General features: G+C 42.2%; 4 protein-coding genes across 38 annotated transcripts; 3 read left to right on the top strand and 1 right to left on the bottom strand.

Moving 5' to 3' along the window:
- Positions 1-4,349: 4,349 nt before the first annotated feature.
- Positions 4,350-64,078, top strand: LCP1 (lymphocyte cytosolic protein 1). 7 transcript variants are annotated; one of them, XR_014819469.1, is made up of 16 exons: positions 4,350-4,405; positions 26,191-26,278; positions 26,919-27,082; positions 27,515-27,644; positions 30,704-30,836; positions 32,932-33,013; positions 35,070-35,235; positions 37,653-37,795; positions 40,470-40,565; positions 43,140-43,335; positions 46,102-46,180; positions 46,743-46,857; positions 47,768-48,960; positions 53,449-54,207; positions 57,999-58,123; positions 62,181-62,526. XR_014819469.1 is itself a non-coding variant. In XM_001929138.6 (16 exons), exons 2-16 carry the CDS (start codon positions 26,215-26,217, stop codon positions 62,311-62,313), a joined length of 1,884 nt encoding a protein of 627 aa, XP_001929173.1. In that variant the 5' UTR covers positions 4,350-4,405; positions 26,191-26,214; the 3' UTR covers positions 62,314-64,078. The 7 variants fall into 7 exon arrangements, 1 of the variants encoding a protein (XP_001929173.1); XR_014819465.1 differs by having other exon boundaries at positions 47,768-47,901; positions 54,084-55,864; positions 57,183-58,123; XR_014819466.1 differs by having other exon boundaries at positions 47,768-47,901; positions 54,084-55,772; positions 57,183-58,123.
- Positions 54,573-75,417, bottom strand: LOC146398583 (uncharacterized). 6 transcript variants are annotated; one of them, XR_014819481.1, is made up of 5 exons: positions 75,220-75,376; positions 59,829-62,048; positions 56,652-56,739; positions 55,999-56,040; positions 54,573-55,468 (listed from the first exon to the last, which is right to left on the bottom strand). XR_014819481.1 is itself a non-coding variant. In XM_084981798.1 (5 exons), the coding sequence occupies exons 2-5, from the start codon at positions 59,870-59,872 to the stop codon at positions 55,362-55,364; spliced, it is 360 nt and encodes a 119-aa protein (XP_084837924.1). In that variant the 5' UTR covers positions 59,873-62,048; positions 75,220-75,417; the 3' UTR covers positions 54,573-55,361. The 6 variants fall into 6 exon arrangements, 1 of the variants encoding a protein (XP_084837924.1); XM_084981798.1 differs by having other exon boundaries at positions 56,573-56,739; positions 75,220-75,417; XR_014819482.1 differs by lacking the exon at positions 59,829-62,048 and having other exon boundaries at positions 56,573-56,739; positions 75,220-75,382.
- Positions 75,418-75,466: 49 nt separating this feature from the next.
- Positions 75,467-134,621, top strand: CPB2 (carboxypeptidase B2). 2 transcript variants are annotated; one of them, XM_001929146.5, is made up of 11 exons: positions 75,467-75,699; positions 94,710-94,785; positions 97,294-97,418; positions 99,451-99,559; positions 102,460-102,561; positions 105,079-105,183; positions 111,981-112,091; positions 117,550-117,643; positions 125,686-125,888; positions 129,982-130,069; positions 134,275-134,621. In XM_001929146.5, the coding sequence occupies exons 1-11, from the start codon at positions 75,626-75,628 to the stop codon at positions 134,457-134,459; spliced, it is 1,272 nt and encodes a 423-aa protein (XP_001929181.1). In that variant the 5' UTR covers positions 75,467-75,625; the 3' UTR covers positions 134,460-134,621. The 2 variants fall into 2 exon arrangements, with proteins under 2 accessions (XP_001929181.1, XP_084837923.1); XM_084981797.1 differs by lacking the exon at positions 94,710-94,785.
- A 630-nt stretch (positions 134,622-135,251) lies between these two features.
- ZC3H13 (zinc finger CCCH-type containing 13) lies at positions 135,252-224,027 on the top strand. Of its 23 annotated transcripts, none has more exons than XM_084981769.1 (20): positions 135,252-135,572; positions 141,262-141,387; positions 141,678-141,837; positions 144,351-144,462; positions 164,331-164,439; positions 172,671-172,810; positions 173,415-173,584; positions 178,918-179,115; positions 188,010-188,320; positions 190,731-191,195; positions 196,597-196,788; positions 201,415-201,498; positions 201,843-202,380; positions 206,901-207,004; positions 207,637-208,806; positions 209,443-209,955; positions 212,393-212,545; positions 216,724-216,924; positions 220,648-220,811; positions 222,475-224,027. In XM_084981769.1, exons 4-20 carry the CDS (start codon positions 144,388-144,390, stop codon positions 222,643-222,645), a joined length of 4,758 nt encoding a protein of 1,585 aa, XP_084837895.1. In that variant the 5' UTR covers positions 135,252-135,572; positions 141,262-141,387; positions 141,678-141,837; positions 144,351-144,387; the 3' UTR covers positions 222,646-224,027. The 23 variants fall into 23 exon arrangements, with proteins under 23 accessions (XP_084837895.1, XP_084837896.1, XP_020921252.2 ...); XM_084981770.1 differs by having other exon boundaries at positions 173,415-173,575; XM_021065593.2 differs by having other exon boundaries at positions 141,728-141,837.
- The last annotated feature ends 64,331 nt before the right edge of the window (positions 224,028-288,358 follow it).

Below are 288,358 nucleotides of genomic sequence, written 5' to 3' on the forward strand. Positions count from 1 at the left end.
CTCCCTTTTTTGGTTGTTGTCTTTTTAGGGCTGCACCTGCAGCATATAGAGATTCCCAGGCCAGGGGTTGAATTGGAGCAGCAGCTGCTAGCCTGCACGACAGCCACAGCAACGCTAGATCCAAGCCTCGTCTGTGACCTACATCATAGCTCACGGCGACACTGGATCCTTAACCTACTGGGTGAGGCCAGGGATCGAACCTGTGTCCTCACGGATCCTGGTTAGATTCATTTCCACTGAGCCACGAAGGGAACTCCCAGCATCTTTACTCTTAATCACTCTGCTCTGATCCCTCTGCCTGCCTCGCAGACCCCATGTCTGGGTTAGTGCTGTGTGGTCTCAGGGGCACCCAGCTTTTCTCCTGTCATGGTTCCAAGTACCACTGGCTGGTCACTCATCTGCGTCCTTGGCCACAGTGGACATTCTAATGAAGGCGGAGTTTGTAATCATCTGAGTTCCTCTCCTCCCTCGTCCATCATATATCGGGGGAGGCAGAGCTGTTTTTTCCCTCTAAATGATTCCTAGTGTGCCTGAAGGGGAAGTGGAGAAGGTGAGATAATTGACAGAGCAATGTATCCAAGTAAGTAGAATATATAAGATTAGGATTAAAATGAGGAACCATTGGCTTTAAGAAGACAGAAGAACACCTGCTCCTTTAAGAATGAAAGAGAAGAGCCCTTGTCCGAGTCAAGGAGGCAGAGAAGGAAGCTCATGCCACGTGACTCAGTAAGCCAGGGGCAGGAATCTCAGGCCAGGAAAGGATGCAGGAGGGCTGAATAGGAAAGTGAGGCAAGAGGAGAAAGTTTGGAATACATGTCTAACTTTTGGGCTCTGTGATCTCTTTAATACCATGATGAATACTTAGGATGGACCCAGAAAGGAAGTCTATATACACAAAATTAGGCATCGGATTTTAGGGGTTGAGAATACTTGCTCTCAGGAATTAATGAGATGGAACAAGAAGGCAAGCATCTTGGGAGTTCCTGTCGTGGCTCAGTGGTAACAAACCCGACTAGGATCTGCGAAGATGGTGGTTCGATCCCTGGCCTGGATCAGTGGGTTAAGGATCTGGAATTGCCATGAGCTGTGGTGTAAGTTGCAGACATGGCTTGGATCTGGCATTGCTGTGGCCGTGATGTAGGCTGGCAGCTGCAGCTCTGATCTGACCCCTAGCCTGGGAACCTCTATGTGCCTCAGGCGCGGCCCTAAAAGACCAAAAAAACAAAACAAAACAAAACAAAAACGGCAAGCAGCTTGAGCTGCTTGAATCTGTAGCATTTCAGGTCTATGTTTTGGGGGCTTGTGCAGCAGCCTTCAGTGGCCAGAGAGTAGCAGCCGGTGTGGTTTTAGGGACTGAGGCTGTGGGCTCCAGAGCAGCCGGGTGGGGTATAACAGGGCAGTGGAGGTAGAGCGAAGGCAAAGCAGAGGCCGGTGAAGTGGCAGAGGTGGCAGTAGAGGCGTGTGGATGGCAGGGTGGGAGGTGGGAGAGGTCCTCTCTGCGTGCGGGCTCTCGGGGGGCCGCGCTCAGTAAAGAGCATCCAAATAACCAAACTCCAATCAGTCTGCAAGTTCTGAACACGGACAGTGATAAAACACTCCTCGCTGACAAAGCCTTGGTCTATGACTTCAACAGCTGCCTGCCGCTGGGTGGCCGGGTGGCAGGGCGAGGCAGATAGAGAGATTGCGATTGAGGGCGTGGTCCCGGATGTGGGTGAGGTGGTTGGTGGGTGGCTGAGCTGATGCGCGAGTAGAGGGTTCCTTCAGGTGGGTGGTTGCAAGCAGCACGGTTCAAAGGCTTTATCTCCTAGACTCTCGATGTCTCCTGGAGTCTGCTGTCCTTTGTTTGACGTGCACCAGCTGCTAGACATAATCACCCATTTCACCCTCTTGAAATGTCAGCTCTGCTCACATCTGCCTCCAGCTCAACGAGCCACTGCCTCTTTCACTCCTTTTAAAGTAGACGGCATTTATTTACTTGCATGTTTTTCTCCTCAGCAGACTCTGTGCTCCTTGAGAGCATCGATCATGTCTTATTCATTTCTGAATCACCACAGCCTCCAGATAGGTGCTCAGACACCTGCTGAGCCCACGCACAAGTGTATCTTGCTCTTCTTTTAGATTCCTCAGATCACCGATGAGCCGGCACCAGTAGGCACAGGATGCTGCTGCTCTCCTCCTCCCAGGTAACGAAATGAGTCTCTGTTCTTCTTTAGGAAGTGTTGCCGCTGCACTTCCCTTCCACCCTGGAACTGCAGGGAAGCAGATTAGGGAGAACCACAGTCATCTCACATTTTTTTCATCCTGAAAACCATCAAGAGGAGTCCCCGCTGTGGCACAGGGGGGTTAAGAATCGGACTACAGCAGTTCCCGTTGTGGCACAAGGGAAACAAAGCTGACTAGTAACAGTGAGGTGGCAGGTTTGATCCCAGGTCTCACTTAGTGGGTTAAGGATCTGGCGTTGCCGTGAACTGTGGTGTAGGTCCCAGATGCTGCTTGGATCCTGCGTTGCTGTGACTGTGGTGTAGGCTGGCAGCTGTAGCTCTGCTTTGACCCCTAGCCTGGGAACCTCCATATGCTGCAGGTGCAGCCCTACAAAGCCTAAAAAAACAAAAAACAAACAAACAAACAAAAAACACTCCAAAAAAAAGAATCTGACTACAGCAGCTCAGGTCACTGTGGAGGCTCAGGTTCAATCCCTGGCCCGGGAACTTTCATATGCAGCAGGTGCGGTCATTGAACAAAAAAGACAAAGGCGTTATCAAGACATTATCTGTGCTGCTGGAGGGTCCTGATGACTTTTCACACCAGAGTGAAAACCACCAGCATCTGGCTGCTTCGTGGTGTGATCAGTCCTGCCACGGTGCGGCCTGGCTGTGTCTCCGGTGTCCTGAAAGAATTTCCTGCCTCTTGACCACCCCGCCCCCATCCCTGGCGTTGTATTACTTGGGAGTAATGAGGCAGAGGAGAGAGCAGGGTCAGCGTCACCCCTAGTTTTCCCTGGGGAGTCCCGGGAGGGCAGACATTTCCCTGTGACAGGAGCCACATCTAGAGTGGACCGAAACGCCACCGTCTCTTCCTGCTCTTTTGCTCACCCCTCCCCCAGGAGGGCCCCCTAGGGTTCTCACCTGGACGTTGTTGGTACACCGCTGGCTAATGAAGTAGAAAAACCAGAATGGCTTGGTTGGAGGCAGGCGCCTTCTCGAGGAGAAATCAAAGAAGCAGAAGAAGTAGAAGGGCAGCCCCCACCCCCCGCGTCCCCAACCAGAGTACCCGCTGAGGGGGTCCCAGGCCCCTCAAAAATACAGGACGTTCAGAGCATCTTCAGCTCACCATCCAACCCGGAGCACAGCCCCAGATTCGCATCGCTTAGTAGCAGGCTGGCTGGAGCACAGGCTCCGGGTAAGGTGGAGACAGACAGAAGGTTTGGTCAGCTTACTCGGGATGCTGCACAGCTTTGCAACCTGTTCGGCTCGAGCACTTTCATTTGAAGATGAGAATGAGCCCTCAGGATAAGCATTCCTTCAGGGTTTGGGCCTAGAGTCAAGCTGTTTTAATTCTCTTGCAAATGTTATGAAATATGCATTAAAAAAAATACACCTGGTCTGTAAGAAGGAATCGAGCTGCCCTTGAGGTCGAGCAGCTGCCCTCGTGCTCCCCTGGTGCGCTTTATAGGAAACGCCTAAATAATTGAAATCTTGAATTGGGTTAAGGAGTTCCCTAGGACAGAGGTGTTCTATAAATAAAAGAATGAGTAAATAATATGGGGACCTTCCTTTTTGGGCCCTTCCTCTTAAAGAGATCGGTTTGTTTTGTTTGCACCAATAAGATCATTGTTCGGGGACTCTGAAGGGGGGGGTTTGGTTTCGAGGGGGCGGGGCTTCCCAAGGAGATGGCGTTTAGCTTGTTGCAGGGGTGCACCCCCTCTCTCCTAGGCTCTTTCCTTAAAAGTGAATCATTTGTTCGTCCTCGCTGTCAGTAGCTAGGCACCGGGACATTGCATGGGCAACTAGGGGCAGAGCTAGAAGGGCAGGTAGCAAGGCTGACCTTGGCCTTGTTATCTGAAATCAGACAGGTTTCAGTAGCCCAGCGCCTGCCTGCGAGACAGCTAGAGGAGCAAGAAAGAGAAGGAGAGAGAGAAATGCTTATAAAGAGGAAGTGGGAAGAGGCTTCTGAATTTCAGTGTGACCTGTCAGGTGATTTTTGTGGGGGAGGGGACATAAAAAAAAAAGTTAACTAAAATGTCCTTATAAAGACAAAATCTATTTCTTTCCTGGCTGATGATTTGTCATTCTAGTCACTTCCTGCCTTGTGACCACACACCCGGGGTTGACAGAGTTGTTCTGCAGATCAGAAAGAAGGGGTTCTGGGCACACGCCAGTACCGCTGAGGACAGTTTGGCTACCAGGTAAAGTTTCTTTATGTCTTTTTGTCATGTCTAAGTGCTTATGGTGTTTTTGCTAGTTGGGCGGTGCTGGCTCTGAGGATCGTGGATCTTGCCTCCAGGGGACTGGAGATCTGAGCACCTGTCCCCTGGCCCTGCCACCACTGAATTACCCAGCAAAGCTGCAGCCACCTCGTGCGCCGGTCCAGAGCGGGACCTCTCCCTTTTGCCTTCTGGGGTGGTTGCTCCAATTCCCCGCAGTTATCACCCCTCCAAAAACAATGATTTTTTTTTTTTTTCCCTTTTTAAACCAAGTCTTGTTCTGATTTATTTCTATGGCTTTATTTCAGGGAGGCTATTTACTGTGATTTTTATCTACTTTCAAATGTTCTCAGGAAAGTGGATATCGATCATTTAGATAGTGCTGCTCCTTGGCCTAATGGGGATAGTTTAATTTTAGCTCCTGTGGCTCCGGTGTTCTTAAAAAAACGCCTTTACTGTACGTTAGTGGATACAGTAACATCTTGAGTCTTGCGTTACTGAGGGCGATACTGGTTTTTGGCGCCAACGGTTTTTAATGGGTGCGCTTAATAACCACATGGAATCAGAGGCTGCCTCTTTCCCATTTGTTCTCTCAAAATAAAAGCCACTTGGGCTACTTAATTGTACTGTTTTGTAGAATTGTCTGAACTCTCTGTTAACCTTATGAGCCGCCCAATGACCGTTCAGTTATGGAAGAAAGGCTTCTGTCTGCAAGAGAAAGTCTCAGAAAGCTGACATGGGAGGACATGTAGTTCAGAAACTTTGTTGAAATACAGACTTTGCATCTTGTAACGTCAGCGTTGTCATCCTTCAGCCATTGTTAAGGACCCTGGCAGGTGAGAAACACTGGAAAAGGCTTCCTTTGTCAGCAAACACATCCCAACCCGGGTTTTCTTCATCAAGTAGAGCAACGGGTTTTCTGAAATTACTTCCTCAGGACACCTTAAAAAAATGATCATTACATACATAAAGGTGGTTTATCCACACCCTCCTCCATTTTGAATCTCCATAAACGTGTCCTGATTGGTTTCTATTAAATAAAATAGTGTAGAGAGCATCGGCATAGGCAAATGGGAATGGGCTTCACTGCTTACCTCTAAATGTGAATTCCTGAAGTTGAAAATGTGGTCATGGATCTTGCGGCGTCTCACCTGAATAGTTGTAAACGAGCAAAAATGTGGAATGGGGGAGGAGGACTTGACCCCCCCAAAGAGAACAAGATTAAAAATAGGCCGTGTCTTATTTTAAGTAAAGCTATGAATGAGAATGAAATGAATTAGGATGCAAAGATCTGTCTGTATTTTCCTTACATTGGGAGGAAAGAGAAGGGAATGTGCCACAGTTAATTCAAAATAGAAAAAAGTCTCTTCATTCAAATCAAGTTGAGATCGTTAAAGCTGATATGTTAAAAATTATCCATTCCTCTTCATTCTCGTTCACTCCCAGAAACACCAGGGAGGAATCTTCTTCTGGGTCTTTGTGCCCTTTGAACAAACACTGCTGAGGTGGGGCATTTCTTCAGCCATCCCAGGGCTGCTCTCTTTTGTCACAGTTTACATTGTGTCTCCTTCATAAACTCTGCCTGGAAACAATCGGTAACAATTGGGAAACAATATCTGACTCCTAAGGCCATTTCTGAGTCGTTTGCTGAACGCTTTGGGGAGTGGGAGGCCAGCAAGCAACTTTCTCGTTCAGATGTATCTATTTAAATTAGGGAGGACAGAATAAGTAGTAATAACATCTGATATTTATAAGTACTTATGAATAAAGCCACTCGATGCAGATGTATCTATTTCAATCAGAGAGGATGTATCTATTTAAATCAGAGAGGGCAGAAGAAGTAGTAAAAACGCCTGATGTTTATAAGTACTTATGAATAAAGCACTCTTTATGCATGCGTTCATTGAATCCCCCGACTACCTTTAGAGATGAACAGTGGGATTAGACCCTGGGCAGAAGCGGCCCAAGGCCACTGGGCTGTTGGAGGGGGCGAGGGCAGGAGGGAGCCAGGCTTTCAGGCTCCATTCTGCCTCTCTTTCACGCTAGAATACTTTTCCTAGATATTGATAATTACAGGCTTTTCGTTCTGAAGCTGACTAAAGAGATTCATGATTAGGAGAGAGAGAGAGAAGAAAAAATTGCAGTAAAGTCCCCAAACTTTTTTTGTGTGTGTGTGTGTCTTTTTGGGGCCAAGCGCCCAGCATATGGAGGTTCCCAGGCCTAGGGGTCGAATCAGAGCCACAGCTCATGGCAACGCCGGATCTTTAACCCACTGAGCAAGGCCAGGGATCGAACCTGTGTCCTCATGGATAATAGTCAGATTCATTAACCGCTGAGCCATGAAGGGAACTCCAGAAACATTTTAATTTTCTTCAACAAGAGCTATCATTGTAGGTTTCTTAGAATAACAAATGAAGTCGTTTCTTTTAACTAATGCGTAATTTTACTCAAGAGCTGTGTGCCTTCTCAAACTTGCCTCAACCACTTCCCCAGCCTTATTTCTTGTCACTTCCTTCTTCTCTGGCCGACACCCCACCATCCTCTCACCCCCCCCCCCCCCCACATTCTGGGTGCACAAGACCACAAGCCACCAGAAAGTTCCACGTTCTTTCACTTCTCCGACGGTTTTTCCAAGAGCTTTCTTCTTTATTTGTAAACCATCTGGTCATTTTTTAAGGCTCACTGCAAGAAACGTGTCCTTTTGAGGGTTTTTCCTACTGGTCCCTGCCCCAACCGTCCTTGTTTCCACTGTTTCTTCTGTGTGTGTTTGCTTAATGCTTTGATTTTAGAGTAAGTAGAGCAGTCATTGTATTGTCTTCATTTCAAGTCCTTATTTGCTGGCAGCCTGAGCTCCTCTGTCTCTCCTGGTACCTAGTAGGTGCTTATAATATTTACTAATTTGTTTTTCTCAGCTCCTTGGATATGAATGGAACTCTTAAGCATTCCACTTGTTAATATTTACTGAGTTCCCCCAGTGATTGCTATGAAAGAAGATACAATAGTAATACAGTATTTTGTATTCTAACATGTTGCCTTTTTTTTGCCAAAGCACCTTTCTTCATTTTAGCCTCAAAGCACTAAATGGAGGGAGTTTCTGTCATGGCTCAGTGGTTAACGAATCCGACTAGGAGCCATGAGGACAAGGGTTCGATCCCTGGCCCCACTCAGTGGGTTAAGGATCCAGCACTGCCGTGAGCTGTGGTGTAGGTTGCAGACGCGGCTCGGATTCCACGTTGCTGTGGCTGTGGTGTAGGCTGGCGGCTACAGCTCTGATTCGACCCCTAGCCTGGGAACCTCCATATTCCGCAGGTGCGGCCCTAGAAAAGACAAAAAGACAAAAAAAAAAAAAAAAAAAAAAAGCACTATATAGAGATTGACTTTAAGAAATTTAAGAAATTGTCCAATGACCAGAGCCAACAGGCAAAATCCATCTCATTATTTTAGTCTACATCTTCCACTGAGCCCAGACTTAGCTACCCTGACCCAAACTGTGCACCTGATAATGGGCTTCTTTGATGACCAAGAGCACAGAAACCGTATCATTAACTTTTACTTATTCACTTTGCATTATTCCCAGAAAGTTTTCAATTCTTTTTCTTGCCTAAGGAGCAAAGGCCCCTCTCTGCACACACCAGAGAGGCAGCAAGTGAGTTTTTAAATCAGGTTAGGCAAAATGAAACTAAGAAATTTTCTTGTAAGATTGTGTTTATGAAGAGTTAAAAATTTATAAAGTCAGATGATAAAGGCGTTGGACTTTACGACTAGTAGCAGACTTTATAGCCAAGTGACACTCTTTTAGATTCATTTAACTGTCTTCTTGGGACTTTTTTGGGGTCTGCTGGTTTCCCAGCTTACAGATACCATCAAATGAAATGATGCTATTCCATCCGCATATTGAACCCTGCAGAGATAGAAATTAGAATCAGAGCCCACCAAAATATAAAAGGAATCAGGGCGAGGTGATTCCAAGACTTTCAAGTCTCCCTCTTTGCCAGATGGCAACGAAATTCTTCAATCAAAAGCAGTCCTGTTTCCCCTTGTTTTCATTTTGAGGTTCTCAGATGTTACCACCTGATCAGAAGCATCTCCCTGCAGGGGCTGTGGCCACTGGGCTCCCCAGATGGCATTTCCCCATTGCTTTCCCCAGTCCCTTCCTGACTCAACTTCCTTATGCTTGTTGACTGTTCCTGCTGTTTTGGTTTGTCAATTTTAGTCATTACATCAGTCTTCCCAGTAATTTCATAATTGCTCCCTCTTGTAAGCTACTGCAAGCAGCAGAGGGGGAACAAAGCATTTCAATTTATCACGCTGATAATAATAGCTAAGACTGTACTACTTTTTTTTTTTCTTTTTTCTTTTTTAGGGCTACACCTGCGGCATATGGAAGTTCCCAGGCTAGGGGTTGAATCAGAGCCGCAACTGCCGGTCTACACCACAGCCACAGCAATGCCAGATCCGAGCCCCTTCTGCAACCTACACCACAGCTCACAGCAACGCTGGATCCCTAAGCCACAGAGGGAGGCCAGGGATCAAACCCACATCCTCATGGATACTTGTTGGGCTTATTACTGCTGAGCCACAATGGGAACTTCCTGTACTATTCATTTTGAACTGTTTTTCTAAGTGTTTTGACCTATTAATGCATTTAGTCATCACAACAATTCTGTGAGGTAGCTTCTGGTGATATCTTCATATTTGAAGGCACGTTAACCCATTCAAATATTTTATTACTTTAATTTTCTTTTTTCTATGAAAATCCTTTTCTTTGTCTTTCTTTCTTGGGCCACACCTGTGCCGTATGGAAGTTCCCTGGCTAGGGATCGCATCTGAGCTGCAGCTGCAGCAATGCTGGATCTTTCACCCACTGTGCCACAGCCGGAACTCCTAATTTTCTGCAATGGACTCAATTTTGTATTAGCTGCCCAATCCCAGGAGAAAGCTCCTGGAATAAACAGATAGCAAACCACAGTGCTTCTTTGTACCTAAAACCTGGAGCAGAGCTCAAATAATCCCAATTTATCCCAGATAAATGCATCTGTACCCCAATAGCTTTTATTAAAGACTCTTCATCACCAGTCAGCCTCATCATCACCAGTTACTCACCCGGCCCTTCTTTGCACTTGACTCTTTGGGTTTCACCCCCTTTTAGGCCTGTGCTTGGGTCTCAAAACACAATCTCGATCCTCCAAAGCTTTGGAAAGTTCTCAGTCAGAGAAGGTCAGAACACTTTAGTCAGGGGGCATTCCCAGTTTCTGTCTGCTGTGATTGATACAAATACCTTTCACGGTTTCGTATTTATACCCTGGCACCCATATCTATAACTACATAGTAGTGGCCAAATAGAGGTGACCTAAAAACTGTGAAAGCAGGAAAAAGATTGTTTGAATTGTGAGTTACAGTAGAGGTAAAACGTGACCCACTTCACTGAGTTAAAATAACTTGTGCTCAACCTCAGAGCCACGCCTGCCTCAGCTCCGCTTTAAGTTCTAAGGAGGCTTGTTTCTCAAATATGGCCAGTTGTTTTTTCTGGCGGAAGGAAAAAGCTAGATGGTAAATTGAGGAACTTGCAAAGAAAGCCACAGTTTTGTGGTTGCAGCATTGATTCTTGTTTTAGTCCCGCGCCAGGTCCAGGGACAGATGGACACGCCCTGATGCTGTCTCTTTGTGTGTCTCCCTCTCCCTCCCGCCACCTCGTGCTCTCCTCCCCACCCTGCCAAGGGTGCATGTGCGCATGCGTGTGTACACACACACACACACACACACACACACACACACACACACATATCTCTTGATGCCTAAAATGGAAAAGAGACTCCGTTCTTCACAGGCAAAAAAAGCCAAGATGCCAGATTCAGAAGGCAAATTATTCCTGCATAGGAATTGCCATCTCCCAGATAATTTGTTTTCCTTTTTTCCTCTGGTTGCACTTTCAAGAGGGAAGTGAACGAATGATGGCATAGTTACTTCCTAATTAAATGATAGCCTGCATTTTGATCCCTCAGTCTCATAGTGGTCACCAATATTTATCCAAACGTATGAAGTAAAGAGGCGCACAGATGCACTTGTATAAAATTTGCATCCTCTTGCTTCCATCACCGTTCCGCAGGCCGAATTTGGAATTAGACTTGCATCTTCATTAGCTTCAGGTGTAGCATTTTAAAAACTGTAGATCCTTTGTACTTCCTTGCCATCATCATCAGCTCACAGCACCTTCACCAGGAGGGACGGATTAAGAAAGAAGAGTGGAATTTAGGTGTTCTGTTGTGGCTCAGCTCTAATGAACCTGACTGGGATCCATGAGGATGCAGTTTTGATCCCTGGTTGGATCAGTGGCTTAAGGATCTGGCGTTGCCATGAGCTGTGGTATAGTCACAGACGAGGCTCAGATCCCGCGTTGCTGTGGCTGTGTGTGGGCCGGTGGCTGCAGCTCCAGTTTGACCCCTAGCCTGAGAACCTCCATGGGCCGTGGGTGTGGCCCTGAAAAGACAAAAAAAAGGGTGGGATATCCAGTCCTTATGGAGAAAGCTACATAATAGATGCCAAGAGAAAGTAGGGAAAAAATGGGCAACATGTATGCAGTTTTGCATCATCAAGCCCCCTTTTCTGCGTCTCAAGGATGTGAACGAACCTTCCTTCCATTTCCAGTGCTTTATAACATTGAAAAAAAATTCCCTTTGGAAAGGTGCAATATCCTGGGCACCTTTAAGGACCTTTTTCAGATTTTTCCTTTCCCTCTTTTCCTTTTTTGTCTTTCAAGTTGAGATTTTTCCATCACAATATTCCCGATTCTCCGTTGCTTTCCTGTGACCACAAAGGAGGACAGTCGGGACCCTTTACCTGTCTGGGGATTGCATATAATGTGTTTAAGTAGAATGCAGTAAATAGCGCCTATAACATCAGCTTTTTAGAGCTGGCGAGTCTTGGTGGCTGCAGTTTCTGTGCATGAGATAAACACATGTGGTATAAAGACGGGAGAACAAATTGGGAGGCAAATTTGGTTCCTTCTCGAGCCTTTTGCTAAATGTGGAGCCTGCGCAAGTCTCTTAGGCCTCCTGAAGCTCAGTTTCCTCATCTACCAAGTAGGGGAAAGTGCTGTCTACTCCCTGGGGCTGCTCTTGGGTCCATTTCCCCTCCCGCTTCCCATTTATCCTCAGTCTGTGTGTGTCTTTCACTCGGCTCCACTCACCATCTCACCATCGCTGCTGACTTACTGAGCCCTCGCTCTTCGCTAAGCGTCGTGCTGACATATATTCGCTTTTATATTTCTGCACAAAAGCTGTGTGAGGTTGAGGTCATCACCTTCTTATAACAGATGACCAAACTGAGGTTCCGGGACACCAAGTCCAAGGTCACAGAGCCCATCAGAGCTGAGATTCACACTTTACTTCTTCTCCATTTTAGTCTCCACAGTTTCTTAAAGATGCAGACTGTGCCTGTTGAAATTGCATTGTATTTTTAACATGCTCCACTAGCTCCTTTCCAATAAGTCTAAATATGCCTTTCAGTGATTGGATATTGAGTGATTATCCATAATTTTCCAATAGGCAGAGATCCCACCTCTACTTTCGTTGGGTCTGCTGGTATACCAAACATATGTGAAAAACAAATACATGCTTGAGGATTTCATGATACAGAGTCCTTAAAATGAGATTTATGAAGGGATTAGGCTATTTCATTATTTAAAATTTTGCAAAAGAAAGGTTATAGCATATCCTGTTATTCAATTGGTGTTCATAAATATTTGTCCACCACACTGTGGCTGCCACCAAAATATAGTCCATCAAAGTGATACAAATTTCTGCCTCAATTTATCTGTAACTGTACATTTTGTTTTTTGTGAGCATTCGTGTCGTTAGAAATTCTGAAAGAACCACCCCAAGAACCCAGAGGAAATGAGGTCACATTATTGAGAATGAAAAGAAGTTTCTCTTGTCATTGCTAGTCTACAGATACCCTCTGTATGTTGCCTAAGTGTTTTTTCAGCTCAAGGTACCATAGAGAAAATGCCTGGAGAATTAGGGCATGGATGGCAGAGTAGAGAAGCCACTAACAGAATTGGTCCCCCAGCTCTGGCATGTGTGCCTCAGAGTGAGCAGATGTAGCCCAATGGTCTTTGTCAGAGGTCCCCCAAGATCTCTTCTCTTTTCATGACTCACAGTGGATGCGGTCAGGTTTTTTCTCAACATTGCTGTACATCTTCCCACTCTGGCCACACTTCCTCAACTGTTAGAAGGTACTTTCCACAATAAGTATTTCAGGCAAGGCTAAGCCCGGAGCCCCTTCACCGCCCAACATGAGACCAGCCAATACCAGTGCTGGTGGCTTCTGTAGTTGGTGTCATCTCCCAATTCCGCAGGACCTTTTGAAACTGACTTCAAAGACTCTGAGGAGAAAAGTGGTAGAGGAGCCAGAACAAGCCAAGCTAAGACCATCTGAAGATAAAGCAACGGTGTGAAAACTAGGCCTACACCCACCCACACATGTATCATGCATCTAATTAAGTGTGAATTTTAGGCGGTGACTCTATATTTCATACAATTTAGAGTGGAAATTGGGTTTGTTCCCCAAGGTAATTTTGTAAAAGTTCTCATTCTTTTTTATTTTCTTCTGTCTTCCTTCCCTCTCTCCCTCACCCCTTTCTTCCTTCCTTCCTTCCCTTCTTTCCTTCCTCCCTTCCTTCTCTCCCTCCTTCCTTCACCAAGCACTGCTGTATACAATTTAGACACTTTATCTAATTTCATTCTAACACAGTGCTATGGAGTGAGCCCTGTGTCTGCATCGATAATAATCCTGTTTTACATATGAAGAAACCAAGGCTCAGACACTTAAGTAACATGGACTCAAGCACACAGCAAGAAGCCATTGCATCAGAAAACCCAGCATCCTTCCACTGTCTCTTGTGGCTTCCCAGTTCATCCTTTTTTATGTATTTAGCGAGCTTAATTTCATAAGGGAAAAGCAGATCGTTAGCATTGCGATGCAGTCTGTGGACGCTGCAATGCCTTCACACCCACTTGGACCGGGAGAAAAGTGGGTCGTGTTCTGACACAGGTGAAGCTACAACCAAGCCCGTGCTGTTCCTGAAACACGAAGAAACGCCTCCCTTTAGTCTCCTCTCCAGCCACCTGTCAGAGACGGAAAGTACATTTCACGGACGGAGCATCTCCAGGGGTTTTGTGGGGTTTTTTAATCTTCAAAAAAGCCTTGACTGTGAATTGATTTGTGTGTTTCCCATACCTTGGTTAGACCAAACGAAGATTCCGGAGGCTGGACTTCTCTTTTCTGATGAGTCACTCTGAGACTCTGGGGAACAACCTCACTTTTCTGAGCCCCGTTTTCCCATTTTCGAACGTGTCCGGTCCCCTCCTCACGCAGCAGGGCCATTCTGTCGGACGGTGGCGTCCGGAGGAAGCTGGGTCCGTACAGAGCAACCCGGGCGGCTTCTTCGCAGAACCGTGTCGTTGTTCGCGAAGGCTGAGGGCAGTGAACGCCGTGAGCATCTCGGCTGAAGAAAGCGAGGGGCAAGGTCTGGAAGCAGGAGCTCGAGAGGAAAGGAACCACGTGACTCTCCCGGAGCTCCCCCCCCCGCCCCCCCCCCCCCCCCGGCCCGGCCAGTCCTGCCAAACCCCCAGCATCTTCTCGGTGGGCTTCTGCTCCCTTTGCAGGGTGCCCTTCATGTTGTCTCTTTGGCAAACTCCTCTTGGTTCTTTAAGATCTAACTCGGGGGTCAGTATTCCTTCTTGGGGGGAAGCTTTCCCCTCGCCCCTCAGGCAGAGTGAAGGAAGCGTCCGTGCTCCTGTGTGAATGAGGGAAAAGTCTGATCTTAAAGTCTCCTCCTCGTCTGTGGATGTCCAGGTCACATGTCCCTTCTTCCAGGATGCCACGCTCGGCTTCCCAGAGGAAAGCCATTTTCATGCTTCCCTTGGCTTTAAAAAGTCCCCCTGTATCACAGTGGCTGGTGTCTCGCTCCTTTGCTAAACAGGCCAGGCCCATATCTTACCTTTGCAGCACCAGCATCTAACCCACAACCTGGAATATAGTAGGGTACCCGGCAGGTGTTTATTGAAAGAAGAACTATACAGGAGTTTCCGTTGTGGGTCAGCAGTTAATGACTAGTATCCATGAGGACGTGGATTCGATCCCTGGCCTCACTCAATGGGTTGGGGATCTGGCATTACCGTGAGCTGTGGTGAAGGTCTCAGACGTGGCTCAGATCCTGAGTTGCAGTGGCTGTGGCACAGGCCGGCAGCTACAGCTCGGCTTCCACCTGTAGCCTGGGAACTTCCATATGTTGCAGGTGCAGCCCTAAAAAGACCAAAATAAATAATTAATTAAAAGAGAACTACACAAGTAAATATATGAATCCGCTTAGTGGCAGATACTTAGAATTGCCAGAGGATGAATGTGATGGGTGAATTACATTCAGGTGAACTCTTAACCAAACCCATTCCTGATTATTTCCTGTCTCTTCCTGGTACCTTGAGTTTGTGCATCTGGGCTGCTTCTACCCTCCTTTCCACCCCTCTCTGTCTTCACACCGCAGCAGGACTCAGCCCCCGGTCAGACACCGTGTACTTAGGCAGAGACCTGAGCGTGAGTGAGAGCTAGCAGGGTTTACAGAAACTGCTAGAAGCCCAGCCCAGGCCCGGCTACCTCACACAGAGCCCTCTGGTGGCTGGCAGGGCGGGTTCACAGACTGCCCAGGGACACTCGCCTCTCGTCATGAGACTCCTTCTCAACTCTTCAAAGTTGTTTTTCTCGCAAGGTGATTTCATATAAACTTGATGCATCCCCCTGCCTTGTTCTGATGTTTGTAACTTTCAGTGGGAGGGAGACGATAAGGATGTGCAAGAATACTATTGTCAAACAAGAATATTATTGTCCCTGGACCCCATCCCAATATAAATAACAAGGATATTATCGTTGGAGTTCCCATCATGGCGCAGTGGAAATGAATCCGACCAGGAACCATGAGGTTGTGGGTTCAATCCTTGGCCTCACTCAGTAGGTTAAGGATCCCGCATTGCCATGAGCTGTGGTCACAGATGAGGCTCGGCTCCTGCGTTGCTGTGGCTCTGGCTCGACCCCTAGCCTGGGAACCTCCATATGCCCCGGGTACGGCCCTAAAAGACAAAAAAAAAAAAAAAGATTATTTTTAAACTCCTCAAAGAAGGTGACGGTAGCCTTCTAAATCCCTGTATGCCATTCGTTTATGGCTTGGTTTGTTCGTGGCGGCACCTGTTCCCTGGGTACCTCCTGTGTGCCAGCCACGAGGCAGGGCTTGAGATGGCTTTTGGTTTGTGAGCTCATCATCTGTCAGAAGAAATGGTGGCAGACGCGGGGGCTGAGGTGCTGAGGTCTGAACCAGAGCCCAGAGGAGGAAGGACTCACGGAGCCCCACCCAACAGCCAGAACGGAGTGTCTGACGCCTTGCTGGTGTCAGCCATCCTGTTCATATTCATCTGTGACCTTGGCATTTTGTCTTTAGGGCATTGTGCCTCGGGGTGTGCTGTCTTCATGTGGTTCGCTTTGGGGCTGCCAAGGTCCTTCGTGCAAAGTCAGGAATGAATGTGCCCATGGACACACTGACCTTCACCCTGACTGGTCATCGGAACCCTGAAGGTGCCAGGAGGGTGCGTAGCTAGGATTTGGCACATGCTGTTTGTAGCCCAGATCAGGGTGCTGCCTTCTCAGTACTTGGATTAAGTTCTCCTTCACGTGCAGGAAACGTACATGAAATTATTTTGACAAGATACTTGAAATCATGGGGGAGTTATACTTTATTATGGGTTTGCAGGTCTAACTTAAAGAACAGCATTCTCTCCCAGGATTGAAAGCTTACTATAAAGCAAAGAGGAGAAACAAGGAAGCCTGGACCCCAGTCCCAATGAGCTCTGTGTGACACTGGGCACATCCTTTAGCTTGGGTGTCGTTTCACTCGTCTATGACAGGAGAGTGGCCAGATAGAAAATCTGGTTCCTTTACCTCTGCATTCTGTGACTCTGTGATTCTTATGTTAGGATTTAAGGAACTTGGCATGGACCCAGGTGATAGCAGAGAAAACTATTAAAGATTTGGAGGAAAACAAAGCCCCCCCCCCCCCGCCCCAGAACAGGTTAAAAGTGTTTTTATTTTATTTTATTTTATTTTATTTTATTTTATTTTATTTTATTTGCTTTTTAGGGCCACACCTGCTGCATATGGAAGTTCCCAGGCTAGGGGCTGAATTGGAGCTACAGCTGCCAGCCTGCACCACAGCCCCAGCAACACCAGATCCCCGACCCACTGAACAAGGCTAGGGATCAAACCCACATCCTCATGGATACTAGTCGGGTTAGTTACTGCTGTGCCACAACAGGAACTCCCTAAAGGATTTTTTTAAGGCCCCTTGGCAATCACCAAGGCATATGACAGAGTTTTTATGAACTGAGCAGCTTCTGAGAATAGCTTCTTCCCTCTGAGAATAACCCCAGAGAGGCAGCTTTAGTCGTATCAGAAAAGATTTAGGTTACAGGGTAGGGATAGGAGACACCAGAGAGGATGTCGAGTTTCCTTATTTGGATATTTTTGAGAAAATAGTAGGTGGCTCTCTTTCTGGGACAGTCTGTGAGCCGTCTTGCTTACAAACTAGGAGGGAACTGGATCACGGGGACTTGTACGCAGAGACGTCCCAGAAAGCAGATCCCAGGTGCCATTCTGGAAATTTGCATGCTCCGGGCTGAGCAGCTGGGCAGTGGGCATCTGCCTTGGTCAGTGAGCAGAATGCATGAGGACAGAGCTTTACCTGCTACTGAGGTAAGAGCAGGAGCCGCAGCCGGGGCTGGGCGATGCTGATCCACTTCAGAGAAGGTGCCTCCCTGGAAGACACCTCAGGGCCCGATGGTCTGGCCCCGGTTCTAGGCTCGCTTGCAGCCCACTGGTCCTGGTTCTAACTCGCGTGCACACACTCGGTCAGCTAGCGAACAGCCTCTTGGAACTCGTAACATGGAAGGGACTCTGTCTCTCAATTTACAGATGAGGAAACTGAGCCTCAGAGAGGCCAAACAGAGCCTGATGTTGCTCAGCAGGTACCAGCCTGGGGTTCCCAAGCTCCCTCTCCTGCTCCCCGCCAGGTATTTTGCTCTGGTTTCCTGGGAGACACCCACGTGTATCAAGGATCTGATTGCCTGTGTTGCAGGAGCTGGTTGCTATTTTTATTGTCGATAAGCTTCTGTGCTAATTTCTTACTCTTATCTTTCTCCCCCCACCCCAGCAGCCCTCTGTTTAGCCTTTTCACTTCTTCATTTTTGATCTTCAGAACTCTTTTCTCTGTCTTCACCATTTGGCAGTAAGTGAGCTGCCGTCTCTGTGTTGCGTTTGATACTGGACCTGTAACTGCAGCATCACGAAGCTCCAGTCCTTGTGGGTCTCGACCTTGTAGCCCAGCCACCAGGGCCGTGCTTTGCACGCACACTCCTAGGTGGAGAGAATGAGTGAATGAGTGAATAGCTGATGCTGAGGTAATGGTGTCATAGTGGATAATCAACCAGCCCATAACAGTAGTCGGTGTTTCGAAAAGATGTATTTGGGGTCCCCTGCGCTTTCCGTATGGGACAGACAGTTTGGATCTGAAGTCTTTGTGGTTGAATGTGCAGCGCAGGGTAGCCGTGGATTTTCTAGACGTGACGCCCAGAGTGTCGTGGTCTGCAGCCCAGGGAAGGAGAGAGAGGCCAAGGCTCCGAGGGCATCCCCAGACCTATCCTGGAGGGTCCCCTTTGCTTGCAAGATGTTTGCTCTGGGTCCCATCCTTCATGGAGTTGGGCCACTTGGTAGAAACCAGGCATCACGGATGTGCCAGGGGAGGAGGCGGGGAGCTGGGCTCTCCTTCTTTGGGGGACAGAGCTGGGCTCTGCATGCTGCGCTGTTACAGCTTCAGAAGCCCCTCTGACTGCGCGATCAACCTGCAGAGACCCCCAGAGCAATATCCGGTTCATCAGGTTCCGAGTGAGCAGAGTGGCTGGCTTCCGGGAGTGTTTACACCGCCCGGATGGGGAGGAAAGCCTCTGCATGCGGGGGAATAGCCTCCTCCTGCAGCTTCTGACACCCCCCCACCTCCCCCCCCCACTCCCCATCCACCCCTCCTCTACTCCCCGCCACCCCGCCACAGAGAGAATTCTGCCCCCTGCCCCAGCCTTGAGAAACTCAACGGATCTGCAGGGAGAAGAAAGACAATCTCAAAATCTCAGAGATTTTAATTGGGCAAAAGAAATTCGCAAGAGCCCCTGTAAGCAGCCATCTGTATTTGAGGCCATTTGTAATTATTTGCTTTCTTGAAAACAAAGCTATTTTTGAAGTACCTTCTGCGGTGCATCCCTTGTATGAAAGTTTGGAACATCTGTATCCACGGAGAAAGGGTGTCCCAAGCACGCAGAGTAAAGCACTCCTCACCAGCCCCGGTGCCGCATCCCCTTTGTAAACGGAAGGGGACCCGCTTAAGTGAGAGCAAACCTCCTTCCTTATCTGATATAACCTCAGCCTGATGGCTTTTTCAAACATTTAAGGGGATTTTATCTTTCCCTTCCTTCATCATCCGAGTCCAATGCTGAAGACTGCGGTGTCACTGCTGTTCTGAATGACGTGTCGTTTGGCGTGACTTGCCGCTCGGAGAGGTGTTGGCAGGTTGTACGGTTTTCCCCTGGATACCTACTGAACTTACTGAGGCCAAACTGGGAATTTGGGTCCTGAGTTTACCATTTTACTTTACCCACTGGGTCAAGTTGCAAGAAAAGTAGGGCACATTCAAAAGAGTCCCTTGGCAACGTGACGCGGGGTTACAGATACTGCTCTGTCTCTGGTAGTTACGTAACTGGGCATCAATCTATTGAAGCAAAATACCGACCAGCACAGTGTCACCTCTTTTCAGTTATGATTCCAGCCCATGAGCTGTCTCATTCTTCCAGGTCACCTTTTATCAACTTCCTGGCTTCTTTTTGTTACCAGTTATGAAACCCCTCAGAAGAAATTCAGCTTGCATTTTTCACACATGCTTTAGAGATGGCACTTCCTTCTGTAAATTTTGCACCACTGTGTTCGATAGTAAACTCCTGAGAATAGTTCCTGCATGCAGACTTCAGGGAACTTGAATCAGGTACTTTTATTATAAGAAGTCATTCTCAGAAATCCTCTTTCACTACCCATCTGGAAAATACCAGCCTCCTGGGAACAGAGACTCAAAACCCCCTGGCCTAAAGGAACGAACAGGTTTTGCGGCTTTTTGTAGTTTGGGGAGGGGGGGGAGGGATGGTTATTTAATTTTCTTGCAACTTTCAAAATCATCATCTCAAAATGAACAGCAGGTACTTTCTTTGGCCAAATGTCCTGGGATGCTGTAATTATTGATTTAATAAACCTAAGTGCTTAGGGAAGAAAAAGCAGCCAGACGTGACTTAGATACATGATTTGAGATTTGTCTTCTTAGATTCATGAGTTGGGCAGTGATTCAGAAAAGGGGTTTCAGAATTTGCCACTGATTTGCAAAAGACCTTAAGATGGTTCTTGGCAAGACATAGTTAGATGATGCAGACATTTAAAGGGGCCGCATTTACTGCAGGAACAGCAGAGCAAAGCCCGAGAAACTGCTCATTCAGGCCTTGCCAAAGGATGTGCCTTCCTCGGCCACTGCTTCTGTGCCCTCAGCCCACCCACCCCATCACTGCAGTGACCTCTCTAGAGTCAGCTGCCAATATGGTGCCAGTAATTTGCAAACAAACCCTTGTCAGTTACCCTTATGAATCTTGCTAATATTATAGCCTACACCATCAAATATGCATGAATTGATGTGGGTGTATTTTTTTTTCAGGCAAATGTATTAATAGACTATGTAAAGTACCTCATCTTTAATTCTAACCCCAGCAACATCCTTCTTAGAAATGGTCTGATCTGCACATTTTTCCATTAATTACCTCCTCCTCCTGCTTTGTGAAAATGCTGCCATTTGCACATTTGGTTTAATTAGTTCAGGGGTGTCCTCTCTGTTCTGGATCTTAAGGGGCCCTGTTAATGGTCACTCCTTTCCCTGCTCTGCCCTTTCAGCTCTGCATTTCCTAGCCGGGCATTGCTTTGAGAACTCCTCCAGAGACAAAGCTTCGCATCTCTTCGGCCCTTCAGGCTCCTCACTTATAAAACGAGGGAGCTGTGCTAAATTATTTCTTAGGTTCCTCTGTCTCTAAACACTGGGTCGTGTTTCCAGGACTTCCAGCTCCTTCTGCTGCTAAAAGAGATTCTTTTGAGATATCTGTTTCTGTTTGGGCCAACAAACAAATGGGTTCACAGTAATTTAGGCTGGTCACTGCCCCTCTCCTTCGCCTCCGAAACTTCAATTCTCTTTTCCTTCAGCTATTAAATCACCGTAGGGTTTTGGATTTTTTTTAATGTGAAGGCTCACTATTCGGCTTCTCGTGTTTATAGAAATCTCTTAGAAAAATGTGGTTTTCTAAATGTTCAAGGTTGCTTGTCTTGTCCTGCCTGCCATGGTTTAAAAATGGTTTAAAAGTCACATGGGTTTCAAATAACCCTGTTTTCGCTTCCTAGGTCTCTTATTTGAATGGGTCCTGCAGTTTTTATGCGAAAATATTTTCTCTGCTTTTCCACGGTACCATGAGCTCCAGACTTTCACTCTCACCCAACACGGTCATTCTGTCCTCTCGTCCTCAGCCCTGCCCTTGACCCTTCAACTGCCGTCTTATTTTATGCCTTTACGTGTGCTTCTCACCAGTGACTCAGTGCTCTGCCATCTAAAACTCTCACGTCAAAGGAGAGGCCAAGTTGAGATGCAGAGATGTCATTTGTTCGTTCTCTTGACCTTTGACACTGGGTCATGTTTTCAGGGTAACCAGGGGGAGGTAAGCACGCCCCACCCAAAGCAAAGATCCAAGCCGGGCTTGTAGTAGGAATTCATAAATATTTGTAAATGAATGAATGTATCTCATCATCGCATGACCATCCATGAACCAAGAAATCAGATACCTCAAAACAGGAAGGCCCAGGCTTCACCAAAGGCCTTGCTAAATAAAATGCAATGGGGGAGAGCCCTCTCTTGGTGCATCCGTGGACTGGTGGTGGGGGTCTAAGGAGAGCCAAGCCAGATTAGTCACAAGAATTCAGTAAAGGCTACAAGGTTATGTACAATTTCCTGCAACAGAAGATTCGATTTAAATGAAAGCAAAATTCCCTCCGCTAGAACACCTAGATAGGCTCTCCCTATTATAGTTTTTTTTTTTTTTTTTCCCATCTCCCATGGGCTGGACATATTATATCCTTAATGAATAATTGCTGGGTGAATGCATGGGTGGATGAAATGAGTGTCAAACAGAAACGCGAAGGCAACGTGAACAGACAGCAAGGAGAGGAGAAGAGACTTGAATCATAGCTGCCTCTCTACCCTGCTGTGTGATCTGAGAGAGGAAACTTAACTTCTCTGAGCTTCTGGTCCCTGCTCTATAAAGTGGGAACACACATACCTAAGCCATCAGCGTTCACTGAAGGACATTATAAGAAACTCAAAACTTGCGATTCCTGCAGCTCACGAGTGTCCTGGGAGAAGATACACCCTCAGGCCTCAGTTCTGCTGCCCTAAGAAAACCGGGTTGTCTCCTGTAGAGAGTGTGAATTACGTAATTGATGCTATTTCCTTTTTCGAGTTTGGCTTCTAGAGACCTCAGAGCTAGATTTTCAGCCTGCAGTCCCGACCCTCTGTTTGGAGTGTCAGAGCTTTTCCCTGACTTCATCTTATTTCCCCCCCGTTTATTACTCCTTCTCCCTGGTCGCATTATTATATTGGTTTAGTTCTTAGCTTTGGATATATCTTTGTAAGCAAGGTTTGGTTCAGAAAGACAGGAGCTCCTGCTGTGGCACAACGGGATCGGTGGCATCTTGGGAGCACTGGGACTCAGGTTTGATCCCTAGAGTGGTACAGTGGGTTAGGGAAGAGGCGTTGCAGAAGCTGTGGCTTAGGATGTGGCTGTGGCTCCAATTGGATCCCTGGCTCAGGAGCTCCATATGCCACAGGGCAGCCAAAAATGAAAAAAAAGAAAAAAGAGTTCCCATTGTGGAACAGCAGAAATGAATCCAACTAGCAACCATGAGATTTTGGCATCGATCAGTGGGTTAAGGATCCGGCGTTGCTGTGAGCTGTGGTGTAGGTTGCAGACAAGGCTCGGATCCCAAGTTACTGTGGTTCTGGTGTAGGCTGGTGGCTATAGCTCCGATTCGACCCCTAGCCTGGGAATCTCCATATGCCGTGGTGCAGCCCTAGAAAAGAAGACAAAAAAAAAAAGAAAGAAAGAAAGAAAAGAAAGAGAGAGAGAGAGGGAGAAAGGAAAGAAGAAAGAAGGAAGAGATAAGGAAGAAGGGAGAGAGAGACAGAGAGAGAACCAGACAAAAAAAAGAAGACAGGGAAGCGAAGGCAAGAAAGTCGGACAGTACCTGTCTGGGAGGGTTATTGGGATGTGATGAGACTACATTTCCTTACACAGTTAAGCCTCAGCAGTTTCTGTCTTCCATCAGAGAACCCAGTGGACCAGTTACCTTTTTAGATGCAAGGTAAAAATTATCATAAAATTTTATCGATAATAAATATATTTTAAAGGAATTAAAATAATAACAATACATACAATTCCACAGTCTTCCCCTTTGGCTGCATCCGCAGCCTGTGGATGTTCCCAGGCCAGGGATCAAATCTGAGCCACAGCTGCCACCCATGCCAGAGCTGCAGCAGTGCTGGGTCCTTAACTCACTGCACCACAGTGGGAACTCCTAATTCCAAAATTTTTTGTCTTTCTTTTTTTTTTCTTTTTTTTCTTTTTTTGGTAGCTCTGCAACATATGGAGTTCCTGGGCCAGGGATCAGATCCAAGCCCCAGTTGTGACCTACACTGCAGCTATGGCAGCACCGGATCCTTTAACCCACTGTGCTGGGCTGGGATTGGAACCTTCATCCTGGTGCTGCAGAGATGTGGTCAATCCTGTTGTGTCACAGCGGGAACTCCTAATTCCACAGTTTTAAAATCATGTTTCCTGGCGTTCCCACCAGGGTGTAAGGTGACAAGGAGGTGGGATAGTGGAGATGGGGGCGGTATTTGGGTTTTTTCCACCAAAGGCACTCAGAGTTGTTTTTGTTTTTGTTTTGATTGAAATATAGTTGATTTGTAATGTTAGCTTCAGGTGAACAGCAAAATGTTTCAGTTATACATATCCATTATTTTTAAGATTATTTTCCATCATTGATTATTACAAGATAATAAATATAGTTCCCTGGCTATGCAGTTGGTCCTTGTATTTATCTATTTTATGGGCAGTAGTATATATCCATTAATCTCCAATTCTTTTTTTTTTTTTTTTTTTTTTTTTTGGTCTTTTGTCTTTTTGTTGTTGTTGTTGTTGTTATTGTTGCTATTTCTTGGGCCGCTCCCGCGGCATATGGAGGTTCCCAGGCTAGGGGTTGAATCGGAGCTGTAGCCACCGGCCTACGTCAGAGCCACAGCAACGCGGGATCCGAGCCGCGTCTGCAACCTACACCACAGCTCACGGCAACGCCGGATCGTTAACCCACTGAGCAAGGGCAGGGACCGAACCCGCAACCTCATGGTTCCTAGTCGGATTCGTTAACCACTGCGCCACGACGAGAACTCCTAATCTCCAATTCTTAATTTATCCCTCCCTAGAATTGTTATTTTTATTGTTCACTGTAATTTACATGTCAGATTTTTATTCACAGAAGGTTGCTTGGGAAAACAAAAGTTTGAAACCATAGATATATGTATGTGTCAGGACAGTAAACTGGTGGATAATGGATGTGGATTTGCAAAATGGAGCATAATGCATTTTTGGCCTCCAGGTTTCAGTTTAAAATTGTTCCCTTTTTTTATGTGGTTGTTTTTTGTCACTGAGAACAAGTACAGCACTCTAAAATGATGTGAAAATATAGAAAAGGAAATACATTTAGGAGTTCCTGTCGTGGCTCAGCAATTAGTGAACCTGACTAGCATCCATGAGGACCTGGGCTTGATCCCTGGCCTCACTCAGTGGGTTAAGGATCTGGCGTTGCTGTGGCTGTGGTGTAGGATGGTGGCTGTAGCCCTGATTCAGCCCCTAGCCTGGGAACTTCCATATGCCACGGGTGCAGCCCTAAAAAGCAAAAAAAAAAAAAAAAAGAAATACATTTAAAACAACATCCTGTTGCAAATTTTAAATATTTAAAAAATTCAATAACTTCACTAAAATGCCCCAAATATAATTATACATATAAATTCCCTGTCTTCCGCACTCTCCCCACCAGGAAATTCCGGAAACTTTAATCTTTAATGGAATTTAGAGATAAGAATATAATCCATTTTCTGATGCATTCTCTTTCTCCCCACTAGAGGGCAGCAATAATGCACAGGGAAAGGAAAATCACTCCAGCACTAGCATCATTCCTTAATTGGCCAACACTTGCTTTCCTGAGAACATCTAAAAAGTCCCTCAAATTCCCACATATGAATTTTTAGAGTATCAGGTTCTCTTCCTCTTTTTGTAAATATTTAGAGAACTTTATAACTTCCTTTGAAGTTATAAAATTTATCCTTTGGCTTAGCCAAACAGACTCATTTAAAACATTAACATGAAAAAAAAAAAAAAAAAGGAGTTCCTTGGTGGCTCAGTGGGTTAAGGATCTGGTGTTGTCACTGCTGTGGCTCGGGTCACTGTGGCATGAGTTTGATCCCTGGCCCGGGACCTTCTACATGCCAGGGGTGCAGCTGAAATAAATACAATAAAATAGAATAAAGATATCTCAGAGTTCACATCATGGATCAGTAGTTAATGAACCCAACTAGTATCCATGAGGACACAGGTTCGAACCCTGACCTCGCTCAGTGGGTTAAGGATCCGGCGTTGCCCTGAGCTGTGGCGTAGGTCTCAGACAAAGCTTGGATCCTGCCTTGCGGTGGCTGTAGTGTAGGCTGGCAGCTGCAGCTCTGATTTGACCCCTAGCCTGGGACCCTCCATATGCTGCAGGTGCAGCCCTTAAAAAAAATCTCGAAAAAAGACATTTATGTGAAAGTTGTATTTTAATTGCATACTTCTATGCTCCAAACTCCCCTAGAACGTCATGATTTAAAACAACGCCCATTTAATCATCTCTCGATTCTGTCGCTTGCCTGGGCAGTTCTGCTTCCTGTGATGTGGGCTGGGACCCTGTTCATCTGGCAGCTCAAGCGGGCTGGGGTGTCCAGAATGGAGCATGCCGCTGGCAGGCAGCTGACGCTGGCTGTTGACTAGGAGCACAGCGGGGACTCTTAACCAGAGCATCCCCTTCTCATTCTTCACCCGGCGTCTTCATGAGGCTTCGACATCTCACAGCACGGCAGCCGGGTTTCAAGAGGGAACATCCCAAGATGAGCATTCCTCACGGAGGGAACGTTCCAAAAGGCAGTTTCCAGCCCCGGACAGGGCTTCTCCATCCTTCTACATGGGTAGTGAAGTCACAGCATCAGCCCAGACTCCAGGAGAGGGAAATAAGCTCCATCTCCTGTCTGGATCAGGGCGAGGAGAGAAACCTGGTGAAGCCATCTCCAGAGACACCCCGTGGAGGGTTAAGAAAAGGGCTCTTTCATTCATTGTGGAAAGGAAGTTACGCGTCATGAGGGATGGAAAGGAGTATTTCTCCACCTAGTCAGTGGGAAGTGCTTCTCAGTGTGGAATTTTGAGAAGATGCTTAAGTCACTCCTTATGTTGCCCCCTCCCCCGCAGATCTGTTGCCGAAAGCAATAAAAAATGGCCAGAGGATCCGTATCCGATGAAGAAATGATGGAGCTCAGAGAAGCTTTTGCCAAAGTTGGTGAGTAGCCCTGATAGCTCAAGCCACACAATTTTCTTCTTTTTTAGTAGCTTCAGGACAGATTCAGTGAAATGGTAAGCTGAGCAAAATGGGAAAGGGACGGGGAACCCTGTGTGATGTGGGTTAGAGGAGCTGGGGAAACATCTTTTTGAGAGCTGTGCTTCAAAATATTGTACTTTGCGTAGCTTTCAAAAGTAAGTCTCTTATTCGTATTTTTTCAAAATCGTTCTTTCTGCATCAAAACACGGAATATGAACCCTTGCTCACCTCCAGCTTTTCCTGGAAATGGCCTCTAAGTCTCATCTTTCGTAGCTTGTCTGCTTCCTTTGGTTTCCTTTGCTTACGCTCCTGTACTTTTTCGTACTCTCTGGCTTTAAGCCTGTGATTTATTTTCCCATCTGCTTCTAGAAGAGCCTCTTCAGATTCTGTTGTCAGAACCTCTGTTTTGAAATTAGGATGTTGGAAGTGATGCTAATGCCGTATCCAGTAGCAACGGGCCCCTTGGGAGATTCTGACTCTGCAAGGGGGTCGGGCCATGCCCCCTGCGCGGCCGCCTCCCCTGCCCCCCAGCCCTCTCCTCCCTCTCTCCCTGTTGTGACCCGAATTGCCCTGAACCTCCAACTCCTCATTTGCCTTGCAGACACCGATGGCAATGGATACATCAGCTGTAATGAGCTGAATGACTTGTTCAAGGCTGCCTGCTTGCCTCTGCCTGGGTACAGGGTGAGAGAAATCACAGAAAATCTGATGGCTACAGGTGACCTGGACCGGGATGGGAGGATCAGCTTTGACGAGTTTATCAAGGTGAGGACAACACAGAATCCGAGGAGATGTGTCTGAAATGTGGAAGTTCAGTTTCAAAAATGGCCACAAATATGGGAGTTCCCATCGTGGCTCAGTGGTTAACGGATCCAACTAGCATCCATGAGGACTCGGGTTTGATCCCTGGCCTTGCTCAGTGGGTTAAGGATCTGGCATTGCCGTGAGCTGTGGTGTAGGTCGCAGACGCAGCTCAGATCCCGAGTTGCTCTGGTTGTGGTGTAGGCTGGCGGCTGCAGCTCCGAATGGAGCCCTAGCCTGGGAAGCTCCATGTGCCACGGGTGTGGCCCTAAAAGACAAAAAAAAAAAAAAAAAAAAATCTACAAATACGTCTCATCCTCCTGGCTTCAACCTTACTTATTCTTTCCTTCTTTTTGATCACCTTCGGGTTTCTAAAGATCTATTTTGCTTTTGCAGGTTTTTCATGGCCTGAAAAGCACAGAAGTTGCCAAGACCTTTAGAAAAGCAATCAACAAGAAGGAAGGGATTTGTGCCATCGGGGGCACTTCAGAGCAGTCTAGTGTTGGCACCCAACACTCCTACTCAGGTAGGTGTACCCACCAGTGCGTGGAGGCGGAGGTGTGGGGGGACGTGGAGGTGGCGAGAGTGTTCGGAGGCGCTGAGGGGAGAGCACGGGTAATAATGCCACGGGATCCGTGTCTTCTGGAGTTACAGCTTCCAGACCCAGTATTCACGCCTAAGGGGGGCAAAGAAAGACACACGGTAACGTGAGTTTATTGACGATTGCCTGTTTTCTGATGCATAAGTTGGCCAGCAGTTCTGGCTCTGGGTAGAGGTCAATACCAAATAATCACATCAGCATTTAAAAAAAAAAAATCCATTAAAGGCTGCCGACGTGCCTTTGTAAATCTTCTGGACAAAATGAGCTATGCAGGCTCCTACCTCCAGGCTTCATGATTCTTCTCCACGCCTGCTGAGTGGTCCCAAACAATTGTGTTTTCATCGATTTAGAGGAACATTGTATGTTTATTCCGAAGGCTGCCATCCAACAGCCCTCATGGAATCTTCTAGTAGCCCAGACAGTACAGGAAGCCAGTAATCGCCAAACAGAGGTCTTCAGAACATTGGTTGATCTTTAAGCAGCTCATGGTTGAGTACCATCTATAATTGCAGAGACCCAGTTCAGCCTTTTCTTCATAAATACAGAAATTTTCACAGCCTTTTGCTGGGTGAATGTGCACCGGGAATCTTCAAAACAGTAAATGCTGTACAGTGTTTCCCAAACGTTTGTGACTCAGGATTCTTTTGAGAGAGAGACGCTTGTTGTCAGTAACACCCAATTTGGGAAACACAGTGCCGGGTTGTAAGGCAGGACTTGAAACTTTATTAAAATTTCTAGAATCAACTTCTGACAGCTTTACGGATAGGAAAGAAAAACCGCGTCATAATTGAGTTTATTTCATTGCCATTTCATTCTTTTTTTTTTTTTTTTTTTTTTTGTCTTTTTGCCATTTCTTGGGCCGCTTGCACGGCATATGGAGGTTCCCAGGCTAGGGGTCTAATCGGAGCTGTAGCTGCCGGCCTGCACCAGAGCCACAGCAACGCGGGATCCGAGCTGGGTCTGCAACCTACACCACAGCTCACGGCAACGCTGGATCATTAACCCCCTGAGCAAGGGGCAGGGATCGAACCCACAACCTCATGGTTCCTAGTCGGATTCGTTAACCACTGCGCCACGACGGGAACTCCTGCCATTTCATTCTATAGGGTCTCCCCCACTATTGACAAGTAGAGCCTTTCACACACTGAAATGGCATGAAGGGAAGAAGCCATTCCCTTAGGATACACAGAATAAATCGAGATAAAGCACAGATGCTCACAGACACAGGTCAAAACTATGGCAGCTGGACGCCGAGATGCTGAGTGAAGCATTGAGGCGCTCGTGCGGTGCCACTGTCACTGCTGGGGGTGCCTACTGCCTCTGTAAGGGCTCCCTGAAAAAGAAACACTGAGCGCTCTTCTTACTTTTAACCTTTTTTTTTTTCATAAAAGCAAAAATCCCCCTCGGGTTTCTTTTGGTGAGTGAAAACAAGCACTGATGTAGGACTTTTGTAAAAAGCAAAGTGACATAAAGAAAACTTTCAGGAGTTCCCAGAGTGTCTCAGTGGTAGTGAACCTGACTAGTGTCTGTGAGGACTCAGGTTCGATCCCTAGCCTCGCTCAGTGGGTTAAGGATCCAGGGTTGCTGTAAGCTCTAGTGTAGGTCAGTGAAGTGGCTCAGATCCTTTGTTGCTGTGGCTGTGGTGTTGGTCGGCAGCCACAGCTCTGATTCGACCCCTAGCCTGGGAACTTCCATATGCTGGGGGCATAGCGCTAAAAAGACAAAAAAAAAAGTTTGAAAAAGCAGGGGATATCTGTAATGGTAGGCAGAAGCTCAGAGATATTGCAAAAATTGACCGGGATCTTTCCACATTTAAATCAGCATGGCTAAAGATAGAACTCTGACTTTTATCCTCTAAGCATGAGACCCCATTCATATTTATATTGTATATAAATATAAATAAAAAAATTTTTTTTTGTCTTTTTGCCTTTTTCTAGGGCCGCTCCTGTGGCATATGGAGGTTCCCAGGCTAGGGGTCTAATCGGAGCTATAGCCACCGGCCTACACCACGGCAACGCAGGATCCAAGCCACGTCTGCAGCCTATACCACAGCTCATGGCAACATCGGAACCCACTGAGCAAGGCCAGGGATCGAACCCGCAACCTCATGGTTCCTAGTCAGATTCGTTAACCACTGAGCCACAACAGGAACACCTAAAAATTTTAAATATTTTTGTATGTTGTCGACTGAAAAAAAAAAATGCACAGCGTGAGAGCTGCAAGGGAAGTTTTATTTGGGGTAACATGAGAACTAGAGCCTGGGGGACAGCATTTTGGATAGCGCTGAGAAATCTCTCGCAGGAAGTGGGGGGAGGTCCGTGTACATGGGGTTTTGGTGAAGGGGGAGGTCCACGCAGTCAGGCGCACATTTTGCAGAAGGTGGCTGCTGGTCTCTTGAAGGTTGCTCTGGTCACGAGGAGCAGACATTGGTCACCACGAAGGGTTTTAGTGCTTTTCTAGATACAAGGAGATGCGAGAATTGGACTCATAAGATCTCTTCCTGAAAATATCTAATTATCTGAAGACCTGTTCTGCCAGTACTCCCAGAGCACAGAGTGCCTCGATTCTGATCTCCGTGCCTGGCGCTCCTTTCAGGGGCGTTGAGAGTCAGCAGGTGCAGTGGCTCCTGGTTTAATCCTGGTAGAAGCAGATGGCAGGTGCCAGCCTCTAGTTGGTGATATTTACATATGTAAAAGACAGCTATGTATCTATTTGCTTCAAAATATAACATGGTTGCATAATAGAGCCTCTAAATCTGCTTGCTGTCTATATGTTTTGTGACCTGAAGTGAACTGAGATTCTGTGCCTGTTTGCCAAAGCACTGGAGATGTTTGAATGTCAGTAAACATGAGATGCTAGGATAATGGACTGGATTAACCTCGCAGTATCTCACCTAGGCATGAGAATCTAAGATCCCCGTGTGTGATTTTCTTCACGTCGCATTTTCACTTTGCAAAGAAGTCATTCTAATCATTTACTTGCAGAGGAAGAGAAGTATGCCTTTGTCAACTGGATAAACAAAGCCCTGGAAAATGACCCCGACTGTCGGCACGTCATCCCCATGGATCCAAACACCAACGATCTCTTCAGTGCCGTTGGAGACGGCATCGTCCTTTGGTAAATAGCATCAGCTTCTCGGCTTCCAAAGATTTCCCTAGAATTGTCTGGAATGCCAACCCTTCACTGTGTTTATCTTTTGGCTCACTTCCTTCGGAGCTCAGCTGGATCTGAAATGCTTCTCTGGACTTTCACCTGGCAGGTTGAGGAGAGCAAGCTGGTTGCAGGAACAGCTTGTAATGAGAAATGAAAAACTGCTGTCGCTTGGGTGGAGGGGAGGGCTGCACGATCCAGAGACAAACATGAATGTAGCCATATAGTAACACAAGGGCAAAAGCGGTTATTTTTGGAATACATGCTTCATCTGAGCATAGCCCACCAAGAGAATACATGTTGGAGTTTTTTGGGGGTGGTTTTGTTTTTTGTTTTTTGTTTTGGTTTTGCTTTTTTTAGCGCCACACTCATGGCATAGGGAAGTTCCCAGGCTACGGGAAGAATCAGAGCCGCAGCTACCAGCTTACGCCACAGCCATGGCACCTGTGGGATCCAAGCTGCCTCTGTGACCCACACCACAGCTCACGGCAACGCCGGATCCTTAACCCACTGAGTGAGGCCAGGGATCGAACCTGCAACCTCATGGATACTAGTTGGATTCATTTCCGCTGCGCCACAGCGGGAACTACCAAGAGAATACACATCGTTGAATGGATAACAGTGGCATGCCAAGTGAAGCAACCCAATGCAGGTCCTTAAGCAAAGGGACTTTTGGGGGGTTGCTCAGATGCTGAGGGTGCCTGGAAAAGGAGGCAAGTATTCTCTCCACGGGAGGCCTCTCAACACAGTTGATCAGTAGGGGATGTTGTCTCGAAACGTGCTTCTGTGCCTCTTGCTTCAGCAACCACTCTCCTGTCACTGCAGGACACCCTGTGGGTGAGGAGGCTTGAAAAGCGCAATCTCAGGTGGCCTCAGGAGTTGAAGGATGAATGGATAGGACTTTGAGCCCTTGTTCTTCTGCTCTGACCAGAGCACTTCCACTTTTGTACTTTATTTAGTAGGGTTCACCATGAGATTTCTTTTTTTAAAAAGTTCAGTAGTGGAGTTCCCGTCATGGCGCAGCGGAAATGAATCTGACTAGGAACCATGAGGTTGCGGGTTCAATCCCTGTCCTTGATCGGTGGGTTAAGGATCCGGCGTTGCCATGAGCTGTGGGGTAGGTTGTAGACATGGCTCAGATCTGGCGTGGCTGTGGTGTAGGCTGGCAGCTGTAGCTCTGATTGGACCCCTAGTCTGGGAACCTCCATATGCTGCGGGTGCAGCCCTTAAAAGACACACACACACACAAATTTAACAGTTAGAAAAAGACATCAAAAACCTAGCTTACTGGACCAGGTTCTGACTCTCTAGGTTGGCACCCAGTGCACTCCCAGGGCTTCCCTCAGCCTCTTTCTAGTTTCACCTCCCCAGCCCCCTGCAATTCAGGCACAGAGCCCAGGGTACTGGTGGAGAGTCGTGTGGGTGACTGGGCCCATCAGCAGCCACACTCCCTCTTCCCCAGGCGTGCCCTGCTTACAGCTTGCAACTCTGGCTTTGCCTTTTATTGTCCTTTTTAAGAATGTCCTACCCCAGAGTTCCCACTGTGGCTCAGCCGGTTAAGGACCCCATGTTGTCTGTGTGAGGGTATGGGTTCGATCCCTGGCCTTGCTCAGTGGGCTAAGGATCTGGCGTTGCCACAAGCTGCAGCGTAGGTCGTAGAGTCGGCTCAGGTCCAGCATTGCCACAGCTGGGCGTAGGTCACAGCTGCAGCTCTGATTCAACCCCTGAGTGGAATATTCCATATGCTATGGGAGTGGCTGATAAAAAGGAAAAAAAAAAAGGAATACCCTTCCCCACCCCCTCCTCCTGCACAAATCCATTTGTGAGAGAATGAAGTCAGACCCTTATTCCCTGCCTCAGTGTATTCATGTCACCTCAAGGAACATGAACCTTTCCCGCGGAGAGTTTGAATCTCGCCAAAATCGCATAACTGACTTTATATCTGTACCCTGGGTAGCACGGATAACATTGCTGTCTTCTTGGCTTGTGGCATTGCTAGAATTTAAATTCAATTCACGAGGCTCTTTTAGTTGGAAACGTGCTTTCTTTGTGTCTCTTGCAGTAAAATGATCAACTTATCAGTGCCAGACACAATTGACGAAAGAACCATCAACAAGAAGAAACTCACCCCTTTCACCATCCAGGTAGGTCTCCCCTGTCTTCCCTCAGTATAGGATTGTGCTTAAAAGAAATGAGCCTCCTAACTGCTAAATTATTCCCCAAACCCAGGCTTTGGGCTGGTGATTTGTCATGACTTTATTTTTTAAAGAAATTTTTTGGTCTTTTTAGGGCCACACATTCGGCACATGGAAGCTCCTAGGCTAGGGGTGAAATCGGAGCTGCAGGTGCCAGCTCACACCACAGCCACAGCAATGCAGGATCTGAGCCATGTCTGCGACCTACACCACAGCTCACAGCAATGCCGGATCCTTAACCCACTGAGCGAGGCCAGGGATAGAACCTGCAACCTCATGGATACTTGTCGGATTTGTTTCCACTGCGCCACGACGGGAACTCCCTTGATTTTGCCTTTTATTAATACAGTGAGGGTGGAGGTGGGGCTGGGGAAGGTTAGTGAATATTAGTACTTGGGGTAATCTTTGCTTCTCTTTGTTTCAGCCAATTACGAGTAAAATCTACATTGGCTAAAGTTTTAACTCAGACCTTCCCTGGCCATTTATCTTTGAGCTGATGCCAAATACACAGCATTTTATCTGAAAAGATTAGCCTTTCTAAGAAGTGAGGGGGTGAAAAACGGGAAGTGCTCTGGCAGCCTTCGCTGTGGTCTTGGCTGCAGCCCCCAATGTGATAAATAGAACTTGCTTTTAGGCCTTCAATTTGTTGATTAACTGGAACCAGGACCAGTTGCATTTCTGTGTTGTGTCCCAGTGTTTTAACATTATTGCAATCTTCTTGCTCAAAAACCACGTCTCACTTCTTAAAATCATGAACAATATATTATGTCCTGTTTGGATTTAAGCATGCCTTTGTTCTTAAAAAATAGAAGCGGCGATCAAAGCAAGAACCATGATTAAATGTATAGGAAGGTACTTACTGTCATTCTTAATCTTGCTGTTAAATTTTAATCTTGGCCGTAAGTGGACACAGTATTTTTCACTTGTCATTTGAGCTCTATACTATGGCCAAAAGCCACTTCTCTTCTGGTAGCACTCTTCCGGACTCGCTGGTGGCCGGCGTTTTATTTTGTTTTTAATTTATCATAAAACAAGTTCTCTGTATCTTTACCTCTGGTGTCTCCTCCTTTGTGGACCCAGGAATAATAGCACTGTTGACGCTCGAGCACCTTGGTGTCGGGGTGTCAACCCTCTGTTCAGTTGGAAATCTGTATATAATTTCCAGTCCGCCTTTTCTAGATGTGGTCCCTCCATAATTACAGCGCTGAGCCCACAGAATCAGCCAACCATGGGTTATGTGGTATTGTAGTATTTACTCTTGAAAAAAAACCCAAACAAACCTACCTGTAAGTGGATCCGTGTTATTCAAGGGGCAACTGTATAAAGACCCTAGACTGGAAATTTCAGACCCCATTCCATCTGGGTATGCGTTACATACATTGTTACTAGCTATAAGAACATGCAGTTGGTAGTGTGTGCATAGGTGTGTGTGTGTGTGTGTGTGTATGTGTGTGTGTGTGTACTCAATGTCCCTAGATATTTTGAATACGCAATGAAGTATCCTAGGAAAAACCATTCCTTTTCTAGGAATTTTATTTGTATCTGTTTCATTCCTTCAGTATCCAATCTGAAAGTCAAAACACGATGTGTTACTCCTTTGTGACCCTGATTGACATCCAGCAGTTGTGTTATTGATGCTAGCCATAATAAGACAATGACTGCCTTCAAGGGTGTCCAAGGTCATTGCTGGCTGATGGAGATGCTGAGTGTGACGCCTCCATCACAGAGTGATGTGGAGAAGAAGACTCACTCGTTTCATCTTGACCAGGATGAACCTTCAGCTTGGGGTTCTGGCTTGACTTGACTAGACACTGCCTGAGCCCAGGATCTGGGTTACTGGATTTTTCTCTCTTTTCTTTTTTTCAGTGTTAAAATCTCATGAAGACAGTGCCTCTAGACCTAGGAACATTCCAGAAACAAAGCATTGTTGCTTACTGCCAATCCATGGTGATCATTTGGCATCTGCAAAGTCATGAACCCAACTTGCATGCTTTTTCTCCTGCAGGAGAATTTGAACTTGGCTCTGAACTCTGCTTCAGCCATTGGGTGCCACGTGGTTAATATCGGGGCTGAAGACCTAAAGGAAGGGAAGCCTTACCTGGTCCTGGGACTGTTGTGGCAGGTCATCAAGATTGGGTTGTTTGCCGACATTGAGCTCAGCAGAAATGAAGGTACGAGCAGAGCCTCAGACGTACGACTGGCGTGGTTTTTGTTAATGCGTGTGTTGAGGGCTGTAGGAAGAAGATGTCAGATGTTGTCAAGTTCAGAATCCTCAGTTTGTGAAAACTAGCATCGTATCCAATCCATTGTATTATGGGTTCTATCTACAGAGCCCAGACTTTTTTTTTTTTTTTTTTTTAATGACAGAGCAAAAGCTTTTTAAGACCACAGACTAATGATAATGGTTGTTTAGAACCTGTATCTCAGTCTAGCTGTCTGGGACTCCAACCTCAAGAGCTTTTCTGAGTTCACTTTGGCTTTAGACACTTTGTAACAAATTAGACCATTTTTAAACTTGTATTTTACCAAGCCACTCACCATTTTTAAACTTGTATTTTACCAAGCCACTCACTATCACTCTCTGATAGTATCAGAGAGGAGAAACTTGGTCTTTTTCTTACTAAGATTATAGGAAGTTACTTAACATTTCAGAGTTCTCAACTAAACATTGTAGTTGTCAATCTTATTCCTTATCTGCTGTCAGTAGCCTAAGCATTCAGGCTGTTCTTTTTTCTAAGCATTCAGCCTGTTCTTTTCTTTTTTAATCTTACTGGTAAGATTTTTCATTGTTCTCTTTTCTTTTTTGTTGAAGTATAGTGGACTTATAATCTTGTGTTAATTTGCTGTATAGCAAAGTGATTCAGTTACACCTGTATATATTCTTTTCGTATTCTTTTCCACTACGGTTTATCGTGGGATATTGAATACAGTTCCTTTTGCTATAGAGTATGACCTTGTTGTTTATTCATCCTATGTATGATAGTTTGTCTCTGCTAACCCCAGACTCCAAATCCTTCCCCCTCCCCCACATTGCCTCTGCCTTGGCACTACAAGTCTGCTCTCTATGTGAGTCTGTTTCTCTTTCATAGATAAGTTCATATGTGTCATATTTTAGATTCCACATATAAGTGATATCATATGTTATTTGTTTTTCTCTTTCTGACTTACTTCACTTAGTATGATATTCTCTAGTCACATCCATGTTTCTGCAAATGGCATTTTTTGTTCTTTTTATGGCTGAGTAGTATTCCATTGTACATATGTGTCTTCTTTATCCATTCCTCTGTTGATGGACATTTAGGTTGTTTCCCCATCTTAGCTATTGGGACTAGTGAAATTCAGCTTGTTCTTTAGACAGCAGTAGACACCTTGATAAACATCATACAAAACAAACTGTTACCTTTCATTTTTCCTGTGTAGGTCTTACTAATATAAAATCTATAGCCAAATTCTAACCTTTGTTTAAATATCCATTTTATTTATATGTCCAAGTCAAAACAATCAGTGAGGAATCCCGGGGTACCATTTTATTTATTTATTTGTCTTTTTTGGGGGGCCACACCTGCAGTATATGGAGGTTCTTAGGATAGGGGTTGAATTGGAGCTGTAGCTGTCAGCCTACACCACAGCTGCACGAGTGCAAGATCTGAGCCGCATCTTTGACCTACACCACAGCTCATGGCAACACGGGATCCCTGACCCACTGAACAAGGCCAGGGATTGAAACTGCGTCCTCATGAATACTAGTTAGATTTGCTTCCGCTGAGCCACGGTGGGAACTCCCTGGGGGTACCGTTTTAAAACCATGATATTAAACAGTACATAAAGAAGAAAAAAACAAATAGGGAGCTTAGAACCCACGAGAAAAAATATTGATTTGCAAATAATGATCTCAGCTAAATTTAAACCTTCTAGCTGAGCAAAAAATACTTCATTCCTCTTGGAAACATAGAGGAAAGAGGTGATTATACTTTTTGAGATGCTATAATTATGCAGGTAAGCATTTGAAATATAAAACATCTGTGGGAATAAACAAGAGGACACAGTCATTATTACAAAATTAATCTCTTAAAAGCAAAAATGTTGTCATATCTTGCCGTTAAAAAGAAACAATGTTTTTTCTCAGCATGCAGTGGCCTGATGTGGGATCTCAGTTCCCAGACCAGGGATTGAACCTGGGCTGCAGTGCTGAAGTGTCAAATCCCAAACACTAGACCACCAGGGAGCTCCCTTGTTGTCAAATCTTGACATGGGGTCTGATGGACCCCGCAGAGCGTCCTGAGTTGATAGTCGTGGTTATTTTGGTGGCTCTGCCCTATATTCTTAGGCATAGTTGTGACACTCATTGGTGCCTTGTCCTCACCACCTGAAAAATGGGGATGATAAGCTCGTAATATCTTACACTTCTTTTTAGGGAATAATAAAAAAGTGTTTATTCCACAGGAAAGGCCATAAGTCCCTTTAGCCCTGAGAGATATCCTTTCTATCTTTGACTTCTTAGCAGAACTCAATTTAGGTTATAACGAATCCCCCCCCCCCGCCCAAAAGCCCCTGTATTTATTTTTCTTTGAATTTGGTGCTTCTTCAGCTCTGGCTGCTCTTTTGAGAGAAGGGGAGAGCCTGGAGGATTTGATGAAACTCTCCCCCGAGGAGCTCCTGCTGAGATGGGCTAATTACCACCTGGAAAACGCAGGCTGCAACAAAATCAACAACTTCAGCAGCGACATCAAGGTAGGAGGAGTGTCGTTTGACTGGGGATAGGAGACCAAGATATGGGCCTCATCTCTTTGGAGGTTTGGGGGTTAGGTAGAGGGGCTGGTGCTGCACGGAGCCCTTGCTGTCCTCCAGTCCCTGTGCAGCTCCAGCACTGGGCCATGTGCGGCTCTGTCCAGGGTCCTAGCGACTGCACAGCATCCAAGGGAGATGGGTGTCCCTTGAAGTTTCAGCTTCAGGACATAGAGGGATGAGGGGAGATGGAAAAAGGGCAAGAGATAAGACAGATTTTCAGATAAAGAGGGTCTGTGTGTCTTTCCGATTTTATCAATGGGAGCAGCAGATGGGGAGTCCTTTAAAAGAATTAAACCAAGGTTACTCTTCTAATTGTACGGATCATCGCAAACAGAGTGAACTGCTTTCCACCTGTAGACACTCGTTTAATCCTCACAACAAAAGCTTCCAGATCAGGATTGTTATTTTCTCATTTTGCAGATAAGGAAACTGAGGTAAAGAGAAGGGAGAGAATTGAAGTAACGTGGTCAAGGTCACATAGCCGGGGAATGGGGTCAGGCCAGTTGACCTCGGGGCCTCACATACTCGACTACCATACACGCTGCTCCTCTAAAACAACTCGTGAATTTCTTGAAAGCTTTACCAGAATAATGTTTAAAAGAGAAGGATTCTGGAATCCTTACGCAATGAGAATTAACCCCAGAAAATGGAGAAGATACCATTAGCCCTACAGCAGCGATCCAAAGGGAGACAGGCTGAGAGAAGCAGGCACTGTGGTTTTCAAGTCTGTGACAGGTTCCATGTCAAGGTGAAGGGAACAGCTTGTGGCATTGGTGACTGATGGAATGAGATAGAAAGAGCTTAAGGAACAGGAAGGGCCGTCAGGCCCCAGTAGGAAAGGGTGGGAGCGGCTAGGATGCAACATGAGAAAAACATTCAGTCTCCACTTTCTCAAAGGTTAAGGACATTTTCTCCAAAGAGGAAGAATCAGGAAAGGTCACAGGACTCACCAAGCGGCAAGCCAGGCTTGTTACTCTTGGAGTGACAGCTGCCCCCACTTCTGTGGACTCAGTGGCTTTTAGCACTCAAGGTCTACTGGGCACAGTGCCCATTGGAGTGAAGCTCCTGGATGCAAAGTCCTCCACTCCTTCAGATGTATGCTAATAAGGCCAGGTACATTTTTTCTACCTACACAGCTCTCACTGGATATCAACCTTCTTCCAGCACCACCAGCCAAACTGGGAGTTAGTTACCAGGAGCTGGACAGCGTGATCTCCCTTTGTGCTCAACAGTTTAGCTCTGCAATTCCTTCAGCCAAAACTCTCCAACTTTGCAGACAAAATTAGGATGCTTGATCTGAGCCATAAACTTCCCTTGATTTCCTATCACGGAAAGGCTGTGTTCTTTAGAATAATAACCATCTTGGACTTAAGCGCTCAGACCTGGCAAGCTGAGCACTGATACAGTGGCTGTGCCTGTTCTCAGGGAAGAAGAGCTGCATCCCCACCAAGGTCAGGGCTGGGACGTGTAAGTCTGAGCACCTAGCACATAGAGAAATGCCCTTGAATCACACCAAGTCAGTGAAGGAGGGGAGAGCATCTGAAACTGAGTGAGAAAGGCTTCTCAGGGTCTGGTGAAATGAGATGACTCTTAGCAGAGCTGAGCAGATGGGACATGGGGTGGGCAGATTTTATTCCTGACAAACACCTGCATGGGACTTTCACTGACTTCAAAATAGCTATAGTGAAAAGGAAGAGAAGGGGGCGGTGGAGAGAAGAGGTGACAGCCGGTTTCCCGTATACCGCACCCATGGCGGGTGCCCTCTCTTCTCATCTTTCTGCTGTCACAAGGGTGAGCCAACCTCTGCTCTCGCTGACCTCTACCCAGTTTTAAAAGATAAACAGGGCAACAGCTGATTGTTCAGTCTTTAAGAGAAATTAAGGTATTTTTAAATGATTTAACTAAACTTCCTGAAAATCTGTATACTTTCATTGAAAGAAAATAAATTTATAAATTTAAGACTGTGACTCAGAGAATTTTTGGTCCATAAGCCTATTTCCAGAATCTAAGAAAACAGAATTCAGTGTCTGTATCCACTCTGCGATAACTAAATTTAAGCACTCTTTCTAGCTTCTTGATACACATTAAGTGCACTTATCTTAATGTTTCTCCCTTTATATAAAGACTGTGAATGCTTCAATTTTCTGTCTTTGAAATCCTTTTCTTTTGCTGATTGTCCATTTAAATGTATTTTTAAACTCTGCTTTAAACTTCTGCCTCCTTTTTCTGTCACTTTTTTTTTAAACTTTAGCTGACTGACTTCTACAGCAATATAAAGGTATATATATTTTCCTGTGTATATTTAATACATATATATACAAGTTATTTTTCTTTCTTAAGGACAACAGAATACTGTTTGCTTCTTTGGGTTGCCTTTTATGTATGTCCTGTATTTTTAACTATTATATTCCTTTTAAAAAGAAAGGCAGATATCATAGGTAGAGAGACAAAGAGAAAATTCAAACTGGTGCATGTTTCCAGCTTTGTTAATTAAGTTGCATCCTTGAATGGTAGTTGGATAAGAAATGAAATATGTTTGCTGGGGGGAAGTGATTGTCGTGCTAAGTATGTAATTAGCTGTGCCATTTTGAAAGTGTAATTTCCTCGTTTCTCACAGGACTCGAAAGCTTATTACCACCTGCTTGAGCAGGTGGCTCCCAAAGGCGACGAAGAAGGCATTCCTGCTGTTGTGATTGACATGTCAGGACTGAGGGTAAGGCCACGCCCCGGGTTTGTTTAGATGCCATATTTCCTCTGCATCAGCATCTCCATGGACCCACGTGTCCTGGCTCCAGAGCGCCTTGTGTGGACATATCTGCTTAGCGCCCTGTGCTGTTATTAAAGACTCTTAACAGTGGTGGGTAGTAAGTGTGGAAAATGGAATCTGGAAATCAACATTAAGAAAAGAAGGAAACTGACACTAATTAAATGCCATGCATCATCAGAGGCACAGCTGCCCATGTCCCATCAGAGGCTCTACAGCACCCAGAAGGATTATTTTTCCATTTTTAGGTGGCTGAATATTGTTTCTGGAAATAGATGGGATGTTTACACACAGAAATAAGTTTCCACTGTCTTGATGAAAAAGCTGAGACTCAGAGGGGTTTATGTCCAAGACTGTAGGACCGATGATCAGAAGTTATATGAGCCAAGCCTGAGGCTCTTTGCTCTGTTAATAATAAGAAAAGGAAACCCCACTTACTGATTCTCCGCATGTGCCAGGTACTGTGCTGGGCACGTGGCTTGTACTGACTGCCCTTAATCCTCGCAAATATCACTAAAGTGTTAGTAACTCTGTTCGTAGTTGAGAAGATTGAAGGTCAAAGACGTTCGTAATTAATCACCTCATGGCCACAGAGCCAGTGCGTGGCATAGTGAGGAAGTAGCCAAGGATGGCTCCAGACTCCATGCCCATGCGGCCCTGCCTCGCCTCACCACTGAGGCTGGTGTCTGGTGGGGAGACTCAAAAAAACAGTGGGCACAGCCTGGGTCTGGTTAAAACTGCAGTCTTGCCAACACTTTAATATCGATCTAGAGAAGTTGCCTTACACGTTCTGTGCCGCGTCTCACATCATTAGAGTTAAATCCAATGTGTTCATTTTAAAGTTAACTCATTTCTGAATGAGAAGAAAAGCTCACGAAATAGATAATGTATAAATGTATTCTCTAATACAGCATCATATTAAGAAATAATTCCAAGATGCATTAGGAGTTTGGAACTAACATTTACATGCTACAATATATATAAAATAGATAACCCACAAGGACCAACTGTATCGCACAGGGAACTACACTCAATATCTTGTAATAACTTGGAAGAGACTGTATCTCTGAATCACTTTGCTATATACCTGAAACTAATGTAACAGTATATATTTTATAAAAACTATGAAAAAGTAATTAAAACATGTTTTTGAAAAAGAATCTTAAAAAAGAAATAATTATAATTTTAATAAGGTCTATTGTCTAAATTGTGGGTTTCATAGACTTTTCAGAGCGTTAAAGAGCAGTCGACCATATTTCCACAAAACTTTAGTCTTCTAGGAGTAGCCCTTGTGGCTTAGCAGGTTATACACCTAGCTAGTATCCATGAGGATGCAGGTTTGATTTCTGGCCTGTATCAGTGGGTTAAGGATCTGGCATTGCTGTGAGCTGTGGTGTAGGTCACAGAGGCAGCTGGGATCTGGCGTGGCTGTGGCTGTGGTGTAGACCTGCAGCTGCAGCTCCGATTCCACCCCTAGCCTGGGAACCTGCGTATGTCTGCAGGTGTGACCCTGAAAATGAAAAAAGGAAAGCAAAACAAAACAAAACACCACCACCGCCAACAAGAAACTTTAGTCTTCTAATAAGAGTCTGCTTACAAATGGCTAGAAATTCTCTAGAACTGTTTGAATAGACTTCGAGTGTGTTACGTAAGTGATCCTCAATCTGACCACATCTCCAAAGGCCAGGTTGATATTATATATTTGCCAGTGACTCTATGTAGCTTAAATTTATTTGGTCTGCACTGTAAGTGCACCAGCTCAGTGTGGGAAAGGCAGCTAAAGTAATCAGTTCTTGTTGGCAGGTGTAAACGCCTTTGATGCACTGAAAACAGGAATATAATTGATTACCTAAATGAACATTGTTTGTGAAATCTCTGCAAGAAGATAACATTTAAAAAGGACACTAATGGTTGAAAATAATTAAGATGAACTTAAGTGATAAAACTGTAGAACCTCCTGAGTCTCTTTGAAAACAAGACAACCAGCCATTCATCGGCAATAGTTCTGTGCTGTGCAGAGATGGGCGCGGGGCTCAGTGACTTAACTTTGGAGATTCCTTTTACTTGGGACTTTCTGGTTTGGGTTCAGGCAAATACAAGTATAACTTGCTGTTATTATGCGTCTCTCCGAGGTTGAATTCGAACGGTTTCTGTAAGATGCCCGCTTCTTTTCTTTTTTCGTCTTTTTGCCTTTTCTTGGGCCGCTCCCGCGGCATGTGGAGGTTCCCAGGCTAGGGGTCGAATCAAAGCTGTAGTTACCAGCCTACACCACAGTCACAGCAACTCGGGATCCGAGCCGCATCTGCAGCCTACACCACAGCTCACGGCAACGCCGGATCCTTAACCCACTGAGCGAGGCCAGGGATCGAACCCGCAACCTCATGGTTCCTCGTCGGTTTCATTAACCACTGCGCCACGACGGGAACTCCGTGGATCCCCATTTCTTTTTCACGTTATTCCCGTCCACTTTGTGCTTGAGGAGCCACGGCCCAGCCTTGACATGTTGGTCCTTTTTCCTTGCAGGAGAAGGATGACATCCAGAGGGCAGAGTGCATGCTGCAGCAGGCAGAGAGGCTGGGTTGCCGGCAGTTTGTCACAGCCACCGATGTGGTCCGAGGGAACCCCAAGTTGAACTTGGCTTTTATTGCCAACCTCTTCAACAGATACCCCGCCCTGCACAAACCAGAGAACCAAGACATCGACTGGGGGGCTCTTGAAGGTAACTGGAAACTAGTTGCTTAAATGTTTGGAAAAGCGTGTGCAGGTCTTCGAAGTCACCTCCTAAGCAAATACAAGCCCCTCACATGGAAGATTTGCAAACAGGTCGTCAGTGTGCTGGAACATAATAAAGAGAATTAATAGATTAATCAAGTCAATTACAACCAAGCAGGAATAATCAAATACATTATATCACATCCATTATACATAGGCTTCATCCATTATTAGAATTAAATGTTTTAGGGAAGACAGTGCATTTAATTATCGGATGAAATAAATCCTGAGTTCCAAAAACCTAATTTATGTACTTAATGGACTGAGTGTTAATTCCCAGAGGCAAGAAATTGCAGCCACTCATCATCTAGAAATGATATTTAACTTATGATAAGAAGTGCTTACTGAGGTGTTTGTTTTGTTTCTTTGACTTGGCTAATGGGGGCCACAAAATACTATTTTGAAGCAGATTCCCTGGTAGTTTCATTTGGGGGCTTTATGCCCTAAGGCCAGACAAAAATCACACAGCTTTAGGTCAAATTCTAACAGTAATAGTGCCAGAGATATTCACTTTTCTTTCATCATAAATCAGTCCCAATACTGAGACAGAAAAATCAATACAAAGGTAATAATATATATCACCAATGAAAGGAAATCCACATTTAAAAAATTGGTTGATCTTTTTTTGCACTGCCTTATTCTAGCTGGAAACACAATCTGTGTTTCAGCACGGCTGCATTTGTATCATTTGAAAAATGGCCATCAGGAGTCTGTGCATTTTTTTTAAAATTTTTTTCTTGTCCTTTTTATTTTTTTAGTTTTTTTTAGGGTCACACTTGCAGCATGTGGAAGTTCCCAGGCTAGGGGTCGAATTGGATCTGCAGCTGCCAGCCTATACCACAGCCACAGCAACTTGAGATCCAAGCCATGTGTGCAACCTACACCACAGCTCATGGCAATGCTGGATCCCTAAGCCACTGAGTAGGGCTGGGGATCGAACCCGCTTCCTCATGGATTCTAGTCGGGTTTGTTACTGCTGAGACACACGGGAACTCTGAGTCTGTGTATTCTGGTAACTACTGAATACATGTATCAAGCCTCTAATCACCCCATTCCAGCTGCCTCTAGAATGTCCCCTTTTGGGTCCTTCCCTATCCCTTGAAATTCACTATGTAACAGAAGAGAATCGATCATTTTCCCCTCCGCCATCTCATCTACTCTCCTTTAGAAATTCTCCCTTTCCATTAATCATCCAACATTTTTTTTTCTTCCGTCACCCAAACCCTGGTTTCACTTTGACATCTTCCTCTCCATCACCCCTAAAGCTCTTGAATCAGCAAACACGGATAATTCTTCTTGCAGAATGACTTTTAGATTGTCCTTTTTCCTTGCTGCTCTTCCGGACCCTTATTAAAATATACACCAGCTATTTCCACAGGTATTGGGGACCTAGTCCTCCATCCATCAAGCCCTTGAATGTGCCCATGTGCCAGTGTCAAACACTGTCTCCTCCGCGTGTTTCATGTAAATGCATATTGGGAGTTCCCGTCGTGGCTCAGTGGTTAACGAATCCGACCAGGAACCATGAGGTTGTGGGTTCCATCCCTGGCCTTGCTCAGTGGGTTGGGGATCTGGTGTTGCCGTGAGCTGTGGTGTAGGTTGCAGACGCGGCTCAGATCCCGTGTTGCTGTGGCTGTGGTGTAGGCCGGTGGCTACAGCTCTGATTCGACCCCTAGCCTGGGAACCTCCATATGCCACAGGAGCGGCCCAAGAAATGGCAAAAAAAAAATGCATATTGCCTTTCAGTAATTCTGCACACTGCTGCCAGGCACATCACCGTACTGCTTCCATTATAGCCCTGCCTTGCTCAAGAATTTATTATGGTAATAAAAAAAGAACCCATGATGACTGTCATTGTACAATGTGTCAACTAAAATCTGCTCCCTGGCATCCAAAAATCCCTGACCCTGGTTCCAGCTATGGGACAGTCTTACCTCTCTGGACCATACAACACGGATCCCTAAAAATCAGTTCCTACTGGTTTTAATACAGACCCTGCCTCCTGCTCCTTTCGTGTTCATAGTCACACTCTACGTCCTACTCCCACTCCTTGTTTACACCCCCAAATCCTCTCCTCTTTCCTTTTTACTCCCCAGAGTTTACTAGCCCTAGACGGTAAAGCTCAAATTCCGCTCCCTCCAAATTGAGCCCATATAATTCTCTCTGTAAACTCAAATACAATTATAGGGAGTTCCCTGGTGGTCTAGTGGTTAGAACTAAGTGCTTTCACCGCCGTTGCCCGGGGTTCAATCCTGGTCTGAGAACTGAGATCCCACATCAAGCCTCTACACACACCATGGCCAAAAAAAATCCCGCAAAACAAAACAAAATCAAATACAAATCTATCTACGTCATATGTTATCCCTCCAGCCTCTGTGATCCCTCTTTGATGCCTAAAAGACTTGTTTTTCCAGAAAGAAGGTCAGCCTTTGAGGGCCAACTCTGAACAGGAACCCCCCCCCCCCCCCCCCCCGCCGCACGCCACAGAATCTTGCACACTGTTAATAGGTGCTATGGAAATACTTGTTGAATTGAAATGGGCAACAAAATTAACACAGAATAACAACTGCCATCCAAATCCCTTAGGGTTTATTGTTTTCATTCTACTTTTCAGTGTTTTTTTTTTTTTTAATACCTCTTTAGTGAAACTTTGATCATCAAAAAAGGTGTATTTTCTGGATGCCTGAAAGATAACTTGTCTTCATTCATTTAGGTGAGACGAGAGAGGAGCGGACGTTCAGAAACTGGATGAACTCCTTGGGTGTTAACCCTCGAGTCAATCACTTGTACAGGTGAGACTACGGGAGGGGCGGCTCATCCTTAATATGAGGTACCAAGACCTGGAAGGATCCCCAAGACTTCAGATACCACTCGGGTGGGCAGTTCCTTTCACAAAAGGCATCGACCTCTGTGCGCAGGGAAATGCCAATCTGAGCTGCAGATGGTGAGAAACTCAGCTGCCATAGGCACCACCCTTCCTGTGTGTCTAGTCCAAAATCATAACCCGGCCGCAAAAGGCCCTATGGACTCCACACTGTAAACCCAAGACCCGCTCACAAGGAGGCCAGACAGTCAATGTTGAGTCCATTTAAGCCATTCGTTAGAGCCATATTTCTTTTCCTGGAGACAGCATATGTCTGCTGGAAGGGCCTAGGTGGGGGAGACCTCCAGTAAGTTCCCTCCCTCTCCCTGAGTCGGAATTTCTTCACCTCTAAAGATGGAGTTACTGATACCAGTGTTGCCAGGTTGCTGGGAGTGTTGCTGGGGCTGCTACAGAGAGAAGTGCCGGGCCCACTGCAGGCCCTTCGTGAACGTTGGGTATCTGAGCCTCGTTTTGTGTGTGTGTTTGTGCAGTGACTTATCAGACGCCCTGGTCATCTTCCAGCTCTATGAAAAGATTAAAGTCCCTGTTGATTGGAACAGAGTAAACAAACCACCATACCCCAAACTGGGGGGCAACATGAAGAAGGTAAACAGTGGCTCCTCTGATGTTCTGGGCGGCGGCTGGATCATCAGCCTGCAAGAGCCCCGGGAATACTTTCTCAGGAGGCCAGACAGGGGGAAGAAATGTTTATTCAGGGATTAAATTATGGTGCAGCCCTCAGGAACCTGAAGGGGTTTATCAACGTGAGCTCGGTATCTCAGTTGATTACTTATTTATAGCTCCATGCTGGCTGTCTTTAAACATTCTGATGTAAAATCCTCGTTAAGATAATTAGAGCAAACAGAGCTGCGGGCTGCTTTTCTCCCAGCAAGATCCTCATTCTAATTTTCTAAAGAACTGAAGCCTTGTACCAACAGGTTGGCGTGTTTAAGTAGCTCGTCTCCCGACAAGGCGGTGGGGACACATTGTTTTGTCAACACAGCCGTGGGGTTGGCATGAACATTTCCCACCATGCCTTGTCTCTGTGACCCAGTGATCCGTGTGTCACAGCCTTGGGAACACCCGTTCCACATGTCAGCCCACTGTGTGCACACAGGATGGAGCATCCAGATTTTTCCATGTCCATCTCTCTGACTATTTGTCATAGTATGACCATCTCAACTATTTCAGGCTATTATAGACAGGTTCCTGAGTATAGCTCTCTAGTTACACAGTATGATGTAGCCGTGAAAGTGGTCATAATAATGCTACTTTGGTTTTGGCACCATGAATATTATTTTGGTGGGAGTGAGTGGTTCCATTTAAGAAAAGATGGAAAATTATCTGACTGATTTAGAATCCTAGAACTGCAGCATTCTAGGCAAGACTTGAGAGATCATTTGATCTGACCTCATTATTGCATTTGGTGTCTTTCTTTGTATTATCTTATTTTCTCTGGTGGTTATCACCATAGAGATGAGGACAGTAGATTGTTTTCCTCCCTGTTTACTAACAGCTTGAGAATTGTAACTACGCAGTGGAACTGGGGAAGAATCAGGCTAAGTTCTCCCTGGTTGGCATTGGTGGACAAGATCTCAACGAAGGAAACCGCACCTTAACACTGGCCTTGGTCTGGCAGCTGATGAGAAGGTAATGCAATGGCATTTTTTGGGGGAATGTACTATTTAATCTAGAAAAATATTGGCAAATTTCAGGAATGTGATTTAATCCCATAAAACTATATCTGAAGCTAAACTTAAAACCAAAGAAATGTTTGGGGGGGGTGTTTCCTATATGTGTGTCCCCCCCCCCCTTCAGTTCTATCAGTTTTGTTTCAGGCACCTGGCAACTCTGTTCATCAGTGTTTTCGATTGTTATGTCCTCTTAATGAATCACCCTTTCTTGTTATGCCTTATAATATTCTTTTCTCTGAAACCTATTTTTCCTGATGTTAATAAAGCCACTCCAGCTTATGGGTTAGGTTTAGCATGGCCCAACTTTTTTTCATCCTTTGACTTTTAGCTGGTTTGTGTAAATACAGTCACTTATCTTTTAAAGAGATTTTCAAAATAAGGAGGTAAATATGTTATATTTACCTACGTATTTATCATTTCAGGTGCTTGTTTCCCTGGTGTAGATCCAAATTTCCATCTTATGTCATTTACCGTCTACTTGATATATTTCTAGAAGTGCAGGTCATTGGCGAGGAACTATTGCAGCTTCTGTATGTCTGAGAAAGTATTTCATTTTCATTTTTGAAAGGTGTTGGATCTGAGTATAGAATTCTAGGTTGGTCGTTTTTCCTTTCAGTGTTCTGAAGATAGTGTTCACTGTCTTCCGGCTTGCATTGTTTCCAAGGATAAATCTGTTGTCATTCGTATATTTGTTCCTCTGTATTAATATGTCTTTGTCCCTCTGGCTTCTTTTAAGATTTTCTCATGATCATTCATTTTAAGTCATTTAATTACGATGTGCTTTGGTATTTCTTGTGCTTGAGGTTTGTCAAGCCTCTTGAATCTCTGGGTTTATGGTTTTCATCAAATTTGGAAAAAGTTGGGTCTTCATTTTCCCAACTGTGACTTCTGTACCCACCCATGCTAGTTTTAGGGGGACTCTGGGTACACGTATATTTGGTCATTTGAAGTTGTCCTAGAATTCACTGATGCTGTAATCATCCTTTTCCTTTATGTTACCTTTTTTCCTTTCTCTGTTTCGTTTGGGGTAATTTCTGTTGCCATGTCTTAAACTCACGACTCCCTTCTCCTGCAGTGTCTACCATTGATTCCATTTGGTGTGTGTGCATATATGTATATGTATGTGTGTATATACTTGTATATACACTATATATACACGTGTGTGTGTATGTATATATTTAATCTTAGGTGTTACAGTTTTCATGTACAGAAATTTGATTTGAATCTTTTTGTCATTTCCCATATCTCTTTCCTTATTAACCTTCTTGAACATATGGAATGTAATTATAATAACTGTTCATTCTGGGTCTGTTTGTATTAACTTATTTTTCTCCTCATTATGGGTCACATTTTCCTGCTTCTTTGCAGGCCTACTAATTTTTCATTGTATGTGAGGCATTGTTCTTTAATAGAGAGCTTTAAGTACCTTTTAGAGCCAAATATAAACTTGATTCATGTGAGAGCTGTGTGTCCATATTTTTAAGCAAAGGTAGAATATAAGATATACAAATAGAAAATAGGGAGTTTCCGTCATGGCGCAGTGGTTAACGAATCCGACTAGGAACCATGAGGTTGCGGGTTCGGTCCCTGCCCTTGCTCAGTGGGTTAACGATCCGGCGTTGCCGTGAGCTGTGGTGTAGGTCGCAGATGCGGCTCGGATCCCGAGTTGCTGTGGCTCTGGCGTAGGCCGGTGGCTACAGCTCCGATTCAACCCCTAGCCTGGGAACCTCCATATGCCGCGGGAGTGGCCCAAAGAAATAGCAAAAAGACAAAAAATAAATAAATAAATTAAATAAATTGTAAGAAAAAATAAACTTTTTTGGTGCAAAAGCATGAGGCTGGGAAGAATTTTAGATAGCCAATCTGTCAGCATAAAATAGCTTCCTTTTACATGCTCTGCCTTTCCCCCTATACTGATAGCTCTGACCAGGCAGAAGTCTTTCCCGTCCTTAATTAGAACCTATGTTAGGGGGACTTAATTCATTTCTCTACCTGGAAGGAAGCCCCAGACACCATATGTCACATTGCATTGTGTCCAACAAGGTAATGGCAGAGACAAGGTTTGTTGTGTCCCCAAGCACTTCAGCTTTATTCCCAGGCCACTGTCTGCAGCTCTTAATATTTATAATGGTCCTCAGAATCATTATATCATTAGTGTCTCCAGTTGATGGAGGATAATCAGAAGTGATCATATCGACTTGAATAACCGATTTACATTTGCTTTATCAACTGTGGTGCCCCACTGCCCCTCTCTAAAGTGGGATCTCTTTAATGATTGAAGTCAGATGTCATAAGGCTTCTCGGGCTCAGAAAATCCTGGAGCTAAAGAAACTTTAACCTGTTTTACTGCATGTATCTAGAACATCCCCAAAAGTCCCTAAGAGCCACCCTCACCAGTATATTTTCAGAAACAATTTCTGAACTACTTTCTATTTTCTTCCATATATGTGTTTAATTCTTAGCAGACTGGCTTTTGGTACTAATTGCTTTAAAAACCAAAGCAAAGGTCTTTCTGGTTGCAGCAGTTAAATTGACTCATGGGTTTAAAGAGGAGATAATCTTTGATAGTTTCTGTTTTAGTAATTAAAAAACGCAGGCCTTGGAGTTCCTGTCGTGGCACAGCAGAAACAAATCCAACTAGGAACCGTGAGGTTGCAGGTTCGATCCCTGGCCTTGCTCAGTGGGTTAAGGGTCTGGTGTTGCCGTGAGCTGTGGTCTAGGTCTCAGACGTGGCTTGGATCCAGCGTCACTGTGGCTGTGGTGTAGGCCGGCAGCTGTAGCTCCAATTCGATCCCTAGCCTGGGAACCTCCATATGCTGCCAGTGTGGCCCTAAAAAGACAAAACGAAAACAAAAACCCAAACCCAAAACAAAAAAACTCAGGCCTACTTTATTCTATTTTGAATTTTGTAATATCTGAAAGTCATCTCATAATATGATCTTCATTCTGAAAGTTTTATGAAAATATGACCCAACATCATAGTTTAAGACGTATATAATATAAGGTCTAGTATATTATACATAATGTATATATAATAAGGTCTAGTTTGCTGCTGTGTCTCCACTTGGCTAATAAGACTCATATTTTTCATTAGTCTTTACTATACAGGAATTGTGCCTATAAGAAAATGGACAGAAATACATCATTGTTGAAGGTGATGAAATGAGTGATAATTATGTAAATGCCATCAGGAGGGATTTTTTTTTTTCCCCCTCTGTGTGCCAGTTCTAGCTGGAATTTATTTCATTGGATTGCACAGATGTGCTAATTTGGTCATTTATCTGGACAATAAATGGCCTGTCATTTTTCCCCCTAAAAGCAAATGAAAGCTTAAACCTCCCTTTCCCCTTCAGTAGCCTGGAAGTTGTTCTCAGATTGGAAAGCTGGCAAATTGCATGTGTATAAATTTAGAGACAAAAGCCTGAGGCAGGTAGGCTGCCTGCCACGGACAGCAACAATAGTTAGACCCCTGAAAAGGAACCAAGGGTCTGAGGCAGGCAAAGGAGGGAATTCTCCTGAAATCAAACCTTGGAAGGTGAGCTGGGGAGAGGTCCTTGAAAAACAAAGCACTGAGGTTTGTCCCTCGGGGTCGCAAATAAATAAAACAGGTGTTCAATGGAAGGAAGGGAAGCATGCATTGTAATCACAGCCCCTCCAGCCCCACATCCATCAAGATCCTGTGCCGTCGGATGAGCACTGGCTGAAGCTGGGATTTGTGGGACCGTTGCATTTTGACAAAGGGCTTCTCAGCCCAGCGCAGTATATCAACATAAGGGATATTGGGATCTTGTCTGCAGGGTTTCATTTGACAGTAGCATAGTCCCCCCAAAATACGTTTTGATGATAGGGGGTGATTATCTCACAAGGAAAATCCTCGGAAGACACAAACCACACTGATTTTTCTTTTTAATTGTGAGTCTTCATTCGGTGCTTCGTGGACTCTCTGCCCTGAGTCTGCAACTTGATTCTAGCTTTTCTTCCCTTTGCTTTTTCCAATGCCACCCACTCCCGGCGCCGCCTGGGCTCCACTTCCAGTAACAGCCCCTGCGGAAGTGCCCAGGACCCTGCAGAAGCCGCCCCCACCACCCTGGTCTCCCCAGCGCCGACCCGGGACACTGGCGGGCTGGCTTCTTTTTTGGGGATGTCCACACTCTCATTCCTGGCCACCGTGCTGGAGTCCCCAAAGCACTGGGAATCTGCCGAGGCCTCCAGTGGCATGATCCCCTGTGACCTGGCTCCAGAAGCCAGGAAGCCGTGCGGAAGCAGCAGCCCGGTGGCCAGCCTGGCCCAACCAACTGCAGGCCACGTCCTGAGTGGCCACCAGCTGCCAGGCTTCCTTCCAAGGTGCTAGGCTTCCCTCTCTAGCTCCCCCACCCCCCAACAGGCTGCAGCAGGCGGAAGCAGTTGGGTTCTTTCATGTCAAAACAACACGCCACCAAAAAAAAGGAAGTTGAGAGAAACCTACTCTTTACCATTCAAGCCACGCGAGCGCCTTTCTTTTTTTTTTTTGTCTTTTCTGGGCCACACCTGCAGCATATGGAGGTTGTTCCCAGGCTAGGACTGGAATCGGATCTGTAGCCACCGGCCTACACCACAGCCACAGCAACACGGGATCCGAGCCACGTCTGCGCTCACTGAGGGACACCGGACCCTTAACCCACAGAGCCAGGCCAGGGCTGGAACTTGCTTCCTCATGGATGCTGCTCAGATTTCGTTTCCGCTGAGCCATGATGGGAACTCCACCAGCGCCTCTCTGACACCCTGTAACCCTGTGCCTTGCGCCGGGTGAAAAATAAACCCCGAAAAATAAACCCCGAGCAGCCGGCAAAGAGAAAAGAAAAGCAAAGTCTCAAGAGCCCTTTCCCCCCATCTCCAGCGACAGGGAAGTGCTTTCACCTGAAGGCTGCAGAAAGGACCCTTGAAAACCGTGGGGGAGGTCGTGGGAGAATTGTGTTTTCCACGCAAGCAGAAAGGTCCCTTGAAAACCGTGGGGGAGGTCGTGGGAGAATTGTGTTTTCCACGCAAGCAGTAACTGGAGGATGACACCCGACGGCTTAGGGAAGCGAAACCCCAGGCACCCGAGTGGAGGGTGACCTCGTTTCGGGAGGCCCTCCAGACACGACTCTAGGGCAGGGGACTTAAGTTTCAGTGTAGACAATGCACACGCTGCAACCTCGACGGCTGGTCTTTCACGGGGAGTTTGACCTCCTCTTAAAAGACGGAACCGCGGGGCCAGCACATCTGCCCCCTGCTGGGCTCTCGCCGCGGAGTCCTTTTTCTTTTTCTTTTTTGTCTTTTTGCTGTTTCTTGGGCCGCTCCCGCGGCATATGGAGATTCCCAGGCTAGTGGTTGAATCGGAGCCATAGCCACCGGCCTACGCCAGAGCCACAGCAACGCGGGATCCGAGCCACATCTGCAACCTATACCGCAGCTCAGGGCAACGCCAGATCCTTAACCCACTGAGCCAGGCCAGGGATCAAACCCGCAACCTCATGGTTCCTAGTCAGATTCGTTAACCACTGCACCACGACGGGAACTCCCGGAGTCCTTTTTCTGAGGGATTGGCCTGGGGAATGGCCAGTCCTCTCTGCTCCATGGAATTTTCAGAGCTGGAAGCATCTTAACGTTTCCCTCCGCAAAACCTCCTTCCCAGCCCAGGTATGTCTAAGGTAATCCTTACCCTCCAACAAGAGACTAACTAGAGATTAATGTGTATTCCCATTGTTTCCGCTTCTGTGATACCTGGAAGAAACTCTTTCAGTTGTTTTTCATGATGTTGGCTGCTCTGCCTCTTTGATCGTTGACGTGCTCTTGATTTCTGTGGTTCTTTTAAGAACCAGATCAGCGGTTCCAATCCTTTGCTTCCTTTTCGTGTCCCTGCTTCTCTTCTCTTCTGCTCTTCCTTCCTGCAACGGCCGTAGTATTTGCTCTGCGTCTTACGCTTCCCAGCAAGTTGCTTTTCGTTATTCTAAAAGGACCTGTGATTGTGACATCTTTTTTTTTTCTCCCTCACATGTCATGGTTTCAGGCCATCTTCTGCAACAGGAAAAAAAGAACTCTTCCACACCGGTGGCTCTCTGAGATGGTGAACGTTTTTGGCAACGTTTCTGCAGCAAATCATTCTTGATTTTTCTCCAGGTACACGCTGAATATCCTTGAAGAAATCGGAGGAGGGCAGAAGGTCAATGATGACATTATTGTCAACTGGGTGAACGAAACACTGAAGGAAGCGGGGAAAAGTACATCCATCTCCAGTTTCAAGGTGACGCGCGTGCGCTCCTGCCTTGTCTCCTGCGTGTGGCCACCTGGGCTTTACGGTCACCTTCACTGCTTTCACACCTTTTCACAAGTGACCTATGAGGCTCCCCCCTGTGATGTTACGTGAATGACCCACTGTCATTTTGACGGTCATAGGCCATTTCGTGGACCTATTCTTTGTCATTTCCCCCATAATAATTAATTTTTAAAACCCATTTTTTTTACACATGATTTTAGTAATAATGTAAAATCTAAGATTTTGAAAATGTGCACAACTCATGGTTTGGATTGTTAACATAATGAGGGTGAAGTGTAAAATGCCAGCAGATCTCCCAGGGGGTGTTTTTTTGAGAAGAAGCACTTGTGTACTTGTATCCAAATCCCATTTTTATTAATAACAGCACCGTAGTTTATTACATTTCTTAACTCATGTTTTATACATCTGCTGGATCCTTCCTCCAGGGCCCCGTGCTCTTCATATTATAATGTCTGCGTCACATCCTAACTGCATTTTTCTGGTTTAAAGGTCAAGATTGGGGAAAGGGACCCGTTTGGAATTATATTAACAAAAGTGGGTGAGGCAGGTCTTCAGGATAGCAAGCCCCTGCTTCAAAAGCAAGAAGAAAATGGAAATCTCTCCCCTCCCAGAAAAGGCAGCAGGTCTATCTCTGGGCTGGGCTGTACCAGGGGCGTCCAGTCCCCGTGAGCTTAGCACAGAGAAAGGCCAGCCCTGTCTTCCCTCTGCTTCCCATTCGTTCAGAGGGCTGAGCAGAGGTCGAAGCAGAAGCTGGTGATGGACGGACACACGCAAATTCTGCCAGAAGGAGCCTCAGAAAGTGATGGAGAAGGGCGCTCCCAAGAGGCATTGCGCCCTGAGGACCAGGGGCTCCTTTTTTGTGACGGGCTCCTCCCGTCATCTTCGTAGACATTGTGAAGACGGCTTTACCATTGTCCTGATTTTATGTAGTGAGGAAGCTGAAGCTCGTTTCACTCCCGAGGTTACCGCTGGCCAGCGCGGCGTGTGGTCCACGAGGGAGGGACAGCCGCTGTGCCTCTCATGGGTCCCTTGACGGTGGCTGTGAAGTGCCACGTTCCAGCGCCCCGGGCATGCGTCTCTGTGCAAAACTGCTGCTGCTTTACAGTATGCAGCGCATTTCGTTACGCAGCAGCTTCTGGGGTGTGCTCGTTGGGACTCACTCCGAGGGATGTTTGACCATTTTTTTGCTCCTTGTGTTGCTCCGGCCTAATTCTCTCCTGTCTTCTCGCTGAGTCGGTACAGAATCGAGTAGGTAGAAAAGGCCCATAAAAGGAAAATGGCAAATTAGCCCCACACTGCCCGTAAAATGAGTAAAACCCTTAAATAAAATAAAATAAGTAAATAAAATAAGTAAAACCCTTAAAAAATGAGCTTAGGGAGTTCCCATTGTGGTGCAGTGGAAACGAATCAGACCAGTATCCATGAGGATACAGGTTCGATCCCTGGCCTCGCTCAGTGGGTTCAGGGTCCGGTGTTGCTGTGAGCTGTGGTGTAGGTCGCAGACGTGGCTCGGATCCTGCAGCGCTGTGGCTGTGGTGTAGGCCAGCAGCTGTAGCTTCGATTCAACCCCTGGCCTGGGAACTCCCCTGTGCTGCGGGTTCGGCCCTAAAAAAAAATGATCTCAGCCCATTCTTGATTGACTGTTGCACAAACAGTCCTGGCCCCTCCTCGCCTGTGAATACTGCCAGCTGCTGGCGATTTCGCTGCCTGTGAGCCCCCAAGACAGTGGGAAGAAAGTAGGAAAGAAGGTGAACTCACATGTCTCCATCTGCTTCCCTTGTGCTTCTTTATTAGAAGATTCTGTGGAGACAGAAGCTCATGATGGAAATTAGACTACAAGTATATGTATTTTTTTTTTTTTTTGCTTTTTTTCTTTTTGTCTTTTTTGGGCTTCACCTGCAGCATATGGAAGTTCCCAGGCTAGGGGTCAAATTGGAGCTGCAGCTGCCGGCTTACACCACAGCCACAGCAACGCGAGATCTGTTGTAGCAACTCATCTGCTATGTACACTGCAGCTCACGGCAACACTGGATCCTTAACCCACTGAGTGGGGCCAGGGATCGAACCCACCTCCTCATGGATACTAGTCGGGTTCTTGACCTGCTGAGCCACAATGGGAACTCCCTTGCTTTTCTTTCTTTCTTTTTCGGCCCTGCTCAGAGCATGCAGAAGTTCCCAGGCCAGGGATCAAACCTGAGCCGCAGCAGTGACCACACCAGATACTTAACTGCTGGGTCACCAGGAACTCCTGATTTTAATTTTCTGGTGGTTCTCATATTACCCAGAAGTAAATAAAAATGGTCCCATCTTATCTTTTAAAATATTATGCTACCTCTACAGAGGGAGACTGCTGGAGGCCTAGCATCTTGCAGGGTCCTTTGTCTTGTTTCTTGGTTAGAATTGGTTCTGACCTGGACCCTCAAGGCCTGAGGTGTTTGGTTTTGACGCTGCTTGGACAGTGACACATAGTGGCTTCTCCGTGTCTGTACCCACAGGTCCCTGAAAGAGAACAGAGGGAGCAGTTTTGTGTGTTCACACCTTAAAAGCATTCACAGCTCTGGGATCTCTGAATCAAATTGTTTACAGATGCCAAAGAAAGAGCCCAGGATTTTAAGTCAGAATACCTGGGTTCCAAGCACAGCCCCCACACTTATCGGCAAGTCACCTTCAGAAACTCCCTTGGCTCGCTGTAAAATAAGATTAGATGCCTGCATCTGAGGCTGGTGGCGAACAGTGAGATAACCCACAAAAAGCACTGAGCAAGAGTTCCCATCATGGCGCAGCGGAAACGAGTCTGACTAGCATCCATGAGGACCCAGGTTCGATCCCTGGCCTCGCTCAGTGGGATAAGGATTTGGCGTTGCTGCGAGCTGTGGTGTAGGTCACAGACATGGCTCGGATCTGGCGTTGCTGTGGCTGTGGTTTAAGGCCAGCCGCTGCAGCTCCAATTTGATCCCTGGCCTGGGAACCTCCCTATGCCATGGGTGTGGCCCTAAAAAGACACACACACACACACACACACACACACACACACACACACACGTGCTGAGCAAACTGGGAGAGACCATGAGTATTAGTTACTGCCACTGCATTTGATTGCATAATTTTCAGCACTGTCTCCCTGCACCGACAGAGCTTCCCCCCACCCCTCAGGTCCCTAAGAAAGGAGCATTGACTGACTCCTCCTGTCCAACTGAGCCCTCATCACTGTCCCTGTCTGCCACCTTTGGGGTGTCCCCCCCAAGTGAAGCAGGGTTTCTTTTAATGTCTTCATTCTCTCCTTTCTGATGGTTTCGTGGTCAGCGCTTCCTTTCTCTACTGACAACCAGGACTTGAATGAAACATCCTGTATTTGAACCCTCTGCTTTTCTCTAGTTGCACTAACTCCCTTCCATTCACTGTTTGAGGATGACTCCCAGCCTCTTGGCAGACAAGAGGTCTTTCCGCTGCTTCCTGAGCCACCAGGAAGCTGCTGAAGCCCCAGGAGAAACCACAGTGGATTTGAAACAGCATGTACCACACTGTGGCATTTCCCAGACCAGGGTGTATATATTTCTTACTTATTTATTCAGCCGTGAGGTTCCCCGGCCAGGGATCAAACCCGCACCACAGCGGTGACAATGCCAGATCCTTAACCTGCTGCGTCACAAGGGGACTCCTGATTTCATATTTAAGAGGAAAGACCCACCCACATTCTTGAGCCAAACAGAGGTAACTCGGGGGCACATTGATCAAATGCACGCTTTCTCTGTGTGCAGGACCCAAAGATAAGCACGAGTCTGCCCGTTCTGGATCTCATCGATGCCATTCAGCCTGGTTCCATTAACTATGACCTTCTGAAGACAGAAAACCTGAATGATGAAGAGAAACTCAACAATGCAAAGTGCGTAAATAGACCTGAGGGCAGGGCGGGAGGTGGATGGTTGCGCCCCGGCTGGTGCCTGTGCACAGTTTTAGTTTCACTACTGATGCCTTTTCTTCTCATGATTTGCGTCCCATCACTGATACTTGATTTTATTTTTCTTTTTATGGCCACACCTGCGGCCTACGGAAGTTTCCAGGCTAGGGGTCGAATCGGAGCTGCAGTTGCCCGCCTATGCCACAGCCACAGTAACGCCAGATCTGAGCCATATCTATAACCTACACGGCAGCTTTGCGGCAACGCCGGATCCTTAACCCCCTGAGCAAGGCCAGGGATTGGATCGCATCCTCATGGATACTAGTCAGATTTGTTTCCACTGAGCCACGATGGCAACTCCTTATTTTAGATACTGTTACAGCCCTATTTAAGGCTCCAAATGTTAGCAGCAACAAGGCAAAGACACAATTGATAAAATTAAAACAATTGAAGTGGAAAACAGTTGACTTCCGATTGAGAAGCAAGCCTGTAATTCCTTAAAACCAATATCCTCATCATAGTCTAAGGGAGCTTCCTAAGTAGTCTATACACAGTGGGCACAAATATAAACACCCCATTTGTGAGTATCCCCGGATATGCATGGGCAGAGGTGGGGTTCAAGATCAGAGTCTTCACCAGCTTGAGAGCAGCTGTCATCGCTTTCTATGCAGAGGGAGGGTCAGCTGACCCCACGTTTGGCCTGTCATCTGCTTTTATTTTTATTTTGTCTTTTGTCCTTTTTTAGGGCCGCACCAGGGGCATATGGAGGCTCCCAGGCTAGGGGTCCAATGGGAGCTGTAGCCACTGGCCTCTGCCGCAGCCACAGCAACGCCAGATCCAAGCCGTGTCTGTGACCCACACCACAGCTCAAGGCAACGCCGGATCCTTAACCCACTGAGCGAGGCCAGGGTTTGAACCCGCCACCTCATGGTTCCTAGTTGGATTCCTTTATGCTGTGCCACGAGGGAACTCCTGTCACCTGCTTTTAGAGATAAGGTTTTGCTGGAGCACAGCCAGGCCCCTTCATTCCTACACTTTCTGTAGCTCGTTCCCTGATACAACAGCAGAGTTGAATGGTTGTGGCGAAGCCCACAAAGTCTGAAATATTTCCTAGCCAGCTGGTCTTTATGGAAAGCTTGCTGCCCTCCAGAGAGGTGACTTTCCCAGAGCAGCCTGTATGAGCGTCCTGGGGCTGTCATAACCAAACACCACCAACAGGAATGGCCTCTCTCACTCTTGTGGAGGCTCGACGTCCAAGTTCAAGGTGTTGGCGGGGTTGGCGCCCTCTGAGGGCGGGCTCTCTCGTGCCTTCCGGTGATGGCCTGTGGTCCTTGGCTGATGGAGGCGTCACTCTCTCTCCCTCCACCCCCTTCTTCACATGGCTTTCCCTGTGTTTCTGTGACCTCACAGGGCCGTCGTGCCCCCGCCCCTTTGTGTCTGTGTCTCTTCTCTTTTAAGGACATCGGTCGTACTGGATGCGGCTCCAGCCTGCCCCAGCATGCCCTCGTCTTAACTATTTGCATCTGGAATAACACTCTTTCCAAATAAGGTCCCCATCTGAGGGAGCAGAGATGAGGGCTTCCACATATGTTTTTGTTGGGGGGACACAGTTCAGCCTGTAACACAGGACCACAGCTAACAAGTGACAGTGCCCAGCGGCCCCCCCCCCCCCGTGTATATATAACCCCACCTGGAGCCTTCTGTCTGTTTCCAGTTTGGGAAAGAGGGGGACATGTGCTTCTGGTATGCAGGTGTTTATTTAGCTCAGTCTGATGGAGAGAAGATACATAGTTAAACAGCAATTGCAATAGAATATGATGGATGGTATAGAAGGAGGATTCCAGGGTGCTGCGGAGGGGACAGGAAGGAAACTGAAGCAATACCCCCTAAGCTGGGACAAATGCAAAGGGCAAGTAAGGAGCAGGACAGGCGAAGAAATAAGAGGAAGAATCTTCCAGCAGAGGGAATAACACAGATGAAAATCCAGAAATTAAAAAAAAAAAAAAAAAGAGTTCCTGTCGTGGCTCAGTGGTCACGAACCCCCGACCAGTATCCATGAGAATGTGGGTTCAGTCCCTGGCCTCTTCAGTGGGTTAAGGATCCAGCGTTGCTGTGAGCTGTGGTGTAGATCGAAGATGCGGCTCGGATCTGGCATTGCTGTGGCTGTGACACAGGCCGGTGGCTACAGCTCCAATTCGACCCCTAACCTGGGAACCTCCGTATGCAGTGGGTGTGGCCCTGAAAAGACAGAAAATTAAAAAATAAATGACCAAAGGCCTTGAGCCTGTAGATGCTCAAGAGAGATGTGATTAGGTTTAAGGAACTTGCCCAAGGCTTTACAATTATCAGGTGGTTCAGCTGAGATGCCAAGTCTGACTTCAGAGCCCAGGCTTCTAAGCACAGTGCCTGTAAGAGTAAGACACAAAGTGACTTAGAAAAATGGGTAAAAGGAATTATTATAAAATGTGAAAAATGAGGCATTCCTTTTATGGCTCAGCGGGTTAAGAATCTGACTAGTATCATGAGATTGTGGGTTCGATCCCTGGCCTCACTCAGTGGGTTAAGGATCCGGCGTTGCCATGAGCTGTGGTGTAGGTCACAGAGGCAGCTCAGGTCTGGTGTTGCTGTGGCTGCTGTGTAGGCTGGCAGCTGCAGCTCTGATTCGATGCCTAGCTTGGGAACCTCCATATGCCACGGGTACGGCCCTAAAACGAAAAAAAAAAAAAGGTTATGGTGGCCAAATTGTACATGTTTTTTGGAAACTCTGTTTCCTAATTTTAAAAGTTTTCCCTCTATTTTATAATGAAAAATAAATTTTATTTCATTGATGGTTAACATAAAGGAAGTAATCCAGAGATGGACAGGGAGAAAAAATGGGAACTACTCCTGTCTGATGCTCTTAGTTTAATTTGATCAATAAAGTAGGAGTAAAGTTATTTCAGGAGTAATGGGGCCTTGGGTGGCAGGAGACCGGAGCAGCCACGGGAAGAGGTTACAAGGTAATAAACGAGGAGCGTAAAGGAACTGCCAGGTGGTGGCAGGGGCTCATTTGAAAATAGGCTACAACTAATAAAAATTATCTTCTTATAACTCTAAACAGAGGCGACATGTTCTGATGCAGCAAGGATAATCTTAATGTGAAAAATGTGTAGCACAAACCTCTGGTTATTCTACCATTCTAGTAACGTAAATAAATAGCCATGTAGGCAAGGATTGGAACGGAACAAGGAATAAAAGAATTGATGTATAAGGTCGAGGCCCTTTTTTCTGCCTTGTAAAAATGTTTCTATAGTCGAGGAGTTCCTGTTGTGGTTCAAAGGGTTAAGAATCTGTTATAGGGTCCGTGAGGATGTGGCGTCCACCCCTGGCCTTGGGCCGTGTGTTAAGGACCCAGCGTTGCTGAAAGCTACAGCATGGGTCACAGATGTGGCTTGGATCCCGCGTTGCTGTGGCTGAGGTGTAGGCTGGCAACGGCAGCTCCAATTTGACCTCTAGCCTGGGAGCTTGCCGTATGCTGCAGAGGCGGCCATAAAAAGAGAAAAATAATGTTTCTATGGTTGAAATGTCATCCGCAGACTTTCCCTTGACCACACTCTTATTCGGTTCTGTGACCTTTTCTGCCACTGCACAGTCGGGGCAAATAAGCAGGGGTGTGTGTGTGTGTGTGTGTGTGTGTGTGTGTGTGTGTGTGTGTGTGTGTGTGTGTGTGGTGGGGGGTACTCCATCCAGAGAGGCAGCTGCCAGGATGCTCTCTAAGGATACATCATACATTCGGTCATGAGCAGGAGGCTAGGCAGCAAGTTTGATGGAGTCCGGGGTGTTGTCAAGCGGAGATTTGCCTGCACATCTCTGGAGGAAGCCAGTGATGGGCTCCAGCCATTCTAGGAGTGAACTCTGTATAGGAGATCGCCTGCAGTGTGGAATACAAGTGTAGGTTAGACAGTATACACTGCATAGAATGACCGTAGCTGTGATCCCGAGGGCGTCCCCTGCCTACTTGGTGGCTCAGGCTCCCCCTCATTTGCCCTCTTTTCTCATTTAGGTATGCCATCTCTATGGCCCGCAAAATTGGAGCAAGAGTGTATGCCCTCCCAGAAGACCTGGTGGAAGTGAACCCCAAGATGGTCATGACGGTGTTTGCCTGCCTCATGGGGAGAGGAATGAAGAGGGTGTGAGGCTCAGGGGGCGGGGCTGGAGGCGCATGCGCGTTTCTCGCAGCTCGGCACCCCGGCACCCGGCACCCGGTGCTCCCAGGAAACGCGGGGATGAGTTGAGCCCTTCCAAAGCTTTCAACTTGGTGACCTTGTACAAGGTTCCAAAAAGTGTGTTATGTGTTCAGCCAAGTAGCCTCCGTGTATTTAACAAAAAGTGCTCTATTCTTTGCAAAAGACCCAGTCTCTTACAAATATTTTTTTAAACCATGGAATCGATTGCTTCTTTGAAAATCTAGAGGAAAACAACTCATTTTCCAGGCGCCCTTCTTGCTTTTGCCGTTATAGTCAAGTAGAGAATCCACAGTGCTGTCCATTTTAACATCTTTCAAACCGGCTTCAGTTGGCCGCCTTCTTGTGTAGGGTGAGAACCAGGAGGGGAGAATCATCAAACCAGCCCTAAAACTGGCTTCTGGAGGCCACCATTTGACCTGTAACAAGCCTCCTTCGTGTCGCTCTTGTCCTACACTGCATCTCCCTGTGACTTTGCCCTCCACCCACTCAGATCCCTTCCCGATGGCCCGCTTCTGCTGACTCTCCTCCTCTCCCTGCCCTTTGGATCATCTGACAAATCAGTCAGGCTGGTGGGGTCCCCAGGAATCTCTGGTAACCCACAGAAGTAAGACTCATCATCAGAGCCTTTTCTCAGCACGAAGGTCCCCAATGCTCTCAGATTTTGCTTTTTCAGCCAATAGGAAGCCCTCAGTTTGTAACCCTCAGATTTGGGCTCTGACCAGATCTAACATCTTGAATACTGTGCCTTCAGATAGATTCTTTTTTTAAAAAAATTGTATTATAGTTGATTTACAATGTTCTGTCAATTTCTGCTGTACAGCAAAGTGACCTAGGTACACATGCATTCTTAACTCTGGGCGGAGGGTTAGGTCCAAGGAGGGTGTCATTGAGTAGCAAACCACGAGGGGGCAGTGTGGAGCCACAGCAAAGCAGCGGTACTTTGGTGCTGCCCTGCGTTAGAGCTGTTACTGTGCTATGGCCAAATATCTGATGACTGGGAACCATCCTGCTCCGATTTTATTTGCTCTTAGATCATGGTGCATCTGATTGCTGCCCGGCCAAAGTTTACTTTTGGGTAGCCCCCCGTCCCAAGCTCCCAGGGGGCGATATGTGCCAATGAACACATACACACACACACACACACACACACACACACACACACACACACACACACGTACCTAGCCAGGTGTCAGGCTGGGTAAGAACTGGCTGAATGGTTTTATAAAGAGCTAATTTACTGGATATTTAAAGAATCCCAAAGCAAAAGCAGAGGAACAGTGTGAATTTGAGCAGTTCTGATAGATTATACAATTTCCCTGAAAACCCACCAAAGACTAAATAGCAACAGAGCATGTGAACCAACACTAGACCCCCCCCCCCCCCCCCGCCCCGTCGTGGTGAAAGGTCTCAGGGGGGAGGTGTCCTCTTCCTTCCGGTCGTGTGTAATGGAACTTTGTCATTTTTCAAAGCGATTGAAATGCATGGCCCTGGAGCCCAGTTCCTTGGCCGTGGGCTCAGGAAGCTGATGTGTGGTTTCTCCCAGCCCATAACCTGCCTCTGAATGCACAGCGTCTGGCTCGGTCTTAATCTGCACTTAATGTAGCCCCTGAGATTCTCCCCCGTCTGCCCCCAGGAAGAGTGTTACTGCCTTAATGGAAAATGAAGAGAAAATAATGCTGGAGATGTCTCCAAATAAAACGTTCCCTATATTGGACATCTTCGGAAGGTGTCTTAAGAGTGTGCTCTCACTTACTCACTCAGCCCACAGGCCCCGAGGGGCCTAAACGTGCCAGGTCCCCTGCAGGGTATTTACGGGGAATGCCTGCGAATGAGGCGGGCATTGCTTTCAGCTGCTCAGGAAAGACGCTTTAACTCCAGGCGGAGTTGAGCGAGTTAACCAACAGGGTGCCAAGGGAGGCGTGAGGGCAGGGGGAGTCGTGCTTACAGCGGGGGGAGCCCTCTCAGGAGAAGAATGTCCGAGAAAACGGAATAAGTTGGGGCGAGTTAGACAAAGACGCGGCTGAAGCAAAAGGTAAGACACAGAGTCTCAGACACACATTGAAGCCGGTCATGAACAGACGCCAGACGTGGGGGTTGGTGTGAAACAGTCTCCAGAGTGATTCGAGAAGGAAGCGTTGGGGCCACCGGTGCCTGGCGTCTCCTCTTGAGCCCGGCCCGGCCGGCCTTTGGCTGGCGGGGTGGGAGGCCTGTGCTGAGGATGCATGTGGCAGCTGGTTTCTCAGGGTGGGCTGCTAGGACAGAAAGGCATCCAATTGGCCTGGTCAGTCCTGACCCACGGGAGGGTCACGCACCCACAGAGCTGCGAGGAAGCTGGGTCTTTTTTTTAAGGACCGCACCCGGGGCATATGGAGATTCCCAGGCTAGGGGTCCATTCGGAGCTGTAGCTGCCGGCCTACACCACAGCCACAGCAATGCAGGATCCAAGCCACGTCTGCAACCTACACCGAAGCCCACGGCAATGCCAGATCCTTAACCCACTGAGTGAGGCCAGGGATCGAACCTGTATCCTCATGGATACTAATTGAGTTCATTACCACTGAGCCACAGCAGGGCCTCCAGAAGCCGGGCTTTTGTGCTTAAGCTGTGCTTCCTGACTTCAGCAGCAGCAGCTTTTTGGAGATGGCTCTTTACTGGCTTAACATTCCTGCAGCTTTTACACTTAGGAGGTAGCAGCCTTCCCTATATATCATGCAGTTACCGGCGTTAAGTGTTGTGTGTGTGTGTGAGAGAGAGAGAGAGAGAGACTGTAGTGATAGGACCTGAGCAGGAAGACTGAACAGGTGCAGGAAAGCAGAGTATTATCAAGCGAAGAAAATGAAAACTCTTGGGGAAGAAAAGGCTAAAGGAATACAGCCATCTAAGCATGATAATTTTTCTAAAGTTAGAAGTGTTATTGTTACGTTTTAGTCCATGTGAATAATAGCATCCGAAAGTAAAATTGTGCAGAAAGGTTTGTGGTGGGAAGTAGGCCACCTTCCCATCACCTCGTGTCTAGAGAGATGTTTGAACATCAGCTCGTGTTGGCTCCAGCTGGCTCCGATGGTAAACCAGTGTTACCTTGAACTTGGCCGTGATGGGCGTATGTACACCACAGAATTAATCAAACTCTACAATAGGGCTTTTTGTCCCCAGAGAGAGGGCTTTTCAACCCACCACCACCTTCAGTTCTCCTCTTGGTCAGCAACCACTGTTAGCGATTTCTCCTGTATCCTTCTAGAAGTATTCAATGCACTTGTTACACACACACACCCCTTTTGATTGCAAATGTTAGGATGCCACACACATCACTCCGCATCTCATTTTCTTCACACCGTTTCTTGGAGAGGGTTCCATATTAACAAATATAGACCTGCCTCAATCTTTTCAGCAGGTGCATAGTATTCTGTTGTGTGGATGTGCCCACCTGTGTTTAACCAGTGGCCTCTACGCAGCTATTTAGATTGTTTCCATCCTTGGCTACAGCAAAGGAAGCCAACATGAATAATATCACCTCTGCTGCTTGTACACAGAATGTTCATTTTAATTCAGCAGGTGTTTAATCAGGTGTCTGCTCTGGCAAAGTTACCGAACATTGGGGAATAACACATAAATCCTTCCTCTGAAGTTTCCTTGAGGTCTTTGACAAAGAACCCTCAGCTGAGATGGACACTTGAGCCCATCCCAATGTCTCCATTTCAGGTCTAAAGAAGCATGTTAATCCAGCAAGGAGAGAACGTGCACATGCAAACTATAATCAAAAGCAGGGTATGATCAATGCTGTAACAAATTTGTCAATAAAATATGGGAGCTCGGGGGAAAATTAATTCTGAAGGAAGGATGAGCAAAATTCTGTGGAAAAGCCAAGCTCCAACTCATGGGAAGTGGGCAGGAGCCACGCCTTGCCATGTCAATGTCTCCTACAATGCCAGGTACTTGCCAGATTTTTATAAGAGCTGGGGAACTTTGAAGAATTATTAGACATCGGGAGTTCCCATTGCGGCTCAGTGGGTTATGAACCTGACTAGTATCCAAGAGGATGTGGGTTCGATACCTGGCTTCGCTCTGTGGGTTAAGGATCCGGTGTTGCCATGAGCTGTGGTGTAGGTCACAGATGCGCCTCCGATCCCGGGTTGTGGCTGTGGCTGTGGCCGGCAACTGTAACTCTGATTGGACCCTTAGCCTGGGAACCTCCATATGCCATGGGTGTGGCCCTAAGAAGACCAAAAAAAAAAATTATTAGATACAAACAAATGTTTTTCTGACTGTGGCAGATGCCAAGCCGAAGCCATTGTGAGAAATGAGAAATGGATTCACCTGCAGAGTGTTTAGACTGGAATGAATTCCTTTTTGGAAATGATGGCATTTGAGCCTGTCGACTAGATGGGCTTTTCAAGTCTCAGCCGACCTAGTGATTTTATCCACCTGAACACACACACACACACAATCTAGCCTTGGAGCACAATTGTAGTCCACTTTGTAAAAAGTTCCTCAACTCAGCCCACCTTATACCAGCTTGCCTCAGACTGATGCTGCATGTACGAGAGATATTTCTGTGCTCTCCAGGTCCCTGGTGGCTCCCAGGGCCACCGTCCTTGCAGTTACTGTACCTGTTGTCCGACAACAGATGCTGAGCCATCGACCTTTGTCCCCCGCCCCGTGTACCTGTGCTCAGATTAAATGCTGGCAGTGCCCTCTTAGTGAACTTGACATTGCACGCCTCGGCCAGCCTCGTGATCCCATAACCAGAGCTGATGCTCAGAACAAGTCAGCAGTGCTGATTGATCCTCTTGTGAAATCTAGTTTCTCTGATGGTTTCCTAACAAAATTCCAGTAAACTGTCAGCTGCCAAGCACTGCTCTTTTCTCAGTGTCCTGTCTCATTTTTTGGAAGGCAGAGTTTATCAATTGAGGCTGTGTGGGCATGACATAAAAAAAAAAAGAAAAAGAAAATTGGGTAAATATTTATCAAGTCTCAAGTCTATATATACTTAATAACCCACTTTCTGTTGGGCACAAAAACACAGATAAGCTAGTCAACATCCACCACCTCCCCTTCAACAGCTCAGGGGCAAGTTGGCAAAATGGTAGTGATTTTATTTTATCTGGAATGTCAAAATTGGGGAGTTCATTTAAATAAGAATTCTGGGAGCTCCCACTGTGGCAGAGTGGGATTGGCGGTATCTTGGGAGGGCTGCGACATGGGTTCCATCCCTGGCCGGTCATAGTGGATTAGGATCCGGCATTGCTGCAGCTTCAGCTTAGGTCAAGCCTGTGGCTCAAGGGAGTTCCCGTCGTGGCTCAGTGATTAACAAATCCGACTAGGAACCATGAGGTTGCGGGTTTGATCCCTGGCCTTGCTCAGTAGGTTAAGGATCCAGTATTGCCCTGAGCTGTGGTATAGATCGCAGATGCAGCTTGGATCGGGTGTTGCTGTGGCTGTGGCATAAGCTGGCCACAGCTCCAAATGGACCCCTAGCCTGGAAACCTCTATGTGCCGTGTGAGCGGCCCAAGAAATGGCAAAAAGCCAAAAAAAAAAAAAAAAAAAAAAAGACTAGGGCTCAAATATGATCCCTGGCCTGGGAGCTCCATATGCTTCAGGGTGGTCAAAAATGAAGATTAAAAAATAAAGAAGTCTGATTAATTACGTGCTACCATATATAGTTTTAGAATAGCAAGTTAGCAACTTTTAGAGGATTAGATTGCATGCAAATAATTGAATTCAAAAGCCCTGTGCAATCCAACATAAAAGTTAATGACTCAGCAGGCATTTTTAAATTGAGCTAAACCAAAGAGCTCATTGTTAAGACTTTGAATGTTCAGGAGTTCCCGTCGTGGCACAGTGGTTAATGGATCCGACTAGGAACCATGAGGTTGTGGGTTCAGTCCCTGCCCTTGCTCAGTGGGTTAACGATCCGGCGTTGCCGTGAGCTGTGGTTGCAGACGTGGCTCGGATCCTGCGTTGCTGTGACTCTGGCGTAGGCCGGGGGCTACAGCTCCAATTAGACCCCTAGCCTGGGAACCTCCATATGCCGAGGGAGCGGCCCAAAGAGATAGCAAAAAGAAAGAAAGAAAAAAAGACTTTGAATGTTCAAATGTCCTTGTTTTAAGTGTGGTGCTCGGCCTGGGCACCAATACCTTGGTTAGAATGCAGAATCCGGAGTTTCCATTGTGGCTCAGTGGTAACGAAGGTTCGATCCTTGGCCTCGACTAGTGGGGTTAAGGATCCGGCATTGCTGTGACCTGTGTTGTGGGTTGCAGACGCGGCTTGGATCCTGTGTTACTGTGACTGTGGTGTAGGCTGGCAGCTGCAGCTCCAATTGGACCCTTAGCCTGGGAACCTCTGTATGCCACATGTGCAGCTCTAAAAAAAAGCAAAAAGAAAGACAAGACAGAAATGCAGAATCTTAGCACCCCTGCCGACCTTTGAATCTGCATTTTAATAAGATCCCCAGTTAATTTGTGTGCGCAATTAAGTTTGAAAAACCTCTCCTTAAAGAAGCAAAGTCTTAAGAGAGCTACAATTGAGGCAGTTTCCTTTTAACCAACTTTCAATTAAATTACACATTCCTAATTACACTAGACCTGAGAGATTAAAAATAACCCTCTGCTAACTTTTTCCATCCTCTTTGTCCATTTGAAGTGGCCAGAGTGGCCCTGCCCTCCATCTGGGTATATCCCCCATCAGCCAGCCTTGCCCTTTAAAGGCTCCTTGGCCCCTCTCTTCCCCGTGGCCCCCCCTTTCAGGCACAGACCCCAAAACCTGCATCTTTCTGATTCCACTCATATACTTAAGGTGTCCCTTGGCCCAGGCTTCTCTTACCTGCTGCCCAGGGCTGCCCCTTGAATGCATCTGACCCAGGTGGTGTCACATCCCTTAAGGCTTTTCTCCTGTTCCTTCAGTACCTACTGGCTTGTTTCCTATTGTCCCTGGAGCAACTAAGCAGGTGACTTAGTAAACCAAACTGTCCTGGGGGAGGGGAGTGTGGCCTTTCATTTCCTACTCTTTTCTCCTCCAAAACATGCACTTTGCAATGACTTTCTGGGGCAATAGCTGTATCATTGTTATCTTTGTCAATTCCCTAATGGCAAAGAGAGAGCAAGTGCCTTCCAAACAAGCATCTATAACAGGCAAAGGTCTGGAGGATGGAAGAAGCTGGTTATCTTTGAGGAACGGCAAGACTAGGACGGCCGAAGGAAAGGGAGAACTGCCCTCTTGTGAGAAACGGGTTAGGGAAAAGTTTAAGGGTGATTCTCAGATGCCAAGTGGCTTGAGCATCCCCTGGGGAGCTTGTCAAAACACACGTTTTCCAGATCCCACCTTGGGATTCAGCACCTAGAGGACTTGGGGGGGAGGATGGTGGCCCAGGAAGCTGCATTTTCCTCAGATACCCTCAGAGACTCTGAAACTCACAGACCACCCCAGTGCAAGCCGGCTGTTCTCAGCCCTGGCTGCACAATGGCCTCATCTCTGGAGCTTTACAAGATGCTGGTATCTACACCCCGCCCTCTGTGGTTCTGATGTAATTGATCTGATGTACCGCCAGGGCAGCCAGATACGTAAAAGATGCCCAGACGACTCTAATTGGCGGTCAAGTTTGAGAACCCGTGGTCTACCCGCTTCAAAGGGTGGGCCAGGTGGAGCATTTCTTCCCCCCGTTTTTAAAAGTTTTCTGGAAGTATAGTTGATTTGCAAGGTTGTGATCATTCCGGCTGTGCAACAAAGTGATTCAGTTGTATCTGTACACACATCTATTCCCTTGCAGGTTCTTTTCCCACGTGGGTGATCACAGAATAGTGGGTAGACTTTCCTGTGCTAGACAGCAGGTGGAACACTGGGTCCACTTTAAAAAAAAAAATGCACAACCTGAAAGTTGGATGTTAAGTTTTTGGGGGTGCAGAATTAGGACTTCGGCCGAGCAGACAGCATCTCAGGTGGCCCTGAGAAGCTGCTCAGGGTGACAAGGGAGGCGCTAGGATATATAGGAGTTTTTGCAACACAGAGTAGGTAGCAGGAACAAAAGAGGCCTGGGCTCCCTGAAATCCTTCCTTGACATTCTTTGTTTATCCTTCTTGACAGCCCAGGGGGCAGTATATCAGATCAGATGGCTCTGAAATACTGCCCAAGGGAGAAAGGGGAGATGGATATCAGGATAAGATAAAGGTGAGCATAAGATAAAGGTGCGTGCAGCCACACACACATTTACAAATGGTTGTTGCTGGTCTCCCGAAGGTCACCACCAGTCACAAGGAGCAGACAGCACCATGCAGGAGTTTAGCATTTTTCTAGATGTGAGGAGACGCAAGAATTGGGCACATACAATCTTCTAAAAACATCTGTCTATCTGAAGATCCATTCTTCCAGCTTTCCCAGAGCACAGAGTGCTTCCTTCGTGACTTGCACCCAGAGCTCTGCTCAGGGGGTGCTGCGGGAGGGCAGCTGCAGTGGCTCATGATTTAATCTGCGTCGAGGCTGATGGCAAGAGCCAAACTTCAGTTCACCATCTTAAAAAGCAGAGACACCAATACAAGGAGTAAGGGTTTAGAAAGGGGGATGAAGGGATGAAGTGTTGCAAGAATAGACCTTGCTTGCTTCACGATTTAACCACCCAGCCAACAGGCATTTGCCTCTCCGGGTGCCCAGGAGCCCTGCTGGTGCCACATGTCTCAGGCTCAGTATTTCTAGCCCATGTGACGGCGTCAGAACCTGGGACAGAGTTCTCCGCCTTCCAGCCCCAAATCCCCCTCTTCAGTGGCCCCGAGACCACACCATCGTCCCTCCCTCTCAGAAATGCAAGGGGCCTGCCAACCCTTTGTGCAAACTCTAAAACGGCTTGGTGCTGCATGAATAAACATGAGTGTGTGAGTGTGTGTGTGTGTGTGTGAGAGAGAGAGAGAGGAAGAAACATTTATCAATTATGTGTCTCCCAAACCTCCCAAGATGGTGCTTTAATGGCTGAATGGTTTTGAAAGGAAAACTTGTAAATTGAGCTGCACCTGAACTCATAATAAAATGCCATGGAATGAATTGACTCTCTCAGGGCTTCCCTATCAGGAAGCCTGAGCTGCATAGCTGAGTCCAGGCCAGCCCGGATCACAGAGGCGTCGCCCTTATCCTCAGGCTGAGTGAGGGAGAGGAGGCGAAGCAGCCACTGCTCACTGGGGAGGTTATCTATCCTCTTAGACTCCAGCTTCATTAAGCCAGAGGCTCACGGCTCTTGAAGAAGCACTGGCCCTCTTTTATTTGCTGCCTAATATTCCAAATTGACTGGAGAGCAAACATGCGCATTCGCTGGGTCCCAGGGGGTGTGATTCAATGAGACGGATCCCCCCACCTCACTGCCTTCTGGGACAGTGACCATCACCTAACATTTTGGGAGGAACAGAAGGAGAGGACAGCCGTCCCCAAGGTCACTGTGACCTGCATAAGGTTCCGGGCGGAAAGCACATTGGCCCCATCTGCTTCCTTCCTGGTTTCTCTCTCTCTCTCTTTTTTTAAATAAGTGGGCCATACTGACCTCCTGTTTTCAGAGGTGATCCCGCTGAATTCCCACCACAGCCCCCAGGGGTAGGTTATCCTTAACCTCGTTTTTGCAAAGAGGAAACTGCACCTCCAAGAAGCCAAGAGATTTGCCTGTGATTTGAGGTATAGAGTCCATCTGATTAAATGGTTGTGTTCGTCTCTAGCACACACTCTCTCTCTCTCCCTTTTTCTTCATGCAATAAATTCAGCTTTTGTAGTTCCCATTGTGGATCAGCAGGTTAAGAACCCGACTAGTGTCCATGAGGTTGCCGGTTCAATTCCCGGCCTCGCTCAGTGGGTTAAGGATCTGGCATTGCCGTGAGCTGTGGTGTAGGTCACAGACTCATCTCGGATCCTGCGTGGCTGTGGCTGTGGTGTAGGCTGGCAGCTGTAGCTCCAATTTGACCCCTGGCCTGGGAACCTCCACATGCCATGTGTGCACCCTAAAAAGAGAAAAGAAAAAGAAAATAAACTCACATAAAATTGTATAAAAATAAAATAGAATTTGAGGAATTCGGGCTATACACAATTGTGCAACTGCCTCCACAGTCAAACTAGAGAATGTCTCCACCACTCCAAAAACATTCTCCTGTACCTCTTTGTAGGTTAATTCCTTCCTCCAAGCCCCTTGCAACAGCTAACCTCTTTTCTGTCTCTCTAGTTTTACCTTTTAGGGCATCATACAGATGATACAGATATTCATCCAGAGTATATGAATGCCTGCTACACAGCAGCAATAAGGCAAACCGTCAAAATCAGGCACACAATTTGAACACACACATACACACACACACACACACACACGTACATATATACACTTATAGACAATAAGCACAGAAAAGGCTGTCAACATTATTGGTCTTAGAAATTTAAATTAAAGCCAAAACTCGACACCCGGTCTATGATATTTTTGTTGTAGTGGCCCAAACTAATTAGGACAACATATGATTCTATGAAGTTCTAGAACAGGCAAATAAAAAACAAAATCAAGTCAGAACAGCTGTTTTTGGATTGGGGGATAATATGTGGAAATTTTCTGGAGTGACAAAAGTTTTCTGTACCTTGATAGAAGCATGGGTTACTCCAGGATACATATTTTTTGGGGAACTCATCTAGCTATATACTTAATATCTGTGCATTGCATGGCATGGACCTCAGTTTTAAAAAGACACTGCCCCACTGCTGCCTAGGCCTGGTTTATAACAGCAGCTGGTCTGTAAGAGACAAAGGAGTAACTAACTAAACCAGGAGGAACTCAACCAGTAACTAAGTCAAGTCACCTGACTGATGACTGGCTCCTTGAAGGCCACAGTGTGATCCTGGCATAGACGTGAAAAGCCAGTGTAAATGAGGTTCTGGATTAGAAGCCCGGGGCTTCTTGGAGGCGTGTGCAGAATGGAGAGAAGTGAGCAAAGAAAAGGACAACAAAAAGCTTCAAAATGAGCTTATAAACCCTTGCTCCCAGCCATGGAAGAAATCAAAAGTTAAGAAAGGCAGCCCATAAAAGCAATGCTCAGAGCATGAAATCACCCCAAACATAATGAAACTTCTAGAGCAGCCTGACACAGACTTTAAAATAAGCATTCTGGGGAGCTCCTGCCATGGCGCAATGGATTAAGAATCCTACTGCAGCAGCTTGGGTCGCTACAGAAGCATGGGTTCCAACTCCGGCCTGGTGCAGTGGGTTAAAGGATCCAGTGTTGCTACAACTGCAGTATAGGTTGCAGCTGCAGCTCAGATTCAGTCCCTGGCCCGGACACTTCCATATGCCATGGGTGTGGCCATAAAAAGAAAACACCTACAATGAGGTACCACCTCACACTTGTCAGAATAGCCATTATTATTTTTGTCTTTTTAGGGCCACTCCCGTGGCATATGGAGGTTCCCAGGCTAGGGGTCCAATCGGAGCTGTTGCTGCCGGCCTGCACCACCGCCACAGCAATGCCAGATCCTTAGCCCACTGAGTGAGGCCAGGGATCGAACCCGCAACCTCATGGTTCCTAGTCAGATTCCTTTCTGCTGCGCCACAATGGGAAGTCCAGAATGGCTGTTGTTAATAAGTCTACAAATAACAAGTGCTGGAGAGGATGTGGAGAAAAGGGAATGCTTCCACACTGTTGGTGGGAACATGTGTTGGTTCAACCACTGTGGGAAACGGTGTGGAGTTTCCTCAGAAAACTAAATATTGAACAAACCCCGTGATCCAGCAATCTCATTCCTGGGTATATATCCAGACAAAACTATAATTCAAAAAGATACATGGGCCCCTATGTTCATTGCAGCACTATTCACAATGGCCAAGACATGGAAGCAACCTAGATGTCCATCAAGAGATAAGTGGATTAGGAAGATGTGGTACATATACAATGGAATACGTCTCAGCCATAAAAAAGAACAAAACAAGGCCATTTGCAGCAACACGGATGCATCTAGAGATTTATCATACTAAGTGAAGTAAAGCAAAAAGACAAAGACCGTGTGATATCACTTAGATGTGGAATCTAAAATATGGCACAAATGAAACTATCTGCAAAAGAAAAACAGACTCACAGACCTAGAGAGCAGACTAGGGGTTGCCAAGGGGGAGGCGGAGGGGGAGTGGGATGGACAGGGAGTTGGGGGTTAGTAGATGCACTCTAGCGTGGATGGGCAACGGGGTCCTACTCCATAGCACGGGGAACTACATCCAGTCTCTCGGGATAGACCACGATGGGAAAGAATGTTAAAAAAGAATGTATATATAAGTATAACTGAGGTACTTTGCTGTCCAGCAGAAATTGGCACAACATTGTAAATGAACGGTATCTGAACTGCAAAGAAATGCACTTAGTGGAAATGTAGGGAGAGGACCTGGGCTCCCTTCACATACAGAGGTTGGATGAGGTCTCACACCAGAGCAAATGTTATTTGGTGCTAACTTCAGAATGGCACGAGGTGGGCTTTGATTTAAACAGGGGCTCTATGGTGGCCCTAAATAAACATGACTCGAATCGATCAGTTTTTTTTTTTTTTAGGTTGGGACCTGTGGCATGTGGACGTTTCCCTGCCACGGGTCAAATCGGAACTGCAGCTGCCAGTCCATGCCACAGCCACATGGCATGGCCAGGGATCGAACCTGAGTCCTCACGGATACGGGTCGGGGTCGTTCATGCCGAGCCATGATGGGAACTCCCCAGCCAGAATCTTTTACTTCTTCAAAGAGCTCCTGTTCTTTTATGGGTGGACCCCTCCTTCCACATGGACGAGGAAAGCTCTCTTTGCATGGAGATTCTATAATGGTCCAGACTAGCTCTCCTTCCCAGCCCTGTACCAGCAGTCAGTTTTGAAACACTCACCTTCTAGGTCTTCATCTAAGTTGAAAACGTTGAAAAAGACAAAGACCAGGGGAGACCTCAGCTGGACCCTACGGGAGACTCCGCTCTGCATGGGCTGGAATCTACTGATCAGCACTCTATGGCTCTGGTTCAGCAAAGCAGACAGGCTTGTGCTGTTTTACCAGTGTTTTCGTCTTGGCCTCATCTTCCCTGAGGAGTTAAATATTTTCTAGAGCGTCTAACCTGAGAACAGCTGTCACCCTGCTTTCTCTTTGGGGGTGGAAGTAGACGAGAAGTCGATGGATCACAGCAAGCAGAGGGAACACGCCATTACATTTTAACCAGTGTGTAAAGACGGCTCTTAGGTCATCGGCTCTCCGGACCCTTCTCTTCAGAGAATTGTGGTTTATAGCAAATCACTGCTGGGATGAAGCTTTATAGCTTTGCAGTCCTGGTAGCCGCCGTTCTCCTCTGTGAGCAGGATGTCTTCGCGTTTCAGAGGTAACCCTGTCGAACCCTAGATGAGCGGGGTCCTTCCTCCCCCTGCTCATTTGCCCCTCGTGAAACCCATTTTGTCCACTGGCCTGGGGGAGGTCAAGGTCAGGTCTTTCTGAAACATTCCATGTTGCCCTTCCAAATGGGAGATTCAGTGCAATAAGGATCTCACTTAAACCCAGGCTCTTTCTTTTCTTTTCTGGCTCTAGTTTTATTACTGAGAAAACTCTGGATGATATGTATATTCAGTGACTATGAAAATGAAAGAAATAGACTCAATTAAAAAAACTAATTATTTACATGTCAATACCACATGGTTTATATTTCTCCTGTCTTCATCTATGTGCTACATGGCTATGGATTATTTACTTTTCTCTTGTACATGCAACATGGGAGGGGGCAGCGGGCAAAGGTATAGATGGATTGGAAAGGAGGTTTGGGTTGTGTCTGGGTGTTCAGCGTGGAATATAAAGGAAGGATAGCTGTGTTTTAAAGAAGAAACACATGGAATTTCCCATTGTGGCTCAGTGGTTAATGAACCCGACTAGTATCCATGAGGTATCGGGTTCGATCCCTGGCCTCACTCAGTGGGTTAAAGATCCAGCGTTGCCATTGCCGTGAGCTGTGGTGTAGGTTGAAGATGCGAGGGCTTGGACCCCGAGTTGCTGTGGCAGCTCCGATTCAGCCCCTAGCCTGGGAACCTCCATCTGCTTCGGATGCAGCCCTAAAAAGACAAAAATTAAAAGTAAAGCGATAAAGAAGACACACATGAACATGTCTAATTCTTTTTTTTTTTTTTCTAATTCTCATTTGTCTCTGGAGAGTGGTTCCCTTAGGCTTTTCTACTATAAGCCCCTTGAAAGCACACAAAAGAACTCATGCTCTAGCATATACAAAACTTGATGTAAATAGTTCGTCTGTATTGTGTGACCGTAATTGATTAGCTCGTCAATTTGGGGGCTTTTCAAAATTGATACTGCTTCCTTTTGGAATGATCTTCTCCCTCCCACACACTTTGTTTTGCTTCTGTGATCTTTTTCTCCTCCAAGTATCTCTGAGACAGATTCCTTACCCTGTGTCAGGGGGAGGCTAAGAGGGAAAGGACGTATCAGGAGCAGGGAAAATTCCACCAAAGCAACTGAACTGAAAGAGCCGTAAGACAGCATTTAAGAAAATAGAGATTGACGTGTGAGCCGGAAGCTGTGTTTGCACATCATTACTAAGCTAATTATAGTCGGTTGATTCTTTGTTGTTCCAGATGGTCGTCAAGGGTCTAGCCACAAATTCCATCACCATGTGACTAGAATTGACATGGGAATCAAATTGCTAGGATAATTGGTGACTTATGTCTCTATGCATTATCCGTAAATCAGATGGCTATGATTTCTAAGGTTCTTGCGAGTTCTAATATCCTATTACTTGATGATTGGCTGTAATTAAGGGTAAAGGAGAGGGGAGGAGAACAACTGATTTCAATGTGTCTAACCTGGCTACTGTAGACAACGGCAGTGTCATTGCCAGAGAGCGAAGGAGGAGGAAGTGCATGATTATTCAGCAAGGGTGATGTCCCTGGCACTGGGCTAGGCACTTAGGAATGTTCCCCTGTTACATTCTCACAATCCTCTACTCCAGGGATCTTTCCCAACACTTTTCAGAGGAGAAAAATCAGCCTCAGGAAGAACAAATCAGTGGCCCCCAAATCAAAGAGTACGTGGAGAGTTTGGATTCAACTCCATTTTTGCCTCACTCCAGCCCTTTTCACAGCACAGCAGTGCCTCTAAAAATTACAGAAATTAGGAAGAGATCCAATTTGAAGGGCGGTCAGACTTCATCACAGGGAGTTGGCAGAGAAGGCAGCCAGGCTGGAAGGTAGCCTAGAAGAGAGGCCAGGGCTGGAGGGCCAGGTTCAAGGTCCTCCCCTGTGTATGGCAGGTTCAGAAGGTGGCCTCAGTGCCAGCCAGCCCAAGTATCATCACAGCTGGCTGTGTCCAAGCTTAGTGGGCTCCCCTACAAACCACCATCTGGATCATATAGTGAACCTTAAACTTGATGAGATAACCACTAGCAAGATATACAAAAGCTTGACCATGTGGCTGCAAAAATGAATAAGCTTACAAGAGTTCAGTAGGACTAAACGGTATGCAAATAAAGGAAATGCATGGAAAGAAAATAGTAAAGAAATGAATGAGGACAATTCCCTCATGCTTGACTCTTCTATTTTTGGCTTCAGCATGTACTTTGAAGTCTGTTTGATACCTATTCTTTTTTTTTTTTTTTTGTCTTTTGTCTTTTGTTGTTGTTGTTGTTGCTATTTCTTGGGCCACTCCCGCGGCATATGGAGGTTCCCAGGCTAAGGGTCGAATCGGAGCTGTAGCCACCGGCCTACGCCAGAGCCACAGCAACGCGGGATCCGAGCTGCATCTGCGACCTACAGCACAGCTCACGGCAATGCCGGATCGTTAACCCACTGAGCAAGGGCAGGGACCGAACCCGCAACCTCATGGTTCCTAGTCGGATTCGTTAACCACTGCGCCACGACGGAACTCCTGATACCTATTCTTGAAGAGAGGGATGCGACTGTCTATATTATAGTCAAATCATATCATATTGAAGATATTTCATACTTTGTGCATATCGTGATGATCCCCATGTATCAGGGAGGGGGTACCACAGCTTCGTGGGCAGAAGCAGATCTGATTCCTAGGTCCCATTCCTCCCCTAGAAATAAAATCACAAACTCTTCTTTCTGTGAGTAAAAATAATTTTTTTTTTCCACCAAATGTTTCTGAGCATTGCCTTTCCAGGAATTGCCTATTACTGAAGCTAAAAGAAAAAAATCTAATTTTATTCAGGGTGACAGACGTTGATGAATTATTTTCTGGGGGCAAAAAAGATGACGCCTCCTACAAAGAGCTGAGGGCCTGGCTTTTTCCTAAAGCTGTTCTGTTACTGTTTTCTGTCCTGATCATTTTCCTAATACCTCTTTGTGTTCAGGCACTCTCTTAGTGGCTGATTGATAGGTGCATTTTGATAGATCTCATCCGTAAAACACCCTGGAACAAGAACAAAACAAGTTTTAAAGGCATAAATACCATATGCCAAAGAGAAAGGCAACCAAAAAAAAAAAAAAAAAAAAAGTCTCTGTATTCACTTGCTTTTAAAGGCCAAATACCATAAAGGGTAAATGTAAAATACTAGCGAGAATCTTATAAACAGTCACCAATTGCATTGCTCTGATTACCGAAGCGCAGCCAGTCAGCGAGGCTGTTTATTTGGAAAGAGGACATGAGAAAAAGTAGGAAGGAGGAAAAGGAATCGGAGGATGGAGGAGGGTTGAGGATAGAGGGCTTTTGAATTAATAGACCAGGAAGTGTTCCTTCTGTTGACTTCATATACTATCAGCTACCTGGAGACAAGCGTATTGGCTTTCGCTTAGCTCCCACTGATTATGTATTATTTTCATCTTAGAGAACGGGGTACTAGTGCCTTTAAAATGCTGCAATGCATACAACAAAATGCAGCCTTGGGCTATGTTCCATTGTTCAGAGGCATCTCACCAGCTTTTTAAATTCAAAAATAGTCTTTCAGAGCAAGTGTGAACCGTCCACCAGAGCAGGGGACAGAGCTTGATGAGCATAATCATGTTCTTAGAGGGGAAGCAGCGGAGGAAATGCTGCCTGGGTATTAAAGGCTCAGGAGCCGGGGAGCTGAGGAGCAACCTCAGGTCTGCCATTTATCAGTCATGCGGTCCTAAGCAATCGGAGTCTCTTTGAGCCTCGGTTTCCTTTTTGTTTAAGGTGACTTGTTGTTTCACTGTGCTTGTGCTTTTCACTCTGTTTTTGATGCAGTCTCACCACCCCCATCCCCACCCCAAATAGTTATTGGGTAAATGCTGTAACTCTATCCCTTTAGAGATGTCATCAAAACTCGTCTTTATTTTTCATCTTCCATTACCCCAACATATTCTATGTGGCAAAGCAATCTTCCTCCGCTCTTGCATGGAAAGTTAGAGAATTCCGTGGCTTTCTCACCTGCTCTTAAGTAACTGGTAGTCCTTTGGGTCATGCTGAAAAGCAAACCTCAATTCAGAAGCTAGAATGTCAAGTCCAACCAAGACATTATTCAAAGATCTCAATCTTGGCAGGAAAGTGACTCCTTACACACACACCCACACACCCCCACACACCCCTGACTCCTTTTCCCGTTAGTCCTTTCCTTGGATTTTAACTTAGAGATTTCTAAGATTCCCTTGCTGGGCAATTCTCCAGACCAGGATAGAGGTGTCTCTTTCTAGGTGGTCACTTGGGGCTCCATCTTTCATTTTAAGAATCTTGCCTTCACCTGGGCTCTGGCTGTTGTGACACATATTGGATGGCATCTGAGCTCTAACTATACAACATGAAGGGGTTATCCTTTTGATTTTAATGACTAATCTAGTTAATTGCAGGCCAGCCCCAGGAGGTTTAATCAGGAACAAGTCAGGCACCTGTCCTTGTGTGGATAAAATTGAGGAAAAAGGCTTAGATTCACCCATTATCTTCCCTGCTAGGCTGACTTAAAGGATGTAACACCTGCGTGGGGACTTGGGAACACTTGCTGCAAAGAAACATCTTCAGGAATCCTTCCCCTCGCTCCCCTTAGATCCGGGGACCCCCCTCTTGCCTCCCACTCCCCAAACGATGTCCCCCTGCCTGGGTCAGGGGGCTCTTCCCAGCTCAGGTTCCTCCTTTCAACGATGGCACTGAATTTGGTGCAAGGAAGACAGGCTTTTATCAACGGGCAGAAAATGGGAACAGGGAGCTCATGCTCTGAGGGCAGCTCCTCCCCCGTCAAGGGAGGGAAGTCAGGGAATTTCAGGCTTAGGAGGCAGACAGGTCCCCAGCGAGGGAGGGGGCGGAGATTTCCAGGGGCAGCCAGGCATGCGCAGTCTTCCATGCTCCTTTGCACAGGGCACACGTTGTGCCAGCAGAGTACAAATTCCCAGCTCAAGGCAGAGATCTTAGCCAGCTGATGAAGCAAGGGTAACTCTAGACACCTCCAGGTTTCATCCAGCGTAGGCATGTTCCTGTGCTCCAGTCAGAGCCGGTCCGCGGAGGGTGACTGCTGTCTAGCTCTCCAAGCACAGCTGCAAAGCCTCTCTTGCCGACACCAGGTACTTTTGAAACAAACGCAAGGATAAATCGAGGCAAGGAAAGCCTCCTTTGCCCGAGATCTTGGATCTAGCTGGTTCAGTCTGGTTTTGTTGTGGGCCTCTGCGGCACCCTCTTGACAAAACACAACTAACCTGCATGGTTAAAACCAGTTTTTGTGCCTGGGGCCAGGACGGCATAATATCAGACTGACCCCGGGGCGCATTATTTGATTCTGTGGTGTTGGCACTTTAGTCAAACTTGAGAAAGGAAGAGTCCATCTCGCCACGATTTGAACTTGGACATATTATTGTATTTTATGGTAAATGTATATCCCCGTAATTTTATTACTCCACATTTCCTAACTCACTTTTTATATTTCTTTTTTTTTTTCTCCTTAAGAAAGATCTGTTTGGATCACACATTTTTTACCTTTACATTTTCTTTCTCCTTCTGTTGACTAACTTTGGTACTTGCTTGTCCTTTAACGCATGAGAAAAACACCCAAGCATCTCATCTTCTAGTCAACCCAGAACTTCCTTTATGTGGAATTGAATAATGCCTCTATTTGAATAATGAAGAACTTGTTGCTTTGTAAGGTATTATATTTCATTGTGAGCTTAACTTGCTAGGAAATTCATCCTAAAATTACATTGATAGAATTATACAAATACCCCTTCCTTTTTAAAAAAATCGAGTATAGTTGATTTACAAGATTGTGTTAGTTTTAGATGTATAGCAAAGTAATTCATTATACATATTTTTTCATATTGTTTTCCATTATAGGTTATTAAAGATATTGAATATAGTTTCCTGTGCTATATAGTAAATCTTTGTTGCTTATCTATTTTATATATAGTAGTGTGTATCTGTTAATCCCATCCTCATCATTTACCCCACATATCTCCCTCTTTCCCCTTTGGTAACCACAATTTTGCTATGTCTTCAAGTCTGCTTGTGTTTGGTAAATAAATTCATCAATATAATTTTTTAGATTCCACATATAAATGATTTTATATAATGTCTTTCTCTGACTTACTTCACTCAATATGATAATCTTTAGGTCCACCCATGTTGCTGCAAATGGCAATATTTCATTCTTTTTTTTGTCTTTTTGTCTTTTCCAGGGCTGCTCCCACGGCATATGGATGTTCCCAGGCTAGGGGTCCAGTTGGAGCTGTAGCTGCCAGTCTATGCCAGAGCCATAGCAACATGGGATCCAAGCCTCATCTGCGACCCACACCACAGCTCACAGCAGTGCTGAATCCTTAACCCACTGAGCAAGGCCAGGGATCGAACCCAAAACCTCATGGTTCCTAGTCAGATTCGTTAACCACTGAGCCACACTGGAACTCCCAATATTTCATTCTTTTTTAGGGCCGAGTAATATTCTATTTTATATATGTACCACATCTTCCTTATCCACTCCTCTGTTGATGGACATTTAGGTTGCTTCCATATCTTGGCTATTGTAAACAGCGCTGCTGTGAACATTGGGATGCATGTATCTTTTCGAATTAGAGTTTTCAACTTTTCCAGTTATATGCCCAGGAGTAGGATCATATGGTAACTCTATTTTTATTTTCTTAAAGGAAACTTCATACTCTTTTCTATAGTGATTGAACCAATTTATACTCCCACCAACAGTGTAGGAAGGTTCCCTTTTCTCCATACCCTTGCTAGCATTTATTATTTGTAGACTTTCATAAGAGCCATTCTGACTGGTGTGAGGTGATACCTTGTTGTAGTTTTGATTTGCGTTTCTCTAGTAATTAGCAATATTGAGTGTTGAAGAAAATTAATCAGTTGATCTAAGAAAGAAATGGAAAATTTTATTTGAGCCAAATTAAGGATTATTACCCCAGACAGCATCTCAAGAACTCCAAGAACTATTCCACCCATTCAAAATCAAGGCACAGTTAATATAAGCTTTTTGAGACAGAAGGCTATACATTAAATGACGTATTATTGACAGTTTACGCAATCTATATCTAAGTGTCATCGAGCTCCTTACAAAATCAAGAAGGAATCTTTTAAGTTATCCTCTTGTTGGTGCTAAGAGAACATTGCTCTTTATGGTTGAGCGGGTGTTTCTTCCAGTGAGGATAGTTTGGTTGATGCACAGTACAGATACACAATGCACAGTAGGGGGGAGAAGAGGCCAGAGGACAAAGAAAATCTTTTTTTTTTTTTTTTTTTGTCTTTTTTAGGGCCGCACCCATGGCATATGGAGGTTCCCTGGCTAGGGGTCTAATTGGAGCTGTAGCCACCAGCCTATACCACAGCCACAGCAATGCCAGATCCAAGCTGCATCTGCAACCTGCACCACAGCTCACGGCAATGCCGGATCCTTAACCCACTGAGTGAGGCCAGGGATCGAACCTGCATCCTCATGGATGCTAGTCAGATTCATTTCCACTGACCCACTAAGGGAACTCCCAAAGAAAATCTTTAATTTTTCTTGTCTTGCCATAAGATATGAGTTTTATTTCCTATGAACATCTTTTCATATGCTTGCTGGCCATCTGTACATCTTTGAAAAAATGTCTATTCAGGTTTTCTCCCCTTTCTTTGATTGGGTTGTTTATTTATTTATTTACTTATTTATTTGCTTTTGCTTTTTAGGGCCGCACCTGTGGCATATGGAGGTTCCCAGGCTAGGGATCAAATTGGAGCTTCAGCTGCCAGCCCATGCCACAGCCACAGCAATGTGGGGATCTGAGCCAACCAAGTCTGCGAACTACACCACAGCTCCCTGCAACACCAGATCCCTGACCCACTGAGGGTCAAACCCGCATCCTCATGGATAGGATTCACGTCTGCTGCGCCGCAACAGGAACTCTCTGGGCTGTTTTTTTTTTTTTTTTTTTTTTTTTTTTTGACATTGAGTTGTCAGGTGCCTGGTTTGCAAATATTTTCTCCCATTCCATTGGCTGTATTTTCATCTTGTTGATAGTTTTGTTTGCTGTGCAAAACCTGTTAAGTTTGATTAGGTCCCATTTTTTTTGTCTTTTCCTTTCTTTCTTTTGCCTTGAGACGGTGATCTAAGAAAATATTGCTGTCATTTATATCAGAGAGGGTTTTGCCTATGTTCTCTTCTTGGAGTTTTGTAGTGTCATGTCTTATATGTAAGCCTTTAAGCCATTTTCAGTTTGGTTTTATATATGGTGTGAGGGAGTGTTTTAACTTCATTGATTTACATGGGGCTGTCCAGCTTTCCCAGCACCACTTGCTGACTAGGCTGCCTTTTCTCCACTGTATATTTATGCCTCCTTTGTCAAAGATTAACTTATCATAGGTGTGTGGGTTTATTTCTGGGCCTTGTCTTCTATTCCATTGACCTGTATGGCTGTTTTTGTGACAGCACCAGGCTGTTTTGATTACTATAACTTTGTAGTATTGTCTGAAACCTGGAAGGATGATGCCTCCAGCTTTGTTCTTTTTCCTTAAGATAAATCCTCACTTTGCTTTGAAAGAACTCTTTGAGTTTGTCGCTCAAATTCCCAAAATGATACCCAGTTTTTAAGACCCTCAATGATCAGGTCCTAGGCTGCCCATTCATCCGGCTCCTATTTCCTGGTACATCCCAGCATGAGCCCTTATTCCTGCCCACCTGGGTCACGTGCCAGTCCTCGAACTCCGATTTTGTTTTTCCACTTATGCACCAGCGCTTATACTACTTCCTCTCTAATTCATTTATCAAAGTGTTACCTGTCTTATCTGGCCATCCACTTGCTATTCACCTGTCAAATCCTACCTATCTCAATAGCCCAGCTCAGAATGTCTCCATTCTAGGACAAAAGTCACTTCTGACTTTATATTCTTGTAGGAGAGTATTTTTACCGCTCATATGGTACTTGTCATGGTTTATGTCACATAAAGTAGGCATTTGTATCTGCTGTGGGTTAGTTTCCCCAGGAGGCAGATTCTAAGATAGAGATTTGCATGTAGGGAGTTTGATGGACAGATATCTCAGGATCAGCATCTGTGGAGAAATGAGCAGAGGAGGAACTGAACTGTGATGCAGTCACAACAAAGGCCTCAGCTATACCTACGGGGAGCCCTGAAAGCTGGGTTGTCCTTGAAGAGTTGTCCCAAGTTGGGGCAACAGAGTTGGCCTTTATGACCCCTGCTTATTAGTCATCGGGTGTGGAGTCACCCGGAAGAGGATGACGGCCCTCTGCAGTCAAGCGAAAGTCCTGGTAAAGGGCATGACTGAGAGCTGCCAGAGCTCACAGAAGCTGGGGAAATGAGTGTTCACTCCTGGATGAAGATCCAGGCTCAAAACATGGCATCTCCTGGAGACCAGCCCTTGTACCACTTTGGGGTTCACATTGGTCTCTTCGCCTGAAGGATTCATACAGAAGGAACTTTTGAGGGTTAACTCTAGCCCTCCACAGCTATGGCTGGTCTTGAGATGGTACCCAGTACTCAGCATCCCCCTTCTCTGTCATCTGTTCCGGTTTCCCCTCTCTAGCACCTGTCCTGGTCCAGGTGGCTTACTTGCTGAGATGACCCAGACCTTCAACCTCAAGGGTCCAAGCCCACAGTTACAGTGGCCTCTTGGGTCATGGCCACTACACTCATCTACACGCATCAGTGTTGGACAAGAGAGTCTCACAGAAAGCCTATCATCTGCATGTCAAATGCATTCTTCCCTGCACCTTGACAGTGTGAGATCAGCCCCCAGTGTCCTCTGATGACCGAGATCAACTGCTCTGTCCAGCATGATAATACCTCGCCTCCCACATGATCTGTTAGCACAAGGAAATGAAATTGACTGGGTAGCAGCAATGGCTTTCAGTTTAGTGGGACTCCTCCTATGTCTTGTGGAAGTTTTTCTCCTCTGGAAACCAGAACTTTTAAACTTACAGAGCCCATATTTGTAGACTAAAAGTACATACTCTCCAGGTGGAGCTCTTGGAATGGTGGTAAATGGAGCTGATGGCTCCAGCTTGTTTCCTGAAACCATGTCTTCTATCCAGTGAGGACGTAGCATCATAGAATGACTTTTGATTTAAAGTAAAAACAAACAGACAAACAAGAAACAGAGTTCCCATCGTGGCACAGTGGAAAGGAACCTGACTAGGAAGCATGAGGTTGCAGGTTCAATCCCTGGCCTCGCTCAGTGGGTTAAGGATCTGGCGTTGCCGTGAGCTGTGGTGTAGGTCGCAGACACAGCTTGGATCTGGCGTGGCTGTGGCTGTGACCAGCAGCTGTAGCTCTGATTCAATCCCTAATCTGCGAACCTCCATATGCCGTGGGTGTGGCCCTAAAAAGCAAAACAAAACAAACAAAAAGAAGTAGATACTGGAGGATGTTGCTCCTTTCCAAACCAGCGCCTCAGCTGATGCTTCAACAAGTCATACTAGTTACTGTTTTTTGAAAGGTGCATAATTCTCCACTGCAGGTGGTATGGCCCTGTTCTAGGTGTCTAAATTGTGATTATTTTGTTGAGACTTTTTTTTTTTTTGTCTTTTTACGGCCGCACACACTGCATATGGAGGTTCCCAGGCTATGTGTTAAATTGGAGCTGCAGCTGCCAGCCTACCCCACAGCCACAGCCATAACCACACCAGATCTAAGCCATGTCTGCAACCTACACCACAGCTCATGGCAATGACGGATACTTAACCCACTGAGTAGGCCAGGGATTGAACCTGCATCCTCATGGATACTAGTCGGGTTCGTTAACCACTGAGCCACAATGGGAGCTCCTGCAGTCAGCTTCTTAACCCACTGAGTGAGGCCAGGGATCAAACCTGGATCCTCATGGATACCAGTCAGATTTGTTTCCACTGAGCCATGACAGGAACTCCTGTGTTGAGACATTTTAAAGCCTCCAGAAAACATCTTTTCCCAGCACAAAATGCTCCCAAACCCATACAGTCCGCCAAGCCATGTGGTCCGAGTGGCAGGGCTTTTTGTACCACCAGCTGAACAGTTTCTGCTCTGGGCCTCTCGCAAGGATGGTATCTTTCAAGTCACCCACTATACTGGCTGAAGCATTATTTCCAAGTGAGGCATAGCCAGGACCCCCAGGACATAACAGGTATTGTGTTCCCTTTGTCACAGGAGGTAAAAGATGCAATTATTTATCTTTTTTTTTAAATTAATTGATGTACAATATTATTAGTTTAAGGTGGACAACACAGTTGTTCAGTTTTTTTTTTTTTTCTGTTTTTTAGGAGCATACCTGCAGCATGTGGAAGTTCCCAGGCTAGGGGTCCAATTGGAGCTGCAGCCACTGGCCTACACCAGAGCCATAGCAACACAGGAACCGAGCCGTGTCTGCAGCCTACACCACAGCTCACAGCAATGCCAGATCCTTAACCCACTTAGCGAGGCCAGGAAAAGAAGCTGGGTCCTCATGAATACTCGTCAGGTTTGTTGCCTCTGAGCCACGACGGGAACTCATGATTCAATGTAGTTATAGATTATACTCCACTTAAAGTTATTTAAAAATATTGACTACATTCCCTGGGCTGTACAATATATCTTTGAGCTTATTTATTTTATACATAGTAGTTTGTACCTCAGTCTTCTACCCGTATCTTGCCTCTGATTCCCTGATGGGAACCACTAGTTTGTTCTCTAAATTGAGCCTGTTTCTATTTTGTTATATTCATTTGTGGTTTTTGTTGTTGTTTGTTTTTTAGATTCCACATATAAGCAATAACTTACAGTATTTGTCTTTCCTGTCTGACTTGTTTCACTTAGCATAATACCCTCCAGGTCCATCCGTGGTGTTGCAGAGGGCAAAATTTCACTTTTTTTTATTTTCCCTTTTTGCCTTTTCTAGGTCCGCTCCCGCAGCATATGGAGGTTCCCAGGCTAGGGGTCAAATCGGAGCTGTAGCCACCAGCCTATGCCAGAGACACAGCAACATGGGATCCGAGCTGCGTCTGTGACCTACGGCACAGCTCACGGCAACGCCGGATCCTCAACCCACTGAGCCAGGCCAGGGATCGAACCCGCAATCTCATGGTTCCTAGTTGGATTTGCTAACCACTGCGCCACGACGGGAATTCCCATTCTTTTTTTTTTTTTTTTTTAATGGCTAAGTAATATTTTGCAGGGGATTTTCCAGCCCATCTCAGACTACTAGACACTTAACATTTTCTCAATGGGGCGGGTCCCTGGCTCTTTGTAGTATTTATTTCCTACTTTGGGAGCACGTGTGTCTTTTAAAACTTTTTTTTATTATAGTTGACTTATAATGTTCTATCAAAATTTCTGCTGTACAACAAAGTGACCCAACCATACATATATATGTGTGTGTGTGTGTGTGTGTGTGTACACATTCTTTTTCTCAGATTATCCTCCATCATATTCATGTGTCTTACCAAGACCTCCAGTGTTCTAGCCACTTCTTGCTCCTCTGATCCAAGAGTCAAGTGATGTCCTATGGTGACTGCAACAGCCAGACAGGCTAGTTCCCTTTGGACCATATTATGACAGACCGTGGGAAAGTTATTATTATTATTATTATTATTATTATTTTTTGTCTGTCCCACGGCATATGGAGATCCTGGGCCAGGGATCAGATCTGAGCTGCATCCATGAGCTAAGCTGGCTCCTTAACCAGCTGTGCTGGGCTGGGCATGGAAACCACGTCCCAGGGCTCCCAAGATGCTGCCCGTCCTGTTGTGCCACAGCGGGAGCTCCGGGAAAGTCAAGTTGAAGCAAGACTGTAAATATATTTAGTATCTGTCCTGAGGCAATGCAAACTGTTTCTGATACTTTTTTCTGATAGGGATGGCCAGTCCAACAGCTGAATCACACACACCGGAGGCTCTGCCCAGCCAATGCTACACTGAGCATAGCAGCTACAATGGGGACTCCTCCATGGTCAAGTTTGTCCACTGCCATCCAATAGGATCCATCTAGCTTTTGTGGGAGACAGACTTGTCAATTAAAGGTGAACTTGATAAGAGCCACCATTCCTGCATATTTAAGGATGATATCTTTATGAGTGGCCCTAAATCTGCCATTTCCCCCCAGAATGCATTTTTTTTTTGGTACATTTTTTAAATTGGCTGGGGGGTGGACAGTTTCACATTTCGTGTTTTTTTGCCAGATAGCTCTTACTTTACAGGCGAGGAACCATTGTGGGTGTTCTGCCAACGACTGAGTTGGTCCACTTCAGTTATACATTTGGGGAGTAGGAGAAAATCATGGGGAGACCCACGGGCCTGGGGCACCCAGTATGAGCTGAACTTAGACTAAGACTCTGGATCTTCCGGTTTCAGTGTCACCCTGCATCCCCCAGACCTCAGCCAGGCTGAGGGTTCATCTTTCCCCAGCGGGCAGAGTTACCTGAGCAAATGGTCAGAGGTTCCTTTGGCAAAGGACTGAGGGAGTTGTGATCATGTACCCCGTCTATACTCCTGCAGGGTCTTTCTTTGTGGGGACCTGACTCCTCCTTCAGGCAAAGGATTCTAGACCTAGAACTGCACAGGTCTGGGCCTGGGGCAGTGGTCGAGGGTTTTGCCTGGGGAGGCTGTACTCAGCCATTCTCATCTAGCCCGGACTTGTTTTGATTGTAAAGATTGAGCAATACCTTTATTGGCAGCTGACTCTCTTGCCCCTAAGAACTCGGTGTTCTCTTAACTCACTAGGGTTTTCCAAAGGCCATGTCCCTCTGGCTACCACTCTGACCTTGTGGCTCTTACGATCATTGTGTCCAGCCTGCTACTCCTGGTTAAGTACACCCACCTGGCTTTGGTTGCAAAGCTCTCCCATCACCCCCATTGCTGTTGGGAGCTCTGTTCTGTCATGTCATCTCCAACCATCAGCCCTCAGAATCGACTCCCACCTCCCCTCCTGGCCTCCAAAGCAGCATCTAGGGTTAAGTCATGATATGATCCAGCTGTGGAAGGGCTGAGTATGCTCACGAAGAAAAAGGACGTGGAGTTCCTTTGTGGCTCAGCGGGTTCAGGATCCAGTGTTGCCACTGTTGTGGCTCTGGTTGTGGCTGGGGTCAGTCCCTAACCTGGGAACTTCCACATGCTGTGGGCACAGCCAAAGAACCCCAAACAAACCAAAGAACACAAAAACAAACAAATAGGACTTTGTCCCTAAAGAAATACTCTTGCCTGTGATATAGGATTTGACCTTCTGGTTAGATCCTTGCAGGGTGGTGCTGACTGCTTCTAGGATGGTGCTTGGAAGCTTGGAGAAAATAATGGCCTGCATTAAATGAACTAGAAATGTCAAAATGACTGTGGCCGATGGTAAAAGGCGGTGGAGTGGGGATCAAAAAATTCCTAGGGCAAGGGGTTTTCTGTCTTGGCTCAGTGGTAATCAACCCGACTAGTAGCCAGGAGGATGTGGGTTCGATCCCTGGCCATGCTCAGTGGGTTAAGGATCTGGCATTGCGATGGCTGTGGCATAGGCCAGCAGCAACAGTTCCGATTCGACCCCTAGCCTGGGAACTTCCGTATGCTGTGGGTGTGGCCCTAAAAAGACTAAACTAACAGAAAATTCCTAGGGTGGAATGTGCTAGAATAAAAATACGACAAAGGGCTAGAAAACCCACCAGTAACTACGCCCCACTGATGGGCTCAGAGGACATTTGAAAACAATGAAAGGGTCACCAGTGTTGTGAAAAGATTGGTAGTTGCTTTTCACACAATAGCTTTCCAAAATAGTTTTTTTCCGATTAAATAAAATAGGTTCTTTTTGGTTATAAAAAGTAAATAATGTGGAACAGCACAAAATCAGGGAAACACTGAAATTTCATCATCCTGAGAAAATTTTATTAACATTTTGGTGATTATTCTTTTCATGCATTTCTCTATGGATTTATAAATATCTGGGTGTAATATCACATTAGCCGAATATCATATCTTGTAGCAGAGGCATAGAGATTTTCTTTTGAAAACAAACTTACTTGTTTCCTGCCCTCACCAACCCAGTCCTTCAATTGCCATTTATTCTCCACCATCCAAATCATTGTTAACAATGGGCTGTTTATTTATTCATATTTTTCTCTTGCTTTTAACACTTATAATTTTCCTTTATCTAACTTATTTTTCTACAAAAGTGGGATATTTCATAGATTTCTCCACTTGATTCTTTTCACTCGTAATGCATCATGTAAATCTCCCCCAAGTTAACTATTTTAAATATAACTCATTCTTTGTAATGGCTACAGAACATTCTAGAATGTGGAGACACCATTAACATTCAATTCTATATTGATAAGTATTCATATGGTTTCCAGTTATTGCTGCTATGAATAATCCTGTAATACTTATCCTTGAATATATATCCTTAAGCACTAGCTGAATAATTTATGCTTCAACTATACTAGGGAACTGACATAAAATTTCTAAATCTGTTGTTTCTGTGAATGCCTCTTTCTCTCTTTTGATAATCAAGTCTCCCCAGGTTTATTTCCAGAATGAAGAATCTTTTAATCGTACTTTCCAAAATAAACTATCCTCTACCCTGCTGTCAAAATCATTCTTAAAAATCACAAGTCAGGAGTGCCCATCGTGGCTAAGCAGAAACTAATCGGACTAATATCCATGAGGATGCAGGTTTGATCCCTGGCCTCGCTCAGTGGTTTAAGGATCCTGCATTGGTGTGAGCTGTGGTGTAGGTTGCAGACACAACTCTGATCTGGCATTGCTGTGGCTGTGGCATAGGCCTGCAGCTACAGCTCTGATTCGACCCCTAACCTTCAGCCCTAAAAAGACAAAAAAAAAAAAAAAAAAAAAAAAGTCACGAGTCAAATTATGTCACTTTCCTAGCAGTTCACTCCCTGCTATATAAAGACCAAATTTCCCAGCATGCATCAGAAAACTTCTCTCTGCAAGAACTTACACAAGGTTCAAGTTCATTTCTGTTTGGCTACCATTCTTTTCCTGCCCTGAACCATCTACATCCTACACTTGCCAAAAATAAACAACTTGCCATTTCCCCAACACTGCCTCTTTGTCTTCTGCTCTTCTGCCTACATGCTGCTTACCGACCCAGTTCTCGCTCCCATGGTGCTTTTGTTAATGATGACAGCAGAAGTTATTGTAACCTTTTGAGTTTCTAGAGCTCTTGGTACACGCCTTTATTTTTATTTTTATTTTATTTTTTTTGTCTTTTTGCTATTTCTTTGGGCTGCTTCCGCGGCATATGGAGGTTCCCAGGCTAGCGGTCGAATCGGAGCTGTAGTCACCGGCCTACGCCAGAGCCACAGCAACGCAGGATCCGAGCCGCGTCTGCAACCTACACCATAGCTCACGGCAACGCCGGATCGTTAACCCACGGAGCAATCTCAGGGACCGAACCGGCAACCTCATGGTTCCTAGTCGGATTCGTTAACCACTGCGCCACAACGGGAACTCCTGTATTTCTCTTCTTTTTAAAAAAATTTGTTAGAGTATCGTTGACTTAACAACGTTATGTTAGTTTCCTGTGTACAGCAAAGTGAATCGGTTCTATGTGTACACAATACTTTCTTTTTCAGCTTCTTTTCCTATAGTCCCTCACCCTGCTGCTTCTGTTCCACCTTTATCCAAATCTCTATCACTTGCAAAAATGGATGAAGAGCTGCAAGTATGAACATTTACTGTGAGATTCTTTCCTCTCTGATTAAGTGGTATGTGAAAATAAAGTAGGTCCATGTTGGTTCATATTAATCTATTACCTTGGGCTTTGCAAGAATCACTAAGCATTTTTCAACCTGGCAAGCTTTGCAAGGCAGAAAGAAATACAACAAAACAAAGGTGAGAAAACAAATTAAACCAAGTGTCAGCTAAAACAACAAAAAACCTCTATTAATGTAATTTTCCACATTAAGAGATTAAACCAGAAAAGCCTTAGGCTCATCTCCTAAAAACATATGAAAAAATCCACATCCATCTGTGATTAAAAATTCATATCAGTCAGTAGAAGGAAATTTCTTTAACCTGATAAAAGGCACCCACAAAACCCTACAAGCATTCTAAGTGAGATGTTAGAACGTTTTCCTTAAAAATTATGAATCATGTATTTTATTTCTTCTTTTATTCAATGCTGTACTGAAGGTCCTAACCAATACAATAAATGAAGAAAGAAAAAAGAAAAGGAAAGAAAAGAAAAAGAAAAAAAGAAGGAAGGAAAGAAAGAAAGGTGTTCTCGTTGTGGCACAGTGGTTAACGAATCCAGCTAGGAACCAGGAGGTTGTGGGTTCAATCACTGGCCTCACTCAGTGGGTTAAGGATCCGGAGTTGCTGTGAGCTGTGGTGTATGTAGGTCACAGATGTGGCTTGGATCTGGGGTTGCCGTGGCTCTGGTGTAGGCCAGAGGCTACAGCTCCATTAGACCCCTAGCCCGGGAGCCTCCACATGCCATGGGCGTGGCCCTAGAAAAGACCAAAAAAGAAAAAAAAATAAGTAAAAGAAAGAAAGCCTCTGTAATTATTTAAGTGAAAAAAATAAAACTTACTATGTGCAATTGTAATGATGGTTTACAAAAAAAAAAAAACAAAAAAAAACAAAGTATCTACATGAAAATGATCAAAATTGCCAAGGTATCTGGATGGAAAATAAATGCAAAAGCCCATTTTATTTCTATTAACTCAGCAATTAATAACTAAGAGATGAAATGTTAAAAAGTCACCATTTACAAAAGAAAAGCAAATTTGCTAGAATAAATATAATAAAAAGTAGGCAACACAAGTGTACCACAGAGAAGAAAATGCGAATGGCCAGTAACCAAATGGAAATAATTCTACTTCATTCATAAGCCTGAAAATTTAAATTAAAATCACAAGAATATTCCATTTTACAACCATTAGATTGAGAAAGTTAAAAAGGCAGCACTGGAATTCTCTTATGGCACAGTGAATTAAGGATTTGGCATTGTCACTACAGAAGCTTGGGTTGCTGCTGTGGCACGGGTTCAATCCTTGGCCTAGGACCTTCCATGTGCCTTAGGTGCAGCCAAAAAAAAAAAAAAAAAAATTCAGATAGCATCAAGTCTTGAGGAGTTATAGGAAAACTTTTCCACCACCGGTGAAAATATAAATTGATATAAAAAATTTGAGGAATAATTTGACACTGTCCTGTAAAATGAAAATTGCATGTACTGTGTGAAATAGCAGTTCTGCTTGTAGACAAATCCTTGCACATAGAAACTATGATTAGATACTTTAACACAGATGATAATTGTAAAAATACAACATTGACTGAAAAAACACTATACGTATGATATACCATTTTTATAACGTTGTCTAAATGTAATGATTAAGAACACACCCTTATGCATTAAATATTTAATTTTTAAAATTAAAACATATACACGTCGGAAAAGTAAGCATTCTGCAAACCACCTCCATTTAGGAGGGCTTTTGATTTTGTAATTGCTTAGGAGTGGAGAGAATGACAGAGTTACTCTCTTTTTCATTTTTTGAGGTTACATTGACAGATGACATGAAGTTTCATGGGTACAACAGTTTATTTCTACTTCTGTATAGACAATGTGCTCACCACCAAAAATTTATTTTCCATCTGTCACCATACAGTTGACCCCCTACCCACTTAGCCCCCCCCCCCGCCCCCCGTAACCACTACTCTGCTCCTTATACCTAGATTGTCTGGTTGTTTTGGTTTGGTTTGTCTCTTTTGTTTTATTTTATATTCCACATATGATATGAGTGAAACCCTGTGATATTTGTTTGTCTCCATCTGACTTATTTCACTTAGCATTATATCCTCAAAATCTACCCGTGTGTCAAAAATGGCAAGATTTTCTTTTTAACACTTTACTTCGTCTGTGATAAGACCCCTTTTTCTTTCAATGTTTTGCTGCCTTTCATAATTACCTAGAAGCGCTTCCCAGTATGATTTACCTTATTTTCACTTTTTACTTAACATCAAAATCCTGTTTTATTTTTTTCCCCAGTGGCCAGGTTTTATCTGCTCTTCCTAGAACCTCTAGGCAAGTTCAAATTCTGCAGAATCTTACTACAACGTATGAGGTAATTTCTCCCTCGTTTCTCTTCCTATTGGTTTTATTTTATACAAAGGTGGAGTGCCATGGTCTCTCCTTTGTGTTGTGTGACTTAAAAATGACTGGTACGAAACCCTCTTCTCGAAACCTTCTCCTTTCCATAATTTTATGGTTCCCCAAACCAAACTTCATTTGTGCTATTGGCTTTTCAGTCAGTTGTGTAATAGTACCTTGGGATTGAAAGTGTGAATTTACAAAGATGCTACAATAAAAGAAGTCCAGTAGGACTTTGCTTAAAAAGCAATATTTCTTGTGGGTTCCTGTCAGGGCTCAGCAGTAGGATCCATGAGGACACAGGTTTGATCCCTGGCCTTGCTCAGTGGGTTAAGGATCTGGCGTTACCATGAGCTTGGTTTAGGCTGCAGACGCGGCTTGGATCCTGCGTTGGTGTGGCTGTGGTGTAGGCTTGCTGCTACAGCTACAATTCGACCCCTAGCCTGGGAACTTCTGTATGCCACAGGCGCAGCTCAAAAACAAACAAACAAAAACATAATTCTTAACCAAGGAAGAAGCAGAAGAAACAAAAAAGAAAATGTATTAAAATGGCCATGCCTGAGACCCAATTCTCCAGAATGTAGAAAACTGATAAGAGTTATAAAATGTCATGATAAAAAATTCATGGCTCCCTGGTTGTTGATTGAGGGTTCTCTGAGAAGCAGACATCAAAACCAGATTAACGGAAGTTCCCTTGTAGCGCAGTGAGTTAAGAATCCAGCATTGCTGCCACTGTAGCCAGGTTTGATTCCTGGCCTGGGAACTTCCACATGCCATGGATGCAGCCTAAAAAAAAAGGAAAGGCAGATTAAAGGTGTGAGAGCCCTGCCAGGGGGTTGCACCATCAAGCCGCTCCAACGCCTGTGCAGAATGGAGGGTTGCGCCTGGACCACTCCAGACTGCAGGGCAGTTCGGAGGAAGCTTTGGCTGGACCCTGGCAAGTCCTTAAGCTGACATTCCCTATCAGTGGAAACCCTTATCTGGCAGGAAGGGGCCTGCAATCTTTTGCCTGCCATCGTTTGCCTGCAGTGCCCCATCACTGGCGCCAGGTGGAGCCGCACAGCCTCAGCCTCTGGTGAATCAAGAGGGGCAGCGGTGGGAAAGGTCGGTCAACACAGCCTCTCCCACAGAGAGCTGATGGATGCGTTTGCACAGCCACCAGGCTGCGGACAGAGGAAACTCTGCCAGAGGAAGCATCAGAGATCCAGAATTTAGGTTGTGTTCCGCCTCTTTTTTTTTTTTTTCCTGTTGTTATTTTCCCAATACAATTTTTTTTCCCCCACTGTACAGCATGATGACCCAGTTACACATTCATGTCTACATTCTATTTTCTCACATTATCATGCTCCATCGTTAAGTGACTAGACATAGTTCCCAGGGCTACACAGCAGGATCTCATTGCTAATCCACTCCAAAGGCAATAGTTTGCATCTATTCTTAATGTGAGATTTTAGACAACTGAGCTTGGAGCCCTAATTTCTTCATCTGAATAGTGAAAATAATAACCCCTGCCTCCTCTATGATGAAGTGTTGTGATAGTGATCCAAGGCCGTGAGCATGAAAGTGTTTTGGAAAAAATGTAGTCAAATAGAAAAAAAAAAAAGTTAAGTATTATGGGAAGGCATGACCCAAAGGCCATGATTAGGTTAAGGAAAAGGAACACCAACATGGTAATTATATCACGGGTATGAATTTTTTTTTTTTTTTTTTTGGTTTTTAGGGTCGGAACCTGCAGCATATGGAGGTTCCCAGGCTGGGGGTCGAACTGGAGCTACAGCGGCCAGGCTATGCCACAGCCACAGCAATGAGGGATCTGAGCTTCGTCTTTGACCTACACCACAGCTCATGGCAACGCCGGATCCTTAACCCACTGAGCGAGGCCAAGGATGGAACCCGCATCCTCATGGACACTAGTCAGATTCATTTCTGCTGAGCCACGATGGGAACTCCCAGGTATGGAATTTTTATTAAAGAAAAAAACATTTTTCTTTCTAGATACACTTGCATTTCTTTTTAAACATTTGACATACACATCCAGTTTTTGTGTTTGCTTTGCCACACCTGTAGCATGTGGAAGTTCTTGGGCCAAGGATTGAACCCGAGCCACAGCTCTAACCAGAGCCACAGCAGAGACAATGATGGATCCCTAACCCACTGAGCACCAGGGAACTCCCATCCACATTCAGTTTTACAGCGGGTCCATAAAAATATCCATTCATTCATTCATTCATTCATTCATTATCTCACCAAATATTTAGAGGACCTAGTATGTTCCAGGCCCTCTTTAGCAACAGAGGTTACAGAGAATAAAACAACCTCCCTGTAAAATAAATGCTTATACTTCCTCACGTGTAATGGGGACCAGTGGCCAGGAATTGTCTCCCCCTCGCCCTTACAGACATACTTTTATGGCTTTAGATATAGATGAGAATGATGTGAATAGTCATTTTTATTTTATCAATTTTTCCCCTTGAAACTGCAGATTGTGCTCTGGCAGCCAGTAACAGCTGATGTAATTGAGAAGAAAAAAGAAGTCCATTTTTTTGTGAATGCATCTGATGTAAGCGCTGTGAAAACTCATTTAAATGAGAGCGGAATTCCATCCAGGTAGGCATGATTCCTGAGTAGAAGCCATCAGAAGAAGCCCCTCTGATGCTTCTTAGAAAAATACATACACTAAACATGGCCATGTGGACGTCTCTGGAATGGACAGGTGATAAAGCCCAAGTGGCAGCTCTGTGAGCTTGGCCAAGTGGTTTCCTCTCCCGGCCTCAGTCCCTTCTCTGAAAAGCACTGTTAGACTCCGTCATCTGTGGACACGCTGTGGTTCCTCCCAATGCCTTCCTTCGTATGATTTCTCTGCTCTGTGCCAGGGCTCCGGGAGCAAACTGGTCTTTCACTTTAGCGGGCTTTGGGGGTCTCTCTTGAAAAAGCAGCTGCTGAAGGGGATTTTGTTCCTTCTTCCTTTTGGAATCTCTTGTCTGCATCTCCTTTCTGCATCCATTGCCCAAGTGCCAGGGTCCCACGTGCCCTTGTACTTCCGGAGGCCGTGCTCAATTCCGTGTATCAGTGGGCAGCCTTTGGATACCACACTATGATGATTATTTTTTTACTTTGTTGTTTGGGGGGGTTTGGTTTTTAATTAAAGTATAGTTGGTTTGCAATTTGTGCCAACTTCTGCTGTATAGCAGAGTGACTCTGTTATATATATATATTCTTTTTTTTTTTTTTTGGTCTTTTTAGGGCTGAACCCACAGCATATGGAAGTTCCCAGGTGAGAGTTAGAATCGGAGCTAGAGCTGCCACCCTACACCACAGCCACAGCAGCCAGATCCGAGCCACATCTGCTACCTATACCACAGCTCACGGCAACACTGAGTCCTTAACCCACTGAGCAAGGCCAGGGATTGAACCCGCATCCTCATGGATACTAGTCGGGTTCCTTCACCACCGAGCCACGATGGGAACTCTGATAGACATTCTTTTTTTATATTCTTCTTTATCATGCTAAATCCTGGGAGATTGGATATAGTTCCCTGTGCTATATATAGAGTAGGACCTTGTGTATCCATTCTAAATGTAATATGATCATCATTAAAAACATGTTACAGTTCCCTTCCAGGAACTGTGCTGAGCCTTTCTATACATTGTATCATTTAATCTTTATTTAACCTTGTGAGATACAATCCTCATTATGCCGATGAAAGAAATGTACAAATTTACAAAGGAATTTCGCAAGGTCAACAGACTAGAACATAGCAGAGCTAGGAGTCAAACTCAGACCTTTCTAATGTCAAGCCTTGGCTTTTACCCACAGGCCTAAATAAAAGAAACTTTCTTGGCCACACCTGTGGCATATGGAAGTTCCTGGGCTAGGGATCGAATCCAAGCTGCAGCTGCAACCTATGCCACAGCTGCGGCAACGCTGAACTCACTGTGCCAGGCCAGGGATCAAACCCTCGCTACCAGAGATGACACTGGATCCTTAACTCCAGTGTCCACAGCAGGTACCCCAAAAAGTTTTATTAAAATGACAGCTAACTTTCAAATTGTTCATAGAATGGCTTAACTCAGTTAAAATGTTTGTGCCTAGATAACTGTGTGACCCTTGGCAAAATAAATGAGATCACTTTCCCAAACCTTTCCTTCTCCTGTGCTCTTATTTCTCTAGAGATTTGGCCATCTTTGGGCTTATAGAACATCTGGTAGAGGTCTGTGGTTGTCACAAGGAAAAAAAAATAAAGTCTTTCTGCCTCTCCTTGGTCCTTAACTGAAAACAGAATAATGCCGTGTTCCTCTGGATTGAAGAAAGTTGTCTATTAACCTGTGTGTTTGTATAAAAGACACTAATGAGTCACAATCAAGAAATATGCTAACAGGGAGGACAGATCGAGAGGTTCAAGGCTTTGAACACCTACCACGCACAAGCCATGGTCTCTCTGCTTCCCCACCAAGGCTCTGCCCAGAGGGCTTGTGAATTTCAGCATCGCGTGCTGTTAGCCTGCTCGTATTTTCACCTCATACTTAGCATTTTTTAGTGATTTTTCCTTCCAAGCTCACCTGTTGTGCCTGCAGTGGGCTGTGCGGGAAAATCAGAGCCCGGCTTGGAAACCAGCTCACCCTGTGTTTCATCACCCAGTGTCTTGTTGGAAAATGTGGAAGACCTGATCCAGCAGCAGACTTCCAACGACACCGTCAGCCCCCGGGCCTCGTCCTCGTACTACGAACACTATCACTCACTAGATGAGGTAAGCTGTCACGTTGCGCTCCCACATCCGTCCTTTCAGGTAACGAGCGTTGCCGTTTCCATGGGAAATTGTTGAGGAATCATAATTGGTGGAAGACGGTGAAGAAAAGTCACACGTGGGTGGATTACGCGCAGGTAATGCATCCTTTTTGTAGATTTCGTGCCTGGGGAGATGGCGCTGATCTTGGACGTGGCCCCTGAGCAGGCTGTTGGTCCTGAGAGTGTCTCTGACTGTCAGGAGTAACACTGCAGTGAGAACGGGGAGAGCAGGAAATTAAAATGGGGCCTTTTTCCTGAAACTGCCATACACAGACACACACAGACACACACACACAGACACACACACACACACAGTCCAATTAATCATGCCCCCTTGAACCATTACCCTGAAAATACTCTTGCGGAATAATTGCCACATTATCTCACAGAATTGAAGGGATTTATTCACTTATTATAAAGTGTATAAGTGCATTTTATTTCCCTTAGAAGGAACCTATGTAAAATAATAATAATAATAATAATAATAATCCTTTGCTTTAATCTTTAAGAAACTGTTTTTTTCTTCTTTCTTTCTTTCTTTGGGCCACACCTGGGGCACATGGATGTTCCTGGGGTAGGAGTTGCATTGGAGCCGCAGCGGTCAACCTGTGCCACAGCCATGGCAATGCCAGATCCCAGCTACAGCTGTGACCTATGCTGCAGCTTTCAGCAACGCTGGACCCTTAACCTACTGAGCAAGGCCAGGGATCGAACCTGAATCCTCATGGATACCAATTAGGTTCTTAACCCACTGAAACACAATGGGAGCTCTGATTTTTTTTCTATTAGTATTTATAGGTTCCAGCTTTTCTAGAGGGAAATTAAGCAGCATATTGATCGGCTGTTGACCTCAGTAAGCTTTCACATTCTACTGTAAGAGCCATTTCCCATATTTGTTAGTTGAAAGGGTAAACCCCTCAAAGTACCTTCTTTCTTTCTTTTTTTGTCTTTTTAGGGCTGCCCCCCCGCCGCCCCCTAGCCCCTGCAACACATAGAGGTTCCCAGGCTAGGGGTCCAGTCAGAGCAACAGCTGCTGGCCTACACCACAGCCACAGCAAAGCCAGGTCCGAGCCGTGTCTGTGACCCACACCACTGCTCGCCGCAATGCCAAATCCTTGACCCACTGAGCAAGGCCAGGGATCGAACCAGCAACCTCGTGGTTCCTAGTCGGATTCACTTCCGCTGCAGAAACAAACTCCCCAGAGCACTTTCTTTTCAATGTAATACACTCCAAGTAATACAAATCCCTTGATACCTTTTATTCTTTCATAGGCATATGCTGCTGTATTCCTTCATATGAGTATTTTTATCCTGCTTGGCTAGGTGCCCAGAAACTGTTAAGGACCATATCCTTATTTTTAAGACATCTAAGACTTAAGCAATAAGAATCAATTTTTAAATTTAATCTCCAAAAGCATCTGTTCCTTTCCAGTTAGTTACACCAGAACTCCGTGCGCTTCTCCCCCTGATGTACCCGGCTGGTTGATGGGGATCTCAAATGGCAGCCCTGTCCTTTCTCTCTCCTACCTTCCCTCTGTCTCTTCCACCAAGATCCCCTCCCTCCAGCCTCCCCCATCCGTCCTGCGGCAGCAAACTTGAGGCCCAGAGTTGAGAGGCTGGGTAGGCACCCTTTGCAAAATGGAGAAGGAAACTCTGCCTTCCTACTACGTCCAGCTGCTGTGTTGGGTTTGGTAGGAAGAGGGGAATGCCAGAAGTATTTAAAAATATTTTTCTTGTATATTTAAAATATTTTGTTCGAAGAGAGATTTTTTTCTTACCCTATCCCCAGGAAAGAATTGGAAAGCCATGAGCGGAAAAAAGCATTAGAAATAAAGCCGAGCGTTGGCTGTGGCCCCTGTAGATGGTGTACGGGTGTGAAGATGGCTCCTGAGAATGTGGTCTGGGTTAAGACACGAGCAGGTCCATCATTCGGCCTGCTTTGAAGGGGACGCTAGCCTAAAGTCAGACCCAGCATCTTGCATTTGTTTTTCCTTCCACGGTACTCTTGACGGAATCAGAAAGCACTGGACTTCCACCCAGGAGAGAGGTCCGGAATCAGACGCTTCCCGGGGTGGAAGAGAATTGTCTCTTCTCCAGATCGTCCTCGCCTTTGCCTCATCCCTTCAGAGATCTTATCATGGGTGCCAGCTTCTCCGGTGGGAAATAGTGACACCTCCATTTAGCTGGTGCAAAGCCAGTGCCCAGTGCTTCTTTAGCTTCCTCTTGAGAAATGAATTAAAACATAATCCCATATAGGAGTTCCGATGGTGGCTCAGTGGTAGTGAACCTGACTCGGATCCCTGAGGACATGGGTTTGATCCCTGGCCTCGCTTAGTGGGTTAAGGATCCGGCATTGCCATGAGCTGTGGCGTAGGTTGAGGACGCAGCTTGGATCTGTGGCTGTGGTGTAGGCTGGCAGCTGCAGCTCTGATTCCACACCAGCCCAGAAACTTCCATATGCTGTGGGTGCAGCCCTCAAAAAAAAAAAAAAAAAAAAAAAAGAAAAAGAAAAAATCCCATATAAAAATAAGCTCTTGAATTTCATATGCAGAGCAGGACATCAACGTGAGGAGCCTTTAAAAAGAGCTTTCAGGAACCGTGGTTTAAAGATTAACGTTTCTTACCTTGTCCTAAGATTCTTAGAACGTTTTCACGCTTTCTCTAACCCTTGACATGTTTCAAAACTTTATTGATTTTCTCAACAGCAGCACCAGCACCCTGCCCCCAAGTGTTTCAGCTCCTCATTCTGTCCACGTACAAGTGTTTTAGAGGGATCGCCTTTCCCTGAAAAAGGCGCTTCTTTTGTCAGGGAAATGCTTTGAACTTGCTCTGTGACTGACCGCTGGTTTTCTGCTTGGATAGATCTATTCTTGGATAGAGGTTATAACTGAGCGGCATCCTGATATGATTGAAAAAATCCACATTGGATCCTCATATGAGAAGCGCCCACTTTATGTTTTAAAGGTATGTTGTGGGGAGAAGCATTGATCTTTCAACTTTGGGGAGGGGGGGTGTTCCTTCTCCAGCAAGGCTTATTATTACTTGGATTTTTTTTTTTTTTTTGAGTTCTGGGAATAAGTATATTACCAGTGTCCCTCAACTTTAATACCCGGCTATTTAGAGCTTGTTACTACCTTTAATTTTCCCCCCTTTACTAATGCCGTGTAGGTCTAAGCGTAGTAACCTCAGTTTTAGAATCAATTCTGTGTCTACTTATGTGTCAGTGAAGCCACTTAACCTTTCTGGGCTTCAGCGCCTACTTTCAGAAAATGAGAGATGTGGTCTAGATTATTTTTCAAACCCTTGTTTTATGTGCACCACCACCTCTAACTGACTTACTTGGAGAAAAAAAAAGGAGAGGAGTCTGTTATTGAACAAATATTGACATAGATCCAGTTTTTGGAACCAAAGAAAGAGCTGAACAATGAAACCCACGAAAGGATAGGAATCGGGGTGACACTGGGAATCCTTGGCAGAGATGCTGATATGATAGCTTCTGCTTCAGTCACCCTCTGTTTGGTTATTTATTTTCAGGTAAATAAATTAGCCTTAGTCTGGTTAGTGAATTTGGCCACAGGAAGAATACTGAAACCAAACTAAGTTCTGCCTGTCAATTGCTGATTCTGCACTTCTGTTTTTTGTTTTTTTTTTTTTTTAACCACTCTTTCCCTTAAAAAAAAATTAAATGTGAAATAAAATACATTTTAAAGATGCTCTGGAAAAATGTGACCATTGGAAAAATGCATTCGACATAGTAGCATTTACTTTATGCATACTTTCCCGATGTTGCCTAAATTGCTGATAGGTGAGCCTGTTCGATTATCCAAAGGTAAGATTTTGAGTCAGGACTTCTGGGTTTTAATCTGTTCTGACAAGAACCTGCAGTGCAAATTGAAGGCAGATGTAGGAAACATCGGAGCTTCCTGGCAGCTGAGTGGGCCATCCAGGCTGGCTTGGTGTAGTCACGGCATGCCTACGTATGACATTTACTTTCTTCGGAACTGGTGTGTCTGGAACCCAGATGTACCTGTTGGAAACCCCTGTTTCCTGCTTGCTTCACTCCCAATCTTACTTAATCTAGAATGTGGACATCATGTGAGGTGTCCACATGTCTTGGGGTGACCAAGACAGTTAGACAAAAGGTTGAGGAAGGCAACTAGTCCAGACAACTCAGGATTTTCTTTTAAATGGAATAGATTAAATCAGCTGGGTAATTCTCCTCTCTGTCCAGTTTGACCCCTTGAGGTCAACGTCATTTGATTTTCTCACATGTCTTCTTGTCGGGTATCGCTTAGCTCCAGGTTAGTGAAGAAAAAACTTCTGCGTGATGTCAGTGGCAACCTAAAAATCAAGCACTCTTTTGTTCTGGTTTTGGAATTCCAACCCCGTAAATCTGTTTGATTTTGCAACTCTCTTCTCCCTTCCCTCCAAATTCTAAAATTGTCGCTATTTTTTTTTTTTATTCCGCCCTCTCCCTCCACCCCCATGAGTAGTTTTTAAACACAAGTGAAACTAGGAGTTCCCATCGTGGCGCAGTGGTTGACGAATCCGACTAGGAACTATGAGGTTGCGGGTTCGATCCCTGGCCTTGCTCAGTGGGTTAAGGATCCGACGTTGCCGTGAGCTGTGGTGTAGGTTGCAGATCCGGCTCAGGTCCCATGTTTCTGTGGCTGCGGTGTAGGCCAGTGGCTACAGCTCCGATTGGACTGCTAGCCTGGAAACTTCCATATGCCGAGGGAAACGGCCCTAAAAGAAGACAAAAAAGAAAGCAAACAAACAAACAAACAAACGCAAGTGAAACTATGATTCATTTTGTTTGGAGGTGATTTTGAGAATTTGTCTAAAGATATCAAAGGCTGTCATTGGGGAAGGGTTGGGAGTTCTTACTCCAGAAAGTTGGCAGCTTACACTGTCCTCCATGCTGTAAATCAGAATAAGTCCTCTGTCCCCAGATTTGTTGGTCATAAATTTGTGTGATGCTAGAAGTGTGCTTTTTTGTGTGTGAAGTAAGGAAATAATCCACACATTAAAAGTGTAAACCCTGGGAAAATGGTGAGAGGGTCCAAATTTATATGGAGCACCGCTGGCTTCACCCTCCCAAGCCTTTGCTGTTCCAAACCTCCCTCAGGAAATTGCCCACCCAACACATAGTAGCCAATTAATTCTAACTAGAGTGTGAAGCTCTAGCTCCTGGGTCTCTACTTCTGTACTTTCTCACGCAGCTCTGGCATCACCAGGTAATTGTAGGGGAATAAAAAGAGCCTTAAATCAAGTCCTGGCTTCAGACCTCAGTCCCAACTCTGACCAGCTGTGTGACCTTAGCTAGTGATTTTTAATCACATCCTCTTTTAATTTCCCTGGAGAATTCGCAAAGGAATGCAGAGAAGGATGCATATTTCATAGACTGGCTAACAGGATTTTAAATAGAAGCACTATATACTTGGAAGTTATTATCCTTGCTTTTTGGGTTTCTCTGGGCAGGTTTCTACAAAAGAACAAAAGGCCAAAACTGCCGTCTGGATTGACTGTGGAATCCATGCCCGAGAATGGATCTCTCCTGCTTTCTGCCTGTGGTTCATAGGCCATGTGAGTATTCACATTTTCTTTTTTTGAAAGTTTTTTGGAAGTTTAGTTGATTTACAAGGCTGTGATCATTTCGGCTCTACTGTTACGGCCGTTGCCCAGCAACCCTGCGCCGCTGCATATCAGCTCTGTACCAGCTCCAGCAGCTCTGTGGCTGCAGTGGATCCGCTCTTTGCCCCAGTGAGAAACCAAGCGAGCACTCAGAGAGGTGGAGACCTCAGGTTTATCATGCCCGCGGGCTCAGAGGAGATGGCTCTCCGGAGTCTGAGCCCCGAAGAAGGGTTTCACGAGGCTTTTATGCGCTACCTCTTCCGTCCATGCTTGGCTGGTCGGACCTGGAGTGAGGTCAGGCAAGGTAGTAGAGGCGGAGACAAGTTTACAGAAGCAGGTGTGTGGGGAGGGTGGCTGGGGACAGTTGGCTGGACTTTGCTGAGTCATCATGGCCGGGGTCTCTCCTTTGTACCTTTTTCTGGGGATATTTTCTCCTACACGACAACAAAGTGACCCATTCACACATGTACCCACAGCCAGCCTCTTTCAGATGAGTTCTCTACAGCAGGTCCCCACTGGCCAGTCATTCCGTGTGCCTCAGGGTGCATTGCCAGTCCCAAACCCCCAGTCCGTCCCCACCACCACTGCCTGTCCCCTTTGGTAACCATAAGTTTGTGAGTCTGTGAGTCTGTTTTCAGTTCTGCAAATAAGTTCATTTGTATCCTTTTTTTAGACTCCATGTATAAGTGATATCATATGACAATTATATATATTTCATTGTCTGACTAACTTCACTTAGTATGATAATTTCTAGGTCCATCCATGTTCCTGAAATGGCATTAATTTATTCTTTTTATGGATGAGTAGTATTCAATTGTATATATGTACCACATCAATTTTTTTTTTTTTTCCTTTGGGGCTACACTCGTGGCATATGGAGGTTCCCAGGCTAGGAGTTGGATCCAAGAGGTAGCCGCTGGCCTATACCACAGCCACAGCAATGCTGGATCCAAGCCACATCTGTGACCTACACCACAGCTCATGGCAACACTGGATCCTTAACCCACTGAGCAAGGCCAGGGATCGAACCTGCGTCCTCCTGGATGCTAGTCGGGTTCGTTTCCGCTGAGCCATGATGGGAACTCCTATATGTACCACATCTTCTTTATCCATTCCTCTGTTGATGGACATATAGGTTGCTTCCATGTCTTGGCTTTTGTAAATAGTGCTTCAGTGAACACTGGGGTGCATGTATCTAGAAAAGATACATAGAAAATAGAAAATTAGATAAATAGAAAATAGAAAAATAGATAAATAGAAAATTTATGCCTTTGTCTGGAGAGATGACTAGGGATGGGATTGCTGGATCATATGGTAGTTCTATTTTTAGTTTTTTGAGGCACCTCCATACTGTTTTCCATAGTGGTTATACCAATTTACATTCCCACCAACAGTGTAAGAGGGTTCCCTTTTAGTGTTCACATTTTCTTAAGCCAGAGCTTCTCAATATGTGTTCTAGGACCACGTGCATCAGAATCAACTGGCCTGTTTATTAAATGCATTTTCCCAGGTCACAACCTAGAATTCTGGAGTTCAAATCTCTAGAGGTGAGGCTTGGGAATCTACAATTTTCACAAGCTTCCCAGGTGATTTTATGCATATTAAGTTTGAGAACCAAGATTTAAACATTTCAATTACCCTAAAGATTATCTGCCTTATCCTCTCTACATTGCTGGCTGAGGCTAAACACTGCAACATAATTAAGAAATCTGCAGTTGTAACATGCTTACTAAGTACAAGAAAGAACTGAAGCAATTATTTAAATTGAGTCCTGATTAATTTATTTCTCTTTTGATTTGAATTAGCTAGGTGATCTTTTGCCCTATTCCACCCTTGGAAACTGAACATAAAGTACAACATTATAGAGTGGATCATATTTTCCATATATCATAATAGGGGAAGTAAGGGATTTTGTCTCTGGAGAAGGACTTGGCATCAAAAAAATCCATGTGTAAGACAAAGAGGAGTTTCTGTTCTTTATGCCCTCTGACTCTTACCACTATTCTGAGTGAGTTCAAAGTCCCTATGTGAGACCCATCTAACAAATTATTTTCTCAGCTCCTTGAAATGGAATACACAGCTAAACCCAACCTCAATACTGTCTTAGTAAACTTCTCCCAAGGCCATCCTCTCAGAGAGAATTCTCTTCCTGATCCTCTGATACAGAATGTGACCCCTGACAGCAACAGAGAAGGCCAGGGGAGCCATTGAACACTCTGACTTCTCTCTTTTTGTCTTTTTAGGGCCGTTCCTGTGACATATGGAGGTTCCCCAGCTAGGTGTCGAATCAGAGCCACAGCTGCCAGCCTACACCACAGCCACAGCAACGTGGGATCTGAGCCACATCTGCGACCTACACGGCAATGCCCAGATCCTTAACCCACTGAACGAGGCCAGGGATCGAACCTGCATCCTCATGGATGCTAGTCAGATTCGCTTCCACTGAGCCACGATGGGAACTCCCACTCTGGCTTCTTAATTTCCTCTCCTTCCACTTCTCTCATTCCGTACACTTACTATGCCTGCTTTTAATTTTTTTCCTTTAGTAGATTTCCAGTCCTTGGATATGTCTGCTTTCTTCCAATCCATCTGCTCCTTTCCAGGAATCTCTTCCTTCACTAATGGGTCTGAATCCCATCACAAACGTTCCATTCACCTGTATCCTGAATTTCTTGCCGTCTTGATCTGCCCTTCAGGAGCCCCAACCCTAGACACCTCACAGAATTAACCATCCTTCTTCAAGCCACCCCCTATGGGGACAATGATGAAAATATTCTACAGTCAAATAGAGGTGATGGTTGCATAACTGTGAATATCATAAAGCCCACTGAATTATATATTTTAAAATGGTGAATTTTCTGGAACGTGAATTGTATCTCAAAGAAGCTGTTAAAAATAGTCACACCTTCCTCTAGGATTTCAGCTGCAGCTGCCCATGAGGGCAGGGCTTGGCATGCAGACGACAGGCTATATTTCACCCTTCACTCACCCCTTCTGTTTGGAGCCCTGTTAATCAGACAAGAAATTCTAGGGCTAATATTGAGCCCTCTCAGTGTCTAACTTTTTGCTGAAAGACTTCCTTCCAACTATTGCTAAGATAGGAAGGAAATAAAGAGGATGAGAAGGACCAGAGAGATTAACCACTGCATGCCTATTGAGAGTTCTGCAGTCATTGTAGAAATAAGAATAAGGTGCTTTCTTATTCTAAAGAAAATAAGCTCTCCTAATCTTTTTCCTCATAATGAAAGCTGCATTAGTACTGAAAAATTACTCCAATATAAAGTTACAAATTTGTAGCATAAAAATATATTTAACTGGCTGTTCAGCTATTTAAGAGATGGCGTTTCTCATTCTATAAAATCGCTTCCTTTTCATCAAGCTTTTTTTTTCTGACCTTTAGTAGATTAAGAAGTCACTTGTACTTTTGCTTTCCTTTCTGCCATATTTCATAACTGGTTACCCCTAGCAAAGGATCTTTTTTTCAATTTTTTAATTTCCTTTATTCAGGAGCATTTATTTATATGTGATATGTGCAATGGAATTTCGTTTTATTATTATTACTATTATTAAAGTATAGTTGATTTACAATGTTTCATCAAGTTCTGTTGTACAACAAAGTGACCCAATCACACACAGTTCCCTGTGCTGTGCAGTAGGGTCCCTTTGCCCATCCATTCCAAATGTAACAGTTTTCTTCCCAAAAACCCCCAAATTCCCATCCATCCCACTCCGTCCCCCTTTCCCGTTGGAAACCCCAAGTTTGCTCTTCTTGGCCATGATCTGTTTCTGCTTTTTGTTTGTTTGTTATTTTTAGATAGGATCATCTGTTCCATACTTTAGATTCCACACATAAGTGATCTTAATTTGACTATTGTGGTTGTTTTAGGGAAATATGGATATAATATTTTAAACATTGAAAGAAAAAGTGGGGGAGTTCCCGTCGTGGCGCAGTGGTTAACGAATCCGACTAGGAACCAAGAGGTTGCGGGTTCGATCCCTGTCCTTGCTCAGTGGGTTAACGATCTGGTGTTGCCGTGAGCTCTGGTGTAGGTTGCAGATGTGGCTCGGATCCTGCATTGCTGTGGCTCTGGTGTGGGCTGGTGGCTAAGGCTCCAATTGGACCCCTAGCCTGGAACCTCCATATGCTGCGGGAGTGGCCCAAGAAATAGCAAAAAGACAAAAAAAAAAAAAAAAAAGACAAAAAAAAAAAAAAAAAAAAGAAGAAAGAAAGAAAGAAAGAAAAAGTGGTAAAGTTTTAGCTATAGCAAAGGTAAGATTTAAAAGACATTTTCTGGGAGTTCTCTTGCGGCACAGTGAATTAAAGATCTGTAGCAGCTTGGGTCACTGCTGTGGCATGAGTTTGATCCCTGGCCTAGGAATTTACACATGGCAAGGGTGGGGCCAAAAAAAAAAAAAAAAAGGACATTTTGGGAGTCCCCTAGTGGCCTAGTGGGTTAAGTGGTTAAGTAGTGGGTTAAGGATCTGGTGTTATTATTTCTATGGCATCCTGGCCTGGGAACTTCTGCATGCCGTGGGTATGGCCAATATATAAATGAATAAATAAATAAATTTTAAAAGACATTTTTTTTTGGTCAATAATGAAAAAATAATTTTTTTCTTTCCTTTTTTTTTTTTGGCTGTGCCTGCAGCATGTGGAAATTCTAGAGATTGAACCCTCACAACAGGAGTGACCCTGACTGCTGCAGTGACAACACCAGATCCTTAACCCACTAGGCTACCAGGGAACTAAAAAAAAAAAAATTCTTAAAGTTTTTTGGGTAAAGTTTAAATCAAATAATTGAAAACTAATCCACAAAATAAAATGTAGCAATGTTGCCACAGTGAAGATCTTAAACCAAAGCTTAGTTCTAGATAAAATGATTTAACTGGATGAAATTCAGCTTTGTGGTTCTCCTGCACCTCTATTTGGACATTTGGGGGTGAACTGCTCAGTCATCAAAACATGGATGTCCTTGGATCATGTTGAAATATATGACACTAAGCTGGGCATGAGTCTAAAGCAGAGAGGAGCTGTCAGATGATGCGTGTTAGGAAACTCATAGCCAGTATCTAGGAAAACTGACCACTGACTTTAAAGCCAAATGACCTGATGCTTCAGAAACACACTCAATCCTAGCAAAAAAATTAGCTCACCAATTATAAGGACAATGGAGAAAGTATTATCTACTCATGTCTGGGAATAAGACAAGGTTAGTTTAAGCTCTGATTGACATAGATTATTGTAAAAAGAGTGAACCTAGGAGATCCCACTGTGGCTCAGAGGGCTAAGGACCTGACATTGTCTCTGTGAGAATGTAGGTTCAATCCCTGACCTCAATCATTGGGTTAAGGATCCGGTGTTGCCTCAAGCTGTGGTGTAAGTCGAAGATTTGGCTCAGATCCACAGGACCACGGCTGTGGTGTGCGCCTCAGCTGCAGCTCCGATTTGACCCCTGCCTGACCAGAGAGCTTCCAAATAACACAGGTGTGGCCACAAAAAACATGGAAGTGTGGAACTATATCCAGGGTTTTGTTTCCTTAAATCTTTGTAGTGGGCTTTATGCCTTAATAAAGAATTCTTCTTATTTCTTAAAGGAAATTGTAGAAAATGTATGGCTCTATTTTCTGCCTCCATTAAGTCGGTAGGTAGACCAGTTGTCCCATGTCCGGGACATTTACCACCACTTGGCAACACAGTACCTTAAGTTCAAACTTTTCAGGGAATTAATATGCTTCCTGAAAGTTGAATACTTTTTCAAAAATAAAAGGAATAGACTAGGTTTAGTGGCTGTTAACGAGATGGATGTTAACTAGACTTATCAAGGTGATCACAATATGTGCAGATGTCAAATCATGATGTGAAATCATGATGTGAAATACCTGCAACTAATACAGTTGACCCTTGAAGAACACAGGGCTTAGGGGCCCCCAGTCTCCATACACCCAAAAGTCCACACGTAACTACAGTCAGCCCTCCATATCCACAGTTCCTCATCCCTGGGCTCAGTGAACTGCAGGCTGTATGGTACTGTGCTATAGCACTTCCTGTTGAAAAGAATCGGCATGCACGTGGTCCCACGCCTTTCAAACCTGTGTTACTCAAGGGTCAACTATGCAATATTAGATGTCAATTATATCTCAAATTAAAAAAAGAAGCAAGCTAAGTTTAGAAGCACTTAAAAATGGAGTTCCTGTTGTGGCTCAGCCGGTTAAGAACCTGACTAGTATCCATGAGGAGGCAGTTTCAATCCCTGGCCTTGCTCAGTGGGTTAAGGATCTATCACTGCTGTGAGCTGTGGTTTAGGTTGCAGACGCAGCTCAGATCCCACATGGCTGTGGTGTAGGCTGACATCTACAGCTCCGATTTAACCCTTAGCTTGCCAACTTCCATATGCCATGGGTGTGGCCCTTAAAAAAAAAGAAAGAAAAAAAAGGAGTTCTCACCATGGCTCAGAGGTAATGAATCTGACAGGTGTCCATGAGGATGCGGATTCAGTCCCTGGCCTCACTCAGTGCATTGGAGATTTGGCATTGCCTTGAGCTACGGGGTGGGTTGCAGATACTGCTCGGATCTGGCATTGCAGTGGTTGTGGTGTAGGCTGGCACCTGCATCTCCGACTGGACCCCTCGCCTGGGAACTTCCGTATGCCACAGGTGCGGACCTGAAATTAAAAAAAAAAAAAAAAAGACCGGAAAAAAAAGAAGCATGTAAAAGGTCTGCTATTAAATATGTTTGATTTGATTTGCAGGCAACTCATTTCTATGGGGCAGAAAAACTTTACACCAGTCTTCTGAGGCACATGGACTTCTATGTTATGCCAGTGGTTAATGTGGATGGTTATGACTACACGTGGAAAAAGGTACGTGAAGGCAAAGAAAACAAAACACATGCCCTTTGGGGATACAGGCTACAGAGGCTGAAATATCTATGGAATCCTGGATCCTGACATAATGGTTTTATTATGAAAAAAATTTAATTCATTATGGAAAAATCTAAACATATATAAGAATGGGAATGGGAGTTCCCATCGTGGCACAGTGGTTAACGAATCCGACTAGGAACCATGAGGTTGCGGGTTCCATCCCTGCCCTTGCTCAGTGGGTTAAGGATCTGGCGTTGCCGTGAGCTGTGGTGTAGGTTGCAGACGCGGCTCGGATCCCGAGTTGCTGTGGCTCTGGTGTAGGCCGGTGGCCACAGCTCCGATTCAACCCCTAGCCTGGGAACCTCCATATGCCGCGGGAGCGGCCTAAGAAATAGCAAAAAAAAAAGACAAAAAAAAAAAAAAAAAAAAAAAAAAAAAAAGAATGGGAATGATTGTATAGTAAACTCCCATATGCCCATCGTGCAGCCTAACAACTCATGGCCAATCTTTTTTTATCTCTATCCCCTACCTACTTCTATCTTACCCATATTATTTTGAAGCAAATCTCAGATACTATATCATTTTGTCAATGAATATTTCAGGGTGCATCTCTAAATGAGGTCTAAAAATAACCACAATGCAATTAGACATACAAATGCATGATAATTACTTAATATCATAAAATTCCCAATCAGTATTTAAATTACCAATTGTATCACAACTTTTTTCTTTTGGTCTTTTTGTCTTTTTTAGGGCTGCACCCACGGCATGTGGAGGTTCCCAGGCTAGGGGTCGAATCGGAGCTACAGCTGCCGGCCTACACCACAGCCACAGCAATGCCAGATCCAAGCCACATCTGTGACCCACACCACAGCTCACGGCCATGCCAGATCCTTAACCCACTAAGGGAGGCCAGGGATTGAGCCCACAACCTCATGGTTCCTAGTCGGATTCATTTTCACTGCTCCATGATGGGAACTCCTGTATCACAACTTTTAAAAACATTTATTAAAAATAACCACCATACAATTATTCATAAAAATGCATAATTACTCATTATCATAAAATTCCCAATCAGTATTTAAATTACCAATTGTATCATAACTTTTTAAAAAATTTATTTCTTGGGTTCAGGGTCCATATCAGGCTAATATGTTGTGATTGGTTTATGGTTTTTATTTCTCTTTTAATCCATGGATTCACTCTCTTCTTCTCTATTTCCTTGTAATTTGTTTAATTGAAGAAAAGCATTTCCCGTTGTTTGGATTTGCTAATTGCATTGCCATCTTGCAAATAATATGTTCTTTTGTCCTTTATATTTTCTAAAACTTGATATTTGGTTCTTAAAATTGATTTTATTGAAGTATAGTTGACTTATAATGTGTTAATTTCTGCTGTACAGCAAAGCGATTCAGATATATATTCTTTCCCATTATGCTTTACTATAGGGTACTGGATATAGTTCCCCATGCTCTGCAGTAGGACCTTGTTGTTTATCCATTACCCAAATTTAATCCGCTGTTCCCAAACTCCCAATCCATACCCCTTCACCCTCCTTCTCCACTGACAACCACAAGGCTATTCTCTATGTCTATGAGTCTGTTTCTGTTTTGCAGACATAAAACTGGATATTTGGGTTCTAGAAGCTTACTCAGATTCAGGTTTAACTTTTTTGCAAGACTATTTCATTGTGATAGTGTGTTCTCCCAACAGAAGTTGATGCTGTGTGGTTGTATCTCTTTTTGTGATGTTAGCTACCACTGATGCACTGTACCTAGATCCTTTCTTTTTTTTTTTTTTTTTTTTTTTTTGTCTTTTTGCTATTTTTTGGGCCACTCTCACAGCATATGGAGGTTCCCAGACTAGGGGTCGAATCGGAGCTGCAGCCACCGGCCTATGCCAGAGCCACAGCAACGCAGGATCCAAGCCGCATCTGCAACCTACACCACAGCTCATGGCAACGCCGGATCGTTAACCCACTGAGCAAGGGCCGGGACCGAACCCTCAACCTCATGGTTCCTAGTCGGATTCATTACCCACTGCGCCACGACGGGAACTCCGATCCTTTCATTTTTAATGGGACTCATTTGAATAGCATTTTGATTTGTAAAATCACAAATGGCAAGAATTAGACCAGCATTCCAGCCGAACTGGAATTGTAACAGAATTGCATTCTAACCAATATGCAAATTTAAGCCACGGGACACTTGAACTCAGTTAGGAACATAAGTGTGAGTATCACGATCAGTCTCATCGCTGCTGGAAACCATTGCTATTTCGAATCCCATCGACATCATGATTCATGTAAAATTCCTCAGGCAATATGAAGTACAGTCCTTTCTAGTTTAATGAGGGGCACATAAAGCAGTTGAGCATGTAAAGTTCAGAAAAATCCACTTGAACAGCACATATAAACACTAAGGAGAATGAGAATAATTGCAGTGAGGAATTATCAGAAATTATTTTATGCGGGAGATCTGTTCGTGGCTCAGCGGTTAACGGACTTGATTAGGATCCATGAGGACATGGGTTCAATCCCTGGCTTTTCTCAGTGGGTTAAGGATCCAGCATTGCTGTGAGCCATGATGTAGGCTGCAGATGAGGCTCGGATCCCACATTGCTGTGGCTGTGGCATAGACCAGCAGCTGTAGCTCCGATTTGACCCCTAGCCTGGGAACTTCCATGTGCCATGGGCGTGGCCCTAAAAAAAGCAAAAAAAAAAATATTTTATGTAGATGGTAATTTAAGCTACAGAGGTGGGAATGGTGAAGGAAGTCAATGAAAAAGTGATCTCAGGGAAAAGGGATACTGTGAACAAAACTTTATGGGTAGGAGTGGGCAAACCCTGAACTAAGTAAATGAGGAATACCTAGAACAGTACCTAACACAGATTTGGTGTTCAAGAAGCTGTCACTGGAGTTCCCGTCGTGGCGCAGTGGTTAACGAATCCGACTAGGAAGCATGAGGTTGCAGGTTTGATCCCTGCCCTTGCTCAGTGGGTTAAGGATCCGGTGTTGCCGTGAGCTGTGGTGTAGGTCTCAGATTCGGCTCGGATCCTGAGTTGCTGTGGCTCTGGAGTAGGCTGGCAGCTACAGCTTCGATTCGACCCCTAGTCTGGGAACCTCCATATGCTGCAGGAGAGGCCCAAGAAATGACAATAAATAAATAAAGAAGAAGCTGTCACATTTATTGATTGCTATTACAAAAAAAATGTATGTCTTTGTCTGATGCATAATGGAATTCAGCCATCCCTTAGAGATTCTTTCCCCCAACTGTCCTTTGTATCTTAACTCTACCAGTTCATCCCTGCAGTTTCAAAACCTGATTTCCTCAACAACTGTTGCTAGCGAGTCATAGGCCTGGGGTCGGAAGCAGACTGGGAGGCTTGGCAAAAGGGTTGGTGGAGAAGGGGAAATTTGTGCCACATCATCCCAACCCAGAACTTAAAGGCTATGCAGCTGCTCACATGATCAAATTTCCCAAGAACCCAATGGGGTATCTGTTTTATGTTTAAAAACCCAAGTTGAATCAGTAAAATCAAAGGGGCCATCAGGTTAGAGGTGTTTTCACGACTCTATCCCTTACGGATTTTTTTTTTTTTTTTAAGGGCCATACCTGTGGCATATGGAAGTTCCCAGGCTAGGGGTTGAATCTTCGCTACAGCTGCCAGCCTACACCACAGCCACAGCAACTCTGGTTGCTTAACCCATTGAGTGAGGGCAGGGATTGAACCGGAATCTTTATGGATCCTAGTTGGGTTCGTTAACCACTGAGGCACGACGGGAACTCCCCCCCTATAGCTTTTAAATGAAAGTGTGGAGGGAGTTCCCATCGTGGCTCAGAGGTAATGAACATGACTAGTATCCATGAAGATGCGGGTTCCATCCCTGGCCTTGCTCAGTGGGTTAAGGATCCAGCGTTGCTGTGAGATACGGTGTAGGTCGTAGATACATCTTTGATTCATCCCCTAGCATGGGAACTTCCATATGCCATGCAGTCCTTAAAAAAAAAAAAAAAAAAAAGACAAAAAAATCAGAGTGTTGAATTCAATCTAAAGAAAGCATTGAAACTCATGATTCAACAATTTTGTATTATAATCATCACACTTGCTAAAAGACTTAAGATTATTAAGTATTAATAATTAAGATTACCACCACCAAAGAAAGGATAATTACATGACACGAGAGAGGTGCTAATGATCCCTACAAATGGCAATCATATTGCAATATATAAATGTATCAAATCAACATGTCTAATACCTTAAATTTACACAATGTTGTATGTCAAATACATTTTAATTTAAAAAATAACTCAGGAGTCCCTGTCGTGGCTCAGTGGTTGATGAATCCATCTAGGAACCAACCATGAGGTTGAAGGTTCGATCCCTAGCGTCGCTTAGTGGGTTAAGGATCCGGTGTTGCCGTGAGCTGTGGTGTAGGTGGCAGATGTGGCTTGGATCTGGCGTCGCTGTTTCTCTGGCATAGGCTGGCGTCTACAAGACCCTTAGCCTGAGAACCTCCATATGCCACGGGTGAAGCCCTAGAATAGACAAAAAAAAAAAAAAAAAAACCAACAAAAAAACAAAAAAACAACTCATGAATCATAATTTTAATTTGAGTTGAAACAGGTTATTTTACTTGTATTAGAAGGAACTTAAAATGACAATGCATAAATTAATTTAAACAAGACCAAACAGGAAGGCCAATAAACAGCCTAGCAAAACTAAATTTTTATGGGTCAAAACTCATCACATACCACTGTTTCTTTTTTTTTTTTTTTTTGTCTTTTCAGGGCCACACCCTTGGCATATGGAGGTTCCCAGGTAGGGGTCGAATCGGAGCTGTAGCCACTGGCCTACGCCACAGCCACAGCAACGCCAGATCCAAGCCGCGTCTGCGACCTACACTGCAGCTCACCACGAAGCTGGATCTAGGCCAGGGATCGAACCTGCAACCTCATGGTTCCTAGTTGGATTAGTTTCTGCTGGGCCAGGACAGGGACTCCATATATCACCACTTCATTTGATTCAAATTAAAATAGTTTGAGTGAGCCCAGCTGAGACCCCTGGATAGAACAGAGGCTGTGCAAGAAGGGCTGTGAAGACAGTGGCTGGATGAAGTGATGGCGGTTGCAGGAGAGGAACACAGCACTATCCACTTAGGCTTTAAAAGTCCTGTCCTGGAGTTCCTGTTGTGGTTCAGTGGGTTAAGAACCTGACATAGTGTCCGTGAGGATGCAGCTTCGATCCCTGGTCTTGCTCCGTGGGTTAAGGGTCCTACGTTGCTGTGGCTGTGGTGTAGGCTGGCAGCTGCAACTCCTATTCAACCCCTAGTCCAGGAACTTCCATAGGCCACAGCTTGGCCTTAGGAGAAAAAAAACAAAAAAAACTCAAAACTCCTGTCCTTCCTGAACTGCACACATGGCTGCCCTGGTTATCTGTGCTTTGTTTCTGTAGAATCGGATGTGGAGGAAGAACCGTTCTTTTCATGAAAATAATCCTTGCATTGGAACAGACCTGAACAGGAACTTTGCCTCCAAACACTGGTGTGGTAGGTTGTTTTATTTCTAGCAATTGTGTTTAAAAGGTGATCTGTATTCATAAATGCCCACTAAGTCACACTAATTAGAGGGGAAGCCTCTCTGAATTAGGAAATGCAATGCTGTGAAAGTTGACCAAAATCAGCAAATCACCTTTACCCTGTCCTCTCTACCATATCCACATCTTTATTTTTTTTAATTTTTATTTAAAAAATTTTGTTTCAGGTTATTAAAACAATTTTTTTAAATTTTTTTTGCTTTTTAGGGCCATACCTGCAGCACATGGAAGTTCCCAGGCTAGGGGTCGAATTACAGCTGCAGCTGCCGGCCCACACCACAGCCACAACAACACAGGGTCTGAGCCACATCTGTGACGTACACCCCAGCTCATGGCAACACTGAATCCCCAACCCACAGAGGGAGGCCAGGGATCGAACCCGCATCCTCCTGGATACTAGTTGGATTCATCTCTGCTGCACCACAATGGGAACTCATGTTTCTTTGTTAAAACTAAAGTGTAGTTTATTTACAATGTTGTGCCAATTTCTGCTGTACAGCAAAGTGACTCATATATATATACATATATATATGTATGTATATATATATGTACAGTCTTTTTTATATAATATTTTCTATCATGGTCCATCTCAGGAGACTGAGTATAGTTCCATGTGCTATATACAGTAGAATCTTATTGTCAATCCACTCTAAATGTAATTGTTTGCATCTGCTAACCCCAAACTCCCAGTCCATTCCTCTTCCTCCCCACCTCTCGCCTTGGCAACCACAGATTTTTCTCTATGTCCATGAGTCTCTTTCTGTTCTATAGATAGGCTCATTTGTGCCATATCTTAGATTCCACATGTAAGTGATATCACATGGTATTTGTCTTTCTCTTTCTGCCTTACTTAGTATGATAATCTCTACTTGCATCCATGTTGCTGCAAATGGCATTATTTTGTTCTTTTTCATGGCCGAGTGGTATTCCACTGTGTATATGTACCACAGCTTCTTAATCCATTCATCTGTAGATGGACCTTTAGATTGTTTCCATGTCTTGGCTATTGTAAATAGGGCTGCTATGCATGTGTCTTTTTCAATTGTAGTTTTGTCTGGATATATATCCAGGAGTCGAATTGCTGGATCACATCGTAGTTCGATATTTCGCTTTCTGAGGTACCTCCAGACTGTTTTCCATAGTGGTTGTACCCATGTCTGCATCTTTAAAAAGAAGGGAGTTGGACCACTTCTTTAAGGTTCCTTCTTACCTTCCAAATTCTAAAATTCTATTTCTCTAAAATCATAAGGAGGCGACTACTGGATTTCCTATTTTCATAAACACCATTCATTATGAAGACAGGGCTTGGGTGGGTACCTCTTATTTTCTCTTGCTTAGGAAGATGTTTACTGTTATAGTGATTCAAAACATTTTGTTTTGTGTTCGCTATTCACTTTCTTTCATGAATATCATAAAGAGAAACATGTCTAGCACAGTAGGATTTCCTTGTCCCTTGATTCTCAATGAACATTCACGAATGCTGTCTTCTCTCAGAAAGGCAAGTGCTAGTTCACCTCCTCTGCACCCCTCCACTATGTTTCATGGTTAATGCATTTAAGAAACAACCACAGAGCAATACGAAACTTAGCCATGAACTTGACTTTTTTTTTTAGGCCACACCCATGGCATATGGAAGTTCCCAGGCTAGGGGTCAGATAGGCGCTGCAGCTGCCGGCCTATGCCACAGCCACAGCAGTGCCAGATCTGAGCTGTGTCTGTGACCTATATTGCAGCTCATGGCAATGCTGGATCCTTTAACCCACTGAGTGGGGCCAGGGATCGAACCCGCATCCTCATGGATACTAGTTGGGTTTGTTATCACTGAGCCACAGTGGGAACTCTAGCAATGAATTTGAATCATCTATATTTTTGGAGGTAGGAGCATGTGTCTCTATGGGGACTACAAGGCAGCAAAGCTGTTGAAACCACAGAAACATCCTCTTCTTCCCACTCGTGTACCATACACAATTCTAGGTACATAATCTTTCATATTTCCTCTAAAAAAAGAAGCAAAAATTCCTGATTTTGTACATTTTATCATTATCCCAGCGTAGATACCAAAACTTCACAATAGAGTACTTACCTTATTTCTTTATTTCTTCCTCCATCCAGATGAGAAACACCATGAGGGCAGAGACCATTGTTCACTCCCTGGTACCCTGCCTAGCCCATGGGGGGTTTCAGAAAATTGTTCAAATGAATACATGCATGAAATTAGTTGCTCTAAGAAAGGGACAATGTAGTAAGTAAACAGAGGAAAGAACATCGACCTTGACTTAGTGGTTTCTCTGTAAGAGTGATCATTAAGATTATCCAATAAGGAGTTCTCCTTGCGGCGCAGTGGTTAACGAATCCGACTAAGAACCATGAGGTTGCAGGTTCGATCCCTGGCCTTGTTCAGTGGGTTAAGGATCCGGCGTTGCCGTGAGCTGTGGTGTAGGTTGCATACGCGGCTCGGATCCCGCGTTGCTGTGGCTCTGGCGTAGGCCGGCGGCTACAGCTCCGATTCGACCCCTAGCCTGGGAACCTCAATAAGCCACGGGAGTGGCCCTAGAAAAGGCAAAAGGACAAAAAATAAAATTAAAAAAAATTTAAAAAGACTATCCAATAAAAGGACCCATCAGGGCGCAAAGACTGCCATAGCAGTGATAACGGGGAAGGGAGTCAGAGAAGCAGCAATTCGTGTAAAATATCTCTGAATAAATAGCGCTGACAGTTGCTAAGTGCCGAACAGTTTATATATTTCATTCCTTCAGTTTCATTATCTACGTATCATGGATGAAGAAACCCAGACTTTAAAAGGTTGAGTCACTTTCTCAGGAGCACAGAGCTAGGAGATGGCAGAGCTGGGATATAAAGCCAGGCTGACTGACTCTAGACTGGTTGAAATTCTTCTGTGTCTGACAGTCACTCTTCGATTCTGTGTTCCCTTTTGCAACTTCTTTTATCTGCAAGCCGTCTTGGTGCTCTATTTTATTTATTGTTTTTTATGGTGAAACTAGAGTTACCTCCAAATTTGAATAGCCAAGCAGTCAAACCAGATTCTGTGATTGCCATCAAGAAATATCTCAGGCCTGGAATGGGCCTGCTGCTGTATTATTACATATCACAAGAGGTAAAAACAGAAACAGAAGCAGCAAGCATATAGGTAAGAGGGAGTTTCAAATAAAACAAAAAGTAATGGTAAGGAACTCCTTTTTTTTTTTTTTTTTTTTTTGGCCAAGTGCCCCAGCATCTCTTCAGTACTGTGTGAGCAAGATGGTGAGAAAGAATTAAATCCTAGCTCTTCCCGTGCCTTCAACTAGAAGGTGCCTTTGTGATACTCTGTAAATGATAAAGAAGAACACCTCACTTGTTAACAGGAAGTGGTAGGAGTTCCCACTACGGTGCATTGGGTTAAGGGTCTGGTGCTGTCTCTGAGGCAGTGCAGGTTCGATCCCTGGCTTGGCGATGGACTAGGGATGGGATGTCTTAGTCTTTGAGGGCTGCCAAGACAAAATACCACAGGCTGGATGGCTCAAATAAGAGAAATTTATTTCTTGCTGTTCTGGAGGCTATAAGCTCAAGATCAAAGTGTCAGCAGCACGGATTTCTCCTGAGGCCTCTCTCCTTGGCTTGCAGATGGCCACCTTCTTGCAGTGGCTTCACATGGTCTTTTCTCTGTGTGCAAATGTCCCTGGTGTCTCTTCTTAGAAGGACACCAGCCTATAGATCAGGGCCTTACCTTCGTGGCCTTGTTAAACCTTAATAACCTCCTTAGAGGCCCTGTCTCCAAAAATAGCGCATTGTGAGTTAGGCTTCAAACCTATGACTCTGGGGAGGGGGGATAGAATTCAGTCCATAACAGGAGGTGTTTGTGAGAGCCTCTGGTCTCAAACTTCCTAAAACAGCTCCACTCATTTTCTAAAAATTTTTTTTCTTTTTTTTTTTTTTTTTTTTTTGCCTTTTCTAGGGCCACACCCGGGGCATATGGAGGTTCCCAGGCTAGGGGTCCAATTGGAGCTGCAGCCGCCGGCCTACACCAGAGCCACAGCAATGTGGGATCCAAACTGCATCTGAGACCTACATTGCAGCTCACAGCAATGCCAGATCCTCGACCCAGTGAGCAAGGCCAGGGCTCGAACCCGCATCCTCATGGATACTATTCAGATTCATTTCTACTGCACCACAATGGGAACTCCACATTTTAACCATTTTTAAGTATAGTTCAGTGACCTTGTGCAACCATCGCCAACATCCATTCCTCAGACTTTTCAGCATCCCAGACAGAAATTCTGTACCCACTAAGCAATATCTTCTCATTCACCACTGATACAAGCCCCTGGAAACATCTACCGTTGTCTCTATGAATTTTCCTCTTCTGTTTTTTTGATTGCACACCTATATAGCAAAGAATGGTTAGGTGTGGAGGGATCTGGAAGACCAAGCATCTTTTGGTACAGAAAGCACTTAGGCTGAGAGCAATTGAAGTCACTTACCCAGATTAACATTAAGCCTCTTTAATGGCAAAACAGTACCTCAAACCCAAACCTCCTGACTGCATGGCTCTTTCCACCAAAAGACTGAAATCTCTAGAAAGACGGTCCCAAAATCAGCATCTGAGGCTACACTGTCTGTTACAGTAACCACCAGCCCCATGTGGTCATTGAGCACTTGAAAGGTGGCTTGTCCCAGCTGAGATGTACCATGAGAGCAAAATACAACCCAGACTTCAAAGACTTCATATGAAAATGTAATAAAACATCTCACAAATAATTTGCATACTGATTGCATTTGAAATAATATTTTGTATATATTGGATTAGATAAAAGGATTCAAAGAGAACTGAGCTATCAAAAACGGTTTGTCCAATAACATTGTCGATTGCAAATGAACACAAATACTTGGAAAGGCGTTGGATGTTTAGCACCACATTTTCTTGGGGGTGGGGGGAGTGTTTAACAAACATGAGGGTTGTTTCTGTTGCAAATAAAAGGGGGAAAACAGAGCAAGCTTAAGGAATAAAGGCAGACTCTGTAAAGATGATGGAGCAGGTGTTGGAACCCAAGGACCCAAGGACTGGGATGCAGCCAGACCTCAGAAACCGACTTGAACTGGGCCCGGAGCCCTGTAGGGGGCTCCGTGGGTCCTTTCTGTGCCCATCTCATCTCTGCAGCACACACTGGCTGTCTTTGCATCCCAATCCACATGAGGATGATGAAGATGACAATGACAATAAGCCACAGTTACGGAACGCTTAGTGTATGCCAGGCACTGGGCAAAGCGTATAGATGGAGTGAAACTTCAGTAACTCCTCATTTGATCTATAATTTATCCACTTAGCAGATAAGGAAATTGAGGGATAGATCGGTTTAAAAAAATCAAGATTGACTTGCCACCTACAGCATGCAAAATAGTGCCAATCTTTCTCACCTACTTTAGAAGATTGATTGAAATACGAGAGAGTGATGGACAGCTTCAATGCCAAAATGGAAGACTAGAACTTACCTTTTAAAATCACTGTTGAGGCCTAACAATTAGTAGTGCCTTACACGTAATGAGTAAATGGTATTTTTATTTTTATTTTATTTTTTTACATTTTTATTTATTTGCCTATTAGGGCCACACACGCAGCATATGGAAGTTCCCAGGCTACGAGTCAAATTGGAGCTACAGCTGCCATCCTAAGTCACAGCTACAGCAACACGGGATCTGAGCCATGTCTGCGACCTATACCACAGCTCATAGCAATGCTGGATCCCTGACCCACTGAGCAAGGCCGGGGATCAAACCCACGTCCTCATGGATACTAGTCGAATTCATTTTTGCTGTGTCACAACGGGAGCTCCAGCATTTTTAGAAATAAAACACATATATTTGAAATGAAAAATTTCCAACATATCCAACATGTCAGATGCCCATCTTATACCACAAGTTGTTTTTATTATGTAAAGCACCTGTTGAATGAACAGAATTTGGTTGCTTCAGGAAGCCAGGGAGCATACGGACAATTCAGACTTCCTGTGGGCTACAAAATTTTTGTTGATGTCACATAGAATGGGGATTCCAAATAGTCCTTATATGGGAAAGCTATAAGTGGTGTCCAATTTAAAAGCCTCACCTTTCATTACCATTATTCATTCCTATAAAGGACTAATTTGGATCACATCAACCTTTGACTCATAGATTAAAAAAACGACCCAACCCATATAGCTATTATTGGCAAAGTCAAGACGGAAATCAAGTGATATAGCCTCTTACAGTAAAGAATGGTTAACCACCTACAAAGCCCAATTTGCATTTCCTGCAATAACAGCACTTACTTTATAGGTTTGCTGTGAGGATTAAATGAGATATTGCATATAAATCTTAGCAGGGTTCCTGACATACAGCAGGTGCTCTTTGGATGTCAGCTGGTGGTGTTATTGCTGTTCTCTTTGTTCAAGAGAGCAGCTGGATTGAAATTAGAATCTGCATCTTCATTTCAAATTTTCAATGGAGGAGTTCTGATTGGCAGAAAACAAGCGAAGGACCCCATTGGCAGCTAATAAACTGTTTGCAGCAGAAAAACATCTTTTGGGTCAAAAGTGGCTCCCTGGAGCTCCAGCCTTGTGAATTAGATGCAGAAAAGAGAAGGATTGGGCATCAGGTCACCATGTGAAGCAATGTTTACTCTAATTTCTCAAAGAAATGAACAGGTGTTGGGAGTTCCTGTTGTGGCTCATGAGGATGTGGGTTCAATCCCTGGCCTCATTCAGTAGGTTAAGGATCTGGTGTTGTTACAAGATGCAGCATAGGTCACAGATGTGGCTCAGATCTGACGTTGCTGTGGCTGTGGTGTAGGCTGGCAGCTGCAGCTCTGATTTGACCCCTAACCTGGGAACTTCCATATGCCCCAGGTGCAGCCCTAAAAAGAAAAAAAGGAAAAAAAAAAAAGAAAAAAATGAAAAAGTGCTATTCTGACATAAAGTATCACCATCTCATTTTATTTACTAAACCACTTAAGCAAGTTACAAGTAGCACTGAGAGCAGACTTGCTATTCTGAGTTCCCAAATGAGACTTTTCTTTTACGGGGTATATTAATTAGGGGGTTTTGTTTTAAAAAAATTTTTTTTTTTTTTTGTATTTTTAGGGCCATATCCATGCATGTGGAGGTTCCCGGGCTAGGGACTGAATCGGAGCTGCAGCTGCCGACCTACACCACAGCCACAGCTATGCCAGATCCAAGCTGGGTCTGTGAACTACACCACAGCTCATGGCAACACTGGATCCTTAACCCACTGATCGAGGCCAGGGATTGAACTGGCAACGTCATGGATACTAGTCGAGTTTGTTACCACTGAACAATGACAGGAACTCCTTAATTAGGGATTTTTAAACTACATATACCAGAAAAAACCAAACTTACAATGATTAAAGAAAATGGGGTTTATTTTTCCCACATAACCACAAGTTTGGAGGCAGGGCTAACATCTCAGCCACTTTCTTGAGGCTGCGAGATGGCTGCCCTCAGGTAGCAACTCTTAGATTATTTGCTGGGGGCATATAAATATCTGAATTCAAAATAAATATTTAGTAGACATCAGAAATATGTTCTTTGTTGAGCTCGAGCAAGTTCATTTATCTAAAAACGTGACGTCATAGGTACATTGTCAATACATTTGGGGGGAGATCACAAGTTATAATAGGGTGTGGAGTTCCTGTCGTGGCTCAGCGGTAATGAACCCGATTAGCATCCATGAGGATGTGGGTTCAATCCCTGGTCTTGCTCAGTGGGTTAAGGATCTGGCGTTGCTGAGAGCTCGGTGTAGGTTGCAGATGTGGCTCAGATCCCGCGTTGCGGTGGCTGTGGTGTAGGCTGGTAGCTGTAGCTCTGATTAGACGCCTAGCCTGGGAACCTCCATGTGCCGTGGGTGTGGCCCTAAAAAGAAAAAAAAACAAAACCAAAACCAAAAAGCACGTTACAATAGGGTGTGTATCTCCTCATAATTCTGCCCCATCCGTTGTCACTACAGAGGAAGGTGCCTCAAGTTTCTCGTGCTCAGAAACCTACTGTGGACCTTACCCAGAGTCGGAACCAGAAGTGAAGGCGGTGGCCGATTTCCTGAGAAGAAACATCAACCACATCAAAGCTTACATCAGCATGCACTCGTACTCCCAGAAGATCGTGTTTCCATATTCCTATAGCAGAAGCAAAACCAAAGACCACGAGGAACTGGTAAGTGCTGCTTAATTAATTTTCCCACTAGCATTTCAGAAATAAAAGCATGCTTCGTTCAAGAGTCAAAAACTGTGCGGGGAAATGTTCTCCTCTAGAGGACAAAGGGGTAGACGCTTTGCATCTTGAGTCACCCTGAGTCCAGGTTTCCGGAGGGCTTATAAAGTATTGAGCCTTCCTTCGAGGACATGCACTTCAGTCCAGCAGATGAGCTCTCTAGGAAAATGGCAAACAAGCTCCTTGAACGTCCGGAGAGAACCATTCCACCTTGACCTGATCTACACACGAATCCATATGGAAAGGGCAAGGACGAGCGTCTCTGGTTGTTGGTGGTGACTAGCTTTCTACAACTGCCTGCCACCCATCACGTCCTAGCACCACACTTACTGATTTAACATAAGCATTGGGAATTGTTTCTCCACTGACCTCTTTAACTTGCAGGGCTTCGGTCCTAGGAAAAGCAACTGCAGGGGTTCTCCTGTTTCATAGCTGGTTAAGAATCTGGCATTGTCACTGCAGATGGCTCGGGACACTGATGTGATATAGGTTCAATTCCCCTGGCCTGGGAAATTCTACCTTGCACACGGCCAAACAAATAAGAAAACAAAAGTAACCCCAATTTCAGCATTGAGGCAAGACCCTCCCTTCTTTTGGGGAACGTGGTGGATGATACAGGGCATTCAAAGGGGCCTCACACAGCTGGCTACCCCCTCACCCCTTTTTGGTCCCAGATGTTCTGTGCTTGGGCTGATGGCAGAGGATGCAAGCGTGCTTGATGAATTCCAACTCGGCTTACAAACCCTCATCCCAGATGTCCTCCAGACAAAAAGCTATAGTATATGGCAATAATCCAGTTCTTCCCCAAGGTCTGATCTTTATGTAGTGGTTTGTTTCTTATTGACTTATTTTGTCCTGATTTTCTTAACAGAATAAGCTAGAGCCACATTAGGAACAAGCAATTCCTGAGGACAAATAAAAAGTTATCTGCAGTGTCTGAAAATTACCTCTTTAGAACAGATACATACATATATGTATACGTATATTTTTGCTATTAGGGCTGCACCTGCCGCATATGGAAGTTCCCAGGCTTGGGGTCGAATCGGAGCTACAGCTACACAGCCATGGCAATGCCAGATCTGAGGCGTGTCTTCGATCTACACCACAGCTCACGGCAACGCCGGATCCTTACCCCGCTGAGCGAGGCCAGGGATCGAACCCGCATCCTCTTGAATTCTTGTTGGGTTTGTTAACCACTGGGCCACGAAGGGAACTTCCAGATACATATTTGATACTTGTGATTCCTGTTTCTTCTCAAGGGAAGACTTTTAAGGAAAGCTCCTTTATGGGTGTAATCTTTGAAAAAGTGAGAGGATATTGATCATGATCTAGAACTAGAATTTGTCTGATTTTAACTTATTTTATGGTTACTATCATCACAAATGTTTGCTGAGACTTATTATGTGTAAAACACTGTATTTGATGAACACTGAAGGAAGCATTAGGTAGGACCCCACCGTTTAGGAGAACATGACATGGTTAGGGAGCTCCGCCAGTAGCAAATATTACAAAAAGCTGTGGAGTTTCCGTTGTGGTTCAGTGGTAACACATCCAGCTAGGAACCATGAGGGCATGGGTTCGATCTCTGGTCTCGCTTAGTGGGTTGAGGATCTGACATTGCCATGAGCTGTAGTGTAGTTTGCATATGTGGCTCCGATTTGACTCCTAGCTCAGGAGGTTCAATATGCCACAGGTGCAGCTCTAAAAAAACCCAAAAACCAAAAACCAAAAGCCAAAAACCAAATAGCTGTACTCTAAGGCAGAGTAACTGCTAAATCAGTGGCACAGATGGTAGAACTCCCTTCTGACTCGGATAACTAGAGGTGTTTCTGTCTCATTCAGAAGGAAACAGAGAAGCCAGGGGATAAAGTCCTTATCCGGAGGACTTATAATCCATTAAGGTGTGATGTATTGTAAAGAAAAAGGAATGATAAAGTACTAATAAAATCAAGGAACAGGTGCAGTTTCAGCCAGGCATTGAAAGGTGGGATTGCTATAGGTGGACAGAGAAGGGAGGTCTTTCCAGGAGCTGGGAACACAGGAAGTGGTTCAGGGGGGTGTAGGGGTAAAGAAAATAGAAGTCGATTCCTCAAACAGTAGATGAGGTCAGCTTATTTGAATGTCAAATAAATTTGCATTTTATGCTGTAGATAATGGGGCTCCATCAACTTTTGTTTTTTGCTCCATCAACCTGCAGCACATGGAAGTTCCCAGGCTAGAGGTCAAATGGGAGCTGTGACTGAGGCCTACGCCACAGCCCCCGCAAGGCCGGATCCAAACGGCTTCTGCAACCTATGCTCAGCTGGTGGCAATGCCAGATCCTTAACCCAATGATCGAGGCCAGGGATCGAACCTGCATCCTCATGGACACTGTGTCAAGTTCTTAACCTGCTGAGCCACAATGGGAATTCTAAAACCTTTTTTTTATGGCCTCCTCCATGGTATATGGATGTTCCTGGGTTAGGGATTGACTCTGAGCCACAGCTGAGACCTGTGCCGCAGGTTCGGCTACACTGGATCCTTTAACCCACTGGCCCGGGCTGGGAATCGAACCCGAGCCTCCACAGTGACCCGAGCCACTGCAGTCAGATTCTTAACCCACTGTGCCATTGTGGGAGCTCCCATTAAAATTTGTTTTGAGCAGAGAAATGGGGCAGCATAATATGAAGCGATAGTCCTTGGGTCAGTCAACAGAGGGACAGTGAATACCATACTGCACAAGCTAGACACAAATAGAGTGGAACAGAGGACCTGGTCACCGTCCTGCGACACACTAGGGACATAAACTTTTTTATTTGATGAGTGTTTGGGAGTTATTAGACATTTTACACCAAAAGGAAATAGAGTCTGAGAAGAATGAAGAGGTATGTACAGTGTTGAGAGAAGCTGGGCTTAAAGTTTGGAGCTCATTTTGTCCAGGCCTGGGATAACCCCAAGTTGTTTGCCTTTGAAATATAGTTATACTTTGTTTTATAGCCTAACTTTGTTTTATGGTATAACCAAGTCAATCCCTGGCCCAGGAACTTCCGTATGCCTTGGGTGCAGCCACAAAAAAAAAAAAAAAAAAAAGAAAGAAAGAAAGAAAGAAAAATTTGGAGCTCTTGTCATGGTTCAGGGGAAACCAATCTGACTAGTATCCATAAGGACACAGGTTCGATCCCTGGCCTCGCTCAGTGGGTTAAGGATCTGGTGTTGCTGTGAGCTGTGGTGTAGGTCACAGACTTGGCATGGATCCTGAGTTCCTGTGCCTGTGACAAAGGCTGACAGCTGTAGGTCCAATTAGAACCCTAGCCTGTGAACCTCTATATGCTGCGGGCAGGGCCCTAAAAAGACCAAAAGAAAAAAAATTTTTAAAGGAGTTCTCTGGTGGTCTAGCAGGTTAAGGATTCAGCACTGTCACTGTGGCTCAGGTCACTGCTGTGGTGCAAGCCTGACCCCTGGCCTCGCAGCTTTTTGCATGCCTGGGGTGTAGGGAAAAAAAAAACAAACAAACCCAAAAGTTTAACTTGTTCTTCTCAATTTACCTCTTGGATAAAAGCAGATTTTTCATATATATCATCTCCCTACAGCTTTATTGAGATGTAATTGACTTATAACATTTTGTGAGTTTAAGGTGTACAGAGTGATGATTGGATACGCATACAGGTTGTGAAATGACTACCGCAATAAAGTTAATTAACACATCGTCGATCACCTCACAAAATTACACGTTTCTCTTTTGTGGTAGGAATGTTTAAGATTTATTCTCGTAGCAACTTTCAATTGAATACACAGTATCGTGAACTATAGGCAGGCGCCAGGCGGTGTTTTCGATGCTCAGAACTTATTCCTCTTATACCTGGATGTCTGTATCCTTTGACCAGAATCTCCTCATTCTCCCTGCCCTCCCAGCCCCTGGCCACAACCATTCTCCTCTCTATTTCTTCCTATATACAGTTTGATTCAATTAATATATGATTGGTTTTTGAAAGTAACTTCTACCTGTCCTGTTTGCAAGCTGCACATTAACTGATATTCCATATCCTATTGATTTCAGTCCCTGTTGGCCAGTGAAGCAGTCCATGCCATTGAGAAAACCAGTAAACATATCAGATACACGCATGGCAGTGGTTCAGAAAGTTTATGTAAGTATTTATTCTTCAGATCTTGGAGAACTGTGAGGTACTAAAGAAATCTGTGTGGATTTAATATTTCTAAGCGGACTCTTTAAACAAGGTCATGTGTAACACAATTGCATTATAACCCTTAGAAATGGAAGCATAGGAGTTCCCATTGTGACTCAGCAGTAACGAACCCAACTAGTGTCCATGAAGATGCAGGTTCGATCCCTAGCCCGGATCAGTGGGTTAAAGATCCAGCATTGCTGTGAACTGCTTTGTAGGTTGCAGACGTGGCTTGGATCTGGCATTGCTGTGGCTGTGGCTTAGTCCAGCAGCTGTAGCTCTGATTCGACCCCTAGCCTGGGAACTTTCATATGCTGTGGGTGTGGCCCTAAGAAGAAAAAAAAAAAAAAAAAAAGAAATGGAAGCATAACTGTGACCGTCCTGAACAAGGTTATAGTAACACAGAAATATACTAAAAAGAAACCTAAGCGATACTTAAAAAATTATGTCCGTTGCTATAGAGTCAGGATTGTAGAGTTGATATCAAAGAGAGCAGAAAAGGTCATAAAAGGTCAAAAGAATGTTTAAGATGCCCAGGGCCGCCATGGTAAGTTGTGCAGGTTGAACATGATACAAATCTAGGAATACCATTTACATTTCATGGTTTTTCTGTCCAAGAGTATAGCTCATCGCACACTGTGGTTAAATGCCTTTTGTTTCTGTCACACTGATGTATGTGGCAAACTCTTAACAAATATTTTATTTTAAATGGTATTGGAATATAGTTGGCTTACAAAGTTGTGTTGATTTCAGGCATACAACAAAGTAAATCAATTATGTATATACATAACAAGTATTTTAAGTTAATTTCTGCTGGAAGGTATTTGCGGAAGGACTTCTTTGTATCTATAGGGGGATAACGGATAATTTTGCTCTTTTTGAAACTGGAGGGGGAGATGGGAGAAGAAGAACAGAAAATAAGCCTCTAACTAGGTGTCAGCAAACCATAACCCACAGACCAAATCCAGCCCCCTGCTTGCTTTTGTGTAGCCTGGGTTAAGCTAAGAATAGTTTTTCCAGTTCTTAAATTGTTGAAGAACATCAAAAGAAAAATACAATTTTGTGATATGTGAAAAGTATATGATTCAAATTTCGATGTCTGCAAATAAAGATTTATTGAAACACAGCCACACCCATTCCCTTGCCTATTGTCTGCATGGCTCTCGTGACAGTAGAGTTGTTTGTGACATAGACTAGGTGGCCTTCAAAGCCTAAAATATTTACCATCCGGTCTTTTACAGAAAAAGTCGGCCAAGATCTGATGTAAACAATTAAATAATAAACTTTAGTTTCATCCGATTGATAAATGAGGAAAATAGAATAGGCTATGGGTTTGAGAATGACGACCAGAGAGAGGGGCTACTTAGCTCAAATGGCCTGGGAAGGTTTTTCAGGTAGTTACCCACCTGGTAAATGGCTTTGAAATAACATACTCAGTGCCCCGGAGTTTCCTTTAACAGGTATGCTCTACAGGGGGATAAAAACACATTCATATTAATAATCACATCTTTATTATTTTCAGCAAATTCCTAGAGTCCCAGATGCTCTATTAGTCATAAGTCCAGAATCTTGCTCTTCCTTCTCAATGGCCCCAAATTATCTCAGGACAAACTGGGGCCAGATTGGTCCACACGGTGTCTGTTTCTCTTAGTGTCACTGGTCTGTTGCTGCCTTTGCGGATCCAGGTCCTTGCTCTGGGTCACAACTTCCTTTCTAAATTTCGAGCTTTTTGATTCCCATCCTCTTCTCTACTTTTGTTCTCAAAGCAGGACCATAGTGCCTCAGGGCTGGAGGAAATTATATAACAATTTCCTGTTTTGACGAAATCATTCCATCTCCACTCATGCATTCATTAAGTATAAATCTCATGGTGTGTGTGTGTGTGTGTGTGTGTGTGTGTGTAAGTAAGTATAGAAAAATAGCTGGAAGAATAAATGCCTCATAATAATAATAGCTAGCAGAAAAATTCACCGAACGAATAGCTAATCCTCTGTTGATGGATATATTTTTTCTTTTTTTTCTTATCAAGTAGTCTTAATTGTAATCAATTGTTATTTCCCCAATACATTTTTTTTCTACTGTACAGCATGGTGATCCAGTTACACATAACCCATATACATTCTTTTTTCTCACATTATCATGCTCCATCATAAGTGACCATTGATGGATATTTTCAATACTTCAGTATAAACAATGCTTCAATAAATACCTCTGTAATTAATTCAAGTATAGATATTAAAAAGAGGAAGAATGATCACTGCATAGTATACAGAAAACTGTAGAACATCAACCAAAAATATTAGTAACAAAGAGTTGAGTAAGATGGCTTCCTACGAACTGAACATAATACAAATATGTAATTTTCTTATATATCAAAAATAATCAGGAAGAAAGTGGAATGGAAAAAAGATCCTAGCACCCCCCCACTATACAGGTATACCACATACGGACTTGTACATATAGATACATACATACATGAATACATTCTTCGTTAAACATATATGTGTGTACACAGACAGAAATCCATTTGATCTCTGAAAAACCTAGAAAATTTTACTGGTGTACCTAAAAGAAGACAAATAAAAGGAGAAACCTGCTATGTTTTTGAATGGGAAAGCAATACCAAAAAAGTGTGCCAGTCATTCTAAAGTTTATATATTTCTTGCAACAATTAAATGACTTTGAACTTTAGTAGAAAGAATACATTTGGTAGAAGAGCTTGTAAAATTCTGAAAAATACGACTAATAAGAGAGAATTTGCTCCAACCAAGTATTAAAACACATTATAAACACACACACACACAACCTCTGCCATAAACCAGGTTGAAAGCTAACTTACAAAAAAAAAAAAAAAAAAAAGCGGAGTTCCTGTTGTGGCTCAGTGGGTTAAGAACCCAACCCAACATGGTGTCTGTGAGGATTCAGGTTTGATCCTTGGCCTTACTCAGAGGGTTGAGAATCCAGTGTTGCCATAGGTGTGGCATAGGTTGGTTGCAGATGTGCCTTGGATCTGGTGTTGCTGTGGCTGTGGTGTAGGCCAGCAGCTGAAGCTCCAATTTGACCCCCAACCTGGGAATTTCCATATGCTGTAGTTACAGCTGTAAAAAGAAAAAAAATGCCACATATTACACAGGGCTAATAACACTAATATTGCTTTTATAAACAGTCTATAAAACAAATTGAGAAGAAAATTAGCCAAGACAATTGATAAAAACTATAAAAATGGACAATAAATATACCAAAAAAATAGTCAACCCACTAATAATTAAACATAAAGTCAGATAATGTGATATTGCCAGAAATGCATAATTCCTATGGATGGCAATGGAAGGAGAAGAGAGCTATTCATACCCTGCTAATGGAGGCATATATTAGTTCAATTCTTTTGAAAGCTATTTGGCAACATGTTGCACAATTGTAAAAAGTAATAATACCCTTAGACCATCAAATCTTCAAGGAAAGAACATTCTAAAGAAATACTTATGTATAAACAAGGATGTTCATTGTAAAGTTATTTGTATTAATTAGAAAAACTAAGCCTAAGTAATTATTAAACTGAATTACATCCAGCTTTATTGTGCAATGCTATATCATTACAAATGATAAGGCATAGAGCTCCCATTGTGGCTCAGCTGGCTAAGGACCCAACATTGTATCTGTGAGGATGTGGCTTTGATTCCTGGCCACTCAGTGGGTTAAGATCTGGTGTTGCCTGCAAGCTGCATAGGTCGCAGATGTGGCTTGGGTCCTGGGAGTGCAGATGCAGCTCCCACATCACCCCTGGACAGAGAACTTCCATATGTAGCAGTTGCGGCTGTAAATAGAAAAAACAAATAAGGTAGGTTTGAACTCAATACGTAAAACTGGTTAGGACAGATTACTACACAGCTTGTATAGAATGATCTTTTTATGTAGAAAAAAATGTTATGCACTTTAGACTAGAATATAAATGGTGTTTATCACTCCTTGGTATGGTTATATGGGTAATTTTTATTTTCTTCCTTAATCCTTTTATTTCAATATCTATATTCTCCCAGAAACTTCTATTATTTACTAATTAGAAACTAGCAAGGCTATTTTCATTTTTAGCCAAAAAAAAAAAAATCCATCTAGTTAGTTAACTTGAAACAACTATTTCAAAAAGTAATTTCTTTTTCTTTTTGCAGATCTAGCTCCTGGAGGTTCGGATGACTGGATCTATGACTTGGGCATCAAATATTCGTTTACAATTGAACTTCGAGATACAGGCAGATTTGGATTCTTGCTGCCAGCGCGTTTCATCAAACCCACTTGTAGAGAAGCTTTCGCTGCTGTCTCTAAAATAGCTTGGCATGTCATCAGAAATGTTTAATGCCCTTGATTTTTTTCCCCTTCGGTTCCCAGAGTGAAATTTACTGATTCCAGCAAGATCAAATCATTGTACCAGTTTCTTTTTATCAGTAGTTTTGATAAAAGGTTTTCCTATTACTTAGTTTTGTCAAAGAAAAAAATAAATGCTACCTTAAAATTGTCAGACAATTTTTTTTTAATGTGTGAGAGGCTAGATACTGATTTTTTCCTTGATTCGCGACTTCGACTAGCCATCTGAAGCAATTTTAATAACTAGATTCATACAGATAAATGCATCATAAACAAGAAAAGTTGTCAGAAGTACATTAAAGATTTCTGCACGCGTCTTTAAAAACACAACCGTGCCATTCCGTTTGTTCCACAGAAATAGGCCAAGGCTGAGAAAGCAGAGTGTGAAAAACACGACGAAAACCACCTGCTGCTCCAGTTGAGCGGGTCAATAAAAACGTTGTTGAGCAAATGAATGGCTGCAGTCACTTTCGACAACAAATGTGGCATTTTGCACATTTACAACAGACGTTTATTGTAAAAACTTATGTGATAAAAGGAGAAAAGCCTTTCTGTTAAATTCACTTTTAATTGAGAGCTTTGGTTCTCCTGGGTTCCCGGTTTCTTCTCCAGGAATTCCGCGTAAAGCACAGATTTGTTAATTTCGACCTCCTGCCTGTGAGCAGAGTTTATGCCGGGGGGCGTGTCCACGGAGGGGCGGTGCCTATGCGCTGACGCCTAATCCGGCGGCCGGAAGCTGCCTAGGTCTGTAGAGGAACAGGGCAAACCATTGACTTCCGGCGTCATTTTGAGGCGATACGCCTGGCGGCCTGATAGTGTTTTCCTTGTCTTTTCTTACTCTCCAGTCTCCCGTCCTTCCTTTTTTCTTCCGTCCCAGGCTCATTTGACCCTGGCGAGGCGGCAGGCGGGTTCTGCTTCCCAGCCGTCCTGGGAGTCCCTCGCTAGCCGAGGACGGGTTCCTGGGAGCCGCGCGCGCACTTCTTTCTCCTCGTCGTCGTCTTCCCAGGGCCAGGCGCGGGGACAGAGAGTCGCCTCCCCCGCTCCTCGGAGCGGTGGCGGCCGTGCTGCCTCCGGATTGCGCTTGCGAAAGGACCTCGAGGAGGAGGTAAGCTTGAATTTTGCGAATTGGTGTGGGTACCGGGGGAACGGCGTTGGGCGGGCCCGGGGTAGGGAGGCCTGGCTTGCCCTCCATCCCTGCTGGGGTCACGCCGGGATTTTGAGCTCTCCTTGAGCCACCCACCTTTAACTCCCAGTACTCATGCCTGCTTTCTCGCCCTCGTTCTGATTTTGGCGAGTTTGCTTAAGGGGGCAAGTGGATTCAGACTGTAGGCTTTGCAGGGTCACTACCTTTTGATGTGAGACGGGAATTCGCGCGCGGCATTCGCATTTGAATGCGATGGAAGGGTCCCAGAATTTGGTCGTAGATTTAGAAGCTCCCTCTTTAGCATTCCAGACGTATTAGGGAAAGGTATTCCTTTTGGTTGTATTTGGTCCTGCTTATTTCCCGGCAGTGATAACTGAACGATATAGATCCTCGGAGTTGAGTGCTACTTTATAGTCACAGTCTCTAGGTAGTTACTTTTGGCAACAGTCTGTCAAACTGGAGAATGTGGACTGAAAGATGATCTGATATTTGGCGCTATCGTTTTCTAATTAGGTTAAAATAATTTACGTGGCTGGAAAATTATTCAGAGTTGATATTACGTAAATGATATCGGTAGGATATTGTTTGTGGAGCGTAGTGTCAAGCCCTTCGGTCATATTTGGAGATTTTTAGATAATTTGGACTACTTTGAAAATTATGGGCGTACACAATCTCTTTACTTTTTTAATATTTTTTATTTTGAAGAAACAGTTTAAAAAGTTTGGAAAAGTCTTCACACCTCAAATTTTCAGTTTCCCCGAAAATACTGTGGTAAATCCAAACGCTTAAACAATGCAATCCATACGTATGGTGCCGATTTTGGGAATCTAATTCTGCAGTATTTGAAATTATTCGTTTAAGTACCTAAGTTTTATGGGCATATCTCTAGGTTTTCGAATAATTTCCAATTTAATGAAATATTTAGATCATACTAGGACAATTTCAAAAAGAGACCATGAATGTAGATATAGGTTTGTAGCAATTTGTGTCTGTGAAAACAGTTGTATGATGAAACTAAGACTTAACTGTGGGGAATGGGAGGATCTAGTTTTATCAAATACATGCCCTTTCCTTGCCTCCTAACTTGGTGATTGGAAATGAACATTGAATGCATATTTTAAGATATGCAAATCTAGTGTTCATGTTTATAAATTAAAACTAAAAGCCAAAAGTTGGATCCTATTTTAATTTCTGTACAAGTTATTAAAATTTAATAAATTGGCGTTAATTTGTATTGTAATGTACATTGGCATTTACATATAGAAAGCAATTGTTTTAACATTTATTTTTAGAATTGGTTTTCAGTGAATCTTAAGTCTTTCCTACCTCCCCCAACCCCCTCTCTCCTTTTCATAAAGGGTTGAGTTGGAGCTATTTCAGCAGACATTTAGTAGCAGTTGAAACGTTAGCTGGTGTTGGTTTTTTATTTCTTTTTTGGCAGTTTTGTATGTTGCAATTATGTTTACTTCACTTTATATGCCAGCATGGGATATTCTTCCTGCATAGTTTTTAAGGAAATATAATTTCTACACAGTGCTACAGTATTGCCTTCTGCATACCTGTGTAGACAGTTTAGTTATGGCAATTTTGTTTGGAATTCAGTTTGAAATTGTTTTTAGTCTATCTACATATGAGCAATCTGCAAAATTAAGAAGGGTCTTTTTTTCTTGAATTATGTTAACAAGAGTCTCAGATTATGCATCAAGTAAACATTTTTCTTTCAAAAGCAGGAAATAGAAATATGAAGAGATCTTTTAATATAACACTTTTAATTTTAGAATGCCATTGGATAGGGATTTATTCTCCTACCAATTAGTGCCAGTAATTATGTAACCTTAATTGCCTCAATATTTGACAATTTCCTAATGTTATGGTGCAACTTAGCCAGATTAAAGTGGTTTATGCTTTCATTTATGCGACTGGAAGATGATATCTCAAAAAGATGTTATTGTGGATTGAGGTGAGAATACTAGAACCAGTGTTTTACTGACAAGATTTTAGTAATTAGGTGTCAGAAATAATTACTCAAAAGAGGCCCCTGTATCTCCTTTCTCAACCATATTTGCAGTATGAAGCTGTGAATACTTTGTGATATTTGTAAGTTGCCAGGAAGGACACTTCCCATTTATTAAGACTTTTTGTTTTGTCTTGATAAATTCAAACTTTATGTCCCCGGTTTTTCATTTTCTTTTTCAATTGAAAAAGTATTAAAACTTCTGATATTTATTTAGTCAGTAAATGGAGAGAAGAAATATAATAAATCAGTATACTTTCACCAGTGTCACTCTGGCTTTGATAATGCTGGTGTTTGGGGAAGACATGATAAACATGAGTGAAAGCGTGATGGCAACTTGAAACTAAAGAATAAATTGAAAACTGGAGGGGAAACCTTCGAAGTCTCTGAGATAAAGAAGACATTTTTATCTTGTTGTTTCTGATTTTTCTTACATACTTTGAAGCATTTATTTCTTATTGAAGCCTATTGAGATATTAATTGAAAAAAAAATGCCCCCCCCCCCCTCAGTCAAACCTCATTTTATCCTGTTGTGGTTTATCTTTCTCTTTGGGTCCAAATTTTTAGATTGAAAATTCTAATTTTTATGGTAAATGGTAACATCATTCTTAATTAATGAATTAATATCTACGAGCAAATGCTTTTCTGGTATATTGTAGATAATTGTATATATTTAGACAAATAGGATTTAAAATGTTATATTTCGTATTCTTTGCAAGCATAAAGCATTTTATCTGTGCAAAAATCATGAATGTTTCATAGTAATATTTAGGTAATGTGTTATTATTGCCTACTGATAGAAGTTCCTACATAGATGATTGGAAGACTTCCTCTATCAGTTAGTAAACTTGAATTCTACTTCTCCCTTTTTTCCCCTCAGGTGTTGTTTTGTTTGGTTGGTTGGTTGGTTTTTTGTTTGCTGTGTGTCGTCCCCCGCCCCGGATCTCTCTGTAACCCAGACTCAAACTCAGTGTCATTTTAGGCCAAGGTCTGACACTGTTGGAGTCTGAAAAAAGAGGAAAATATATCTTTACTTCAATGTTGTTCTTCCCTAAGTTGGAAGACACACCAGTAGCAGAAGTAAAATTCTTGGGGTAATCACTATGTAGGTCCATCCTGAATAATTCGTGATGTCAGCTGTAAAAGCAACTTTTGTCTCCGTAGGAAGGAACTTTTTTAGCGGAAAGAATACAAGGAGGGGGTAAGATTGGACCATTAGTCCTCAGTCCAAACCCTCTGACATCTTCAAAGGGTTATGTTAGGGATCTAGGGTGGGAGAGAATCTGTGAGACCATGCTTTCTGGCTGTAGGTCAGAAGAGAGGAGCACTGATCAAGCAACAGTATTTGGGGAAGAGAAACCGTGGAGTTAATGATATCTGGAACCCTCAGTAAAACAAGAAAGGAGATAATAGATAGATAACCAGTGTTTTGATCAGTATAATAATTAGCTTGTTGCCCCAGTTGTGAAGAACACTGCTGTCGATTTTTTTGGAGGAGGATGTGTTGCGTGTAGGGGCCTATTGGGGATAGGGATTTTGTAGGCCAACCTAATCGTTTCCATTGATAGTGGAAGGAAAAATGTAAGGTTTAGTCATCTTGAGGCAGTGTGGTGGGATGGTGTGCCTCGCTCCCAAATTTTAGATAACTGATGGCTAATAAGGAGCTTTTAGAACCTATTCATTTTTAAGTTTATTAGAAATGTTTTTAGAATCAAATTAGTGCATGAGGATTTCAGTGTATTAATATTTATAGTAACATGAGGAAACTTAAATCATTTTTGTTCTTTTTCCGTATATTTTGTTATATATTTACTTCTTATCAAATCTTAGTTATAAATTATAAAAAGGTGGTTTTCTCACTTAATCAAAGCTCTGCATTTTCTAGGAGATCTTCCTCAGCACCACTTATCACTATCTTGGCTTTTAATTATTTAGGGTCAATAAATCAAATGTACATAAGAAATTTATCAACTTTTCTTTATAAATTCACATTTGGGCTGAGAATGAGCCTAAGAAAAGTTAAATCGAAGATTATCCTTTAATATAACTCTAGTGTGGAGGGTAAACCCTTACTTGGAGAATAGTTGATACATAAGTGATTTTATGTTGTATAATTTCTTGTTCACTTATGTGACACTCTATGTAATTAAAAAATTGTACTTTAAAGTTACTTTCCAACTTTTTTGAATCCCTAAAAATTGATTGTAATTGTAAGTAATGATTATATTGTATATTAAATGATAAGAATATACGCTTTTCCAATATGAACCTGCCCTGTTATATCATATATTTTCCTTGTGGTTATCTTTGTTCATTTGTCAAATGTTGTCCTTATTCTTTGAACCTTTTAAAAATGTGACCTGAAAAGGAGTATCTAACTGAACCAAACATTGTTTCTAATTTTTTTTTAAGTTTTGATTCTGTACTACCATGATTCAGTTTCCTTTCAAGTGATGTGACTTTACTTTGAAACCACATTAAAGAGCACTTGTAAACTTTAGAGAGACTAGTTCTTTACCAAATAGCGCTTTTACCACTTTAGCTGACATCATTCATTCTAGTAACTTGATTACTAACAAAATTTCAATTCATTTTTAGTGTATTAAGTGTGATATGGTTTAGTTCCTTTTTCTTTCTCTTAGCCTGTTCCTACCCACTTCCCACAGTAGTATACTCTTCAGATTATTCTAGGTCTAGAATTTAACATTGTTTTCAAATATATATTGTAGTGCTCTTGTCTGATATTTTCATTTCTAGTTGAATCACCTGGAATTATTGTATATTTTAGTTTTTAATGTTTTATTTACTTTTGTAAACTATTTTGATAATTTGTCTTTCTTTTCTCATAACTAAAGCTGGTAGAGTAACCCATTTATTTCTTTTAGCGCCTTTGACTTTTATGCCAATGAATTGACATAGTAGGTTATCGAAACATTTTCACTTTTTTTAGTTCTACAGCTTATCCTATTTTGAAAGTTATTTTTATCTATATTGAGGGTTTTTTTTTTTTGGTATTATTGAAAAAGAAATATCCTTGATTAGACTATTCTTCTTTGGCTTTTCTAAGACAAAGAAAATATTTGAATAGTATTTTTCTCTTAAGTTGATTTTTGGAACATAGCTAATGTTATTATCACTTAAACTGTAAAAGACATAATTTCTGCGATCATTAAAATTCTTACCTGGTTTTATTTTTGCCATAGCTTTCTTTTCCAGTTAACCAGTTGATGGAGAATGATGGCACAACTTTTCTTTAAAAGATAGTTGCTAAATTTTGAAACAATTTTTGTGAGGAACCTAGAAACTAAACGTTTTATAGTGTGTCTTCTGAAATTGAATATATTGTGAAAACTTGACTGTGTGGGTAGAATCTTACTCATTTACTCTGCAGAAGAGGTGAAATTCTAGTCAAAAGATTTCACAGTTGTTATAAATTCACTAATAAGATGTGTCCTAGAAGACAGCTTCTGTTTACCTCTGTTGACTTTTGACCTCTCCTGTGGCTTTTTTTCTTCTGAGGAAAATCCCCTGTAATTTTGCCGTGTTATCTACCATTTTATCAGCTTGTAAGTTACGGGCTCAGTTATTTAAAATTGAAGAATTTTACAGTTTTGCCTCTCTCTTTTTTGGTTAAAGTAGTACAAAATGTCAAAAATTAGAAGGAAAGTCACAGTGGAAAATACCAAGACCATATCTGATAGCACATCCCGAAGACCCAGTGTATTTGAGAGGCTTGGACCCAGCACTGGCAGTTCAGCAGAGGTGAGTCCTCACTAGTAGAGTCACGAGGGTTCTCTTGCATTTATTCTTGTTTATATCTAAACAAAAGTGAATAGGTTGTTGTATTGTGGGAATATTAGTTTGGTAACTTGAAAAATGTGTTTCATGAAAAAGAGTGAGATGGGCAGTAGGGTTTATGGGTTTTTCTTTCTTTTTTCCTTTTTTTTTAAATCCTGATTTTTTATTATTTGGGGAGTAGTGTATCTCAGGTTAGTTAGAATTTCGATAGCATTTTCTTTAATTTTTGTCCCACTAGCATCTTTTTTTTCCAGAAATAAATATGACTACATATGAAATTTACGTAGTAATGTCTGTCTCTTAGACACAGTGCCGTAACTGGCTGAAGACTGGCAACTGCCTCTATGGAAACACATGTAGATTCGTACATGGCCCTTCACCCCGTGGTAAAGGTTATAGCAGCAATTATAGAAGGTAAATTGAGAACTTCGAATTGTTCGTATACTATTAGAAGATGGCTTTCGTAATTTATGTGGTATAAACATCTGAAATACTACCATATATTTGGTCAGATATTCTACTTTGGTGGTAATCTTATCAATAGTCACAGATCAACAGCATCTTTTTAGTGGTTAATTTCAAAAGTAATAAAATGTTTGCTTTAAAATTAATTTTTTTCAAAACATTGTTTTTGTAACATCTATATATATGGCTTACGTTCATGGCTTACTTTCATGCCCTACTCCTCAACTGTGTATTAAAGTGCTGCTTAAGATGGCACAATTTCATGGATTTGTTTTGAGTGAGGAGAAACTGCTTTCAGCTATTAAAATAGTAACATTTAAATAGGATATTATAATGACAGCTTTTTAAGATGTTCTAAATTCAACCCCTAATGACAAAAGATAATGTCATGCAGGCTCTGTAAGTTAAAATCCATTTGCCAAATCTTTCATCACAACATATTGATGTAAATGAAAATACATATTTATATGTGCATAGATGTACTACCTATTTAGAACATCATTTTGCCTTTAATAAAGACAAGGCTTAATATCTTTTCTTTTGGTTCCCTCATGATGGTTTTTGTCATGATATTTAAAGATGTTAATGTACATAAAGATTGTCATAAAAACAATTTAAAGCTGATTGGTAAACAGCTGATTTACCTAGTCCTCAAAGTGAGTGTGCTGATTGCTTTGGCCTCAGCAACAGTATAAAAACTGGACTTTAGCATTTGGAGTGGCTTTTTTTTTTTTCCCTTTAAATTGGGTGAATTTTTGTATATGTGTATAGATTTTGAAGTTTAATAGAATTTAAAATTCAAACCCTAAACATTAGCTGACTTTCCTTCACTTACAATGTTGTACACTTTAGTTTATTTGTGATGGTGAATACAATGTTTTATTTGTATTTAGATTTTCATCTGTCCCTTCTGTCAATGTGGGAAAATTACTGTTCATAAGTTTAGTATGTGTATAAACATATACTTGGGGAAACTATTCCAATAATTTTAATGTTTTGCTTATATTGTTATTGTACTTTCGATACATGCTTTACTTCATCTTTGAAATTTGTTATTTACTGACTCAAAACTTTTATGCAAGAGATGGCAAAGAAATTTGTCTAAAGTAGAAAAAAGTGGTGTCATTACTAGATTTAGAATAAAGAATTTTTTTGTATATTTTCCTATTTTGTGCATTTTTTCTTCCATAACTTCCTTTGTGTATTTCCCCCTTTTTTTAATAAGGAAGAACAATAGAGTTCATAATGTGATTCAAAGATGGAGAGAAAAGCAATGTATTTCTGAAATGCTTATTTAGTCACAGGTCATTTAAGTCCTTGAGCATTTACTATGCGCAGAGCACTCTGTTAGGTACTGTTTCGGATAGAAACAAGTTTGTGGTGAACTGTCTTATATAAAGGAAACTAGGACACACAAAATTTACATGGGCATCATAATTATTTAAAGCATTTAAGTGCTGGTTCTTAATAAGAAGTTGCATTTACAAGTTCAGCTTGAACTGTTAAAACATTTTTAAAAGATCTATAAAATGTGCATGCAAATGTTAATGAGATCCTTTAAAGTGAATTGGCTGAAGTTATTTTTTTTTCCACTAACCATGTGATTTAATTAATGATTGATTAAATTAAAGGAATTGATTTGATTGACCAACTATTACTTGAAATAGATGTGAGTATTTACGTAGTTTATTCATAGCTTTAAAAAAATATCATACACAGTATTTTTCGGTTGCTAAAGAGGGACGTATCATCCCCTAACATCTGCTGCCCTCTTTTAAGGGTTCTCTAGGCATATTCTTTAAAGGCAGTGCGTTTTCAGTCTCTACTTTGTTTTTCTCACCTAGTGATGGTGTGAAAACAATTGAACAGCCATTTATCAAACGTATTATTTTCCTTAATTAAAAACAGTCCACAGCAGAGTGTAAAATCACTGTTGAAAATCTTGCTTTGTTCTGCAATAATTTCAAATTTAAGCAGTTTTAAGAATAACATAACTCCTGTATTTGCTTTGGTTCTTGAGATGCATAAAATATTTTGTGGCATTCAACCACATGCATGTGTAGAGGATAATATAGTTGTTTCTGGATTCATTTTTCAGAGTTGCGGTTTAAAACTTTACCTTCTAATTTTTTGCTAACTATGTGATTAATAGGGAAACAAATTAAACCGTTAATACCAATTCCTTTCTCTCAGCTCACATAGTTTTTTTATTAATATCATGAGTACCTGCCACCCCAAGGAATTTTAATGTATACATTTTGATTGTTATTGGGAGGAAACTTGTAAGTAGTGCTCATATTCTTACATATTAATATTTAAGCTGAATTTATTATTTTTCTGAACTTTAGGAGTCATGAACAGTAGAAAAATTATATTGAGATTTGTGAAGTATAAAATGTTATATAAATATAGATTTTTGTTGTTTTGTTTTTTGTTTTGTTTTTGTTTTTTTTGGTTCAAAGGTCACCAGAAAGACCTACAGGGGATCTTAGAGAAAGAATGAAGAACAAGCGCCAAGATGTGGACACTGAGTCCCAGAAACGAAATACAGAGGAGTCATCCTCACCTGTTAGGGTAGGAATGCATTTCCCAAAACAAAGTTAAATTTCCGTAGCAATTTATTATTTATGTTCCATTTTAAATATCTTGTTTCTTGTTTGCCAAGTATATGGTAAATATGAAATATTGCATTATAATGTTTTACATGGATAATGTAATTTAGCGGAAAGAAGTCCTGTGGGAAAACTCATAGTTGTTACTGTTTTAGTTCTTGGTGGTAGTTAAGATGAAGGGAACTGGTTGGCAGAGCTCCAGGTGAACTTCACAGGGCTTCTGTACCTTTGTGGACATCACAGCTACCTAAATGTATTCTTAAGTTTTCAGAGTTCAGCCTGCTTCCAAGAAAGGTTGAAGTGGCTCCCAGTAGAACACTTGTAATTAAAACAATGAAGGCAAGGCATGATGGTGACAGAAACTGAATGCACATATGCACATACCAAATTTAGTGAATTTCCTGGCAGTGAAGCCCAGTGAGAAGCACAGTTTATGATGTAGTTTATTAATTAAAAGAAAACATAGATGTGTGTCATTAGTGGAAATTTCCCAGAGCTAATTTTTTTTTTTTTTAAAGATACTTATCACTCTCTTGCATGTGCATTTGCAGCAGATTTATTGCAGTAGAGTTCACCTATTTAAAGTGTACGCTTGGGTCCTTTTTCCTGTATTCACAGAGTCGTGCATCTATCACCACAGTCAATTTTAGAACAATTTCATGACCCTAGAAAGAAAACCCGTACCTTTTGGTGGTCATTTTTCTAGCCCCTCAATTGACTACCAGTCCTAGGCAGCCACTATTCCATTTACTGTCACTGTAGGTTTGCCTATTCTGGGTAATTTCATATAAATAGAGTCATATAATATGTGGGGTTTTTTTGTTTGTTTGTTTTTCTTTTGCTTTTGAGTAGCTTCTTTCACTTAGCAGTGTTTTCAAGGTTCATGAAAGATTATAGGATGTATCATTATTTCATTTCTTGTTTTTGCCAAATAATACTCCATCGTATTGATATATCACATTCTGTTTATCCATTTATCAGTTGACACATGTTTTGGTTGTTTCCACTTTTTGGCTCTTACGAATCAGTGCTGCTGTGAACATTCATATACAAGTTTTTGTGTGGCCGTATGTTGTCATTTCTCTTGGGTTTCTATCTGGGAGTGGGATTGCTGAGTCATATGGTGGCTATGCTTAACCTTTTGAGGAACTGCTAGAAGGTTTTCCAAAGTAGCTGCATCATTTAAAATTCTTTACAGCAGTGTGTGAGATTTCCAATAGTCCACATCCTTGCTAACATTTTTGATTATAGCCGTCCTGTTGGTAATGTCATTGTAGTTCTGACTTGTGTTTCCCTGACTGCTGGTGGTGGTGAATATCTTGACTGTGAATTGGCCATTTGTATATCTTCTTTGGAGAAATGTTTATTCAGATTCTTTGCCAATATATGAATTGGATTTTTTTTATTGTTGATTTCTAGGAATTCTTTATATATTCTGGACACAAGTCCTATATCTATATGATTTGCAAAAATTTTTATCCATTCTGTGTGTTGTCTTTTCATGTTCTTGATAGTGTCCTTTAAACAGCAAATGTTTTTATTTTATTTATTTATTTTTTGCTTTCTTTTAGGGCCGCACCTGTGGCATATGGAAGTTCCCAAGGGCTTGAATTGGAACTACAGCTGCTGGCCTGTTCCACAGCCACAGCAATGCCAGATCTGAGCTGTGTCTGTGACCTATACCACAGCTAACGGCACACTGGATCCTTGGCCCACTGAGTGAGGCCAGGGGTCAAACCCCGCACCCTCACGAATCCTAGTTGGGTTCGTTTTTAACCCCTGAGCCACGAAAGGAACCCAAAAGCACAAATGTTTTTAATTTGATGAAATCCATTACCTGTATTTTTGTTATTGTGCTTTTGGTGTCATATTTAAGAAACTATTTGTCTAATTCAAGATCACAAAGATTTATGTCTGTGTTTTCTTCCAAAAAATCTTGGTGCTTTAGTTCTTGCATTTAAATTTTTGATCTATTTTGAGTTAATTTTTACTTATGGTGTGAGGTAAGGGTCCAATCTCATTTTTTTACGTATGGATATCTGGTTGCATCATTACAGCCTTTTAATGATAATTATTGAATTATATAAGCAGCAACCTCTTTGATAATTTAAGTTATATAAAGCTTTCTTATGGCTGTCTTGATCCTTGAAAAAAAAAAGCTGTGTCTTATATAGTTTGTAAAAACTTATTTTTGAGGACTTAAAAGTAATGTGGTTTTCAGTATATAGCTTTCTAATGTTTGATACATAAAACTTTTACAAGTCTCAGGTGGTAGTTCTTAGCTGGAGGTGTGTATCAGAATTCTTTCGGAGGAGAGATGGTCTTTTTCAAAATACACATGCAGGTACTCTATCCTTGATCTGCGAAATTAGAATTTCTGGGTAGGGGCTGAGCATGTGTATTGCATTATGAAATAATCTTTTATTTCAGAATAATGAATATTTAGTTTGCTGGTAAATGTTTAACAACCACTCAGAAAAAAAGAAAGCCATACTTTGTATGATATACCAGTTTCTCTGGTGTAAATGCTTCCTTCCATCAGGGTCCATTTCAAGCTACTAAAATGGTATCACTGAATATAGAGTTGGGAAGTGTGGGAATACACACACACACACACACACACACACACACACACACACACACAAAATTAACCACAAGAGTAAAATGTACTTAAATATTTAGGAAGTGAGTTTTGAATAATTATTACTTGGTTTTTAGTATTACTTATTTGTTAGTTTATATAATTTAATTTTTAATTATAGCTTGTATATAGTTCCTAAAAATTTAACAGCGGCTCTTATGAGTCGGTGTGAACTGGCTCCAGCATACCACTAGGTCGACTGTAGTTAATGTAGAGCGCAGACATCTGGAACTCATGTTCTAAACACAGTACTTGAGGAATTGTTATTGAACGCTCCTGTCAATTTCCTTATCTGTACAGTGAAGGTGATAGCTATCTTATTGTGTTACTGTGAAGAAAATATATGTAAAACAAGTAACACGACGGACTCTTCCATGATGACAGCTTAATGAATGGTATGCACTGGTATTAGAATAGCTCTTAAAAAAAAGAAAAAAAAAGAATAGCTCTTAGCCTTTTTTCTCTAATATAAATTGGGTTTAGGCTCTTAAGATGAACATGAGCATCGGGCAAGTTAGGTTTTTAACAGGTATCTGGGTAAAGATTATGTTCAGTGTTACCATTTTAGTGGACAGCAAAGTTGGTATATTTTTAGAAGTTCAAAGCCTGGTTCTTGCTCTCCCTAGATGAGGAAGCCCTCAAAGGCACTGAGCTTCTTGCACCAAATTGGGATAGAGTCTCAAGATTTAAGCGTGATCAGGTTTTAGGGAATTCACCATCCAAACTTAGAAACCTAACTGCTAGTAAGCTAGGCTCTCCGGCATTAGTTATCTTGAATGATAGATCCGGCACAAAAGCAGGTGCTCATCATTTCTCTTGATTCCTTGCTGTGTCATGTGTGAGTCTTGATCTTCACATAGTGCATTTCTATGGGAAAGTTGGATTTAGTTTAGGGGCAAGTATAGGATAACATAGCAAAGCTAAGGTAGGATGTATGTGATTTTCCACCACTTAACTGTCATGACACTGCTGCTCTGCCACTGACCTCACCTCCAAATTGTCTGAGTTATGAGGTTGACAAATTCATAAGTAGATAAACTAAAATTCTCTAGACTGTGGTGTATGTCAGAGGGTGAGTAAAACACACAACAGAGGGAATAAATAACTGCCTGGGGAAGCAGGAAATACTTCACAGTAGGAAATGACTTTTGGATTGGGTGTTGAAGAGTAGATGGGTTGAAGGAGGGGAGGGATGAAAGTCTAAGGCAGAGGAAGAAAACCAACAGAGTAAGTGAGCTTTAAAGGACTGATGTGTTGGAGAACCTGTGAAGAGGTACACCTAGTGTGAAAGAATTAATAGCAAGTCTATATGAGACGGGGGCTGAAGAGCTATACCTCGTTTATCAGCTCACCTCCAGACCCTGGAACTATTAAGTTCACGTACTGAACAGCCGTTCTGAGGTGCTGCCAGTGTGTTGAGAACTCCTAATGCTCTTGGGTCTGCACTGTCCAGTGGGGCTGTTGAACACTTGAAGTGTAGCCAGTCTGAATTGAGATGTGCTGTAAGTGTAAAACACATGCTGAATTTCAAAAACTTAGTATAAAATAAAGGCAAGTATCTCATTAATAGTTTTATTTTTTGGCAGGGGGTGGGGAGGCGGGAGCGGCTGTGCCTGTGGCCTGTGGAAGTTCGAGGTCCAGGGGTTGAACCTGATCTGAGCTGCAGCAGTGACAATACCAGATCCTTAGCCTGCTGCACCACAAGGGAACTCCTTGTTAATAATTTTTTTACGTTGGTCATGTGTTGCATTGAGAATATTTTGAACATATGGGCAGGTCTAGGTGATCTAAACCAAAGTTAACGTAATAGAACTGAATTTAACATGGTGAGAGGCTTCTTTGAAGTAGAGTCAGTTGGATTTGATGACCAAAACAGTGGGTGGAAGGGAGGTGTTAAGCCTAACTACAAGCTTACCATGCCTTTAACTGAGATGGCAAGGAGAGAGAATTGCTTCGTGACCCCTTTGTACACCAGGCTTATAGCATTATGGACAACTAATTTTGGGCCCTGTTTTCTGTATTCACATAGACACTTATGTGCTCTTTTAAAACATTTACAAAATAATATATGTATTTTTATGTACTACATACTTTAACCAGTCTGTATAGAACTTTTCAAATGCAATAATTGAATTGTGTTTTCTTCTTTTGTAATAGAGATTGTTATTTTATATAATTGGAGCATAAAGCAGTAGCTTTGAAAGCAAAATTAGAACTCTGAATAGAGTCAGATAGGAATATGCAAGCATTTGTTGATGATTAGGGCATGCATGGGCAAACCTGTCTCTTAAGATTTGTTGCTGCATTCATTCAAGAAAGGATTAAGCAGGAGTTCCCGTTGCGGTGCAGCAGAAATGAATCCGACTAGGAACCATGAGGTTGCGGGTTTGATCCCTGACCTTGCTCAGTGGGTTAAGGATCTGGTGTTGCCATGAGCTGTGGTGTAGGTCACACACACAGCTCAGATCCTGTATGGCTGTGGCTGTGGCCAGTGGCTACAACTCCGATACGCCACAGGTGTGGCCCTAAAAAGCAAAAAAAAAAAGAAAAAGAAAAAAAGAAGGATTAAATAACTCATCATTTGTGGGAGGATATCTGCTTTAGCATTTGGAGATGCTCTTTGAGCATCCTTTGCTCACCTAAGATCTTACCTCAGAACAGATGGGCAGTGGTCTAAGTTTGTCTGTATTGATCTTAAATTTTTTTAAATTATAAAATATAAATTTACTATTTTAAATATTTTAAGTGTATTCAGTACTTCACATTGTTATGTAATCTTTACCACCATGCATCTCCACTACCTTTTTTTTTTTTTTTTTAAGGGCTGCAGGTGTGGCATATGGAAGTTCCCAGGTTAGGGGTCAAATCGGAGCTGCAGCTCCCCACTCACACTATGGCTCACTGCAACGCCAGATCGTTAACCCACTAATCGAGGCCAGGGATTGAACCCGCTACCTCATGGATACTAGTCGGGTTTGTTACCACTGAGCCACAGTGGGAACTCCTCCAGTATTTTTCATGATCTTTATTTTTAAAGTCTTAAATCTTTTTTTATTAGTCTTCACTCTCATATATGAAATTAAAACAATTGGAATCATGTTGCAGCTGATCTGTGTAATGTATTCCAGTTTTTTTTCTAAATCATTTCAGTGACCTTTTCTGGTTCCAATAGTAAGTCATTTTCAGAAGTTTTTCTTTTGAGACTTCAGAATGATGTTTCCTTTTCCTTGTCCAGTATTTTTTCAAAGGGTCATTTTTATCATTTGCTCGTGTTTCCTACCCCACCTCAACACAATGACTTATCGTCAGAGAATCTGTTTCGATGTGGTATTTATCCTCCCCTCCACTCTGCATCTATTTAAGGTGACTACTATGCGGATTACTTTTTCAGATCTCAGTCTTCAGCTGAATCTCAAGTTGATGATGCACCTTCCCGCCTCTTTCAGATATTTTCTAGGCTACCATCGATTTTGCCTCAGCATACTACCTAGAATAGATCTTTACCCCTGTAATGCTGGGGTCTCTGATACTCTGAATTGAGAACTAATTTCTAGCATGGCGCTCCCTGTCTCTGGAAGAAACTGTACCTCCCAACTAATAACGTATAATTATTAGTTTTGCTCCATAGTCCTCTACACAGTTCTATTCTTATTCCTTCAACCCCCACCCCCCAAAAAAAATCCCGTACCTTGTTCACCTTAATGTTTCTGGCTAGAAGAGGAAAAAGTGACACTGACCGAGGGAGGAGCTAGGGCTCTATCTGTTGTACAAAGCTGACCCAGACTCTCATTTACACTTCTACTAACTATCCTGTCTCTTGTTCTTGCTTTTTATCTTTAAAATAAAGATACCTGCACCAGTATGTCACAAACTACGCTGAGGATATACACGTGAAAATTCTTTGGAAACAGTAAAACACGGTAAATGTAAGACAGGACGAGTAGAGAGTCACTGAATTAAAAATTTAAGAAGTGACTCTCCCTAGGATCAAGTCGAACAGCCGAATTTTGTTTATCTGTTTCTCTTTTATTAAAGTATAGTTGATTTACCATGTTGTGTGTTTCTTTCAGAGGAAAGGGTTTAAAAGCGAAGGGTGAGAATGTGAGTGGAGATACAATATATACCACCTGGTAAAACTGACAAGGTGTAGTGCAGGAATGATTATAGTGATTTTTAAATATAGATAATACTCATTTCATATAAAAAATTAATGTTTTAGCCTAGTATGTTCTGCAGATATATTTTTTGATAGCATTAAAAGGAGTTCCAGTTGCCACATTTTTGGCATAAAACAATCATTTATTTTGTTTGTGGATTCTGTCAGGAAATCAGAAAGGCCACAGTAGATATAGCTTATTTCTTCCGTTATGTCTCAGATCTCAGCTGAGTTACTGGAATGCTGCTGGCAGGAATCATTTGAAGATTTGTTCACTCACATGTTGGCTTGTTGAAGCTGACAGTCAGCTAGAGGCCTCAGTCTCTTTCCACCTGGGTTGGCATCTTTGTGTGGGTAACATGGGCTTTTTCTCTGATGGCTAGGAGAGAGTGAGAGCAAGAGTGAGCGAGCTTGTTCCTGCTGGGGTGGTGTTTCTTTTAGGCCCTCTTAGTTGACAGAGCAAAGACATATATGTGTGTATACTAAGGCGTATATATGCATATATCTATAAATATTACTAGTAACCACTTCTATCTATGTTAAGCTAAACATGAGTTCTTATTGATCCCTCTAACTCTAATCCACTACCACTATTATTCTTTCTTTCTTTTCTTTTTTCTATTTTTGTTCAAATGTCCCTTCCTTAACTTGTGGGAGGTCTTTATATTAGATCCTGACGTCTTTTTATTTTTATTTATTTATTTATTTTTTTTTTGGGGGGGGGCACACCCATGGCACATGGAGATTCCCAGGCTAGGGGTCTAATCGGAGCTACAGCTGCCAGCCTGCGCCACAGCCACAGCCACGCCAGATCCAGTCCACGTCTGTGACCTGCACCACAGCTCACGGCAGTGCTGCTGAGGTCTTTTTAAATTTCACTTTGTTGTGAATAATTTGTGAACGTTAAAGTTATTCGTTTTAAGTGTACTGTTTGATTCTCAACAACTGTACATACCTGTATCACCACTACTATGATCAAGATACATAGCAGTTCCGTCAACCCAGAACATATCTTCATGTCATTTTAGAGTCCATCCCCTCTCAAACCAGGCTCCTGACAGCCTCTTGATCCGGTACTATAATGGAATCGGATCATATGTATTCTTGTGTCTCAGTTCTTTTAGCGTAATAGTTTGGAAATGCAGCCATGTCAATAATTTTTTCCTTTTATCATGGATTTCCTTTTTTTTTTTTTTTTTTTGTCTTTTTTGCTATTTCTTTGGGCTGCTCCCGCCACATATGGAGATTCCCAGGCTAGGGGTCGAATCGGAGCTGTAGCCGCCGGCCTACACCAGAGCCACAGCAACGCGGGATCAGAGCCGCGTCTGCAACCTATACCACAGCTCACGGCAACGCCAGATCGTTAACCCACTGAGCAAGGGCAGGGACCGAACCCGCAACCTCACGGTTCCTAGTCGGATTCGTTAACCACTGCGCCACGACGGGAACTCCTATCATGGATTTCCTTTTATCATAGTATTTTTATATAGATATATCAGAATTTGTTTATCCATTCCCCAGTTGATGGACACAAGTTATTCTCTGCTTTTTTTGCTATCATGGGTAAAGCTGCTATGAACATTTCCATACAAGTCTTTCTGAAGACCTAAGTTCTCTGTGGTAAATACCTAGAAGCGGAGTTGCTGAGTCATATGCTATGTTTACCCTTCACTTTAAAACAAACTGCTTAATGGTTTTCCAAAGTGGTTATTCCATTTTACATCTCAGCCTACAGTGTTTGAGAGTTTTAGTTGCTCTACATTCTTGCCAGCACTTTGCATTGTTCTAGTGGATATGCTGGTTTTAATTTGCATTTCTTGATGATTAGTGATGTTGCACATCTTTTGATGTGTTTATTGCCCTTTTATATATTTTTAAAATATATAAAAGGGCATCTGTGAATCATCTGTTTATATCTTTTGCTTATAAGTTGGGCTCTTATATACAGATTTGTGGTTCTTGTATGTTCTGAGTACTACCAGTTATATGTAAGATATATGTATTGCAAATAGGTTTTCCCAGTATGTGACTTGCCTTTTTATTTTCTTTGTGGTGCCTTTCAAAATATCTTTTAAATTTTGATGAAGTCCAGTTATAGCCTGCCTTGTATTGATACAGCCTCAGTAGTCCTTGATAGTTCCTTTGTTTCTGTTAAGATGTTCCCAGCTCACTGTGTATATTTTATACCCTTTGTTTGGAGTCAGCCATTTTCCCCTGTAGCCTTGGTTGTTTTACTGGGAGATGATTTTAGGACCACTACTTGGAAACCAGTAGATTGGTGGTTGTTTTTAAGGCTTTTCATTGTGTTTCACCTAGGAAATACACATGTATCTTCTCTTTAAAAACATGCAAACAAACATGAGTTCAAGTAATTCAGTTTTAGAATTGTAAGACTTCTACCTAATTCTTTGATTTTCTAGTTGTATCGCTTTTCTCTTGTGCTAAAAATTTTAGTCTCTGTTGACATTCATTTGTATTATCTTACATTTAATAGTTCCAGTATAACAATTAACAATAGTGTTGCTAATAATCTTATTACTAGGAACAGTGTGTAAGGTGTGTCTTTGTAGTCCTTAGGATATATCTTGTGAGGGAAGTATCTGTGAAATCTGTTCGGAATGTATATTTAAATTGTGTTTTAGGTCCCTTGAAAAGTTGTCTATGTGGTTAAACCTAAAACTGATATGTGGTTGGGTTGATTTATTTCATTTTGATTCTAGTTTTAGGGTTATTTAAAACAACCATTTCTGTGATTTCAAAATTTTGAAACTGATGCCTACTGTGCTAATGAGGCACCTCATGGTTTCAAAGTTAAATCTATAAAACAGGTTGCATTCAGAAAAGTCTACCTTTTAATCTCATGATTGTTATACTTTTTTCATTATGGGTAACCTAAAAACTAAGTTAATGGATTATCCTCCACTTAAAAATATGTACACAACTGTTAGCAGGTAACATGATACCAAATACAGGAAACCCTAAAGACTTACCAAAAAAAACCTATTAGAACTAATAAGTGAATTCAGTGAAGTTGTAGGATACAAAATTAATGTACAGAAACCTGTAGTATTTTTATATACTGATAATGATCTATCAGCAAGAGAAATTAAGAAAATAATCATATTTACAGTTGGATCGGAAACAATAAATGTATAGGAATAAATTTAACCAAGATGGTGAAAGATCTGTACCCTGAAAACAATAAGACATCTATGAAAGGAATTGAAAGTGACACAAATAAGTGGAAAGATAATACCATATTCATGGATTTGAAGAATTAGTGGTTTCTTTGGGTTTTTTTAAGGGCTGTAGCCACAGCAAGGACAGATCTGAGACTACACCACAGCTTGCTGCAATGCCAGATCCTTAGCTTACTGAGTGGGGCCAGGGATTGAACTCACTTCCTCATGGATACTAGAGTTCATTTCTGCTGAGCCATAGTGGGAACTCCCGAAGAATTGGTATTGTTAAAACATCCATACTACCCAAAGCAGCCTACAAATTTATGGTACTTAAAGAATTTCTGCGTAGACAGTCATGTCATCCTTGAACAAAGACATTTATTTCTTCTTTCTCAATCCATATACTTTTTATTTCCTTTTCTTGTTTTATTGCATTAGCTAAAGCTTCCATTATGATGTTGAGAAGGAATGGTGAGAAGGGACACCTTTTTGTTCCTGATGTTAGCAAGAAAACTTCCAGTTTCTCACCAGTAATTATGGTGTTATCTGTAGGTTTTGTATAGATATTCTTTATCAAGTTAAGAAAGTTCTTTATTTTTAGTTTACTAAGAGATTTTTATCAAGAATGAGTGTTGGACTTTGCTTTTTTGTGTTTTTTTTTTTGTTTTTTTTTTTTTTTTTAGGGCTGCACTTGTGGCATATGGAGGTTCCCAGGCTAGGGGTCCAGTTGGAGCTATAGCAGCCAGCCTGTGCCACAGCAAAAATCAGATCTGAGCCACATCTGTGACCTACACCACAGCTTACAGCAACACCAGATCCTTAACCTGCTGAGTGAGGCCAGGGATCAAATCTGCAACCTCATGGTCCCTAGTTGAATTCATTTCCACTGTTCCATATGGGAACTCCTGGTTTTTTTTTTTTTTTTGGTCTTTTGTCTTTTCAGCACCACACCCACGGCATATGGAAGTTCCCATAGGAGTCTAATCAGAGCTACAGCTGCCAGCCTACACCACAAGTCACAGCCTCAATGCCTCATCCATAACCCACTGAGCAAGGCCAGGGATTGAACCCACAACCTCATGGTTCCTAGTCGGATTCATTTCCACTGTGCCACGATGGGAACTCCCCTGAATTTTGTTAAATGCCTTTTCTGTATCTGTTTATATGATCATGTTTGATATGATCATGTGATTTTTCTTTGTTAGTCTGTTGATGGATTACTGAGTTTTAAATTTTTTGTTGTTGTTCTTGTCTTTTTTTTTTTTTTTTTTAGGGCTGTACCTGCGGCACATGGAAGTTCCCAGGCTAGGGGTCCAATCAGAGCTGGAGCCACTGGCCTATGCCAGAGCCACAGCAACGTGGGATCTGAGCAGCATCTATGACCTACCCCACAGCTCATGGCAATGCCAGGTCCTTAACCCACTGAGCGAGGCCAGAGATCGAACCCAGGTCCTCATGGATGCTAGACGCTTTTGCTAATTGCTGAGCCACAACCGCAGCTCCTGAGTTTTAAATGTTAAACCAGTCTTACATACTTGGTATAAATCTCACTTGGTTGTAGTGTATTATTTTTTTTATGTATTGTTGGATTCGATTTGGTAATATTTTGTTCAGGATTTTTGCATCTATGTTCATGAGATATATTAATCTTTTTTTCCCTTATAATATCTTCATCCGGTTTGGGTATTGGTTATCAAATTTGTGGGCATAGCATTGTTCATTGTATTCTTTTACTGACCTTTAAATGTCCTTGGGGTCTGTAATGTTTCCTCTTTTATTTCTGATATTGATAATTTATGTTTTCTCTCTTTTTTTCTTAGTTTGCCTGAGTAAGGCTTGATCTTTTGTTGATTCTTCTTGATTGATTTCCTGTTTTCAATTTCATTGATTTCCATTCTAATTTTTGTTGTTTTTATTTTGCTTACTTTAGATTTCAGTTATTCTTTTTCTAGTTTTCTAAGATGGAAACTTAGATTACTGATTTTAGAATTTTCTTCTTTTCTATTTTAATTCAGTGACATAAATTTCTAAGCAGTACTTTACGTGCATCCCACAAAATTTGATAAATTGTATTTTATTTTCATTTAGTTTGAAATATTTTGAAACTTCTCTTAGATTTCTTCTTTGTCCCAAGTGTTAATTACTAGTGTGTTGTTTTTAATCACACAGTTTGATATTATCTAGCTATCTGTTACTGATTTCTAGTTAAATTCCTTTGTGGTCTGAGAGCAGACACTATATGATTTTTTTGTTCTTTTAACTGTGCGTTTTATGGTCTAGAATGTGTTCTATCTTGGTGACTGTTCAATGTGAGCTTGAGAAGAATGTGTATTCTTCTGTCATTGGATGAAGTAGTCTTTAGATCGAGTTATGTCAAATAGAGTGGTGGTGCTTTTGATTTCAGTTGTGTTCTGGCTAAATTTCTGCCTGCTGGGTCTGTACATTTCTGATAGAGGGATGTTAAAGTCTGCAGCTGTATTAGTGAATCATGTATTTCTCCTTGCAGTAATCAGTTTTTACTTCATATATTTTGACACTGTCTTTAGGTGCATATATTAAGGAATATTATAATACCTTTTTGAAGAATTGACCCCTTTATTATTATGTTATAAATTTTTGGCCCTGATAAATTTCCTTGTTCTTGAAGTCTGCTGTCTAAAATTAATATGGCTCCTTCCACTCTTTAGATTAGTATTTGCATAGTGTATCTTTCTCCATCCCCTTCCTTTTTTATCCATATGTCTTTATGTTTATAGTTGATTTTTCATGGAAGGCACACACACACACACGCACGCACGCACGCACGCACGCACGCTGAGTCTTGTTTTTTGATCCACTGTGACAAACCCTTTATTTTAATTATTGGTATGTTTAGTCCATTTGATGTTTAAAGTAATTATTGATATAGTTGTATTAATACCTACTGTAATTGTTACTGTTTTCTATTTGTCATACCATTGTTTTTTGCTCCTATTTTTTGTCTTCCACTCTTTTTGTGCCTTTTATGGTTTGAATTGAATGTTCTTATTCCTTTTCCTATCCTTTCTTAGCGTATCAATTATACTTGTTATTTTTTACTTTTTGAAGTGATTGCTCTAGAGTTTGTAAGTAATTTACAACTAATTCAAGTCTACTTTCAAATAACACTGTAGCACTTCACAGATAGTCCAAGTACCTTTAATAACAAAACATTCCTAATTCTTTGTTCTGAAATGTCTTTAGTGGTATTGGGATTTTCTGTTCTTGAAAGGTTTGGTAGAATTCCCGTGTGAAACCATCTGAATCTGGTACTATTTTATGAAGAAGTTCTTTAATTTATTTTTTCAATAGAAATTAGTAGACTTTTGTCTTTGTCTAAGTCAATTTTGTTAATATTGTTTTTCTCGAAAATTGAATATTTTATCTAGGTTTTTAAAAAATTTGTTTGAATGGAGTTGTGTGTTTTTCATTTTTTTCTGTTCTCACAGCTATTTTTACTTTGTCATTTTGGATTTTGAATGCTCATGTTTTCTCATTTTTTTCTTCATAGCTTAGCCAGTGGTTTATTTTCAAAGAAACAGCTTTTGAATTTATATATTAGTTCTTTTTCTTTTCTAACACATTTGTTTTTCTTATTAATTCCTTCTTTGGTTTACTATATTCCTTTTCTTTTGAACTGGCTGAACATTGATTTACATAAAACATATATATATATATATATATATATATATGGTTATAAGCATTTTTCTGGTAACCACTTTGGGTGAATTCTCTGGATTTCATATATCATGCTTTCATTGTAATTATTTTTAAGGACTTCTCTTTAGATATGTTTCACCTATGATTCAATAGTTGTTTAATGACATATAAAATTTTTCAGGTTGAAGAGCCTTTTGTTTGTTTTGTGTGTGTGTATTCTTTTGATTGTTTTAAAAATAACTTCTTTATTATTGCTGTCTGTATTTCTGTTTTTTAAAAATTTGTTGAGATTTTCTTTGTGGCCTAACATATAGTCAGTTTTTCTGAATTTGTGTGCTTGAAAAAAAAATATATTTTCTATTTTTTTGGCTTTTGAGTTCTAAAATTTGTCTAAAACATTTGGGTTTTTTTTTTTTTTTTTGATCTATGTTTTTCATATCTTTGTCTACTTGGTCTATCTTGGTTTGAGAATGTCTTGTCAAGTGTCTTATTAATATCTTTCTGTGTTGTTCTCTGCACATTCGCTATAGCTTGTGCTTTCTAGTGCTTTATTACCGGGTAAACAGAATCAGAGATCTACTTCTCTCTTCATCATAATTTTGTTTAAAAATGATATTTATTTTTTCCATTATACTTGATTTACACTGTTCTGTCAATTTCTACTGTATAGCAGTCATACATATATATATATATTCTTTTTCTCACATTATCCTCCATCATGTTCCATCACAAGTGTCTGGATATAGTTCCTTGTGCTATACAGCAGGATCTCATTGCTTATCCACTCCAAATGTGGTAGTTTGCATCTCTTAACCCTAGACTCCCAGTCCATCCTACTCCATCCTCTTCCCCCTTGGCAACTATAAGTCTTTTCTCCAAGTCCATGAGTTTCTTTTCTGTGGAAAGGTTCATTTGTGCCATATATTAGATATCAGATATAAGTGATATCATATGGTATTTGTCTTCCTCTTTCTAACTTACTTCACTTAGTGTGAGAGTCTCTAGTTCTATCCATGTTGCTGCAAATGGCATTATTTTGTTCTTTTTAATGGCTGAATAGTATTTCATTGTGTATATATAACACATCTTCTTAACCCGTTCATCTGTCAATGGACATTTAGGTTGTTTCCTTGTTTTGCCTATTGTGAATAGTGCTGCAGTGACCATATGGGTAAGTGTATCTTTTTCAATGAAAATTTTGTCTGGATATATGCCCAAGAGTGGGATTGCTGGTTCATATGGTAGTTCTAGATTTAGTTTTCTGAGGTACCTCCATACTGTTTTCCACAGAAGTTGTACCAATTTGCACTCCCACCAACAGCGTGGGGAGGGTACCTTTTTCTCCACACCCTCTCTAGCATTTGTTATTTGTTGACTTGTTAATGATGGCCATTCTGACTGGTGTGAGGTGGTACCTCATTGTGGTTTTGATATGCATTTCTCTAATATTTAGTGATGTTGAGCATTTTTTCCTGTGCTTGTTGACCATTCTGTATATTTTCTTGGGGAAATAATCTGTTTAGGTCTCTTGTACATTTTTCATTTGGCTTGTTGGTTTTTTTTTTTTTTTTTTGCTGTCGAGTTGTATAAATAGTTTGTATATTTTAGTGATGAAGCCCTTGTCAGTGGCATCGTTTGAAACTATTTTCTCCCATTCTGTAAGTTGTCTTTTTTTTTTTTTTTTTTTTTTTTAATGGTTTCCTTGCTGTGCAAAAACTTGATTAGGTCCCATTGGTTTATTTTTGCTTTTATTTCTGTTACCTTGGGAGTCTGACCTAAGAAAACATTTGTACGGTTGATGTCAGAGAATGTTTTGCTTATGTTCTCTTCTAGGAGTTTGATAGTGTCTTGTCTTAAATTTAAGTCTTTAAGCCATTTTGAGTTTATTTTTGTGCATGGTGTGAGGGCGTGTTCCAGTTTCATTGATTTAGATGCGGCTGTCCAGTTTTCCGAGCATCACTTACTGAAAAGACTTTTTCCCATTTTATATTCTTGTCTCCTTTGTCGAAGATTAATTGACTGTAGGTGTCTGGGTTTATTTCCAGGTTCTCTATTCTGTTCCATTGGTCTCTATGTCTGTTTTGGTACCAGTACCACACTGTCTTGATGACAGTAGCTTTGAATTTTGCCTGAAGTCTGGGGGAGTTCTGCCTCCTGCTTGGTTTTTGTTCCTCAGGATTGCCTTGCATTCTGGGTCTTTTATGGTTCCATATAAATTTTTGGATTGTTTGTTGTAGTTCTGTGAAAAATGTCATGGGTAATTTGATAGGGGTTGCATTGAATCTGTAGATTGCTTTGGGTAGTATAGCCATTTTTATGTTCATCGTAATTTTTAAAATGCAGTGTTTGGAGATGACTTCATTTTTATTATCTGTTTAATACTTTTTGAAATTTATAATCCTATTTGTCCACACTGGGAAACCTCTTTATTTTATATATATATGTATCTCCTCGTTCTTCAAAAACAGTTTTGCTGGGCACATAACAATGTGTTGACAGATTTATCTCAGCACTTTGAAAATACTGTTCCATTGTCTTTTCTCTGGATGTTTCTAATATTTTCTCTATTCCTCTCATGTTCTGTGGTTATGATATAATATTCTACTTGATATGTATTTTGCTTTCTGCATCTTCAGGCTTGTGTCTCTTTGATTATGGAAAATTTCAGTCACTGTTTCTTTCAATATTTATTGCCTTTCCCATACTCTGGTTTTTCCCCCTGGGATTCCAATTAGTTGTACATTTGATTTTCTGAGTATTCACCCACATTTTTGAACCTCTTCTGTATTTTCTATAACCTTGTCTTTATGTGCTGCATTCTGGATAAATTTTTTAACTTCGTTTTCCAGTTCATCAGTTTTCTCTTCACTGATGGGCCCGAGGCTTAGTCTCTGGTCAGCTCTAATACTTGTAAAAGTCTTAAAGTCCCTACCAGCTCTCCTATTTGCTGCTCAGTCCTTGGTTTCAATTCCCTGTTTTTGTTTCTTTGTTTTGCTGCTGTTTTGCATTCTTGAGAAAGCAGTGATGAATTAAAAATATATTTGTTGTTGTTCTTTATGATCTAGTTTCATTGTACACAGAGAACGTTTCAAAGGATATATATATCACGAAGAAGGAAAATGACATTAGGAGGGTCCAAAATGCAATAGTAAAAGTGACCCAATAAAATGTTTACTAGGTTGAAAAGAGTGTTTTGTTGTGGCCTATGCAGTTGTCAAAAGTGTGGCACTATACTTTGAAGAAGTGAATTGTAGTACTGAAGGTGTAAAGTAGATTATCGCTTTGAACTCTCAGAATTCATTCACTTCTTTCTGTTTGTGGCTACATTGTGGTTTGGGGGAATTGACTCCAGATTCACTGCTGGACCCTCATTAGTCTAATCTAGTCATAATAATCCCATTCTCCTTGCTAATTCAGTTGATGCAGTAGTCATATCTACGTCATTTAGTCTGTTATCTTGATAGCAGTTATTGATTCAGATGGGGCCTTGTGACTGAAGTTGGCTAATTGGTAAATTCATATGTTTTGCTGCCAAAATATTAGTATGTTTGGTGATAGGGTTGCTGTTCCAGACCCTGTTGGCTTTGTTGCTTAATGTATTTTGAAATTCAGGTAATTCTGAATTCTTAAAATACTTCATTCCATGGGTATTAGCTAAAACATTGTGGTTCTTTAACAGGTATTTCAGCACGTGTTCCAGGATGACTAATTTAGAATACAGAATAATTGGATGGTTGCACCTCTAATTATTAGGTTTGCATTTAAGAGCAATAAGATGACAAACCCATTTTGTTCAAGAAATACAGGAAGGTGAAAGCAGACTGTGCTGTGCTCAATGGGACATGTAATATCAGACCCTTTATATTTGACCGTGATAAGAGAAAGAGGGAAATTATTTTATTTTATAAGGAATAACATGCACAAACAAGTTGTACATTGTAAAGTGGAAAAATGAGGAAATACAACATTTAAAAAAATGACCTGAGCTTTAAGTGTTATCAAAATAATTTCCTATATTACGATGAGGTAGGATAATGACAAAACATTAGAATAAAACATACTCCCTAATTTAAAATTTCACCGCATACTGAAGCCTGCATTCGGTCTCTAGTTCTTAATAATAGTAGTTACAGATGATCTCTGGAGACAATATCAGAGTCGTGTTGAAGGACAATAGACAATGCAGAAATCACGTGATTTCAGTATGTAGGGTAGATATTATGAAATACTTACATTATTAATGAAACTTATTGAGATTATTATATCTCTGGTTCTAAATCTGTTAAAAATATTGCTACAAATTTGCAGATTCTTTTATTTTTCACTATCAGTGCTACTGTTCTGAAACCCTTTTCACCTGTATTTGTAGTTGGACGTTACAAGATACTTTATAGACAGAAACCACAGAATATATATTATTCAGTAATTTAGAGAGAACTTTCTATAAAAATTTTTTGATAGAGTACATACCGATGTATATTTATAGTGGATTTAATCCACAGAAGATTCAAAAGTTGCATGGGATATGGAATAGTTCTCATTGATTGTTCCACACTAATATATAATTGTGTGTGTGTGTGTATTCGCATCTGTGGCATATGGAAGTTTCCAGGCCAGGGATTGAACCCAAGCCACAGCTGTGACCTATGCTGCAGCTGCAGCAATGCCAGATACTTTAACCCACTGCATTGGGATGGGGATCAAACCTCTGCTTCCATAGCGACCCAAGCCACTGCAGTCGGATTCTTACTCCACGGTGCCACAGCGGGAACTCCCTCAGGACACATTTTAAGAATAAAAGTAGATTTTGTTCCTTTTCTCCTTTTGTCTTATGTACAAATAGGAGATGGTTTACTCTTTTTCTTCTTTTCCTTTCCCTTCCTTTCCCGTCCTTCCTTCTTTCCTCCTTCCTCCCTCACTCCCTTCCTCTTTTTCTTTTCTTTCTGCTTTTTACTATTTTGTTCTGGCTGGTTCTATTATATAACCTTTTAGTGATTTCTTGTCAGCCTCTCCTGTTTTACCAGCAACTGTATATGTGTCATTTAGCAAGTAATACAGCATGACTTCACAGTAAATATGTGACATTTCGGGGGAATTATATACTAGAGTTCTTTACAAAGAAGACTTAAAAGAGAAATTAATTTGTATTTTAAGCAGCCAAACTTTATGTTTGGTAATGCCCAGAAAAACTTTCAGCGCTTGATGTCCTTGTGTCAATGTCTCTCATAGTCAGGATTTCGAGTGCTAATAAAAGTGAGTCACTGTGGTGGGAAGATAACTGTTCCTTGACATTCATTTTCTTACCGCTTAATTACATGTGGTTTGGAGTCCTTATCTTATGTAATAGAATATTTAATTAAATTTTATAAGCCGAATTGCTATTGTCCTGCTTTGTCTATAGGCTCCTGTTATACCTGGAATAAAATGTAAAACTTTGTTTCTGTTTTCTTTTGTTTTTTTGGCCGCACCTGGGGCATGTGGAGTTCCTGGGACAGGGATTGAACCTGAGCCACAGTAGTGGCCACACTGGATGTTTAACTCACTGAGCCACCAAGGAACTCCCAAAACTTTGGGATTTTTGCTGCAATATATGGACAACTTTCTTAACTATTTTAGTTGCCTTTTTTGTTTAATCAAAATAGGGAAAACCCCCCTTTTTAAAGCATTTGTAAAATTATTAAATGAGTTTGGACTTATCTTTAGGTGTAGGTAAATGCTCTAACATTAGCGTATGACAAGTCTGAGGTCAGCAATTATTTTTGAGAATCTACTGTAAATGCTGTAACCTTTTTCTAGTCATTTCAAAATAGAGTCACTTACAAATCCTATGTTGTATTTTTTCCATTTTAAGCTTTACCTCGTCATTTTCACATAGGAACTGAATATAGTATCCTCTCAAATGCTGATTAAAATGTTAGATTTGCACTGTGTCTTTTAAAATCTTGCTACTTCTTACATTTACCAAGTTCCCATTCTTAAGTAAAATAGAGTACAGTCTTCTCGTTGTGATGCTACTGTAGAACCTTTATTTCCTCTACTTAGTAGGGAAATTATTATTTACAAAACTGATTCTTGAATGAAACAAAGATAAGTTAGAAATATTCCATATTATAGTAACTATCTCATGTAGTTTCACAACTATAATAACCTGTGTTTATATATGTACTTTTTAGAAAGAATCTTCAAGAGGGAGACATAGGGAAAAGGAAGACATAAAAATCACTAAGGAGAGAACTCCAGAAAGTGAAGAAGAAAATGTAGAATGGGAAACTAATAGAGATGGTGAGTTTCAAAAATCTTTGTTTATATAGTCAGTTTATTGATTATTTACTTTGTAGAGTTTCTGTGGGCTTCAAAACACTTTTCCACTGTGACCTGTTTGAATCACCTGGTTGACTTGTATCTATTTATTGAGTTAAAAGGCAGAAAATGGCAGATGGTGGAACAAAAGCAAAGAAAGCTATTTGCACTGTGTTTTTCAACTTCCATCCTTTTCTTCCTCTAGAACTTATTGTATAGTATCACAGTCCTTTGGAATTTTATTACATTTGTAAATTTTTAATTTCTTTAGTATCAAGGTTTAAAAAAACCTAAATGTATATTTGTTGCTTTGCATAAAATATTAAAAGCAAGATTTTTTTAAACCTTAAGGACCTAGGAAAATTATCTCTAGGAAATTGTTGGCTTCCATCTTTTAGAAGAAATCCAAATCAGTGATAATTGAGGGATTTGTCTCAAAATAAGCAAAGTCGTCTTTGAGTCATTGTCTTAACAGATAAGCATTTATTTTCCACGCCTTGAATGTTCTCTCATCTCTACTTCTTTGACCTTCTGGAAGTGAGCATTATAGGCTCACACTGTCAAATACAGAGAAGGGGAACTCAAATTTGTTGAATGTGTTGAGTGTACTGGGCATTTTAATATATTTCCTCATTAATTCAGTAGCTTTGTTACTTTGCTTATAGATGACAAAACTAAAGCGTTTAAGAATGTAAGCAACTTCCTCATTAGTAAGCCAAAAGCTTAGGCCAGGTGTTAGAAAACTAGAACTTGTGAGCCAGCCATCTGTTTTTGCAGTAAGTTTTATTGGCAAATAGCCATGCCTGTTTTCTTGGTTACATATTTTCTGTGGCTGCTTTTGAGCTACTCATGCATGAGTTGAGTACTTGTGACAGCCAGGAGACTACACACCTAACAATATTTGCTGTCTTTAAGAAATGTCTTCTGAAAACGTATAGACTAATATTCGAAAAGTACCTTAAATGGCTCTTTAGTAATTTGAGCATCAGTACTTTTTAAGGAAATCCATTCCATCTTTGTACAGTACTGTCTGTTAAAAAGTTACTTCTAAGAACAAGTAGTAAACTTCTCTATTGATGAGTTCATTGGGATTTTGTAAATGTAATGCCTCCTACAAAAGAGCAGTAAAGGGGAGTTCCTATCGTGGATCAGTGGTTAACGAACCTGACTAGTATCCATGAGGATGTGGATTCAGTGGGTTAAGGATCTGGTGTTGCTGTGAGCTGTGGTGTAGATTGCAGCTCTGATCCAGTGTTGCTGTGGCTCTGGCGTAGGCCAGCAGCTGTGACTCTGACTCATCAACCCCTAGCCTGGGAACTTCCATATGCCACCAATGCAGCCCTAAATAGACCAAAAAACAAACAAACAAAAACCCCAGCAGTAAAGGCAACTAAAATATCCCATGGTAGTTAATTAAAATTATTTAACATATTGAAATAAAATATTACAAACTGTTCAAGGATAAATAGCTAACTTTTCCTAAATACTAAGGGATTAACTTTTAACACACCCAACATTCTTTCTTTTCATTTTAATTTAGTTTAATGTTTGGATAAAAAACATTCTTTCCAATGTTTGAGATACATTGGATGCTTCTTATTTTTAAAAATAGAAACTTGCCTGTTCTCATTTCAATAATGCATGCTAGTTTGTTGAACATTTCAGAGGTTCAGAAAAGCTTAAGTCAGTTTGTTTCTTTTCTTCCTAGTAGCCGTTGCAAACCTTTCTCCTTACACCTTCAGTCTTCCAACTCCTTTCTCTTGCTTGCTGTTTGTAACACAGAGATAAGGGAGCTCTATCCACAGACTCTTTCAGCTTCCTGCCACCACACCTATGAGCTAGTCCTTGATTCACATCTACACTTGACTTTGCTCAGAGGCCTTCCTCCTGTGGCGTGCGATTATATTCCCCTGATTTCCTCCCACCTCTGCAGTCTTGTTCACTTATTTTACTTTCTCTTTTACATCTTAACATCCATCTTGGCACATTTTCTCTTCTCCCCGTATTATTTTGAGCCATCGCCCTGCTTGTTCCCACTTTACAACCAAATTCTGCTTTTTCACCTCATATTTATTCAGTCTCCGAGTCATGTCTTCAAGAAAACTGCTCTTTAAGGTCACAGTAATCTCCTTTTTGCTAAATAAATGGAGCCGTAACTTGTCTTTTTATTCTGTAACCTCTCTGCAGCATGTGACATTTCCCAGGGCCTCTGTTCTTTTGAAGCACTTTCCCGTTAGCGTCCGTCTGTCACCCTTCAGGTTTTCTGTCTTCCTGTGCCAGCCCTTTGGCCCTATGTAGAGGCTCCTTGTATGCTCTCTGTCCCTTAAATTAAATGCTGATACCCAAGGCTTTGCTCTAGACTATCATCTTTAAAAACCTAAAGTGATTTTACTACAAGAACCTTTTATATGCAGAGTTCTTTTAAAAGGTGAGTAAATGTTTTTTATAGTAGCTTTACATATAAAATATTCACATGGCTATTCCTTAGCTTTTTCTTGATTAAAACGCATAAGTTCTGATTATTGTGTATCTTTATGGATTAAAAGTTTCTGTCAAAAGGAATATCGAAGCATGAAGTTAGATTGTGAGACTGAACTCATTTAATATACTTACCTTCTGCATCGTGAATCTAAAGTGAATAGCGGTTTAGCTAGACTCAGAAGAAAATTTGTCTGTATGAGTAGTTCTCAAACTTTTTGGTCTCAGCACACTTTTTCACTCTTTTTAAGGACACAAAAGAGCTTATGTTTTTGTGATTATCTGCTTCAGTAGTTTCCATTATTAGAAAATGGTTCTGAGAAATTTTTTAAATATCTGTTAATTTATTTAAGAATTACAGGAGTAAACCTAATATATGCTTTTATGGAAAATAGCTGTATTTTGCAAAGCAAAAGTGAAAATGGAGGCGGTGGCAGTGTTTTACCTGTTTCTGCACATCTTAGTTTTAACTTCTTAAAGCTAAAGTAAACTTCTTAACGGACTTCATGGAAGACATTCTAGATTTTCACATTTGCTTCCACATTCAGTCTGTTAATGATATCACATATCATGTGACTTCTGGAAAATTTCATTATCTACTCAGGAGAGAATGAGTAAACCAGGCAAATAATGTAGTACTATAGAAATATTTTCGATCTTCTGGAACTCTAGAAATTGTCTTGGGCATCCCCAGGAATCCTCAGACCACTCTTTGAGAACCACTGGTCTCTAGAAGCAGCTTCTAAAATTGTTGGTTGTCTCCCCTTTATTGAGACTTCTTTTCTTCTCAATTTCAATTTTTCTGTCTAGATGAAGTCATGCTCTCAGGGCATCATTAATGTCTGTGTATTAATGACTTTAGTATCTGGAGCTCTATTTCTCTAAATGACTACTAATGTTCTAGTTCTTAAGATATTTGTTGTGTTGTCTATAGATATATTTTACCAAATAACCTTCTTACTCGTTCCTTGAGGTTAGTCTTGTCTCCTATATCATTCTCCACTTGAAAGCCAGAATAGTCTTCACAATGTTTTTTTACTTGAGTATAATAATATATTCAGAAGGGTGCATGAGTCATTTGTGCAACCATTGAATTTTCACAGACAGAACAGTTTTGGATAACCAGCACCCAAATCAATACAGAGAGAATTATCAGTATCCCATTAGCCCCCTGTCCTCCCCTCCAGTCACTGCCTCCCACCCCCACTTCCCAAAGGTAGCTACTGCCCTGATTTCTACCACCGTGGATTAGGGTTGTCTGTTTTTGAGCTCTGTGTAAGTGGAATCTGTGGCATGTACTCTTTTTGTACTTCGCTTCTTCTGCTTACAGTATGTTTGTGAAATTATTGCATGTAGTTCATTAATTCTCATTGGTATTCACAGTATTTCATTCTATGAGTACACCATAATTTATTCATTCAACTGTTGATAAACATTTGAATGATTTCTAGTTTTGGGCTATAATGGATAAGTTGATGCGATTATTCCTAATCCTCTCCTTTGATATGCATGTACCCATTTCTCTTGAGTTTATGCCTGGGAGTAGGATTCCTGGGCCATGAAGTTTGCACATGTTCATCTTTAGTTGATAATGTCAGGTCAAAAATGGTTCTCCTTACTTACTATGGTATTTTTTTGCCTTTTGCATCTTAGACACTCTGGAGGTGCGTGGTAGTATCTCACTGTGCCTTTGGTGCCTTTTGCTCAGTAATGAAGTCAAGTGCTTTTTCACATTTATTGGCCATTGTACAACCCCTTTTGTAGACTTTATTTAGACTTTTGCCTATTCTTTTTTATGTTGCTGTTTTTAATTGCTGAATATTCTTTATATATTCTGAATAGGAGATGTTTATCAGATAAACGTATCGCAAATATCTTCCCTTTACTCTTGTGAGTTAGAGTGAGCTTTTAAAATAATGAATTGGTTCATTTAAAATTCATTATTTCTTTGATTTCTCATTGCCTTGAGGATCAAGTACAAATTCTTAATGAACCTACAAAACTTTTCAGTATCCACTTGCTTCCTGTATTTCTAGTCCCCCACCTCCAAGTCTTTGTTTTTTATTCGGGTCCTTAAACTTAGCATATTTGTTTACCAGAGTATCATTGCAATTGAAGAGAAAATGTCTGAACATAATTTTGTCAATCTTCAAGATGTGTATATCCTCCTAAAATAAGGTGTAAAGTCCAGAAATATAAATATTATAAGAATTAAATTTTTTGTATAACTACACACAGAAGTAATCTAGTAAAAATAATCACTATAAAAATATTTCACATGTGTAATGTGTTAAGTGTATAATAATAACACTATATATATTATATATAATAATATATATATTATGAACTTCCATAAATATAAAAAAAATAAGGCCAGTTGAAAAATTGGCACCCCCCCCCAAATTGGGTACATAATTCGTAGAGGAAATAGAAATGGTCTTATTACAGGGAATGCCAATGAAAATGAAGAGATAGAATTACTTATCCATCACATTCGCAGAAATGAAAAGTACTAAAATTATCAAGTCAAAGTTTACATTGTAAAGCTCTTTGGAGTGTAGTTTGGTAATATTAAAAATAAAAATTATACTTACCTTTAGTCCAGCAAATCCTGTTTGAAAAATCTGTTTCAAAGAAAATACTTGCATTTGTGAACTAAGGTAGGTATCAAATGTTCATTGAAGTCTTGTTTATAAGAGCAGAATATTGAAAACTAAATGTTTGTTACAGGAAAGTGGTTAAATTACGATATGTTCATATCATGAAACGCTTTGTTAATGAAGGTATTTGACCTGTATATATGACTTGGAAAGGTCTTTCTATAGGGCAATATGTGTAGAAGAGTATAAATATAAAGGCTTATTTTTATACCTGTGATGACTTGCATACAGTGGAGTGCTAGAAGAAAATTGTCATATTAAAGGATATGAATGTTCTTGAGGCTTTTACCCATAACTGCCAAATTATTTTCCAGGCTGGCTATATTAGCGCACATTGCTACCCCCAGAGAATGAATGTGCCTTTTATCTGCGCCTTTGCCAGTACCAAATATTGTACTCAGAAAAAAAACATGGCTCTTGAATATATAAAGGCTTATTAATATATCATTTGCATTTCTTTTTGTGAATTGCCTGTTCATGTTCTTTGCCCTTTCTTCTTTTAATTAGTAGTTCTTTATAGGCAGAGAATGTCAACCATATGTACTGTATGTATTTTTGTTACACATTCTTTAAAAATCTCTGCCTTATTAAATGTGCTCTTCTGATCATATTTACTATTTTCCTGATGACTTAGAATCTATTTGAATTAGTTATTATACGGTCATTGTATCGGTAACCTTGAACTAGAAGATGAGAGACATTTTCTAAATATTAAATGGTTACAGGCTCTTTTATTTTTGAGTTCCATCCTAATGTTTTGTGCTTTCTGATTTCTTTTGTCAGACTGTCCGTTACAATGTGCCTACTTCATAGCCCATCTTTTGTAAGCTAGAAGAACATCTTATTTTTGATTATAGCAGATATGTATAAAATTGGAATAAGTAGTTTCTTTCTTTCTTTTTTTTGTCTTTTTGCTATTTCTTTGGGGCCGCTCCCACGGCATATGGAGGTTCCCAGGCTAGGGGTCCAATCGGAGCTGTAGCCACCGGCCTACGCCAGAGCCACAGCAACACGGCATCCGAGCCGCGTCTGCGACCTACACCACAGCTCACAGCAATGCCGGATCCTTAACCCACTGAGCAAGGGCAGGGACCAAACCCGCAACCTCATGGTTCCTAGTCGGATTCGTTAACCACTGCACCACGACGGGAACTCCCTGAATAATTAGTTTCTAAGCAAAGGCTTGAGAGCTTTCCCTCTCATCAACATTTATTAGCTGTAGTGCATTGACTTGGACATAGGTTTTAATTGTTGACAGCCGCCCCCCCCTCCCCCCCGCCTCCCTTGTGTGGTTAGAAATTGAAGGCTGAAAGCCAGTGTCTCATTTTTTACAAGTGTTCTGTATGGGTGATATTTCTACATAGCAGTTTTTAGATGAGCAGAACATTACTGATAGTACCTTCAGAAACATTGTAAATCGTTTTTCTCAGTTAATTACTCTTTCCTTTGTTTTACCCTTAGTATTTAGTCATGAGATTTTTATCTGTTAATAATTTAAGAACACAATCAGAGCCCCCCTCTTCACTGATGTAAAGTGTCTCAGTGGAGGGCAAAATAGTAAGTAGGGAGAGCCACTATTCATTTAATTAAATTCAGGATCTCGAGTTGTTTTATCTAGTTAAAACTGTATGTCCATAAATATTTGATAGTTGCTTTCTGACTGAAAAGCGTGATTTAGTCTGTATTATGTACTTCCTGAACAATTGTCATCATACAACAATATGAGTAATCAAATTTTCTCACACAGATAATGGAAATATAATTACCCTCTCCGTTTTCAAGCATGAAATGATAGTTTGCATTCTAATTTATTTATCTGTACATGACAATGATGGCTTCTTTGTGTGTGCTTTAAGTAACCAAGCCGGACTCCTTGTCTTTATTGTTTTTTTGGGTCTTCATTTTATGTCTTTACTCCAAGTTAAGATATGGTGATCTTAGTGCCAGAAGTATGGCACCTCAGTTTGTAATCAGGCAGGCCCGACGTGGCCCTGTGTTAGGATAAAAGTCAGTGAAATTTCATCTTCTGTACTTCCCAGCATTAGTAGCAAATAAGGCGACAGTGCCACTAGCCACTGAAAACTTCAGCATATCTTACTGAAATAGCTCTGCCACACCACTCTTCCTTTTTGTCCCCCTTAGCTGACCTTCATATTCTTTTCATTGGAAGCTATGACTAGAAATAGATACATGCTATCAGATCTATTGAAGAGACGGATTCGTTTTAATCTCAGGAACTAGTACACATCACTTGTGATGGAAATGTTATAGGTCCTTGAGAAATTAGCTCATGTACACATTAGTATTAAAATGATTTTTAGTTACAAATCAGTTATGATACTAATATTAAAAAAACTATGGAAACAGCATTGTACACCTAATGGAACTTTAATTTAATACTAACAGGTCTTTAAGAAAATGAAGGCTATAACGAATCACGTCATATGCAGCATAAAATACTAAAGGCTTTAGTATCTTTAAGGCTTAGAATTTGTAGTTTAGGGTTTTAATTGTGTCTTTTAAAATTCCATCTCCTAAATCCCTAAACAACCCAAAGTCACTCTTAGAGAACCCAGGGACCTTAATACTGTTTGGTTTTTTTCATAAGGAAAGTAGCCACATGTATTTTAATTCTTTACGGAAACAGTATATAATTTATCTTTCTAGAAGTAGGTTACTCTAATTGAAGAATCTACCATTTTAATTTGTATAAAAATAGTTGAAAGTTTTTCTCTAATTTTTGGTGTGGATAATTATAATAGTTTCTGACGGAGTTCCCGTCGTGGCGCAGTGGTTAACGAATCCGACTAGAAACCATGAGGTTGCGGGTTCCATCCTTGGCCTTGCTCAGTGGGTGAAGGATCCGGCGTTGCCATGAGCTGTGGTGTAGGTCACAGACACGGCTCGGATCCTGAGTTGCTGAGGCTCTGGTGAAGGCCGGTGGCTACAGCTCTGATTCAACCCCTAGCCTGGGAACCTCCATATGCCATGGGAGCGGCACTAGACAAGGCAAAAAAAAAAAGTCCAAAAAAAAAAAAATAATTTCTGACAAGTAATGTAACTTTTATTTTAAAGATTCTGACAATGGAGATATTAATTATGATTATGTTCATGAGTTGTCGTTGGAAATGAAGCGTCAGAAGATACAGAGGGAATTAATGAAGCTGGAACAAGAAAACATGGAGAAAAGAGAAGAAATTATTATTAAAAAGGAGGTATATATCCTATTTGTTGAAATATGTTAGTAATTAGTAGCAACGTGGATATTGGTCAGAGAACTCATTAGCTGCTTGCCACATCTTAAAAGTTGTATTTGGATATTGATACTTTGCTCAACTTACTATATATATCAGTCAATTCATATATGTTAATCATTTACTCTTCACATTACTCTAGTAGATAAATAGGACAGATTTTTGTTATTGAGCAGGTAAACGAAACTCAAGTCCTATTGACTTGAATCTGTGTGCATCTGGTTTTTACGCCCATACTATTCCTGGAATACTTGTTTATTTTCTAAAGAGTAGAAAGAGATAAAATTTATTGAATATAATTTGTGATTTTTTTTCTGAGGAGATTTTGCAGTTCCATAATTTTAGTGTGCTTTATTGATATTAGCATTGTGTTAAGGCAGTTAATGAGCATATTGGTTAACAGCATAGGTTCAGGAGTCAGAGTAATATTAATGTGTGCTGGTTATCCTAACACTTTTTCTTTCATCTGAGGTTGGTATGATTTAAAAACACATGCTTTGTTGTCTGATTTAAACAACCATGATTGGGAGAGTTTCTGAATTGACTTACTGAATTCTTTCGAAAGGTTTCACCAGAAGTGGTTAGATCAAAGTTATCCCCGTCACCTTCTCTCCGAAAGTCTAGCAAATCTCCAAAGCGTAAATCAAGCCCTAAGTCATCCTCTTCAGCGAGCAAGAAAGACAGGAAGACAACTGCAGTCTCTTCTCCCTTGCTGGACCAGCAGAGGTCAGTAAGGTAAAAACGCGTGCCAGAGTGAAAGAGCTTTTTCTGAAGGGATATTCAGAAGAATTACTTAGTAGATTACGTAAGGATACTTTTAATACATTCATTATTTAATGTAAGCTTTTTTCTTCTAATAAAAAAGTATGAAATTTTCCATTTAAAAGAAAATTAGAATAATAAAAAAAAAGGTCTATGTCACGTCTGTATATCCTTCAGAGCTTTTTTTTTTTATTAAGAAATAAATAGATACATGAATTAGTCATTTAGGATACTTGTTCATGTGTGTTTATACTTTCATAATATGTATTATCTTACAATACATAGTATTATTTTTATCTACTTAATTTTACTATATATATAACTTTTCTTCTGCAACTTTTTCACTTAACATTTTTTATATTTTTCTGTCTTGATATATGTAGCCATAGTTCTTTTGTATTGGTATTTATATATTTATCTACTTCTGTGTTGTTGAACGTTTAAGTTGTTTCCAGTTTTTAGCTCTTCCAAATTATGCACAGTGAACAGTATTCTTGTCTCCTTGTGTACATGGTCAAGAGAATAAAATCTTTATAATATATATGAAGCAATATGAATATATTAGTCGTAGCCAGTTGAAAAAATAAAAATAGAAATAAATTACATTGAGGAACTGAGACTGAAGCAAGAGACTTTTTTTTTAATTTAATGTTACTCTGGACTATTTACATTTTATTTTAATTAAAGGGCATTTACTCCTTTTATTTAAACCTAAAATCCTCTTCCCAATATTTGACCAGTTGGCAAACCCTGTCTATTTGAATCCGTAATGAAACTCATATGTGTGGTCTTTTCAGTCTTGTCCTTATTTTTATCGTCTTCCTCCTACACTCATCCACTTTCAGGCTTTCAGTGTCTAGCTCAAATTCTGTCTTTTCCATTAAGTTTTCCCATTTCTCCTTACTGAACATAATTTCTGTTCCCTTTGTATACCTATCAGATTTTATTTTTACCTCTCAAAACGAATTGCTGTTTGCATTATATTTTAGCTGTGTCTTACAGCTTCTAATTAAATGTACAACATGTCTTACAACCTCTAATTAAATTTAAGCTCCTTGAAGGTTGTGATCTTGATGGCTCACTATTCTGAATCCTCACGGCACCTATGTTGCCTGGAGCTCTGCACTGTGACAAGGCAGGCCGTAAAATTGACTTGATTCTCTCCTTGGCTCCTGGGATTGGGTTACAGGGATCTGAAAAAAGTTGAACTGTAGAATGATATGATTCACCCCATTTGCTTTTTATCTTTTTGACTAACCAATTATATAACTTCCTCTCAATTCCAATTGCATTCATTTCTCCAAAAAAAAAAACAAACCCAGGTATCAGAAATACTCTTTTATTTTCTTATCTTTTCTATGTTTAAAATCTTTGAAATTTAATCTCTTCATAGGAAGTTTTGATAACTGTTTAGAGGAAAGGGTTTAGTTTCATTCTGTTCTTTTTTGTGTAGTCTTCTCTTACTGCTTTATTACTAACTCACTTATCCTTTCATGAATATTGAGCACGAATACTCACATTGACTTAACTACTGTATTTTCTGTATTGTAAGATACTTTAAGATGTAACATTGGAGTTCCTGCTGTGGCGCAGTGGCTTAAGGATCTGGCATTATCTCTGCAGTGGCTCAGGTTGCTGCTGTGGCATGGGTTCAGTCCCTGGCCTGGCACAGCAGATTAAGGAACCAGCATTGCTACAGTTGTGATGTAGGTCTCAGCTGCAGCTCAGATTCAGTCCCTGGCCTGGCAACTTCCATGTGCTGCAGGGGCAGCAAAAAAAAAAGAGGAAAGAAAGTAGCATTAATTTAATAAGAGAAGCAGAAAGACCTGGCAAATACTACATTAAAGGTACAAAGAAAACATCGGGTTGGGTATAGCATTTCTGTAGACATGCTGTTTACACTGCCCAGAGTGCGTCACATCATCCTATTCATCATGGATCATATTGTCAACTGTTTGAAGACATTGAACAGCAAGTAAGGATTAGAATTTCGGTTAAAATACAGTGGATTGTTGCAACCAGTGCCATTAAGTCAACTGAGGTGACAGGTAAACAAACTCTTTGGTCTTACGTGGTGGTTATCACGTTGAGTAGGTAGGAGAAGATCACAAACAAATTAAAACTCACACTTCTCCCTGAAAGTTGGCAATTTCCTTTGACATTCACTGTGAGCGAGAACGTGACAGTAAGCTTTATGCTGATGTGTGAGATAGTGTAGCTTAGGATCCACAAATGTGTTATTGATTCTGTTCATCTGCATTGTTTCTTAGTTTTTAATTAAGAAACTTTTCTTTATAGTTTTTTGTACAGATACGTAAAGTATATCAAAAGCTGTTAAAAAGAAATAGATTTGGGGAAGAGAGAGGCTCTAAAAATGATAGAAGTAGATAACTGAGCTCTTTGCCAAAAATAGGAGGTGGGCTCTGTGCCACTGAAGAATAATTAGTTGACTTCAGAATGCACAAAACCAGTTTTGGTCCAATTTTCAGTTGGAAGGCACTTGCAAACCCTATTTCTGTAAAATAATTTTTTTTTCCAACTACATATGTTTTTGAAGGTATTTGAAGAAATTCTGTACTGTAGAGAAAGTACTGGCATAGTCCTGGTTGTTAGAGTAGCTTACTCCCAGAGTGTGAATTTAACCCAACAAATTTATTTCTCATTCAAGTAAGAAATGAGTTTTTTCTAATTAATAGGTGACTCTCCTGTACATGGAGATTCAATAACTTAGGCTCCTTTTGACCGTGACGTCACTTTTTTGGGAGTTGGAGGACATCGAAAATGGATCATGCAAAGAAAAAAATTAGAGTAGTTTACAGGTACCTGGAGTATGAGAGTCTTTTATTAGGCCCGGAAGTGATGCACATCACTTCCACTCACATTCTTTTGACCAGACCCTGGTCATTTGGCCACGTCTAAGTTCAAAAAAGCCTGTACAGTATGGTTCAGCTGTATGACCAGGACAGAAGTAGACACCAGCTAGCTCTGTCACGGGCAGTAATGTGAAAATACAGTTTGTGTCGAGAATTCCCCTATCATTTATCTTGAAAATGGTTTTTAAAGTAATTTTTGATAGTATCGACACCATCTGTTGATTAGTGTTGTCTTTTAAGTAGAAAAATGTTTAGAAATGCAGACACTTACCACTTAATGAATACATTTAAAAGTTTGAGTCATCTCATAAACATACAATGAGACGTGGCTAATAATGGTTTTTGGCAGAAGACAAAATGAAAAGTAGATTTGGTCGTGCTTTAGTAATTTCTGACTTCCAAGGTGGTTGGCCTTGTCTATGATAATAAGAAGTAGGGATAAGGATGAAGAGAGCTGAATTCTGATTGTCCATGATGAGTCAATTGCTTTTATCTGTTTTTAAACTTTTTTTTTTTTTTTTTCTTTTTAGGGCTGCACCTGCAGCATATGGAGGCTCCCAGGCTAGGGGTCGAATCAGAACTGTAGCCAGCCGCCAGCCTACACGAGAGCAACAGCAATGCCAGATCCAAGCTGCATCTGTGACACACAGCTCACACCAGTGCTGGATCCTTAACCCACTGAGCGAGGCCAGGGATCAAACCCAAAACCTCATGGTTCCTAGTCGAATTCATTTCCACTGAGCCACGACGAGAACTCCTGTTTTTAATTTTACCAGCAATTTTGAGGAAGATACTATCAATTGCCTTTTTTTTTTTTTTTAAATAGGTAAGGACTTTTGGGGTTGGGGAGCTCAAGGTGATAGGAAGTAAATTCTAGAACTTAGGTTTAGTCATCGTGTATAAATATCAATAGCTAGTGAAATAAGTAGCTATTGAAAACTTAATCAGATGTGTGAAAAGAAAGGGCTTCTTAAAAACTCCGTACCAGGCTGACCATTCAGTGTTGGAGTAAATAGGAAAAAAATGAGTAAAATGAGTACTGCTTAAAAGAAAATGTGCCGAATTTGAAAACACATTTACAATATTAGAAAGTGAAAGGAGAGGTGGGAATAATAAAAATGAGACAACAGAGGAGAGATCTTTGAGATGCAGTAACATAATAAAGGAAACCAGAGAGACTCAGGTCATGGCGAATTGATGAAATAAAAATAGGAAAAAATGAGTAAAAGATGTAAAGTTTCAGCTTGAAACAGACACTGAGTGCTAGAAAAGGTTAAAAAAAGAAAACCTAGATTTAGCTTGATGAAATTTTTAGTTTCCAAGGGATAATATTTTATAAGCATGCCAGCAGAAAAGGCAGGAAAAAACCTGCATAGGAAAAAAAGTTGTCTCTCTTTGGATTTTTCATCCAAAACACTAAATTAAGGTATTGTAACAATATTTATAGAGCTCTGCGGGAAAAGGTTATGACATCCAAATGCTCTAGTAGTCGCTCAAACCATTGTTAAGGTAGGAAGTGAAGACACGATTCGTAATGTGTAAGGGCTCAAAGTTATGTGCCATGTAGATAACATGATTTTAAGAGCCAAATAAAAAAGCTTAGTCTAGAGTCCAAAATCAATTCTAGGTAGAGTATCTGTGAAAGACAAAATTGTAAAATTTGAACGGATCATCTCTGTAATCTAAGAGTTGGAAAAGATTTGAATGAATGTTTAGGATTTAAAACAAAGATTTAAATGAATATTTACTAACACGTACTTAGGGTTTCATATATAGATGATGTTCTTTGTAATGCTAGAAACGTGGAAGCCATCTAAAAAACTTATCAATGTGAAGTTGTTTAAAGAAGTTATAGAGCCTGTCTATTAAAGGAAATTCTGTATAGTCCTGAAGTATAATGATCAAAATCCACTTTTTGTTATAGAAAGATACCCATGCTATGTTTAGTACCAAAATTTTTTACAAGACATTGTATTATGATTGTACATATGGTAGGGTGTGGAGGGAAGAAGAGAAAGAGATACAGAAAAAGTGTGGACATATATCCCAGGTGTTAATATTGGCCCTCCTTGGGTAGTGGAATTATAGGTGATTTTTACTTTTCCATCTGCTTTTCTATAATCTTAAAAAAATTCAGTTCATGTAGTTTTATTTTTTGCTTTACTTTATGATATTTTCTTTACTGAAAGAATCTATTCCTGCTCCATCTTTATCTTTTAAAATTAAATAATAAACTTAATATGTAGCAAGTAAATCTTTGCTCACTTCTGTTATTTTTTTCTAGGTATTGATTACTAGTATATGGAATAATAAATGGCAAATTATTGAAAGGAATGCTACCATTTTTAAAAAGTGCTCTGTTAACATGAAAAAAAATATTCATTTGACCTTCTACAAGTTTTTGGATTTCTGATAGCATTGTGTTACCCTCAGGAATTCAAAAAGCAACCAAAGTAAGAAGAAAGGACCTCGCACGCCTAGCCCACCCCCTCCTATACAGGAAGATATTGCTCTAGGGAAAAAATATAAGGAAAAATATAAAGTAAAAGACAGGATAGAAGAAAAACCAAGAGATGGAAAGGACAGAGGGCGAGATTTTGAAAGACAAAGAGAAAAAAGAGATAAGCCAAGGTAAGTAGGATTGCATATTTTAAATAATCTTACTTTCATAGAATCTAATTTTTCGTACCAGCCACACCATTTTGTGATCCCACTAACAATGTATAAGAGATCCAATTTCTCCATATCCTCACTGACACTTATTATTTTCTTTGGATTTTCTTTTCTTTTTTTCCTTTTCTAGGGCTGCTCCCACAGCATATGGAGGTTCCCAGGCTAGGGGTCTAATTGAAGATGTAGCCACCGGCCTACACCACAGCCACAGCAACATCAGATCCGAGCCACGTCTGCAATCTACACCACAGCTCACAGCAAGGCTGGATCCTTAACCCACTGAGCGAGGCCAGGGATGGAACCTGCAACGTCATGGTTCCTAGTTGGATTCCTTAACCACTGAGCCGCAATGGGAACTCCCTCTTTGGAGCTTCTAATCCATGAGATAGAATTTATTTCTGGGCTTTATTGCATGGAATTCTGTTTCATGGATCTTCTAATCCATGAGCACGGAATGTCTTTCTGTTTGTGTCTTAATTCTTTCAGCAGTGTTTTGTAGTTTTCAGTGAACAGTCTTTGACCTCCTTGGTTAGGTTGATTCCCAATTTCATTTCATCCATAGATATTTAAGTATGTATGTCCAAAAAAGAAAGAGACTTAAAAATATACAGCCACTATACAAACTACTATATATAAATAAACAGCAGGGTGCTCCTGTATAGCACAGGTGCTACTATATAGCATATTTGATATCCTGTAATAAGCCATAATGGAAAAGAATATGGAAAAGTGTGTGTGTTTATATATAAATATATAACTGAACAGTTTGCTGTATACCAGAAACTAACACAGTGTTATAAATCAACCATATGTATATATATATATATAAAAATCGCTGTATCTGTATTATACCTAAAAGGAAAAAAGAATAATGTTAATTTTAAAATACAAATTTTAAAAGCATTAATGAATTTATAATATCTTTTATAGTATCTTCCTAATTAGTGGACATTAGCACATATAATTTTACTAAAGTATGCAAATCTTTTAATATTAAAATGGAACCTTTGTATTCAAGTTGGGAATTGTTTATCTGAGGTATTGTCTCTTTTTTTGCATTTAATTGAGTCCTGTCTGTAAGCCACAAAAGTATATTTATGTGAATGCTGTTTTAGGCTAAGGATATAAAATTAAAGCATGTAAAAAAATATGTAGTATAGTTGAACATAACTTTATATAATATGCTAAATTTTTGGTAGATGTGTTAAAAATGAAATAGTTTTATAAATATCAAAATAACTGAATTGCATTGTTGGATGTTGGGGGGAGCCTTTTACATTTAGTTCAGTTGATCAAGGCATGGGCTCTCTTTTGTGGATGTGATATTGGGGAAGTTTGTTGAAGTCAGGAGAGAAGCTCCTGTTTTGTAGCCAAAATCTAGAGCCATATTTATATCCTTAAAAATTGTGCTCTTAACCCTTTGCATATCATGCTTGACAGAATTCAGGACTTGAGAGGAAAATTGTTCTCAGGCAGTTGTGGAGCAGTTTTCAGTAGCAGGAGGTGGTTGGGAAGTTAGCCCCATTCTAATAATTGGTCCAATCAGAAATGCCTAACATGGCATTTAGAGGCCAAAAATTCAGTCTGGTAAGAAGTATGGGGCTGTGTTGTATGTAGTGAGATTCATGAACTTAGCAGGTACCCAGCTACACTCTCAAAATCTCTGACTGGCTGTGCTTTGGTGCCATCTAGTGGTAATTTTTTTTACTGACAGGAATTTCTAGAATCTCCCTTATTTGACACTTGTTTTGTTGGACTGAACTGAGATTTTGTGTCTTGAGAAATTGGACTAGGGACTTGACAGCCGTTCTCCTCCGTCTTTCTCAAGACTGAGTTGCTTGCTGCTTCTTGCCAGGAGCTGATGTTCTCTCCTTTATCTCCTCACCACTCTATCGCATCCCAGGAGAAAGTAATAATTTCAACTTGCTCCACCAGGTTGAGGATAGGAGCCAGTTGTCTGAGTTTGTGTTGTGCGTGTGTGTATTGTTTCTGCGCTTTATTGCATTTGGAATACTGACTCTCTTACTCTTCGAGTTTAAAGACAGTCTCTCCAAGTGCCAGGGATACTGACTGTTTCTTCTGACTCTTTTTTTTTTTTTTTTTTTTTTTGTCTTTTTGCTGTTTCTTGGGCCGCTCCCGCAGCATATGGAGGTTCCCAGGCTAGGGGTCGAATCAGAGCTATAGCTGCCGGCCTACACTAGGGCCACAGCAATGCCAGATCTGAACCGTGTCTGCGACCTATACCACAGCTCAAGGCAACGCCAGATCCTTAACCCCATTGAGCAAGGCCAGGGATTGAACCCACAACTTCATGTGTCCTAGTCAGATTTGTTAACCACTGAGCCACAATGGGAACTCCAGTTTCTTCCGACTCTTGATCACAGGGGTAGGTATAATTTTTAGCTCATTTAATCATGTGACTGCACAAGTTCATGTAAGGCCCTTGAATCAGATTCTGAAAAATTGTGTAATTTAAATGGCAGATAATTCTGGATTTGAATAGCCTTGAAAGTTGTGCTGATAATAAGGCTTAATTAACATTCTTCATTCTTAAATTGAAATTTTTTGAAATTAATTCATTTCTATATAAATGAGAGATGAAATCAAACTAAGATTATTAGTATGTGGCTTTGTATTATGTAGAACTTTTTATGAGTTTGCTTGAATCAAATCTGTTTTTTGTTTTGTTTTGTTTGCCTTTTCTAGGGCCGCTTCCTGTGGCATTTGGAGGTTCCCATGCTAGGGGTTGAATCGGAGCTGTAGCCCCTGGCCTACACCAGAGCTGCAGCAATGTGGTATCTGAGCTGCATCAGCAACCTACACCACAGCTCACAGCAACGCCGGATCCTTAACCCACTGAGCAAGGCCAGGGATGAAACCCGCAACCTCATGGTTCCTAGTCAGATTCGTTAACCACTGCGCCACGACGGGAACTCCAAATCAAATCTGTTTTTTAAGTACCATTTGTTTATGAAGGAGGCTTCTTTCAAAAGATTCTCGCAGATAAAAGTCTTCTTCTAGTTTCTCTAGGTTGTTGAGTTAGAAATGATTCTCTTTCTGGCCAGTATTTGTTACCTGCCATAAAGGGAGAGCAAGCAGCTAGGCCTAAAACAAATTGTCGCACAGAGCATTTTCTTTCTCCATCTTCATGTTTGTTGAGGAAGTAAGATCTTACTAGATTTTTTTTTTTTTTTTTTTGTCTTTTTTTGCTATTTCTTTGGGCCACTCCCATGGCATATGGAGATTCCCAGGCTAGGGGTCTAATCGGGGCTGTAGCCGCTGGCCTACGCCAGAGCCACAGCAACATGGGATCCGAGCCGCATCTGCAACCTGCACCACAGCTCACGGCAACGCCGGATCGTTAACCCACTGAGCAAGGGCAGGGATCGAACCCGCAACCTCATGGTTCCTAGTCGGATTTCGTTAACCGCTGCGCCACGACGGGAACTCCCTTACTAGATTTTTAAAGACACTTTGCTGCCCCAAACTCTCCACTGATTTCTTTTATATTTAGAATAAAATATGAACTTTTATCCTGACCTAGAGGACTCCATATGCTTTGTCCCCTGCCTGCTTTCTGACCCTCTCTCATAAACTTTTCATTCTCTCATAAATCGTAGTTACACTTGTCTTCTTTCTGTTCTTTTTATATATCATCATCCCTCCTGCCTCCTTTGTGGCTTTTGAGCCCTTAGAATAGAAAGCTCTTCCCTTAAATTTTCAGCTCTTGGCTCAAATACCATCTTTTCAGTAAAGGTCCTTTCTTTACTAAACAACCTAAGGTATTCCTCAATGTACTTTTTTTGGGGACCTAACAGTTTATGTTTCATTACTCTGTTTTATAGGCTTCTATTTTGCATTAATTAGCTAAAATGACTTTCTTTGGTGGTGGTGAGCTACTCTGAACTCTGCAACTAAGACAGACTGGTTTTCAGTCCTCTCTGGCCCAATTACCTCAGGCTTATTGTCATAAAGATTAAATGAGTTATATACATAAAGCACTTAGAACAGTGCTATGGGCATAGTGGCAGTGTGTGTTACCTGCTGTTGTTAGTATTATCATCATCATTTTGTTAGTGATTTTGTCTGTCTGTCTTCATTTCTGTATCCTCAGTGCCAAAAATAATACTTGGAGCATAAAAGGTACTCAGTTAATACTTGTTTAGTGAATGGAAATTACTTTTCTTAACTTTTCTTTTTTTCTCTTTTGAGGTATAGTTGATTTACATTATTACATCAGTTTCAGGTATACAGCACAGTGATTCAAAAATTGTATAGACTGTATTCATTCCGTTTAACATTATTATAAAATATTTGCTGTATTCCCGGTGCTGTACAATATATCCTTGTAGCTTATTTTTACAAATTTTTAAATTATAGTTGATGTGTGATGTTGTGTCAATTTCTGCCTGTAGAGCAAAGTGGCCCAGTCATACATATGTGTATATTCCTTTTCTTATATCATGCCCCATAATGGTCTATCCCAAGAGACTGGATTAGTGTATTTATTTTATACATATTGGTGACTTATCTTTTAAATAAGAAGAAATTCTTATGTAAAAGAATAAAACCTAAATATTTTGAAATGTGTATCGTATTGTGTTCTAATACTGAAGATAGAGTTGACTTTGGCAGTATCCATAGTCTTTTTTTTTTTTAAGTATGCTTTTTGCATGATGGTTTTAAAGGTTGAATTATGAATGTTAGTTAAATAATGTAAGCATATTTTCATATGTAAGAATAGAAATTTTATTGAGAGAAAAATTGGTGTTACTAATTTTAAGAAAGCCTAGGGTAGGAGTTCCCATCATGGCTCAGTGGTTAACAAATCCGACTAGGAACCATGAGGTTGTGGGTTTGATCCCTGGCCTCGCTCAGTGGGTTAAGGATCCGGCGTTGCTGTGAGCTGTGGTGTAGGTCGCAGTCGCGGCTCGGATCCCACATTGCTATGGCAGTGGTGTAGGCCAGGGACTACAGCTCCAATTAGACCACTAGCCCGGGAACCTCCAGATGCCATGGGTGCAGCCCTAGAAAAGACAAAAAAGACAATAAAAAAAAAAGCCTAAACATTGATTTATAGGTGAAATTACTTGAATCTTGAAGGAAAGGATCTTTCATTTCAAATTTCATGACTTTTCACACTTTTTCCCTAAATGAAAAATACCCTGAATATTCTCAGTCTACATTGTGTCCAAATTATAATAGTGTTCAAAAGCTTTTGATTGGAATCAAGTCAGGCTAAGGATTGGCGTTCCCTATGTTTTATACCTCACAGTGCACTTGCTGACAGTATGTACATTTCTGTTTTAAGACCTTAAAGGCTTCTCTTTGTGCAGTAAACTTTCTTTTGTTCTTCATTTGAATTTCAAATGTCACCTCTTTCCTCTCAGATAGGAAACCAGCTAGTTCTAGAGCATAAGACTAGTTAATCTGCTGTTATTACTATTATTATTACTCCTCGTCCTCCTCCTAGTATTCTAAGTTTAAGTGTATTTTACTATATCTCTGTATTAGTCTAGAAGCCTTGGTACTAATAGTTTTGGTTAAATTTCAGGACAGTTTTATTACTTAGAGTCACGTATTTTCTATATACAGAATGAACATAGGTCTGGGTCCCTTAGGCTTACGTCCATAATTTGACCCATCTTTTTGTGGTAACAGATCCTCCCTCTCATTTCACTGTTTTTTAGTCACCAGACTTTTAAAAGAATAGGACGGAAGAAAATGTGAAAAAGCTGTCTCACTTAGCCAACTTGGACTGCTGTTACAAAATATGATAGACTGGGTGACTTAACCCACAGGCATTTGTTTCTCATAGGTGCATAGGCTGGGAAATGCAAGGTCAGGGTGCCAGCAGACCTGTTTCAGGCCCACTTCCTGGGTCACAGACGGCTGACTTCTCACTGTGTCTTCACTTGCAGGGAAGAGAAGGAGCTGTTCCTTTTCTTAGAAGGACACTAATCCCGTCGTGGGAGCCCCACCCTTAGGACTTCATCTAAACCTCATTAGTCCCGTAGGCCCCACTTCCAAGTAGCATGACAGTGGGGATTAGGGCCTCAGCATGGAAATTTGTGGGTGGGAAGTGGCTCAGCGGGTTGAGGACCTGGTGTTGTCACCTCTGTGGCATGGGTTCGATCCCTGGCCTGGAAACTTCTGCACGCTGCTGGGGAGGCCAAAAAAAAAATTGGAGGGAGGACACAAAACATTCATTTGATAATGGGTGATTAAATTAAATCAGCAATAAACTGTTTTTTCCCCCCGAAGGATAGGTAGGAAGAAAAAAGGGTTAAAATGCCAAAGCCATAACACATTGGTGCTCTGTCCTTAATATGATAGCTTCATTGTCTAAGCTTGAACCAGTTTTTTCTTCCATGCTATAGACACCAAATTTGAATAGAGGTGTGATTGGACTGTAATGTGTTTTTTAAATATAGCATTATGAACTATTTAAGTTTTATGAACAAATCACCAGAGAGTATTGCAGACATTACTAAAACAATTTTGAGTATATCCCAGAAATAAACACAAAACTAACCTAAATATTCACTAAAAAGCTATATATATATTTTTTTTTTTTTCCCCAGTTTAGGTATTCCAAATTGACTAGAACCTAATGAAATTGAAATTGGAAAGCACCTAATAATAGTCAAATTAGAATTTCAAATTTCAAATTAGAATGATTTTTCTCTTCAGTATTTGAATAGCCATTGATCATAAATGGTTTTCCAAAGTGGAGTAAAACCCATTGAGTATTTCTGCTCCTATCTGTAAGTAAATAGATTTCAGTTGAGAGTGTTATAATGGTTTTTGTCTTATTTTTTTGTGTGAGAAAGAAAACAGTTTTTATTAAAAGCGTGAAGGTTTTGTGGAGTCATAGATAACTAGGATGCTTAGATAAATGTGATGTTCTAGTTAGCAGACTTTTTTTTTTTAGTCAATTGTTATCCAAAAAGTGTTTTTATTTGCCTAATTTCTTATTTTGCAAAATTCTTTCCTATATATTGGATTGCAGTCCTGATTCAGTAACATGTATCTTATAGATTTAAAACTCTCATTGATAAAAATTCTAGTAAGGCATCATTTATAAACAACATAGTTTAGGGCAGCAGTTCTCAACCAGGGTTGATTTTTACCTTGGGGACACTTGGAAATATCTGGAGTAATTTTTTATTGTCATGAATGGGGATGAGAGGGAGATGGTACTGGCTTCTAGTGGTGGGTAGGGGTCAAGGATGCCCCTTAAACATCCTACAATGTACAGGACAGCCCCCCACCACAAAGGATTACTGAAAATAGAATGTCAGTAGTGCCAAGATTGAGAAATTCTGGTTTAGGGTTAGTAATTGATTAATTAATTAAAATGCTATTAATAAAAATATTGCAGAAGTTAAAAAATATTTATCATAGGCTCTGAAGGTAATTCTAAAATACTTTGATAGGAACTCAGGATTTTTTCAACAGACATGTAGCTCTCAAAACGATTGCTTTGAGATAGATGATACTTACCCTGAGAATGTGATGTCTGGAATGTCGTTTTTTAAATATGAATCCTGTTTCTTTTAAGTTATTTGCCCAAATGTGTACATTCTAGCTCTCCATCACAGACACCTTGTGCATGTTCATTGTGGATAGAGCCCAGATCATAGCAGATTGTAGAATGTGATTCAGATGTGCTTCATGAGATTATAAGTTAAATCTCTGGCAGCTAAGAAGATCATTTGAAGGGAGTAGAGGAAGCCTTAGTTAAACCAAGGCTTGTAGCTAAACCTGAGTTTGTGCTGCTCAAGAGTGAAGGCAGGTTATTTAAGACAAAGGCAGTGTAGACAGGATGTCCTTTCCTCAGTCCTAGCGCCTGAATTATAGATGTTCTTTCAGCCACTTTCTATCTAGATGTTATTAGAATGTTTTGTCTTTGGCTCTTTGTGGGTTTCCCCTCCAAGTACCTCATCCCATTGTCAAGAGATTATCTCTGCTAAGAGTGGGTTCCACACATCATGCAGGAGTCAGACCACCTATGCTCAGGGAGAGTGTTACTGGAGGAGGAAGCATGCCTTGGAGCCGGAGTGCAGGAGAAGGGGCAGGCCGTGTCTCCTCTAGAACTGTGGCCTCAGGCTGACCTAACCAAATCTTTAAAAATCAACTTGTTGGAGTTCCCGTCGTGGCGCAGTGGTTAACGAATCCAGACTAGGAACCATGAGGTTGCGGGTTCGGTCCCTGCCCTTGCTCAGTGGGTTAACGATCCGGCGTTGCCGTGAGCTGTGGTGTAGGTTGCAGACGCGGCTCGGATCCCGCGTTGCTGTGGCTCTGGCGTAGGCCGGTGGCTACAGCTCCGATTGGACCCCTAGCCTGGGAACCTCCATATGCCGTTGGAGCGGCCCAAGAAATAGCAACAACAACAACAACAACAACAAAAAAGACAAAAGACAAAAAAAAAAAAAAAAAATCAACTTGTTGGTGTTCCCATGGTGGCTCAGCGGTAGCAAACCTGACTAGTATCCATGAGCATGTGGGTTGGATCCCTGGCTTCGTTCAGTGCAATAAGGATCCTGCATTGCCGTGAGCTGTGGTCACAGATGTGGCTTGGATCTGGCATTGCTGTGGCTGTGGTGTAGGCTGGCAGCTACAGCTCAGATTCAACCCCTAGACTGGAAACTTCCATATGCCGCGAGCGCAGCTGTAAAAAGACAAAAAAGAATCATTAATGATTTTATGTCTCATGAATTAGAATTTACCTTGGAATTATTATTTATAATTTTAGCTTTAACTTTTACATTGAGTTTTGTTTTGAAGATTTTTCCTTTGGCTAGAAATAAAGGCTCTTGAACAGATTTTTAAAGTATTTTTCTTTATAGGTCTAGTTCCCCAGCAGGACAGCATCATTCTCCTATATCTTCTAGACATCACTCATCTTCCTCGCAGTCAGGCTCATCTATTCAAAGGCATTCTCCTTCTCCTCGCCGGAAAAGAACTCCTTCTCCGTCTTATCAGAGGACAATAACTCCACCTTTACGCCGCTCGGCTTCTCCCTATGCTTCCCACTCCCTGTCCTCTCCTCAGCGGAAGCAGAGTCCCCCACGGCATCGCTCTCCACTGAGGGAGAAAGGGAGGCATGACCATGAACGGACGTCACAGTCCCATGATCGGCGTCACGAAAGGAGGGAAGGTAAGCACGTCCTACTTCATTGTGATTTGTTTTTTTTAGAGGTCTTTTATTTCAGTGCATATTTTATTTATGAAATAATTGGACTCTCAAATGTATTGCTAGAATACGGGACAGTAAGGAGCTATCTTATATTAAGTCCTCTGTAGCACGGACATGAGAGCCCTTGAGGGCAATGGGAAGTGCTTAATGACATGGAAATTACATGGCAGTGGAGCTACTAAATAGATGGGAGTGGGCATTTATATGTATACAAAGTTGGTGGTTCCTTAGTTAAGATGTTTTACTTAAGTGCTTGAAAGTTCTAGAAATTTTGGGCCATCTGATTCTTAGAGCTTTTCCTTTCTAGATCCCTGAGAATTATGTTAACTGTGAACGTGCTGCTTGCTCCCTGTTCAAGCTGAGATGCTGATATTACTTGGCAGCACAATCTTATAGGTTTCATCTCTTTCTGTACTTCCTGTCTAAGCTTCTTGTCTTTGTTTTGTTTGTTTAACATAACAGGTCTTTGTCCTGACTTCTCCCGAGTTAGTTTTTTAACATAATGAGAACCCTGGAAATACTAACTTACTTGGAAAATTTCTGTTTAATATGCATTTTAAAAGCATCTTATTATCGTACAGCAGTTGCCTATGAAACATGATGAACTTAGCTATTGTCTTCGAATTAACAGCATAAACAATAATTTATTTTATTCAAGAAGTCATGGATGCAAAGATAGGAACTGGAGAGAGCACCTCTTTTAGAGAATTAGTCCTTGTGTACATGATTTGGAACCAGATCAGTACAGCAGTATTTATGGGCCATTGGTAAGATGGGAAAATTCTCTTCTATCTCTCCAACTAGAGGTGACTAGGAATATAGTATACATGCAGCCTACTCCTTGAAGGAAAACTATTATTTACAAACATAATTATCATACACACTAATGGAGGGGAAATCTGGTATGCAGTTGAGTCTTTTAGGAATGCTTTTTTGTAGTAAGAGGGACTTATGGAAAGAATCCTTTTAGTAATAAACCTTACATGTTTAGATTCTTTGTTGAGGGTGTTTCTTGAACCCTTCATACAAGAGATGGAGCACATGTTTATTCCTATCTACTTAGATGTCATTTTCTGAAATAAGAATACTTTTAACGAAGGAATGGGGAGGTAGGTAAAGAACAAAATATAATAATTGGACATATTTGTGAAGACAGGTGGGAACGTCTGATACTAAGTGAACAAATATCTAGGCACAGTTGGTACTGAAGGAGGACTAAAAGTGATAGATGTGCACAGAGAGATGAGGTGGGTCAGATTGTTGCCTACCGCTTCCATCCTTAAATGGCATTTATGGATCTAGGTTGGCAGGGGAGATAAGTTATTAATGAGAGTCTAAGGGGCCTTGTGGCTACTAGGTGGGGAGAATCTATGCACCTAGCCCCCCAGGGACAAAGGGAAAAGGAGGTAAACCTATGATGTCCTAGGCATAAAGGTGCAACAGCTGTTAAAATTGCCTCAGATTTTGGGGCAGTTCCAGAGTGTAAGAGCAGTTTACAAAGGAACCTGATAAAAAGTATGGGGTTTGTTCTTTGAGGGTTTCTTGTTAATTCTTTGAGTTCCTATCAGATTTATGCTGTAATCAGTTTATACATTTGTAGGCATATCTAAAGAATCGTTTCTAATCTTTGCAAATTCCCATGATGTATGGAGCTTATTTATTAAACCCTTTAAGTGCTGAGCCTCTATTTGATCATTTATACAATGACAGGTTTGGATTAACTGATCACTAAGGTTCATTCTAGCTTTTAAAAATTGAAGTTATTTTAAAGATTTTCTATGAAATGTTAGGAAATGCCTTAAGTAGAAAAAGCTGCTTTAGAGAGAGGAGTGTGTGATTCCATTAAACAGCTCAAAAAAAAAAAAGAAAAGAAAAGAAAAACCAGCGAGAAAACAGTATCTCTGTACCAGCCAGCTTACTGCTGCAGGCTGCTCTCCAGTGTTTGAGTACCTTGGAGGTGGCCATGAGTGGTCTGGTCTGCCCTTGGTAGAGATGATTAAAGTTACTTTGTGCCTCTGGATCTAAAAGTGATTTCTTAAAAGTAAGTCATCACTGATAGGAGATCAGCTTAACCTGTTCTGATTGTTTAAGATCCCAAGGTACCAGGTATGTGGTGGGGGAGGAGATCATGTGCAGAGTTGTCCCAATCAAGAACGTAGTTATCCAGGTGGTAATAAAATTGCCTTTGGGATTTTAGTGTACGAGATGCTTTTAATCTTATTTGCGCAGGTTTTCTCCTTTTAATTTTTTTTTTTGCAAAGAACACTCATTACCATTGTAATAAAAATTTGAACGCTCTAAACTAAACATAGTCTAGTTTCCTAAAGTTTTGTGAAAGGAATTACAGTGTATTTCCACAATTGCGTTACAGAGACTAGAGGCAAAAGGGATAGAGAAAAGGATGCACGAGAAGAACGCGAGTATGAGCAGGATCAGGGCTCTTCCAGAGACCACAGAGATGACAGAGAACCTCGAGAGGGTCGGGAGCGGAGAGATGCCAGAGATACTAGAGACAGAAGGGAACTCAGAGACTCCAGAGACCTTCGGGACTCCAGGGAGATGAGGGATTATAGCAGAGACAACAAGGAGAGCCGCGATCCCAGAGACTCTCGGTCTGCTCGTGATGCTCACGACTACAGGGACCGTGAAAGCCGAGATGCTCACCGAAAGGAGGATGCTTATCAGGAAGAGTCCCGGAGTTACGGCAGAAACCACTTGCGAGAAGAAAGTTCGCGCACCGAAGTAAGGAACGAGTCCAGAAATGAGTCTCGAAGTGAAATGAGGAATGACCGGATGGGCAGAAGTAGGGGAAGAGGTCCAGAGTTACCTGAAAAGGGTAAGGTTTTTGACTTGTCAGTGAACCCTATGTTCACATCGAAATCATTACATCTAAGAATTATTTTCTAGAGATGGTATTTCTTACACTCATTATCACTTTGTCAAAGTTATTTTCAGTTCATTGAATGTGTGATCATCCCTGTAAATTCCAAATAGGAATTATTAGCTAAAGTAGCAGAAGATAAATGGGGCCTGACTTCGACCCCCTGGCTGAATTATGTCCAGTCATGCCTACCATCTTGATTAATGTGGAACCCTAAGAAAATTGCTCTCAGGCAAAAAAGTAGCATCAAAAAGAAGTAATTTCTAATAAACAGGTACATCCATGATAAAACGATCATTAAAATGAGATTAAAATGGTGGGCTTTCAAAATTGGTGGTGTCAGAAATGACTGATTTGGGTAGTCTTCAGTATTTTTGTGCTTGCTGCAAAACAACCTCAGAACATCACATACCAGGATCTTAAGCCATTTTTCTTAGCTTCCCTTAAAAAGCATTTGCCATCACCATTATCATCAATAACCACCTACCTAAATATACCTGTCTCCAAACTGCCTGAACTGAATTAGCCTCGACCTCTCTCTTCCTCCATTCACTTCACTCCCCTCCCCCAAAATCCTGCTGCAGAATTCTCACCATTCTCACTCTTTCCATAGGCCTGTTGGTTTATCCTGGTCAGTATTACAGTTTCACATGAAGATAAAGGCTCCTTCTTGCCTTCTCTTTCATAGTTGTCTTGGCTTTTCTTGGCTCTACTTTTTCATGTATATGTTGTTTTTCTTTTTTTGGCTGCTCCTTGGCATGTGGAGTTCCCCGGCCATGGATCAGATCTGAGCCGCAGTTGCAGCTTACACCCCAGCTTCTGCAATGCTTGATCCTTTTAACCCACTGTCTGGGCTAGGGATTGAACCTGTGTCCTGGTGCTGCAAAAATGCTGCAGATCCTGTTGTGCCACAGCAAGAACTCCTCGTGTACATTTTTAAAATGTCTTTTTTTTAATTTCATGAAAAACTGTTGGATTTTTATTTCAAATAAGTTAAATTTATTGATTTATAACTTTTTCTATTAAGTTCTTACGCATGTTCATTCCTAGGTATACTCTTATTTTTGTGGCTACTGCAAATGGTACTTTAACAATTTTCTCTTTTTAATATATACATTCACATGGTTCAGAATTTCACAGCTACAGAAGGTCTGTCCCTGACCTGGTGCTCTTATTTTGCCGGTTTCGTTTGTATCTACACAAGCAGATGTGTATGTCTATTCATTTTCTCCTGTGGCTTTACAGATATAATTTAAATTTTTTTTTATTTAAAAAAACAGCTGTATACTCTATACCCTGCTGCTTTCACTTGCAAAATATCTTGGAGATCGCTCCCAATAAGTCTACTTGGTAAACAGCCACCTCTTTCTTTTGGTGCATAGTGTCTATTGTAGGATGTACCATAAAATTAACAAGTCCTGTGTTTAGGTGTTCTTGTTTTTTCTTTCTTTCTTTTTTTTTTTTGTCTTTTTGCTATTTCTTGGGCCGCTCCCACGGCATATGGAGGTTTCCAGGCTAGGAGTCGAATCGGAGCTGTAGCCTCCGGCCTACGCCACAGCCACAGCAACTCTGGATCCGAGCCACGTCTGCCACCTACACCACAGCTCACGGCAACGCCAGATCGTTGACCCACTGAGCAAGGGCAGGGACTGAACCTGCAACCTCATGGTTCCTAGTTGGATTCGTTAAACCCTGCGCCACGATGGGAACTCCTTTTTTTTCATTTTTGAATAGTGTTTAAGTGAGTTACTATGTACAGGTGCACTAAATGATATATTTTAAAATACTTTATTTTCTGATGCTAATTACTAGTGTATGGAAATGGGAATTAATACTTACATATTAATCTTACTTGTGATGTTGCTGTATTTTCCTAGCAGATCTAATTAGATTCTCTTAAATATTTATGTCTGGGAACAGATTTGGCTCTTCCTTTCTGAGTATCATTTATTTGCTGTCAGTAACCTGCAAAGCAGCTTTTCAATGCACTGTTTAATGTAACTAGTATAATGGGCTTCATATTTTAAGCCTGGTGTTTGTAGTGTTCAGCAGTTGATTTTTATTGTTAAAGATGTCTCCTGATTTTCCAGATTTAGCTGGCTTCTTTCATGCCTTTTTCTGTATCTTGAGAAGATCATATAGTCAGTTTCTTTTACCTTATTCCTTAATATATATATTTTTCAATAAAAATTATTCTTGCATTTCTAAGATAATGTACTTCTTTCATTTTTTAGAAATGTTCTAGAGTAGGTTTGTTAAAATTTAATTTTGAATTAGGCATCTTTGTTTTTATTGAGATTGGCATATAATCAGTAGTATGATGGTAAATATTTAACAAATAACTCTTCCGAAAAAAAGCCCTGACTTGTAGCTGATGCCAATTTCCATGGTATAAATTACTTCTGCCATAGCAGATTTTGAGCTACTAACAACATCACTCAGTGTGGAGGTGGGAGGAGATGTGCCCAGCTGGCTCTCTGGAGCCAGTTTGCACCGGTTCTGCAGAGCTTTTGGTTTTTATGTTGTCTTTGGGGATCAGAGTTACACTAGCCATATAAAATGTTTTTGGGAAGCGTTTCTTTTTTTCTCTTCTCTGAAACAATTCATGTACAAATGCTTAGTTTTCTGTTCTTTGACAGTTTGATAATATTTGTAGCACGTTGAATTTTAATTGTCAGAGAGGACTGTTTAAAGTCAGGTTTCTGGGTGTTGTTACGACTTGGTTTGTGGCTCATCGTCAGTTTCCCTGTAGTCTGCATATGCTTTTAATGGTGGCAAAGTAGGTAAAGTGTGTCTCTAAGGTCAGGCTTGTTAGCCTTGCTCTCAAATCTACATTTAACTTTTTCAAGTGTGCTTTTTCTAGCAGTACAGAGAAGTGAGTTAAATCTTCCACTCTCATTTTGAATTTGTTCGTCTTGTGTAATTTGATTAGTTTTGCTTTGAATATTTTGAGACCTTGCTAGTAAGTACACATATGGCAAATCATTCTACTTTTATCATTACAGGATGATCCTCTTCATCCCAAATGGTGTCTTTTTGTCTAAAAAAATTTATCCCACCATCACAGATTTCTTTTGGTTAGTATTTGTGTGATGTCTTTTTCTATTCCTTCAACCTTTCTGTCTAAATGCCATATAGTTAGGCATATCTTGAATCTTCTCATTGTGTCTTGATTCTGAACTTTCAGATTTTCCATTTCTCTATCACTCATTTTTTGAGTTATATCCTCAGCTTTTTTACTAATCTTCTCTTAGCAGCAAGGACAGGGGCATTTAATCTCATTTCTAGATGTTATATGTAATGCATTTGTAGTTTTTAAAAAACTGTTTTAAATTTCTTCTCTTTTTTTAAAGTACTTAGCATTATGTTATAATCCTTTCAGGACTCAAAGCCAATTACGTGTGCATGTGTCTGTGTGTAGCAGTTTTTTAAAAAAATGCTTTATTGAGGTACGGTTGACATACCAAAAACTATACTCAGTTAATGTATACCACTTGCTGAGCTTGCAGATAAGTATACACCCTTAAAACCACCACTGCAACCTATGCCATTCACATGCAAATGTTCGCTGTCACTCTCTTTAATATTATTTGTGTGTGTGTATAAAGAGAATGCTATTAACGTTAAGATCTACTTCTACTTCTTTTTTTTTTTTTTGTCTTTTTGCTATTTCTTTGGGCCGCTCCCACGGCATATGGAGGTTCCCAGGCTAGGGGTCGAATTGGAGCTGTAGCCACTGGCCTACGCCAGAGCCACAGCAACGCGGGATCCGAGCCGTGTCTGCAACCTACACCACAGCTCACGGCAACGCCGGCTCCTTAACCCACTGAGCAAGGGCAGGGACCGAACCTGCAACCTCATGGTTCCTAGTCGGATTCCTTAACCACTGCGCCACGACAGGAACTCCAAGATCTACTTCTTACCAAATGTTTGAGTTTCCCATACAGTGTTATTAACCATAGACACTATACGGTAAAGTAGATCTCTAGGACTTACTCATCTTGTACAACTCACTTTGTACCCTTTGACGAACGCCTCCCTGCTTCCCCTCCCCTCAGCCCCTTGGCAGCACCTACTCTATGCTTCTATGAGTCTGTTTTAGATTCCACATAGGAGTGGCGTCATGTAGCACTTGTCCTTCTGTGTCTGACTGATCTCACTCAGCGTGATGTCCTCCAGCTTCTTCCATGTTGTTGCAAATGGCAGGGGTTCCTTTTTTTAAAGGCTGAATAATCTTTTATATGTATATACCACTATTTTTATTTATTTATTTTTTTATTTTTTCAAAACTACATTTCATCCCACCCATTCACCTATCTTTGGGCATTTAGGTTGCTTCCATGTTTTGGCTATTGCAAATAATGCTGCATTGAATATGAGAGTGTAGATATCTCTTTCAAATCCTATTTCAATTCCTCTGTCTATATACCCAGGAGTGATTCCTGGATCATATGGTAGCTCTATTTTGAATTTTTTGAGGAACCTCCATACTGTTTTCCATAATGACTGTGTAGCCTTGCCTTACCATCACCACAATCAAGATACTCAACTGTACCATCACAAGACTCCCTGTGTTACCCTTTCTGGCCACACTCAAATCCCCTCCCCTGTTCTTGACCCCTGGCAACTACTACTATGTCTTTCATCTAATAATTGTTAGTTGACAAATGTTACATAAATGGAATCCTGCTATATGTATCTTGTTGAGATCAGCGTTTTCACTCAGCATAGTTTCCATGAGGTTCGTTCATCCAAGTTGTTGCATGTATTTATAGTTTGTTCCTTGTCATGTTCCGTGGTCTGGATGTGTGCCCCATTAAGCCACTGGATGACATTTGTATAATTTCTAGTTTTGGGCTATTACAAATAAAGCTCCTGTTAACATTCATTTCCCAATTTTTCAATGAAAATTTTCAGGTACCACTTACTGTCAACAAAGTACCTTGGTTCTGTATTGAAACATTTTCAATATAAACTGTAGTAGGTGCAAGACATCCACATCCATATTTTCATTGTTTTTATGATATTTTTGTGATTTAGATATGAATCAATAGTTTTTAATTTTTGTTTGTTGTTTTTGGCTTAATTGAAATGAGTCACTCTGCTTTAAGATTTCTATAAACTGGGGCTAAACTTACTCAGGTCAGTCATTAGACACCTTGGGTGTTCTGATCCAACATTTAATATTTTTTGATGGATTATCACACTTTCAAATTAAAAAAAAAAAAACAAAAACCACCAAAACCAGAAAAGCCCCACACATCTTTATATGTTTTGAGGAGAAAAAAATGTGACTGATGAAACTTGTTGAATAAAGTGTATGTGTTAAATATTTGTATGAATATCCTTTGTTTAGGAAGTCGAGGCACGAGAGGGTCTCAAATTGATAGTCACAGTAGTAGTAGCAACTACCATGACAGCTGGGAAACTCGCAGTAGCTATCCTGAAAGAGACAGATACCCCGAAAGAGAAAACAGAGAGCAAGCAAGAGATTCTTCCTTCGAAAGAAGACACGGAGAGAGAGAGCGTCGTGACAACAGAGAGAGAGGTTTGTCCAATGAATTACTATTAAATAGTGACCAGCGTTGATTGGGAGAATTGATTTGTTTATTAATATTAAATATCTTTTAAGACTTTTGCTTGTTGATACATTTTAAGCTATTACATTTATTCATATTCTTCCCTTTTTACTTAGTCGAGGAGAGATTATGTAAAAAGCTAGCACCTGTACTTAACTTGACAGCAGAGTAGGTACTGATTGAGGAGGTCCTTGTATCCTGCAAGACTTGCGGTGCCCTGCTGTATGTATGTCTTTGACCTTAACCAAAAGGCTCATGACCTTTTAAAGAATATAGATGCTTGGGGCCCATTTCAGGTATTTCTGATTCAGGAGCTAAAGTTTCTCATCTGAGTATCCTGGCCACTTGCTCACGAACTGTGGTAAACAGTCTTGTCAGGACTGCCACGGAGGAACAAAAGGAAACTGATGATTTTAGGGCTGAAGTTGTTTGGAGAAATGTTTTATTCATGTTCCTTCCTGAGAATATGTAATACTTGGTTTAGCTAATTTTATATTCTTGTATATCTTAAGCTAAAAATTTTATGTTACTCTACTAGATGATCAGTTTCGAAGCAAGATTCCTAGAAGGCATTGAAGAAGGGTTATAAGTATCTTCTTTAACAAGCTTTTATTGTCTATACATATTAGGGCCTTTAAACATTTATGACCTTCTGAAGGTCTTAGTAACCTTGGGTAAACCTTAACTAAAGTAAGGTTTGCTCTGATGCTGAGGTTGGTGTAGTATGAAACTTGATGGAGTAAGGAATGGCATATTGATGCTCCACAGTGGGCTGAATTGAATCAAAGAGGTAGTATTTATCTTGATATGGGTAATAGTGAGAGAAGAATGAGGTCTCTAAGACACCGTGTACTTCGGGGAGTGTGGACAAGATCAGAGCCATGGGTGAAATAAGAGTTGGTTGAGCTGAGTTTGTTAGGGTAAATCTAACGCATTTGGGTTGAACGATGTGTATGATTTCCTTAGTTACAGGTGAGGCTGGAGTTGATATGTTCTGTGTTCTTATGTGAAATTATTTCTTCCTGAACATTGATTCACCAGTCTTTACTCTCTTTAACACTATGTCCTGGTAATGCTTTTTTTGTATCTTTTTTTTTTTTTTTCCTTTTTTCTTTTTTCCTAGTTCCATATCCTAGCTCAGGTTTTTCTCATCTCATGCCTGAATTCAGTAGAACATTTGGTTTCAGTTTTATTTAGTTCACCCACATGTATGGAGTTACCAAGAACTTTGATAGTTGCTTTATATATATTCTCTGACTTAGATCTTTATAATATTAAATTGGAGAATATGTATTTTAAATCCTTTTATTTTTCAGTATCTGTGAGTGTAGGTACGGTAAGAAAACTGGTGTTTTATTATTTATGAAATTCGGGCTAAGAGAAGGGTAGTGATTTTTCTAGTATAACAGAGAAGTAAGTTCTAAGGCTGAAATTCAAATTCAGGTCTTCTGACTATAAGTCCTGTTCTCTATTTTATTTTACTCTCACTACTTAAATATCACTTGTGTGATTGAAATAGAAATATATATCTCGAGGGCCACACCGGAGGCATATGGAAGTCCCCAGGCTAGGGGTCAAATTGGAGTTGCAGCTGCCAGCCTACACCACAGCCGCAGCAACTCCATATCCGAGCCACATCTGCAACCTATACCACAGCTCATGGCAACACCATATCCTGAACCCACTGAGCAAGGCCAGGGCTTGAACCTGTGTTGTCATGGATACTTGTCAGATTTGCTTCTGCTGAGCCATGATGAGAACTCCCTAGAAATATATTTTTGATAATGATATATTCTACAAATGTTTATTGAGTACCCATGTATTTTGCTAGGTTTTTGGAGTATATTTCTTAGGCTCGTAGAACTTTATAAAGGAGAAGATAACCCCCCCTCAAAAAAGAGAAATGATTATTGGGTGCTATCAAGGAAATATACAAGGGATCTAGATAGAAATAAAGGATGAGAGGGACCTACTTTATGTAGATAGTGTTTATGAAAAATTTGAGATAACATTTACGCAGAGGCGTAAATGCAAGGGAAGAAGCTACCTAGCATTGCAAGTATTGAGGGTAAAAACATTCCATTCAGAGAGGTGCCAATTCCCTGAGGTGGGAAATAGTCTTAATCTGTCCTGGAGTTTGAAAGAAGATGAGTGTGACTAGAGTATGGTGAGCATGGGGAGATAGGGAGAGGTTGAAGGTGGGATGTGCTCAGGACCTTGTTCTGTGCTCGGGTATTTAAGCCTTCCCTTTCGTTCCTCATAGGTTCCTTAGGGCACAAATAGACAGCTGAAGTATGGTCCACACTACTGCTATATAAAGTCCTGTGAGAAGACAAAAGAGCAAACAGAATTCTGAGGCAGTCCATGGAAGCTTCCTAAAGAAGAGACTCTGAATTAGGGACCTAAGGGATAAATAGGAGTTGGCTAGAAGGAACCTTGGAAGGAACACTTTGCAGGGAGAGGGTGCAGCATGCGCAGACACACAGGACCCAGAGGAACATCTGCTTTGGAGTAGTAAGGAATTAGGAGGTTGGGAGTAGAGGTGCTGTAATTGCTAGGGAAGGAAAGAAGCTAGGAAGAGGATGGATGTGAGACCATGGACCATTGGCCAGGCTGGAAACGGCCTCGTAAGTCAAACTGAAAATTTGGGTTTTTAATTGCCTTTTCCCACTGCCTAATAAGATAACTGCTTTTAAGCAGGTCTTTTGTTTGTTTGTTTTTGTTTTTTAGCAGCTGGGAAAAACTAGAGTTTTCTTCAAGAAAAAAGTATTAAAGAGTTTGGGAAAAGACTGATGATAAGGATACCAACCAGCTAGACTGTTGGTGACATGGGCATCTCAGAAGAGCAGATCAGAGTCTCAGTTAATAATATTAACTGTAGAGATTGAGAGAGGAAGTGGAATAAAGAAATATTTTGAGAGTGAAATTGATGGTACTTGAAAATGACGGGTCTTGGGAAACTCAGTGATTTCCAGCTTTTGAATGGAAAGGATATGCCATTCATTAAAATAAGGAAATACATGCCTGTCTTTGAAAAACACATTTTGGGGGAAAGACAGGGAAGATAGTTTAGAGGAATTAAAGTGGTATTCCTTTCTGTTTTCTTTGAAGTATGGAGCCTTGGAATTAAGGTTGGGCAAACAGTTTTTCTTTGTCAGAAAAAGAGTGCTCGAGTAAAGTAGTCTATTTCCTGATATTGCCATAATCAGAAATTTCAAACATGCATTGCTCTAAGTTGCCATATTGAATTTGTTTCAGGTTGTTTTGTAATCATTGTGATATTAGTATGACCCCCCCCAAACCAGAAATTGCAACAGTATTAAGACATGAGTATATAGCATACCAGGAATCTAAAGTGTAGTACAAGAACTATTTTACATTTAAATTGGTTTCAACAAAAGTGGAAAAGGGTTTAAGAGCTCTCACTTCTCACCCTGACATCCTAATGTATCTACCATCTCTGTGACTTTGGCAGGTCAGCTTCTGGACCATAAATTCTGTGTTTTTAAGAAGAAAAAGGAGAAAGGGGCTAGACAAGGTTTAGTTTTGTCTTAGCTTTAAAGTTCTGTGAACTTTTATATCTTGGTCTATAACCTTTTTTTTTTTTTTTTTTTTTGTCTTTTTGCTATTTCTTGGGCCGCTCCCGCGGCATATGGAGGTTCCCAGGCTAGGGGTCAAATCGGAGCTGTAGCCACTGGCCTACGCCAGAACCACAGCAACGCGGGATCCGAGCCGTGTCTGCAACCTACACCACAGCTCATGGCAACGCCGGATCGTTAACCCACTGAGCAAGGGCAGGGATCGAACCTGCAACCTCATGGTTCCTAGTCGGATTCGTTAACCATTGCGCCACGACGGGAACTCCTATAACCTTAAAGACTAAAATAGATTATTCTTATCTTTTTCATCTTTGATAAGAAAGGAAATTCAAATTATCATGGTGAACCCCTCCCTAGAAATATCCTAAACTTATCCTGCTTAATAAGTTGTAGAGATTTCACTTACAAACTTGTCGTTGGCCATATTGTAGTATGAGCTTTGTGACTAACCAGTACAAATTACTATGCAGGGTGAAAACAGAAACATCGCAGTAGCCTAGATCCTAGCACAGTGAACTACTTTCAAAAATGGCTCTGTCTGCGGAAGAGTTCGTGCCATTTTCTTTAGACATTTTTTGATCCCAGCCTCATTTCTTGCTCAGCTGGGCATACTGGGCAGCATGCATTCAGTTTCTGTGTTTATATGATACATGTATTAAAAAAATATACATATATAAAATGTGATAAGGTTCTTTAACATTTTAAGAAAACAGCTCTTCATCAGAGTAATCTTTTATATGAGTAAGTGAAAATTTTAGTAGTTATAAATATATATCACTAATAAAACACTTTTTACATTTGATTAGTTCAAGATTGCTAAGCATCATCAGTACCCTTGATATTCTAGTTTATGATAAATTGCTATCAGCAGTGGCTCTTGACAGATGTTTTTGTTCTACTATATTTTCCTCACATAATAGCTGCACTTTGATGTGTATATATTTCGGCCTGAAATTAGAGGTGTGACTTACGAGGGAAATTTTTTTTTTCCTTCAGCTCCTATGTTCTACACCTCCTGCTGCCCCTATCCTTTGCCACCAGTGTTCTCAGGTCCTGCTGGGGGGACAGAGAAGATCAGAGGTGAAGGGTAGAGATGGCAGAAAGTGGGGTTGGAGCAGTGGGCTGGAGGTAGGGTAGGGAGCATGCAGAGAAAGATCAAAGGTGAATCAGCGGGAGGTGGGAGGGGGGTTGATGGGGAGCAGAAAACATGGTAGTTGGAGGGCAAGTAAAATTACCTTTAAGAAACAACTATTTTTAAGCGTCTAGTGGTGATTATTTGGATGATTCCCTTAAATCTAGTACGTGATTTATATTTGTTGCCAGTGTGGACCCTATGCACAGATGAAATGTAAGATTTGCCAAACTGTCTTACCAGTAGCTTTTCTGTCAAATTAATCACTGACGAAACTTGATTTTCATTGTAGATCAAAGACCAAGCTCACCAATTCGACATCAGGGAAGGAATGACGAGCTTGAGCGTGATGAACGAAGAGAGGAACGAAGAGTAGACAGAGCGGAGGATAGAAGAGACGAAAGGGCCAGGGAGAGGGATCGGGAGCGAGACCGCGAGCGCGAGCGCGAGCGGGAACGGGAGCGGGATCGGGAGAGAGAGAAAGAGAGGGAGCTGGAGAGAGAGCGGGCTCGGGAACGGGAACGGGAGCGAGAAAGGGAGAAGGAGCGAGACCGGGACCGCGAGAGAGATCGGGACCATGACCGAGAGCGGGAGAGAGAGAGGGAGCGAGACAGGGAGAAAGAACGGGAGCGCGAGCGGGAGCGAGAGGAGCGGGAGCGGGAGAGGGAGCGGGAGCGGGAGCGGGAGCGAGCCAGAGAGAGGGAGAAAGAGCGCGACCGCCAGAGGGACTGGGAAGACAAAGACAAAGGCCGAGAGGAGCGCAGAGAGAAGCGGGACGATGCCCGAGAAGACAGGAACCCCAGGGATGGACACGAGGAGAGAAAGTCCAAGTAAGGCGCGGGAGCGGCTGCGGCCCTGGCCGCCTCAGTGGGCCATTCTGAGAGTTCCCTTCAGTGCTTCTCACTGTGCCCCTTCCCCTCTGCGTTGCCTTCTGTTGCAGTTTTATCATGTATATTTGGCATGTAAAATCTCCTGAATTACCTAGGAAAACAATAAGTGCTTATTCTGCTATTTCTGTATCCCAGGGATATGGTTTGTAATTCTTGTTTACTGGCTTACGGAATGGCTATAGCCATTTTTAAAAAATGGCGCATTGGTTTATTCGACTGCCGTAGACCTGTTTTTAACAAGATTCCAACCTACAAATGGTAGAATCCGTGGATTTGTATTTCATCATAGCCACCGTAGTTTTTGAAGTTTTCTGAAAGTATGGTTGATTTACAATGTTGTGATGATTTCTGCTGTACATCAAAGTGAGTCAGTTATACATATGCACATATTCATTCTTTTTCAGATTCTTCTCCCATGTAGGTTATCACATACTCTTGGAGAATTCGCTGTGCTATACAGCAGATCCCCATGGACCATCCATTCGATAAACAGTCCCAAACCCCAGATCCAGCCCTACCCCCACCTGTCCCCTTTGGGAACCATACGTTTATTTTTAAAGTCTGTGAGTCTGTTTCAGTTTTGCACATAGGTTCAGTTGTATCATTTTTTTTTCTTTTTTAGAGTACACATAGATACAGTATCATGTGATGTTTGTCTTTCTCTGACCCTACTCATTTAGTAGCATAATCTCCAGGTCCATCCCTGTTGGTGCAAATTGCATTATTTCGTTCTTTTTTATGGCCTAGTAATTTTCTATTGTATATGTGTTCCACGTCTTCTTTATCCAGTCCACTCTTGATGGACATTTAGGTTGTGTCCCTGTCTTAGCCATTGTAATAGTACTGCAGTGAACACTGGGGTGCATATGTCTTTTTTGAATTATGGTTTTCTCCATGTATGTGGCCAGCAGTGGCATTGCTGGGTCATAGGGTAGTTCTCTATTTAGTTTTTTCAGGGACCTCCATACTGTTTTCCATAGTGGTTGTACCAATTTACATTCCCACCAACAGTGTAGGAAGGCTCTCTTTTCTCCACACCCTCTCCAGCATTAATTGTTTGTAGATGTTTTGGTGATGGCCATTTTGAGTGGTGTGAAGTGATACCTCATTGTAGGGTTGTTTTTTTTTTTTTTTTTTTTTTTGTCTTTTTGCTATTTCTTTGGGCCGCTTCTGCGGCATATGGAGGTTCCCAGGCTAGGGGTCGAATTGGAGCTGTAGCCGCCAGCCGATGCCAGAGACACAGCAACGCGAGATCTGAGCCGCGTCTGCAACCTGCACCACAGCTCAGGGCAACGCCGGATCGTTAACCCACTGAGCAAGGGCAGGGACCGAACCCGCAACCTCATGGTTCCTAGTCGGATTCGTTAACCACTGCGCTATGACGGGAACTCCGTCATTGTAGTTTTGATTTGCATTTCTCTAATAATGATGCTGAGCATCTTTTCATGGTTTTTTTTTTTTTTCTTTCCATGTGTATGTCTTCTTTGGAGGAATATCTGTTTAGATACCCTGCCCAGTTTTTGATTGGGTTGTTTGCTTTTTTTGATACTGAACTGCATGAGGTGTTTGTATATTCTGGAGATTAATCACTCGTTGGTCAATTCGTTTGCATAGATTTTTCTCTCAGTCTGAGTTGTATTTTCTTTTTTTTTGACTGCTATGAAGTTGTTTTTAACAGGAATCCAACCAAAAAGTGGTAGAATCAGTGGATTTCTATCCTATTATATTCACTTTATAACTGGTTAATGGAGTTGCCTTGTCCCTAAGATGCAGTGTTTGTGCTCTTCCTGATAATCCTTCATGAGTTTTGTGTATTCATAAGTCTGGAGTCACTACTCCCAGGCTGCAGAAGTCTTCACAGTGTCCTAGAACTGAGGAAATGCTGGAACCAATGCCTGGCTAGAAGAAAAGGGCTGTGGAGTTACAGTAGGTTATTGGAATCAAGAGATGTGTTCGTATTATCTCATATATCTGAGGGAGTTTTCTCTCTTTTTTTAATACCAAAAGAATTTATTTGCTCAGGTATCTGGGAAGTCCGGGGTTAGGTTTTATTTGTTCTGTTGTGACTGTATCCCGATTCTCAAACAAAGTGTCAGTAATGGTATCTTCCACTGTTTTCTTCTCTATTAGTTCTAGATTCAGAAGCTTTTCTCCAAGTGATGGCCAAGATGACCCCAAGGTTAGTTATGCCTATCGGCTCAGCAGCCCTCTCTTTGCTGGGGATCTTATCAGCTGAGGAGTAGATGAGAGAGCTAAGCCAGTCACTATATGGCCATGAGAATTCGGGACTCTGATAGGTCAGTTTTTAGGTTTTACAGACACAAAACCAAATTTATTGGCATTAAGTGGGTTTTTTGTTTTTTCTAATACCAATTGCGTATACTTAAGTTTGTTAAGACAAACTGGAAATAACTTATGTATCTTCAGTTTCCTTGCCCCTGTCTCTGGCTCATTTGCCTCATGGTAAATGTAGTTCTCTGCTTTAGGCTTTTTTCATCATTGCTATTATGGATTTTGGCGATAGACAAAGACGAACACAGAAATGGAGGCTTCTCCAATTAGGTCTTTCCTTGTCTTCAGTCTGCAGCCAAGATTTTCTGAAGTTTACTCTCTGGCTTTCCTCTCTCCACATTAAATAATATTAAGATAAAATTCAGATATTACCTTTAATATATGTAGGCACACATTACATATTATTTCTCATCTCTGATCTCTTTAGCTCTGTCTTCTAAGATTAAAATTGTGAGATCTTTGTAATTTTATTTATTATTCAGTCCTAAACTTTGATTATATTTTCCATGCTTCTCATCTCAGCTTACAGTAGCCAAAGTTTCTTCTGGTTTTTCTTGGCGAAACATTCTAAATGTTGACAAGGGCCCTAGAAACTTAGGAGTCAGTAGCTCTATAAAATAACTAGTTATCTGAAATTAACATCTTGATTTTTTTCATCAATTGTATTGTCATCTCAGTAGTTGAATTTATCCAGCACTTTATTTTTAATCACTGGTGTGTAGAAGGTTTGTTGAATTGCCACAGTATTTATTTTACTCTTAATTTTGTTTCTGTAGATACTTCCTTGAAATTAAACTTCTTTTTTGCACGTTTTAAATGTTCTTGTGTCATCAGTTATCTCTTGCTGTGTATCAAACCACATGAGAAGTTAGCAGTTTAAAACAACCACCATTTATTTGGTCATGATTCCGTGGGTTAGCAGCTTTGGCTGGGCTCAGCCGCGTGGATCTTCTGCTGGTCTCACTTGGGATCAGTCATGTTTCTCCAGTCAGTCTGGCGGTTCAGCTGAGTCAGAATGACCCAAAATGGCTTCACTCACATGTTTGGCAGTTGGTGCTGGCGGTTGCTTTAAGGCATCTTATTTTCTTTTCCACATTCAAGACCTTTCATCCTCCAGTAGCCTAAACTCTGCTTTTGCGTATAATAGTAGAAACATTCCGAGAAGGCAAAAACAGAAGCTGCAAGGCCTCTTGAGTCCTAATGATAAGATATTACACCAGCTTGGACCTGTGAGTTGTCATCCTCCGTCCGGGGCCATCTTCTTTTCTACCTGGTTGCTCATCTATATAAATGAGCTGTCAGGGAGAGACATGTGCTCATGCACTGCAGTGTTTCTCAGCTTTTGAATTTTTGGCCATAGTATTTGTAAACAAACAGTGTTATTTTTTTTAAAGGTGGTCAAAATTTAATGAAAATGTAGGAAAACACTGGAATAACTTAAGTATCCAGAGATATAAATCACTAGTCATTTAAGGTTTAACTAAAGAACAAGAAATGTCGTGAACATATGAATTATTTTATTAATTTGTCATCAGGGAGGTGATTTAGTGCTAAGAGGTGAGAAGGAACCAGTTTTTACAGGGTACCCACAGCATGATTGACGCGGGCTTATGACATAACTAATTTATTCCTTACTGCATTTTTAGGAGATAGACTCTCATTTTTTCCCCCTCTTTTCACATGAAAAAGCTAAGAATGACTTCCAAGAACTTCCCTAAGGTTGCATAATAAGTAGCATGCTATGAGTTGAACTTATGTCTTTTTTGCTTCCAAAGCCAATATTAGATTTTCTCATTTGACTTCCCAACATGAGGTATTTCTATACCATAAAAAGATAAAATGAATGAATAAGTTTCAGTAGAAGGTCCATGGATTCCTCTGGTACATGTTACCGCTTGGCGGTAATTAAATCTGATGAATTTCAGTGAGTGATGCAACATGTGTAGTAAAAAAAAAAAGAAGAGATGTTGCCATGTATTTTAAGTTGACAGTTGTAAATCTTACCAAATGAAGTAATTTATTAAAATTGCTGAATACCCGTTGTGTGGTAGTATTGCCATCCTACAACTGTGTAGTCTAATTACAGTAAAGAAATAATAGTAAAAATGTGATCAAGAAATCTCTTTTTCATCCCCTGGATTTTTATAGATTATGTTTGTCTGATTTAGGAAGCGCTATAGAAACGAAGGCAGTCCTAGCCCTCGTCAGTCACCTAAGCGCCGGCGAGAACATTCTCCTGACAGTGACACCTACAACAGCGGAGATGATAAGAGTAAGCAGAACCTTTTCCTGTGTTTCTGTAGTCATATTCATTTGTAACCATGAGACCATTCTTTCTCATCAGTAGCACGTGATTAAAATTTAAATGTTTTCTTGCTTTTCTGCCTCTGAATATCTCCCATTGTGACTAAAGTATGTTTTAAAAATACAGTCATTTTATCATAATGGCAACATTGTAATATCCTACTATTTGTTTTAAAAAAAGCTATATTTTTTATTTTGACTGAAATTACTGTTATTTTTTAAAGTTTTAAAATGAAAAGTGAGAGATTGGTTTATTATTTATAGTAACGGGCACTATTGTTTTTGTCTTTTGTTTTGTCTTTTTGCCTCTTCTAGGGCCGCTCCCACGGCATATGGAGGTTCCCAGGCTAGGGGTCTAATCGGAGCTGCAGCAGTCGGCCTACGCCAGAGCCACAGCAACGCGGGATCCGAGCCGGGTCTGTGACCTACACCACAGCTCACAGCCACGCTGGATCCTTAACCCACTGAGCGAGGCCAGGGATCGAACCTGTAACCTCATGGTTCCTAGTCAGATTCATTAACCACTGAGCCACGACGGGAACTCCCCACGCACTATTGTTAACAGGGTGAAAGTATGATGACTTTTATCTTTCCGTACAGATGAAAAACACAGACTCTTGAGTCAGGTTGTTCGACCTCAAGAATCTCGTTCTCTGAGCCCGTCTCACCTTACAGAGGACAGGCAGAGTCGATGGAAAGAGGAGGATCGAAAACCGGAGAGAAAAGAAAGTTCAAGGCGCTACGACGAGCAGGAGTTCAAAGAGAGAGTTTCTTCTGTAGATAAGCAGAGAGAACAGATCGAAATCACAGAGAGCTCAAGGACTCGGGCCCAAGATGTGCTAGGACACCACCTGTCTGAAGACCGAGACATGTCTGATCGAGCTCATGATGAAAACAAGAAAAAAGCCAAAATTCAGAAGAAACCTCTTAAGAAAAAGAAAGAGGATGATGTTGGAATAGACAGGGGTACCACAGAGACAGTGTCGGAGGATAGTCAAGTCTTTTCACCGAGAAAAGGCCAGAAGAAGAAAAGCATTGAAAAAAAGCGTAAAAGGTCCAAAGGCGATTCTGACCTTTCTGATGAAGAGGCAGTCCAGCAGAGTAAGAGGAGGAGAGGCCCTCGGACCCCCCCTATAACCTCCAAGGAGGAACTGGTGGAAATTTCCAATGATAGGGATGGCACTCTGGAGGATGCTCAGAAGAAAGAAGATACAGCATTCAGTGACTGGTCTGATGAGGATGTGCCTGACCGGGCCGAGGGGGCGGAACCAGAGCACGGGGCCACAGCTGCCACTCCTGCAAGGACGCCTTCCCCATCGTCTCTCCCTCCTCCGCCCCCTCCTCTGGCTGCTACAACCCCAGCTGCTGGTGCTGCCACCACCATGTCCACCTCTGCCACCCCCACCAGTGGCACCAACACAGCCTTTGCCAGTGAAGACTCACACAGAAAATGCCACAGAACACGAGCCGAGAAGGTAGAGGCACCTCATGTGACCATAGAAGATGCCACACACCGCAAGCCAGTGGATCAGAAGAGGAGCAGCAGCCTCGGCAGCAACCGGAGTAATCGCAGTCACACCTCTGGCCGTCTGCGCTCCCCGTCCAGTGACTCTGCGCATCGAAGTGGCGACGACCAGAGCGGTCGAAAGAGAGTCCTGCACAGCGGCTCAAGAGACAGAGAGAAGACGAAAAGTCTGGAAATAGCAGGAGAGAGAAAATCTAGGATTGATCAGCTGAAGCGTGGAGAACCCAGTCGAAGTACTTCTTCAGGTAATCGAAATCAGTTATAACCTAACCGCTGTTTCCTATGTTACTGTATTTTCTACCATTTTGTATTTTATACAGATCGTACTTTTAAAGTTCATGCTAAATTGATTACTTTATACACTGCCTTAGACATCAAGGGACGTAGCTTATACACCCCACCAAAATGTTACGTGTTATCACATTAATACCAACACAGTAGAGGCGCATTCAGCTTAATACCAGGATTTTAGTAGTATATCTTTGTGGAAGCGCTTATGTGTTCAAGTCCTAGATTGATGCCTACAATTGTAACCATCCAGCTCTTCTTCCTGCCACCAGTGCTCTCTCTTGTGACCACAGAAAATCAGGTAGGGGGATAGGAGGAGGTCAGATCATGAAAGGATCCGTTCTGTTAATGCTCAGCCATCTTATGTGCCTCTTTCTTTGACGACGTTTTGTGGCTATAGTGGAAATTTCAACAGACATGCTTTTTACATGTTTTAATTGGCACTTTGAGAGATGGATTTTCCCTTAAGAAGGGTTCTTTGGATAATTGAAAATATAGAAAAAGATTAATCAAATTTTAAAGAACCTTAACGTGAAGCATTTATTTCTGTTTTATCGTGTGTTAACTCTTTGTATATGGTGTATTGATTTTAGATCGCCAGGATTCAAGAAGCCATAGTTCAAGAAGAAGTTCTCCCGAGTCGGATCGACAGGTGCATTCAAGATCAGGGTCATTTGATAGCAGAGACAGGCTTCAAGAGCGTGATCGTTATGAGCATGAGAGAGAGCGGGAGAGAGAGAGGAGAGATGCAAGGCAGAGGGAGTGGGAGCGAGATGCTGATAAAGACTGGCCCCGGAACCGGGACCGAGATCGACTGCGGGAACGGGAGAGAGAACGGGACAAGAGGAGAGACGTGGACAGGGAGAGAGAGAGACTGATCTCTGATTCCATGGAAAGGGACAGGGACAGGGACAGGACTTTTGAGAGTTCTCAGATAGAGTCCGTAAAACGCAGTGAAGCAAAACTGGAGAGTGATCACGAAAGAGACCTAGAGGGCACCTCCCGAGACTCCGCAGCGTTGGATAAAGAAAGAATGGATAAAGATCTCGGGTTGGTGCCGGGATTCGAAGATGCAAGTAAAGCTGAGCGAACTGAGAGTGTGGAAGGTGAGTGTTAGGCCGTTTTGTCTGTTTCTCTGCGTCATTCCCTTTCAGATTTTGTAGGGAGCAAGGATTTCCTTTTGGAAGGTCATGTGATATGCATACAGACGCTATTGTTTTTTCAGGGGAAATTGATTTTATGAGGAAAAGCTCTATGATACTTAAAACATGTGTCCCCCTCATTAGCGCTAGCAAGGTAGACTTGGTTCACAGAAGCCTAAATGAAATAGAAGATTGGTCATCCCTCGGTCCCCCAGCATCCACAGATACTAAAGTCTGGGGATGCTCAGGTCCCTTGATAAATGACTCCCTGCTCCGAGAATGAGGGACCCACCCTGAGAAGTCCACGTCCACCCTGTCCCCACTCAGAGCCAGCCTCAGCTGTGTGGACCTGCACTCTTCATCCTTCCCCCCGATCGGTTGTACTCGGTTGTACGGGCTGACTCAGGCCTCTGCATTCTCGGGATGGGCTGCTTTTTCTAGGCTTCTCTGCCCTGTTTTTCCCATTGCCTCATAGACCTTTTTTTCCCTTTTATCTTCTACTTAAACTGCAAGTCCCAGTTTATGCGTTATTTCCTCTATGAAGCCTTCTCTGCTAAAGGTGCTTGCTCTTTCAGACTACCATAGAACCTTGTTTACATACCTTGAAGAGCATCCCTGCGCTGTAATGTATCTTTCCATGGTTTTCTCCCCGCTGTGCTGTACTCCTTTGTTAGGCACTACAGTTTTTCATTTCTGTGTCATGGAGACTACAGCAAGGACACAGGTAATGGCTAATGAATGAACATATATGTTCCGCCTCCACATACAGACATACATGCTCTACATCTTATTTTTTTGGTGACTTATAGCCCCGGTTAACAATAGTAATGGCCCCTTGAGAATTCTGGAAATTCTGCCTCCATGAACTATCCAGTTCTGATACCAGTGCTTACACCATTGTTCTGACATAACTTCTGCATTTCAATTCCCCAGGAAACTTCTGGAATTCTTAGTACATAAGCAGTAACATTTTACATTCTTTTTATTTGCTGTATTATAGCATTAGGCCCAGAATAAAATTCACATTCTTTTAAAACTCTTTTAAGATAAACATCCTTCCATCTTTTGGTTATTTGATTAGATATATTCGAATATGCCAACTGATACATATTTTCTCTATTTGACAGAAACATTTCTGCCTCAATGGTCTTCACGTTCATTTTTAAATTAAATTTAAATAGCCTCAATTTGTGAGCCATAGTGGTTCATTGGTAGAGCCTTGGGGTAAAATCGAATGTAACTGAACTAATCATTACAGTAGCTCTCTTGTGATTGGAGTTTGTGCCCTTCATCCTAAAATATACCATTATTCATTGGTTGTAATCACAGATAATACAGCATAGAAATTTATAGCTGAATTACTTATTGTGAAATGAAAAATTTTATTCATTTTATTAGGAAAATGAATTTGATAAGCTTGAAAAATTAAAAATCCCATTTGCATTTATATTTTTAGAGTGAAGGTATTAAAATTGTTTACCTTAGTGAGTTGGTGAGGGTATGAAGAGATTATTACAGAATTTAATAAAGTAGAAAATTAGTAGAATGACTAGAGACATCTCTATTTTATTTGCTGCAAGTTTAATCTATAAAACATACGGAAGCATTTTGAAAACTAATGTTGTAAACTCAGTAAAGTATATGGATAACACCTGACTAGAAGTATTAAGTGTACTTTGTACTTTTGGGGTAATTCAAGTTCACGACTAATTCACCAGGAGACAAAGCTTTAGCCTAGGTAATTGAGAAAAGTTAATAAAGAATGGAAAGGTACACTAGTGGCTACTAACAAAAATAACTTTTAAAATTGTATTACAGCAATTTAAAAAAATTACGCTTATTAATTAAAGGAAAACTTTGAACTAGGGAAGATGACTTGGGAGAAAGGGAGAGAATTAATGACGTTGATGTTTTTCCTTCACTGCCATAGAGTTCTTCACATCATGAGCGATATATTATGAACTGAAATTTCAGTTTCAAATGAAATTTATTAATTAGTTTGCAGATTCTTTAAAATTGATGAGTTTATTTCAATAAAGAAATGAAGGCATCCTTTTGAAATTAGTAGATTTCTCTGGATTTACGTAAAGTTTTCTTATAAAAAATTAACAAAATTAGCAGTTAATGTTGGTAGATTTTATTTCTCATGTTTTAATTATAGTCTTTTAACCTCTTTTGATATTGCTGTCCATATTGTGTTCTTGCCATTAAAACTAAGTTTAACTAATACAGTTTACGTTTTCTTTTAGAATTATTGAGTGTATTGAATAAGAAATGTAGTTGTCAAATAAAAAATGCTTTTCCATTTTTTTTAGTGTGCACAGTCTCTCCTCTTTGGTTTCACTAAAAAGTCTCTTTCCCTTAATGCTCTCTTTGATGTGAAATTAATTTTTCCCTTCAGCAGGAGATGACGAATCTAAGTTAGACGATGCACATTCGTTAGGATCTGGGGCTGGAGAAGGATACGAGCCAATTAGTGATGATGAACTAGATGAAATTCTGGCAGGTGATGCTGAAAAGAGGGAGGACCAACAGGATGAGGAGAAGATGCCAGGTAATCGTTTGCAGAGGTGCTGAACATAACAAAATATTTAATCATGGTATTGAGGTATTCTTTGTTCCCTTTCACACTGGAAGAATTGATAAAACAGAATTTTCCCATTTATGTTGTAATTAACATTGAGAGGTCAATAAAATGAAAATTATAGTTAATATGCTTTGCTTATTTTTAAGTAGACAGTTGCCTGTAAATTGGAAAGGGCAATATTTAAAATAGCAAAATTGTAAGATTATCTTTCCAGAGTTTAATTCATATTACATGACCTGGAATTTAACCAAATAGTAATTGTCTAGCAGTATTCTCAATGGTAGGTACCTGGTACAGAGCTTCACAGCTGTGCTGCCACAAACCAAGTTTTGAAACAACCGTTCCAGAATTTACAAAGGTTGAAATTATATTTGAACACTATTTATATACCTCTATCAGTTTTCTAAATTCAGTAATTATTTTCACTCACAGTACTTTATTCATAGCTAGAGCTTGCTCCAGTGACTGTACCATGAAGCAGCAACCCTTAATGTTCTTGTTGAATCGTCCCAATTAGTCTGATCGTTACTACAGAATATTTTTTTTAGTCATAGTGAGGGTCTTTGGGTATGTAGAATATTAAATTTTTTTTTTTTTTTTTTGTCTTTTGTTGTTGTTGTTGTTGTTGTTGCTATTTCTTGGGCCGCTCCCGCGGCATATGGAGGTTCCCAGGCTAGGGGCTGAATCGGAGCCGTAGCCACCGGCCTACGCCAGAGCCATAGCAACGCGGGATCCGAGCCGCGTCTGCAACGTACACCACAGCTCACGGCAACGCCGGATGGTTAACCCACTGAGCAAGGGCAGGGACCGAACCCGCAACCTCATGGTTCCTAGTCGGAGTCGTTAACCACTGCGCCACGACGGGAACTCCAGAATATTAAATTTTATTTTGATTTAATTTGTTCTTATATTTTCCAGTTTTTTTCTACTAATGTACATTTATGTTTTATCTTTATTATCACCAGCTATTAGGTATTTCTAAATAGAACATTATTTTGTTAATTTTGTAAACTGTTCTTTATCAATGAATAGATTATTCTCAATTTTAATCATAGCCACTGCCTGATTCTTAAAGTAATTTTATAATGCATTACTTGGTTTTTTGTTTTGCTTTTTGTTTATTTGTTTTTGGCTACACCTGTGGCATGCAGTAGTTCCCGGGCCACGATTGAACCTGTACCACAGCAGCTATCTGAGCCACAGCGGTGATGAATTATTTGTTTTTTAAAAGTACACTTTAAAAAAAAAAAAAAAAAAAAAAAGGAGTTCCCGTTGTGACTCAGCGGTAACGAACCCGACTGGTATCCATGAGGACGTGGGTTTGATCCCTACTTAGTGGGTTAAGGATCTGGCATTGCTGTAAGCCACGGTGTAGGTCGAAGGGCAACTTGGATCTGGCATTGCTGTGGCTGTGGCATAGGCCAGAAGCCGCAGCTCCAATTTGACCCCTAGACTGTGAACTTGTGTATGCTGCAGGTACGGCCCTGAAGAAAAAGACCAAAAAAAAAAAGTTCTGAGAGTTCTCTGGTGGCCTTGAGGTTAAGGACTTGGCATCGCCACTGCCATGGCTCGGGTTTGATCCCTGGCCCAGGAACTTTTGTATGCTGCGGCCAAAAAAAACCAAACTTAAACTGTTTTTTTTTTTTTTTTTTTTTTTTGTCTGTGTATGCACACGCACATGCACACTAAATACTCCTAGATTTAACCCTTGAAAAGATTCTGGTACCAAATTTCAAAACATCAGACTTTATCTTAGTGAAATAATGAGTTCTTTCATTGAGGATCTCTCAAGCAATTTAAATGCATTGTGTTAGGAATGGGTTTGCTTAGGTTTGGTTTGCTTGCCTGTTTTTTAGTTTTGGGTTTTTTGTGTTTTTTTTAGTTAAAGTATAATTAACCTATATTATGCATTTATTGTATTAGTTTCACGTATACAACATAATGATTCGACATTTGTATACATTGCGAAATGATCACCACAGTAAGTCTAGTTACCATCTGTCACCATGCAGAGTTACACAGGTGTTTTTCTTGTGATGAGAACTTCTCAGATTTACTTCCTAGCAACTTTTAATGTTGAAATACGATGTTATTGATTATAGTTACCTGGCTGTACATTACATCCCCATGATGTATTTATTTTGTGACTGGAAGTTTGTACCTCTTGATACCCTTCATCCATTTTGTTTAACCTTCAAATCCCTTCCCCTCTAGAGACCATCGATCTGTTCTCTGTTTCTCTAAGTTTGGTTTCCCTTTTGTATTGTTTGATTCTTTTACTTTCTAGATTGCACATGTAGGTGAAATTGTATTCATCTTTCTCTGACTTATTTCACTGAGCATAGTATCTTTAGGGCCCTTTTGTGTGTCTCAAATTGGCGAGATTTCTTTCTTATGACTGAGTAGTAGTCCATTGTGTGTGTGTGGGGGGATATATTTCAGTGTACACAGATATGTGTCTCATACCTCCGTCTGTTCATCTGTCAGTGGACGCTGAGGTTGTTTCTACTTTGGCTACTGTAGATGATGCTACAGTGAGGGGTGCATATATATTTCCAAATTAGTATTTTGTTTGTATATCCCCAGAAGTGAAATTGCTGGGTGGTTTTTTTTTTTTTTTTTGAGAAACCTCCAGACTTTTTCCCTACTGGTTGCACCAGTTGACATTTCTACCAGCAGCATATGTGAGTATCCTTTTTTCCTCATCCTCGCCAACGATTCTTGTTTCTTGTCTTTTTGATAATAGCCATTCTGACAGGTGTGAGATATATCTCACTGTGGTTTTAACTTGCATTTATTTCCCTGATGATTAGTGATATTGAGCATCTTTTCATATGCCTATTGGCCATCTGTATGCCTTCTTTGGAGAAATGTCTATTCAGATCCTCTGCCCTTTTTTTTTTTAAGGGCCGCACCTGTGGCATATGGAGGTTCCCAGGCTAGGGGTCCAGTCAGAGCTGTAGCTGCCAGCCTATGCCAGAGCCACAGCAATGCCAGTTCTGAGCCTCATCTGTGACCTACACCACAGCTCATGGCAACGCCAGATCCTCAACCCACTGAGCAAGGCCAGGGATCGAACCCACAACCTCATGGTTCCTAGATTTATTTCCACTGCGCCATGATGGGAACTCCACTCTGCCCATTTTTTAATGGGACTGTCTGTTTTTTGTCTTTAAATATTTTGGATATGAACCCCTTAATGGATATAAGATTTGCAGATCTCTTCTCCCATTTATTATGTTGCCTTTTTATTTTGTTGATAGTTTCCTTCACTTTGCAGGAGATTTTAGTTTGATGTAGTTGCATTTCTTTATTTTTGCTTTGGTTGCCATTGCATTTGGAGTTGGTTTCCAAAAAATATCACCAAGAGTAATGTCAAAGAGCTAATAACACTTAAGTTTTCTTCTAGGAGATTTAAGGATTCAATTCTTGCAATCAAGTCTTTAGTCCATTTTGAGTTAATTTTTGTGTGTAGTGTAAGATAATTATTATTTTGTAAATGGCTGTCCCATTTTCCCAACAGCATTTATAGAAGAGACTGTGCTTTTCCCATTTGTATATTCCTGGCCCTCTTGTCATAAATTGAGCATATATGCATGGGTTTATTTCTGGCCTGTCTGTTCTGTTTCATTCATATATATATGTTTTTGTGTATTATACTGCTTTGAAAATAGCATTGTAATATAGTTAGAAGTCAGAGAGTGTGGTGCCTCTAGCTTTGTTTTTCTTTCTCAAGATTGCCTTGCTGTGCTGAGTCTCCTGTGGTTCCATGCACATTTTAGGATTGTTTATTCTTTTTCTGTGAAAAGTGCCATTAGAATTTTGATAGGGCTTGCATTGAATCTGTAAATTCCTTTGGGTAGTATGGATGTTTATAATATTAAGTGTTCCAGTTCATGAACTTGGATATCTTTCCATTCATTTGTGTTGTCTTCAGTTCGTTTCATCAGTGTCTTGTAGTTTGCAGAGTATATAGCTCTTTTACCTCCTGGGTTGAAATTTATTTCTAGATTTTTTTTTCTTTGATGTTGATTTTAAATGGGGCTCTTAATTTCTATTTCTAGTAGTCTATATTTCTTTCTCTATAGACAACAAGAATGGTATTTCTTAGTGTAATGAAAATCTGTTCTTTAATTTTTTTATAGATCCATTAGATGTGATCGATGTGGATTGGTCTGGCCTTATGCCAAAGCATCCAAAAGAGCCACGAGAGCCTGGGGCTGCACTGTTAAAATTCACACCCGGAGCGGTAATGCTGAGAGTTGGGATTTCTAAAAAGTTGGCTGGTTCTGAACTCTTCACTAAAGTCAAAGAAACGTGTCAGAGACTTTTAGAAAAACCCAAAGGTAATTCCCTCCCACTTAGACTGTATAATGTCTAATATAGTTACTAAGATGCCTGTGAAAAGGATTCTCTTTTGTTCTCATGTAGCAGTTACGATATAGGAACTTTTTTTTTTAAGGAATCACTTATTTTCATCATTTAATCCTCATAGTCAATGTTTATTTCGATTTGAGAAAAATTTAAGCCTATAGAAAAGTTGTTAAAAATAGCATGATGATCTTTCTGTATCAAAATTACTTTTTAACAGGTAGGTTCTAATGTCAGAGTGCTTAATGGTTTACCCAGGGCTAAATGAAGCAGGCCTGGGAAAAGTGAACTAGCTAGTTTTCGTATGTAAGCAAACTGATTATTTTGGCAGCCTTTTGCCCTGGGAAGTGGGGAAGTCTACTCAAATGCAGATGTTTAGGTTGAGCCTTTAACAAAGTGGTTAAGAGCTTCCTCTCAGGCCAGATGGCCTGGATTCCACATCTGCGCAGCACTTAATTTATTTAAACGCTCTTTGTGTTCTTGTCATCTACACACTGGAGATAATTATACCACCAAGGTCATAGGATTGTTAGGAGGAGCTAATGAATATTACAAGTAAAACGCTTTGAACAGTTTCTGACATACAGTGATGCTCAGTAAATATTAGCTGCTGCTGTTGTGCTTGAAAACATTCTTATCAAGGTTGATTGTAGACCTTCCTGTTACAGTTTTTCATTATTCTAGAACACTATTTTTTTTTTTTTTTTTTTTTTTCTGTTTCTCTTACCTAGTACCTACCTTATTACATTTAGGTAGCTTTTTTTTTTTTTTTTTTTTTTTTTTTTTTGTCTTTTTGCTATTTCTTGGGCCGCTCCCGCGGCATATGGAGGTTCCCAGGCTAGGGGTCGAATCGGAGCTGTAGCCACTAGCCTACACCAGAGCCACAGCAACGCTGGATCCGAGCCGCGTCTGCAACCTACACCACAGCTCACGGCAACGCCGGATCGTTAACCGACCTAGCAAAGGCAGGGACCAAACCCGCAACCTCATGGTTCCTAGTCGGATTCGTTAACCACTGCGCCATGATGGGAACTCCAGGTAGCTTATTAATACTTTATTAAGGGAGAGGAGGAGTATAACAAGAAGGAAAGGGGGTAAAAGGTGAAAGCAGTAAGATTCCTTAATATTAAATCATGTTCATGAGAGTAAAAAGTTTAAAAGAATTGGGCTTTTCTACTAATATAAAATTTCCACAAATTTTGTTATATGTATTTCATGAATCCATGTTCTTTCTTCAACTGTTAAAATCAGTAAGACTCTTGATTTTAACTTGGCCCAATAAATATAGACTGTGTATAAGAAATGTAAATTATAATAGTGTGTGTTAACCTGAAAAATGACCAGTATTTTGAGTTCTTATCCCATTCTTTCTCCCTTGTTCAACTGGTTCTGTGCTCTTAAGCAAGTAACTCCCTGTGGGCATAAAATGATGTAGTGAAACCCCTGAAGTCTTAGCCGTCTCTAAAGCTATTTCCTTCTGTGTCTTTTCTATTGGCATTTCCAGTTAAAATCTATTGCATAGCAAAATCAGGCTAAAGTGATTATTAGGGACAAGCTAAATCTAAACAATGAAAATATACACTGTAGCGATTTGATTGTTTGTTACCAAGTAGTCTTATTTTTTGGTGCTCTGATAGCTTTGTTAGTAAACTAATATGATAGTCAATGTAAGTTCCCTAAGGAATAGGACTTCTTGTTTATTGCATTATTTAATGTCTAGTGACCTGTTCTTACTGATTATGTACAGTACCTGACACAGAGTAGTATTCAGTAAATACTTGTGAAATAACTGATAGTGATTTTTTTCCCTGTTTGGTCTGTTTCTGTGCCCCAGTACAAAAAGAATATCCCCACTCCTTATGTAATTTTTAAATTCTAAGACTTAAAACAGAAAACTTGCCTTTGTCCTGTAATTGAAATTGCTTTTGTCTAGGTTTTCTGATGGTGGTATGAATAGGTTCTTTGGAGCTAAACTTTCCCAGTTATTTTAGTTCCATTGGTTTGTTACTACTCATGTATGCATTTAATCTGTCTCTTGTGTAATTTGGTGCTGGTCCGTTCAAAACCAGGAAGAGACTTCTAAGTTTAGCCATGTTACACTTTCTAGAGAGGTTTGCAGATGTGTATCTTCTAGTGTTGTGAAAGCAGAAAATAAGAACAAATCTGTCCTGATCAGCAGGTTTCAGGCAAGTACATGGACTCAGTATAGATTTATTTGTATCTGTAACAGAGTGGTAGTTAATTTTGGGTGGTGTTTTTATTTTCTTTAAATAGAAGCATCCCATGACTGTGTTGTTGGTTGGTAGCTGACTCACCTGAGGAACTGCCTTTTCCCCCACTCAATTATCCTGGTTCCAACTGTGGAGAGTCTGTAGATCTGGTGTGAGAGCCCTCCCTGATGCTGGGTTTTAAAAAGCTAAGATGATTCTGGTAGATATCAGTTTGTGAACTTTTTTTTGAGTTTTTACATTTATTTATGCTTTTATATTATAAAACTATTCACTAGGTGTAACTTACTGACTGGGTAGATGACGTGAGGCAGGTTTCTTGTTAATTAGCTAATCAAGCTATTTATGCTTTGCAGTTCAGGAAATAAAAATGAAATACGTAGTGCAGTCCATTCGTTCCATACGTCTGTTTTGTCTTTACCTAGGTGTTATTTGCTGCTTCCCTTGGGCTCTAGCAGTAACCTGTTTGATCATGTTGTCATGGAAATAGCACCATTGGTACCCTGGAGCGACTCTTAGAATGCGAGTTTGAAGTTACTGTTCTGTTTACTTATTAAGTTTAATGACTGGCCCTTTTCTGTTACTTTGACTTCCTTGTCTGTTTTTAACTCAATCTCGATTTTTAAAAATATTTCCATATTTTTATTGTCATAAAGTTTTTCCTGCCTTGCATGTTATCACTTGAAACTTAAGTGATTTTGATTGGATACGTTGTTGCAGGTTTTATAGTGGCCAAATATTGTATAAAATTTGCAGTATTCTGACCAACACCTAATCACTTTCCTAGTCTTTTAGCCGTTGCAGAATGTAGTAACATCACATTTGAATCTTGCCATAATAACGTCCTGAGACTAGAACTTTAGTAGTTGATGGTAAGCAATATACTGAATTTGACTTCAATTCTTAACCTGAACATCTCTTCCCAGAGTGAGCAGTCAGTGTCTAAATTCTCTCCCCCAGTTCTGCTTTTTATATATATATATATATATTTTTTTTTTTTTTTTTTTTTTTGGTCTTTTTGCCATTTCTTGGGCCGCTCCCGTGGCATATGGAGGTTCCTAGGCTAGGGGTCCAGTCGGAGCTGTAGCCACCAGCCTACTCCAGAGCCACAGCAACACAGGATCCGAGCCCCATCTGCGACCTTCACCACAGCTCACGGCAACGCTGGGTCCTTAGCCCACTGAGCAAGGCCAGGGATTGAACCCACAACCTCGTGGTTGCTGTGCCACAATGGGAACTCCTGCTTTTCTTATTACTTAAAGTGGCTATCAGAGTATTATTTTTGTCTGAGACTGGCAGCAAAACTACATGTTGAAGTTCTCTCGGAGAATATATTGCTTTTAATGTAAAATAGTTTTCACCAATGTTGAGAATGCTGATAAAGCATAGATTACGTGGCATATTCACCTAAGCAGTTGCTAACACTTCTGTTTTAGGAAAACTTAATGTGTGTTTATTTTCTCTTGAAAGATGCAGACAGTGTTTTTGAACATGAGTTAGGGGCTCTCAACATGGCAGCATTACTACGAAAAGAGGAAAGAGCAAGTCTTCTTAGTGATCTTGGACCATGTTGTAAAGCATTATGCTTCAGACGGGATTCTGCAATCCGAAAGCAGCTTGTTAAAAATGAGAAGGTACTGTTTTTTGCCTTAGAAAAATTGCGGAGCATTTGTTGAATACATATTTTCTTTCATTTGATTGCTTTAAAGTGAAATTAAGGTCTCATTGTCTTTTATGAGTTTGATCTCCCAGTCTTTCTACATACGTAAAAGAAAGAATTCTGTACTTTATAATACTTTTCATTATATTTTAATTGTATTGAATATTTGTGTTGAATAATTGGTGCATCAAAAAAATTTAATACCCTATTCCTGTGAAGTATTTTTCATTTGTAAAGTTTCTTTAGATTATAAAATTCACTAGAAATAAATTTAAATTGAAGATCAAGGAAAAATATTTCCCAGATACAGTGGTAAGTCTATATTCTCATAAATACTATTTGTGTTTGTGTGTGAGAGATGTATACATATGATATACATATTATATATACACACACACACACACCAAGTTGAGAGAAAATAAATATAAGTGATTATATGTAAGCATTTACTTGAGAAGACTAAAGGGATTGAAACTCAGGTTATTTTCTGTTTGGTTCAGGTAAGGAACCCCAGTTGAGAATGACTGTCTGTTTTGCAATGTCATCATAATCCCACCCCCTCTATATAAAAAATATTTTGTAACATTTCCTGGTCCCTCCTCTATTATGCCACAGTACTCTTCAAAAATTGCAACACCCAAAAATATCCCTGCAATTTTCTCATTCAGAAGTTTATAATCCTTCCAATTCAGGGCATAGACCATTAGTAGCACATGACATTATCAGAGTTACAATAGCAAAATGAAACAGAGCATAGCATTGGTTACAAGGGGTTAGAGTTGGGAAGGTGTGAATACAAAGGGGTAAGAAAGGAAGTTTGAGTGTCGAAACCTCATGCGTAAAAACTCACAGAACTATACATAAAAAGTCCGTTTTACTATATCACAGATCATAAAATGGCTTTTTTTTTTTTTTTTTTTGTAATGCAGATGTGATCAAGGCATCACTATTCCTTTCAGGATCCTAGAAGAGAAATAGCATACCCTGATCTTGCCTTGTTTCATTATACACCTGATTGAAGAACGTTTCACAACATCTTATGACAATAACTTTCAAAAATGCTAATCCAGTTTTTAGTTCCAATAATAGGAGATCTATATCTTAGAACAAAGGAGGGGGTGGTTTCTCAGTAAATTGCTCTGCCCTGATCAGCAGTCCCCTAGAGAATTTTAGAGCATGTTAACAGGCTAGTAAGGTAGTTGGTGCTTCTCTTCAGAGACTTGAAAGGCTGTCACGAGAAAGGAAAATTGAAGTTGTGTGTTGCTCCAGAGAAGAGATTTTATTCCAGCACCTGAAGAAATAGTGCTGTTCACCACTAGAATGTGCAGGATGTTTTTGGTTGAAATGATGAAGTAAACACTACCTGATTCTTGGTCAGGGATTGTTGAGAGGATTCCTACTTTAAGCAAGAAGTTAGAAAAGAAAGCAACCTTTAGAGGGCACCTAGTCGGAGATTCCTTGGAGTCTGAAAACATTTCCTAATTTTGATTTTAAATATCCAGTACAGCTAATTTAATATCCATCCCAAATTAATTTTTCTTAGAACTGATTTTGTTTGTTCGCAGTAAATCTGTCTTTTCTACTGTCAACGAATGATAGACATCTCTAAAAAAATTCTGTGTGTTTTCTCCAACTAGGGCACTATAAAACAAGCTTATACAAATGCTCCACTGGTGGACAATGAGTTGTTAAGATTGAGTCTTCGATTATTTAAGCGGAAGACTACGTGCCATACTCCAGGACCTGAGAAGACTGAAGATAATAAACTCGCACAGTCCAGCATCCAGCAGGAGCTCTGTGTGTCTTAAGACTGAAGTCCAGTGACAGCTGTGGTACTCTCTTCCTTCTGCAGCGTGTATCCTTTCTCAGAGTTCTTTGGTTGGACAGGCGTTATTAGTGACAAAAGGTAGAAAAGACTTAACAGCCATGCTAGAAGAGTGACCAACTGGGAAGTTTAAAGACACTAATTTCGACAAACTTAAGATTTTCATAAGTTTTTACACAGTACTTGACACTCATGCAAAATAATGTGAAAGCATCTAGATTTAGTAGTTTGTTCGGTACCTTTTGTTAAAACTGAAGATTTTGAAAATGGTCATCCCTGCTCTGCCGGCCTATGCAGATTTTCTTATGAACTGGAGCCACTGACTTATCTACCAGATGTCTCTACAGAAACTGCAGTTTTCTTCAGAAACAGGGTGTTCACCAAACAAACGCACAAGCTGTGTGGCACCGCCCTGCTCAAGACAGAGGCAGGTGCTGTGTGTCGGTAGAGCTCCCGAAGGAGTAAGCCACAGGCCTGTTTTCCTTTCTAAAGTTCTAACAAAACTACTTGAGGGCTCTTTGGATTCTGTTTTTTTTTTTAAATATGTGTGTGTTGTTACAGTGTATATTGGATATATTTTGATTCTAAATGGTTTTGTTATCAGAGACTGTCTACTAGTTTTATTTTTTAATAAATGTACCTTCCCGTTCCTTGTTCTAGATTTACTTTGCTCTTCATCAGTCTTATTCCTGATGTACTGAAACACTGATCATTCATGTTACATGCTTTGTACTTGACATATTTTACTGCTCAAGTTCTTGTTACTGGACAGCTGTAAATAACGTGTTAAGAGCTGAGGACGTACTTCAAATACAGCTCAGTCGTACTTGAAACAGGCCAGGAGTTAACAAACCTATGTGATCTGAGCTTCAAAATCCTCCTGTCATACTTTTCAGAGCTATAACCTTGAATTACATTTAACCTTCCTCCAGCCTATAATATGTAAAACAATTTGCTTTTTAAAAATTACAGTACAGCTGATTTTATATGTACATATTTTACTCATGAAGTGGACTCTTAAAGGGATTTGAAATGGATTCCAAATCACAGAATTTGTGGGCAGACAGTAATAATAATGAAGGAAACCAGTCAAAATTGTAATTTAATGATTGCCTCGCACCGGTTTTTGTCAAAACTAATCCTATGTTTCCTCTTTCTTTAGTTTTGTATCCTCTTCTCTGCAGGTAATGTTACTAGTTGAAAGTTTATGTTCATTTCAAGAAACAGTCATTGTGCACTTAATTTGTACAGAATACTTACCCAGCAAAGGAAAAACTCTTATTTTCAGATGTCAGTGAAAGCATGTGTAAGAAAACTGCAAGTAGCAAAATAAAAAAAGTAAAAGTTTTGAATAAAGAAAAAAAAGTAAAATTCTTTAATGACCTGGGGAATGACTATCCTTTAGAAAGCTACTTCCTGATTATAGTGGATAATATTGTTCTCTGTAGCATCAAGATTTCACGTCCTAGAACCTCTAATCTTAGTTCTAAGAATTTTGGAACAAAAATAATGTTCTCCACTGACTGAGTATTTCACAAGTTAGTTAGTTATAGAATGAAAACTATGTCGCTAGATTTGCCATATAGTCAAATCTGTTGCCTTTTTGGTTATGAATTTCTTTGTGTATCGATGTTGTGAAAGAAAATTTAAAAACTGTTCCATTGTTTGCTTAGTGATAGTATTCTGAGCTTTATGCTCCCAGTGGGAATGTACTGTTAAGTCTCATAATTTCAAACATTCTGTGTGTGGCTAATCACATACCCATAAAATTCTTCTAAAGCAAATCTTTTTGTTGAATTTTCCATAAGAGCACATCTCAATGAAGCCAGTATTCCCGAAAACGTCTTCCAGTCTATAAATCATTAGAGTACAGTTAAAGTCTTCTGTCTCATAACTGATGAATTTTGTCCATTTGCCCTAAGTGCACAACTGGACTCCAGGTGCTAGTGATAAAGAGTTGTCCAGATAGAGAAGAGGCAAGAGTATGACTGCAGTCCAAAATAAATGAAAGTTCACAGATACTTCTTTTGTAGAGTCAGTTGGTTTTTTTTTTTTTTTGGTCAGATGTCCTATTTAGTAAGTCTTATACTAACTTATACAAGTTAATACTTGAGAAAGCTGGTAACTTTTTCATAAAAACTGGTAACTGCTGTCTAGTAACTTAATATGCTGAAAAATCTGACCTGCCCCTTCTTTTTATCCTGAAAAGTAACTGCACGTTATCTTCCCCATCCTTCCCCATGACATAGTCTTCTGTTTATTAATTTGAAAATTTGTGGCAGCAGCGGAACATCCCACATTATTCCTTACTGTTAAACTGGGTAATGATTAATGTATATAGTACCTGTGTTATTATTGATGCTTTCAAATCTCAGAAGAGCCAGCATCTGAACCTCAACTTCTTTTAAAAGGTGTGTGGGTTCCGGTTCAAGATGGCTACAAAGGAGGATCCTGAACTCCCTCCTCCCACGGACAGACTGACTCTGTAGCTACAGATGGAACGATTTCCTCTGGGGGAAAAAAACAAAACAAAACTAGCTGAGTGACTCCTACACGGAAAAACCCACATTGAAGCTGGCAGGAGAGTCTGAGATGCAGTCTCACAATAAACCCCACTCTCAGTGTGGAGACCTCCAATCAGGAGGGAACTTGGAACCTTCAGGTTTTCTCGAAGGAGTGAAGGATTTGAACCCCACCTAACTTTTAAGACCTGCCCTCAAGAAGCTCTCCAGAACATCTAGCTTTGAAAGCCAAAGGAGCTTTTGTCCACAAGACCCACAAAACTATGGTGAACTGAGAAACAGTTCTTAAAGGGCTCCTGTGTATTCACCCACCCCAGGGCCCAGTGCAGAGCCAACAGAAAAGCACCCAGTCATTCTGTGAAAGAAGATTATTTGCTTGAAGCATTCGCCTCAGGTATCTAATTTAAAACACATCTAGCCGCTTACTGAAATACAGTCCAAAGATGGAGACCAGTATGCACCATCCTTGTACTTGCTCCTTGCCTTGCTCCAGCTCACTGGTATCTCCCAGGGTGGAACTTGTACCCTATTCCGGTGCCCCAGTTTTTGCAGCTGTCACCCTGTAGTCCCCTCTACGTTGCCTGACTCCAGTGGTGAGCAAGGCCTATGCTCGCAGGTTCCCCCAAGACTGTAACAAACAGGAAAACTTCTTTAAGCTGAAATGAGATGGTGCTAATTACTAACAGGAAAATATATGAGAGTATAAATCTTATTGGTATAGGTAAATGTATAGTAAAAGTCAAAAAAATCTAATGTGACAGTGATAGGTTCATTACTTAAAAAGCTAGTATTAAGGCTTAAAGATAACATTGGTAAAAATAACGATAAACAATGATTTGTTAATGAATATACAAGAGTAAAAATAAATTAAGACTAAAAATCGGGATTAAAACGTAGAGTTTTAGGTTGAGTTCGTAAGTTGATAACATTAGCAACTTAAATGAACTGTGATAAATTGTTTCCTGTAAGCCTAATAGTGACCACAAAACAAAAACCTATAATAGATACAGGAAAGAAAGAGAACTCTAAGCATACCACTACAGAAAAATCATCAAACCACAAAGGAAGAGAGCAAGAGAAGAGGGGGGAAAAACAAAGGAATTACAAAATAGCCAGAAAACAATTAACATAATGGCAATAAGTATGTTATCTATCAGTAATTTAAATGTAAATACATTAAATTCTCAGAGCAAAAGCTATCAAGTAGTTGAATAGATGAAGAAAAAACAGGACCCATCTACATGGATTCACTTCAGATGTATGGACGCACAGAGTGAAAGTAAAGGAATAGCAAAATAGATTCCACAGAAGTGGAAACCAAAAGAAAGTTGGAGTAGCTATGCTTGTATCAAACAAAATAGACATTAAGACAAAACTGTTCTAAGCAACAAAGTCATTGTATAAGGGGTCAATCCAGTAAGAGGATATAACATGTATAATATTCATGTACCTGATACAGGGGCACCTAAATAAAGTGAATATTAACAAAACTACAGAGAAATTGATAGTAATACAGTAATAGTAGGGAACTTTAAGACCCTACTTACATCAATGGATAGATTTTATATAGACAAAACATTAGTGAAATACTGGCTTTAAAGAACATTACAAACCTATAGAACATTCCTCAGAAGTAACAAATGCACTCGGAACATTCTCCAGGATAGATCATATGTTAGCCCCCCCCCCCCAAAAAAAGTCTTCATAAATTTGGAAGATTAAGATCATACCAGTTATCTTTTCTGAACACAATGGTGAGGCTAGAAATCAATTATAAGAAAATTGGAAAATTTGCAAATATATGGAGGCTACTGAACAACCAATGAGTCAAGAAGAAATCAAAAGAGAAACTTTAAAAACCTTGAGACAAATGAAAATGGAAACACAATGTACCAAAACTTAATGGGATACAGCCAAATAGTTCTAAGATGTTCACGGCAATAATTCTCTACATTAATAGAGAAGAAAGACCTCGGATAAACAACCTAACTTTACGTCTTTAAGAACTAGAAAAACCACAAACAGACCCAAAAATTAGTAGAAGGAAGGAAAGAACAAAGATGAGAGGAAACAAATGAGAAATAAATTTAAAAGCCAATAGAACTCACATACCTATAGTCAATTAATCTTTGATAAAGGAGGCAAGAACATACAATGGGGAAAAGATAATCTCTTTAGCAAGTGGTGCTGGGAAAGTTGAACAGCCACATGTGGATCAATGAAGCTAGAACACACCATCACCCAGTATACAAAAATGAACTCAAAATGGCATAAAGACCTAAATATAAGGCATGATACCATAAAATTCTTAGAATTGAACATAGGAAAAATAATCTGACATAAATCATACCAATGTGTTCTTAGGTCAGCATCCCAATAAAAGCCGAAATAAACAAATGAGACCTAATCAAAGTTAAAACTTCTGTACAACAAAGGAATTCATAAGCAAAGCAAAAAGACAAGCTACAGACTAGGAGAAAATATTTGCAAATGATGTGACTGACAAGGGTTTAATTTCCAAAACATACAAACAGCTCATACAACTCAACAACAACAACAAACAATTGAAAATAGGCCTAAGACCTAAATAGACATTTCTCCAAAGACGTACAGATGGCCAACAGGCAGGTGAGAACATGTGCAACATTGCTAATTATTGGAGAAATGCAAATCTAATCTAGGAGATACCACCTCATACAGTCAGAATGGCCATCATTAAAAAGTCTCCAAGTAACAAATGCTGGAGAGGGTGTGAAGAAAAGGGAACCCTCTTACACTGTTGGTGGGGAATGTAAATTGGTGTAGCCACTATGGAAAACAATATGTACAGCACCTCCTCAAAAATCTAGAAATAAGAGTTTCCATATGATCCAGCAACCTCAATCCTGGGCATATACCCAAACAAAACTCTAATTCATAAAATAGGTGCACCCCAATGTTCATAGCAGGACTATTTACCACAGGCAAGATGTGGAAACAAATGTCCCATCAACGGGTGGATAAAGAAGATGTGTGTATGTCCAATGGAACACTACTCAACCTTAAAAAAGAATGAAATAATGCCATTTAAAGAAACATAGATGAACCTAAAGATTATCATACTAAGTGAAGACAAATACCATATGATAGCACTTATACACAGAATCCAGAATATGATACAAATGATCCTATCTATGAAACAGAAACAGACTCCCACATATTGAGACTAGATTTGTGATTGCCCTGGGGGAGTAGGGTGGAGAAGGGATGGATCGGGAGTTTGGGATTAGAAGATGTGAATTATACATAGAATGGATAAACAACAGGGTCCTATGGTATAGCATTGGGAACTATATCCAATATCTTGTAATAAACCATAAAGGAATATGAAAAATATATATATATATAATTGAATCACTTTGCTATAGAGCAGAAAACATAAATCAACTATACTTGAATAATTTTAAAAGCCAACAGAAAACATAAATGAAACTAAGAGCTGTTTTTTTTTTGAAAAGATAAAATTGACATACCTTTAGCCAGACTCAACAAGAGAAAAAGAAGACTCAATAAAATCAGAAATGAAAAAGATGTTACAACTGATACTACAGAAATACAAAAGATTTAAAATCTACTACAATATTCCTAGAAACATACAATTTTCCAAGACTGAATCATGTAGAAACGGAAAATCTGAACAGACTGATACTAGTAAGGAGATTGAATAATCAAGAACTTCCTAACAAAAGTCTAGGACCAGATGTCTTCACTGATGAATTGTGACAAACATTTAAAGAAGAATTACTACCAATCCTTCTCAAACTCTTCCAAAAATATATGAAGAGCTAACACTTCCAAATGTATTTTATGAGGCCAGGATTACCCTGATATCACAACCACACTAGGACACCACAAGAAAATTACAGGCCAATATCCCTGATGAACATAACTATGAAAAGCAAAATATTAGCAAACCAAATTCAACAATACACTAAGAGGATCATATTCTTTGCCTGTTATATTTAGTCTAAGGATGGTTCAATATCAACAAATCAGTCAATGTGATATACCCTATTAACAAAGGATAAAAAAATCATGATTGTTTCCAATACCAAAAAAAATTTTTTTTTACAAAATCCAACATTCATTCAATAAAAACTCTCAATGAAGAGGGTACAGAGGGAACATACCTCAATACACCAAAGGCCAATATGACAAGCACACAGCTATCAGACTCGATGGTGAAAAGCTGAAAGGTATTTCTCTAAGATCAGTAATAAGAATGCTCACTGTCATCACTTATTCAACATAGTATTGGGAGTCCTAGCTGGATCAATTATTCAAGAAAAAGAAAAGTCAAATCAGAAAGGAAGAAATAAAACTCAACTATTTGGAGATGGCATGATATTATATAGAGAATATATGCTTTTTTGATGGAATTTAAACCACCAACAAATATTAGAATAAATGAATTCAGTAAAGTTGCAAGATATAAAATCAGTATGCAAATACAATTATCAGTAATCTATTGCGTTTTCATACACTAACAACGATCAGAGAAAATATGAAAGCAATCCTGTTTACAGTTACACCAAAAAGAATAAAATACTCAGAAATTTAACCAAGGAGGTGAAGAAGCTGTACACTGAAAACTATAAGACACTGATGGAAGAAATTGAAGATATAAATAAATAGGAAGATAATCCATGTTCAGGAATTGAAAGAATCAACGAAAAGGTTCCATACTACCCAAAGTAATCTACAGATGCAGTGCAATCCCTGTCAAAATTCCACTTCTGTGACACTTTTCACGAAAATACAACAATCCTAAAATGTGTATTGAACCACAAATGATCCTAAATAACCAAACTGATCTTAAGAAAGAACAAAGCTTGTAGACATTACACTCTGATTTCAAACTACATCACAAAGCTATAGTAATTAAAATAGTATGATATTGGCATAAAAACAAACATAGATCTAATGCAATGGAAAAGAGAGCCCAGAAGTAAACCTGTACAAATACAGTCAATTTATGACAAAAGAGCCAAGAATATATGAGAAAAGTAGTCTCCTTTATAAATGAGGCTGTAAAACCAGACAGCCACATGCAAAAGAATGAAACTAGACCACTATCTTACACCATAAATAAATTTAGGAGTTCCCTTCGTGGCTCAGCAGAACCGAATCCGACTAGGAACCATAAGGGTTCCATCCCTGGCCTCCCTCAGTGGGTTAAGGATCTGGCGTTGCCATGAGCTATGGTGTAGTTCACAGATGTGGCTCAGATCTGGCATTGCTGTGGTGTAGGCTGGCGGCAACAGCACCGATTGGAACCATAGCCTGGGGGCCTCCATATGCCATTCATGTGGTCCTAAAAAGAGAAAAGACCAAAACAAACAAACAAAAAATTTAACTCAAAGACTCAAATGTGAAACCTGAAATCATAACTCACAGAGGAAAACATAGGCAGTAAGCTTGTTGACATCAGTTGGCAGTGATTTTTTGGAAGTGACTCCAAAAGCAAAGACCAAAAAAGCAGGACTATATCAAAGCAAAAAGCTTCTGCACAGCAAGGGAAAACAACTACATGAAAAGAAAACCTATCAAATGGAGAAAATATTTGCAAATCATATATTTGATAAGGGGCTAGTTAATATCCAAAATATATAAAGAATTCAAACAACCCAATAGCAAAGTAAGACAAAAAACCCCTCAAAATCAACCAATCCCATTTTAAAGTGGTCAGAAGATCTAAAGAGATGTTTTTCCAAAGATGAAACCAGATGGCCAACAGGTACATGAAAAGATGCTCGGCATCACTCATTGTCAGGGAAATGGAAGTCAAAACCACAATAAGACACCACCTCACACTTGCTAGAATGGTTGCTCTCAGAAAGACAAGAAGCAAGGGTTGGTGAAGATGTGGAGAAAAGGGAGCACTGTTGGTGAGAATGTAAACTGGTGCAGCCACTATGGAAAACAGTATGAAGTTTCCGCAAACAATTAGAATTACCATATCATCCAGCAATTAACATTTCTAACATTTATCCAAAGAACGCAAAAACACAAACCCAAAGAGGTATCTGCACACCATGCTTATTTCAGTAACATTCACATAAGCAAGACAGAGAAGCAACCCAAGTGTCCATTGATGAATGGATAATGACAATATGGTGTATACACATATATATAAATGAGGCTGTAAAACCAGATAGCCACATGCAAAAGAATGAAACTAGACCACTATCTTACACCATAAATAAATTTAGGAGTTCCCTTCGTGGCTCAGCAGAACCGAATCCGACTAGGAACCATAAGGGTTCGATCCCTGGCCTCCCTCAGTGGGTATATATACGTGTATATATAAACACAATGAAATATCATTCAGCAATAAAAAAGAATGAAATCTTGCCATTTACAACAATATGGATGGATCTTGAAGGCATTATGCTAAGTGAAGTAAATCAGAAAAGGACAAATACTGCATGATCTCACTTACATGTGCGTAATCCGAAAAACAAAACAAAATCCTCAGATGTAGAAAAACAGATGGGTGTTGCCAGAAGTGAAGAATAGGGGGTGGGTGGAATGGGTCAAGGTGGTCAAAATGTGCAAACTTCCACTTGTGAAATAAATAAGTCCCGGGGATAATAATGTACAGCCCGGTGACTATAGTTAATATTTTCCTACACATTAGAAAGTTGCTAAGAGAGTAAATCTTGAAGTTTCTCTTTACAAGAAAAAAGTATTACACGTGATGTGCACTAACAATACTGTGGTGATCATTTCAGAATATACACAAATATCGAATCATGACATTTACACCTGAAACTAATATCAAATATCAATTATATCTCAAGAAAAGAAATTTCTGCCTTTCAAGGGGTGTTCCCTTTTACTTATTTCCCTATCTAAAACAATACAGCTGGAGTTCCCGTCATGGCTCAGTGGTTAACAAATCTGACTAGGAACCATGAGGTTGCGGGTTCAATCCCTGGCTTCACTCAGTGGGTTAAAGATCCGGTGTTGCCATGAGCTGTGGTGTAGGTCTCAGACCCAGCTCAGATCTGGTGTTGCTGTGGCTGTGGTGTAGGCCAGCAACTATAGCACCAATTAGACCCCTGGCCTGGGAATCTCCATGTGTCACAGGTGTGGCCCTAGCAAAGGCAAAAAGACAAAAAAAAAAAAAAAAAAGATGCAGCCATCTTTCTAAATACTGTATTTAAATATGTTTTTGGACTGGTCTTACTCTCAGTCCTCTTTAAAAATTTCAAAACTATATAATAAAGTATTCATTAGTGTTATTGATCCATTTGAGTATTTTGAAAGCAATGGTATATTCCAGGGGAATCTACTTTGAGAGGTGAAAATAAGATTTTTTAAGACAACCATCTACATGCATCTACAGATACAATTTCTCAACTTTATTGAATTTTCATATTTTCTATCACATGGTTCTGATATGCATCTTTGTGGACTTAATCATTCTGATTAACTTAGATACATTCTTTTCTGAACTAATGCTCTTTTTTATTGTGATAGAAATACAACCGAAGTAGTTTTGGCAAAGATTGAGGTAAACAGACACATGAATCAGATAATTGTGAATCGCAATAATTGCAATAAAAGGAAAAACAGAGTCAGCTCCAGTCAGCTGGAAAATAATGGAGTGGGGTTTAGGGTTAGAGTGGAATTTAAGGTTGGGTACTAGTTCAAATTGCTGGTCGAAGAAGGTCTTATGTATATGACAAGACCTAAAAACTGAAAAGCAGCTACCTGGACAAGGAGTAGGAAGAGCCTTTCAGGCAGAGGGAATGGAACATGCAAAGCCTTGAACAAAAAGAACTTCTGTCTACTTCAAGAACTGAATGAAATCCTAGTGTAGCACTTCTTTGGGTGGAGTGGAGGCGGTTGAGGGTAGAGTTAGGGGTGGGGAAAGGCTAGAGGGAGGGGCTTGAACAGGGTTCTTAGAATTCTCTACAGTTATAGAAATGCTCTGTAACTTCACTGATCGATATAATTAGGCAGTAACTTGATGTGGCTCTCGAATACTTGAAATGTAGCCATGTGTGCTTTTAAACTTTTATGCAGCATTAAATGTGAACAGGTGTGTGTTGCTGGTGGCTACCATCTTGGACAGTAGAGTCTAGATCTTGGCAAAGCCTAGTGGATTATGGAAGTGTCTCCCCGAGTGGTATAAAAAAGGAGACTTTTTTCACTCTAACTTATATTTAATGTTATAGTTATTTTCTATTTTGGGCAAGGGGTACTGCCCAAATACCCAAATTGTTTATTAACCATAGCAATATAACATTTCCTTTTAGGATAAATGGCTAAACATATTAAGTAGAACAGGTAGTATGGAGCTAGGACAAAAATTAACTGGTGCTAAACTAACTGAAGTTTAGAAAGTGCAGGCTACATATGAGGTTAGAATTTTATCTAAAGGCAAAAATAGAAGGGGGTAATGAAATTTGTAAAGGACTCTGCCTCCTCTCTTTGAGCCAAACCATGTCCAAGAGGACTTTGGCAGCCAGTCATGCTCTTCTCTGTCTCCTAATTGGTTGTTACAAATGAGGGACACAGCTTCTGCTTTTCAGAGAGAAAGGTTTCATATTCAGAAAGAATTGTTTTTGGTGCTTTGTTTTTTCTCTGAAATCAGCCACTGTCAGGTCCCTTTTGATTCAGTGCACTGCCTCCTTTCACCTTCTCCCTGTGCCTTGGCTCAATCCCTTTTGGAAGCCCTCACATCTGTTTTGGCATCTGAAGATTATATTCATCTCTTACTTTGCCTGGAAATAGTTTACAGAGTATTTTTACAATCCCTGTGTTGTCTGTGTATAATTTACAGGGGGATAATAGGGTCATTATTGATTTATGCTGCCATGTAAAGTCCTCTCCAAATGAATATTGAATCCAATGGTCACTAGTTCTCAGCTGCATACTTCCATCAGGATTCATTCTTAGATAATCATGCATAATAAATACCTGAAATTAATATATCAGCATAGACCAAATAAATGAAGATCATTCCATTCATTTGATGTTATTCTGATAGGTGGGAATTATATTTTCTCTTTGTCCACATTACCTTTATTATAATTATCACGTGACCAACTCTAGAAGCAAAGGAGGCTGGGAAATTGAGTATTTCATTTCTCTAGCCCCTATATGAGAAATGACCAGAAGAGATGAGGGTTGGATATAGACATTAGGTTTGCCAACCAATGGTGTCTTCTGCAATTTCAGTAGTCTAAGGAGGAACACTGATGCCAGTCCTGTTGATACCAACCTTTCAAGACTTAACAATAGTCTAGAGACCTGTGTTCTATCCTACTTCTGCCACAAACTGGCAGTGGGACCTTGAGCAAGCCACTGTACCTTGGCTTCCTCACCTATCAAGTAAGCAGGTGGTAGGGAATTATAAGATTTAGACAGAAAGCCGACATACAATGGTTCAGAGACATACCAAAGATGTGTCAGTTGGCTTGTCAGGGGCTGAGAGCACAGGATAGGCAATGGTCTCATTGGTTAACAATGAGAATAAGGACTAGGACAAGATTTTTGACCATGAAAATCCTCCAATGCTTCTTCATCTTCTTCCTACATAACACACTTCAATTCAGTTATGGCTTCTGAGTCAGATTTTCCTCCTGACATTAATATAGACGAAATATATCTGTTTGTCTATCTGTCTCTCCCTTCATCCATCTACCTCCCTCCATCTCTCTCTCTCTCCGAGGAATAGTTGAGGGAACTCTCCTTGAACATGGACTGGACTTGACGACTCATTTCTAATGACTGGAGAAGCGTGAATGCATCAATGGTGAAGGTGAGTGACTCCAAGCCTTAGTTGTAAAAGGCACTGTGGCTTTTTATTTCCTCTCTTGGATCACTTGCTCTTGGGAAGCCAGCTGCCACCTCATGAGAACATTTCAAACCACTCTTTGGACAAGTCCATGTGGTAAGAAACCACAACAGCCACTTGAGTGCACCATCTTGGAAACAGATCCTCCAGCCCCAGTCAAGCCTTCAAACCTTCTTCATAATGCCTTAGCTTAGCTTTATTTTGTTTTGTTTTAACTGGATTTTTTCCTTCATCACAAGAGGTAAAATATTTATCATTTAAACTGCACTTTTTACATTGGGCTGTTTATGTATTATCTTCAGAATAAGCTCTATCTAGAGATAGCTGGAATTTGAAGATGACTGAAATGTAATTAGCAGATCTTCCAACCTGCATCCTTTAAGATAAATTCTAATTAGCAGCAGAATTCTTCTGTAGATGCAGCTATGTCCAAGAAAACCCTGGACCAAATAACGAAAGTCTATTCAAATTAAATGAGATAAGCACGTAAAATTGCTGTGTAAACTGTAATTTCCTATACAAACACAAGAGACCAGCAGCTGTCATTTTCATCTAACCAGTTCTTTATAGAGTAGTGTGATGCACTGAGTTCTATCCCCTCGCCCAAATTCATATGTTGAAATCCCAACACCCACTACCTTAGAACATAATGCATCTGGATATGAGGTCTTCAAAGAAGTGATTAAGTTATAATGAAACAGGGTGGGACCTTAACCCACTATGACCAGTGTCCTTATAAGAGGGAGAGACACCAGGGGTGTGGATCCACCAAGGAACAACCACCTAAAGAGGCAGCCAGAGGGACAACCATCTATCTGTACAGCAAGGAGAGAGGAAGCTGACCCTGCTAGCACCTTGATCTTGGACTGGAAGTCTCCAGAACTGTGAGAAAACAAATGTGCTTTTAAGCCGCACGGTCTATGGTGTCGTGTCACGGCAGCCTTAGCGAATGGATACAGCTGGTCACTTCCCCGTCCTGGACATTCGTACAGTCCCGTTCAAGTACTGGTTCTCATCATTATTTTTTAAATACTCCAAGAATAAAATTTTTTAAATGAATCATTGCAAATTACATTTAATAACAATGAACTACAACACATACAACAATCTATCCACAATTAATTGAGCCCGACAGAAGTTCGTTCTTGCATAACCAATTAGTTAGGGCAAAACACCCTCCAATTTATGCAGGATACCGCCTGGCCCTGGCAGGTGGGGAGTGGGGAATTAGACCTTATTTCTGACCTCTCGCACATTGATAAAAAGAAGCAGGAGAATGATAGGAAAACAAATATGAAGGCTGGTTCTGATGTTTAAGGCACATGAAGTTCGGAAACTAAAGAAAAGCCTCAAAAAGACCCAAAAACACCCATTAATACTAAATCCTCGATTTCATTTCTTGATTTGGACCATGCTGTTTATGATTCAGACACCCTACCTCAGCCCCATCTTCCTCATCCATTCTCCACACTGCCCCCAGAATAATCTAAGTTATCCGAATATACAGCTGTAATGGGCCTGTTTTCTAGCCAGGGTCCTGCCACTGTCAAGTAATAAGCTTAAGGAAGTCACTTAACCTCTCTGAGTGTCACTGTTTCAATCTACCAAGGGAGTTGGGTTGTAGGTTAAGTTTCCATTACTTTCTCTGGCACTCCTCTGCTTAAAAAAATCTGTGAATGTGGAGTTCCCACTGTGGCTCAGTGGTGTCTCTGCAGCGCCAGGACACGGGTTCAATCCCTGGCCCAGAACAGTGGGTCAAAGGGTCTGGCGTTACCACAGCTGCGGCTTAGGTCACAACTGAGGCTTAGATCTGATCCATGGCCCAGGAGCTCTACATGCCACAGGGCGGCCCCAAAAAATGGGGGAAAAAAATCTGTGAATGCTTCCTGTTTTCCATGGAGCAAAGTCCAAACACACAGCTTGGTCTGTGATGGCCCTTCACAATCCCACCCCTATCTACCGTCTGGCTGCATCGTGATTTATTTACTTTTTTACCCCCGATGTGCTCCACGAGCTTGTTCATCCTCTGAGGAACCCTGAGCTCTTGGATATTTTGTCTTTTTTTTCTTTTTCTTCATAGGGCCCTACCTGTGGCCTCTGGAAGTTCCTGGGCTGGGGGTAGAATTGGAGCTGCAGCTGCCAGTCTACACCATAGCCCCAGCAACTCGGAACCTGAGCTGCATCTACAGCCTACCCTGCAGATTGTAGCAACTTGGGATCCTTAACCCACTGAGCGAGGTAGGGGATGGAACCCAGATCCTCATGGATACTTGTGGGGTTACCTGCTGAGCCACAATAGAAGCTCCCAGATATTGTCTTATCCACCTTTGTGCATCAATATAGGACACTGACAGGGTTCAGATCAAGCTACCCCAAAATATGGCACCTTGGCGTACTGACTATGTGAAGCTGAAGGAACTTGAGATACAGCAGATGCAGGAAGATCTCTGACCTTCTCTGGTCCTTTTCCTTTGAAACAGGTCACAAGACCCTTGTGTGAGAAGTGCCCCTCCCCCTACCTCCAAGACGGAGGGATGCCGAGAAGCATCCCAACAAGCAGGTCTTGCAAAGTTTCCCCCAGTGTATTACATTTAGCTCCTACTCGCTGTCCTATCATATTTCTCCACTACCTTCCATTTTATTAAACCTCTCGTTAAAACAGTCCAGTTTAACGGCTGCTCAAGTCTTGATTTTCTTGCGAAAGCTCCCGTGCCATGTGAATTACTATTACATAAATCCGAATGCTTTTCTCCTGTTAACCTATCAGTTTAATTTGCAGACCCCGCCAGGGATCCTAAGAGGGTAGAGGAAAGCTTTTTCCTCCCTTTCAATACAGTGCCGGACATAAGTGGTTTCCTAATAAATGCTGGATTTTGCTTCTTCTGCCTTGAAGACCACCTGCCTATTCAATACGCCAATGCCTCCTTTATGGGTTATTGAATTTGTCTTTATCCCTTAGATACAGTTCCAATGCCACTTGGGTGAATTTTTCCTTTTCCTCTTCCAAATTAAACGTTCCCTCCTCTCGGCACTTTGTTTTGTCTATCACAGCATCTCTATAGTGTATATAAGGGTCCTATCATGTCACTTCTACAGCTACATTCTAGTTGGATGGATATGCGTCCAGTTGTTTTCTAGATTAGGAACAACTTGAATTCAGAGACTATTTTTAATTTTTCAGTCCTCATTCCCATCTCGTTGTTCCAGTGCTTTGTCACTTGAGCACAGTGCTAATTAAACTAGGAGGCCATTAAAAGAAAGAGGTTCTAATGCCTTCAGCAACCTATGTAAGCAAACCAAAGCCTACGCCTGAAATGCTTCAAGGGTAAGAAATCAAAACCCAAGGACAACCAATCATAAGCCACCAAGGTTTCCTAAATAAGGCAATCCCTTAAGCCATAGCCAATCAAATAATTTCCTTAGATTGCTTCCTCCTCTTCTCTCTAAAAATCAAGACCCAGCTCCCCAGAGTTCCTGCTGTGGTACCACAGGATCTGCAGCCTCTCTGCATCGCCAGGCCTTGGGTTTGAGCCTTAGCTGGGCACAGTGGGTTAAGGATCCAGTGTTGCTGCAGCTGCTGCTCAGATCTGACCCCTGGCCTGGGAACCCCATATGCCAGGGGCAGCCAAAAAGGAAAAACGAAAACTACTTCTGGTTTTTTGTTTGCTTGTTTTGCTTTTTTAGGGCTGCACCCGAAGCAGATAAAGGTTTTCAGGCTGGGGGTCGAACCGGAGCTGTAGCTGCCACTCTGCACCACAGCCACAGCAATGCCGGATCCCAGCCTCGTCTGCGATCTACACCACAGCTCACGGCAACGCCAGATCCTTAACCCACTAAGGGAGGCCAGGGATCGAACCCACATTCTCATGAATGCTAGTCAAGTTTGTAACTCACTGAGCTACAATGGGAACGCCAAGAAAACCACTTCTGATTTGGTGCTACACAATTTGAAACCATTTCTCTTCAAATAAGCTCTTAAAATTTTTAACATGCTTCAGTTCATCTTTTAACAACAGCAAACACAAATATGTACTGAATCCAGCATGGAGTAGGTAAAATTTGTCTCCTCTGTCATATCGTTTATGGATATTTTTTCCTTTGGATTTAGTCCTTTAAGTAAGAACAGGAGTTTTGTGATAGAACTGTTATAACTGGTCAGATTCTCATTGAATCCACTTAAATTTTCCTCCTTTCAGTGCAGCTTTTTCATATTAACATGCGAATAGAGGTCATGGTGATTTCATAGGCCTCATTAATTTTTACTCTCTAGTTCCCAGACTGTAGTTTCTGCATTATTTTCCATGTCAATTAAGTTTCATCTGTAAGTGATGGGAAAAAATGGACAAAATGATTGAAAAATTATTTTGAAATGGAAACTAGAATTCAGTTTTTACATTTGTGGCAGCAATCCTCTCTCAATTATTATCTTCAGTCTTGCTCTGTCTTAGGCCCCCCCCGTGGATAAATGCCAATTCTTTCCATCTGCACTGCTGTCTCATAGGTAATATTTATAAATTCATTACAACTGTTCAAACCATCAAGGGCAATTGAAGGCAGCATTAAGCTTTGTCAAAACTGTTACTATGGTTAACCAGCTGCCTAGATCATTCCCCACCATGGATTTGGCTTCAGAAAGGTAACCAGCAAACCTGGTAACAACCACTGGTGGGCAGCCTTGAAGAGATTATTGTTTAATTAATCTTTGCATTGTGCATAATGAAAATGTTAATTAAGTTCATCGTCAAATTGGATGGTTCAGAAAGAACGTGAATTTCCGAAAGGGCACATGCGGACAGGTTTCCTATTAAAGTGAGCTGTCCAACCAAGAAGCTCTTACAGTCAATTTTGAAGGTAAAAGGGTTAGGAGACCATTTCATAATAAGTCGATGCTATTCCTAGTGGCTGCATGTGAGGTATTATCACCATCTCTCTTGAAGATTTTGCCTGTTCCTTTGGCGAAGAATCTCATATTACAGTTCTTAAATAGATATCAGCTTTTATTTCAATAGACTCCACAGGACACAGCATAAATTAAACTCAGAGCACTTATCTTTAACCAGCAGGTTTTGGCGAGGATGGTGTCACTGCCAGCGGTGTCACTGTTCAATCAAGAATCCATTAGGTGGAGTTCCTGTTGTGGCTCATTGGGAATGAACCCAACTAGTATCCATGAGGACGTGGGTTCGATCCCCGGCTCTGCTCAGGGGGTTAAGGATCCGGTGTTGCCGTGAGCTGTGGTGTAGGTCAAAGACGTGGCTCAGATATGGTGTGGCTGTGGCTGTGGCTGGCAGATGTAGCTCCAATTCAACCCCTAGCCTGGGAACTTCTATACACTGCAGGGTGGCCCTAAAAAGAAAAAAAAAAATCCATTAGGTAGAAAAAAACTATGCAAAACTTTATGTAATGAAACCAGAGGATGATCATGCTGGATAGTTTTTTTTTTTTTTAATTGGGGAAGTCCCGTTTACTTCTCATTGTCATGTCATGTGGGGTTCATGTGTGTGCAGGAGCAACTGTGTGGGTGCTGGCTTGTTCAGCACTCCATGGACACTGGTAACTAGTTAATCTCTAGTGTGTGTTCTGGGACCACTAGGCTGGCTTCCTTTCCTCTATGAAATGTGAAACAGACCAGTTATTGGTGGAAACATGAAAAGACCCTGCCCCTGGGTTCAGGTATGTGCAGGCAAGGAGATCTTATCAGCACAGGTAAGGTAGAGATGCCTTTTTTTTTTTTTTTTTTTTTTTTGTCTTTTTAGGGCCATACACACAGCATATAGAGGTTCCCAGGCTAGGAGTCAAATTGGAGCTATAGCTGCTGGCCTACACTACAGCCACAGCAACGCCAGATCTGAGCTATGATTGCGACCTACACCACAGTTCATGGCAACACAGGATCCTTAACCCACTGAGCGAGGCCAGGGATCAAACCCGCATCCTCATGGATACTAGTTGGGTTCCTTACCGCTGGAGCCTCAAGGAGAACTCCTAGAGATGCCTATTTTTGAAGTGGCTGATAAGTGCTGGCTATTAACACTATTCTGTTTCCCCCACCCACACTCCAAAACCCATCTGTGTGGAAATGTCTTTCCTTTTTGTGTGGCAAGAGAAAATTCCTCTGTTTATGATACTTAGGATGGGTAGGAGGCACCAGTACATCCTGAATGTGTTTTGTATACATAAATTGAAAGTTACTTCAATTATAAAATGTTTTTTCCTGCTGTTGATACATAATGTTTAGTAAGCCTTTTTGGTCTTTTAACTGTGAGAACAGCTTAAATACTGGGAATTGAAATGAACCTGCTGAGCATAAGTAATAGCTGATTTTAAGGACTAACAATGAGTTCATAAAATAAAACATGTTTCAATAATGAACTCTCTGAAATATAAGTACATACATTTTAAGCTGTAAATAACTTAAGCTGATCCAAGATCTATTCAGTTGGAAAGAGTTTTTCAACATTGAAAACTGAAAACTAAAAACATCTATATTGAATCAAAAAAAAACCTTCAACCTAATCTTATCCACAGGCTGGCTGAAATTATATTTTTATTTAAAAGAGAACACCAAATGCCAGAGGCTTGATGGATAACACTGAATGTAACTCATTATTGTTTCATAACTCAGATTTTTATTGTCCTACACATGATGCAGCTTATCTTAGATGCACACTCTATACAGTACTTAACATTAATAAACAAATACAAATAAATCAGAGAAGCGAAAGTTAACGACTGGTGTCAACTGTTATTCTTTCCCACATTCCTAGTATAGTCATTTCACATAATTCTTGATATTTGTTTGGCAATGTTAAACAGAGTCTCACACTCTGTGTCCCAGAAATGGCTTACTGCAAAAAATACTGTTCCTCACAAACCTAGATAGGACTCATGGATGACCCTCTTATTTGTCCAAGACAAGGCTAGACTCAGATGCTCCAAATTCCCATTCTTTTTCACATAAATGATTAACTGAATGGTTGGTCCCCACTGGCCAATTAGCACTATATTCCACTAATTTAATTTGGCTGAACTTCATTCAGTCAGGCTTCTTCTTCCCTCTCCACAAACCTAACTATTTATCAACAGAGGACTGGATAAAGAAGATGCGGTATATACTATATATGTAGTGGAATATTACTTGGCCATAAAAAGAATGAAACAATGCCACATGCAGCAACACAGATGGACCTAAGGATTATCATACAAAGTAAAATCAGACAGAGAATGACATATGTCATGTGATATCACTTACATGTGGAATCTAATAAAAAATGATACCAAAAAATTTATTTACAAAACAGAAACAGCTCAAAGATTTCAAAATCAAATTAATGTTTACCAAAGGGGAAACACTGTGTGTGTGAGTATGGGATAAGTTAGGGGTATGGGATTAACATATACACACTACTATATATAAAATAGAAAAGTAACAAGGACCTACTGCATAGCACAGAGAAATCTACTCAATATTCTGTGATAACCAATATAGGAAAATAATCTGGAAAAGAATGGATATATGTATAACGGACTCACTTTGCTGTCTACCTGAAACTAACACAACATTGTAAGTCAACTATAATCCAATAAAGTTTTTAAAATCACATTTATAAATGCATAAAAAATATGTACAAGTAAATTTAACTGAGGAAGTGAAATACCTATACACTGAAAACTATAAGATACCGATGAAAGAAATTAATGACACAAATAAATGGAAAGATAATCCATGCTTAAGGATTGGGAAAATTAACACTGTTAAAATGTACATACTACCTTAAGTGATTTATAGATTCAATGCAATTCCTATCCAAATACCAGTTGCACTTCTCACAGAAGTAGAACAAATGATCCTAAAAATTGGATGGAATCACAAAAGACCATGAATAATTAAATCTATCTTGAGAAAGAAAAACAAAGGCATTACACGCTTTGATTTCAAACTATATTACAAAGCTATAGTGGCATACAGACACACAGAGCTATGGAACAGAAAAGAGAACCCCCAAATAAACTCGGGGATATGTGGTCAATTAACTTACCAAAAAATGACCCAAGATTACACAGGGGGGAAAGGATTATGGATTAAGACTTGAATGTGAAATCTGAAACCTGAAGCCATAAAACTCATAGAAGAAAATGCAGGGGGTAAGCTTCTTGGCATTAGTCTTGGCAACAACCTTTTGGATTTGTCATCAAAAGCAAAGGGAACAAAAGCAAAAATAAACAAGTGTGATTACATCAAACTAAAAAGGCTCTGTACCGCAAAGGAAGCCATCCACAAAATGAAAAGGCAACCAAGCAACCAACCAGGAGAAAATATCTGCACATCATACATCTGATAAAGGGGTAATATCCAAAAACTATAAAGAAATCATATAAATCAATAGAACTAAATAATCAGATTAAACACTGGTTAGATGATCTGAAGACATTTTTTTCCAAAGAAGATATACAGACAGCCAACAGACACATGAAAAGATGTTCAACATCATTAATCACCAGGAAAATGCAAATTAAAATCATAATGAGATTATCATGTCACACCTACTATAGTGACCATTGGAAAAATCAGAAATAACAAGTGCTGGCAAGGTTTTGGAGAAAAGGAAAACATTTGCACTGTAGGTGGGAATATATGTTGGCACAGCCCACTACAGAAAACAGTATTGAGGTTCCTCAAAATATTAAAAATATAAATACCATATTATCCAGAAATTCTACTTCTGGATATTTATCTGAAGGGAACAGAACTCACTCTCTTGAAAAGACATATGTACCCCTATGTTCATTACAGCATCATTTATAAGACCCAAGACATGGAACAATCTAAATGTGTAGCAATGGATAAATGGGCAAAGTATGGTACATATAATGCAAGTGAATATTACTCCACATAAAAGAAAGTAATCCTATAATTTGCCAAAATATGGAAGGACATTGAGGGCATTATGCTAAGTGAACTGGGTCAGATAAAGAAAGACAAATACTATATAATCTCACCTATATGCATAATCTTAAAAAAACTCATTAAAACAAAAACAAATAACTCATAGAGAGAGAGAGAGAGGTCATTGGTTTCCAGAGGCAGGGGGTAGGATTGGGCAAAATGGATGAAGGTGGTTGAAAGGCACAAACTTTCAGTTATGAGATAAGAAATTCTCAGGGTTTTAAAGTACAGCATGGTGACCATAGTTAACAATACTGCAGTGTATATTTTCAAGTTGTTAAGAGTAATTTTAAGAGTTCTCATCACACACACAAAAATTGTAACTATGTGCGGTGATGAATGTCAACTTATTCTAGCATTAATTTCACAATATATACATATATCAAATCATTATGTCATGCACCTAAAACAAATACAATGCTCTATGCCCACTATATCTCAATTTTTAAAAATTGTGCTTCTCATAATCAGCATTAACTACTCACATCAGCATAACTAGTCATTTACTCCCTACCACCACCATTCATGCAACAACCTCAGAATAAAAATATGAAGACTACTACCAACAACACGATTACTAAAATAGGTTTGCGATTTTGTTTTCATCTTTTTACTTTTAACCTATCTGAATCTGTTTTAAATGATAGTCTTTAATACAGCAGAATTTTGCTCTATTAGTCAATTAGTCAAAGGTCTTTTTCTTTTTGTAGGTAAATCAAGCTCCTTTACTTTTATTGGTATGATCGATACCTTTTTGCTTCATATTCTTGGTTGCCTTCTGTCTTATTCTCTCTGAGATAGTCTTGGTGTTTAGGAAGGTTTGTATTTTTGTCTTTTAAATGAACACTTTCTATTTTTATTTTATTTTTTTTTAAGGGCTGCACCTATGGCATATGGAAGTTCCCAGGCTAGGAATCGAGTCAGAGCTGCAGCTGCCAGCCTACAACGCAGCCACAGCCATTCCAGATCTGAGCCACATCTGCAACCTACACCACAGCTCAAGACAAACACCAGATCCCTGACCAACTGAGCGAGGCCAGGGTTGAACCCGCATTCTCATGGATACTAGCTGGATTCGTTTCTGCTGAGCCACAAGAAGAACCCCTGAACACTTCCTTTTACTATTATTCCACTTTTTTGGATACCTTCTGTTCTTTACTTTGAGCCATCTGGACAGTAGCAAGATTCTTCTTTCTCCTCCTTTCCCTATCAGCCAGCATTTAATTTGAACTGGTATTATTTTTACTCACAGGAAATATTATAAAGACGTCAACTAGCCTTTTCTACCTTCCATATATTCTCCATTGGCTATTTTGATGGTTGGGCTACACCTCCATAGTCTTTATTACACTAGCTCCCATATTTCCACCATCTTTTTTTTTTTCTTTTTCTTTTTTGTCTTTTTGCTGTTTCTTGGGCCGCTCCCTCGGCATATGGAGATTCCCAGGCTAGGGGTCGAATCGGAGCTGTAGCCACCGGCCTACACCAGAGCCACAGCAACTCGGGATCCGAGCCGTGTCTGCAACCTACACCACAGCTCACGGCAACGCCGGATCGTTAACCCACTGAGCAAGGGCAGGGACCGAACCCGCAACCTCATGGTTCCTAGTCGGATTCGTTAACCACTGCGCCACGACGGGAACTCCTCCACCATCTAATATTAGTTCTATACATACGTATTTAAATCCTCTGCATCAGTCCGTGTGCCTGTGTCCTACCCGTCATTTTGGTTGGTTCAAGCTTGTTCTCAAAAAGAGTCCTCATGGGAATGATATTCCCTAAATTTGAGTATGTTCGTAACATTATGTATGGGGATGTTATATTTGAAGGTCAGTTTGTGTCACTACTTAGTCCTTGGCTTACATTTTTCTTTGGGTGTTTTAAATTTCCCACCTCTTACCTTCTGTTATAAAACATGGTAGTTCAAAAGTCTAACACTAGTGTTATGTTTCGCCCTTTAAAAGTGACTTGATGGGGGGTGTGGGATGGAAAGCCTATAAAACTGGATTGTGATGATCATTGTACAACTACACATGTAATAAATTCATTGAGTAATAAAAAAAAGTGACTTGAGTGTCAGTCTCTGGTCAGTGCATACTTTTGAAAATAATACCCTGTCTTGGCAAACTTGAGAGATGGGTTAAATCTTCCTTCCTCTGAACTACAGCTGAGGGACCTCAGCCAAGTTATGAATCTTTCTATGCCTCCAGGGCAAAGTGGGCAGAGAAAGGGCAATAGATTATTCTGAGAACTGGATTAGGGAGTGTTTGTAAAGGACTCCAGTCTTTCTAGGAAGTCAGCTCTACTAACAGATTTCTTTTGATTAGTACTCTTTCCGTAGAGTACAAAAACTTAAGGCTGAAGTTTTTGGAGCCACAGATAAACGAAAATCAATAGTGACTCACCTTTCAGTAACTTTATAAGAGGCTTTTGTGTGGAATTCTCTCATGACACAGCAGGTTAAGGATTGGCTTTGTCACTGCTGTGGCTTGGGCTGATGCTGTGGCTCAGGAACTTCCACACGCTTCAAGCGAGGCCAAAAAAACAAATAAAAAGCCTTCAAGACTGGAAGTAACTTCAAGAGCAATCAGTTTAACATCGAAGAAAAATAGCAAATCTTCCTGTTTTTTATAGCCCCCATTTTTTAACAGGATTTTTTTTTCGGGGGGGGGGGCATTGGGGCTTTCAACTCTTCTTTTCTCCACACCCAGAAAAGACATCTCAATTAGTGCACTCCCTTGAGTTTTTTTTTTAAATAATGCCGATCAAATGATCAATAGTTAACCAGCCTTATCAGTTCTTTGGACAGACCCATTAACTAATGAAAACATCCTACTAGCATGAAGAGTGGTCCAAGAGCCACGTGGAATTTGTCTGCTAGATTCTATCTCTCTCCCACAATTTCTTACCCGTTATCTACATTTCCAATCGACAAAGCACTCTGCTGGATGTTCCCTGGGGATGCATTTCTATTATTCAGGACAAGAACAATCTCAAAATGTGTTTCTGGCGAGCAAGGTTTATTTTGCAGGGCATGACACGCCGTGACAAGCATCTGGGAACAAATAGCATCACTGATGGCTCCACATAACTTCAGAGCTCCCTTTTTTTTCCCTCTTCTTTTTAGGGCTGCAGATACAGCATATGGAAGTTCCCAGGCTAGGGGTGGAATCAGAGATGCAGCCGCCGGCCTGCACCACAGCCACAGCAACACCAGATCCGAGCCTTGTCCATGACCTACAGGGAAATACTGAACCCTTTAATCCACTGAGCGAGGCCAGAGATGGAACCTGCATCCTCATGCGTATTAGTCAGGTTCTTAACCTGCTGTGCCACCAACAGGAACTCCAGCTTCAGCGCTTCTGCATGAAACAGTCTGATGAAGAGTTTGGGCCTTTTTTGAGGCCAAAGGTGGAAAAGAGGAAAGGAAAATCCTTCTCCTAGATGGATGCGGGCCACCCTCCCTTCACTCTATTTTTCATTCCAGATGACATGTTTAAAAGTTCTTGCAGGAGCTGATCTTTCAAACAAGGGGGGGCACTGACTGGACACAGGGGTTGCAGATATACTAAGTCAGTTGCCTTTTTCAGGTAAAAACAAATAAACCCACACCTGCCCTGCCCATATGGGAACCCACCGTATGTGGGACGGACCTGGTTTTGATGAACCAAATCTTTGCCTCCCTTTCTTTAATTATCCATGGAGACCCACTAGGCTTCCTACTCCTTCTTCAAACACACTTGCCGTGTGTGTGTGTGTGTGTGTGTGTGTGTGTGTGTGTGTGTGTTTAGGGCCGCACCTGCAGCATATGGAAATTCCCAGGCAAGGGATTGAATCAGAGCTCCAGTTGCCAGCCTACACCACAGCCACAGCAATGTGGGATCTGAGCTCTATCTGCGACCTACACCACAGCTCACAGCAATGCCAGATCCTTAACCCACTGAGTGAGGCCTGGGATCAACCTCATGGATACTAGTCAGGTTCTTAACCCACTGAGCCACAATGGGAACTCTGCCCTGTGTTTTAGATGCACATCGGAGGGTTAAAGAGACATTCTCTGTGTGGTTCTTTTTCTTGTCAAATGGGACTTCTGACATTGACCCCAGCAAAGGATCTCTTTGTCCCAAGTAGGACGAATCCTGAGGATAAGACCCGCCCACCGCAACACACACACACACACACACACACACACACACGCAAACTGTCCCTCTGGGTTCGACTCTCACCTCAAGGAAGGCCAGAATATGTGATTTTGGCATTTTCCCTCATCCCCAGCTTTTGCCTAATTCTTTTTTTTTTTTTTTTTTGTCTTGTCCTTTTAGGGCCACACCCTCGGCATATGGAGGTTCCCAGGCTAGGGGTTGAATCAGAGCTGTAGCCGCCAGCCCTTGCCAGAGCCACAGCAACTCAGGATCTGAGCCGTGTCTGCAACCTACACCACAGCTCACAGCAAGGCCAGATCCTTAACCAGATCCTGGCCCACTGAATGAGGCCAGGGATCGAACCCACAACCTCATGGTTCCTAGTCAGATTTGTTAACCACTGAGCCATGACAGGAACTCCTGCTTTTGCCTAATTCTTCATGAAATTCTTTGTCCCTGATTCTCATGCTGGGGGACAGCCTGATATCTGCAACCTTCCTGAACATTGTCAGTGTCAGCAGAATGAAATCTGGCTCCCGAGAGGCCGCTCTCCTCCCCATCACCTCCAGGGTCAGGAAAGCTGGCTTTTTGTTCTGTTTTTATCCGTATGTGAGATACACCTGTGAAAGCCTTGCATGCTTGACTTCCGTCTTTTTCCACGAAAATGAGAGAAGAGAATGGAGTGGGCGGGGCTTCTGTGAGGAACTGGGAAGAGAAGGAGGAACAGAAGAGGCTGTATGGGAGGTGAGGAGAGTAAGAGTAACAAGGAATAGAAGGAGGGGGGAGGAAAGGAAAAAAGAAAGGCGCTCCCATTGTGGCTCAGTGGAAATGAACCCGACTAGTACCCATGAGGACGTGGGTTCGATCCCTGGCCTTGCTTGGTGGGTTAAGGATTCAGGGTTGCCATGAGTTGCAGCATAGGTCACAGATGCAGCTCAGATCTGACGTGGCTGTGGCTGTGGTGCAGGCCAGCAGGTGCAGCTCTGATTCCACCCCTAGCCTGGGAACCTCCATATGCTGCAGGTGTGGCCCCAAAAAAGAAAAAAAAAAGGGCAAAAAAAGAAAGTGAGGAAGGCAGCAAGGACAAGACACAGAAGGAGGTGGGACCGCGTGGCTTGGAAAGCAGTGAACCCTGACCGATTTAAATCCAGCAGATCTATTTTAATTCCATTTTAGGGTAAAGAATAAGCCAATATTGCAAGTTAATGCATTAAATTGTTCTGGGGGAAAGGACTCTGGAATCCAGACTTCATCTACAGCCATGTCAGGAGGCGATCTCTAACCCTACACTCTGCCAAAGCTTCTCAGAAGTCTCCCCCGGGCGCTTGCTGGCCTAGAACTTTATAAATAAACCAGCCTATCTTGATGTCAGCGAGTTACCTTATGTGACCCTAACTAATAAGCCTGAAGACTGTAATGGAAGCTTCTGGATTTTTAAGGTTTTGTTGTTGTTTCCGGTGTGATGGAGGCTGCCCTTCCTTGGTGTGCAGATCTCTAGGGTGGGGTTGACTACAAAGTTGAAAAAAAAAAAACACCCCGGGACAACCTGGGACTCAAGGGACAGTCCCCAAGTTCCTCTTTCTGACACTTGAAGTTATGAAACCACAGTGGCCCTGAACATGCTCTGTGGACATCATTGCCAGACTTAGGGGGCACCACTGACATGACACAACCCCACATTCTAGTGAGGACAGGACCCAGGACCCCACAAGGGATTGCTCCCCTCACTCCCATCCACATGCAGCCACGCTTCCTCTCATGGATCCTCCCTTTTCCATTTCAGCGACCAGGAATCCCTTTAACTATTGAAAGTTTAGAATGGCCATCATCCAAAAGTCTACAAACCATAAGTGCTGGAGAGGGTGTGGAGAAAAAGGAACCCTAGTACACTGTTGGTGGGAATGTAAATTGGTGCAAGCACTGTGGAAAACAGTATGGAGATGCCTCAGAAAACTAAACATAGAACTACCATTTGATCCAGCAATCCCACTCCTGGGCATCTATCCAGAGAAAACCATGACTCGCAAAGACACATGTACTCCAATGTTCATTGCAGCACTATTTACAATAGCCAAGACATGGAAACAACCTAAATGTCCATGGACAGAGGAGTGGATCCAGAAGATGTGGTACATATACACAATGGAATATTACTCAGCCATCAAAAAGAACGAAATACCAGCATTTTTAGCAACATGGATGGACCTAGAAACTATCATGCTAAGTGAAGTCAGCCATACAATGAGACACCAACATCAAATGCTTTCACTGACATGTGGAATCTGAAAAAAGGACAGATGGAACTTCTTTGCAGAACAGATGCTGACTCACAGACATTGAAAAACTTATGGTCTCAGGAGGAGACAGTATGGGGGGTGGGGGGATGTCCCTGGGCTGTGGGATGGAAATCCTGTGAAATCAGATTGTTATGATCATTATTCAACTACAGATGTGATAAATTCATTTGAGTAATAAAATAAAACTCAGGCGCAAAGGCAAAAAAAAAAAAAAAAGAAAGAAAGAAAGTTTAATCACCTCACTGAGACTTGAATTCCACCCCCTCCCGCCTTCTCTGGAATCTTCCATGGCTCAAGGATCCCTTTCTCGTCAAACCTCCAACACCCCTGCATCTTCTTCTCATCCTCAATGTCCGTTGATGAGCATGTCTTAGTCCGTTCTCTCTCCCACAACAAACTACCATAGACTGGGTGACTTACACAACAGCACTGTGTCATCTCACAGCTCTGGAGGCTGGGAGTCCCAGATCAAGGCGCTGGCAGATCCAGTGTCTGCTGCGGGCCCACTTCCGGGTTTGCAGACAGATGTGGCCTTCCTGTGCCATCACACGGTGGGAAGGAGGGGGCGGGGAGAGGGTGGGAGGGAGAGGACGCATGCGCAAACTCTCACGACTCTTCTCACAGGGCCACTAATCCCATTCCAGAGGGCCCCGTGTTCATGACCTAATCACCCGCCTCTTTTACCATCATGTTGGAGTTAGGTTTCAACGTATGCATTTTGGGAGAACACAACCACACAAGCCATAGGCACCACGAACAAGAACTTCCTGGGAGTTCCCATTGTGCCGCAGCGGAAACAAGTCCAATTAGTATCCATGAGGACATGGGTTCGATCCCAGGCCTTGCTCAGTGGGTTAAGGATCTAGTGTTACCATGAGCTGTGGTGTAGGTCGCAGACGTAGCTTGGATCTGGCATTGCTGTGGCTGTGGGGTAGGCCGGCAGCTGTAGCTCTTATTTGACCCCTTGCCTGGGAAATTTCATACCACTCAGGAGTGGCCCTAAAAAGCCAAAAAAAAAAAAAGGAAGAATTTCCATAATCCCACCAACTTCTGCCATCAACTGTCATCTCTGTACGCCCAGATTTATATGGTAGTTTCCTTGTCTTTTGGCCTCCCAACAATCCCCATCCTACTGCCAGAGTAATTCTTTTCACTCGATTCTTTTTTTTTTGTCCTTTTTTGCCATTTCTTGGGCCGCTCCAGTGGCATATGGAGGTTCCCAGGCTAGGGGTCTAACTGGAGCCGTAGCCACCAGCCTACGCCAGAGCCACAGCAACGTGGGATCCGAGCTGAGTCTGCAACCTACACTACAGCTCACAGCAATGCCAGATCCTTAACCCACTGAGCAAGGCCAGGGACCAAACCCGCAACCTCATGGTTCCTAGTCGGATTCGTTAACCACTGCGCCACGACGGGAACTCCTCACTCAATTCTAACGTCATTTTCTGCCTAGAACTCTCCATGGTTCTACACAGCCATTGGGACACACTCACTCTTAACGTCCTAGGCTCCCACGCTCTGGCCCCCTCCCTCCTCAGTCTCCTCAACTTGACCTTCCTTCTGGCCTGTCCTCTGCGCATCCTTCAAATGCTACACGTGGCCCCTTTCATGGCTCTGCGGTGGTTTCCCACGGGCTGACCCTCTGTCTGACGTCACTTTCCCCTGTTACTCGAAGTAATGCTCACATTTCAAAATGAACCATAGCCAGGAAGTCTCTTGCGATCACTCCCTAAGATCAGTTTAAGATGGCAATTTTCTGGGCTCATGGAGCATCTGTGACTTTTTTTTGACATGTTTAGCTGAGGATGAGCAATGAAGTGTGGAAGGCCCCTGAGTTGTGTAAAGATACACATTTCTGATCAGCTGGAAGAGGGATCTTGGTAGCATATAAGCAGCTCACAACAGCTGCTGCACCATCCCCTGGGCCTGGGCGAGCACAGAGATTAAGAGGTTCAGAACGGTGTGCCTGGGGAGCCTGAGAATGGATGCTGCATTCCAGGCTCACTTTGGCTTTGGAAGATCCCAGGCAAGCTGGACCAGGGCATAAGATATTCCTGTGCTAGACCAGAAGCAGGAGGTACTCCAAGGGGATTTGCCAGGGAAGAGTCAACTGTGCCTATAACATCGAAGATTCAGGCACAGCTCCATCTGGGAGCTCAAGCAATGATATCAGGGTTTCTCTTCCTCTCTCTCATTCTCTCCAGCTCCCCTGTTCCCAACCCACCCCTGAGGTCCAGCTCATCTTTGCTAGTCTTCGCTTTGCCTGCAGGCTCTTTCCAGTTGCAAGAAAGATGCCTTCAAAAGCCCAGGCTCATACTTAGTGATCATGCCTCTCCTCTGAGGTCCATAAATCAAATGCAGGGAAAATTTTCCTTCAGAGGGAAGAAGAAACTGTCTGACTTCAGGAATCTTCCTGGCACCCTTGCTTCTTATTAGATTATATTTAGGACTCATCCATTCAAAAACCCCTTTCTTGACCATCTCCTCTGGGCCAGCCATGGGATACAGAGCTAAGTAAGAATAAAGAGAAGAAGTTGAGTCATTTCAGGATGGGGTGGGAAGGGAACAATTCACCTTGCCTATTTTGGTGGCACTCACAGGCTGATGCCTGAAACTCAAAGGTTCTAAGTAGCTGAGACCAAGTATGTTGGGGAACATATGATCAATCAATGCCTCTTTTTAAGGGCAAAAAAAAAAAAAAAAGCCAGAAACAACAAATAAAATTGCAATTGAAAATTTCCCAAATGGCTGAAGCAACAGGGAATAGACCTTAGAACCAAAGGCACAGTGAGTATGAACCACTCTCTCGTGCCCAGTGAGCAAAGTGCCCCTGAGCAAACATCCCGGAGGGAGGCCAGCTTGCAGCTCCCCCAAGGAAATATTTCCTGGCTGGCAGGGGCAAATCTCCAGGGCTTTATTTCTCTGAGGACATAAAGGACCTTCTGGGGGAGACTTTTGATTTAGAAATAATGAAAGATTCACAAGAATTTACCAAAAAAATAAAATAAAAATAAAAAAGCATTAAGCATTCCTGTGCACTTTTCCTGCAGCATTTCCCCAATGATAACATCTTATACAACCACAGTCCATTTCCACAACCAGGAAACTGCCACTGGTACAAAACTATTAATTAAACTGTAAGTCTCAGATGGCCAACAGGCACATGAAAAGATGCTCAACATCACTAATTATTAGAAAAATGCAAATCAAAACTGCAGTGAGGTATCACCAGCTAGAATGGCCATCATCAAAAAGTCTACCAATGACAAATGCTCGAGAGGGTGTGGAGAAAAGGGAACCCTCCCTCCTACACTGTTGGTGGGAATGTAAACTGGTGCAACCACTAGGGAGAACCATATGGATTTTCCTTAAAAAAGTAAATATTGGAGTTCCCGTCATGGCTCAGTGGTTAACAAATCCAACTAGGAACCATGAGGTTTCCGGTTTAATCCCTGGCCTCGCTCAGTGAATTAAGGATCCGGTGTTGCCGTGAGCTGTGGTGTACGTCATAGACACAGCTTGGATCCCGTGTTGTTGTGGCTGTGGTGTAGGCCGGCAGCTGTAACTCCGATTAGACCCCTAGCCTGGGAACCTCCATATGCCGCAGGTGCAGCCCTAGAAAAGACAAAAAGACAAAAAGACAAAAAAAAAACCAAAAAAAAAAAAAAACAAAAAACAAACAAACAAAAAAACCCCTAAATATAGAACTACCGTATGACTCAGCAATCCGAGTCCTGGGCATGTATTTGGAATAAACCATAATTCAAAAAGATACATGCACCCCAGTATTCACAGAAGCACTTCCAAGACATGGAAGCAACCTAAATGTCCATCAGCAAATGAATAAAGAAGATGTGGTTTATGTATACAATGAAATATTACTCAACCATAACAGGAATGAAATATTGCCATTTGTAGCAACACAGATGAGCCTAGAGATTATCGTATTAAGTGAAGTAATGCAGAGAAAAACAAATATAACATGCTATCACTTATATAAGAAATCTAATAAAAATGATACAAAATAACTTATTTACAAAACAAACTCAGATTTTGAAATCAAACTTATAGTTATCAAAGGGGAGCCCATAGCAAGGAGGGGTAAATTGGGAGGATGGGATTACCACATACACACTACTATATATATTTTTCAATTATATAATATATGTATTAAATATTTTATTATATATAAAATAGAGATGTCCATCAACAGAGGAATGAATAAATAAGATGTGGTACATATATACACAGTGGAATACTACTCAGTCATGATAAAGAATGAAATAATGCCATTTGCCACAACAGAGATGGACCTAGAGATTATCACACTAGGTCAGAAAGAAAAAGATGAATATCATGAAATCATTTATATGTGGAATCTAAAATATTATGCAAATGAACTTATCTGCAAACCAGCAACAGACTCACAGACATAGAGAATAGTCTTCTGGCTGCCAAGGGGGAGGGAGGGCTAGATTGTGGGTCCGGGGTTAGGAGATGCAAACTATTATATACAGGATGCATAAACAGCAAGGTCCTACTGTAGAGCACAGGGGACTAACTATCAGCCATAACCTGGGATAAACCGTAACAGAAAAGAATATGAAAAAAGAATATATATGTATAACTGAGTCACTTTGCTAAACATGACATTGTAAATCAACTATACCTCAATGAATTTAAATTTCTAAAAAAAGATGTACCATAGGTCTCGTTTGGTTTCACCAGTTTGAATGCGTATGTGCACCAGCACATGCGACTATGGGATGGCAGCCTGTGCACACATTTGTAAGACTGCCCTCCCCTGCCCCCCATCAGGACATGGAACTGTGTTGACACTTTTCCATGTCAGTGGATTTTTACAGGTTTTTTTTGTTTTTGTTTTTCTTTTTAGGGCTGCACCCATGGCATGTAGAAGTTCCCAGGCTAGGGGGTCAAATCGGAGCTACAGCTGCCAGTCTACAGAGCCACATCTGCGACTTACACCACCTCTCAGGGCAACGCTGGATCTTTAACCCACTGAGCGAGACCAGGGGTTGAACCCCCATCTTCGTGGATCCTAGTTGGGTTCGTTAACTGCTGAGCCATGACGGGAACTCCCTCCATATCGGTGTTTTGAATGTCAGTCCTGAAACAGATGCTGGCCAACAGGGAAGACTGGGCCCGATCCTCTGCTGCACCCCGCTCCTGGCCAGCAGGGAGCTTGGGGTGATATTTGGCCGTGGAGGGAGGAAGGGCCATCCATCTCCACCCAATTCTGGGAAGCCCTGGCCCCCAGGCCTACCTGGGTCCACTGTAGAATCCACACTGTGCTCCCTAGGGGTCATACCAGTTTACGTTCCCACCCACAGTGTGGCTGTGAAATAGGGCCACCAACACCAAAGCACAACGGGGGAGTCTGGTAATTGCGGTTCCTCTGGCTTCCATTCAATAGAGGAAGGTGGCCTCGGCAGTACAGGTGGAGGCAGGAGAGGTGAGCCCAGGCCCATCTGGTGGGTCATCTCCCCTGCAGGCTCTGTGCCTGGAGGGCACGACGGCCACCAGGGAGCTGCTGGAGGTCACCCCTCCCCCACTGCCCCTGCCCCTGGCTCAGGAGCGGTCCTGGGATGTCTCATCTGAATCTGTGTTCTTTCCCCTCCATTGTCCCACCCCCCCCTGGGGGGGGGCATGTTCAAAAATGACAATGTGAAAGTTGGGGTGTCCTCTGGAGCTTTGCCTGAGACCCTATAGGCCACTGTGAGCTTTGTCTCGCTTTCTTAAAGGAGAGACACTAAAAGCCCTAGAGGTCTTTCTTTTGTGAAAGTAATGGTATTTTCTCCCAAGTACTGATAAAAGTAATCATTTTCCTTCACAAAAATTGGCTGAAAACTCAAGGCCAAACGAGGGCACTGCACATGTTCCAAGAACAGAAGGCCCAGGAGGCCTTAGATGAGAAGTGATTTCAGGGTGGGAGCCAGGGAGCTCATGGCCAAGGATCCCGTCAAGGTCACAGCTCCTCCCAGGGCGTGGCTGCATCCTGAGCAGGCTGGTCCGGGAGATGTGATGGGGTGGCCCAGAGCAGTGCCGTGGGGTCCCCCGTCCTTGCTGGCGATGATGGGGAGGCTCTCTGTTCCCTGTCCAGGGTCCTCCCCTCACTCTCCCAGCAAGTGTGGGGTCTGCGCCGGATCCGCCCGGAGCTCAGGGACTTCCTACTGGGACACACCAGGTACTGGTCTGGGGTCGACCACTGCACCGTCCTAGGGCCTCTGGTCCGAGGAGGAAGCTGTCTTGATTCTCTCCCAGAGCTTTTGGGCTCAAAACACTTCCATTTCCTAGAGCCTGGGACTGGGAGATCCCTCAGATGGTTAAAACTTCAGCTTTCTGAGGGCATCACCACCTGCCCCTGTAAATGCCACCGGTGCCATCAACCAAGGCTCTGAGGATAGGAGATAAAGAGGGGAGGGAATGGGCATTTGTTATGACCACACTGTGTGCCAGGCGCCCTATCTGTTATAGCATCAAATTCTCATGAAGCTGTGTCAACCTAAAAATTCATCAGTCCATCTAACAAAGAAATGGAAAATTTTATTTGAGCCAAATTGAGGGATTGTAACCTGGGAACAGCCTCTCAGAAAGCTCTGAGAACATGCCACCCATCAGAGGTCAAAGCACAATTATGTAAGTTTTAATGTCCAGAGCTCTATCTCAGATGATGTATTATTGGGAGTTTCCGTCCTGGCTCAGTGGGTTAAGAACCTGATTAGTATCCATGAGAATGAGGGTTCGATCCCTGGCCCTGCTCAATGGGTTAACTATCTGGTGTAGGCTGTGAGCTGTGGTGTCGGTAGTGCTTGGATCCCACATTGCTGTGGCTGTGGTGTAGGCTGGCAGCTGCAGCTCTGATTCAACCCCTACCCTGGGAACTTCCATATGCCACAGTGAAGCCCTAAAAATAAAAAATAGATAATTTAAGAAATGTCTTGTCTTGCCATGCAATATGAATTATTTCATAGCTGCAATGCAGGCTCTTACCCTTCATTTGCCTGGTAGCAAATGGAGCTGCAGGTATGCCCCAGATCTCCCAGCTGAAAAGCAAGGGAAACAGCTTGAGCCTGAACTTCAACCAGGGTGACTCCAGGTCTGCCTGCTTCTTGGAGCCTAGCTCCCAGGAAGCCACTTCAGGCCATCATATGGGAAAGGCAGGTGTCAGACACTGGTTTAGATTCTCCCACCACTCAGGTCTTACCCCTCCCAGTGCCCTTACTGGGTGCGGCCAGACCACGGTCAGGCGGTGAGCGTGCAGGTCTTCTGCTCCAGCCTGGATTCCAGCCAGCAGGGCCTCCTCTCAGCCTTGCTCGATGCCCTCAGAGCCCCTTCCTTCTCTCCCAGTCCTCTCCTCCAAGTGCCCCAATTTCCAGTGACCTTCAGATCTGATGTACTGAACATCACCAAAGGGTATTCCCATTGACATGGAGCACAGCAATAAAAGGGGGGAAATTAACCAGCATTTAAATGCTGAAATTAACCATGAGAGGTCAGAGATTTCCGAACATCTGTTTCCAGCCCTTTCAAGGGGGCCTTCAATTTGCAGGCAGCTTGGAGCCATGCGGTGAGCAGCAGCGGCTATGACTTCCCACAGCTCTGTGTCTAGGGGCTGGAAGTGGACAGGGGGACTCAGCTGCTGCACCCACGTGCTCTGTGGCTCACCCCCAGTCGTGTGTCTGCTGTGGTTCGGGGTCCTGGCCCCATGTGTAGGTTTCTAAAACCTGTTGGAAAACCTCCACCTGCATTTCTGCAAGTGTCACAGTTCTGGAAACTGAGGACTCAAAACAGAAGTTGTCATGCCAGCAAAGGGAACATAATGCTCTCTGGGGCTTCATATCCAACAACAGGACAGCTGCCGGCCACACGAGGCTGTTAAGCATCTACAGTAGGGCCAGGTCTGAACTGAGAGGCTATAAGCGTAAAAATACGTGCTGGATTTCACAGACTTGGTATGAAAAGAAGAATTTTTTCTGTTATGTTGGTGAAATGATCATATTTTGGCTAAATTGTATTAAAGAAGATATATTATTAAAGTCAATTTCATGCAAACTCATATCTAGGATGAATAAGCAAGGTCCTTCTGTGTGGCCCAAGGAATTATATTCAATATCCTATAATAAACCATAATGGGAAAGCGTATGACTGAATCACTTTGCTGTGGAACAGAAAGTAACCCAACACTGTAAGTCAACTAGACTAAATTTTTTTCTTGTCTTTGTCTTTTTAGGGCCACACTCATGGCACATGGAGGTTCCCAGGTTAGGGGTCGGATCGGAGCTGTTGCTGCTGGCCTACGCCACTGCCACACCAATGCCAGATCCGAGTCACGACTGCAACCTACACCACAGTTCACAGCAACGCTGGATCCTTAACCCACTGAGCGAGGCCATGGATTGAACCCGCAACCTCATGGTTCCCAGTCGGATTCGTTTCCGCTGTGCCATGACGGGAACTCCCTAGATTAAAAATTTTTTTAAAGTCAATTTCAGTTGTTTCAGTCTACTTTTTTCAATATAGCTATGACAACTGAAAACTGCACACATAGCTCACACACTTCTCTAAGTCCCTATCGCTCTCGGGTTTCTGTCACTTGGTGTTTCTTGGGCAGTGGGGGAGGGGCTGTTATCCCCCCAGAAGGGCTTTTAGAAATGTTGGGTGGCTCTTGGGTGTCACACTGCCTGGGGGACGAGCTCCTGACCTAGAGTGTTGGGACCCATGCTCACCAGAGGAGTCTGATGCAACAGGAGTTGACCTGCGTCAGTCTGAGTGCCCCACCAGACACACGACGGATGAGAAATTGGTTACAATGATCTGAACCCACACCAAACTCCATCTTACATATAAACACAGAAAAAGTTTTTTTTTTTTTGCACCAACTAAAATTTTCAAGGACACAGCTACTCTGCAAATCCAAGTAAGATTGCACTTGGTTTCCTCTGGAACCTTACCAAATATCGTTCATCATTTCAGAAATCCCCAGTACCGTTGGCAAGGCTGCTCACGGTGTTTGAGTTGCCAACATAGCACGTTGGTCGTCACCATTCACTGTCTTTCCACCGAGAGGTGTAATTTTCTGCCTTCTTCCCTGTGTCTTCTAGTGTAGTTGTGCTTGTGTAGTTCCATTTGTAAATGGAAATGCATTTCACTTTATTTAACCGACATTCCCTTTGCTTCCTCCATAGTGCAATCACAATCTAATACTGCTTCTTAAAAATTAGGTATGTAGGTAAATTATACTACCCAAAGGCGTCTTACACGATTTTTTTTTTTTTTTTAAACAGAAAAAGACAAGTTGCGTCTGATAGAATTACAAATCACTTGAACTGATCCTTGCCTCTCTTAGGGGAACCGAGTCTTTGCCTCTTAAATACCCCCTCATTCTTTAGGTGTCAGAAGCACTGGCCCTTCCTGCCAATAGTCAGGATATCACCTGTTCTGACGTTCGCCGCACTGCTCTTCCATCACCCCATCCCTCATGCCATGTGCGCTACTGCCTGTGCAATTCTCTTCCTCCTTGGACTGAGGGCTCCGAGAGGGCGGCAGCTTTGTACACTCGGTTCCTCGCTCTACACCCAGTGCCCAGAGGCTGGCTGGACACACCCGTACATGCTGGACACTCAGTGAGTAAAGGAATTGCTCAAGATGAGGGCCCGCTGGGCCAGCAGCAGGATAGGTGTGATTGACAATTGCAAGGGAGCCCAGGGCCGTGGTTGTTAGTAGAATGCAGAGCCCAGGGCTAGTGACGTAATGTGCTTGGACGTCAGGGAGATTTGCTTCAAGTCCCAGTCTGTGTCGCACTGCTTTGGTCATCTTGGGAAAGCGGGCTGACCTCTCTGACAGAGTAATAAGGGCACTTCCCGCATGTGTTGGGCAACTTAACTGAGAACAGCTTGGAAAGCACTTGCTGCCACGTCTGGCAGAGAGTAAGAACTTGACACATGTTCTTGTCATTAAAACTCCTTTAAGGGTCTGGAGGTGGCCCTCACTGAGGCCCTCGTTGCCCCAGTATTAGCACCCACCACCTGGAGGGACCTCCTGCAGTTCAAGAGCCAAAATAAAAATAAAAACAAATGACCTGATTTTATTATGTTTTTGTCTTTTTTTTTTTTTTTTTTTTTTTTTTTTTTTTAAGGCCACACCAGCGGCATATGGAAATTCCCAGGCTAGGGGTCGAATGGGAGCTACAGCTGCCGGCCCACACCACAGCCACAGCAACGAGGGATCTGCGCTGCGTCTGTGATCTACACCACAGCTCACAGAAATGCCGGATCCCTGATCCACTGAGCAAGGCCAGGGATCAAACCCGCATCCTCATGGATCCTAGTCAGGTTCATTACAGCAGAGCCCTGATGGGAACTCCACAAATGACCCAATTTTAAAGTGGGCAAAGGAACTCAAGAGATTTTTCCAAAGAAGATATATGACCAGCAGGTCCCCAAAAAGTGCTCAACATCACTCATCATTAGGGAAAGGCAGGTCAAAAGCGCAATGAGATTTTACCTCTACGAGTTAAGATGGGGATTTTATATTCTATATATAAATAAAACATACGATGTGTTGTTGGAGACGTGGACAGTAAAGGACTTGTGTACACTGTTGGTGGTAATGTAAAGCGATGCAGGCAGCAGGCACCCAACAGTGTGGGGTTCCCTCAAAAAATGAACAATACAAAGATATTTGGAGATATCGCAAGTTCGGTTCCAGATCACCTCAATAAAGCCAACAATGCAATAAAGCAAGTCACGATTTTTTTTGATGTCCCAGTGCATATAAAAGGTATGTTTACAAGATAACCTATCAAGTAAAGGATAGTATTATGTCTAAAAGTACAGTGTACACATCTTAATTGAAAATACTTTATTGTTAAAACAAGCTAACCATTCTCTGAGCCTTCAGCGAGTCATGGTCTTTTTGCAACAGTAACAAAGATCACTGATCACAGGATCCCGTAACAGATATAATACTAGCAAAGTGAAATACTGAGCGCATTATGAAAATGTAACACAGAGAGGAAGGGAGGAAATGCTCCTGGGAAAATGGTGCTGATAGACTTTCTTGAGGCAGCGTTGCCACAAAACCTTCAATTTGTAAAAGACGCAATATCTACAAAGCACGATAAAGCAAAATGCAGTAAAATGAAATATGCCTATAAAACTACCCAACGCCCTAGCAATCCCTCTTCCAGGCATCTACCCAAAGGAATTGAAATCAAGACCTTAAGGAGTTATCTGCATCCCCATATTCATTGCAGCTCTATTCACAATAGCCAACACATGGATGCAACCTCAACATCCACTGATGGATACATAAAGAAAATACAGTGTACACACACAATGGACTACTATTCAGCCATAAAAAAGGAAGAAAACCCTGCCATTTGCAAAAACAGGGATGAACCTGGAGGATAATACGCTAAGTGAAATAAATCAGACATGAGTGGACAAATTCTACATGACACCCCTTGAATGAGAAACCTACAAGAGTCATACTCATAGAAGCAGAGAAGAATAGGGGTCACCAGGGGATGGGGGGAGGGGGAACTAGAGGTATTTGTTAAAGAGTACCAAGGTTCAGTTATGCAAAATGAGTAAGCCTTAGAAATCTACTATAGCTATGGCGCCTATAGTGAATAATACTGTATTGCAGACTCAAAAATGAGATAAGAGGGTAGATCTTATGTTAAGCTTTCTAATCACATAGTGTTAATAATAATAATAATAACCACAACGATAATAAATGGGTGGGAGAAAACTTTGGGGTGTGACATAGTTATGGCATAGATTGTGTGACAGCTTCATGAATATATATTTATCTCCAAACTCATCAAGTTGTATATGTTAAATTTGTGCAGCTTTTGGAATATCAGCAAATACCTCAATAAAATGATTTTAGGGAAAAAACAACAAAGATCAGTTGACTAAAAAAATGGTAAACTCAGAATTCCCTTTGTGGCTCAGCAGTTAACCAACCCCACTAAGATCCACGGAGATGCGGGTTCCATCCCTGCCTTGCTCCGTGGGTTAAGGGTCTGGCATTCCTGTCAGCTGTCGTGTAGGTTGCAGACATGGCTTGGATCCTGCGTGGCTGTGGCTGTGACTGCAGCTGTAGCTCTGATTAGACCCCTAGCCTGGGAACTTCCATATGCCATGGGTGCAGCCCTAAAAATTAAAAAAAAAAAAAAAAAGTTAACCTCATCCAAAAATACCATCACAGGAACACCCAGAATAAGGTTTGACCAATACCTGGGCACCCTGAGGCCCAGTCAGGTGGATATCGAAAACCAACCACCATGGTTTACACAAAAGTGTCCCCACTGCATGGTGAGTTCCTTGAGAACTGGTACTAGCGTCTTTCATCTCTGCATCTCAGGGTAGAGCATTTACTGACTATGTGGATATAGTGGCTCTGGCCCTGATCAGAGGACTCATTTCTAGGTAAGAAAATGCTACTTCCTCACCAATCCCCCAGTTTTCAACTTCCACCTTCATCACAAAGTCATTAATTCTTAGATCTAACAGGAAGCCTTGAACTGTTCATGTTGAACTGTGAGCCCATTTAATTTTGTCTAATCCTCAGTGGAGAAGAGACAACAGCTTATCACGGATCCCAGGATTCCAACAGCATTGCTGCAAGCAAAATAGCAGCCTCTTCCCTGTTCAAGCTCACCAAGCTCACCGCTCCTTCCTCATGGAGCAAAGTCATCCGATGAACACATTTACACAAGAAGGGGACAGAGATTTCTCCAAGGGTAACTGTGTGACACAAACTGAACATGTACTATCTACTTTACTCACCAGAACAGCCATAAGCAGTATTCTCTATATCTGACCAAAATGACGAGGTTCACAGCAATCACTTATGATTAAGTGGCACCAAATGTTGACTCTATTGCATTATGGGGATGGAACTTGAATCCAGTTTTCCCTGGATTTCCCATTCACGTCTCTCCAGGACTCCAGGCTGCCTCCCTTGGAGGTGGCACAACTGTCCTCGTCATCTTCTATGGCAACAAGCAGTGCTGCCCAGAGAGAGCCTGAGAACACCGTGGGGCAGCCTACCACAGGCCAGCAGGTACTAGAAGCTCTTTGTTTCTCCAGCAGATGGACTGAGCCAAGCTCCCCCAAGGTCTCCAAATGTGGGCAGCTGACTTTCCCAACCACGGCTGGAACAGCTGCTACCAAAGCTCAGATCATTTGGTGCCCAAACCATTTTCGCCCTGAGCACCACATCTGCTCTCAGGCTTAGTGGATGCAAAGGGAGCGCGTTTGTGGGAGGAGTTTCCTCTGCTGACACTGCGCCTGCGCACTTGTGCTCCGCAGAGCTCCCCATGGCCTGTTAAGGGGCAGGGCTGCATGACTGTTGGCCCCGCCACTGGCGATTCCAGTGTGTAGCAGGGAGGCCTCCTGGTGCACACCTGAGGCCGATGTGTGGCCGCTTCACCTTGCTGTCCCTTCCTTTTCAATGGCACTTTACAGTTTGCTTTCACACCCGTTTCTTGCCTCATCTGCTACATCAGGCATTGGCAAACCAACGCAGGTAGGTTTCCTGCCTATTTTTGTTCCTGGAACACACCCAGCCCCATTCTTTCCAGTTCTGTCCATGGCTGTTTTTCCCAAATTGGCACAATTGAGTAATTGCTGCTGAGGCCATTATGGTCTGTAAAGCTTAGCGTATTTCCTATGAGGCCCTTTATAGGAAAAGTTGGCCAGGCCCGCTCTAACTCACCCCAGGAGGCAAATGAAATTACTATCATCATTTCCAAGTGACGGGTGAAAAAAAGATGAAATCGAGTGGCTCAGAAATGTTTTCTTAGGGACACAGAACTGGTTGGCAGAGCTGAACCGAAAGTCAAATGCTTTTCATTCATGTAAAGATTCACACTGAAGACAGCCGGACCTGAGTGAGACTCAGCACCAGAGGGTGATTCTTTGAGAATGCCTTTCGGGCCAAGTGACTTTGTCTTGGAGGAAAAACAAAAAGTAGAGGCAAGTTTTTGTCCTTTAAAATGTGTCAGACAGTCAACCCTTAGCCTGTGGATATAGAGAACCAGCCCTGAGCTCAAGGCTGCAGCATTGGAAAGAGTAGGCAAAAGGGTCTCGAATATTCCAAGCTCATGTTTTGTTCACTGTTTATCCTCTAATTTAAAAAGCCAGCAAACCCCTTACAAACCAAAGGTGTGCGAGAAATAAATGTGAAAAAGATACACATGGGGAAGGAAGCCCTCCCTGAGTGTCTCCAGGAAGCAAGGGTCCAGCAGTGGTTTTGCTCATGCGCAGTTCTCTTCTCCCACCCACCCCTCACCAGGCACTGAATCTGCGTGACACTCAGGATCAGAGTCACCGTTTCCCCAGGCTGTCTAGGACCACAGGTGCTTCTCACGGGCCCATCTCGTGCTGATGTGTGCTTATCAAGAGACTTTTATTTCTCGTAAGAACTGGTCATTTGCTGACGATATTTAGTAGCAGCCAGATGCCATTTCCTGGTCGTTTTACCTAGGACCGTGTCACTCTTCCCTATCACCTCGTCCGTCACCTCATCACCTCGGGGTGTTTAGAATAATCTGGGCGTGGATGGGGAAGGATGGGAGGGCCCACAGGTAATTTTGTTCTCAGTCCTGGAAACCTAGGCTCTGTGGAGTTCCGAGCAGGTAAACCCAACCCTGTGTAGACAGAAGGGCCTCCGAAAAGGAGACAGCCCTCACTTCGCAAACATTTAAAGCAGGAATGCCTTAGAAGAGATGGGGGATAAAAAGGAAGGTGAGGCCAACCAGGAAGGGAGATGGGAGGAGGCAGCTCATAAGAGTTAACTCTCCTGGGCCAGGTGAGTGGTTATATCTGAACATGGCACCTCCCGGATTGTGCAGTGCACCACCTGTGCAACCGTACATGGCAGCTCTGAGAAGCACCAACCTTTGACTCAAAAACTGACAGAAATAGATTTTGGAAATACAAGTTTGAGTCAAGCTTAGAGGAGGAGGCGGAAGAGAGAGAGAGAGAATATACACCTGCAAACGTACACATATACAAGGATCTTTTCTAAGTAGGAAAAAAATCAGAATCAAAATAAAATCAGCAGCTCTTTATGCTCTTTATGCTGAGCTGCAGTATTCACGGTCAAGGCCTTGCCTGGGAGACAGCAAACTAAGATTTTTAAGAAGTTACTTTGCACAAGCAGGTCAAAGTTGAGGAGCCAGGAAAAAGCAATTAGAGACCCACATTTCTCCCTGGCACCAGTGGTTCTTCTTCTCAACCAGAACCTGCAGACAGGCCTGTGTTTCCCCAGCCAGCCCCACTCTGTCTCCACATCAATATTTTCCATCAATTTCCTTCCAATACACTTAAAAACAAGATGGTATCAGCTGTAGCCACGTTCAGGCAGACATTAGGGAAATTAAACACTGGGATTGCTGGCAGCAATGAGAGCAGGGGCTCTCGAACCTTCTCAGTAGGCCCTGGAGAGCTTAGGAATGCATTTGATGATGGGCTCCAACCTCTGAGAGTTTCAGATTCAATCGTTCTGTGGGTGGGGCCTGAGAATTTGCATTTCTAATAAATTCCCAGCTCAGGCCAAGGCTGCTGAGCCAAGAACTGCACTTTGAGAATTGCTGGATGATAGAAGAGTCCGTTTAATAGCACAGACTTGGGAGCCAGACCAACTGGGCGCCAGTCCCCACACCACCTCTGTGACCTGGAGCAAGGAACCCAAATCTTTTGCGTCTACTTCATCAGATACAAAACTTTCAATAGGGATTACATTTGTAAATAATACACATAGATCCCAACCTACAGAAGGAGGTCAGCAAGCCATTGCCCAAATCTGCCTCATTTAAAAAGGGAGAAGAGGAGGCAGTGGAAGGGGGGAGGGGAGGACAGACAGGCAGGGCTGCAGGGTGACCAGGGACCCTTCGGGCCTGTCTGCATGGTGGCTTGGGCTGCCCTGGCCATCCCTCCACTTCCTGCTCACAAACTGCCCATTGACAGTTGAGATGCTACCCTCCTACCTTCCTCCTACCGGGAACAGGAAGAAGAGGGAAGTGGCCCGGATGTTGATACTGGCTACGCAAGGCCCTGCCGCACCTGCTGTGTCCCGTGGTCGTCTCCACACCCCTCCCAGTCAGGCCTTCTCAGATGCAGAAACCCGAGGCTCCGAAAGGTCAGGTGATTGCCCTGTCCCCCGCTCCCCACGCAGGCCCTTGGTCAGGAAGCCAAGACACCTGCTGGTTCCAAAGCTGTAGCCCCTTCGGGCACCTTGCAGCACCAGCAGGATTGGCCGTCACTCAGCTAGATTCCCCTCCCTTCTCCTCTTCTTCCAGAGCCCAGAGTCAGGGTCAGTGTGCAAGGGCTCTTCCCAGCAAAGGGGCCTGGCAGAAGAATGGCTAAGGGTGACCTCTATGAGAGAGGGTGTTGGGACTTCCCAAGATAGCACTTCAGTGTCCTCCTCCCAAAAGGCTAAGGGGACACGTGCAAGGTGGGCTGCTGTCCCAGAGCTGCCTTGGTGTGGCAGGCTGAGGTCACAAAGTGTTCGTGGAACAGGGTGGCAGGGCTGGCCTGAGGGCACTCCCTCGGCCCCGGGCAGCCATGCAGAGGTTTGTCCTCAGTGTTAGGGGCTGGGTGGTGGGGCGGAAGCTGTGGGGCCGGGGAGGCCAGAGTGATGGTCTCAGGATCTGAGTTCCATGGCCTCAGACCACCCTCAGGCTTGGGAACTTGCTCCCTTAAGGGGTGTGGGTGGGTGGGGGGGTGGGGGGGTGGGGGTGGGGGGGTGTGCGCGCACGTGCACGCGCTGGGCAGGCAGGTGGCAGCGGAACCTGGCATCTTCCTACGTCATCCACACCATCGAGGATTCTTCTATCCCTCCTGCTCTGCCCCTGGCTTCAGCCCCCACCTCCACTTGTCTCCTCTCTTCCTGTCTGGCCATTGCTTGGACCCATGACCCCCTGGCCTTTGACCTCCTCTCCCATGACCTGGCCCAAGGGCAGTACAGGCGCACAGTACCACTTGGTGCGCCTAGAGTGGGTGGGCAGGTGGAACACTGGGGAGATCCTGAGACATTTCCAAGACCTAGGATATATCCAGCCTCTATGGCCTGACCGACTGCCTTTCTACTCAGGGAAAGGTGTCATTTTCATTCCCATCCGATTTCAAACCGAGTAACAGTATCATCAGAGGGACCTGAAATGCCCAAAGCCGTGCAGGCTGTCATTACGAATCTCTCTCCGCCCCAGGCAGCCCCAAGCGTGATTCCAAGGGCTGATGTAAATTGCAGCGGTGACAGCTAAATACAACACAAGCATGTCATAAACCCCAAAGCTTGGTGAGCATGACAAACAAGCTGAAAAGCAAATATGTCACACACACCCATCTCTGCCTTGGCTGATTTTCCAATTGACCGTATCCAGGCTTTTATCAGCACTAGATCATTTTCAGCCCCTGAACGGCCCTCGGGGGACTGTCAGTGTCTTTGAAGTGAACATTTCCACACACACAACTCCCCTTACGTGTCCGCAGAGTCGGAAGGTGCTCCACGTCACCTCCTGTCCCTGACCGTCTTCCTTGTCACAGGGTCTGACAGTCCCACAATTAAAGACACAGCTTTGTACATTTAGAACGGATAAATGGGAGTTCCTATTGTGGCACAGAGGTAATGAACCTGACTAGGAACCATGAGGTTGTGGGTTCGATCCCCGGCCTTGCTCAGTGGGTTGAGGATCCGGCGTTGCCGTGAGCTGCGATGGAGGTCGCAGACGTGGCTTTGATCCTGCATTGCTGTGGCTGTGGTGTAGGTCGGCAGCTGCAGCTCCCATTCGACCCCTAGCCTGGGAACCTCCATGTGCTGCGAGTGCGGATAAACAACAGAGGGCCTGCTGTATGTCATAGGGAACTGTATCTAGTCTCTTAGGATAAACCATGATGAATGATAATATAAGAAAGGGAATGTGTGTGTATATATGTGTGTGTGTGTGTGTGTATGACTTGGGGTCACTTTGCTGTACAGCAGAATTTGACACATTGTAAATCAACCATCCTTCAATTTTTTAAAAAAGGCACATACTGGGGAACATGACCTTGAGGTCAGAAGGCATCTGCTCAAAGTCAATGCCATTCTGCAGCACAGGTAGCCCGCAGCACTCCTCCATCTCCCCTTCCTTCTTCTGAATGACTACTGGATGACCCTCATTGTCTCAAGGCTCCTAACGGAGGTCCCAGGCCTGCCCTTCTGTGGTTTCCTAACGTGGTCTGTCACATTAGTGCAGGTGTTATACGCACACAGACATCTAGCCAAGGGGGCCCTAATGCCTATTGTATTTTCAAGGACGTCCGTGACTCCCCCAAAGGAGAGGACTCATTACGTTTGTTGTATTTATTTGACCATTGTAGAAGGTTAGCCCAGGACCCCAAGAAAGAGGTACCGTGGCCAGGCCACCTGGAAAGAAGGAGCTGCCAAGAAGCGTAAACCAGCTGGAGGACCACCCAGCAGACTCCGGGGAAAGGGGTCAAGGTCGCATCTGAACGTCGCTGTGATTACGCCTATAAGAGGATCTCTTATGGCCACATCTCTCCCCGCCTTCCTTCTCCTTCCAACAACTACATGTATGCTTCCCACAGAATATATAATTCATTACACACATATAACACAAGTACCATGCTTAGCACTGCATGGGTTATTTAACTCACCCAACCAACTTTTCTTTTCTCTTTAGGGCCACACCTGTGGCACACAGATGTTCCTGGGCTCAGGGTGGAATCAGAGCTGCTGCTGCCAGCCTACACCACAGCCACAGCAACGCCAGATCCGAGCTGCATCTGTGACCTATGCCGCAGCTTGTGGCAACACTGGATCCTTAACCCACTGATCGAGGCCAGGGATTGAACCCCCATCCTCATGGAGACTACATCATGTTCTTAACCAGATGAGCCATGACAGGAACTCCACACACACAGCAAACTTTGGAGATCCATTCTCCCCCATGTTATAGATGGTTAAACTAAGGCTTAGAGGGATGGGGTGCATTCGTGAGGTTGTCCAGATAATTAGCAGCCCAAACCAGGAGTCCCCATTGTGGTGCAACAGAAACAAATCTGACTAGTATCCCTAAGGTTGCAGGTTCAATCCCTGGCCTCGCACAGTGGGTTAAGGATCCGGTGTTGGCGTGAGCTGTGGTGTAGGTCACAGATGTAGCTTGGACCCTGTGTTGCTGTGGCTGTGGCGTAGGCTGGTGGCTACAGCTCCCACTTGACCACTAGCCTGGGAACCTCCATATGCTCTGGGTGCGGCCCTTAAAAAAAGAACAACAAAAAAACAGCCCCAAGGGGGCTCAGTTAGCCTAACTCCAGAACCATGTCAGTGGTCCTCAGACATGGTTGGGTACCAAAATCACCTGGAGGGTTTATGAAGCACTCTGATACCCAGACCCCAGCCTAGAATTTCTGATTAAGTAACTTGGGAGTGGGGCCCAAGAATTGGCATTTCTAACAAGTTCCCAGATGCTGCTGTTGCTGCTGGTCCAGGGACCCCGATGCCACATGGGCAAGCTCCCTCCCTTGCACAAGCCCCCCAAAATGTGTTCATGAGATCATGCATTTTTGTCAAATTTAAGAATACGAGACATTTGTGTGCTATTTTCTTTTTTTCCTTTTTGGGGTGGGGTGGGGTGCCCATACCCATAGCATATGGAGGTTCCCAGGCTAGGAGTCAAATCAGAGCTGTAGCTGCCAGCTTATACCACAGCCACAGTGACGTGGGATCCGAGCCTCGTCTTCGACCTACACCACAGCTCACGGCAATGCCGGATCCTTAACCCACTGAGCAAGTCAGGGATCCAACCTGCATCCTTATGGATACTAGTCAGGTTCGTCACCACTGAGCCGTGGCAGAAACTCCTTGTGTCTCACTTGCTTAAAGCCAATCCTTAAAATTATATGAAGTCTCCTTCCCCAGCAAGCCTGGATTTGCCCCCAGACCCTGAGGTCTTCCTTCAGTCACCTGTCTCCCGATTTTATCTTGGACCTGCCTCCCCTTACAGTCCATGCCCACGAGCAGTAGCTACCCATCCCCACCCCCAGCCCAGCAGGCTAGGGCTTCACAAAGTCCTCCAGTCTCTCAGTGTATCTGTGAACATGATCTGTCTGCCGGTTTCAGATAAAGACAGGATGAAAGTAGCTTCATGTATTAAGAGTGACTGCCTCAGCCACCCAGACACCCTGGTGGCGGGAGTTGGTTTGGGGATCCGAAGGATGTCACCTCTGTCCCTGCAAGGAGGGAGGGGAGATGGGGGGTTCCCTCTGGCACCTGGACCAGGGAGAGTGGAGAGAGAAACCTTTCTTTAGGACCAGTTGGAAGCAGAGGGAGCAGGTGTTCTGGTTACTTCATATCTCCCCCAGTAAGAGCTCAAAACCACGTGCGGCCCCACCCTCACGCTGCAGCATTTGGAAAAAGAGGAGGGGCACAAATGAGGGCCTGATCGGATCTCTCTACAGCGATTTGGGGCCGGGAGATATCTCGGGAGCGTGGCTCCCCGCCCCTCTCCCTTCACTCAGCAGGCTGCAGGCCAGCACTGTCCCACAGAAGCGCAACTGGAGCCACTGGTGTAACTTTACATATTCCAGGAGCTCCATTGAGAAGTACAGAAATAGGCAGTGAAAAATCAATTTCTCATTTTTCATTTTTGTCTTTTTAGGGCCACACCTGCAGCATACAGAGGTTCCCAGGCTAGGGGTCGAATTGGAGCTTGCAGCTGCCAGTCTACACCACAGCCACAGCCACACGGGATCCTTAAACCCACTGAGCAAAGCCAGGGATCCAACCCGCGTCCTCATGGATACTGCTGGGTTCATTACCACTGAGCCCCAATGGGAACTCCCCCAAATCCATTTAAATAATTTAATCCAATGTATTCAAAAGTTGCACACATCAACATATAGCCAATATATATTTTTTTCTTTTTAGGGCCGCACCTACAGCATATGGAAGTTCCCAGGCTAGGGGGTGAATTGGAGCTACAGTTCCCGGCCTACACCACAGCCACAGCAACATGGGATCCAAGCCACGTCTGTGACCTATACCACAGCTCAGGGCAACACCGGATCCTTAACCCACTGAGAGAGGCCAAGGATCCAACCTGCATCCTCATGGATTCTTAATCAGGTTCCTAACCCACTGAGCCACAAGGGGAGCTCCTCATTCACATTCTTTTTCATTTTTTTTTTAAGTATTAGAACTCTTGTGTCTTTATCCTCACACAGCCCTTCTTGGCTCGGATACAAGATTTTCAACGGATGAAGTGAAAGGTGGTCCAGACGAAACACTAACATTGTGGTTCATGGAAAAGTACTTTATGCTGCTCCAGTTTTAAAATTTATAATGTTCAATTAAAACTGCAGATCCTCCGTTGAACCAGCTCTATTTCCAGTGTTCAATAAAACACAGGTGGTTAGTGTTGGAACAAAGTGACATCTTGGGCCCCCTGCAAGTTTATACCAAGCGGAGGAGAATTTCCACATCCCCGAAATAATGGTTGTCGTGGAACTAGTTGTCTAGACACACCTCAGGGTGGAGGAGGGAGGATTTGCAATTTGGAGAAAACTTAAATGAGAAAAATCCAAGATGGTGAGAATTCCTTTCATAGAATCTCATGTCACTGACATAATTCCCTTCAGCATAATGACGACATTGATTAATATGTTATGTGATTGGTTGTTTAGATTCTGACTCCCCTGGGAAGCCATCAGCTCCACGAGGGCAGGAAATGTCTCTCTCTTTTTTTCTTTTTTGGACACCCCGTAGCATACGGAGGTCCCAGGCCAAGGATCAGATCCAAGCCACAGTCAGGACTTGAAGGTGCAGCTGTGGCAATGCCGGGTCCTTAACCCACTGTGCTGGGCTGGGGATTGAACCTGCATCCCAGCGCTCCCAAGACAGCTGCTGATCCCATTGCGCCATAGCGGGCTTTCTGGAAACGTGTCTCTTACTTATTATATCCAGTTATCACAGCTCTCAGTACTGGTGAAAGGATCAATCAATCAATCACACTAAACCGTTTAAGGCCAATTGGGATGCATGTGATTCTGTCCAGGCATACGCAGATCGGCACAGATCATCTGAGCCAGACTGTGAAAGTTGGCATAGAGCCTACTGTTTGGCTAAAACAAACTCCCACACTGGGCTGACTGTCTCTATTTTGCAGGGGATGCCATTTGAGGTGTGAGTAAGGTGGCGGTGACTAAGGCCTGAATCCCCACGGAACACGATGAGCTCCCATCACACATGACCTGAAGCCGCTCTCCTTCCAAAGCCGATCCTGTTCACTGGGTCTTTGATTTCCTCCAGTTCCAGGGAAATCCGAACCCAACAGTTCAGACTCTTGCTGAGCAATGAGGTAGGGCCACTGGCCAGTGGGAGTTGCTTTCATTTGTGATTTTTAGGACAAATGAAGGAAACTGAACTCCAACATCCTTAGGTACCAAAGAGAATGCACTGCACAAGTACGGGGCCTATAGGGGACCCTGGACAAGAATGGAACTAGGGTCCAGCACAGCCAGAACCAGGCCACAAAGTCTCCTCTCCCTCCCTCTCCCTCCACCATCCCCCTCCATCGCTGGACCTTCCCTCTCCGCCTCTCCCACCCCTTCCAGACCAGCTTCCTCTCCATCCTGAGCCATGTGTCAGTCAACACCCAGCCATCACTAACCAAACTTCAGAGCTTCCATTTCAACTACCGCAGTGAGGCTGGCACAACTCTGGAATCCAAATTCTAGAATCCCACTCTCGGGGCCCTTGGGAACAGCTCGCCCAGGTGTCCTGCCCCAGATAAATCCTCCAGGCCTGAGACACTGCAGTACATACTCTGCTGTCAATAGGTGTTGAAGAGACCACTCCTGTTGCCTAAGTTTGCTGAGTCCAACTCTAAAAAAAACAAGGGTCATCTCTGGAGTGTCTGCCCAGCTGGTCCAACTGTCAGGCCAGTGGGCCCTCCGAACCCATTTACATTGATGGGGGAAGGAGCAGGACAGGTTTTATCTGGGCTTTAGACCTTGCGTGGAGTGAGCTGATTCAAGGGATGGGGGCGGGATGCTTTCCTGCCCTCAAGGCCAGGGAGAAGGGAGGCTCTGAGAGAATCTGCAGGAGTGGTGGGTCAGCAAGGAGGGGAGCCTGACATTTAGGGTTAGCTTCATGGGTGTGTCAACTGTGCAGTCGCCCAGGTATCGTACTCAGGAGGGTCCCACACTTGGTTTAATGCTCTGTTGTCGCCATCTTGGAATTCTTCACAGTTAAGGAGTTTTGCCCTGGGTCTTGCAAATTAAATGGCCAATCCTGATGGAAGTCCAGGATCTACAGGGACACTGCCCAGGCAGTAGACTTGTGGGCCTATCCTTATGCCTCCATGAGAAGGAGAGAGATGGCAGGGCAAAGAGAGGGTGGCACTGGGGTATCCAGTCCTCCTCTTCCTTTGAGGTTCAAGGGTATAGCGGTTTCCCCAGGGTTCATGGCAGCACTAATTACAACAGCCAAGACATGGAATCAACCCAAATGTCCATTGACAGAGGAATGGATAAAGAAGATGTGGTACATATACACAATGGAATACAACTCAGCCATGAAAAAGAATGAAACAATGTCATTTGGAGCAACATGGATAGTCCTAGAGATTATCACACTAAGTGAAGAAACAGCCAAAGACAAGCATCACATGATATTGCTTCTAAGTGGAATTTTTAAAAAGGGATACAAACAAACTTATCTACAAAGTAGAAATAGATCCACAGACACAGAAAACAAACTTATGATTACCAAAGGGTAATGGGGGAGAGGGATAAATTAGGAGTTTGGAATTAACATATACATACCACTATATATAAAATCACCAACAAGGACCTACTATATAGCACAGGGAACTCTATTCAACATGGTTTTTTAAATAATGATTTTTATTTTTTTTTCATTATAGCTGGTTTATAGTGTTCTCTCAGTTTTCTACTGTACAGCGTGGTGACCCCATCATACACATTCTTTTTTCTCACATTCTCATGCTCCATCACAAGTGACCAGACATAGTTCCCAGGGCTACACAGCAGGTACTCAATATGTTTTAATAGCCTATAAAAGGAAAAGAACCCATACATATATATATAATCTGAATATATATAATCTGAATATATATGAAAAATCTGAATAAAGTCTGAATATATATGTAAAATCTAAATATATATGTGTGCATGTGTATATATACACACACGCTGAGTCACTTTGTTGCATACCTGAAGCTAACACGACATATATAACAAGTATAGTAAATCGATTATACTTCAGTTAAAAAAAGGATATATGGGTTTCCATTGGTCAAGGAAACACATGAAGGGAGCTGACGGTAGTTCATTTTGCTGATATCCCAACATAAAACCAACCCCATGCGAAGGGGCCCTGGCAGCAAGAAAATCAGGCCTCCTGATGGTGGAGGCTGAAGTGGAATAGGGAAGGATGTTGGGCTGAGCAGGGAACTGGGCTACCGGGGGCCCTACAGGCTCTTCAAGGAACCCAAAGTCTTCATACACCTTGTGAGAAGGCCATTTACAGGGCGCCTGCCTCATCAAGGGCATCAACAGAAGTAGCGCTGGGGCCGGTGAGAAGGGGCTGCAAATGGATCCCAGTACAGGGTAGTTTGCCTCCCCCTCGACTCTCCATCCCCCCCTTCCCTCCCCCAGTTCCCAAGAAGAGATGGAGGAGGAGTCTCAAGGGCAGATCGTGTTGCCGTTCCTCCTTTCCCGCTGCAGGTCCCGACCGTCTGGGCAGAGGTTAAGATGAGCTAGGAAGTTTCACGCTAGGCTGGAAAGAACTTTAAAATCTATGGTGACCTGAAAGTTATGGGATCTGGCCTAAAAGCTCTGAAGGAATCTTCTACCAAACAGGGGGCACAGTGAATGCCACCCTAACCCAGCTGGGACAGCGAGCGGAAAAAATACTTTTTTTTTTTTTTGGCCATGCTCACAGCATGAAGAAGTTCCTGGGCCAGGGATCAAACCTGTGCCACAGCAGTGACCCGAGCTGCTGCAGTGACAACGATGGATCCCTAACCTGCCATGCCATAAGAGAACGCCAAGGAAAGACACATCTGCTTTATGTACACAGGCAGCTGAGCTGAGAGCATGGTGCTGACACAGCAGCACCATGGCAGCTTGTGGCAAAGGGGCCCTGGCCGGCCATGCCAGGTGTGCCCACACCAGGAGAGGGTGTGATGCAGGCTCACCTACCCTACCTGGGCTCCCAGCTGCTCATGCCCTCTGATGTCCTTGGGGTCCGAGCATCCCATAGGAAGGGTGCTTCCTGCGATGGCTCGCCTTGTGTCCCCTAGTTGCACACAGTCTGGGGCTTTGCACTCAGGAGGCGCTCACTAAATGCATGGGGTTATTGCCCAGAAAAGCATCCAGCTCTTCCTGCAGGGGTTGGGAACAGTGGTTCCCCAACATCAGAGTCTCCCAGAGGATGACTTGTTGAAACACACTGTTGGGCCCCACATCTAGGGTTTTGGATCAGTAGGTCCAGGGTAGGGCCTGAGAATTAGCATTTAGAACATTCCCAGGGGACCACACCTTGAGACCCCCTGGGCTCAGGGCTGACCTCCTCTACCCAGGAGCCACACCAGCCACCAGAAGTGTCTGGCAGTGTTGGAAGCAGCAAGTGGGTCTTTTCCGGGTCTATGGGGGAGGCACGTGATGGGTAGGGGACATGGCAGGAAGTTTACGTCCCTCCCTGACCCCTGTCTGACTTGAGGCTCCACCCCTTTTCTGCTGCCATAGGGGCTGCAAGGTCTGTCCTGGAGGTGTCAGGGGCGTGGCATAGGAGCTACCTGACAGCCACCTGCAGAGCCCTGGCCCCATCTGCCTCCACACCCCTCTGGTTTATTTTAAACATTAAGATCAAGGTTGTCACTGCCTGATCAGCCTCCTCTCAACCTCTCATGTGCTTTCTTTCTTTTGTGGTAAAATATCCGTAACACAAAATGTACAATTTCAACTATTTTTGATGGTACGACTCAGTGGCAGTAAGTACATTTAGTGGTTGTGCAACCATCACTATTTCCAGAACTTTATCATCCCAAACAGAAATTATGTACTTAGCAAACATTCATTCCACTCCCCTGCATTCTACTTTTTGTCTCTACGAATTCACCTATTTTATGTACGTCATAGAAACGAAATCACACTGGATTTGTTCTTTTTGGGTTTATTTTCACTCAGTGTAATATTCTCTAGGTCCATCCCTGTTGCAACATGTGTCAGAACTTTATTCCTTTTTGAAGGCTGAGTAATACTCCTTTGGATTTATGTACTACACTTTCTGTATCCACTCATTTGTGGTTGGGCATTTGGGTTATTTCCACCTTTTGGTTATTGTGAATAATGCCGCTGTGAACATTGTTGTACAAATATCTGTTTGAGTCCCTGCTTTCAATTCCTGGAATACATATCCAGAGGCTGGAGCATATGGTATTTCAATGTCTAATTTTTTGAGAAACCGCCATACTGTTTCCCACAGACTTTGAATTTCATCTTCCAGCTGAGAATTGTTCACCAGGAACAGAGATCTGAAAACCTCACCAGTATCTTCCACAGGGCACTGGAGACTGGCCTCTGCTGAGCAGCTTGTGGTCCTGCAACTGCTGTTGGAAATGCTTAACTAACCTCCTTATTTGTACCTGTGGAAACCTAACACCCCCTACCCTCCCTCTAAGATGAGTGGGTTGTGGCCAAGAGAAGTGAAGCTGCTGCATAGTTTTGCTGGTGCCTCACTCCCCAGGGCATAGCCCAAGTATCACCTCCTCAGAGATCCTGCTCATTCCTCTCCTAATATTCTCTAGCCTTGTTTTTCTTTCTGCACAATATAAACTAAAATTATTTTCTTTCCTTGTTATTCTGTCTCCTTCATAAGGGCCATTACCTGATCTGTCTTAATGGCAGCACCGTCGTAGCATCTACAACTATGCCTGGCACGTCGTGGGCACTTGGGTTATTTTGACTAAATGCATTAAGTATAAGTCACCTATGACAATGTATGCATAACTGCTCTTTCCAAGAAATATTTGGCGACCTTTGCGATTCTCCCGAGCATATCATCTTCCCCATAAAACCAAGCAGTTTTTCTTAAAAGACAAAGCCACACTGAGATGCTGACTGACTCCAGCCCACCAGTTCTAAGGCTCAGCTATTAACCCTGCAAATGCCAGGTCTCCACTCGTTCCATAGGCCGAAGGTGGGTTGGGAAGGGTTTACTATTCCATTAACTGATCATCTTCTTTCCAGTAAGATGTGAAAGCCTTATGATTTTTTTTTTTTTTTTTTTTTGGTCTTTTTGCCATTTATTGGGCCACTCTCGCGGCATATGGAGGTTCCCAGGCTAGGGGTCTAATCGGAGCTGTAGCCACCAGCCTACGCCAGAGCCACAGTAACACGGGATCCGAGCCGCGTCTGCAACCTACACCACAGCTCACGGCAACGCCGGATCTTTAACCCACTGAGCAAGGCCAGGGATCGGACCTGCAACCTCATGGTTCCTAGTCGGATTCATTAACCACTGTGCCACGACACGAACTCCTGAAAGCCTTATGATTTTTAAAGTTAAGGTTTATCCTGGTGTAAAATACGCTGCAGGTAATGGGAAGGAAGGAAAACAGGGAGCTTGGCCTGGCGCCCCACCTACATAGTCTATCAGTGTTAGTCTTGGCCTTGATGTGTTCAGAGGACCACACCAAGGATGGGGGCACGATTTCAAAGAACGCAAGAAGCTGGTTTTCCTTATTTTAATGCATACTGCTTGAAAACTCAACAGAGAAAGCTAAGACCTCCTCCTGAGCCTGAAATAGAGCTAAGTGAGGGGGCAGGGGATCACGACCGGGAGCCATGTGACACAGACCCTTAGGTTCATGGGGTTTAACCCAGAACTGGGAATTTCAGTTGTGGCTTAGAACGCCCCTCTGCTTCCCCTCTGGTCCCCGAAGCCCACCGGTAACACATCAACTATGTCCTGACTTCTGAGTTTCCTATGCTCTCCTGTGGCTGAGGTGCTTGCCCTTTGCCAGGCTCAGCTGTCCATCTTCCCTGCAGCAGCAGGGGGATTAGATGAAAGAAGGGGCAGGAGACCAGCCCCGAGGGGCCAAGTCAGCAGGACCAAGGTGCAGCCTTGCAGGGGTTCCACCCGGGGCCCCTAGGCTAGTCCCGCCTCTCACACCTGCTTTCTCAGTGTGGTCTGTCTTCCTTCTTTTCTTCACACGCCATGTGCCTCCCTCCAAGGTCACCTCCTTCTGATGAATCTGTCTGTCTGATTCAGGTTACCATATTCCCCTTGTAATTTTATTTTTCATGCTTTTAAGATCCCTCCCACCACCTTTTTTTTTTTTTTTTTTTTTTTTTGCTTTTTTTGCTTTTTTTGCTTTTTTAGGGCTACACCCATAGCCTATGGAAGTTCCAAGGCTAGGGGTCAAATTGGAACTGCCGTTGCCAGCCACAGCCACACCAGATCCAACTCATGTCTGCAACCTATGCCACAGCCATAGTTCACGGCAACACCAGATCCTTAACCCACTGATGGAGGCCAGGATCGAACCCATGTCCTCATGGATACAAATTGGGTTCAAGTCTGCTGAGCCACAGTGGGAACTCTAAGATCACACATGTTTATCTAAGATGGGCCTGATTTTTTTTTTTTTTTCTTTTTAGGGCCACACACACCTGCAGCATATGGAATTTCCTGGGCTAGGTATGGAGTTGGAGCTGCAGCTGGAGCCTCTGCCACGGCAAAATAGGGATCTGAGCCGCATCTGTGATCTACACCACCGTTTGTGGCAATCTTTAACCCGCTGAGCTAGGCCAGGGATTGAACCTGCATCTCAGGGACACTCTGTCGGGTTCTTAACCCACTGCGCCACAATGGGAACTCCTTTGAGAACAGTATCTGCCTCTTCCGCTTCCTCATAAGCCCTTCCTGTATTCACCAACTACCAGAGGGGTCAGGGGAATCAGATCAGTGGAGAGTTAAAGATGCTGACCTAGGAGAAAGTTTCAAGGAGAGATGAAGCCGTCAAACACAGCAGAGGGAGAGGGGCGGAGAGCGGGGGGCACCCAAAGGGGGATTTTGGAGTCAAGAATTAGAAACTCTAAGAACATGAAGAGCCATTTTGGCATAGTTACAAGAAAAGTTACTTTAAAAGACATTAGGAAGTGAATGAGAGACGATGCCTAGTGCTGATAAGATGCCCTTTCAAGCACAGTTCATTCGGTAGGAATTTACTGAGGGCCTTAAAAGTATCCATACTCTTTGGCTCAGGATTTTGTTTCTAAGCATGGCTGCAGACAAAGACGCAAGCGTAAGGATATCTCTCAGAGTGGTCCTTATAATCATGAGACAATGAAAACCACCTAAATGTCCACAATTGAACATCAAAGATTAAATATTTAGTCATTACCGCTATTACATTTATGAAGAATATTTCATCACCTAGGATTACCATATCACATTTAATCAAACTTCAGAATATTCAACATTTCATTTGACATGAGCCAAATTTTCTAAGCTAAAAAACTGGGATCTATTTATCTATTTACTTACCTACCATTTATGTATCTATTCGCACAGATAAAAAGACTAAAAAGGAATAGTAGTACTACATTACTAATAATAGTAATGTGTGAATGCTAGTGCATTAATAATCAGTGTCTCTGTCTACATTGTGGGTTTATGAGTAATTTTCATTGTCTTTCTATTTTCTATATCTTTCCAGATTTCCGTAGTAATTATGTATCATGCTAACACTCAGGGATACAAAGGTTGCTTTTAAAATAGAAATGGTGAGGAAGTAGAAGGAAGGAAGGAAGAAAGATTATCCTTTAAAAAGTTCAGAAGAGGCAAGAGGGTTTCTATTCAAGTTGTCAACATAGGAGCCTCCCAAATTTATTTCCTTTCAAGGCATACCACATCTACAGCTACATATGGAATGACTTCCTCTGAAATAAATCTGGAAACTAGCTTAGTGACTCTTACACATATGGCAAATGAGGAAAAACCTGCAGGAAGGTTTAGGTAGGAGAGGCTGAGAAAACAATCTCACCGTAAACTCTACTCCCAATGCAGTGACCCACAGCTAGGAAGGAACTCTGCTCCTAGCTTCTCCCTGAGGAGTGGAGGGTAAGCACCCACATTTGGTGCCCAAATTCCTAAGGCTTCCACCTGAGAGGGGGACCCTCAAAACATCTAGCTTTGAAAGCCAGTGGGGCTTGCACCCATAAAACCCACAAAGCTACAAGGAACTAAGACACAGTTAAGAAAAGATGCCTGTGAACTCACCATGGCTACCTGCTACCCACCCCCGCAGGACCCAGGCAGAGACAGCAGACTGAAATGAGCCACTTTCTGTGAAAGAGACCTATTTGTGTATCTTAAAAGGCCTGAGGGGACAGCTTCTAATTTAACATACATTTAGGAGACAACCACCACGCCCCAGCGACTGCAGAGGCCCGTGGGCATCATCTTTGCACTCACCCTGTGCCTTGCTCCAGGTCGCCAGCATCTCCTGGTGTCTGGCACCCTGGTTTTTGCTGCTGCTTCTGAGGGATACCCCTTGGTTGCCTGGCTCTGATGACCAATAGGGCCTATGTCCTCAGGTCTCACTGGGTTGTAGCAAACAGAAAAACAGTACTCAACTGGCTCCACACCTCATCCAAGAGTACAGTACAGGTATAGCAGACAAACCGTCATCCTTAGTCTTCTTCTGAAAGAGGTATATCAGCACACTTTAAAAACTGTCACCCAAGGGTCCAGCTTCCAATCAGCCTGCATCCAGGTGCTGACTGAGTTCCCCCCTTTTACCGTACCAACAGATCTCGGCATACCCTCAACTACTGGAGCCATTAAGAACAAAGAAGCATGCTCAGATGATTACAAGAGTTTGAGAGACAACCAAGAGCTAGGGCAAGGTTGAATGATCAGCTTTATCTCCTAAAGGAGAGCCCTCTATCAAGACTGGGAGAGGTGGTTGTTTTATCTAATGCACAGAAACCAACACAGAGTCAAGGAAGGTAAAGAAATCAGGAATATGAATATGTTCCAAATAAAAGAACAAGATAAAACTTCAGAAAAGATGTTCCCAAAGGAACAATGCATGAACAAAGTGAGAATTTCATCAAGAGATGAAGAATACTAAAAAGTACCACGCAAAAGCACAGAGCTGAAGAAAATGGTAACAACTGAAAAATTTTAAGGAGAAGGTTAACAGTAGACCAGATGAAGTGGAAGATGGGGCAGTGGAATTCACCCAATCAGAGAAGCAAAAAGAAAAAAGAATGAAAAGGAGTGAAGACATCTCAAGGGACTTATGAGACAGTATCAAGTGGATCAACATTCATAAGAGTCTCAGAAAAAGTAGAAAGGGGTAGAAAGCTTATTTGAAGAAATAATGGCTGAAAAACTTGCTTAACCTAGGGAAGGAAACAGATACCCAGGTCCAGGAAGCCGAAAATTTCCAAAGCAAGTAAATCCAACAGATCCACACCAACACATGTAATTCTGAAATTTAAAGACATAGACAAATCTTAAAAGCAGTATAAGAGAAAAATTACTTGTTACATCCAAAAACCCCCATAAGACAACTTGCAGATTTTTCATCAGAAACCACAGACTGGAGGGAAGTGGCATGATATATTCAAACTGCTCAAAGAACTGCCAACTAGCAATACTCTACCCAGCAAAGTTGTCCTTCAGAACTGAAGGAGAGATAGTTTTCTAGATAAGTAAAAACTGAAGAGATTATCATTAGAGAGCCTTACAAGAAATGTTAAAAGGGACTTATTTAGACTAAAATGAAAAGGTGATAATTAGGACCAGGAAAACATATCAAATTATAAATCTCACTGATACAGGTAAATGTATCATTAAATTCAGAATCTAATGTAATGACGGTTGGTAAATCAATCATAGATCTGGAGTTCCCATCATGACTCAGAGGAAATGAATCCAACTAAGAACCCTGAGGTGGCAGATTCAATCCCTGGCCTCGCTCAGTGAGTTAACGATCCAGCGTTGCTGTGAGCTGTGGTATAGGTCACAGATGTGGCCAGTGGCTACAGCTCTGATTTGACCCCTAGCCTGGGAACGTCCATATGCTGCAGGTGTGGCCCTAAAAGGCAAAAAAAAAAAAAAAAAAAAAAAAAAAAACACCCAAACAAACAAAAACACTCATAAATCTAGTGTAAAGGTTAAAGGACAAAAATGGTAAAAAAAAGGAAAAAACTGCCCAATAATGTCATGGATGCGTGGATGTACATGATAAAAGATGGAAATTGTGACACCAAAAATATAAACGTTGGTGGAAGGGGGAGTAAAAATGTAGAGCTTTAGAATGCACTTGAACTTAAGTTGTTACCAGCTGGATTATCTGTTATCTGTAAGACTGTTATAACTCTAAGATATTTTATGTAACCTTTGTGGTAACCACAAAGCACAAACCGATACACACACACACACACACACACACAAACACACAAAATAAAGAGAAAGGAATCTAAGTATTCTACTTTAGAAAATCATCAAATCAAAGAGAAAAAGAAGAAAAACGAACAAAGGAATTACAAAATAGCCAAAAAAACTGAATAACAAAATAGTAATATTAAGGCCTTACCTATCAGTAATTACTTACCTATCAGTCTAAATGTAAATAGATTAAATTATCCAATCAAAAGACATCGAGTGGCTGAATGGATAAGAAAACAAGATCCAACCATATGCTGCCTACAAGAAACTCACTTCAAGATTAAGGACATACACAGATGGAAAGTGAATGGATCACTAAAGACATTCCAAGCAAATGGAAGCTAGGATTGCAATACTTATGTCAGGCAATAGACTTTAAGACAAAGACTGTAATGAGATATGCAAAAGTTCTCTTATTACAGTGATGAAGGGGTCAATGCAACAGGAGGATATAACATTTGTATATATTTATGCACCCAAAATAGGAGCACCTAAATATATAAAGAAAATATTAATAATTCTAAAGGAATAAATAAACATTAATAGTAGGAGTCAGTACCCCACTTTCATCAATGGATAATCACTTATATAGAAAATCAGTAAGGAAACTTTGGACTTAAAACTGCATGTTAGATGGGCCTAGCACACATATACAGAATATTTCATCTCAAAACAGCAGACAACGCATTCTTCTAAAGCACACATGGAACGTTCTCCAAGACAGGTGATGTGATGGGCCACAAAACAAGTGTTTATAAATTTAAGATTTAAATCACATCAAGCATTTTTCTGATCATGATGGTATGACTGGAAATACATCATAAGAACAAAACTGGAAAATTCATGAATATGTAGACATTAAACAGGCTGTTCAAAAACCAATGGGCCAAAGAAATAAGAGAAACCAAAAATATCTTGAGACACATGAAAGTGGAAATACAATATACCAAAACCTAAGGGATGCATCAAAAGAGGAAAAAAGTTCACAGCAATAAGTGCCTACATCAAGATACAAGAAAGATCACCAAAAAAATGCCTAACTTACACCTTAGGTAATTAAGGTATAATTACTAAGTAATTAAGGTGTAATTATTAAGTAATAAATAAACCCCAAAGTTAGTAGAAAGAAGTAAATAACAATGATCAGAGCAGCAATAAAATACAAACTAAAAATCCAATAAAAAAAAAAATCAATGACACTATGGGCTGGTTTACTGAAAAGATAAACAAGATAGACATAACTTTAGTCCAACTCACCAAAAAAAAACCAAAACCAAACAAACAAAAAAACAAGAAAACAGTGAGGTCAAATAAAATTAGAAATGAAAAGAAGTGATATTACAACTGATACTACAGAAGTACAAAGGAGCATAGAGACTACTATGAAAAATTATATGCTGGAGTTCCCAACATGACTCGGCTGAAACACATCTGACTAGCATCCATGAGGATGCAGGTTCAATCCCTGGCCTCACTCAGTGGGTTAAGGATCTGGCATTGCTGTGAGCTGTAGTGTAGGTTGCAAATGCGGCTCAGATCCAGCAGTGCTGTGGCTGTGGTGTAGGCCAGCAACTATTGCTCCAATTCAACCACTACCTTGGGAACCTCCATATGCTGTGGGTGCAGCTATAAAAAAAGAAAAGAAAAATTATATGCCAACAAATTAGACAATCTAGAAGAAATAATTTCCTAGAAACATATAACCTACAAAGACTGAGTCATGGAGACATAGAAAAATCTAAAGAGACTGATCACTAGAAAGGAGAATGCATCATTAACCAAGAACCTTCCCCCAAACAAAAGTCCAGGATTGGATGGCTTCACTGGTGAATTCCAGTAAACATTTCAAGAAGAATTAATACCAGTCCTTTTCAAACTCTTCTAAAAAATAAAAGAGGAGAGAACATGTCCAAACTTAGGCCAGCTTTACCTTGAATCCAAAACCACAAGAAGACATTGCAAGAAAAAAATTATAGGCCAAAATACCTGATGAACATGGATACAAAAGTCCTCAAAATACTAGCAAATCAAATTCAAAACACACAAAAGGTTTTGTATATCATGATAAAATGGAATTTATTCCAGGGTGCAATGAGGGTTCAATATCTGCAAATCAATCGGCATGATATACCACATTAACAAAAATGAAGGATAAAAATCCCATGATAATTCAATAGATACAGAAAAAAGCATTATACTAATTCAATATTCATTCATGATGAAAAAAATTCAACAAAGTGATTATAAAGGCAAAGTACCTCAACATAATAAAGGCCGTATATGACAAGCCAACAGCTAACATCATACTCAATGGTGAAAAATTGGAAGCTTTTCCTGTAAGGTAAGGACCAAGACAAAGCTCACTCATGCAGCTGGTATAGAATATAGTCCTGAAAGTCCTAGCTAGAGCAATTAGGTAAGAAAACAAACAGAAGCATTAATTAGACAGAAGAAGTAAAACTATTTGCAGATGACATGATATTACATATAGAAAACCCTAAAGATTTCCCTCAGAAATTGCTAACCAATAAATTCAATAAAGTTGTAGGATACAAAAGCATACAAAAATTAGTTATGTTTCTATACATTAATAACAGACTCTTAGCAAGAGAAATTAACAATCTCATTTATAATTGTGCCAAAAAGAAGAAAAATACCTAAGAATAAATTTAGTCAAGGAGGTGAAAGACCTGTACACTAAAATCTAGACAGTGATGAAAGCAACTGAAGAGACAAATTAGTGGGAAGATATTCCATGTTCATGGATTAGAAGAATGTTATAAAAATGTCCACATTACAAAGCAACCTATAGATTCAACGCAAGCTTTGTCATAATTCCAATGGCACTTTTTTTTTGCCACAAAAATGTAACAAACAATTCTAATCCCAGAACTACAAAAAACTCACCAAAGTCATTGAGAGAAAGAAGAAAGCAGGAGGCATCAGAGGCCCTGATTTCAAACTATATTACAAAGTTATAGTAATCAAAACAGTATGGAACTGGCATTAAAATAGGCACAGAGATCAATAGGACAGAATAGAGAACCCAGAAATAAACCCAAGCCCTATACTGTCAACTAATTTACGACAAAGGAGCCAAGACAATACAATTGGGAAACGGCAGTTTTTTCAAAAGACAGTGTGGGAAAAACTGGACAGTCACATGCAAAAGAATGAAACTAGATCACAGTCTTACACCAAAAAAATCGACTCAAAACAGATTAAACGCTTGAATGTAAGCTTGCATCCATAAAATATGATTAGTAAATTCCTTCACATTAGTTGCTGGTAATTTTTTGGATTTGATACCAAAAGCAAAGGCAAAATATAGCAGAAAATAAACAAGTGGGACTCTATGAAACTAAAAAGCTGCTGCACAACAAAGGAAACCATCAACATGAAAAGCAAATCTACCAAATGGGAAAAATATTTGCAAATCATGTCTGGTTAAGGGTTAATATCCAAAAAATATAAATAGTTTCCACAACTAAATAGCAAAAACAATCCTATTAAAAAATGGGCAGAGGGTCTGAACAGACATTTTTCCAAAGACAACACACAGATGGCCAACATGTGCATGAAAAGATGTTCAACATAATTAGTCATCAGGAAAATGCAAATCAAATGCACAATGAGAGATCACCTCACACCTGCTAGAAAGGCTATTATCAAAGACAAGAAATAATCCATGTTTGTGAGGATGTATAAAAAACTGTTAGTGGGAGTGTAAATTGGTGCAATCACTATTGAAAATAGTATGGAGGTTCCTAAAACAAAGTTAAAAATACAACTACATATGATCCAGCAATTCCACATCTAGGCATTTATCCAAAGGAAATGGAATTATTGTCATGATAAGATACAGGCAGCCCCATTTTCATTGCAGCATTATTTATAAAAGCCAAGACATGAAACAAACTAAGCGTTCACTGACTGTGAATGGATAAAGAAAATTTGGCGTATTTACGCAACAATTATTCAGTCGTTAAAAAGAAGGACCCCTGTCACTGACAGCAGTGTGGATGGACATTGAGGGCATTAAGCAAGTGCAGTGAGTCAGAAAAAAAGACAAATATGGTATGATAGCACGATATGTGTAGTCTTAAAAAAGAAACCTGAACTCAGACACAGAGAAAGACGGGTTGGCAGATGCAGGGGGGCGGGGTTTAAAAATGGATAAATGTGGTCAAAAGGTTCAAACTTCCAGTCATAACATGAGTGAGTCCTAGCTGTGTAATATATAGCATGGTGACTATGTATTTTTAACTAAACGAATTCTGTTGACGGGATGGGGAAGAAAGAAACCTGTAATTCAAGGGGTAGCAAAATTTTGGGACGACTTAGTTTGGGATTATTTTATTAGGGCTGCACCTGCAGCATATGGAAGTTCCTGGACTAGGGGTCAAGTCCAAGCTGCAGCTGCCGCAACGTCAGATCCAGGCCACATCTGTGACCTACGCTTGTGGCAATGCAGGATCCTTAATCTACTGAGCGAGGCCAGGGATTGAACCGCATCCTCATGGAGATCTTATCAGGTCCTCAACCTGAGTCACAATGGGGACCCCTGAGGTTATTTTTCAAGGCAATACAGTAAACCATCCTTTTGACAGAAGACTACAAGAGCTAGGGTGCAACAGAAGATCCAGAGGGGAGAGTAATAAGAATGACCATGGCCACGGGGGCAGATGAGTAGCACAGGAAGAGGTGGTTATAGAGGGCCTTTCTTTCCAGAGATGATCCACAGTGGAGAGGAGGCGGGGGAGAAAAGCCCAGAATGGCCTCAATAATGGCTTTGTTCTACTGTGATGCAGAGCCCAGGGCCTGGGGGTGGGCATGGGCTTTAGGAGGGCGGGCTGTACCTTGCTTTGTCTGTGTATCCACTCCTGGGGCCAGACTCCTTCCCATCCTCCTATTGGAATATGTTCCAGGCATTCACAACTCCGTGTTCCCCCACTTTTCTCCCTTCCAAAGACTTTTTTTTTCTCTTTTTTTTTTTTTTTTTTTTTTTTTTGCTGTTTAGGGCTGCACCTGCGGAATATGGAAGTTCCCAGGCTAGGGGTCCAATCAGAGCTGTGGCCACAGCCACAGCAATGCCAGATCCAAGCCACATCTGTGACCTACACCATAGATCACAGCAACACTGGATACTTAACCCACTGAGCAAGTCTAGGGATTGAACCCACATCCTCATGGATCCTAGTCAGATTCATCTCCGCTGCACCACAACGGGAACTCCTAAATGTCTATGTCTTTTTTTTTTTTTTTTTTTTTTTTTTTTTTTTTATTTTCTAGGGCCGTACTTGCAGCATATGGAGGTTCCCAGACTAAGGGTCTAATCAGAGCTGTAGCCGCCGGCCTATACCACAGCAACACCAGATCTGAGCTGCATCTTCGACCTACACCACA

This window comes from Sus scrofa, chromosome 11, assembly GCF_054392235.1.
Source record: "Sus scrofa isolate SSC_HxYL_T2T_F1_AM1 chromosome 11, Sscrofa_HxYL_maternal_Yorkshire_Landrace_v2.0, whole genome shotgun sequence".
Taxonomy (NCBI): Eukaryota; Metazoa; Chordata; class Mammalia; order Artiodactyla; family Suidae; genus Sus; species Sus scrofa.

Coding starts and splice junctions, on each gene's coding strand:
- CPB2 (XM_001929146.5), top strand. CDS start 75,626: ATGAAGCTTTATAGCTTTGCAGTCCTGGTAGCCGCCGTTCTCCTCTGT. Junction 99,560..102,459: donor ACTATCACTCACTAGATGAG/GTAAGCTGTCAC, acceptor CTGCTTGGATAG/ATCTATTCTTGGATAGAGGT. Junction 125,889..129,981: donor CCAAAGACCACGAGGAACTG/GTAAGTGCTGCT, acceptor TATTGATTTCAG/TCCCTGTTGGCCAGTGAAGC.
- LCP1 (XM_001929138.6), top strand. CDS start 26,215: ATGGCCAGAGGATCCGTATCCGATGAAGAAATGATGGAGCTCAGAGAA. Junction 46,858..47,767: donor TGGGGGGCAACATGAAGAAG/GTAAACAGTGGC, acceptor GTTTACTAACAG/CTTGAGAATTGTAACTACGC. Junction 54,208..57,998: donor CATCCATCTCCAGTTTCAAG/GTGACGCGCGTG, acceptor CTCTGTGTGCAG/GACCCAAAGATAAGCACGAG.
- LOC146398583 (XM_084981798.1), bottom strand. CDS start 59,872: ATGTCCCCCTCTTTCCCAAACTGGAAACAGACAGAAGGCTCCAG. Junction 56,740..59,828: donor AAACAGACAGAAGGCTCCAG/GTGGGGTTATAT, acceptor GTTCTCTTTCAG/GGACCTGTGGGTACAGACAC. Junction 56,041..56,572: donor AGCAGTCTCCCTCTGTAGAG/GTAGCATAATAT, acceptor CTGTCTCCACAG/AATCTTCTAATAAAGAAGCA.
- ZC3H13 (XM_021065593.2), top strand. CDS start 141,271: ATGTCAAAAATTAGAAGGAAAGTCACAGTGGAAAATACCAAGACCATA. Junction 164,440..172,670: donor ATGGGAAACTAATAGAGATG/GTGAGTTTCAAA, acceptor TTTATTTTAAAG/ATTCTGACAATGGAGATATT. Junction 188,321..190,730: donor GCGTCACGAAAGGAGGGAAG/GTAAGCACGTCC, acceptor ATTGCGTTACAG/AGACTAGAGGCAAAAGGGAT.